Source organism: Megascapheus bottae, chromosome 25, assembly GCF_031878675.1.
Source record: "Megascapheus bottae isolate mThoBot1 chromosome 25, mThoBot2.hap1, whole genome shotgun sequence".
In the NCBI taxonomy this organism is placed as follows: domain Eukaryota; kingdom Metazoa; phylum Chordata; class Mammalia; order Rodentia; family Geomyidae; genus Megascapheus; species Megascapheus bottae.
The window spans coordinates 20,393,193-20,641,203 of NC_143533.1; the positions used below are offsets into that span (position 1 = coordinate 20,393,193).

The window sequence follows — 248,011 nt, forward strand, 5'->3', positions numbered from 1 at the left end:
GTTCGATTCCTAGGTACCACATATATAGAAAAAGTGATGTGGCTCAAGTGGAAGCCCAAGGACAGTGCTCAGGCCCTGAGTTCAGTCCCCAGGATTGGCAAAAAAAAATCTATAATATTGGTTGGTTTAAAAATTCAACCTCCATAAAATGGTAGCAAAGGTATGTCTAAGCAGCAGTCTGGTTAAACAGTCTTTTTTTTTTAAGGTTATTTTCACAGAACTTTACAGAACTATTCCCAGTAAACACTAAAATCACATGCTGTGGGTTATTTCATAGCTTCCATGTCTCCAGTCTTAAACTTCTCAAAGATTTGTTCTGGTTTAGTTGTCGAATTCTTTTCTGTGTTTTGCCTTCCAGCATCTACATAATTGTTTGTGGGTTTTTTTTTTTGTTATACTTTTGTTTGCTTTAACAAAATGTTGACAGAGTAGAAAAAAATGTATGTGGGTTGTTTTTTTTCTCCAAAATATATTGAGCTGTTTTGTTTTAGTTTTGTTTTTCAGTTCTGGGGCTTAAACTCAAGGTCTTGAGTTCCAGGGGCTTGATTAGGGGCATTCCTGAGCTCTTTGTGCTCAAAGCTACTGCTCTACCACTTTGAGCCACAGCTCCATTTCTGGGTTTTGAGTGGTTAAATAGAGGTAAGAGTTTCATGAGGACCTTTCTGCCTGGGCTGTCTTCAAACCTCGATCCTCAGATCTCCTGAGCAGCTAAGATTACAGGTGTGAGCCACCAGGACCTGGTAATATTGAGCTATTTCTTGGCATTAAAAAAAAAAATGAGCCCAGAAGTTTGGCCTAGTGGTATACTGCTTGGATAGCATGCATGAAGACCTGGGTTTGATTCCTCAGTACCACATACATAGAAAAAGCCAGAAGTGGCACTGTGGCTCAAGTGGGAGAGCTCTAGCCTTGAGAAAGCTCAAGGACAGTGCTCAGGCCTTGAATTCAAGCCCCTGGACTGGTAAAAAAAAAAATGCCAGTCACCAGTGGCTCACGCCTGTAATCCTAGCTACTCAGGAGGCTGAGATCTGAGGATCATGGTTCAAAGCCAGCCTATGCCCAAAAGTCCTTGAGACTCTTATCTACAATTAGCCACCAGAAAACTGGAATTGGTACTGTGGCTCAAATGGTAGAGCACTAGCCTTGAGCTGAAGAGCTCAGGGACCATACCCAGGCCCAGAGTTCAAGCCCTATGACCTACCAAAAGCAATTTTTTTTTTTGAAAATAGGAAACATTTTAGAGATCTTAGGAAAGTTAGAGAACTTCGGGAGAAAGTCACCTCCACTGCCCACCTCAACTGTCCTAGCACTTACAGGACCTTGCCCTGCTCTGTCATCTCACACACTCCCTTTCCCAATCATTCCTGCCAACAGCTTAAACAATCTCTGAACAGAGTTCATAGGGAACCTTTGGCCACATTCAGGACATGGAGATGGAGGAGGAATGGCGTGGGAAGGTAAGATGTTTCCTGGCGAAGGCATTCATTTGTCATGTTCACTTGAATAGGCTATAGGGAAAATTCTCTATTCCAAGTTGTTAGCCAATTCACAGCTTAAGCTTCAGTATTTTCAGAACACAAGCCCATCCCACCCTCTCTGTGCTGCTTTATGTAACAATATTTTTGAAAGCCTAGGATATTTTTAAAACCCCCTAAGACAAAGTCTTACATAATTTACAGTGTGTGAGCCAACGGTATATATTTGGTTCTTGAAGTCTTTCTCATTTATCTCTAAGCTACCATCATATGGAAATGGAGATATCTCAAAAAACAAATGATTTTACTTGATGGGAAATACTTTCTTTTTTTCCCTAAATTGCATAAGAAGTATTTCAGAAAGCCATTTTATAATCGCTCAACTAAAACTTGACCTTTATGCCCCCTCTCTGCCATTCAACATACTATGGAAGCAATGTTTAATCCACAGAATTTGCTGCCGGTTTTTGTTTGTTTGTCATAGGGCTCGAACTCAGGGCCTGGTCACTGACCCCAAGCTCTTTTCCTCAAGGCTAGGGCTTTACCACTTGGGTCACAGTACCACTCTGGTTTGCTGGTAGTTAATGGAAGATTAAGAGTCTCATGGACTTTCCTGCCTGGTCTGGCTTTGAACCATGATCCTCAGATCTCATCCTCCAGCTAGGATTACAGGCATGAGCCATCAGTGTCTGGCTCAGATTTTTAAGTTATGCAGGAAATAAACACAGTTCATAGAAGGCATATTCAGCCTTACTTTTTCTCTATAGAAAGGAGAAATTCACTAATTTACCTGTAGGGATGGCTTTTGACACTGTCACCTATAGGATAGTACCACAGTGGGAACAAATCCCTACCTCACAGCTATATCCTCCTTCTACCACTATCAGCCTGACTTCCATGTATTGTCCATGACAAATTATAATCCATGGTTTTTTGCCAGTTCTGGGCTTGAATCCAGGGCCTACCACTGTCCCTGAGCTTCTTTTGCTCAAGGTTAGCACTCTACTACTTGAGCCGCAGTGCCACTTCTGGCTTTTTGCTTATTTGGTAATATTGAGGAATTAAACCCAGGGCTCTGTGCAAACTAAGCAAACAATCTACCACTAGACATTCCCAGTCTCCATCTTAATAACCAAGGAAGGGCTGGGAGCTTGGCCTAGTGGTAGAGTGCTTGCCTATCATAAAAAAAAACCCGGAAGTGGTGCTGTAGCTCAAGTGGTAGAGCTCTGGTCTTGAGAAAACCCAAGGACAGTGCTCAGGCCCTGAGTTGATGCCCCAGGACTAGCAAAAATATAACCAAGAAAATAATTATGTTTATGGAGCCCTTGTTTCCCTCTAGACACTGTGCTGTGTATTTCATATAATTTTATTTGATTCACATGGCAGTACGGCCAAGAACATTAAAATCCTCATGAGGAGAGATTAGAAGGCTTGCCCAGTCATATAGGAAGAGTTATAATGTACCAACAGAAGCGCACAGAAATGACTTCCACATATGACTAAAACTTACAATGTGTAATTCAAAAGAGATTCCACGTAGGCTAATATAATTTCAATCACAAACCAAATTTTGTGATAACATGTATAAAAGTAATAGAAGATGGCAGTTTATAAACCCCAAACATGACCATGAACACCTGCCTATTTGGCCAAAAAAAAAAAAATGCAGCCAAGTTTACTTGAGCTGTTTTACTGGGGGGCAGGGGGAGATGGGGTTTTCTAATAGTACCAAATCTGGTCCAGTATGATTCTGTCACTGTTTTTTTTTTCCTGTCCTCTGCTCTAAGACTCCAAACGACTGAGGCAGGACCTCTGCCCATCCCTCTGTAGCCAGCCAGTGCCCATCTGCTAGGATGTTGCATCCAAATGTGCCCAGGTGTGTGGGGGGGAGGCAGTGTTCAGCATTCCTTGACACCCTCTGGTCAGAGCAGCTGCCCAAATCTGAATGCATACCTGATTTCAGGAGAAGAGGTGGGCCCTAATAATAGGTCATTGTGAGGACAAATTGTTCAGAAATGCCATAAAGAGAATGTGAACTCACGGAAACAAAAGCCTTTGCTAATCCATAAAAATGTCCAGAAAGACAAGTCTCAGAAGTAAAGGTTCAAGCTGACTTCATCTGGCACGGGATGTGTGTAAGACCTAACTGACACCTGCTTTTGTTTCTAGGTAGCCAAAACCACAGGGATATTTTCCTTGTGAGATCACACATCTTCACCTCAGCAGCCGCCTGGGACCTCGCTTGAGTTAAGCCTATGAAAGGTTCTCAGAAGGTTGAGATCTAAGGATCACAGTTTGGGGCAAGCCCAGGAAGCAGAACTATGTGGCTCAAGTGGTAGAGTGCCAGCCTTGAGCAAAGAAGCTCAGAGGCAACGCTCAGGCCTTGAATTCCAACCCCAAGACTGGTATCATACAAAAACAAAGAAGCTACTGAGGGTTGGGAGTTTGGCCTAGTGGTTAAAGTGCTTGCCTAGCATGCATGAAGACCTGGGTTCGATTCCTTGGTACCACATACATAGAAAAAAAGCCAGAAGTGGTGCCAGTGGCTCAAGTGGTAGAGCTCTAGCCTTGAGAAAACCCAAGGACAGTGTTCAGGCCCTGAGTTCAAGCCCCAGGACTGGCAAAAAAAAAAAAAAACCTCTCAGAACTCTCCACCAGAGACATCACCTCTATAGAGACTTTCTTGTCTACTCTGTATGACTTTGGAATCACTGCCCCTAGCTCTACTCCATCAGAGCAGTGAGTGCCTTCATGACTATCCCAAGATCCTGGAGGCTAAACCTTAGTCTTCTCTTTCAGTCTCCAAGGTAGGAGTCACAGGAGAGAGGGGTAAGTGTTCCCAGAGTTGGAAATTTAAGTATCCGTGAAATATTTAACCACAGAATATTTTTTTTTTGGTCATGGGGCTTGAACTCCAGGTCTGAGTACTGTCCCTGAGCGCCTCTCCTCAAGGCTAACACTCTACAACTTTAAGCCACAGCACCATTTCTGGCCTCCTGGTTGTTAATTGGAGATAAGGTTCTCACAGACTTTCCTGCAAGGACTGTTTTTGAACTGTGGTCTTCAGATCTCCACCTTGTCGATAGTTAGGATTACAGGTGTGAGCCACCCGGGCTGGTTATTCTAAAAATAGGTTCCTATTTCCTGCCTATCTGGGATGAAATACACCTATTTTAGGCTTGCCATCATGCCTAGGATAACAGGTGTTCACCTCTATGTCAAGGAACAGCTAGAGATAGTGTCTCACAAATTTTTCTGCCCAAGAGTTGGCCTCTAATTATAATCTTTCTCCCATCCTCAGCCTCCAAGTACTAGGTTCACAGATATGAGCCACCAACAGCCATCTGGTTAAGTTACTGACAGAGGTTAAAATATAACTTAACCTCTTTACTATAATGTAGCTGTCATTAAAGGAAAAATATCATTATAGCTATCATATCCTACTACCTGTGCTGTCCTATGAAAACATTCCAGACTGGGTACCTCTCAATTACAAAAAAGAGTCTGTGTAATTATATTATAGATATGCACATTTAAAAAAATTGAATTCTAACTTTTTAATTATAAAAGCTCCTCTGGTATATAGAAAATTGTATAGACTGTCTATCTTATGAAATGTTGTCAACTAAAAATAGCACTGAGGAGAAATGGGAAATGGCCAGAACTCCAGAAACCTGTGGCAGGCCATTTTCTAATTAAGTGCTTTTTTTATTTTTATTTTTCATTTTTTATTGTCAGGGTAATGTATAAGGGGGTTACAGTTACATTTGCCAGGTGCATTACTTCTCATGTTTTTGTCTCCATTTCCCTCCCCTAAACCTCTCCCAAACATCTTGTTTTCCCTCCTTCCCTTTCCTAGATATGCACAATTTTATGGTAGTTTTATGTGTATATGTGTATTGCATGCAAGTAATGGCACTTTAATTGTGGCAAATCATCATCAGTTATTTTCAAAATAGTGATGGATTTTTTTTCATTTATTTAATATTTATTTATCAGTCTATCAGAGCTTGATCCCTTACGTGGCTTTCTTGCTCTCAGCTGCTGCTCTACCCCTGAGCCGTGCCTCTAGTGGATGGATCAAAACCTCTCGTCTCTATTCTATTAGAAAATGTAATCAGTGTTTACACACATATTGAGAGGCAGAGGATTCTGGCTTTGCTAAGTGGACCTCTGTATGGCAAGGCTTCCATTAGGCTGTTGGGAAGTAAAAGAAATAGTAATACATCTGGGCACCCAGGACTCACGCCTGTCATCCTAGCTACTCAGAAGGCTGAGGTCTGAGGATCTCTGTTGGAAGCCAGCCCAAGCAGAAAAGTCCCCACGAGATTCTTATCTCCAATTAACCACTCCAAAACCAGAAGTAGCAGTGGTTCTAGAGCCCTAGCCTTGAGCACAAAAGAAGTCAGGGACAACACCCAGTCCCTGAATGCAAGCCCCACAACTGATAAAAATATTAACAGAAATCAGCTCTGAGTGTGGCAGTAGCATGGTGGGCAGAGCTCTGAAAGCTCTTTGGGTATGAACTCCAGGACTTTTATTCAACCACTTGATGGGTTATTGTTACCCCAGCCGCACACATGAATTCATGGAGATAAAGATTAACTCAGCTCTCTTAGGTTAGCTTACCAGAGGTAGCGCTGGCATTCTATTCCAGATCATCAGATACTAGCATTGCCTGCTCTTACACGAAGACCAAGTCTGCACTGACTTTATCAATCATCTGGTGATGGTCTCAGATGCCCTGCTGGGAAAGCTAGGGAGCTGCCCCAGGCCACAGTTTAAGAACCAGCCTGGCTGCCTGCTGGGCAGGAGTGGGGGGGGGGTAGAGAGGGGAGAGGGACAATAATTCCCCGATTGAATGAACATGTCCCTCGGTTCTGTACTCATTGATCCTGGAATGACCAGAGCCTTTCTGATAGTTTGTGCAAGGAAAAGATCTAGAAGGAGACATGCTCTCACGACCACTGATCACGAACACTGCGCTGGTGAGCCACTCTGGACAGACAGCTTAGAACGATGCCAAGTGGAACATTTGGATTCGGCCTGTAGCTGGTTCAAGCTCAGCTCTACTTACTTCATGCTGTGTCAAAGGGTCTGAACCTCTCTTGGCTCTTTTGCCCTTTTAGCCTCACGGGACTGCTTTCCAAATCGTGTGAAATAGAGCGCCTGAAACACCTAGCACAGCATCCTCTCCCCTCGCCACCATGACAGAGATCACAAGCTGTCTCCTTCACTGCCCCTGAGTCAGGTGAACTCTCACATCGGGGATGACAGAACTGCAGTGGGGAATTTTATGCTAGGTTGCTTCGTGGATGTTGGCTTTTCATGGTGGTGGGAGGGGGAGACTCACCCTGAGTTTGAATCTAGGTTTAGTTGATGTGACCTGCTTGCCATCTTTGCCTGATTTACGCTGACTGTTTCCACAAATGGTGACAACAGCTACAGCTGGGGTCCTGGGCCTCCCCCCAAGAACAGACCCCAATTCAGACTTGAATACATGTAGGATGCAGGGTCTGCTTCCCAAGGAGTTGTCCGTGCCTATACTGACACAGAATGTGCCATCAGCTCACAAGGACGCCCTTTGACGCCCCTTCCCTCTCCCTCCCTCCAAAAGCCTGTGGCTCAGACGTTTCTGAGACCCAGGTTGTAGAGCAAATTCCAGTCAAGACAAGGACCTAAGATGCTAAGAAACCTCTTGCTGGGTCGCATCTCCCCACATCTGTAAGCCCTGGCATGACCTAAAAACAGTTTCTCGAGAGAGAGATCTAACGAGATGTATCTGTCTGTGTCGTGTCACAGTGACAGAATGAAAACGCAGATTACTGAGTGTTCCCATGTGCTGAATCTCCCCCACAGTGGTGCCACCATGTCCCTAGGACAGGCACAACCTGTACCAGCACAGTTGTGTTTTGGTCCCACTAACCCAGCACGGTAAATGTTCCACATGTGCCTGCACTGACCAGTTCACCAACAATTACGTCCCAATATGTCAAATCCCACCAACCTCATGCCTCTATCTGGGTCTCATTTTTGCCAGATACCTTAAAAGGGGAAGGAGTGGCTAGGTACTAGTGGCTTCTGCCTATAATTCCCGGCTACTCAGGAGGCTGAGATCTAGGAATGATGGTTCAAAGCCAGCCCAAGTGGACAAATCTGAGAGACCCTTTTCTCTGGTTAACTAGCCGGAATCTGAAAGTAGAGGTGCAGCTAAAGTGGCAGAACGCCAGGCTTGAGTGAGGGGGAAAAAAAAAAGCTCAGCAAGAGAGTAAGGCCCCGAGTTCAAGCCCCACTACCAGCTGAAATAGACAAAAAGGGAAAGACTGTTCTTGGTACAGAATCACTAGAGTTGTGAGCATACTCTAAGATTCTACTGTCCAATATGGTAGGCAGTCACTAGCTACATTTTGCAAAAGTAATTAATTACATTTAGTATATGATCTAGCTATTCTATTCTATATATCCAAGAAAAGTGAAGGTATCAATTCATACATAACTAGTATAATGATATTCAGACCAGCATTGTTTTCAAGAGTGGGGAAGAGGAGGACAAAAGTATCCACAGATGCACAGAACAATTGTGGTGCCTCCATAGGACGCAATGCTACTGGGCCCCAAAAGAGACGAAATATTAACATGGAACAATATAAATGAATCCCCCCAAAATTAGCCTGAGCAAAATAGATAGAGTAACCACCGTGTAATTTTCTTTCTATATAATTCTTCAAAATGCGTTTGAATCTCTTATGACTGAAAACAAATCAGTAGTCATCTAAGACTGGGTGGTGACAGGGTTTACAAAGACGAGGAACTTTCTTTTGGGGGATATGTTCACTGTCTTGATTGTGGTGGTGGTTCTGTGCACATATTTATATACTAAAATGCACCCCACTGTGCTCTTTAAATATATGCAGGGTATCATAAGTCAACCGTATCTGTTAAAAATAAGAGTGACAAAAAAAGAATAAAAACTTCAGTTTTTGTCATCCTGGCTACATTTATATGTAGCTCTATAGTAGCTGCCTTTATTCGACAAGGCAGATCGACAACATTCACATAATGGTAGCAAGTTCTGCCCTACAATCGATGAAAATCAGAGCCCTTAGAAACCCTACCTGCACAGCCCTCCACCTGAACACAAATGTGCTTCCAAAATTCTGCACTGTCCTAGTGGACTCTGCGCGTGCTCAGCCTGCCTGGCCTCTTTTGTATTCAGCCTTGTCTCGGCCGTGAGTTCGGCTCCCACTTTCACATCCAAATACCTCAAATCTCCCTCACGCTCAAAAAATCAACACAACATCTTGGCCCCTCAGGATCCATTTCCACCCTGCCCTCCACAGACAAGGTTCTTACACCCCTCGTTTAGAACACTTGGGATTTCCCTGTCTCCATGTGACCAAAATATCTCTGTAATATTTCTCTAACTTGCAATCTAGTTAATCAATGCATCAATCTTCACATGCTTTAAAAAGGAAGACAGACAACATCTCTTCATCCTGCTCCCCACAAAGCAAACACCCTGGGTGGTTCTCTTAGATTTAACACACACATGCACGCACACGTGCACACACACACGCAAGCGCAATGCATGCATGCATGGGCAAGGTACTGCCTGTCCTAGAGCTTTGCCATCATCACCTAAGAATATTAACTTGGTGATCTTCCACATTAGACCCTGCAGAGCCTCCTCAGGCCTGTTTCTTCAGCTTCTCCCCCCCACGCCCTCTCTGCCAGTCCTGGGGCTTGAACACAGGGGTTGAGCACTGTCCTTGGGCTTTCTCAAGGCTAGAGCTCTACCACGTGAGCAGCAGCACCCCTTCTGGCTTTTTCTGTGTATGTGGTACCAAGGGACCAAGCCCAGGGCTTTGTGCATGCTAGGCAAGCACTCTACCATAAGCCAAACTCCCAGCCACCAGCTTTGATGTTTTTCAAAGGATGCTCTTGGGAAGTGGAAGTCAAGGACACATCATCACAAACTGACGCCAGGTATCCATGGTGGCCCCTTTCAGAGATGAGCAAAACAGCGCAAAACACAACCCCCCCCCCCTGCCTTTGTGAGTATCCTTAGGGGTTTAGATGCCTCTGAGTTCAGGGCACACAGTGCCCTTGCTTATCTGAACTATTAAATAGGAACAAAAGTTACAGGAGAGAAGAGAAACAGCCAAAATGTAACTATAGAAACAATAAACAAGCAATAAATAATAAAAATTGAGATTAAGGGGCTGCGAGTTTGGCCTAGTGGTTAAAGTGCTTGCCTAGCATGCACAAAGACCCGGGTTCAATTCCTCGGTACCACATACATAGAAAAAAAGCTGGAAGTGGTGCTGAGGCTCAAGTGGTAGAGCTCTAGCCTTGAGAAAACCCAAGTACAGTGCTCAGGCCCTGAGCTCAAGCCCAGGACTGGCCAAAAAAAAAATTGAGATTAAAAAGTAATCACCAACATTAAAATTTGCTAACCGGATACATAAGAGCAAATGTAGGGGCTGGAAATGTGGCTTAGTGGTAGAGTGATGGCCTATCATGCGTGGAGCCCTTGGTTTGATTCTTCTGTACCACATAAAGAGAAAAAGCCAGAAGTAGAGCTATGGCTCAAGTGATAGAGTGCTAGCCTTGAGCAAAAGAAGCTCAGGGACAGTGCCCAGGCCCTGAGTTTAAGGGCCAGAACTGAGGGGTGGTGGAGGAGGATAAAATGTAGATCCATAAAGAAAATAGTCTTCTCAGCTGGACCCTGGTGGCTGACATATCCTAGCTACTCAGGAGGCACCTAAGTCTAAGATTCTTATCTCCAATTAACTAAAGAAAAGTCAGACTTGATGGTGGGGTCCAAGTGATCAGAGCACCACCAGTCTTGAGCAGAGAAAGCCCTGAGTTTAAGCCCTGGTACTGGCACAGAAAAAGAAGAAAGGAGGAGGAGGAAGAAGAGGAAGAGGAAGAAGAGGAAGAGGATGAAGAAGAAGAGGAGGAGGAGGAGGAGGAGAGGAGGGAGAGGAGGAGGGAGAGGAGAAGGCGGAGGAAAGAAGGAAAGAAGGAAGGAGAAAGACTTCTCATTGGACATAGAAGCAAAGGTCGCATTGCCCAGGCAGCATGTGTAAAATTATTATCCAGAATTTCAAAGGAAAATGTTTATTCTCACGAATGATTACAGAACTTGAAATGCAACCACATAGGTATCATTTTGTGAAAGAGCAAATTAACCAACTCTTGTGGGCAGACTCTGAGGATCTAACTTCAAAGCGTTGGTGGTGTTCCATCCATCATTTTATAACATGGAGTATTACAATAGTTGAAGTTTTTGACCAAATTGTTCAAATAAATGTTCCTCCAGGAAATAATTCAAGAAAAGAGGAAGGGAGAATGAAAATAAAATGCTGGCCTAGGACAAACACCCACTGAGTGAGGAAAGGCAGGCTCGCCCCCTGGTGGGAAGAACCTGAACCACATCCTCGGGCCTAAGATCACTTTCACTACCCTGACATTTGGCACTGTAACATGTTTCACCTGTTTTTGACCTTTAGCTAACTTAAATGTAGAATTATTTTGTGCCTGACTTCCTTTTAACCAACAGTGTGTTTGTAGAGTGTGTCTTTATTTTTTTTCCGATATATATCTGAGGTTATTCACACAGCTTATTCTCCATGGGTATTTGACTCGTTTCCATTGGTTGGATATCACTAATGAACAGTTTTGCTATGTCTCCACATGCATGCGTATACATTCGTTTTTATTGAACACATGCCAAGGAATCAAGGGAAGGGATTATGATGACTAGTCCCTGCTTAGCTATGTTTTTGTTATATAGAACAGTTTTTCATAATTGTGCTAATTTGTATTCTCTCCCTCAATGTATGAGAATACCCTAGATCCAAATTCTTCTTTTTTTTTCTTTTGTCAGTCATGGGACTTGAACTCTGGACCTGGGCATTGTCCCTGAGCTCTTCAGTTTAAGGATAGCATTCTACCCCTTGAGCCACAATGCCACTTCCAGTTTTGTGGTGGTTAATTGGAGATAAGGGTCTCACAGACTTTTTAGTGCCTGGGCTGGCTTTGAACATCAGTCCTCAGATCTTAGCCTCCTGAGCAGTGAGGATTACAGGCATGAGCCACCAGCGCCTGGCTTTCCAAATTATTTTTCAAAAATGCCATTTCATAAGTCTTAATTTGGGCCATTCTGGAGGGGATGTGGAACATGGCATGGTGAATTTACGTTTGCATATCCTTTGTAAATGAAGAGATGAAATAAAGGTGCGCCCTCTAGTGGGTCAAGTCTTCATTCTTTTACAGCCAAGGAGAGTGGCCACCACTACAGGACTGGGCATGTGTGCTTCCTGGGCTGCCTTCTAACTCTTCTCTAAAATGCTGCCTTTCGTACATTCACTGATCGCCTGGGCATAATCGCTCACACATTGCCCTTCACGCCTCTTGCTCATTTTTCTAGAGGTTTTAGATTACCAGGAAAAAAAAACAACTTGTAATAGGTTCTGATACAGATGTCACATGTGTCGCTGTTCATAGCTTTAGCCACACAACTTAAATCCATGGATTTTTATGGGTATAAACAGTAGAGACATGCAAATTCAGTGTTGTCCTATTCAGAATAAACCAGCAGATGGCAATCTTGCCTTTGGCCTAAGCCTTCCACCCATTGACTTCCAACTAAACTCCCCAACTATTTTATAAGTTAGCTATGCCAACACGAGATTCAATCTTCTTATACGTAGATGGAAAACACACAGACAGAACTTTTCAATGGAAGTAATACAGTAATCTTTTCAGAGAAACTGCTCAAAATGCAGGACTCAAAAGGTTACTTTACCAAAAGCTGCTTTACCATATAGACCACCTCTAAGCAGTCATCTGAAGGTAAAGTTCACTAAGGGAAGAACCACATGCATTAAAAAAAAAAAAACTACAGGTATGGTGTTCCATCTTTCTAACCCAGCAGCTGGGGAACAAAAAAGATTATACATTTGAAGCCAGCCTGGGCTACAAAGAGAGACCTTGTATCCAAAGCCGGGTGGTGGGAAAAAGGAAGCTACCAGCACACAGACTGAGGGAAAAATAGAGGTTTGGTCAGGAGAAAAGTATTTTCCCTCCTCCCTTCACACATTCTTTTTTTTTCATTTATTATATTTTGTGACTCCTCAGAATGAACTTGATGTGTCTTGGTAATCTAGTGGGAAACCAGATTTACTTGCTCCAATAAGGAATTTGTGAGCCAGGCATGGTAGTAGATGTTTATTATCTCACTTCTGGGGAAACTGAGATAGGAAGATCTTGTATGAGTCTAAGCGAAAGAACAGGCATGGCTCATGGTAGAACACTTGCCTAGCAAGCATGAGGCTCTACATTCAACCCCCAGGAAGGCAGAAGAGAGGAAGAGATAGGATGTGGTGAGGAGGGGATCCTCTGGACAGGATCCTTCGCTTTGGTTGTGAGTACATGTTTCATCCGCAGGAACCCAAAGCCAGAGGCTCAACTCATTTCCCTGAGGGAACCAGGTAAGGCAGCTGTCACCATAATGAGTTTGCCACCTCTGATGAACCAAGGCCTAGTACAAAGATGGGCACATCTTTGTAGTTTGGTTGGGGCTAGGAATGTGACTTAGTGATAGAGTGCTTGTCTTGCACACATTAAGCCCTGGTTTCGATTCCTCAGTACCATATAAACAGAAAAAGCCAGAAAATGGGGCTGTGGCTCAAGTGGTAGAGTACTAGCCTTGAGCAAAAAGAAGCTCAGGGACATTGCCTCAGGCCCTGAGTTCAAGCCCCAGGACTGGCAAAAAAAAAAAAAAAGTTTGGTGGATAAACTCATTGTGGTTTTCCTTTCCACCATTCAGAAATGACTCCAGGCAGAGCTGCAGGCTCTGTTGGGTGCCAGACCCAACACACACAAACACTGAGAGAAAAACTCACTTCCTTGGTTTCACATCATCATGAGCATTGAGCAACGCAGGTCTGAGCAATGTGGAAATTCCAGGCCACACAGGATTTCACACCTTCAAGGGGAAGGACATTGCACCATGAAAACCCCCTGGTTTTAGGGTTGTGGGATTGGTGTCTAGAAGCTGGGGCCGGGGCAGGGTATATGGCATAGGCAGGGCTTCTGTGGAGAGGGAGGACCCAGCCCCAGGGTCTACCCCTGCTGCAGAGTCTAGGGAGGTTCTCAGGCCTGCTGCCATTGCCTGCTGCCCAGCCTGACAGAGCCATATAAGCAGTGCTCCCCTAGAGTTTAGGGTTTGCAGTGGCTCCCTTTTCTCCTGGCCCAAGTAGAAATGGCAATTTACTGCAGGAGGGTTTGTACTGCTCACAAGAGCTAGCTGTTACATATTAGTTTTCCAAAGCCAGTGTTAAATCATGATTACTCAGTGATTACAAAGTTATAGCTAGGCACAATGGCTCATGCTGAAAAATATGAAATCTCCCCATAATGATGAGAAATATGAAATCTCCCCATAATGATGAGAAATATGAAATCTCTCCATAATGTAATAGTAACCAATAGTAACCACACAACACAAACATCTTACTTAAGAAATCCAAAGTCTTAAAAGAATGGCCTTTAGAATAGTGCAAGTAGCTGCAGTTTATACAATGGGCTGAAGAACAGCCAACAGGATGTGCAGTTTGAGTTGGTTCGAGTCAGTGAAACTGTATACCTTATGAACCTGAATAAGAGGAGGAAAATCCAGGAATAAAACAATAAAATATGGCCAGAAACAAGACATGCAGTCAACTGCCTGTTTAACCAAGTGGAAATTCAATAAGCCCCTAGCTGAGTCTTACCTAATGTGATTATAATCAATCATTACCCTGTAACTATGCTTCTGCTTCTGTAACCTGCTTCAGCCACCCATAAATATCCCCCTCTCCCCAGCCTAGGTGCGCAAGTCTCCTAGGAGATCTTGTTGCCCCCGGGTACCCGGGTTCCCAAATAAACCTCTTGCTGATTGCATCCGACTGTGTGGTCTCGCTGTTCCTTGGGAAGGGGGCTCCGTCTGGAAGACATCCCGCTGAATCGGGAGTCTAACATTTGGAGGCCCCAGCGAGATAGGAGACCCCCACCCAGGGACCACCGACCCACCTCCGGGAGGTAAGCTGGCCAGCAAATTTCTGTTGTCTTTTGTATGTCTTGTCTTATGTTAAGAGTATTTCTGGCATGTTGTCTTTTGTGTGTCTTGTCTTATGTTAAGAGTATTTCTGGAATCTGTGACTCGGCCGTGTCAATCTGTATCTGGCGGACCCGTGGAGGAGCTGACGAGCTCGTACTCCCGACCGCAGCCTCCGGGAGACGTCCCGGAAGGTGTCTGGGGTCAGATTTCTGACCCATCTGGTTTCGGGGCTTCGCCCCGGTCTGTGGACTCTCTAGTCCGTCTGGTTTCGGGGCCTCGCCCCGGTCTGTTTTCGAGGCTTTGCCTCGGTCTGAGGACTCTCTAGTCCGTCTGGTAGGGGAGACTCCGAGCTCCCCCTCGAACGCCCTTCCCCTTTCGGTTTTGCACCGAAGCCGCGCTGCGAAGTGTGTTGTCCTTTGTGTCTGTTTAATTGTTGTGTTTATGGTGTCAGAAGTGGGACTGATTATTAATATGGGACAGTCTGTGACTGCTACCATGCATGTCATCAAAATTTGGGGTATTTAAAAGTCTCTGCTTCTGTCTTGTTTTGTGAGATGTTTTTTATTGTCTAGTTTTGTTTTCAAAATTGGTACCAGGATCCTTGCAATTTTTGTGTGTGTATTATGGGCAGTTGTAACAAGCCCTAGAGAAATAAATCACTGCTAAGTTGCCTTGCAAAAAGTTTTGTTTTAAATCTGGTTCTCACCTGCAAGAGTAAAATTGGCAAAGCTCTCTTGACACAAACTTCCGGAAAATGAACGGCCGATATTAATTTTGCGCGCTTTAAGATCTTTGAGTATAAATGTGTGAATAAGTGAGTGAACATGTTCAAGGTTAAATTGTCAGCATGCTGTATAAAACAATGGATATATTTATACTTAAAACAAAAAAGCAATTGGGTAAATCTAAGTCTAAACTTCAAGAAAAATTATTAGATTAAAATGTTTTACAATGTCTCAAAGGGTAATTGCATTGTTTTAAAGAGAAACTGGTAAAAAGTAAAGTAGAAAAAGTATTTTCTAAATAAAATTTACATTAATAATTTGATATTAAAATGCACAGAGCTGTTTACATTGTAAACATTGTATCCTGTTTAATCCAGAGGTATTAGGGAATTTGGAATCTATTCCCTTAAGTTGAAATCTGGAGATAAATATTAGGATTAAAATGTAAAATTTATTTATTAATGTCAGAGACTTTACCTATCTTTCAAAACTGTCTAGGTAATCAAATGCTAAGAGAAAGGATGGGAAAACTTAGAATAGTCCTGTGTGACCATCTTTGGGGGTGAGAAGTGAACTGGCAAAGGTGCAGCTCTGGGTAAATAAGCTGGAATAAAGGCTGTTCACTTAACCTGGTCAGGTGGACTGAGATCCACATCTTCGCTCTTTTTCTTTGCAGACTGACATTAAAAATCTGATGGTAAAATCTGGGTAATATGATTAGTATTTTAAAAGGAATAAATGTTTAAAAATTTATCTCTGTATAATTTGGGTTCATGCTACTGCATTGCAATTGGATGTATTCTAGAAAAAAAAGGAAACTAAGTCCAGATTTAGACTTTTGGTGCACTGATGACGTTTACAGTTCTTGCATTGAGGAAAAACTTATTTGAATTTAAACTGTTGCTGGAGTTTTAGGCAGTAACCTAAACTGCAAAAAAAAAAAAAATGCCTCTCCAAAAAGGAAACCTGGAAGCAAAGGGAGTGCCTTGGCCCCTAGGGGGTCTGGGGGCAAAGGGAGTTCCTTGGGCCCTTAAAGATTTTTTTCAAATGCAAATAAAGGCTAAAGTGTTAATTGTTTAGGCAAATATCAGTAAAAGTTTTAAAGAACATTGGAAATGGGTTTCTGAACAAAGTTTGAAATTGAAATTATCCTAAATGTTTGTTTAAACAAGAAAAATCAGGACTACCAAAATGGTTGCTTAATTGCTATTTCAGCTTATTCTTGCAAGTTACTCTATAGCAATCTGCAGCAGGTCCATGGAGAAGGACAGCAGATCCTCATTCAGATGTAAATTTGGCCCTCACCAAGTTCCAGGTAAGATCATGCTTAGAGACTATTTCTGAGTTGACCACCTTGTTGCTTCTAATTGGAGTAAAGTGGCCTTTGTAGGACTCACTGATCTGAAAGCCGCAGTTTTGAGCCAGCCCGGGCAAGGCACAGTCCCTGTGAGACTGTGGTGTCTAATCTGTCAGAGTGCTATTGAGAGTTGCTTTGGAGCTCGAAGTGGCAGAGTGCTAGCTCTGAGCTGAAAAGCTGGGGGACAGCACTCAAGCACCAGGCCCGGGACTCACAGTGGCAGAGTGCAAGCCTTGAGCTGCAGAGCTGAGGAGCGGCACTCAGGCCCTGAGTTTGGGACTTAAAAGTGGCAGGGTGCTAGCCTTGAGCTGGAGAGCTGAGAGACAGCACCCAGACCCTGAGTTCAAGTCCAGCAACCAACAGAGTGAAATGCCAATGGGACATTTATTCCTGTGTGGAGAGACACTACTGGGACAATGAAGCATCCAAATGCAGCAAGCCACAGCTTGGATGGCAGAGGTGGTGTCAGATCCTAGAGTCATTTGTGCTTGGCCATTCAAAATTAATCAAGAGCCGGGAGGTCATAGAATAGTTTGTAAGCATGCCTTACTAATGCCCATGCCTTTCATACCTGGGCAGGAACTTGTCAATCATCTGTAATAGAGGATGGTTTAAAATCCTAACTGAGTGAAGTTTGATTTGACACCAGCCACAAATTCAGGGTGGATGTGACGCTTGCGTCCCTATTATCTGTTTAGATCTGGCAACTGAAGCATAGAGTGCAGGGATTAAGTTCCCCAGAAAATCAGGAAAATGCCTTTGCAAATGGGTGCTAAGTAAGCTACACTGTTGTAGCCAAAGAAAAAGTTTGTGCAGTTGTTAAATACTTTACATGACCTCCAATTTGGAGTAGAATTGTCTTGGTAAAATAGGCTAAGTTTTCAGGGTCCCTGGCTAGGTATAGAGACAACGCCCCTGAGTCAGCCTGAAGAAGTTATAGAAAATGGATCGTCGCCCATCAGTCCTCTTTAGATAAAGGGACCAAAAAGTTGTTTCTTAAAAATTAAGACAGCATAAGTTAGAGGCATGGAAAAAAATAGTAGTAACAAATTACCAAATGTGCAAGAGTGGAGACTGCACTTGTGGGGAATGGCTACAGTTCCGAGTCTTCTGTGCCTGTCTAGAGAGTGCTAAGCCTTGTTCAATCTGGTTACTAAAAGTTGTCACCCTGGTATTACTTTGGATTCTCAACCCTGTACTGTCTTAAAAACCAACGGGTGCCAGCCTGCAAAAATGAGTGTGCTCCGGTAAAGCAACTAAGAAAAGCATTGGGAGAATTCACCAGAGTCAGGCCTTAGGTTAAGCTTCTTTAGAATTTTGCAGGCGACCCAGCAGGAGGTGTGACATTCCATTGGAGCTGCTGTGCTGCCGGATTCAACCACCACCTTACAATTGTTTAACTAAACTCTTGGTGATGGGACCCGACCTGATTTGACAGACCACCCCCTTCAGGATTGACCTCAGAGGGAAAAGACATTAAAAATAAGGCAGAAATTGTAGCCCTGTTGGCTGCAATATTTTTACCAAAAAGACTGAGCATTACATTGCCTGGGCCACCAAAAAGGGGAGTCAATGGAAGCACGAGGCAATCGTCTGGCAGACCGAGCGGCTCGGGAAGCTGCACTTCAGAGAACACCAAGAGTGCCGGCCCTCCCAATAATAGAGAAGCCTCACCGTAGTCTTCCCCCACTTCCATACACTCCAGAGGATATTAAGTGTCTTAAGAAAATGGGGGCGGCCTATGACTCCAAACAAGGACAATGGACTTTTGATGGAAAAACAGTTTGGCCCAAAAAGTGGACTTTTAAAATGAAAATTCTCATAGAGTGGCAGGAAAACTTTGGCCACTTCTTGGGAAAGGAGGAGGCTTTGCAACAAGTGGCTGCCCAGTGCCCAGCGTGTGCTAGGGTGAATGCAGGACAGACTAAAATTGGACTTGGAACCAGAGTGAGAGGACACCGCCTAGGTGTTCATTGGGAAATTGACTTTACAGAAATTAAACCTGGACAATATGGCTACCACCGACAACTCTGCCGATCAGACACCAGAATGGAAATAAGACTTTCTTGATTGTAAAAGTCTCTAACATCCTTGTCTGAAGTACTTAGAAAAGGATGGTGGTTTGTGTGTTGCTTTAAAGGAGGAATGTTGTTTTTATGCAGACCAGACAGGAACTGTACGGGAAACTATGAGTAAACTTAGGAAAAGACTAGCAGAAAGAGAAAAGGAATTCCATTCCCAACAAGGTTGGTTTGAAAGCTGGTTTAATCAATCCCCCTGGTTTGCAACTTTGTTATCCACTATAGCAGGAACTGTAGTACAAGCCTTAGTGCTCACTCAACAGTATCGGCAACTTAAAGAAAGAGAGACCACACTCATTGAATGAAGGATTTCATTCGACCCATAAGAAAATGGGGGATGAAAAATATGAAATCTCCCCATAATGATGAGAAATATGAAATCTCCCCATAATGATGAGAAATATGAAATCTCTCCATAATGTAATAGTAACCAATAGTAACCACACAACACAAACATCTTACTTAAGAAATCCAAAGTCTTAAAAGAATGGCCTTTAGAATAGTGCAAGTAGCTGCAGTTTATACAATGGGCTGAAGAACAGCCAACAGGATGTGCAGTTTGAGTTGGTTCGAGTCAGTGAAACTGTATACCTTATGAACCTGAATAAGAGGAGGAAAATCCAGGAATAAAACAATAAAATATGGCCAGAAACAAGACATGCAGTCAACTGCCTGTTTAACCAAGTGGAAATTCAATAAGCCCCTAGCTGAGTCTTACCTAATGTGATTATAATCAATCATTACCCTGTAACTATGCTTCTGCTTCTGTAACCTGCTTCAGCCACCCATAAATATCCCCCTCTCCCCAGCCTAGGTGCGCAAGTCTCCTAGGAGATCTTGTTGCCCCCGGGTACCCGGGTTCCCAAATAAACCTCTTGCTGATTGCATCCGACTGTGTGGTCTCGCTGTTCCTTGGGAAGGGGGCTCCGTCTGGAAGACATCCCGCTGAATCGGGAGTCTAACAATGCCTGTAACCCTAGTTGTTCAGGAGGCTGAGATCTGAGGACCAAGGTTCAAAGGCAGCCCAGGCACTAAAGACCGTGAGACTCTTATCTCCAATCAATCACTTAAAAATGGGAAATGGGGCTGTGGCTTAAGCGGTGGGGGTTGCCTTGAGCTGAAGAGCTCAGGGACAGCACTCAGGCCCAGAGTTCAAGCCCCATGACCGACAAAAAAAGTTATAACACAAATATATGTAATATTGGAGATTTTTTTTTAAATCAGGGATTCACACTTGCTAAGCAGGCACTCTATCACAATCCCAGCCTCCCCACCACCACCTTTTTTTGTTGTTTTGCTACAGGCTGGCCTAGAACTATAATCCTCCCAATCTCCACTTCCCAAGTACCTGGTATTATAGCTGAGTCACCATGTCTTGTTAACAAGGTTTTGTTTTGTTTTTTTTTTTTTTTTTGGTGGGTCGTGAGGCTTGAACTCGTCCTGGGCGCTGTCCCTGAGCTCTTCAGCTCAAGGCTACCACCCTACCCTTGAGTGTTAGCAAGTCTTCAAAAAATGAGTCTGGGCACCAGTAGCTCACATCCATAATCCTAGCTATTCATGAGGCTGACATCTGAGGAGTGGGGTTCAAAGCCAGCCCCAGCAGGAAACTTTGAGACTCTTATCTCCAGTTAAGCACAGAAAAAGCAGAAGTGGCACTGTGGCTCAAGTGACTAGCCTTGAGTAAAAGCACAGGGACAGGAGTTTGGTATGAATGGCAGTGTTTGCCTAGCATGCATGAAGACCCAGGTTCGGTTCCTCAGTACCACATACATAGAAAAAAAGCCAGAAGTTTGTGCTGGGGCTTAAGTGGTAGAGCTCCAGTCTTGAAAAAGCCCAACGACAGTGCTTAGGCCCTAGGTTCAAGGCCCAGGACTGGCAAAAATAATACTAATAATAAAAAGTGATACTCAGAGCTCATCCCTCTCTAATCATGTATCTCCTTGTGTGGTGCCATGGTCCCTGAGGTCGTCACACCCGGTGTCTGTGTCAGGTGGAACTTGCAAGGCAGTAGCCCTACTGCACATATGTCCCCAACTCTGCCTTCCAGAACGTTACTGTCGTTGCTCACAATTGGCTCCAGTGGGAATATTTCTACTAAAAAATCAGCAAATGTCACAAATGAGAATGTTTTGCCCTGGTGCCTGTTGTTCTGAATTTGGTAAAGAACCTGGCACACCTGGAGATTCTAGGCTGCACCTATGCAGTGGATCACCCAACCACAGCTGCCAGGCCTCAGCCAGAATGGTTTGGGGGTAGTATCCAGGAAATATCCCCGACCCCACCTAGGGCACACCTGGGAAGACAGAGCCCGGCTCATTTGCGTGACAGGATAAATCTGGAGGAAAGGAGAAAATGGGAGGAAACGAATGAGCCCGTGTTGCAGAGGGCCTTGTGAGGACATCAGAGGGGAAGACACTGGAGTTTGAGCTATGAGATTGGCACTGGGGGCTCCAATAAAGTGTTAGGTTGACTCCTGACCCCCTCCACGCCCCCACACGCTAGGATTCATGGGATAACTGGGAGGAGGGTTCAGAGAACAGAAGAACAAGACTGTCCCGAGGAGGAAACTTGGTCCTTACCAGTCTTTCCTGCACATTCTCCCTCCTTCCCCCTCCTCTGTCTCCAGGTAGCCCTTGGCCCTCCTCTCCACATCCCTTTATCTTTTTATTCCCAGCAGAAGCATCCAGCATCTTCTGACTCAGACATCAGCATGCCCCACAGTATTGACTCTTCCCTAGGCTCCAGTCTCAGGGAGAGGCGACATCTCATCCCAGCCACTGCGCCCTGGCAGAATGCTTTGATCCAGCAGCCCTGACCCCACCTTCAGGGGGTCCCTAGGTCCACTTCTTCCCCACCAGGGCCCTGATCACTATTAGAGAGCATGTAATTTTCTTTTCTTTCTTTTGGCCTGCAGGCCAAACCCAGCCCTCCACCTGTCTGAAGTTCTACCAGGTCACCCCGTCCTTGTCTGAGAGTTCACGATCAGTGTGAAGCTGCTCACCCTACCATCTCCCCATATGGCTGCTTATGTCCTTTCAAACTCTTTTTGGGGGGTAGTGAGTGGAACTGAGATCTGAACTCAGAGTCTTACACTTGCTAGGCCAGCCTGACATGGCTGAGCTACACTTCCAGACGTGTTTCTCACTGATAACTTTTAGGATAGGGTCTTCCTTGCAGCCCCGATGAGAGTCAGAGCAATGGTTCACCTACTTTGGGGTTTCCATCATTGCTGAGATGACAGACATCACCACGTCCAGCTTTCCTTCTTTGGAGAGGAAGTATCTCAGATTGTCTTCTGCCAGGACTGGCCTCGCCCTGCAATCCTCCCTAATCTCAGCCTTCCATGTAGGTTGGGGGTGTAGGCACGTGCCTCCGTGGAGAAGGGAGTGTCTCCAACTTTCCTGCCTGACCTGGCCTCAAACTTCCACCCTCCCAACCTCAGGCTCCCTGGTGGCAGGGATTAGAGCTGTGAGCTACCTGCGCTTAGCCTCCAGGCATTCTTTGTGATACACTGGTATGTGTGTTTCCCCAAATTTGTCAGCTGCTCTAGCAAATTAACCAAAACCTAATGAGGGGCTCTTGGGGTAATTATTGGCAGCTGGCCAATTACATGTGTTTCAGAGTCTGAAATAAGAGGGTTTTTTTTTTTTGGGGGGGGAGGCTGAACCTTCTCCCTTCCCCTCATAAGACAGGAAGTTCCCTCAGGCAGACGGTGGGAGAACCAGCATTAGAAGATGCCAGCTGGGGGGGGGGGTTGGGAGTTTGGCCTAGTGGTAGAGTGCTTGCCTAGCATGCACAAAAACCCAGGTTCGATTCCTTGGTACCACATACATAGAAAAAACTGGCAGTGGTTCTGTGGCTAAAATGGTAGAGCACTAGCCTTGAGAAAACCCAAGGACAGTGCTCAGTCCCTGAGTTCAAGCCCCAGCTCCAGCTGGTCTTGGCTGGAGAAATCTGTGGGCATGCCGGGAGAGCAGGGATGATGTGTATTGCCAGTGCCCAGGCAGGAAACACATTTGTTTTTCCTCCTCAGACATACCCACTCTGAAAGGGTTGTGCCATCCTTTCTAGGAGAGACTTTGTTCTGCCTGGGCGCCCTGCCTCTGTTATCTATGAAAATCCCACACAGCTCTGGACTTCCTCTTTCCTCAGAATCCCAGAATCTTATCACCTGGTCCACCCTCAGCATTTCACAGATAAAACTGCTCTGGATTATAAGAACCAAGATGTCAATCAAACAAACAAATCAGAATGATGGGACTGGGGATGAACTGGCCGGCAGGCGTCTTGAACAGAGCTTACCTCTTCTCTCATAGGCTGCCTCCCATTTTGTCAGGTGGTTCAAGTACCAAAGTCATGGTCTCTACATGAAGCCAATGATGGATGGAGACCATCCCCTCCCGCTCCCAATTCCTTCTTCTAGGTCAAGGAGACCAAGCTTGACCTACCTGACAGGCAAGACAGGAGGGGCAGCAGAATGGCATATGGGAGGCAACCACCACAGATGTGCTCCCTCTGTGCTCACAGCTCTCAGGCCTGACCCATTGCAGCCCCCATGGCTGCCTGGACCCTGTGTTCTCCAGACATCTCCCAGCATCTTCAGGTTGTGTCACTCTTGGGGCGTTTGAAACTTGTAGGTGCTTCTGCTCCCTCCACCTCCAGTACCCTTCCTGCTTCTCCTCACCTGGCAAGCATCTATGCTGACAACTCACTCCCACTCCTCCCTCTGCTGGCTCCTTCCCCACTGACCGTGGGCCCAGAGTTGGTTCTACACCAGATACAGCTCAATAAAGAAAACAGCCAGGTCAGGAACCTGGGTCTTCCAGCACACACTCCTCAGTGTCAGAGACTGAGTCTTTATCTTCAGATTTGGAGAGTGCCTCCCCCACCCCCATATGTAATGTTCTGTACAAAGGAGGGAAAAAAGTTGCTAAACAAATCCACAGCTTTAGGACTTCTTCCAGACCCACGTTAGGAAGCAGGTCTTAAGGTTACACAAAGCTTTCCTTCTGACTCATTTAGCCACCAAGTATTTCCTTAGGGCTGCTACGTGCTGTGGACCCTGTAGACAAAGTTGGGCTGGACCTTGGCTCTGCCTTCCGTGGATTTGCAGATAGAAGATTCAGATGAGGCAGAAAAGGCTGGCACCTACGACCACCTGTTATAAGCTGGTGATTGTACACACTTTTTTGTAGGCACTTTCCCCCCTCTTTTTCCTTTATTCTTTTTTCTTCCTGGTCCTGAGGCTTGATCTCAGGGCTTAATGTTAGTGGCCCTTGACCTTGACTGAGTTTTGTAAAATAGAAATGCCCAGTGAGGCTCAGCCCTGAGTTCTGAATGGTTCTGAGGGCATGCCCACCCTTTGGGAACCTCTGCTCTCAGCAGGGAGTGGGGAGGAGGCAAAGTGTGCAAGCAAGACCCACCTGCAGCTGAGATGCTCCCAGATGGCTTCGGGGGTCCTGTTGGGCTGTGGTGGGGGGGCGTTGCAGAGCTGTCCTACAAGCTTGGGGGAAATCACCAGCATGGGCAGAACCCGCACCTCCCCCCAGCCTTCTGTCTGTGTCACCCACTGCTGTGATGGACTGTGTCCTGTGGCTTGGAGTTGCTAAAGACTCCTTCCTGGGGAAATTCCGCCGTTTCACATACTCATATTTCCTTTAGTTTTTATTCTCCAATCAACTTTTCACATATACACATATGTTATGGCCCTTCCTTCCTCCTTCCTTCCCTCCCTCTTCCTCTTCCTTTTCTTCTCTCCTCTCTCCCTCCCTCTACTCCTCCTTCTCTGTCTCTCATCTCTCTTCTCTTTTTCTCTTTTCTTGGTTTTTCCCACCATTGGATCACTAGATTACATATGTCAGAAACTGACTATGGTATAAAACTTTGTACAAGTATTCACCACTGGGCCGGGAGTTTGGCCTAGTGGTAGAGTGCTTGCCTAGCATGCACGAATACCTGGGTTCGATTCCTCAGTACCACATACATAGGAAAAAAAAAAGTATTCACCATTAAGTTCAATCAGAAAAAAAATTTAAGTTGTATTTCCAACATCCCACGAACTCTGTATTATGAGGGCAAATACATAAAAATAAAGATAAAGATAATAAAAATTAAGATAATTAAAAATAAGTACAAGCCGAGTATGGTGGCTCACATCCTAGCTACTCAGGAGGCTGAGATCTAAGGATCAAGGTTCAAAGCCAGCCCCAGGTACAAATAAATGAATGAATGAATGAATGAATGAATGAATAAAGTACAAGCTGGTAGTGAGAATGGACCTCTGCTGTGGCTGCTCTGCCATCTCAACTCTCTCTGGAAGGGGTGGGGAACACTTTTTCCTGAATGTTCCTTCCTTGTCCACCAAAATTTGTCATTATTATGATTCACTTAATATAAATGTATGCCACTCTGAACAAAAGCTCCTAGATTTACCAAACTGCTATGATTGCCTTATCATGGCCAGACCAAATAATTCTGTGGGCTTTATAAGTTCCTTACCCCTACAAGGAAGCTTCAGTTTTCTCCAAGACTCAATGGGGTGAAGCCATAGAGGGGCATCTTGCTCCCTTCCTCCCAAGATGAGAACAGGCATGGCCAGGCTAAAGCAGATCACAGACAATCTGTTGACTGAGACTTGAGAAGCAGAAAGTGTGACCAATGGAAAAGACACAGAGCTATCCCATACCTCAGTTTCTCCTGGACACAGTTCCAGCTCTGGACCATGTGAGGTAAGCAAAGCACCTACCACCTCCCAGCACACCTGCCCTCAGGGCTGTGGCCAGGAGCCCATAAAATAGTATTTGTCACGTGCACCCTGACTGCACTACACATTAGCTGGCCAAATGATTCTTCCCTCCCCGAGTGTCACACAGAGTAAGAGGGAACTGCAATCTTCGGCCTGTCCATCCCTAGTGCCACCTACAGAAAGTGTTTAGGAATTCCTATGCACAGCAACAGGGGGGAAAGAAGGCAATTTGTCTTTATGTAAAACATTTCAACTGAAACTGACCTCACCTTGGCCGTCTAGAGTTTGCTTTCATAGAAGAAGGAGGGGGACAACTCTTCATAAGCCACGAGGCCACATCCTGTTGTCCTATTAACTTACCTAACAGGCAGAGAGAGAAGCCCAAAATGCCCAGGTCCTTTCAATGGGGATGGTCTCCTCAGCTCCAGTTCCTCTGTTGCCAAAAGTCTTTGGGGCTACTCTGAAGATAGAAAACCAGAAGACTATGGTTTAAGGCCAGCCCAGGAAAAAAGTTCCCAAGAATTCACACCACAAATGGGAATAGTGGCACATACCTGTCATTCCAGCTACCTGGGAAATTTAATAGGAGGATTAGAGTCCAGGCTAGCCTGAGCAAAAGATGAAACCTTATTGGAAAAAAAATAACAAACGCAGAAAGGGCTGAGGGCAGGGCTCAAATGGTAAAGCTCCACACCTTTCCTACCTGCTGACCAAACTTTTTCCATGTAACCATTCAGAAATTCTTCCTGACTCGATGGCATGGATGTTATGCTCCAAGCTTTGCCCTCAAAAGAAAAACCCTCTCTTTCCCTCAACATTCTGTATAAAACAGAGGCATATGGGGGGGGGAGGGAAATGGGTACCAAGACATGTGAAAGGGTATCAATGTATGGGAATTAATGCACCTTCTGTCTGGCAAATATCATGTAACCCTTTTACTAATTACAATAAAAAAAAAAAGATGCATAGTGGCTTTCAAATTAGTCTTAGCTGAACTCTGCCTGAAAGCTGTCCCAGAGCTCTTTAGCTCAACAATACCACCCTCCCCTTCAGCCAAGCCCCACTTCCCTTTTCTAGAGGTTAATTGGAGATAAGAGTCTTAGGTCCTTTTGTGCTTGGGGCTGGCTTTGAATCTTTTTTTTTTTTTTTTTGCCAGTCCTGGGCTTGAGCTCAGGGCCTGAGCACTGTCCTTGGACTTTCTCAAGGCTAGAGCTCTACCACTTGAGCCTCAGCACCACTTCTGGCTTTTTTCTATGTATGTGGTACTGAGGAATCGAACCCGGGTCTTCATGCATGCTAGGCAAGCACTTTAACCACTAGGCCAAACTCCCGGCCCTGGCTTTGAATCTTGATCCTCAATCTCAGCCTCCTGAGTTGCTAGGAGCCACCACGTCCCGGCCAGTCCATTCTTTTAGTCCATTTTGTGCTATTATAACAGAATACCCAAGGCCAGGAGAGTTATAAAAAGTAGAGGCTTGTTTTTAACAGTGCTGAAGGGTGGGAAGGCCAAGGCCAAAGGTCTTGCAGTTGTGTCATCTTAAGAGTGGAAGCTAGAGAGGCAATACAGCATATGGGAGGGTGGGCAGGTGACTAAATTCCTGCTTGAATAGGAGACTTCATCACAGATAACAGCAATCATCCACTGGCATTCCACTCCTAGGAAATCCATCCAAAGAAATGGTTCACATTCCAGAATCCCTTTATTCTCGGGAAAATAGCAGTCTTTTATCTTCTTTTATTTATTTATTGTATTTAATAAAAGGGTAACATGATATTTGCCAGATAGAAGGTGCATTAATTCACATACAGTCTTTTATCTTCTTGGAGTCTGTTCTGTCACTATGTCTGTGTTGTGCTGGAACTAGGGCTTGAACTCAAGGCTTCATACTTGTTTAGCTTTTCAACTCAGGCTCAGTACCGAATCACTTAAACCACACATCCACTTTCAGCTTTTTGCTGGTCCTCAGATCTTTCCTGCTTGGGCTAGCTTAGAACCTTGATCCTCAGTTCTCAGTGTCCTCAGTAACTAGGATGAAATCTCTCATGGTGTCAATCTCTGAAGAAATGGACATTATTGTGTTCTTTATTGGTTTTGCCAAGATGAATTTATTGAACGCTCCCACTTCAGGGAGACAGGAAGGCCACACAAATAAAATGAGGTCAGAGTAACCGGATGTTACCATGATAGTTACCATCCTCAACACAGAGCCCTTCTGGCTAATGGGAAGATGAGGACAATTTTTACTTAAAAAGTAAATGATGCCACAAGAGCACTTCCTGGAAGGATAGAAATGATTGACAGCTTGTTTTGCAAGATGGTTTCATGGGTACATACAATTACCCAAACTTCCTTGAACAGAACCATTGAGATTTGTTCATTCTCTTGTAGCTAAGTTACATTTCAATTATAAAGATAATTGGATAGACTGACCTCAGGATTGAGTCATTTATTGTGTAGTTCTGCTCTTTCTGTTCTATGGTTATTCCAAAGCCTTTTTGGTAAACTAAATGTGAAGGAACCTGATTAGAGCAATTGTGCTTCAGTTAAGAATTGTAGTTTGGGAGAAGTACAAATACACTTTTAAATTTAAGTCTAATTCAACCTGCTTTAGTGTCCAAGTTCTTGTTCTCAGTCACCTTTTGTTCATTGCACTGTGGGTGTCTATTATGAATTACAAACTTTCCTATATTCACACTACTGCTTTTTTTCTTTTTTATTTTTAGACCACTTCTTGATGGTTGATTATGCTGCAGGTTGAAAAACTGCTATTACTTGATCTGCTACTTTTTAGCATAATACATTTTTCAAAATAAATATTTTGACCTTACTTTTTTTTTTCTTCTGTTAAGTGAAAAGTCTGCTAGATTTATCTTCCTATGCTAGCTTCCAACCTGATCCTCAGATCTGAGCTTCTTGAATAGCTACGATTATGGGCATGAGCCACCAGCACCTACCATCCACCTTAAGCATTTGTCTTATTCATCCACTGATGGTGCAATATAGTTAAAACTTCCAAGAAAAACCCATTTTCCACTATCTTGAGAAATAAAAATAATTCATTTTAAAGTTAGGTAGAATGACAGGAGGCATGGCTCAAATGGTAAAGGGTCTGCCTGGAAAGTCCTAAGTTCAATTCCCAGCACCATAAAAATTCAAAAAAGTTAGCTGGGCATGGTGGCTCACACCTGTAATCCTAGCTACTCAGGAGGCTGAGATCTGAGGATCAAGGTTCAAAGCCAGCCCCAGGCATAAAAGGACCTGAGACTCTTACTCTAATTAACTTCTAGAAAATGGGAAGTGGGGCTTGGCCCAAGGGTAAGCTGGTAGCCTTGAGCTGAAGAGCTCAGGGACAGCGCCCAGGCTGAGTTCAAGCCCCATGACCCACAAAAAATAAAATAAAATTAAATAGAATAAATTAAATTAAAAAAGTAAAATTAAATTAACAAAAAAGTTAACAGCATGCAGTATGCAAATTATATAGTAAAACACTACCAAAATGAAGACCAAACCTGAAAAATCTACTTTTGTTTCTAGAGAAATATCATATAATTTCTTGAGCCAATTCTCTAAAATTGGAAAAAACACGTTCCAAGGGACCATTGCCACAAACCTTAATTCTAGTCTCATTTTTTTTGGTCATGGAACTTGAACCCTGGGCCTGGCCTGGGTGCTGTCCTGGAGTTCTTCAGCTCAAGGCTACCACCTCACTACTTAAGCCACAGCACCACGTCCTCTATTCTCATTTCTATCATAGGTATATGCTCTCAACTTCATTCCTTATTCAAACCACACACCAACTAGTAAACACAATGGACAATGATTACTAAAAATTCAGACATTTGTTTCTATTTTTATTTTTTTGCCAGTCCTGGGCTTGAGCTCAGAGCCTGAGCACTGTCCTTGGACTTTCTCAAGGCTCTACCACTTGAGCCTCAGCACCACTTCCAGCTATTTTCTATGTATGTGGTACCAAGGAATCAAACCCGGGTCTTCGTGAATGCTAAGCAAGCACTCTACCATTAGGCTTAACTCCCAACCCCCAGACATTTGTTTCTAAGGTGGTATATGTAAGAATAGACACACAAATATTGATTACTAAGGCTTTTCTCAATGTAGGTGAGAGTGTCTGAGAGCAGCAGTATCCACCTGCTCTCTTAAAGGTTGACAACTGGGAAATTGTGAAAGGAGGGTAGGCCAGGAGTGACCTGAGGCTAATAGTAATGAATTTCAAACAAGCAATTCTCCCATTTGAGGAAGAATGCTATCTTAAACACATCAAGAGCCTGCTGTCATTCTGAAAACATTTATATTGCTAACATTGCTAATCATTTTTTTGGCAGCCCTGAACTCAGGGCCTGATCACTGTACTTTGGCTTTCTCAAGGCTAGAGCTCTACCACTTGAGCTATAGCAGCACTTCTAGCTTTTTTCTAGGTATGTGGTACAGAGGAATTCATGCATGCCAGGCAAGCACTCTACCAGTAGTCCAAACTCCCGTCCCTAACATTGCTAATCATTTTTTTTTTTTTTGCCAGTCCTGGGCTTGAGCTCAGGGCCTGAGCACTGTCCTTGGACTTTCTCAAGGCTAGAGCTCTACCACTTGAGCCTCAGCACCACTTCTGTTTTTTTTCTGTGTATGTGGTACTGAGGAATGGAACCCGGGTCTTTGCGCATGCTAGGCAAGCACTCTACCACTAGGCTAAATTCCAGCCCCCTCTTAAAGCAAGAATACCTGTGTTCAATTCCTTGGTACCACATACATAGAAAAAAGCTGGAAGTGGTGCTGTGGTTCAAGTGGTAGAGCACTAGCCTTGAGGAAACTCCAAGGACAGTGTTCGGGCCCTGAGTTCAAGCTCCAGGACTGGCAAAAAAAAAAAAGAGCACTTACTCAAAACTAGTGCATAAATTAAGCATTTCTGTACTTTCCAGCTATTTCAGAGTCTTCACAACTAGCTTGCCAGGTACTAATTAACTCAGTTTTATGTATAGGGAGTCTGGAGTTGCTGTAAAACAGCAACACACATGGCACGGCTCCAACAAGGCCCAGCATGTCCTTCCCTATCACCAAAATGCCACTCAAATAGGAGAGGATTTCTTCAACAGATTCAAACATGACTGCATATGTAACCACTTTTCCCTCCAGTTCTTAGTGATATGGAATGTGATTTTAGTTTTTTTAAATTGAAAAATATTACTTCACATTTTATTGGTATAGATGTTTATGGCTCCAGGCCATAAAGCTGAAAGGTTTCTGGGTCTTGGTTTAAATACAACACACAACTATTATCCCCAAAGAGGTTTCTTCTTCTCTGGGCACCACGGAGTCTTCCGTGGGTTTCCTCTTTCCTCAACCTTCTTTCCACTGTCTCTCGGATTCTCTTTGCTTCCATCCTCCATGACCATGTCGCTCGGGTTCAGTCTTCATTGCACTTGAAAGCCCTCCACAGCAGTGTCACCATGCCCTGGTCTTACTGCCCTTAATCGGCCCCAGGTATACATAATATTTTTGAGAGAATTAGAATGGCTTATATGAAAGGTAATATTAAGTTAATGTTAATTTTCTTTGGAATATGATGGTGATTCTATAGTCAGTTAGACTATCCTTTCCTTCAAGTAGTGAATACATCCTTAAGTTTTTAAGGATTAGGATTGTAATTTATTTTTAAAGAATTCATTTAAAATAACAAACTTACAGGGGCCAGGAGTTTGGCCTAGTGGTAGAGTGCTTACCTAGCATGCACGAAGACCGTGGTTCGATTCCTTGGTACCACATACATAGCAAAAAGCCAGAAGTGGTGCTGAGGCTCAAGTGGTAGAGCTCTAGCCTTGAGAAAGTCCAAGGACAGTGCTCAGGCCCTGAGCTCAAGCCCAGGACTGGCAAATAATACATAAAATAAAATAAAATAACAAACTTACACAGAGACACAGCGACTATGGTAGAATGTCTACTACTAACTATAAATATTCTTTGCGCTGACTTTTCAACTTCTTGATAGATTTGAAATTTTAAAAACATTCAGAAAAAGGCCCAAAACACATTTTTTAAAAATAGAATACTTATTATTTTTTAATTTTGGCGGGGGATGGAGTGGGGGGGTGTCCTGGGGCTTGAATTCTGGCCTGGATGCTGTCCTTGAACTCTTCAGCTCAAAGCTACTACCCTACCCTTGAGCCTCAGCTCCACTTCCCATTTTCTAGTGATTAACTGCAGATAATATTCTCTTGGCTTTGTACTGCCCAGGGTTGGCTTTGAACTGCAATCCTCATATCTCACCCTCCAGAGTAGCTAGGATTACAGGTGTGAGCCACCCGCCTGGCTTGGCTTTATTATTTATTTTTGATGGTCATGGGACTTGAACTCTGGGCCTGGGTGTTATCTCTGAACTCTTCAGTTCAAGGCTACCACCCTACCCCTTGAGCCACAGTATCACTTTTGGGTTTCTGGTGATTGACTGGACATAAGAGTCTCAGAGACGTTAATGCCTGGAATGGCTTTGAACCACAAACCTCAATATCAAGCCTCGTGAGTAGCTAGGATTACGGGAGTGAGCCACTGCATGAGGCTTGAGACCCTGAAGATAAGCCTTCAGAAGCAAAGTTTCTCCTAAGACCTCCAGCCTTCCCATCTCTTAATTTTCATTCTCCCCAAAGGAAAGCCACAAAAACTAAAATTCTTCTTCTTTCCTAAGGTGGGCTCTAGAAAAGAGCCACTTCTACCAAAGCTAGCTATAAAAAAAAAACCCAACCCTAAAATATTACCTTGAACTTTCCTCCACCTTTGTACATGAGAGCTGGCCATAAAAAAATTCTCTGACCTATCTTGTTTAATTGTGGGTCAGAAGATACTTGTTCTAGCATGATGGCACACACCCACAATCTCTAGATACTCAGGAAGTAAACACAGGAAGATTATGAGTTCAAGACCACCTGGAAAAGTCATCAGGACACTATTTCCAAAACAAAATACAGGATGGGAATGTAGCTCAGTGGGAGAGTACTTACCTAGCATGCATAAAGCCCTGTATTCCATCCCTCAGTACCACATAAAACAGAAAAAGCCAGAAGTGGTGCTGTGGCTTAAGTGGTAGAATGTTAGCCTTGAACAAAAGAAGTTTGGAAGACTGAGTTTAAGCGCCAGGACTGACAAACAAACAATACTAAAAGTGTTAGAAGGCAATGGCTCAATTGGTAAAGTGTTTTCCTAGCCAGTGCCAAGCCCTGGATTCAATGTCCAGTAAAACACATACACACACACACACACACACACACACACACACACACACACACACGTGTGTGCGTGCGCACGCAGAAAAAAAAAAGCCAGGCGCAGTGCCTCATGCCTGTACTCTTAGCTGTGCAGGAGTCTGAGATCTGGGGATCTCAGTTCAAAGCCAGCCCAGGCAATAAAGTCCATGAGACTCTTTCTTATCTCCAATTAAACATCAGAAAACCAGGCTCTGACTCAAAGTGTAGGGCTGTAGCCTTGAGCTTGAAGAGCTCAGGGACAGTGCCCATGCCAAGAGTTCAAGCCCCAGGACCAAGAGAAAAAGAAAAAGAATATCAGGGGAGCAAAAGTAGATTCTCATTCCAGAAAGCATGTTGCCCTACCTAGGAGGAAAGAATGATGGCAGACCTTGATGAGTTTTCCCTCAGTCCTTGCCTAATACATGTCTAAATAGAATAGATAGCACCAGGCACTTGTGGCTCGTGCCTGTAATCCTAGCTACTCAGGAGGCTGGGATTTATGGATCACAGTTTGAAGCCAGTCTAGGCAGGAAAGTCTGTGTGACTCTTATCTCCAGTTAACCACCACATACCCAGAAGTGGAGCTAAAGCTCAAAGTGGTAGAGCACTAGCTTTGAGAACAAAAGCTCAGGGGACAGCACCCAGGCCCTGACTTCAAACTCTAAGACCACCACCAGCAACAACAACAAAGAATAGATACCTTTGCCTGAACCTTTTTTTATATGAAGTTTTCCTGGTTACTTAAAACTTCGACCAAATTTGTTGTGATTTTCTCTTGTCAGCCCACCTTTTTCCTTCCTACCCACGCAGTGCCCGCCTTGCTCTTGGAACTCTTGCTCCTAAGCCTGCTAACTCTAACTAGCACCTTTCTTGCTGTGTTTCTGCCATAGTCATTGCTTCTCCATCAGGTTTATGCTTAAAGGACGAAATGACAGTTGTCCTTCAAAATCATTTCACAGGGGGCTGGGAGTTTGGCTTAGTGGTAGAGTACTTGCCTAGCAAACACGAAGACCCTGGTTCGATTCCTCAGTACATAGAAAAAAACCTTGAAGTGATGCTACGGCTCAAGTGGTGGAGTACTATCCTTGAGAAAGCCTGAGAACAGTTCTCAGGCCCTGAGTTTAAGTCTGAGGACTGGCAAAAAAACAAAACAAACAAACAAAAAACATTCCACAGATAGCTCTCCTAAATGGTTCAACCAGCACAGAACCATTCATTGTTAATCACCTAAATGACATTATATTCCACTTGAAAAGCAAATAAAAATGTGCTTTCCAGTTGCTACACATAATCCCAGGAGGTCAAGTGTCAGAGATTTTCCTCTGGGAAAATTTGAGACAATAAGGAAGCAACAAAGGTTGGTAGAAGTGGTCTCATTCTACTAATCCCTTCAGAATCACCCAATCTCTGGTAAGTGCCAGTTACCTTTTATTGCCCTCCCTTTACCTCTCTATTACATTCATACAAAAGAAAAACCCTTTACCATTCTAAATAAGTCAATGAACTGAGGTATATAATCAAAAGAAGTGAAAATATGTGGCTACCCACAAATCTGTTCATGACCATTCATGCTAACATTTTTCATCAATGCTCCAAACTAGAGACATCTCAAATATCCATTAACTTACAAATGGATCAATAATATGTGCTGTAGCTATATAATGGAATCTTCTTCCTTAGAAAAAGGGATGAATGCTGGGTGCTGGTGGTTCATGCCTGTAAAAATCCTAGTTACTGATGCCAGGAGTGTGGCTTAATGGTAGAGTGCATGCCTAGAATGCAAGAAGTCCTGGGTTCAATTCCTCAGTATCACATCACAGAAAAAGCTAGAAGTGGTGCTATGGCTCAAGTGGTAAGAGCACTAACCTTGAGAAAGCTCAAGGACAGTGACCAGGTCCTAAGTTCAAGTCCCATGACTGACAAAAAAAATACTAGCTCTAGGTGCAGTGGCGCACGCCTATAAACCTAGCAACTCAGGAGGCTGAGATCTGAGGATCATGGTTCAAAGCCAGCCTGAGCACTAAAGTCCGTGAGACTCTTATCTCCAATTACCCACCAGAAAACTGGAAGTGGTGCTGTGGCTCAAGGGGTAGGACAATAGTCTTGAGCTGAAGACCTTAGGGACAATGCCCAGGCCAGAGTTCAGGTCCCATAACTGACAAAAAAAAATCCTAACTACTCAGGAGGCTGAGATCTGAGGATCTCAGTTCAAAGCTAGTCCAGGCATGAAATGTTTGTGAGACTAATCCTAATTGACAACCAGAAAACTGCAAGTGGCCCAGCGGCTCAAGTGGTAGAGCACTAGCCTTGAACAAAATATCTCAGGGACAGCACCCAGCCCCTGAGTTCAAGCCCTATAAACTGACCAAAAAAAAAAAAAAGGATGGAATACTGATTTTACTGATTTTGTGGTACTGTATGAATGTCACTAGAAAACATTACTTGAAGAAAGAACCTGCTTTTATAAGATGCTCAGAATAGATGAATCCTAGAGAAAGAGTTCATTGGTGTTTGCCTTGGTCTGGGAGCAGAAGGATTTGTAAATATAATTTTTTATGTGGGTCATGGAGCTTCAATTCTGGGCCTGGGCGTTGTCCCTGAGCTCTTTAGCTTAAGGCAACCACCGTACCCCTGAGTCACAGCCCCACTTCCCATTTTCTAGTGATTCATTGGAGATAAGAGTATCAGTCTTTAGTGCCCTGGCTGGCTTTAAACTGAGCTCCTCAGGTCTCAGCCTCTTGAATAGCTAGGATTACGGGCGTGAGCCACAGCACTCGGCTTATAAATTTTTAAGAAAACTATTGAACTGTGTAATTTAAATGGAATTCCATCTCAACTTAAAAAAGCAACTTTTAACTTGTGCCATTTGAGCCACACTTCCACTCCCATCTTTATGTGGTTATTTGGAGACAAGAGCCTTGACAGCTTGGGCTGTCTTTGAAACTCAATTCTTAGGTCTCAGCCTCCAGAGTAGCTAGAATTCTAAATATGAGCCATGGATAACTGGCTTGAGCCCAATTTTTCTAAGATTAATCAAGGGAACACAGGGTATGAATACTGCTTCCGTCTCTATGTCACTGTGGGCCAGAATGAATGGTGGCCTGGTCTCCACAGGATACTGCTACACTCTCTTCCCCTGTTCTCACAACAGATCCATAGTCTACAATAGCACCTGTAGAGCCGATTCCATCAACGTCCTGCATCCCTATTTACCAGGCAAAACCTCAACACTGCCTCCAAGGACAATCTATATGCAAGTTCACACCCATCTCCACGTCACTTTCCTAAGAGTACTTACCATTTCTTTTATGCACACCTCTCCCAAGTGTGTCTTCATTCACTGCTCACTGCTCTTCATTCACTGCTCAATTTCTGAGGAAAAAATAACTTGGAAGAAAAACTTACACAAGAATTTATATTGGCTAGTATTTTTTTTTTTTTTTTGCTAGTCCTGGGCTTGCACTCAGGGCCTGTGCACTGTCCTTAGGCTTTCTCAAGGCCAGAGCTTTACCACTTGAGCCTCAGCACCACTTCCAGCTTTTTTCCATGTATGTGGTACCGACGAATTGAACCTGGGTCTTTGTGTGTGCTAGGCAAGCACTCTATCACTAGGCCAAACTCCTGGCCTACATGGGCTAGTATTTAAAAGATGAGGTTTTATGCTTCAAAATGTGTTTAATTCCATGAATAAAAAGATATCCTCCATTTAAAAAGATAGTTATTGTTGAGATGTCTTACACAAGAAACATTTTATTGCTGATAATCTAAAAATCTTTATACATGTCAAGGAACACATTCATAAAAATAGGTTTTCTCCATGTAAAGTTCAAATTTACAACAATAAACAGAAACTTTTGGGCTATGTGGTTATTACGGCACTACCTTTAATTCCTTTATCCAGAGTCCAAAAAAAAAATGCAGGCAAACCCTAAAAATGTAGCAGAAGCATTTCCGCACACTGGTCTCCACAATATAGTTTGTGCAGAAATGTTTCCACTAGATTCATAGAGTAATCTTTGGAAGAAAGAAGAAAGGACTGGTCATCTGGTTGCCCTTCTGACCTTCTGCAGCTCTTCAACAGGCTTCCATTTTTGGTTGATAGTTATAAGCTATGAAAAAAAAAACAAAAAAAAAAAACAAAAAAGGTAATAGAAATGTTTGGTATCCTCACATCCCCTTTTGGGATTTTTCTATACTTCTTTTAGTAAAAGCATTGTCATTGTCTCAATCAAAGAATACCTCTTTCTAACTCTACTGCATGCCCAAAATACTTACCTACACCGAGTTCTATTACACCATTTCCCAAATACTTTAGCATTATGCGATCATGGAAAATGGCCACACATTTCACTTATTTGGATTTAACATATTTTTTTGGTCCTTTCTTTTTTGAACCTGGGGATCAAACCCAGAACTTTGCACTTGCGAGGCAAGCACCTTGTTAATGAACTATATCCCAGTCTGTCAGTCCTACTTTTATTATCATATCCAGATTTTTTCTTCTGGTTGTGGGGTTTAAACTGTGGGCCTGGGCATTGTCCCTGAGCTCTTCAGCTCAAGGCTAATGCTCTATCACTTGAGCCACAGCACCACTTCTGGTTCTCTGGTGGCTAAATGGAGATAAGAGTTTCATGGACTTTCCTGTCCCTGCTGGCTTTGAACCTTGATCCTCAGATCTCAGCCTTCAGGCTAGGATTACAGGCATGAGCCACTGGCACCTGGCTACCAGATTCTTTTTTTGCTTGCCAAGGTAACATGTGACTTGTACATTCAAAAGTGTCTTTGCTCCTTGTGAGTATGTATACAATGTTCCTAGCACAGGGTTTGACATGCCATAGCCTCTTCATAGAATTTCCTCCTTGCATTTGTTCAATACAGGCTCAAATGATCTAAGTCACACAATCGAGAGAGAGAGAGAGAGTGAGAGAGAGAGAGAGAGAGAGAGAGAGAGAGAGACAGAGACAGAGAGAGAGACAGAGACAGAGAGAGAGACAGAGAGACAGAGAAGGGAAAGAGAAGGGGAAAATGGGGAGGAGGAGGGGGAGGAGGAAGAGAAGGAGAGGGGAGAGGGGGCGAGAGAGAGGGAGGGAGAGAAAACACACATGAGCACCTGAGATTAGGGCCTGTTGTGTGTTATTTTTATTTTTGCCAATTCTGGCGCTTGAACTCAGGGCTTTCTCAAGGCTAGTGCTCTACTACTTGAGCCATACATAGTACCACTGCCAGCTTTTTGTTTTCTTTTTTCTATGTATGTGGTACCAAGGAACTGAACCCGGGGCTTTGTGCATGCTAGGCAAGCACTTTACCACTAGGCCATGCTCCCAGTCGTCCAACTAATTTTTTAAATTGTTATTATAAATGTGAAGTACAGAGGAGTTTGCCAAGCTTTTTTTTTTTTTTTTTAATTTTTCTTTGCCAGTTCTGGGGCTTAAACTCTGGGCCTGAGCACTGTCCTGGGGCTCTACCCCTTGACCACAGTACCACTTCCAGCTTTTTTTTTTTAATGTATGTGGTACCATGGACTCAAACCTGGGTCTTCATGCATGCTAGGCAAGCACTCTACCACTAGACTAAACTCTCAGCCCCAAGTTTGCCAAACTTTTGTGCTCAAGGTTGGCATTCTACCACTTGAGCTATATTTCCACTTTTGGCTTTTTGCTGGTTAACTGCAGTTAAGAGGCTCAGAGATTTGGTTGCCCCTTCTGTCTGCTAATCTCAATCTTCGGATTTTAGCCTCCGTTGTAGCTAGAATTACTAGTGTGACCCATTCACCCCAGGATCAAGAATTAAGATTTTAATTGAATTAATGTAATGAAACAAGGTAACTTTTATATAGGAAATTAAACACATGGATTAAATTGTATAAACTATAAAAGAATTAAAAAGTGAGAAAAGTTTATATATTTGAGTTGAGTGCTAACTATAGAACAGGCACTGTGCAAAAAAAAAGGGCTATATGTATTTTCTTTAATACTTTCAACTATCTAAAGTTATCTGTGAATAATGGAGCAAGGATTCAAACTAGATTTCTATATTATGACATTGTCTTTAAAACAACATTAACTTACACTCTGTGTAAGTCATTTATAAATGTATCGATACCTTTTGAGGTACAGTAGGGTCCACAGTTTCCCAAGGTTCTGGATTTTTTTTCCGGTTAATACTAAAAATAAAAGAGTAGTTTAGGTTAAGTACATTTAAACTAATGGTGTATAGAGTTTATAAAACTTGGAGGAAGTCTTCACACTGAGGTATTCACTTATTAGTTAGCTATTGGGACCCACTACTAGTAACTAAAATGAATAGAAAGTCCATTAAGGGAGTTCCATGGTTTGGTTCCAACATCAAGTGTCAATTCTCTGTAGGACTGCTCTATTCCCTTTATTGGGTTAGACTGGAGAGTGCTGGTACAAACAGCATAACAAAGGGGATGGTAATGTTAAGATAAGGACTGACACTAGAGTAAGATTTATGCCAGGCTTCTGGGAGGGTCCAAGAACCAGGCTTGAACTCTCTATTTAACTCCAGGGTCCTGGGCCTTTTGCTACTGGTTAGACTTAATGTCTTCCCCAACCCTCCTCAGGCTACTGCTAGCTTTCCTTTACCTCTTCCTCATATTCCAGAAGACATGGTTTTTCCAAAGTTAAGATTAAGAATTCATTACAAACAAATGTCTACAGCCCTATCACACTTGCAAAGATCTTTCTACTAAGTAGAAATTTTAAAACAAAAATTTTATATTTGATTATATACCCCCAAATCATTGAATAATTTTACACTTCAACACAAGGTACTTTTTTTTTGGATGGGTCATGGGGCTTGACCTTGGCCCAGAGCTCTTCAGCTCAAGGCTACCACTCTACCCTTGAGCCAAGCCCCACTTCTGTTTTCTAGAGGTTAATTGGAGATAACAATCTCAGGTCCTTTTGTGCCGGGGCTGGTTTTGATCCTCGGATCTCAGCCTCTGGAGTAGCTAGAATTACAAGAGTGAGCCACCACACCTGGCAATTTTTTAAAATCAGATTTTACTTCACTGAAGAAGAGGGAGAGGGCCAATAAATGAAAGGGTATTATTTAGATATAGGAATAAACCAGTGGCATTAATATCATAATGTTATAGTCTGATTATATATCTGATGTCAGGCTACTTTTTAGTCCTGACTCCCTGTGTACCATTTAAATCATTGGAGGGAAAAATTAGAAGCTGAACTGCCATGCCTTTCAGAAACCAAAGATCAACTCAACACTGTCAAACCACCTTCATCCAGGAATCCTACTTACATCACATCCGTTTTGTTTCTTAGTGAATAGAGAGCAAAAGACAAGGCTCCACTCGCAGCCACAGTTATGATTACTGCCAAAGGAATGAGCTAACAGATAAAAGATGGGGTATGTTAGATTCAACCTCAACCCCCTCAAAAATATCAACTACTACATCACGTTTAAAGTCTTCACACCCACACAACGACTTTCAAAATTTAACAATTCCCCCACCCCTCTCATTTGAAAAAAAACAAAACAAAAAAACTTACTTCCTTCTTTTTCATCAGGGTTTGGAAGACACCCATGATGCTTCCTTCAGTGTTGAATGCCAAACCTAAGAGGATAAAAACAATAAAAAAAAAGCCAAGATGTTGATCAAATCACCAAACCCTTCAACAAGCTCTTAAGGCCAAGGGAGGGGAGAAGGGCGCAGAGGCCAGGTAACTCACCTGGGGAGGCGTGCGCAGAAGGTGCTAACGCCCGAGTGGAGCGGGTGCCCGGCCTGCCTGCCTTATATACTGACCACAACCGCTTCGGGCCACGCGGGAGGGGCTGGGGATGGGGGGGGGGAGCTCGCAGGGACTGATTGTCCATGCCCAGCACGTGCGCACCCCCTAGAGGACACTGGACGGGCCGACGGCTGTGACCGAGGTCTTTCCCTGAAGGCTGGGATGCACTCTCATCCTGGGCTTGTGTCAGCCTGTTTGGGAGGTTCAGGAGGAGGGAGGAGGGGCCTGGGAGAAAGGGTAATGTGAATGGCACAGCCTGAATGGAAAACCCATCCTTGTTAAGATGACACCCTGGAGACAGACAGAGATAAAGATTTTCACACACACACACACACACACACACACACACACACACACACTTTTAATGTATATCATACATAATTTTAATGAAATGTATACATATAGGTATATATACCTATGTCTTTTTTTTTTTTTTTTTTTGGTGGGGCTTGGGGTTTGAACTCTGCCTGGGCGCTGTCCCTGAGCTTTTCAGCTCAAGGTTATCTCTCTATCCCTGGACCTGGATGTAGTCTCTGGTCTCTTGACCTCTTCAGCTCAAGGCTACCACCCTACCCTTGACCCACAGTGCCACTTCCCATTTTCTAGAGGTTAATTGGAGATAAGTCTCTCAGGTCCTTTTGTGCTTCAGGCTGGTTTTGAACCTTGATCCTCAGATCTCAGCTTCCCAAGTAGCTAGGACTACAGGCATGAGCCACAAGTGCAGGCTCATTTTCTTCTTTTATCTCCTCCTCTTAGATAAATGCTAATTTTTTTCCTTATGAGGATTTCTCGAGAATTGAAATTGAATGACCTACTATGACTAAAAGCTGCACTTCTTGGATTGTTCTGCTTTGATCTGAAGAGAATATATCCCCTGAGTACTGTCCTTGGGACTATGGGATATACTGTATATGTATATATATAATACACACATCTATATACAACATGTAGCTATATATATTCATATAGGGGCATATGTATATACACGTGTGTGTATGTAATGCATAGGTTGTGTAAATTTATCCTCTATCACCACCTACTGTTTGGAAAGCATCCTCATCCTTCAGTAGACTGTTGCCTCCCAGATTTATCAGGAATTTGGAGTATATAACAGATTTTGTACCATGAGTTCCCACATGGACAATTAATATTGAGCCTCTATTTTCAGATTGCACAATAAAGCTGTTCTCTTTTACCTTCTGAAAAGCGGTGACCTTTTTTTGTCAGTCCTGGGCCTTGAACTCAAGGCCCTTTTTTTTTTTTGTGGGCCACGGGCTTGAACTCAGCCTGGAGGCCTATGCACTGTCCCAGAGCTCTTCAACTCAAGGCTACCGCCCTACCCTTGAGACAAGCCCCACTTCCCACTTTTCTAGAGGTTAACTGGAGATAAGTGTCTTATGTCCTTTTGTGAGTAGCTTTGAACCTGGATACCCAGATCTCAGCTTCCTGGGTAGCTAGGATAGGATTACAGGCGTGATCCACTACCTCAGGGCCTTATCTTTGTCCAAGCTATTTTTGCTCAAGGCTAGTGCTTTACCACTGAGCCAGTTTCGCTTCTGGCTGTTTTGGTAGTTTAGTGGAGATAAGTCTCCTAAACCTTCCTGGTTGGGCTAGCTTCCAACGACAACCCTCAGACCTCAGTCTCCAGAGTAGTTAGGATTAGAGGCATGAACCACAGCACTCAGCAGCTTTAACTATTTGATAGTGATATTCTCATTCCTTGGCCTCAGCAAAAAACGTAGCAGTTCTGATTATTTTAATATCTTCCCAGTAGGATATTTTTAAGGGGGTGATATGGAGATTCAGACATATATAAAGTCCCAGAAAGGCTGGGCACCTATAATCCTAGCGACTCAGGAGGCTAAGATCTGAGGTTCCTCATTCAAAGCCTAGGCACAAGTCTGTGCGAGTCTCACTTCCAATTAACCACTAAAAACCAGAAATGGTGCTGTGGCTCAAATGGTAGAGCAACCGACTTGAACTAAAGAGCTCTGGAACAATGCTTAGGCCCAGAGTTCAAGTCCCATGAGAGAGAGAGAGAGAGAGAGAGAGAGGGAGAGAGAGAATAAAGGGGGCTGGGAGTTTGGCAAGATAATAATAAAGGATCATGGGCTACATGGGAGACACAGGCTAGGAGGGTTATAGTCCGATGCCAGCTCCAGGAGAAATACAATTACAAGGACTTAGGGCCCATCCTTGGGCTTTCTCAAGGCTAGTGGTCTGCCACTTGAGCCACAGCAACACTTTTGGTTTTTATATGTATGTTGTACTGAGGAATCGAACCCAGGTCTTCGTGCATGCTAGGCAAGTACCCTACCACTAGGTCAATTTCCCAGTCAAAATACACAAGTTCTTATCAGAAAAATAGTCTAAAGCAAAAGGAGTCGAAGGGAAACCTTTAGGAATAGAGTTCTGAGTAAAGCACTAAATTCAACCCCCTCCCCCACCAAAGAATAAAGGATTGAAGGCTGGAGTGGGATAGGGGATAGAATGAGGTAAGGAACACATACAGAAATGGAGCTGTGCCTCAAGTCGTAGGGGGCCAGTCAAGTGGAAAAGACAAAAAAGCACAAGGCCCTAAGTTGAAGCACTATTAAGGTAAAGGAGGGAAAAAAAGGCCACATAAATCTACATTATGACATGTTTATTCCAGCACGTAGTACTCAAGCTCCACTCAAAGTACAGTCACTGAAACAACAAACAGCTTAAAGCACTGGACCTTGAAAAAAAGAGAAACAAAATGTTTAAAGTATCTTAGTAATGTAACACATGGCTATAAGATAAGCAAATGATTGTGTTCCTGCCTCCCTTAACTTCCTTACTGAAGTCACAAAAGCACAATAATAAATCTTTTCAGATGAAGCACTAAGACAACAGCCAACGTAATTAAAAGGGCCATGGGGTCAGTACAGCCATAAACCAAAATACCTATAAATGCTCCGCTACAGACAGAAGAGCACATCTCTTTCATTCTACCCTCTGCACAGTGTCCTGTGCTTCCTTGCTAATAAACTGCTATGGTTCTCGCACAGTTAGCTGTGTCTGAATCCTTTCTTTCGACTCAGTCAAGGATCTGACCTTTTGTCTGAGGTTGCGGTAGGCAAAACTCCCCAGAATTCCCAATCATCCATTGTCTAGGAACACCATCACTTTCCACCCTGAATCTAATGGGTTCATAGCTTTACTAATGCAACCAGTGTTATCTAGATAACCAGGATGTAAAGCAGGCTCAGCTGCACCCATCAAATTGACAGGTTCATGCGTGACACTAACCACTATCGCTCTCTGACTGCTCCAATGTTCATAATAGGCACAGGGATGTTTGCCTCCCTACCCACAATGATCAGGAACTTCCAGAACCTTCTCTAGCTATCCTGTTACTCCAATTTACCAGTGTACTGCGTCATGGATACTCTGTTCCCACCCTAGGAATTTATAAAAAAAAAAATAAATAAACGATTAGAAATTGGACTTTGGGGTATTCTAGGGATTGTTCTACACACTAAGGCCGGTTCTGGGGGGGGGGGGGATTCTATATATGGCTGTTGATGTGGAACAAAGAGCAGTTTGAACCTAGTATATAGCACACTGCTCAGTGAATCAGAAGGTGCTTTAAAAGACGAAATGTTGTGGGGCACCAATGGCTCATACCTATAATCGTAGCTACTTAGAAGGCTGACACATGAAGGTGGTAAAAGGTGATAAGTTCAAAACCAGACTGAGATTTTATTTATTTATTTTTTGCCAGTTCTGGGGCTTGAAGTCAGGGCCTGAGCATTGTCCTTGGTTTTTCCTTGAGGCTAGTGCTCTACCACTTGAGCCACAGCATCACTGCCAGCTTTTCTATGTATGTAGTGCCAAGGAACCGAACCTAGGTCTTCATGCATGCTAGGCAAGCACTCTACCACTAGGCCAAGGCCAAACTCTTGGCCCCAATATTCTAGTATCCTTATTTATTCAATAATAGGAAAAATAAATATCTTCTAAGGAATTACAATTATAAAAAGAGAGATTGCAGACAAGACCATAAACAAGTAATCAAAATCAACATCACTAATGTGCAGGTAATGCTTACCTCTAGCTGTGATATTGAGGACAGAGACCACTCAGGAGCATTCTGCTGCTGGCATAACCTAAATCTATCATGACAAAACTTTGGACAAACACAAATCCAGAAATCAGTTGTCTATATAAAACAAGCGGTCAGTACTCCAAAAATTTTAAACTCAAGAAAGACTTATGTTTCTGAGCTGGTACCAGCAATTTTTCTTTAAGCGTGAAATTATTTTATAACTACAAAAAAGCAATCTATCAAAACTAGTTATCCTTATGAAACAATATAAATAGCAGTGCCCAGTGGCTGGAATGTGTGATTCTAGCTACTGAAGAGGCTGTGATCTAACAATAGAGATTTAAAGCCAGTAGAAAAGTCTACGAGATACCATCTTTACTTAATCAGCAAAAAAAAGCTGCACTAGAAGTATGGCTCAGGTAGTAGAATGTCAGCCATGAGCAAAAAAGCTAAGCAGGGCTGGAAGTTTGGCCTAGTGGTTAAAGTGCTTGCCTAGCATGCACAAAGACCTGGGTTCAATTCCTCGGTACCACATACATAGAAAAAAGTCAGAAATGGTGCTGAGGCTCAAGTGGTAGAGCTCTAACCTTGAGAAAGTCCAAGGACAGTGCTCAGGCCCTGAGCTTAAGCCCAGGACTGGTGGGGGGGGGAAGGGTAAGCAAAAGCATGATGACCAGAGTTCAGTTCAAGACCTGGTAGCAGTGTATGTGGCACATGCACATACACACTACACACATGCACAACCACACACACTTTCTTCCTAAATTCCAGTACTTTTAACATATCCTTCACCAGTAAGATGAATCTTAGCTCATCAAGCAGAGGTTTCTTTCCTTTTTATTTATAGAAAATTTACATATGAACTCTAAAAACTTACATGTTGAATGTGAACAAAATAATAAGATAAAGTAATTTTAACTATCATCCAAGTTAGGAAACCATTCTTTCTTAAATATGTTTTCATATAAAGTCAAGTCCTCCTGACTCAAGGATGGTTCGACAATCTCGAGTGACTTTAGAAAGTGTTCTTGCTTCACTGTGGTTGCTTCCAGTCCATTTTCTTCAAGAGCCTGCAAGCCAGCCTGTGAGAGATACACAATAGAAAAGAATGAATTTATTCCATTTTAGATTTTAAAAAATGGGAATAAAGCTTCAAATATGAACGCAAAACCTCAGTCTCACTTTACAGAAACCCAATACTCATGTCCTTAGAAACATCAAGCTAAAATTCAGTAATTAAAAATCTACTCAATAAATTATAATTTCTCTCATAATAGAAACCTTGCCTTATTCGGGGGTGGGAGTGCTGCATTATCAGACCATGTACACATGTACACACACACACACGCGCGCGTGCGTGTATATATATATTATGGGGCTTGACCTCTGGGCCTGGATGCAGTCTCTGAGCTCTTCAGCTCAAGGCTGCTGCCTTTCCCTTGAGCCTCAGCCCCATTTCCCATTTTCTAGTGAGTAACTGAAGGTAAGAGTCTCATGGTCTTTAGTGCCCTGGCTGGCTTTGAACTGTGATCCTCAGATCTCAGCCTCCTGAGTAGCTAGATTTACAAGAATGAGCCACTGGGCCAGACCATGTATATTTTTAATGATAGCAATCTTGACTTCAACAGAATGAAATTCAAACAGCATTGATCATAAAAGGAAAAAGTCAAAATACATTCTGTCACCCAGAAACCTTCCTGGATAGTTACATACTTGTATGAAATGTGTGTAATCACAGGAGTAGGCATATACAAAACTATTCTGAGCAGCATAATTCTTAATATTGAAAGAGTAGAAAACAAATATTCCAATATTTAGGACTAGTTAAATAAATGTAAAATACTCAGATACTATAATATTATAAAGCAATGAAAATAAACTCCAACTGTACATAAAGCCATAATTAACTGCGATCTTGAGTTAAAGAAACACACAAAAATACTATACAGAGCCAAGAGTTTGGGAGTTTGGTGGTAGAGTATGCCTAGTATGCACGAAGACCTGGGTTCGATCCCTATGCACTACATACACAGAAAAAAAACAACAACAACAACAATAAAAAAAAAACCAGGAAGTGGTGCTGTGGCTCAAGTGGTAGAGTTTTAGCCTTTAGAAAGCCCATGTGCTCAGGCTGTGGGTTCAAGGCCCATGAGGAAAAACAAAAAATAAAAAACAACTATACACCGTATAGTTCCATTTATATAATGTTCGAAAACTGGCAAAACTAGTCTCCAGTATTGGGAGTCAGGAAAGGAGGGAGGGTTCTTCTTTTGGCAGACAGCAAGAAACTTTACCCTCAAGCTGTGTGCTTTTGTGAATTCTATGTTTAGTAAAAGCTTACAAAAAAAGAAAAAAACAATGTTTACTTCTGCCTTCAAAATAAAACCTAAATATCTCCAGGTAGCTTACAAAGACCTTCTGTTTATTTCTTCAGCTTTGTTTCCTGCCATGGTGGCATGTTATATCTAAACCATCAATCCTCTTCATTTTATTCTTTTATTTAAACTGTTTCCTTGTCTCCCTTAGCTGACTAACTTCCTGAAAGCTTCCTGGTTTTAGCTTTCTCTGCATCCAGTCTGAATTGACATCCTTTCTATGTGCTTCTGTAGTGCCCTAAACTTCCCAGACATACTATTTTTAATTGCAAATGCAGTTAGGTTGGGCTCTCTGCTGTGTAAAAAGGGCCAAATGCCTACTTCACAATACACTGCATCTGACACATGCAAGCCTTTGTAAATACATGTGTGTGAATGAAGATTTAAATACATGAAAGCATCTTTTAAACCATAGATTACTTCACTAATTAACTTACTTGTTTACACAGATTTTTAAGGTCAGCTCCAGAGAAGAAATGGGTCTTTGCTGCTAGGTTTTCTAAGGAAATATCAGGTCCCAGTGGCATGGCTTTTGTACAGACTTCTAAGATAGAAAGCCTATCCTATAATAAAATTAAAAATAATATATTTTATAACATGTATGTTAGATACAATCATATGTTAAACATTTTAAATTTAAATTTTCTATCATATTACAGAGACAATACAAATTTATCTGAGATTCAAACAATTAAAAAAAAAAAACACTTTTAACTGGGCATATTGGCTCACACCTATAACCCTGGATATGCAAGAGGCTCAGATCTGAGGATCATGATTCAAAGCCAGCCCATCACTAAAGACCATGAGACTCTTATCTCCAATTTATCACTAGAAAAGTGGGGCTCTGGCTCCAGGGGTAGGGCAGTAGCTTGGAGCTGAAGAGCTCAGGGACAATGCCCAGGCCTAGGGGTAGGACGGTAGCCTTGAGCTGAAGAGCTCAGGGATAGCACCCAGGCCCAGAGTTCAAGTCCCATGACCCACCAAAAAAAAAAAAAAAAAAATCACTTTTGCAGGAGCTGAAGCATGGCTTAAGTGATGAGTATCTGCCTCGTAATCACAAGGACCTAAGTTCAAACCCCAGTACTGCCATAAATAAGTTTTTCAGAAATCACTTTTGTTATAAAGGATGAGAAAGATTAATTCATCAATAGCCTATATGTCACTAGTAAAATAATAGCATCAGGCAAAAAATTTAATTTTATAATATATAACATAAACATTATAACATATAACATACCATATAATATATATGGCATATATATTATATATGGCATTACATATTATATTATACCTCCTATTATATATGGTAATATACAAATTATATGGTATAATATATATTATATATTTTTTTGGTCAGTGGTGTGATGGGGCTTGAACTCTTGGCCTGGGCACTGTCACTGAGCTCTTCAGCTCAAGACTAGTGCTCTACTACCAGAGCCACAGTGCACCACTTTTGGTTTTCTGGTGGTTAACTGGAGATAAAGAGTTTCACAGACTTTCATGCTTGGGATGGCTTTGAACCACAATCCTCAAATCTCAGCCTCCTGAGTAGCTAGGATTACAGGTGTGAGCCACTGATGCCGGCTTTTATAATTTTTATTTATTTTTTTGTGGGTCATGGGGCCTAGGCTCTGTCCCTGAGGTCTTCAGCTCAAGGCTACCATCCTACCCCTGGTTCTGGGCATTGTCCCAGAGCTCTTCAGCTCAAGGCTACCACCCTACCCTTAAGCCAAGCCCCACTTCCCATTTTCTAGAAGTTAATTAGAAGTAAGAGTCTCAGGTCCTTCATTTTGTGCCTGGGCTGGCTTTGAACCTTGATCCTCAGATCTCAGCCTCCTGACTAGCTAGGATTACAGGTATGACCTACCATGCCTGGCTTATAATAATTTTTAAAACTAATCAACTGTACCAAGACATGTGAAAGGGTATCAATGTATGTGAATTAATGCACCTTCTATCTGGCAAATATCATGTAACCCTTTTACTAATTACAATAAAAAAAAAAAAACTAATCAACTGTAGACATATCTTCCTAAGACAAATTTCTCTTTCGGACAAAAGCAGTGATGTTTCAACAGTTCAAGAAGCAAACACATGGGCTGGAGACATGGCTCTAGTAGTACATACCAAAGCTCTGAGTTCCAGCCTCAGTACTGCAAAATAATATATTATCAGATATAATAAAAGTATCTCAGATATTTATTTTATCATTAATCTATTCAAAATTTGATAAGGCCTTGATAAAAGCTCAAAGAAGGAAATAAGCTTTCTCTGAGTCTTTCCCTAGCCTCATCAGAGGCTCTGTATGCTAAGAATGAAAGATTTACTCTTTCAATATACTGCAGAATCTTGACATACTCAGATCTTTTCTCTATAATATAAGGGTTGAAACAAGATGATCTTCAAAGCCCTTTCAGTCCCTTTCATCAATTCACAATTAATATAGAGTTAATACAAAGTAATACAGAGTTGACTCAGCACTAAGTGTGCCTGTCACACACTGAAATCAAGGAACCACCTTACTTTCAGACTTACATTTCTCTGAAAGGGCAGATCAAGATTATGATTCTCTGAAGGGCACTGGCGGAGGCGGTGTAAGTAGTGTGAGGCTGTGGAGCGTCTTGGGAGTGCAGACTGATGCACTGAGAATCCTTGCATTGAGAACGCTCATGGAGTGAATATGCAGTGATTACCTTTTGGTCTGGAGGGGGAATATAAATAATCTGATCTAATCTTCCAGGTCTCAGTAAGGCGTCATCTAACACATCAGGGCGATTTGTTGCAGCAACAATCATGACATGACAATTAAAAACTTCTTGAAACTCTGAGAGAAAATACAACAAAAGCAATATAAATACATTATTCTTATTAACATTTTCTTGAAGTCACACATTAGAAGGTCCATTTTCAAGTAGGAATTACTTTTTCTTGATATTGGAATGCTATAAACTCTCCTATGCAGACCATCTACTTGACATCAAGAAATTACTGAAATAATAATAAAGAACTACTTTATGTTTGTGAAGCAGGTGGCTGGTCCTGAGAGACGTATCTCCCTGTGAGAATGATAAAAAGCTATGTAGGGGCCCGGGAGTGTGGCCTAGTGGTAGAGTACTTGCCTTGCATTCACAAAGCCCTGGGTTTGATTCCACATACACAGAAAAAGCTGGAAGTGGTGCTATGGCTCAAAGTGGTCGAATGCTAATCTTGAGAAAGTTCAAAGACAGTGCTCAGGCCAAGTTCAAGCCACACAACGGGCAAAAAAAAAAAAAAGGCTATATGTAGAGCAGCAAAAAATACCTTTTGGGAATCCAAAAGCACCTGAACCTTCAATTATTACAACTAAAATGGACCATTTGAAAAGACAGAAGACTATGACTAACATGTGGAGTTGTATAGTTTTGAAAAGCCATGCCTATCATTCTCAAAAAGGGATATTTTCTTTTTCTTTCCAGAGGCAGAAATGATAACCCAAGTTGCAATTATAAACAAACCCTGGATGAAGAGCAGATATATTCAGAAGTAGACAATGTCTGATATACAGTAAGCAATCAACATCATTTAATGAAATGATCAAAATAGCTTTTCAGTATAATAATCTTTCTAAGTAGTGAGCTCCCTACATTTGTTAGTATTTAACACAAATCTGGGAAAATACCTTCCAGATTCTATATAAGAAATTTCTATAATAGGGGAGGAGGGGGAAAAAAAAAGTTTTGATTAGATAACCTCACTTCATTGGTCCCTTTTAATTCCGTGTCTCTGTTCTTACCAAACTTACTCTCTTTTCATGAATGAAATAACTTTTGGTTTTTTTTTTGCCAGTTCTGGGCCTTCAGCTCAGGTCCTGGGCACTGTCCTTGGGCTTTCTCAAGGCTAGCTCTCTACCACTTGAGCCACAGCACAACTTCTAGTCTTTTATGTAGTATTGAGGAATTGCACCTGAGTCTTCGTGCATGTTATACAAGCACTCTACCACTAGGCCAAACTCGCAGTCCCCATGTAATAACTTTTAAAAGTGGGAAACAATTCAAACCATGGGAAGAATAAAAGAATAATGATCCATCAAGGATAAAAGAAATCAAGCTGTTAACTGGAAAAGAGACTAAGTAAAAGGGGTCTTCTTTTCTCCATAAGTCTTCATCATAGCCAAGGAAATTCATTCCCCAAGTTTTCAATTACTAAAACTACTAAAATACGAATCTTTTTTGCTTTCCATAAAAATGTTGACAAAGGGATGAAAAGTGTTTTTGTAGCAACAAAATAAGAATAAATACTCTTTTCTGTTAGTAGTAAATAAAATTATATTCCTAATCCTAAAAAAAAAAAAACACATTTATATAGATCTAAGATTATTGTATAATTTGCCTTTACCTTTCCTGATCAAATCACAATTGTTACCAGCCCTATAAAGATTCCAACAAAATCAGATTGAAATACCATCAATCACTGTGTAGTATAGGAAAGGCAAAGCATACAAGGATCCTATTTAATTTTGGCCTGGATTTCTGGTGTATCTGGCTATAAATACCTCTTCACTGTTTATAGCTCCTGGTATTTACCCTGCTGATTTGATTTACTTCCTCTTCTCTCTATTGTCTTAAATCCCACACCATCTAATTCATTCAGGAGAACAGAAAGTACTCGCTCTTGAACATCACATCCTGAGTTGCTGACTGAGCGAGACCCCAAGATTGAGTCAATCTCATCCAAAAACACAATTGCTGGAGTATTTGCTCTTGCTTGTCGAAATACCTTTTGTTAGAAGGAAAACAAAAACAAAACATTAAACACTGTTCATGTGAATCTATGTTGTCTGTATTATTATTTATAATTTTTGAAATAGAATGACTCTAATTGCCTAAAAATTGGTGAGTATGTAAAACAGGAATAAAGATATGTAGGAGTAAAAAAAAAATCTACTTTAAGAGAATATTTAATGTGAAATTTGAGAGCATGCATGTCAAAAAAAAAAAAAAAAAAGCAGGGCTGAGTGCCTGCGGCTCAAGTCTATAATCCTAGCTATTCAGGAAGCTGAGATCTGGGGATCGCAGTTTGAAGCCAGCCCAGGCAGAAAAGTCTGTAAGACTCTTATCTCCAAATCCACCACCAAAAAGCAGAAAGTGAAGCTGTGGCTCAAGTGGTAGAATGCCAGCCTTGAGCAAAAAATGCTGAGGACAGCTTTATTATTTTTTTTTAATATTTTTTATTGTAATTAATAAAAGGGTTACATGATATTTGCCAGATAGAAGGACAGCTTTATTTTTAAAAGAAAAAAAAAGGAAGCAAGGGAGAGAATGAAGAAGGAAATGGGGGGGGCAGGGGAAAGAGAAAGTAAGTTCAATAAAACGGATAGATGGATTACAGAGTCTCAACCTTTCCTATATTTTCTAAATTTTTTATAAGCAAACCTGTGTAATTTTTATAATTAGATGAAAGTAGCAAAATATATAAAAACAGAAATTTATCACAATAAAGTTAAAAATAAACTTAAATAGTTGGGAAACTAAACAAACCTGTGATAAGACTTTTTCTGATTCTCCAACGAAGGGTGAAAAGAGATCAGCTCCACTCACAGAAACAAAAGAGCAATGGAAGCTTGTGGCCAAGGCCCTCACCAAGGTAGTTTTAGCACATCCAGGAGGACCACAGAGGAGAATTCCCTTTGGTGGTGTCAGGCCCATCCTAACAAATTCCTGAGGGAATTTCAGTGGCCATTCGATGCTCTATAGACAGAAAGTGATAGGAGAGTTATTTCAGTGTACCATGTCAAATGATTCAGTTGATTCTTTTGTTCATTTGACTATTCTTAGACATCTCTTATGATCTAAAACACAGTCAGCCAGAGATTCTAAAACCACTTCCTGCCTAAATCCTCTGATGACTTCCTTTCAGACAAGAGCAAAGTCAAACTCCTTACTTACCATAGTTCACAATGCTTTCCATAATCCAGCATCCACATGCCTGACGTGGTTCCATCTTATGACCTATACTTGTTATACTTTCTCTTCCTGAACGTTCTCCCAGCATCCTTGAGTGGCCATTCCTCACTGAGTCTCCATCCAAGAGTCACTTCCTTGAAAAGGTCCTTCCCCAAGCACCCCAGTCAAAGCAAATCCCTGCTCCTGGTTACTGTGTTACATCCACCTTTCTCTTTTAGTGCACGTATCAATTTGTGTTCCATTTGGCTTTGCCATTCTGTTCTTCCTACACTGCAGTTCATCTCTAAGGCCTCAGCATTTTCCAAAGTAAGCACTCATAGATGTTAGGTTAATAGTGCATGAGTCTTGACAACTTCCCAGGTAAATGGTTCCACTATCACAATTTTAGATGCAGAAACTAAGGCTTAGCAGTAGTTAACTTGCCCAAATCATATTGTTAGTCAAGAGGCAGAACCAAGACTGGTCTCAAAGCTATATAACTCGAAGATACTTGTTCATGAATACATACAACCTCTCAAACAAAAACTAAAGAGAATGTGAAGATGGGAAATCTTGAAATGTGATTTGTCCGATTAAATACGGCCTGAAAACTAGTTTAGATGTAATGATCACATTAGTGACCACAGCAACAGCAGTGTCTATGTGGCCTGTTTTCGTTTTGTGTAACTGGTGGCTCACACCTTCAATCCTAGCTACTCAGGAGGCTGAGATCTGAGGACTGCAGTTTGAAGCCAGCCTGGGCAGTAAAATCCCCATGAGACTCTTATTTCCAATTAACCCCTTAAGAACTAGAAGTGACACTGTAACTCAAGTGATAAAGCACTAGCCTTGAGCACAAAGAGGCTCAGAGACTGCACCCAGATCTTGAGTTCAAGCCCCATGACCAATCAAAAGAAAAAACTGTGCAGAAGATTAATGTGTCATATTTCATTGGCTTAAGAAGATGAACTATTACCTGCTTTAACTTCCACTTCACATCTTCAAGGCCACCAATCTGCTCCCACCTAACAGGTTTTATGTCTGCCAGTCCAATGACATTTCGATATGAAGAAGGCTGAGTCATTTTAACAGCTTCACGAAAATCTGTTTCATCAATCATAAGATGGTCTTGGTTCTGAAGAAACACATCCCCAAAAGCAGAATCAAACAAAAAATTAGGTAGGCCTTTTGTGTGTTACTAAAGCACAATTCCTTTCTAAATTTAAATCCTTGTAAATCTATTTGGTTATCATCATAAAAGAATCCATATAGCAAAAGTACAAAAAAGTTATCTTCCCATCAGTTCCTACCAGCACCCATCCCCAGAGGATGGCAACAGTTTCTGTGTATTCATTTCCATTTCCTTCATGACAATAAGCCCACTTAAATCTTTTCAAACACATAAGCAAACTGAAGCATATTATATACACAGTCATCTTAATTTTGTTTTCCTTTTGTCAGTCCTGTGACTTGAACTCAGGGCCTGGACACTGTCCTTGAGCTTCTTTTGCTCAAAGGTAGCACTCTACCACTTGAGCCACAGTGCTACTTCTAGCTTTTTCTGCATATTTGGTACTGAGGACTTGAACTCAGGGCTCCATGTACGCTAGGTATGCTAAGCAAGCACTCTATCACTAAGCCACATTCCCAGCCTTCATCTTAATTTTCTTTTTTCACTTGTTTCCCAAATTTTTAATCAGGTCAACATTATACTTGTCATCCTTTCAACACTACTGAATAAAAGTACTATAAATTGACTAGATCCTCTGAAACACATTATTAGGTCATTCTCAGGAAATGAACCTCAAGAGCTTTCCTCCTACTCTTGACTTTTGTTTTTACAGTATTGTATTATCAGCACAAATGACAAATTAGCATATCTTATCCTCTTTAGCTATTTTTACATTATACTTAGATCATCATCGCTGTTATTATAAATATTGATCTTACAAGTTCTTTTTATAATTTCCTGTCCACGGTCATTTTTGTTAGTTTTAACAACTGCCAGGTGCCAGTGGCTCACACTCTTAATTCTAGCTACACAGGAGGCTAAGATCTGAGGATCGTGGTTTGAAGACATCATAGGCAGGAAAGTCCATGATACTCTTTATCTTAACCATCCAAAAAGCCAGAAAGGAGCTGTGGCTCAAATGATAGAATGGTGTTAGCCTTGAGCAAAAAAGTTCAGAGACAGTCTTCAGGCCCTAAGTACAAATCACAAACAACAACAAAACCCTCCTGACTGGTCATGGTGGTTCTGGTCTATAATCCTAGCTACTCAGTAGGTAAAGATTAGAATCCAGGGTAGCCTGGATAATCAAAAACCTATGTGTGGAAGGGCCAGGAGTTTGGCCTAGTGGTAGAGTGCTTGCCTAACACACACAAAGACCGGGGTTCAATTCCTCGGTACCACATACATAGGAAAAAGCTGGAAGTGGTGTTATGGCTCAAGTGGTAGAGTTCTAGCCTTGAGATGTCCTAAGGACAGTGCTCACGCCCTGAGCTCAAGCCCAGGACTAGCCAAAACAAAACAAAACAAAACAAAAAACAAACCTATGTGTGGAAGCACATGCCTATAATCCTGCAGATAGGAGACTACATATAGGAGGAGCAAGGTTTGGGTCTGGGCCCTTAAAAATGACAGTCAGGTGCTGGTGGCTCACACCTGTAATCCTAGCTACTCAGGAGGCTGAGATATGAGGACTGCAGTTCGAAACCAGCTCAGACATGACACTCAGGGCAAGACTCCTATCTCCAATTAACCTTTCAAAAGTAGAGCTGTGGCTAACAGTGGTAGAGTGCTAGCCTTGAGCAAAAGAACTCTGGGACAGTGCCTAGGCCCTAAGATCAAGTCCCACAACTGACAATAACAACAACAAAAAGGGCACCCAGACAAACTTGGATAGTATAGCTTACTGGACAGTTAAGCTATACATTTGGCCTACTGTTGACTAAAACATTGTTATGCAACACATAATTACAACATCTTTCTTGGTTTTCAGTATTAGATGCAGAGTAATTAAATACTAATTAATTTTTAGGTAATACCAACTAACATTTGAAAATCTTTTTTATAGTTCAGATTACTGTGTATTATTTCATTTGATTTCTATGACCCTTTTGGGCATATAAATTCTTATCTTCCACATATATAAAATCACATTTCTAATCCTTTAATGTTTTAGACTACATAGAGTTGAGATGTAAAAAATGACTATGTAAGAACCAGCTGAGGAAGCTATAAACCACTCCAAGAAAAAATGTTCTAACACTTATTTTAAGCTCCAGATTCATAAAAAGGTAAACAGCTTATCACAGATCAGTTCTCACCTTCTCACTCCGTAAGAGTGCACGGAGAGCGGCCTCCATACAGAGTGCCCTCAGGTCAGCACCAACATAGCCCACTGTCATTTCTGCTAGGTGATCCAAATCCATGGGACTGGAGACAGCCATCTTTGAAAGGATCACCTGTAGAATGGCCTTTCTTTGTTTAAGCGTAGGAGTCCCAATGACAACCTAAAGCAAAGAAAACAGGAAAATTAAGATTTACAATTTAAAATTTTCTATACTCACGCGTAATAAAACTTTGTGATCTGTTTTGGAACTAACACATGCACATGTGTGTGTTGGTCCTAAGGCTTCAAGTCAGGGGTTTGGGTGCTTGCTCTCCTTGAGCATTTTTGTTCAAAGCTAGCAGCTACCACTCAAAACTTGAGCTACAGCTCCATTTCTGGCTTTTGGATAGTAATTGGAAGACAACAATTTCGTGGTCTTTCCTGTCTGTCCAGGCTGGCTCAGATCTCAGCCTCCTGAGCAGCTAGGTATTACAGAAGTGAGCCACCATTACTTTTAAGCATATCTTAGATTCTCAATATATGAGCATTCTACTTTATCAGTGGAGCAAGAGGTGGGAAAGTTGCATAATAAAAAATATATACGCGGGCCAGAAGTATGGCCTAGTGGTAGAGTGCTTGCCTAGCATACACAAAGACCAGAATTTGATTCCTCAGTACCACATACATAGAAAAGCCAGAAGTGGTGATGTGACTCAAGTGGTAGAGTAGTAGCCTTGAGGAAAGCCCTAAGGACAGTGCTCAGGCCTGGAGTTCAGTCCTCAGGTCTGGCAAAAAAAAAATCACATTAGGGCAGGGTGGTGGCTCATGCCTGTAATCCTTGCTACTCAGGAGGCTGAGAACTCAGGATTATGGTTCAGAGTTAGCCCAGGCACTAAATTTGTGACTCTTATCTCCAACTAACCATCAGAAAGACAGAAGAGGCGCTGTGGCTCAAGGGATAGGGAGGTAGCCTTGAGCTGAAGGGACGGTGTCCAGGCCCAGAGTTCAAACCTCACAACAACAACAAAATCACCTATACCACTTAAAAAGTCTTTGTTATTTTTGAGAACCTACCACATTTTAGCAGTCAGGAACAGAATTCCTTGCTTGTCACAAAAAGTCCAGTATCACTTAATTGCTAAACTTTTAATTCTTTAAATGTTAAAAAAAATTCAATTTAGGACCAAAGTTTGTAAGATGGAGTGGCTTTGAATATTAAAATTAATACACTTGCCAGATATCTAGTTGCTGTAAAATTCAACATTGCCAAGTCTACAGAACTCATTTTCAGGAATTGCTCCACCAAACTAACCTCTTCTGGCCACCTTGTTTCTCAGACTTTATATGCAATGCTATAAAGGGCCTCAGTGACACACAAAGCTTTCTAGCAAGGGCCCGGGGGAACCAACTAATGCCAGAAGATAAGAGTTGACAGGGTGAGGAATCTTCACCTCTAGGTCAAATCTCCCGGGTCTACGCAGCGCAGGGTCAAGCGCATCCAGCCTGTTGGTGGCTCCCACAACCACCACCTTGCGATCCCCGCTGATGCCGTCCAACAGCGTCAACACTTGGGCCACCACGCGGTTCTCAGGAGCTTGGTGAGGGCCTCCTCGCCGAGGACACAAGGTGTCCACCTCGTCCAGGAAGAGGAGGCTGGGCCCGCGGCTAGCCAGTTTCTGGGCACGCTGGAAGACCTGCCGCACGTTCTCCTCCGTCTCCCCAGGCCGGGAGCCCTGCAGAGCGGGGGCGCTCACTGCCAGCAGCTGGGCACCCACCTCCCGGGCCACCGATCGCACCAGCTGGGTCTTTCCCACTCCGGCGGGCCCCACCAGGAGCACCCCACGGGGTACCGCTAGCCCTACCGCGTCCAGGGCGCAGGGGTAGCGCAGTGGAAAGCAGAGGAGCTCCCGCAGCGATTCGGCCACCTCGGAAAGGCCGCCCAAGGTCAACTCGGGTGGGGACTCAGCTAGCGACGGAGGTTCCCCACTAAGGACGATGCAAGTTTTAGGGGTTACTAGTCCAGCCGGGTTCGGGTTGGGCGACCCGCCGACGATGTGCAGGGCAGCCACGGGGCCCGGGGCGCCAGGCGGGGCGGTCAGAACGTGGCCCCGGGAGACCGGCCGGTTCCTCAGCAGCTCCCGCGCGGTCTCCAGCACCACGGCTGGATTCGGCGTCTCCGGCGCGCCCTTCCCTTCTCCAAACACCGGCCACACGACCAGGCGCCGGAGTGGGGGACAGGGCACCAGGTGGAAGCTGCTCAGGCTGAGCCTCCCCCGAGATCCCAGCGTCTCCACCGCCGCCCCGGGACTCGCACACTGCGGGTCGAGCTGCACGAAGCCGTCGGCGCGGTTCCGCTGCGGCCAGGCAGTGCAGAGGCAGGAGCCGCCATCCGGCAGCGAGATGCTCACCGCGGAGCCCAAGCGCGCGCCCAAGGTGCGGAGGGCGGCCGGGCCCAGGCGACAGCGCTGGGTGCCCCGGTCCCTAGCATCTACCAGTAACAGCTTTAGGGGCGGCCCTTCAGGTGTGGGGCCCGAGTCCGGTGCCATGACAAGAGGAAGAACCAGGCTCCGGCTAGCCGGAGTCGTGCTGTAACCAACCGGATACGCGCTTCCAGGCCGGAAGCAGATGGCGCGCACGCGCGCGTCAAAGACGATTGGTTAGTAGAATCTGAGTGAGAGCCGAGGGGACCAATGGGAAACCGAGACGACATGCCCCGCCCTCTGGTGGAGTTTTGGTTCCCTGGGCTGAAGTCCCCCGCACCACGCAGAGTTCTACAGATACTTACAGGTGTCTGGGGCGCAGCGTAAGCTAATTTTACGAGTGCATTAAATATGTGCCTTTGGTGGTCACACATACGAAGAGAGTACTGCCACTGCATACTCTTCCCAGCCGCATTTTTAGTGTTAAGATCGTAGGTGACTTGGAACAGTTGTGATCTCTTGGTGTCCGACCTGTTGGGGGAGGGGGTGCGGTTTTAGACAGGACTTTCTATCGGACAGCACCGGCATAGCAGAGGAGGAGCTCAATGGCCTTTAAAATCCTTTGCAAACTGTTTTGTATTATAAAAATATTTAAAAAAATTAAAAATCTCTACGGGGGGAGAAGGAAAACTTGGCTATCTGATATAATGGTAGCACACCAATAATTTGTTCTGATTCCACATTTACTCCTTTGATTTTATTTGGCTGTAACTTATCACTGACCTCTTTTGTTCTTGCAATAAATGCCTACTAGTTATTTGGGGAACAACAGCGTTAAGTACCAAACTGTATTTGGGCTGATAACTACCTGTTATTACTTGTCCACCTGCTTTCTATCCTCTTCCTCCCCTTCCACAAGTAACTCCTCTTTCCTCTTTGTAAGAAAATTAATTTCCTATTTCCTTTAATTTTCGTTAAAAAAAAACTACAGATATTCAAAGGCAAGAAAATATGCCTTGTTGGGTTAAAACAACAACAACCATAACAACAACAACAACAACAACAAAAACCCTCTGGAATCTGGCCTAGTGGTAGAGTGCTTGCCTAGAATGCACAAAGACGGGGGTGGGGCGATGGGAGGGGTTGATTCCTTGGTACCACATACATAGAAAAAGCCAGAAGTAGTGCTATGGCTCAAGTGGTTGAGCTCTATCCTTGAGAAAACCGAAGGACAGTGCTTGGGCCCTGAGTTCAAGCCCTAGGACTGGCACACACAAAAAATAAATAAATAAAAATAAATAAAATATTATTTGAAATAGAAGGGGAAAAAGATTAGGGAAGGGGGTGAGGGAGGGAAATGGGGACAAAAACATAAGAGGGGATATCAATGTATGAGAAATAATGCACCGTCTATCTGGCAAATATAACTGTAACCCCTGTATACATTATAATGAAATTTTTAAAAAATAAAAATAAAAAATAAAAAAACTATTCACATCTTCCAGTCTTTATTTGTCCAGCCTTCACTGTAATCTAAATTTGTGAGATAACAAAATAGATATTCTGGATTGTGCCCAAGTTACTGGGAGGCTGTTGCTATGAAAATGATCCCAGATTGTAACTATATCTTGTGACGAGAAAGTGCTGTGTGATTCCAAACCATAAGCCCAATGCCAATTTCTGGCCTCATTCTATCTAATTTTAATGGCAGACAGTATGACAGGTGTTTAGACTCCATATTGACTTATCTGAGCTCTGCTGTACTTTCTCATCCCTGAAAAAATATATATATTTAATATACATATAGCAAGAAGTCCTAAAATAGGTAAATAATAGGTAAATCACACATTCTTAGTTTCTTCTTTCTCTTACTTCTTTTATCTTCTTTCTTTCTCATCTTCAGACTTGTTCAGTATAAGCCCCCCCCCACCCCCCGTTGTGCCAAGATTGTTCCATGATCTGGGAATGACCCCCTCCCCCCTTGTTTAGGGCCCATGTACTTGAACCCCAGGTGGTAAAAGCCAATCAGGTAATTGTAATTCCCATATAAAAGCTGTGTAAAGGGCTGGGAGTTTGGCCTAGTGGTTAAAGTGCTTGCCTAACATGCATGAAGACCCGGGTTCGATTCCTCGGCACCACATACATAGAAAAAAGCCGGAAGTGGTGCTGAAGCTCAAGTGGTAGAGCTCTAGCCTTGAGAAAGTCCAAGGACAGTGCTCAGGCCCTGAGCTCAAGCCCAGGACTGGCAAAAAAAAAAAAAAAAAAAGCTGTGTAAAGTTCTTGCTCAAGGCCTTTCAGCATTGCGGGCTACGGGTATGCCCGAGTCTAGACTCGTAAATAAACGACCCTTGCTTTTTAACTTTGACTGTGGCCTCTGGTGGTCTTTTTGGGGCTCTGGGAATTCGGGTACAACACCCCCCTTTATTTTGCCAGTCCTGGGCTTCAACTGAGGGCCTGGGCACTGTCCTTGGACACATTTTTGCTCAAGGATAGTGCTCTGCCACTTGAGCCACAGCACCATTTCTCGATTTTTCTGTGTATGTGATACTGAGGAATGCTAAGGAGTGCTAAGTGAGCACTCTACCACTATGCTATGATCCTGGCCCTAAAAAGCCTATTAAAATGATCCCTGGCCAGGCCCTGGTGGCTCACACCTGTAATCCTAGCTACTCAGGAGACTGAGATCTGAGAAGCATTGTTCAAACCCAGCCTCGGCAGGAAACGCCAGGAAACTCTTATCTCTAACAAAACCACCAGAAAGCAGGAGGTGGGGCAGTAACTCAAAATGGTAAAACACTAGACTTGAACAAAAAAGCTCAGTGACAGAGCCCAGGCCCAGAGTTCAATGTCGGGAACATTCTCCCCCTCCCTGAATTCTTAGCATAAGAATGAGCCTGCATAGTTCCTTGCCCTAAGGGCAACATTTTGTAATCAGGTCACTAAGCAACACATCCCTGCTTATGTTGATATGCAAACATCCTACCACCTCACCTCCTACCCCAGCAGTACCCCAACCCCCTCTTGCCTCTCCTGAAGAGGCATATAAACCCCTGTGTGAAAAATAAAATTCGCAGCTTGATCAGGACGCTTGTCTTGCTGCCTTCTTCGTGTCTCCTGTCCCTTTCATTCCTCCTTCTAGGTTCTTGGCCCTAGTTGATGTCCCGCTGGACACGACAGTTCAAACCACATGATCAACAAAACAAACAAATAACTGATCCCTGAAGTGTATAAATAAGATACCTTTGAAGTTATTATATCATAATGCCTGTAGCTCATGAAGTTTCTTTTATTCCAGCTTCAAGAGGCTTTTGAGGATCTAGAAAAGGGAAAGACAGTAACTTGTATTAAATATACAAATGGGTATATAAAGGAATTAATATATATTTTTTTGCCTGTCCTGGGCTTGAGCTCAGGGCCTGAGCCCTGTCCTTGGACTTTCTCAAGGCTAGAGCTCTACCACTTGAGCCTCAGCACCACTTCCAGCTTTTTTTTCTATGTATGTGGTACCGAGGAATCGAACCTGGGTCTTTGTGCATGCTAGGCAAGCACTCTACCACTAGGCCAAACTCCTGGCCCCAGGAATTAATATATTTCTGGACATGGATAGTACTGAACTGGCTAATGAATGGAATTTTAGTGGTGAACTGAAGATTCTTCTTCTTCATGTTTTGAACATATTCATGAGGAAGGTACAACCACTGGACATAACCAGTGTCAAAATAGGGAGGCAAACACAAAGTAATCAATAATACAAACAACCAACAATCTTGTAGTTTTCTGCATTACTATGAGGTACAGGCTATAATGTTGAGAATATAATGTGAAGAATACAATATGAAGGAAAATATGTGTTGTTTTGGGCTGATCTGAGGTTGGTTTTATAGTCAAAATAGAGTAGCACCCATAGCCAGGAAATAGTCACTATATTCTCTCCTTAAAATGCCCAATCCTCACTTTAGGTTGCAAACAGAATCAACAAGGGATCCTGATTCTGAGACTTCCATTCTTTTCTTTTCTTTATTTTTTTTTATTTTTGACAGTCCTGCGACTTGAATTCAGGGCCTGAGCACTGTCCTTGAGCATTCTCAAATCTAGAGTTCTACCACTTCAGCCATAGCACTACTTCTGGCTTTGTTTTCTATGTATGCGATACCGAGGAATCGAACCCACGCCTTTGTGTAAGCTAGGCAAGCACTCTACCACTAGCCAAACTCCCAGCCCCCTTAGACTTCCATTCTTATCCATTCATTCTCAACATAACTTTATGTTCCTGGCAGCCAGTAAAAGGATACTGTTCTTTTGAATCAGACCATTACCAGCACTATTTCAATTATGTGTAAATCTACATTTATCTACCACTCAATGACATAATTTTCTTGAAGAAAACCATTCTAATAGAAGTTGTGTGGTTCTTTTACTGACTTGCTGCTAATATGGCCACATATTAATGCTGTGACTTGAAGAACATCAAAAGCTTGAGCCACTAGAGGGAGTCTGGGACCAGTAGGTCTATAGGCTGCAGGATTGTTAAGAGATAGGGTGTTCCTAACTGTGGTTGCCATAGAGTTCACCCCAAAAATGAATCTAAGCATTGCCTGCATATCATATATGATATGATCTTGGGAACTAATAAGAGTAGCCTACAAGAATAAAGAAAACGGTAGCTGAGTTCTGGTGGCTCATGCCTATAATCCTAGTTACTCAGAAGGCTGAGATCTTAGGATCAGGTTCAAGCCAGCTATGAGTAATTTTCATATTATAATGTAGTTTTAGCATTCTTAAGCTTTCTAAGGACAAAAAAACTGGGTCTTTCCTGGATGCTCTTTATCTAAAACATCTAAATATAAAATTAAAAATCTGTGGAATGAATGAATAAATGAATAGCAGCACGGCTAGGTTGATAAAATCGGACTTGTGGAAAGCCTTCAACGTCATTCCATTTTTTCATTCTGTGTGCCAGGAAATAGAAAGAAATGGCATTCAAAGAACACGTATAAGCTGAGAGGGAAAAGCTTGTAACATCCCCCTAATAAACCCTTTAATCCAGCCCACATGTTAATAAAGCTTCAATACAAGTTTAACTTCTTCTAGGAAGATTTCCTTCATGGCTTCTGTTCAAATTTCTCTTAACCTGAAGTCTTATATCACTTACAGGTTTATGCATATAGTTGCCTTGTCTTCTATTGTTAGGCAGTTATTTGAAATGACTGTTATCTCTCTAGTGAGATCTTTAAGTGATTTGGAAAGTTTTACCCCTACTTGTTAATAATTACAATTTTCCCCCCTTCCAACAGGAGGAAAAATGGTAGGTGTTAAAAACAACAACATCTGGCCAGGAATTTGGCCAAGTGGTAAGAGTGCTTGCTTGCCTAGCATGTATGAAGACCTGGGTTCAATTCCTCGGTACCACATACATAGAACAAAGCTGGAAGTGGTACTGTGGCTTGAGTGGTAGAGTTCTAGCCTTGCGAAAACCCAAGGACAGTGCTTAGACCCTGAGTTCGGTCCCCATGACTGGCAAACAAACAAACAAACAACAACAACAACAACAACAACAAACATTTCCATGCAACAGTGGCTCGCGCCTGTAATCCTAGCTACTCAGGAGTCTGAAATCTGGAGTTGAGGTTCAAAGCCAGAGTAGGCATGAAAGTCTATGCATGAGACTCTTATCTCCAATTAACCACTAGAAAACTGTTAGTGGCACTGTGATTCAAGTGATAGAGCGCTAACCTTGAGCTGAAGAGCTCAGGGTCAGCGCCCAAACCCAGAGTTCAAGCCCCACTGACCAAACAAAAAGAACATCAACAATAACAATGGAAATTTTCTACCTCCTCAAGTTCTAGAGATTCACTTAAGTTTTTTGTTATGTTCATTTAAGAGATTGAGCTTAGATAATCTCAGAAAATCTGATTTGGGTATTATACTAGATATATTAGAGCTGAGAGTTTTAGTCAATCATAATGACTTCTGTAGATTTTGAATACTCAAACTTGTCCAGTATTTGACCTAACAAAATTATGTAAGGTTTGGTCTTGTAGGCTAAGCTAGAAATAGCCAATGTAGAAATAAGATGAGATGGTTTATTTATAATGATGCATAGGTATACTTCATCAAAATTCCTATAGTGATTTGCTAGAACCAATCCAAAAGGGGAAATCTTGACTTTCTACAGCACCCATATATAGTGACTATTTCCTGGCTATGAGTGCTAAGGTCTCCCTAAAACTGAACAAAAGCCCTGGGCAGGAGAGTTCTTTTGACCTTTGGCCTTAAAATGGATCCACTGGGCTCCAGATCAGCAAAACTGAAGACAAAAGGAAGATGACACATGTTCTGAATCCTCTCAAATTGAGCAGATAAGGAATGTTCTTTCAAATAACCACATTGTTCATATTTCCCTTGGTAGTGAATGCTTCATTTGTCCATTGTAAAGTCACTGTTTCCTTCCCACACCCAAAAATGTGCAGGAGTGGCTACGAATGCTTAGGCATTTTTCAAAATGTTCTTTGGCCCACTTCTTTTTGTACTGCTACTTCAAGACCTTCAAGTTTTTTTTTCCTACTTAAAAACAAACAACAACAAAAAAACCTCAGTATTTTCAGTACCATGATATTGTCATCATGCACTGTTCAATGTAAGAACCAGATACAGAAAGTTCTTTCTTCCTCATTTCTGAAATTGCTCTCAAGCAGTTTTTCTTTTTTAATCTGATATCCTGTCCTAACTAGTTCCTCCTCTCCCCATTTCAGTTCCTAGTGAGAATAATGACTGCCATGCACCGCACAATTTTTCTTGTGTGATTTTTTTTTAATTGTCAGGGTACTGTATAAAGTAATAGGTACATTACATCTCACACATTGATACCCCTCCTCATACTTTTGTTCCCATTTCGCTTCCCCCACGCCCAAGCTGCACAATGTTTTAGTGCTTTCCATGTGTCAGTACCTTCACCATTACAACTCTATGAGTCACATACTATTATCTGCTCTATTGCACTTATGAAATTGAAATACCAAGGATCCAGGAACTCACATGACATACTGCCAGTAAACTGCAGGGGCAGGCATGAAATGTAGGGAATTCAGCCCCAGAGCCCACACTCTTTGCTCTATGTTGGACTATGTTACACTCTTCCAGAGTGCTTGCCACATTCTTAGATACACATTTGCCAAGCTAAAACATTTCTAGGAAACAGACAACAGTTTTCCTCTATACCCTTTATAATTCTGTCAATAAAGCTACTTTTTTTTTTGCCAGTCCTGGGCTTGAACTCAGGGCCTGAGCACTGTCCTTGAACTTTCTCAAGGCTAGAGCTCTACCACTTAAGCCACAGCACTACTTCCGGCTTTTTAGTATGTATGTGGTACGAAGGAATCGAACCTGGATTTTCATGCATGCTAGGCAAGCACTTTTCCACGTGGCCAAACTCCTAGCCTAGCTACTTTCTTTTTTACCTTATTTTTGCTGGTCCTAGGCCTTAAACTCAAGGCCTGAGCATTGTCCCTGATCTTCTTTTGCTCAAGGCTAGCACTCTACCACTTGAGTCACAGCACTACTTCTGCCTTTTTTCTGTTTATGTGGTACTGAGGAATTGAACCTAAGGTTTCATGAATGCTAGGCAAGCACTCTACCACTAAGCCACATTCCTAGCCTAGAGTTTTAAAAACAATAACAACAACTAAAACCAATTGTAATTTATTATTTGTTCTGAAAAATACTGATCGTAACCAACTGGAGTCATGCATGCTATAAACTTTGATATTTTAGTCATTATCCAAGGAAAATGAGAATTCAGCAACAACTCTGCACAATATTAACTAAGCTGCTAGCTAGCTTGCAACACAAGCAAATCTATCCAAGAAATGAGGTCAAAAATCTTGGCTGTTTTTCTTCTGTTACTCGGTCTGAGATAAACACTGAAGTTGCTACTTGCTGAACGGTTAGGTACAAAACAGTAGAATCAGCCTTTATTAATGTTTTTTTTTTTTTTTGGAAGGCTTGTTAGAAATGTACACAAAATGCCTTTCTAAGGTCTCAGAATGAAATGGTGAAAAATGAAAACTTGAAAGAAACCTTCAGGTTAAGCAGGCTAGGCCTGTGCAAGTGCTGGGGCTTGTCCCACATGATCTAAGTAGTGCATAGTGCAATGGGCTAGAATTCAGCTCTCCAGAATGGCATGTGGATGGCAGTTGTCTCCATGAGGTGTTTCCTACTAAAGCTATCTCAGACAAGCTAGTCTCATGCTACAGCAGGACACCTCTCATTAATCAGCTACCCTTATAAAGGCACTGCATTTCACTCAAGAAGCATATAGTTTATTATGCATTTAAATAAGATTCCATATGTCATATGTACTTACTTTGAAAGTAGCTAAGGTTTTGGCTGCTGTGACTTAATTGTTAAAGACAAAGAACAGAGATAGTAGCAGAGGCAATCTTACAAAATGTGCATCAGTGCTATCCTCACAAACAGTTTTAGGATAAGAAGCTTCAAGTTCTACAAATAGACATTCTCTCTACAAAACTGATGATTAAAATTCTACAGTCTTTGTTTTGTTTTGTTTTGTTTTTGCCAGTCCTGAGGCTTGAACTCATGGCTTGAGCATTGTCCTTGAGCTTTCTGAAGGCTAGTGCTCTATCATTTGGGCCACAGCACCACTTCCAGCTTTTTTCTGTGTATGTGGTACCAAGGAATCGAATCCAAGACTTCATGCATACTTGGCAAGCACTCCACTACTAGGCCACACTCGTAGCCTGGAAGTCTTTTTTTTTTTTTTTTTTTTAATGAATCTGCATATTCTTTTTTCCCCCTACACCATCAAAACAATAATGGGGGAAAATGCCTTTAAGGCAAAGAAACCAATCTGGCTTCTTCTGGAAAACCAAGATCCTTAATTTGGTCACCTAGCTCCTTTTTCCTAAACCTGGTTCTTTTTTTTTTTTTTTTTGCCAGTCCTGGGGACTGAACTCAGGGCCTGAGCACTGTCCTTGGGATTTCCTCAGGGCTAGTGCTCTACCAGTTGAGCACCAGTTCTGGCTTTTCTATATATGTGGTACCAAGGAATTGAACCCGGGTCTTTGTGCATGCTAGGCAAGCACTGTACCAGTAGGCCAAACTTCCAGCCCCCTAAGCCTGGTTCTTAAGAAATGTGTGTCTATTCAAAACACTCTGTAACCTGAGATAAAAAGCTATTCACTGCTCATGAACTCCCTGGCCTTTAGCAGTTGGATTCTACCACATTTGGTATGTGACTTCCCTAGATCCTTGCTACTTAGCAGTCTGGGCAACTCTTGGGAGATTAGAAGGCAAATCTGTTGGAGTGTCACAAGTCTTTTAGAATTTGTCTAGTAGATTTCCTGGCTCCCCTGCCCCCTAGAACACTTTCCCTCCTCAAAAAGGGAGCAAGAAAGAAACAAACTCAGACTTACAGGCCTGGATTGGAATCTACTTCCTAACAAGCTCCTCACTTATCCTGACATGATTTGTGTGTGCTACCCCGGAGACTTTGCTGGGAGCACCTATGCCTCCTCTGTGGTAGATGCTCTACTGCAAGTGGTAAGGGCAGAATTATTTCACCCTAACCTCCTCCTACTACTGGAGGGGGACCAACTCACTTTGTAGCAAAGAAACTCTGGTAAACATTATCATAACCAAATGATCAGTAACTGTACCATTGATGTAAAGTCATATGCCTTCTGATATGTGATAAAGCAGGACAATTTACCTCTGTAATATTCTTTCCAGAAGCCCATTCCACCAATCTATTTGTGTCAAAATAAACCCAACTTGAAGGACAAGCACAAAATACATGACTTGTAGTTCTTAAAACTGTTACTGTCCTGAAACATGCAAATTAAAGTCAACCTTCATGTTGGTTAAATTATACTTTTCCTATTAAGTTAACATGGTGTGCTATTCTCTTAGAACAGAGGGGCTCAGGGACAGGAGCATGGCATAGTGGAAGAGTGCTTGTCTAACATGCATGAAGTCCTGGGTTCGATTCCTTAGTACCACATACACAGAAAAAGCTGGAAGTGGTGCTGTGGCTCAAGTGATAGAATGCTAGCCTTGAGAAAGCCCAAAGATAGTGCCAAGGCCCTGAGTTAAAGTCCCACAACTGGAAAAAAAAAAAAAAAGAAGAAAAAAGGAAGGAAGGAAGGAGCTCAGAGCTCAGGTAAGACCTCACAACTAAATGTTATATGGTACCCTAGAACACATCCTGGAAGAGAGCAAAGGATATTTGTGGGAGAATTGGTGACAGCCAAACACAATAGTCTAGAGTTTTCTTAATAATAATTTTCAGTGTTGTTTCCTTAGTTTGGGAGAATGTTCCAATATCCTATAAGATAGTAACATTGAGGGAAACCGATATGGTTTGATGAGTACACAGAATTCTTTGTACTATCTTTGTATCTCTTCTATTGGTCCTCCTAATACTGTAATAGAAAATAAAATTTCCCATGAACTCATGAAAGTTTTGAAGTATGGATAGGCCTTTCACAAGTTTATTTTATTTTGGGATTCAATAAATTCAGAAGGAAGACCAGTGAGAAATGCCAACTTGTGATCCCCCCACTTCTTGGAGGGTCTATAGCACAATATGGCTAAGCTTGGCAATTAAAGGTTTACAGATTTGAATTCTAAGAATATAAGATCAAAGTCCATTTAACAATGTGTGTGTGTGTGTGTGTGTGTGTGTGTGTGTGTGTGTGTGTAGGTCCTGGACTTGAACTCAGAGCCTAGGCACTTACCCTTTAGCTTTTTTTGCTCAAAGCTAATGGTCTGCCTATTGAGGCATGCCTTCATTTGCAGTTTTTTGCTCATTAATGGAAGTAAGTATCTCATGGATTTTTCTGCAGAGGCTGTCTTTGAGTCACCATGCTTAGATCTCAGCCTCCTCAATAGCTAAGATTACAGGGTGAGCCACCAGTACCTGGCTTTCATTTAATTATTAAGATAATTAAACTAGGGATTGCTTGATAGATTAGGGTGATTAATTTAACCTTCCTAGTCCTTAATTATCCTGTCTACAAAAAGAAAACCCTTCTGGTGCTAAAATTCTGTAACAGATGTTTCCCAATGTTTTTTCTTTTTGGTTGTAGTCCTGGGGCTTGAACTCAGAGCCTGAGCACCATCCGAGTTTCTTTTTGCTCAAGGCTAGCATTCTACCATTTTAGCTACAGCTCTACTTCTGACTTTTTCTAAACAGAAAATGTGTGCTGAGGAATGGAACCCTGGCTTTGTGTATGCTAGGCAAGCACTCTACCACTATGCCACATTCCCAGCCCTCTCTCAAATATTTTAAGTATTTTTTTGCCAGACCTGGGGCTTGAACTCGGGGCCTGGGCACTGTCTTGGAGCTTTCTCAAGGTTAGCACTCTACCACTTGAGCCACAGCACCACTTCTGGCTTTTTCTGTATATGTGGTACCAAGGAATCAAAACCTAGACTTGTGCATGCTAGGTAAGCACACTACTTCTAGGCCACACTCCCAGCCCTAAATATTGTTTTAAGGTAATTTTTTTTTGTTCTAAGAAGTAAGCAAGTTTCCGATTAGGCAATTAAGTTCAAAAACATGTATGGAAAGGCAATCACTGTAATCAGTGTAGAAAGAAGATCTCTTTCACTTCAGAGAGCTCAGCTTCATGAAAGAGTAGACATATGTGTAAACAGACTGTTAGAGGCACGTGATAAGTGCTTTAAAGCTGGCATTAACGAAGTGCACTGATACATAGGGATTGCCTCAAACTAAAACTACCTGCAAATGTAATAAAAGCCTTAGACACGACACACTATTAAGAAGAACATCATTGTGGACCAAGTTTTGACATTTAAAACATCCTAGGTGGAGAGTAAGGGCTTTCTTTCTCTTAGGATGTTGCCCAAGATTAAGTAGAAATATTAGCAGGCTATACAACACAAGCCTATGCTGCTTCTCCATTTCCCCAGTTCAAACAAGAGATATGTCTTTCATTGGGAGTTCTCAATCTGGAAAAGCAACAAGTGAGATACACAAGAATGAAAAGGCAAGTAGAGAGCCAAGGGAGCTGGACAAAGTACACAACAGAGAGAGACAGGCAAAGAGCCTTCCCACGCTAATCTTCCCTCCTCCCCTGCCCATTGTGGACTTGAGGGGAACCAGGTGGCTGTGGGAGGTTTTCTCCCACAGAGTCTACAGTTTTCTTGGAGCAGAGCTGCAAGGAAAAATATTTTTTTACAAGGATTCTTTCTAAGCAGACACATGATCTATTGCTTCATAAGAAAAGAAAAAAATGATAGCATTTACTTTTTTTTATTCTTTATTATAAATGTAAGAATGTGTCCTACAGAAAAGTGCACATATTGCAGAAAACCAGAAAGAAAGTGAAAATTGCCTATTACATTTCTATCCAAAGAAAGACAGTATTATTAACCTTTCAGTGAATTTCTTTCTAGGTCTCTTTATATGCATACACATGCAACATGATTGAGAGACTACTGTATGTAATTTTATATCCTGTCCATCTTAATAGTGTAAGAATTGTTCTGGGTTGGCTGAGAATATGGCTCAGTGGTAGAGTACTTGCCTAGCATGAATGAAGCCCTGGATTTGATCCCTCAGTAAGTAGAAAAAAAAAAAAAGCAGAAGTGGTGCTGTGGCTCAGATGGTCGAGTACTAGCCTTGAGCAGAAGCTCCTCAAAGATAGTGCCCAAGCCCTGAGTTCAATCAGTCACCAAGACTGGCAAAAAAAATTACCCTGGGTTATTTTTAAATTTCTTATAAACATTATTTACTCCAGGTAGATGTCCCTGCCTATGATAGTTTATTTAGTCTAGATCTAAATCCATTCACTTAAGAAACATTCATTTAAAAAGATGTATTTATTCATGGGGCCGGGAGTTTGGCCTAGTGGTTAAAGTGCTTGCCTAGCATGCACAAAGACCCGGGTTCGATTCCTTGGTACCACATACATAGAAAAAGGCCGGAAGTGGTGCTGAGGCTCAAGTGGTAGAGCTCTAGCCTTGAGAAAGTCCAAGGACAGTGCTCAGGCCCTGAGCTCAAGCCCAGGACCGGCAAAAAAAAAAAAAAAAAAAAGATGTATTTATTCAATCAAAAGCTAAGAATTTCACACAATGCTGCAGGTATTTTAACTCCCTTAACCATTCTCTAATGGTCAGTTGTTCGACCTATTTATTCTATAACACTTAACAAAAATCTAGATAGGAAGCAAAAATAAGAGATCAGCTTGAAGACAACAATCAAAAAGATATTGGGAAGGGAGTTTGGGCTGTGAAAACTAAACGAGGGAGAAATTCTTGTCATCCTTGAGGTTGTAGATATTTCCCACAAAATCCATATGGTCAAGTTTATGGTCAAGGCATCTTTGTGGCACTGAAGCTATATAATGTAATGGTGGAGAGTCACTTACTTCCTTATCACTTCTGGAGCTGGACAAGGTACCTTCGTGATTTGGTGGTGCTGTCTAGATGTTGACCACCACCTGTAACTAGTTCCACCATTTCTATTGGCTGTTGGATTAAGAAAGGGAAGTGCCAGATTAAGAACATGAGACACAGGTTTTTGGGGTTTTTTTTGGCAGAGTGTGGAACTATGTTAGCTCTTACTAGAAGTCTTAATGTTGGGCACAAGTGGAGTGAATATGTGGTTTACTTTTAGAGCCCATGGATTGAAGCCTTTTGCAGTATCCTTCTTCCTGATGCCCTCCTTTCTTTCACACTGCGGAGCAAACAGCTACACCTATGGTAACATAACTTCTCTTATTTCTGCAGTTTCAGCAGCGTCTAAGCCATTCCTCAGGCTTCATACAATGTTTTGTTCTTTATCTTCTCAGCATTCAGCTGCAGTTGACCTACTTAAATTCAGTTCATCAAAGACTCATTGTTGTGCAATCTTTATGGGTACAGGGTTACCCTAAAAAGGACATTTTGCTCCTGGAAGAAATATTTAGTAATATATTTTTGTTTGTTTGTTTCTTGTTTGATTTTAATCTCAGAATATATTTCAAAAAAAACCATTAGTTGGAAAAAAAAATTAGTTGGAACCAGATAGAATTGGGCATATACCCAAAGTAACTGTGATTATGGGTAAATTAAAAGGCAAAATCTTCTGTATTCCTTGCTTATCCTCCCTTATATTAACCACATGACCTTAATTATGCCTTTAAATTAATCTATAAGGGTATATTACTGTTAGATTTGAACATGCATAATCATTAAGTTGAGACCACTCAATCAAAGCTTGGTCAATCAAAGTTACTGGCATTTTTTTTTTTATTGCCAACAATGGAAGGGATAGAGGGGAGGAGAGGAGGTTTCATACTCTAGTCCACCTCCAAATAAAGTAGTAACTAAAGATCAGGACACTGCTGAGTGTTGCTATCAATGTTTTGATAGATAGCCCATTATAATGTTGGCCCATTAATTAGACCATCAAATGTGATTTTTTTAATGAACAAAAAAATGGGGGGGGGAAGGTGTTCTGATTTGCTTTCATAACAGCAGGACTCATTTGGGTAGCTCCACACATTTTCTGCTGAATTCCAAGAATTAAAGGTAAGGCTGTATGCCTATAATAAGAGCTTTTCTTTGTATAAATCCTAATTATATACACTCATATTTCTTTCATCTGCAAAAATGAAATAGTATCTTTAATCAGTAGCATGTGGATGGCCTCAGATCTGAGACAGAAAATGGTACAGGGCAAAGTCAAGTATTTTGGGTAATTACCATTTTTTAAAATTCCTTCACTGAGGATCATGTCTCTGACCACCCCAAATACACCACAAGAATTAGACCATGAGCTGTCTGCATTTTGCTGTTGGGAAACAGATACTTTTTAAATTTTGATAATGTTTAAAGATTTCCCACAGCCTTCACTAGAAAAATGAACCTTCATTAGAAGGTCTATCCCAAAATACACAGCATTTTTTAAAAATTAGAGCAAAGGTATGACCCTATACAGGCTTCCTTCATCATATAATGACATTTGAGGTCCTTCCTATTGTAGTAATAACATACTGCCCCAGATTCATATAATTCTTAGAGCCATACCAGGTTCTGCATGTGCAATCTCTCTTCTCGGTCCCTGTACAATTCCATGTGCCAGGAACAATAAATGCAATGATTCCTTCTCACTTTGCAAATAAGAACGCAGCCATAACTCAAGAAGACTCAGTCATCTCTATCAGACCCAAGTTTAGAACTCAGCTTTCCCAATTCTCTCTCCCCAAATTCTTTCCATCATGCCATCCTGCCTATCTGGTGCCTTCCATCAATGAATGTTGAGAAACAAACCTGAAACATGAGAATTTAAAATATAAAGCACTGAAAATGAAAAAAAAAAAAGTGTGGTGGTTGCATGCCTACAATTCCGGAACAAGAAGGTGAGGCAGGAGAATCAATAGTGATGCAGACGCCAAAGGAAATAAAAGAGAAACAAAGTAAGAAGGGAGAGAGGGAAAGAGGGAGGGAAAAGAGCTGGAAAGAAGGAAGGGGAGAGAGGAAAGGAAGGGGAGAGTGGAAGAAGCTAAAATGTTAGATGGAGTTCTCTGATTTTGGAAGCAATGAAGACTGGAGTGCCAGGGAATTACTTTTCTAACAAAAGCATCTTAATCACGTTGAAGCAAACATTTCAAGAATTGGAAGGGAAAACATTCCCCGTAGACCTCCTTTATTTCTGACCCACATAGGGGCGAGTTCCAGGCTTAGCCCCCTCCTGTCTCAGTCCCTTTATTGTTGCCCACAAGAAGCCATCTGATCTTTAGATCATCTCAGAGCAATTTAAAAGGAGGTAAGCAAATGGAATATTAATGGTACTTTGCTGAATGTCACATCTTTCTCCCCCTTTCCCTTCCCGGGGACCCCAGGCTAGGGCAGCAGCCAGCAGCATGTAGCTGACGTCAGCCAAGAGGGACTGGGAGACTTGACCTGGCCTGGGGCCCCGACACCTGTTCCGCACAGCCCTTGGGTCCCGGGGTCCGGGGCGGGGCGCAGCTGATGGGCGGGACGAGCGGGGAGGGGGGTGGCTGAGGGTACAAAAGGGAAGGCGTGGTCCGGCTCCCGCATCCCGCTCCGGCTCCAGCTGCAGCAGAGCAGGAGCAGCAGCGCGGAGAACCGGGAACATTCCGCGAGAGGAGCAGCCCGGCTGGGACGATGCTGCGGGTGCGGTGTCTGCGCGGGGGTAGCCGTGGCGCCGAAGCGGTGCACTACATCGGTTCTCGGGTGCGTGATCCCCGGATCGGGCCTGGAGGCCACCGTATCCCCCCAACTCCCTGCGCTTTCCCCAGCCAGAGCTGCATGCAGCACGCGTCCCGTTAGGTCCGGTCCCCCCAGGACCTCAGGCCTTAGGAGCTACCAGGGACTTGGAGCCCCCCGCCCGCGCCCCCCAGGCCAGGATGTGGGGGGACCTCATAGTGAAAGGGGGACACATGGCTTGGGACTCGGTGATTTGCACCGGCTTCGAGTTGAGGAGCTTCAGGGGAGAAAACGCGCGTGGGTCGGATGGATGGGGAGGGGGCAGTGGGAACGGGGCCGTGAGACTCGCGCTCGGGTTTAACCTGGAGCCCCAGGCTGGAGTGAGTTCACCCAGACTTTCCGCCCTGCCTCCCCCCCCCCCCCCCCCCCCCCGTCCCTTCCCTGGGATGTTCGCACTTGGCGGCAGACCCTCCCTGGCTCCGACAGGAATAGCTCAGGCCATCTGGCTCCCCAGCAACTGGTTCTGGAACAGCTGTCTCCCTCTGGCTTTGGTCTCCACCCCACCCCTGCGCCCCTGCTGCTCCCCACACCCTTTTTGGCGGGTCCTGGGGCTTGAACTCTCTGCCCTCAAGGCTAGTACTCTACTACTTGAGCCACAGCGCCGTTTGCGGCTTTTTCTGAGTAATGTAGTGGATGTAAGTCATGCACTTTCCTGCCCTTGGCTGGCTTTGAACCACAGCCCTCAGATCTCAGCTTTTAGAGTAGCTAGGATTACAGGCAGGAGCCACGGGCGTCCCTGCTCCTTCCACCCTCTCTTAACAGGGGGAAAAAATTGGGATGGGGTGGGGGGAAGGATTGGAAGGAATAGGAATGTTAGCAGTGGTGGGGAAACTCTTCCTGCTGTAGATTTTACATGCCCTGCAGATTTCTTTTGTCAATCCCCCGTTTAAATGTGGGCCTGGGTCAATTCTTGCCTTAGATGGGGGGAACTGTGGGCCATCGGTTAAAAAAAGTGCAAATGACAGTTGGTCAGCTTCAGAACCTAAGTGCCAAAGAATGGCACTGAAAGATAAGGTCCTTTATATGTTTCCACACTGTTATTTGAAGGGGGAAGGAAGGCTAAGGTTTGGTAGTTGTAGATTTTGAAAGGGAGAGGAGGCGCCCTCCCCTAGCTGGTGGTGGCTGGGAGTGATGGGCAGTTATCTGTGGAAGAGTTACTGACAGCCATTCCAGAGTCACTGGAAGCTAGTTTGCTGAGATGTCCATGGAGGAGTATGGAGGAGTATGGCAGCTAGGAACAAAATCTTCAATTTTTTTTTTTAAGTTTTAGCGATTAGCCTAATAGATAAAAGAAATTCTATACATAAGTGAGGAGGTTAGAAAAAAAATCACCAGTAATATTATTTATTTATTTATTTATTTTGCCAGTGCTCAGGGCCTGGGCACTGTCCTTGGACACTTTTTGCTCAAGGCTAGCACTCTGCCACTTGAACCACAGTACCACTTCTGGTGTTTTCTGGGTATGTGGTTCTGGGGAATCAAACCCAGGGCTTCATGCATGCTAGGTGAGCATGCTATCACTAGGCCACGTTCCCATCCCCTCACCAGTAATATTTTTATACCCATGCACTACTATCTTGGTTTTCAGCCGGGAGTTTGGCCTAATGGTAGACTGCTTGCCTAGCATGCATGAAGACCCAGATTCGATTCCTCAGTACCACATACATAGAAAAAAGCTGGAAGTGGTGCTGTGGCTCAAGTGGTAGAGCTCTAGCCTTGAGAAAATTCCAAAGACAGTGCTCAGGCCCTGAGTTCAAGCCCCAGAACTAGCAAACATAAATAAATACATAAATAACATCTTGGTTTTCTGTCCCTTAAATGATTTTAAATATTTGCATATAGTGTTTTGTTTGTCTTTTATCATCGCCGGTCTCCACTTCTTACCTCCACGAATGGAATAGAGCTACATAGTAATTATTTTTTTTGTTGTTGTTATTGTCCTTCAAAGCTTGGACGAACCTTAGCAGGATGGGTGCAGCGAACTTTCCAGAGCACCCAGGCAGCTACAGCTTCCTCCCGGAATTCCTGTGCAGCTGATGACAAGGCCACTGATCCGCTGCCCAAAGACTGCCCTGTTTCCTCCTACAATGAATGGGACCCCTTAGAGGAAGTGATAGTGGGCAGAGCAGAAAACGCCTGTGTCCCACCATTCACAGTGGAAGTGAAGGTAATGCAAGGGTGTACCTGTGTCTGGAGATGGGTTCTGTCCTCCCTCTACCATATTGGCTTCTACTACCACTCTCCTCTGTAAATGACCTTCACTTTAGCAGGGGTTAATTTTGTCTACTATCTCTGTGGCATTTGACATTATCCACACAAATCCCTTCCCTCTTGAAACCTCACTTGAACTCTGTAAGACCCTGTTTGACTCATCCGGTTAGTTTATTTGCTTTTTACTAACTCCATTTTAATCATGTTATTCATTGTGATCCCATCACCTGCTCTGCTTTGCCAAGTCCTCCACAGCAGTGGATAAAGTCCTCATGGTATTCATGATTCTTCATTAGCTAGTTCTTATATCTTCATTCCCAGGAACATTCTCCCCATTCACATTTTAATATGGCCTCATCTCACAGATATATATTAGTATGGCATTAGTATTTACTCATTCCTGTTTAAGTTGTTCTTTCCTCTAAAATTCTATCCTGATTTGCATCAGACTTTGTCAGACAAACATAAATAGCCAAGAAGCCCTAACAAGCTCCCTATCTTTGTTCTCGTGTATCTGTCTCACCTATTTTCCTGGACCCTCCGAGCCATACCTAGTTCCAAGGTATTTCCAAAGCTTTTCTAAAAACATCTCCCTTAAACAAAAAAAAACAAAAACAAAACAACAACAACAACAACAAAAACCTTCCAGTATTCTTTATCTGTATAGTATTCTTTATCCTGTATGCAATGCTAATGGCTAGGACCCCTGTGGGTTCCTATTCAAATAGTATGTCACATAGGGTCCTTTCCATATTGAAGACAAAGGCTAAAGCCCATTGTTAACAGGTTACAAATAAATCTTCACTATTTTTAAGTTGTTTATGAACGTCTACATTTCACTTGGAATGCAGAGGAAATGAGTTCTGTGGAAGAATTATCACCAACATTAGAGGAATTGTTTACCATGTAACAGATTTCCATAGGTTTTTAAAACCAAAGAACTTGGGGCTGGGAGTTTGGCCTAGTGGTAGAGTGCTTGCTTAGCATGCACAAAGACCAGGGTTCAATTCCTCAGTACCACATACATAGAAAAAAAGCTGGAAGTGAGGCTGTGGCTCAAGAGGTAGAGTAGAGCACTCGCCTTGAGAAAGTCCAAGGACAGTGCCCAGGCCTTAAGTTCAAGGCCCAGGACTGGCAAAAACCAAAAACAGAAAACAAAAACAAAGAACTGTTAGATACTGGTGGCTCACACCTGTAATCCTAGCTACTTAGCAAGCTGAAATCTGAGGATTGCAGTTTGAAACATGCTTGGGGCAGGAAAGCCTATGAGACTCCTATTTCCAATAAACTACCAAAAATTCAGAAGTGGAACAGTGCCTTAAATGGTAGAGTGCTAGTACTGAGCAAAAGAAGCTCAGGGACAGGCTGGGTTCAAGATCCCAAGATAGTAGCAAAGAAAGAATGAACGAACGAAGGAATGAAAGAAAGAAAGAAAGAAAGAAAGAAAGAAAGAAAGAACTTCTTTTCTGTTCTAAGAAATGTGTTCTCCACATAGATAAAAGTACTAAGTATATTTCATACCACGTGATCTTAGAAAATCGAAATTCTCAGACATTACTTTTAGTTGCCACATGACTTGTGGCTTGACTTTGTAGTTTCATCTGCCTGTGGAAAGTATATCATGCTAAAGTCAGAAGATGGAACTGAATTAGTTATTCGATACAAGCTTAAGAGCTAGTCTTGATTTATCATCTATTTGACCATATGCAGAATTCCACAAATTTTCAGACCCTAGTAAAGTGGAGATATTGAGAAGTTTGGTAAATTCAAAGGCTTTCTAAGGTCATAACAGCATTAAATGCGAGGGTAAAGGTTGTATGCTGAGTATTTTCAAGAATAATGCTGAGACTTACTGTAGGTGAATGGATCCATTTTATCAATTACATTATAAAGATACATTGGGGAGCCAGGTACCAGTGGCTCATGCCTGTAATCCTAGCTACTCAGGAGGCTCAGATTTGAGGATTATTGTTCAAAGCCAGCCCGGGCAATACCAAGCTGAGAGACTCTTATCTCCAATTAATTACTACAAAATGGGAAGGGGGCTGTGGCTCAAGGGTAGGATGGTAGTCTTGAGCTGAAGAGCTCAGGGACAGCCCAGGCCAGAGTTCAAGTCCCATGGCCACCCTTCCCCTCCCCCCCAAAAAGCTAACTGGCTTTTTATTTTTAAAACATCCTTGCTTTCAGTTTTGCTTTAATCTATTAAAAAATAGAGCCCTTTATAAAGGATCTTTCTATAAAATTAAGCTTATGGTTAGGAAAATATAAAGTAATTGCTGGATAAATAAGAAATACATTTCTATACAGATTTCTATTAGCTTTCCAAAGATAGCTAAAAATTAATCTGATCAATCACATAGACTCTAGAGAACTGTAAAGTTTCCAAGAATGCAACCACATCTCTGCAACCTATTACTTAAAAACATCATATACTCAACATCTAATGTAGCACTCATCTTGCAGATACTTGGTAAATGACTGCTAACTCATTTAGCAAGGTTATAAAGGAAGTGTAAACACTTTCCAACTCTCTTGGAAAATATAATTTGCCATGATCATTTGGACTTTGTCCAACCTTTGACAAATTATAACTCATATTTGTTCAAATAACTTTTTTTTCCTCTAAGGAAAGTTTACTTAACATATATCAAGGCAAACTACACAGATATTCACACAGGACACTTGGGAATGAGCCTGACAAGACAATAAAACTGTATGACTGTTATAAGTCAGTGTCCCATTTTCAAAGGCTTCTTGTCCCTCAGTGGACTGTAGGAGATGTGCCTGGCATGTGAAGTGGTGAATGGATGAGTAATACCAAGATGTGTCCAAAAGGAAAATAAAGTCACTATTATTCCTTCTTTCTAGTTGCTGCTGCAGAAATTGCTAGCGATAGAAAACTGGAGTGCTTCATTTGGTTTGGTTTGTCTTTTGAAAGAGTAAGCTGGCCTTTAATATATTACACTGTTTAACACTGGTAAATTTTTTCATGGGTCAGCAATTGAGCCTGTCCTAGATCCTCAAAAGTAAGTTAACTAATTAATGATTCTCAACAGAGGTCATCAAACTTTCTATAGAGGGAAGATGATTCATAGGTCTGTGTTGTGAGTACTCAACTCTCAGTTCTGCCACTACAAAGCAAAAGCAGCCATAGGCAATGTGGAAACAAACGAGCATGCTTATGTTCTTATGAAACTAGTCACAAAGGAGGCACTGGGCCAGATTTAGCCTGTGAAATCCATTTTTTATTGTTTTCGCATGTAATTTCTGGGAATTTCTACATATTTAAGCTTTTCCCCAGCTACTACAATACCGTGAATTCACTCATCAGATTTTTTTTTTTTTTTTTTTTTTTTTTGCCAGTCCTGGGCTTGAGCTCAGGGCCTGAGCATTGTCCTTGGACTTTCTCAAGGCTAGAACTCTACCATTTGAGCCTCAGTACCACTTCCGGCTTTTTTCTATGTATGTGGTACCAAGGAATCGAACCTGGGTCTTTATGCATGCTAGGCAAGCACTTTAACCACTAGGCCAAACTCCTGGCCCCAGATTTTTTTTTTTGGTGGGACTTGAACTCTGGAACTGGGAGTTGTTCCTGAGCTCTTTAGTTCAAGGCTACCACCATACACCTTGAGCCACTGCATCATTTCTGGTTTTCTGGTGGTTAATTGGAAATAAGAATCTCAGAGCCTTTTTTTGTACCCAGGCTGGCTTTGAACTGTGATCCTCAGATCTTAGCTTCCTGAGTAGCTAGGATTATAGGTGTGTGCCACTAGCACCCAGCTTATGCCTCTAATCTTTTTTTTTTTTTTTTGGCCAGTCTTGGGCCTTGAACTCAAGGCCTGAGCACTGTCTTTGGATTTTCTCAAGGCTTGAGCTCTACCAACTGAACCACAGCACCACTTCAGGTTTTTTCTATGAATGTGATATCGAGGAATCGAACCCAGGTCTTCGTGCATGCTAGGCAAGCACTCTACCACTAGGCCAAACTCCCGGCCTGCCTCTAATCTTAATAGGGGAAAAATGCCTTTCTTCCTCACAAAGTATCTTAAGGTACTGTTTTCCAGACAGGATTCTGAGATGCACTGATAGCCTGTGTTTTATTTTGTTTTAGTATATGGTGTTTTTATTCTTTTATATTATATTGTCTTCTTCTCTTGCTAAATTCCACTGACACTTTCTAACACAAATACTTGTTTCTTGTTTTGTCTGTGAATCATGGCCCAGAGAATTCCAAGCCTGTCTGGGAACAGACGTACTATTAGTGGTTGGACATGAGATCTGAGACAGAAGGATCAGAAAGGCCTCAAATATTAGGATAATTCAGAGTTCTTTCAACGAATACTGAATGTATGGAGTCAGTGTGTGCTCAATGCCAGGGATCAGCAATGAACAACAACAAAAAAAAATTGGTTCTAGTCTCAGTTCTATTATGTTATACAAAGAGTTGTTGTCCAGCAACAAACTTACCTTGAGTTGGTATTTTTCTTCTGCAGTTATTTCATTGGCTTTCTTTTGCTTCTAGGCCAACACATATGAAAAGTACTGGCCATTTTATCAGAAGTATGGAGGGCATTCTTTCCCCAAAGATCATTTGAGAAAGGCTGTGGCTGAAATTGAAGAAATGTGCAATATTTTAAAAATGGAAGGAGTGACAGTGAGAAGACCTGACCCTATTGACTGGTCCCTGAAGTATAAAACTCTAGATTTTGAATCTACAGGTAAGTGCTTCCAGAAAGCTAATTTGTAGCTGAGCACTAGTGGTTCATTGCTATAATCCTGGCTACTCAGGAGGCTGAGAGCTGAGGATTGTGGTTCCAAGCCAGCCTGGACAGAGACTCTTACCTCCAATAAACTTCTCAAAAAAGCTAAAAGTGGCACTGTGGCTCAAGTGGTAAAGTACTAGCCTTGAACCAAATAGCCCTAGGACTGGCAAAGGTAAAAGAGGATGAAGAGCTAATCTGTAAGTGTCCTAGGCTTCCAATTTCTTAATCGTGTAGGGAGAAAGCTCTCAGGTAGAAAGAAGCAGTTTTTCATAAACTTCTTGATAATCTTTCCTACATATCAGCAATGAATTCCTTCTAATTTCCCTTAAGAACAGAAATGAAAAGAAATACAAACATTACCATTTTCTTTTAAACTAATACTTTTACATAGTTAGTCTTATACTTTAGTTCTATAACTTATAGTTACAGAATTATTCTTGGTCCAATTTTTATTTTGTGATATTAATAGTTCTTAAAGAAATATACATGGGGGCCCAGGCCTGGGCTGAGCTCTGGGCCTGAGCACTGTCCTTGGACTTTCTCAAGGCTAGAGCTCTACCACTTGAGCCTCAGCACCACTTCCGGCTTTTTTCTATGTATGAGGTTCCGAGGAATCGAACCTAGGTCTTTGTGCATGCTAGGCAAGCACTCTACCACTGGGCCAAACTTCTGGCCCCTTGAAGAACTGTATTGAGAGCAAGAAAGTAACCTACATATGGAGTAAGCTTAAGGTTGAGGATCTCTTTGAACAGACTGTTGCTTTCCCCCCCTTTTTCTCTTTTGCTTGGTTTCTTCACCCTTACACGGAAGTTTTTTTTTTTCATTCTTTTTTTTTTTTTTTTTTTTTTTGCCAGTCCTGCGCTTGAGCTCAGGGCCTGAGCACTGTCCTTGGACTTTCTCAAGGCTAGAGCTCTACCACTTGAGCCTCAGCACCACTTCCAGCTTTTTCTATGTATGTGGTACCGTGGAATCGAACCCGGGTCTTCGTGCATGCTAGGCAAGCACTTTAACCACTAGGCCAAACTCCAGGCCCATACACGGAAGTTTTTAAGAACATATTAGTTGAATAAAGTAATGGGTTTCATTATGACATGTGCATATATTTATAATGTACTTCAATCATATTCGGTATATCTATGTCCTTTTCTATTCTATATCTCTAATAATCCCCCTTTTATGTATTTTCTCCTTAAATTCCACATTTGAGAGAAAACATGCAGTATCTGTCTTTGAAAGTCTGCTTACTTAACAGTGTTTCATTCATTTTCCTGCAAACAACGTAATTCATTCTTCATTATGGTGGACTAAAAGTCCATTGTGTATACATAATGATTCTATATATGTACATATATTCAGGGCTTTTAGAAATTATTTTTACCAGAGTTAGATGACATTATATGCACTATTCTGTCTTGGAAATTTCTTGTACTGAGATGGTTGTGGAATTTTTCCTTTTGGTCTGACAGGTTTATACAGTGCGATGCCACGAGACATCCTGATGGTTGTGGGAAATGAAATTATTGAGGCTCCCATGGCATGGCGTGCACGCTTCTTTGAGTACCGTGCATACAGGTCAATTATCAAAGACTACTTCCATCGTGGCGCCAAGTGGACAACAGCTCCTAAACCTACCATGGCTGATGAGCTTTATGACCAGGTTAAGTCTCTAGTTATAGGCTAGCTTGTTAGTAACTTTTCTAAATAATCCACCAACAGTAAGAAATTCTCTGATGCTATTTAAATGTTGAACATTTCAGAAAGTGAAAACATCGCTTGCCCCCCCCCCACCCCGCCCACCCAAAGTGCTTGGGCCTGGAGTGTGGCCTAGTGGTAGAAGGCTTGCCTAGCATGCACGAAGCCCTAGGTTTGATTCATTGGTACTACATAAATAGAAAAAGCTGGAAGTAGTGCTGTGGCTCAAGTGCTAGAGTGCTAGCCTTGCAAAAGCCTTAGGACAGTGCCCAGGCTCCAAGTTTAAGCCCCAGAACTAGCAAAAGAAAAAAAAAAGTGATTTTGGTACAATGAAGAGTAAATGATCTTGTGATAACTGTTTGTAACAATAATAGTTAACATTTATTTGTTGCTTACCTTGTACTGAATCCTGGGGTTAGCTCCTTTCTTTGCATTTTATTCTTCAGAACAACTCTAAGAGAGAGAGGAGTTATTTTATTACGGAGAGTTGTCCTGAGATACTCTGCTCTTTGTAAGAGCTACAAAAGTCCCATGGTTCAAGTCCTTTTCTAGAAAAAGAGCCTGATCTACTGGCAGATTCACAGTAAAATGAAACACAGTTATCCCTCCTTATCTATAGACTCTGCATTTGTTGTTTCAACCAACTTCAAAACAAGCATATTGTAAAAATACTGTACTAACCATGTACAGACTTCCTACTTGTCATTATTCTCTAAACAAAAGAGTAGCACATCTTTTACATGTATTTACACTGTGTTGGGTATAAGTAATGTAGACATGGTTTAAAGGAAGATATGGACAGATTATATGCAAATACTCTATCATTTTACATAAACATCTGTGGGTTTTGGTATTTGTCAGAGGTCCTGGAACCAATCACTCTGCAGATAAAATGGGTGATTTCATGTTCCTTATTAAATCATTTATTATTTGATTACTTACGGAAAAAAATTAAATCAAAAATATTTCTAGGGATTCAAAGAAAGAATTAATAATGAATTAATTCTACCACACCCAAATTTGGCAGGGAAGCATGGTATTTTGTTTTATGATACCAGTTAGGCTTATGTCCAAATTCCTTTTCTAAAAGAACAGAATTACTTCATCCTGTTGGCTTTCAGTATTATAGTTACATGAATGCATGCATGGCTCATAAAATATTTTCAGAATCAATTACTGCCCTGCACCACTTGTTTCCAAGTATCAGAAAATTTCTGTAATGCCTGATTTTTATTGTATTTTTATTTTATTATTTGTATGCTTTATTTTATTATTTATGTTTATTATTTATTTTGTTTTATTTATCAAAACCTTTCTCCTATGCATGCTTTAGTTTAGAACTGTATAGGTATTTGGGAAAATTATGATAAAGAGTTAAGCTTTTTTTTTAAATGTATATTCTGTTAACAACTTCCTCATAAAACCAATGTATTATGTGTGTTCATTCTTCTTCCAATTAGGATTATCCTATCCATTCTGTGGAAGACAGACACAAATTGGCTGCTCAGGGAAAATTTGTGACGACTGAGTTTGAGCCATGCTTTGATGCTGCTGACTTCATTCGAGCTGGAAGAGATATTTTTGCACAGAGAAGCCAGGTTGATGTTTACTAATTAATATTTATATGTTAAGGGCCGGGAGTTTGGCCTAGTGGTAAGAGTGCTTACCTAGCATGCAGAAGACCCGGGTTTCAATTCCTTGGTACCACATACATAGAAAAAGCCAGAAATGGGGCTGTGGCTCAAGTGGTAGAACACTAGCCTTCAGAAAGTCCAAGGACAGTGCTTAGGCCCTGAGTTAAAGCCCCAGGACTGGAAAAAAAAAAAGGAAAAAAATATTTATATGTTAAGATAGTTGAATCCTATATTTTTAGTTTTCTAAACCTAGAACCAAATCTTTATATATTGCATGTCTTCTTTTTATCTTCAGGTTACAAATTATCTGGGCATTGAGTGGATGCGTAGACATCTTGCTCCAGATTACAGAGTACATATCATTTCCTTTAAGGACCCCAATCCAATGCATATTGATGCCACTTTCAACATCATTGGGCCTGGTCTTGTGCTTTCCAACCCTGATCGACCATGCCACCAGGTAAGAGAGCTCTTAGGATGCTGCAAAAGCAACAGAGTCTAGCAACTTTATGTACTTCCATGGCTCCAAATGGTTCTAAGTGACAAATTAAGCATTATTCAACAGTATTATGGTCAAACAAACATCACTTATGACATGTTTTAAGGTGTCGACTCAGAAATGTACATTGCTGCTGTTAAAATTAGTATAGTACCATCAAACTGTAAATACTTGCTCTAGCTAAAAAAATCAAGTATGGAGCCGGGCGTGGTGGCTCCATAGGAGGCTGAGATCTGAGAATCGAGGTTCAAAGCCAGAATAACACTCAAGAACCTGAGACTCTTATCTCCAATTAACCACTAGAAAACAGAAAGTGGAGCTGTGGCTTAAGGGGTAGGGAAATAGCCTTGAGCTGGAAAGCTCAGGGACAATGTCCAGGCCCAGAGTTCAAGCCCTATGACCCACAAAAAAGTGGGTGGCGGGAGTTTGACCTAGTGGTAGACTGTCTGCCTAGCATGCACAAAGACTGGGGTTTGATTCCTCAGTACCACATACATAGAAAAAAGCTGGAAGTGGTGCTGTGGCTCAAGTGGTGGAGCACTAGCCTTGAGAAAGCCCAAGGACAGTGCCCAGGCCCTGAGTTCAAGGCCCAGGACTGGCAAAAAAAAAAAAAAGTATGGGTATCTGAGTGTATAATAGCTGGGTACTGGTGGCTCATGCCTGTAATCCTAACTATTCAGGAGGCTGAGTTCTGAGGATTACAGTTCTAAGCCAACCAGGGCAGTAAAGTCTGTGAGACTCTGATCTCCAATTAATCACAGAAAAAAGTGGGAAGTGGTGCTATGGACAGTGCCCAAGCCCAGAGTCCACACCCTAGGTGTAGGACCAACTAAAAAAGAAAAAATAAAGAGAGAAAGTATATAGTATTATCTGTGATTTGGAATTTCAGTTTCAGTTTCATAGTAAATAGTAAACAAAGAATTTTTTTTTAACCAGCTCTGGGACTTGAACTCATGGCCCGGCAGTTGCTGAGCTTTTTTTTTTTTGGCCAATCCTGGGGCTTGAACTCAGCTCTACCACTTGAGCCACAGCACCACTTCTGGCTTTTTCTGTGTATATACTGAAGGATTGAATCCAGGGCTTCATGCATGCTCAGCAAGCACTCTAACACTAATCCACATTCCCAGCCCAACAAAAAACTTTGGTATGGCCAGAACAATGCCGCTGAGCAGTGGGTGCCTTTCCTGTCCCATGGGTCAGCCTTCCTGCAGCCAGCCTCACTCTACAGGGAGTAGAGCTAGTCTCTACTGATCCTGCAGCCTCTGACTTTCTACCTCTTGCAACCTTATTCTCAACAGACAGAAAGTAATTTTGTGTTATTTGTAAGGATGAAGTATACCTTTCACAAAGCACTTTTATATGGTGTTACAGTTCATTTCTGTCCCTTATTTTCAGATCTGGTGGCCAAAATTACTTATTCACTGAACTTTAGCATATTTAACTAATATTCTAAGTGGGTATGTGATATGGATACAGAGATGGCTTACTTATAATAGGTAACTGATAACAATATGGTTCTTTGAGAACACGTCTAACATTTATTTTTCTTCTATAGCCACAAATTAACTATGAAGTTGATGGGCCATAAGTTTGGCATAATCATATTTTTGTTTTCATTTAATTTAAAAAATTTCATTTTCTTTAACAAAGGTGTTCTTCAGGAAAGTATCTTTGGAATTTTAAAGCTCTTACAACAGAGAAAATCTTAATATTACAGTCTATAATTTATAATAGAGTTTCTCTGTATATTTTAAAATATTGGAACAAAATCATCCAAATATTTAACAAATTACATTTCCCTATTTTGACAGTTGAGATGACACCTCACCAAAGAGAATTTTTTTTTTGGTTGGTTGTGGGGCTTGATTGAACTCTGGACCTGGGCGCTGTCCCTGAGCTCTTCAGCTCAAGGCCAGTGCTCTACTATTTTGAGTCACAGCACCACTTCTGGTTTTCTGGGGAGTTCATTGGAAATAAGAGTCTCATGGACTTAAATGCCCAGACTGGCTTTGAACTGTGATCCTCAGATCTCAGCTTCCTGAGTAGCTGGGATTATAGGCATGCGCCACCAGCACCTGACTCCAAAAAGAATTATTAATGACAGGAATGCTAAGCAGGGTCATGTACATCTGTAATCCTGTTTACTAGGAGCCTGAGGCAGAAGAAATGTAAAGTCAAGGTTAACTGGGCTATATGATAAGATTCTGTCTTTAAAAAGTGGGGGAGGGGGCGGGAGTTTGGCCTAGTGGGAGAGTGCTTACTTAGCATGCATGAAGACCCAGGTTCAATTCCTCGGTACCACATACATAGAAAAAGCCGGAAGTGGGGCTGTGGCTCAAGTGGTAGAGCTCTAGCCTTGAGGAAAGCCCAAGGACTAGCAAAAAAAAAAAAAAAAAAAAAAAAAAAGCTGAGCATGGTGGCTCATGGCTGTAACCCTAACTACTTAGGAAGCTGAGAATTGAGGATCACAGTAAAGCCAGCCCGGGCATTAAAGTCCATGAGACTCATCTTCAATTAACCACCAGAAAACTGAAGTGAGGAAGTGGTGTTGTGGCTCAAGGGGTAGGACAGGAGCCTTGAGCTGAAGAGCTCAGGGACAACGCCCAGGTCCAGAGATCAAGTCCCATGACTGATCCCTCCCCCCCAAAAAAAAACAGGAAGAAAGAAAAGGGAAAAATTAAAAGTATCAGAGACTAAGAATAAGCACAATAAGTAGATATTTAAGTCTTTTGGGGTTATTTTGGTCTTGCAGATTGATCTTTTCAAGAAAGCAGGATGGACCATAATTACTCCACCAATACCAGTCATCCCAGATGGTATGTCTGCTTATATTTATACTTATAACAAAGTGAATACTTCAGTGACCAAGAATCTTTGATCTATATAGAACTGCCCAGATTTTAGCAAACTAGAGAATATATTTCCCTAAAAAATAGTAAAGTGGTGGCTATGAGTACTAAAATAAGGTTGGGACTTTTGTTTGCAACATTTCCTGCCATAGAAAATGAAAATGAGAAGACAGAATAAAGCAACATCACATAAAGCAAACAGGATGAACTCCGATTGTGTCATGAACATGGATTGATCCCTAACATTTACAGAAAAATACTTTTAGGGTTAAAATAATTTTTTAAGAATAGAGAATATAGCCCAGTGATAGAGCACATGTTTAACATGCTCAAGTCCCAAGGTCTAATCTCCAGTATAGAAAAAGAAAAGGACAGCAAGGTAGGTAGGTAGGTAAGAAGGAAAGAAGGAAGGAAGGAAAGATGGGTATGGTGATACAGCTGTATCCTAGCTGTAATCCCAGCACTTCATTGGTTGAGGCAGGAAGATAGAGAAATCAAGCCAGCCTAGGCAACATAGAGTTCATAAATGAATGAATAAATAAAATGAAGTTTTCACAAAGAAAGTAAACCAGGGAAATAATTGAGCTTTCACTTTAATACCTTTCACATGTAAATTCTTGGCTTTAGGCAAAACTGGCACCAGATATGTTTGAACAGTTGTTGCTATTTTCAGATCACCCACTCTGGATGTCATCCAAATGGCTTTCCATGAATGTCTTAATGCTAGATGAAAAACGTGTTATGGTGGATGCCAATGAAGTTCCAATTCAAAAGATGTTTGAAAAGCTAGGTATGTAGAATAAATGCAGCATTTTGTCAAATATGAAAGTGTTCAATAAGATCTGAGAAACTGAAATTAAAAGTCATACATATGGTTTATCAAATTCAATTTTCATTCCTCTTATAGGTGCTTAACTAGTACTTTGTAAGTGGATAGTACTTTTGTTTTTGTTTTCAACAAGCATAGCCTCAAGAAGTTGGAGCTTGGAAGGACAAAGGGTGAGCAAATGCAGAAGTAGCATTCACTAGACAGACACTATGTTGAAAATGAACTGTACATCTTGTGGGTGGAAATGGGAGGGAAAACCTGGGAGAAAGCAAAGGAAGGAGTGACACTGTCCAAAAAGAAATGAACTCATCTGACTTATGTAACTGTAACCCCTCTGTACAGTACCCTTATAATAACAACTCAAAAGAAAGAAAGAAAGAAAGAAAAAAAGAAAGAAAGAAAGAAAGAAATTGGAACTTGTTGGGCACTGGTGGCTCACATCTATAATCCTAGCTACTCAGCAGGCTAAGATCTGAGGTCCATGGTTCCAAGCTAGACTGAGCAGGAAAGTCTGTGAGACTTTTATCTCCAATTAAGCACCAAAAAAGCTGGAAGTGAAGCTATGGCTCAAACGGTAGAGAGCTAGCCTTGAACATAAAAGCTCAGGGACTATACCCAGGCCCTAAGTTCAAGCCTCAGGCCTGGCGTGTACGCGTGCGTGTGCGTGCGCACATACGAAGTTGGAGCTATATCTGAAGCCAATAAAATACTCCCCTTCGTGATAACTTTATCAATGTTCTAAGACTCATAGTTTCCAGGTGTCCACCTGTGAATCTATTTCTTTGTATATACATTGGTGAGTCCTTTGCAAAATAAGAAATTATTAAGACTTCTTTTTAAAGTAAATGAATATTTTAAAGGCTCATGAGAGTCCAACGAGAGACAATAATGAAGACAGGCATGGTCTTTTTTAAAGTGCCACTTTATCTAATACAACAGACTCCCTAAGTATTGCTAGTTAAACAGACAGTACATTCCAGATGTATTATTGTTATAAATATTACCAAGATTAAACCAGTTCTCTGACTAGCTTTGATACATATAACTATACCAACCAAGACTAAACTACCAATTTTGGTCCATTGTTTCCTTAGGATGTCCTGGCAAAATTAATCTGTATCAGATTAAATCTCTTTATAGTTTACACATAAAGTCAATGTTCAGGTTGGCTAAAGTGTACTTTCACTACTAAATTAACAGTGTAATATTAGAAATACTCTGACAAATCTAATTGTAAAACAAACATCTTGAAATTTTAATTCTTGATTATTTTTTAATATATGGTGGAAACAGCTTATCTAGTCAGTAGAACAAAATTGTAGGGTTTCTGTTAACTTTTATGTAAAGATTTTGTATTAGCAATGAGATAGATTAAATGAAAGTGTAACTGGTGAAAAAGAAGAAAACCAACCATAGTATCTTGAAAGGTTAGAACTACGGGACTCCATCCTGTAGAGAGAATCCTTATGTTAGTTTATCTAACTGATCTCGTCTCTCTTTGAATGCAGGTATCAGTACCATTAAGGTTAACATTCGTAACGCCAATTCCCTGGGAGGAGGCTTCCACTGCTGGACCTGCGATGTCCGCCGCCGAGGCTCCCTTCGGTCCTACTTGGACTGAGCAGGCCTAGGGGGCCTTAAAGCATGGCCTCAGACACACCTGAGAAGCTTAGGGGCAAGGTTCATTCTCCCGCTTTAAAAACTGCATGAACTGTAGTGCTTTCAACAATCATAGCCTTAACAGGGGTCTCAAGCTGGTTTACTTTTATTACTTTTCTTTGATGTAAGGAAAATAACTTCTACTAGGTATTCCTTTCTTCTGAAGTTAGTTACTATTTGGCTTCAAGTATAAGAATTGGGTGAATGTGTACCAAAACAAAAGTTAGTCACTTGAATAACTTGGCCACTAATATTTAACCATCTACCTCTGTTTTTTAATTTTCTTTCCAAAAGGCAGCTTGAAATGTTGGTCCTTTTTTCCTTTTTGATAGACTCATGAATGTTTGTATGACTTCCTTTTTTCTAAATGAGAGAAAGACTTAGAAAGGTACATTTCCTAAATAGAGCCAAATGACTCTTTTTCTGAAGAAGAATTTGGGTGGTTCTTTATTTTGTTTCTGAAACAATAACCTACACTATACGAACATTAAAATGGATTTTCCATGAACACTGTTAACATTCTCATCATAGCAGTTATATGTACTACTAAAAACCATGTCATACAACTTACCTCATTTCAAGTGAAGTATTTTGGTCTTTTTCTTCTTTCCAAAAATTTTCATAACTATTTAGTATGCTAGGATATAACTATCAGTTCCCACCCCTGAATTTTAATGCTTAATATCTAATAGGTACATTGCAGCTTTAGCAATCTAAGATCTGTTTACATATGTGCAAATTATTTAAAGCATAGACTTTAAAAGCAATTTTTTAAAAAAAAACTAATGGTGGTAAAAACCAATATGCAATGTGAAGTAATTTTAATGTTGGATACTGTATATGTATTTTTATTCTAATAAACTTTTGTGCTTCAAATTGGATTTTATTACAGTTCCTTTATATCGGCCTAATTATTCCAGTAAAAGTAAATTATAGAATGTAGCTCTTAAGACAGAATTCTAATTTTCTGAAATAATCAAGAATATTCAGAGGCTGGGAATGTATCCTTGTGGTAGTGTACTTGCTTAGCATGCATGAAAAACTCAGTTAGATTCTTCAGTACTACATACACAGAAAAAGCCAGAAGTGGAAATGTGGCTCAAGTGGTAGAACACTAGCCTTGAGATGTGTAAGCCCCAGGACTGGTAAAAAAGAAAACAAGAATACTCATCCCAAATTTAGAACTAACACTTGAATTCAGAAATATTCAACTAAGTCAGACTTCAGTTTATTAAAAAACTGGTACTGAAGCTGAAATGGAGAGTTCTAGCCTACAGAAAATCCAAGGACAGTGCTTAGGCCCTGAACTTAAGCCTAGATCTCAGAGAAGTAAAAGAAATCCTAATTCTGGAGGCTGGGAGTTTGGCCTAGTGGTGGAGTGCTTGCCTAGCATGCACATAGACCCGGGTTTGATCCCTCAGTATCATATATATATAAAAAGGCCAGAAGTGGTGCTGAGGCTCAAGTGGTAGAGCTCCAGCCTTGAGAAAGTCCAAGGACAGTGCTCAGGCTCTGAGCTCAAGCCCAGGACTGGCAAAAAAAAAAAAAAAAAAAAAAAAAAAAGTCCTAATTCTGGAGTTACTGAGAGGTTTGCACATAAAAAAACCTGCATAGAATGTGTACATTAAAGATTCACAGGTTTGAACCATTCCCTTGTCAATTCTTTTAAGCCATTTGTGTCCCAGTGTCCTTTTATACCAATCACAGAGATCCTGTTAGTCTTACATTTGGACAGAATCCTATTTGAGAAACCCATTGTTGTGTGGATGGGTACACACTGGGGGTCCATCTTCTAAGATCTAAATCTTCAGTGCATATCCTCTGCATTCACTGCAGTGGCTATTCCAGGCCTTTACTAACTTCTGAAATGAGAAAAGAACCATCAATTCCCTCAGTTTCTGGTCTCATCCCCTTTAGGTCTCTGTACATTTGTATAACCTGGTTAAGGTTGCCTCCCACCAACCCCCTACCCCCTCCTTTATCAGCTAAGCTTTTAGAGGGAGCTCAGTGATAGCTTTGACTTCTTTACCCTCTTAAAATCTCAGGGCTATAGAAAAAGTACTGAACAAAGTCCCATCCTTTAATCTTTTTCAACAGAAACTGACATGTTTCATCTTGTAACTTCAGTGTGTGTGTGTGTGTGAGTGTGTGTGTGTGTGAGTGTGTGTGTGTGTGTGTGTGATATGTCTCCCCACCTCAGAAAATAGTCATGCTCAAAGCAATCTCTTGTATCTGTCTCCCTTGTCCATGATTCAGGCCTTTTTTAAATTACAAAATGATCATTTTTCATTTGAGAATGACCACTTTTTTTAGGGGGGGTGTCTTGGGGCTGAACTCTGGGCCTGGGCACTATCCCTGAGCTTTTCAGCTCAAGACTACCACCCTACTCCCCCCTTCTTTTTTTGCTAGTCCTTGGGCTTGAACTCAGGGCTCTGTCCTTAGACACTTTTTGCTCAAGGCTAGCACTCTGCCACTTGAGCCACAGCACCACGTCTGGCTTTTTCTGCATATGTGGTACTGAGGTAATGAACCCAGGGCTTCATGCATCCTAGGCAAGTGCTCTACCACTAGGCCATGCTTCCTACCCCCCAACCCTACCCTTGAGCCAAGCCCCACTTCCCATTTTCTAGAGGTTAACTGGAGATTAAGAGTGTCAGGTCCTGGGGCCAGGAGTTTGGCCTAGTGGTTAAAGTGCTTGCTTAGCATGCATGAAGACCTGGGTTTGATTCCTTGGTACCATATATATAGAAAAAAAAGCTGGAAGTGGTGCTGAGGATCAAGTGGTAGAGCTCTAGCCTTGAGAAAGTCCAAGGACAGTGCTCAGGCCCTGAGCTCAAGCCCAGGACTGGCAAAAAAAAAAAAAAAAAAAAGAGTGTCAGGTCCTTTTGTGCCTGGGCTGGCTTTGAACCTTGATCCTCACATCTCAGCCTCCTGAGTAGCTAGGATTATAGGCGTAAGCCACCACGCCCAGCTAAGAGTGATCAGTTTCTTACACTATAAAAAGCAAAAAAGATATATAGCCAGGTACTGGTGGCTCACGTTGTAATCCTCGCTACTCAGGAGACTGAGATCTAAGGATCTCAGTTTGAAGCCAGAAGTGGTGCTGTGGCTCAAGTGGTAGAACACTACCCTTGAGCCCAAAGAGGCTCAGGGACAATGCCCAGACCTGGAGTTCAAGTCCTACCACCATTAACAACAACAAAAAATGTACATACAGGATCCATACATTTGTACTAACCAGTTGGATTTAAGGAGATAGTCATGTCATCCAAAACGTCCAGTATAGTACATGCTGTTAATCCCAGCATTAGGAAAGTCTTCACTTTCTAAGGCCAGCCTAAGATGCATAGCAATACCTTGTCTCAAAAGAAAAAAAAAAGCCTAGCTACTCAGGAGGCTGAGATCTGAGGATCCAAGTTCACAGTCAGCCTGGGTACAAAAGTTTGTGAGACTCTTATCTCCAATTAACCACCAGAAAACCGAAAGTGGTTGCTGTGGCTCAGTGGTAGAGCGCTAGTCTTGAGCTGAAGAACTCAAGGACAGCACCCAAGCCCAGAGTCCAAGCTCTATGACTGAAACAAAAACAAAAACAAAACAAAACAAAATGAGAAGTCTACTAGGAACTTTCTCATAAGTCTGAGATGAATGAAGGCATCCTTGGGGACTCATGGAAATGAGGGGCCATCAACAACCATAGCAGGTAAATCTTCTAGAAAGAATCTATAATCAATCACGGGACAAAGAATCTACTTATTTATTAATACAATGAATTTCTCCCATAGAAATTCTTAGTAGCATGCTCGTGTATATAACATTTAAACTTTAGAACTGAGTTTCTTTGGGCACTGTCCTCCATTTTAAGTGTTTTTCTGGTATCACCCAGTACAGTCATGTCCTGAAGTTTGGGGCTGTCTCATAAATGTACAGTAGCAAAGCTGTATAATTGAGAGAAGTGTCTGGCACTTTTTTAGTTCAAAGATCCAGGGGTCACCACTGAGCAGTGGCTGTGAACTTTTGCCAGAAACTCCTGTAGGCCTGAGTGAAGCTAGCTGACATTTCTGACACATATCATCATTTTGATAACAGGTTAAATAAAGTTTGATTACTGGTTCAGATCCTCAAACAAATATAGCCTTCTTTGAATAGTTTTTCTTTTTTTTTTTTCTTTTGTTGGTACTGGGGTTTGAACTCAAGAGTCTTGTGCTTGGCAGCAAATGTACTGCCACTCAAACAATGTTCTCAGCCCTTTTCTGAGTATTACAGATTTGGGCTAACAGTATTCCTAAAAGAAGTATATAATTTCTCCCAAAGCCAAATGGATCCACTAGGTGCTAAACCCCTAATCTAGTGTAAGAGATCGAAAGCAGCAGCAACTTAGTCCTACTTGCCTTAAGTATGTCAGGTGTTGTTCTACCTCATTGTAGGCCTTCAAAATATTAGTGTATGTGGGGCTCTGATTTTTTTCTTTTTTGTCTATCATGGGGCTTGAACTCTGTGACTGGGCATTTTCCCTGAACTCTTCAGCTCAAGGCTACCTACCATCCTACCCTTTGAGCCACAGCAACACTTCCAGTTTTCTGGTGGTTAACTGGAGATAAGAGTCTCACAGACTTTAGTGCCTGGGATTGCTTTGAACCACGATTCTCAGATCTCAGCCTCTTGAGTAGCTAGGATTACAGGCATAAGCCACAGAGCCCCACTGAATTTTTTTTAATTAGCTATCCTGAATTATCTGATTTATGACCTTAGTATATAGTACTTTTAGTTGATCTTTAGTTTGAGGATAATCATAATATTGTCAACGTAGTATATTAAAACATCTTATGACTGGGTGATGACACACACACCTGTAATCCTAGTTTATCAGGAAGAACATAGTTCAAATCTAACCTGGGCAAGTTTGTGAGACACCAACTCAACAAGTAAGCTGGGCATAGTGGTAGTCTCAGCAATGTGGGAGGTGTAAGTAGGAAGATTGTGGTTTAAAGATAACCTAGGACACAAGCAAGAGACCCTATCTAAAAATTTAAGAAGAAAGGATTTAGGGTATGGTTCAAGTAGTAAGGTACCTGCCTAGTAAGCATGAGGTCTGAGTTCAAACCCCCATGACTTAAAAAAATTGTTTTTCTAGGTGTATTTGATCTAGGTCCTATTTGACATGTTTGTGGTAACATACTGGAGAGTTCACCGTGTAAACATAGCTTGTTACCTATCCCTGGTGACTGACAATGAGAACAGAACATTTTCTTTGGGATCCCATAGAATGAATTGGCTCATTCTTACTCTCTGAAGGCAGTAGGGCTTCCTTCTGTACTGTGTTCTCTTCATCAGATTCATTCTTCCACCAGCTGTTGTCCAAAACTTTGCAGTGTGTCTCATTTTCACTTCTCTTATTTTCCCTTTTCTTGTGAGCTTTTGCCTTTTGATTCTTCTACTATCCTTTCAGGGCAGCTTTGGAAGAAAGCAAAATGTTTATTTCTAATTTATTTCAGTCTCTAATCATGTTGAAGACTTTTGACAGTTGGTTATAAATGACATCATAGAGGAGAAAATATATATAATACTCTCAACTCCTTGTGGAATTTTGTCGGAAGTTTGGGTGGCCCACAATTGTCCCTGCCCGTTTAGACTCCGCAGGATGTAAAATCCAAGAGGCAGATACGGAGACTAAGAAGAGAGATGTCAGTGAAGTACCCTTGGCCAAAGAATTTATGGATCCCTAAAAAAAACTCCGGTAACACAGATAATTATTTTGTGCAATATTTATGAAAAAAATCTTATCTGGGAGGATAGCTCAGCGGAAGAACACTTGACTAGCATATTCAATCTCAGAGGTTCAAATCCTACCACTGGAAAAAAAAAATCCCTGAACAAAATGTCAAAATTTTAAATGAGGGTAGGATTAGTATCACCGATATTTGTTTGGCCTCAGAATCCTGTGTGGAGGGGCACTGGCTACATACTATTAAGCAAGGGGAAAAATAGAACTAAACAGAAATGTCTGCCACCTAACTTCAAGTCAAAATTTCTGGGTAGTTCAGAAAACCTCTAGCCTGAAATTGATTAATACGATACATTATTCAAAGAATAAACATGTAAGGATAGTGAATAATACCATATACTGATTGATGACATATTGCTATAAGCTAAAATTGCTAATAAGCTATCGTTGCTTAGTCTAGTATTGTTCTGCCTGCGTCATTTCATCTAGATTGTAAGAACAAACTAAATTTAAATTCTTCTCAAACCGAGTTTTCTGAGAGTCTTAGTCACAGTTCTGGGAATGTTCAGAACAGGGTCAATATCAAAACCCTACTTCTTCTGTTAAAGCTTTGACATTAGTAAGTCTGCTATCTAATAATGTTAAGAAAGTCTTACGTGATCCTCCCTAGTCTTCCTGATTGCCTCAGTTTCAGGACTGTTTTCTGCCTCAGCCAGAAGAAGCAGCAGAAAAAGAAACACTCCTGACTACTTTTATGATTGATTTTATACAACAACCTGGCTAGACTCTTATGTGTAGATGGTTTGATCAAACGCCAGTCTAGATGTTGCTGTGAAGGCATTTTTAGAAGTGATTAGCATTTAACTCAGTAGACTTTGGTAATAGATTACATTCCATAATATGTATGACTTTATCCAATCAGATATTATTCACTATACCTACACGTTTATTCTTTGAAACTTCTGCATATGTGATTCTTTGAATGTTGGCATAATTCTAGGAATTATCTATGCTTAACTCCTTTAGCAGAAACACTGGTTTTAGAAAGCAAAAGTATACCAAGGTCTGACTCAGTTAACTGTTGTTTGTAAGAATGGCACCTAGTAGTAGCAGTTTAATTAATACCTAGGTGGAGATTCAGCAACTTCTAGAATGCTAACTTTGCAAATGTAAGGCGAATCCTATCATGGGATAATAAAAGTGCAAAGGTGTTATTTTAATAGACTCCCTCTAGACCAGTCAGGCAATGGTGGCTCATGTCTGTAATCCTAACTACTTTAGGAGGCTGAGGTCTGAAAACTGAGGTTTGAAGCCCAGGCCAGGCAGAAGAGTCTGTAAAACTCTTATCTCCAATTAACTATGCAAAAAGTTGGAAGTGGAACTGTGGCTTAAGTGATAGAGCACTAGCCTTGAGTGAAAAGCTCAGGGACAGTGAGTGGTAGGCCCTGAGTTCAAGCCTAGAACTGATATAATGAACATGGAAAATAAAACTGGGAGAAAGTAAAAAGTCAATTAAGAAGTTAGAACATGGGGCCGGGAGTTTGGCCTAGTGGTTAAAGTGCTTGCCTAGCATGCATGAAGACCCGGGTTCGATTCCTCGGTACCACATACATAGAAAAAAAGCCGGAAGTGGGGCTGAGGCTCAAGTGGTAGAGCTCTAGCCTTGAGAAGATCCAAGGACAGTGCTCAGGCCCTGAGCTCAAGCCCAGGACTGGCAAAAAAAAAAAAAAAAAAAAAAAGAAGTTAGAACATCTAATTTAAAGAAATTCCAGCATGAAAAAAATGGTATCAAGAAAAACATCAAGGTATTCAGGAAAATTTCTAAGAACTGAAATACATAAATTTCCAGTACAGATTACATAATGGGCTCATATAGACTCACACGAAGATTGGAGTCACTCTAAAATGTACTTATATATGATCTGTATTTAATTTAAATATATAATGATATATTAAATTTTAATTTAAGAACCTCCATACTGATTTTCATAATAGATGTACTATGTATACATATGTGTATATATACATATAAACACCTAAATCCCCACCTCTCCCTTACTTGCTTCTCTTCTGTCAGTCTCCTAGAGGTATTAAAAATTTCAGTAAAAAACAACACTGTATTCTCAACATTCTTTTTTTTTTTTTCTTTTGTGGGTCATGGGGCTTGAACTCTGGGCCTGGGTGCTATCCCTGAGCTCTTCAGCTCAAGGCTAACACCCTACCCCTGGGGCTGGGTGTTGTCCATGAACTCTTCAGCTCAAGGCTACCACTCTACCCTTGAACCAAGCATCACTTCCTTTTTTTTGGAGTTAAGAGTCCTAGTTCTTTTGTGCCTGGGAATGGCTCTGAACCTTGATCTTCAGATCTCAGCCTTCTGAGTAGCTAGGACTACAGCCGAGAGCCTCTGTGCCCGGCTGTCAACATTTCTTTGCTCTGCTTCCCGTTACAAATACTACATATATCTTTCATCTTTTTTTCATTTAAAAGCCTAGTCCAGGGCCAGGAGTTTGGCCTAGTGGTAGAGTGCTTGCCCAGCATGCACAAAGACCCAAGTTCAATTCCCTGGTACCACATATATAGAAAAAGCACAAAGTGGTGCTGTGGCTCAAGTGGTTGAGCTCTAGCCTTGAAGAAGCTCAAAGACAGTGCTCAGGTCCTAAGTTCAAGCCCCAAGACTAGCAAAACTAACAAACAAACAAAAAATAGTCCATAGACAAGAAGTTCTCTGTTTTGGGCCAGGTAACATGTACATATGTACATTGTGCATCTACAATAATAAACAGAGCAGTGGCTTGTGCCTGGAATCCTAGCTACTCAGGAATCTGATCTAAGGATTGCCATTTGAAGCCAGCCAGGGCAGAATGAGACTCTTATCTGCTATTAACCACCAAAAAAACCAGAAGTGGCCCTCTGACCCAAAATGGTAGAATGCTAGCCTTGTGCAAAAAGACGCTCAGGGGCAGCATCCAGACCTTGAAAAAAAAAATCAGTTAGTTTCTGCACACTTCGTGTTAGGGTTTGCTGTTGTTGTTTTGATTTGTGATCACAATTATCCTACAATTACATTTTTAAACTTTTTTCTGAATATTGTTTTTACCAATTTATTTTTTAGTGCCTGACCTTGCAAATGTTCCTAATGTTTCAAATGATTTTTAAGTTGATGCTCTTAGCTTTCCCAGATATATGATAATATAATATACAAGTAAAGGTAATTTTACTATCTTGTTCTGAAACCAGGTGTTGGTGGCTCATATCTATAGTTCTAGCTACTTAGGAGTCTGAGATCTGACGGTCATAGTCAAAAGTCAGCCCAGGTAAGACTTCATCTCCATTTAACCACTAAAAACCTGGAAGTAGAGCTGTGGCTCAAGGGAGAGCACCAGCCTATCTCTTACCAGAGAGAAAATGCTTAGGAAGAGTGCCCTGACTCAAGCCCTAGAACCAGCACAAAAACATCTTTTTTGTTCTTTTGACAGATTCAGTCCTTCAGGAGTTTCTATAAGGAAAAATCTTGGGGCTAGGACAAAGTCTTCTCAATTGGAGACACTGTTTTATACATTAAATGTGGTATGGTATTTCTAAATTACTCTTTCCAAAAGCTTTACACCAACACTGTATTTTTAAAAGACTTGCCAGGAAAAAAAAGTTTGCTTAAATATACCATGTCTGCATTGATTTGAAAGAATTTATAAAAGGGGGCTAGGAATGTGGCTAAGTGCTAGACTGCTTGCCTAGCATGCATGAAGCCCTGGATTCGATTCCTCAGTACCACATAGACAAAAAAAGGCACAAGTGGCACTGTGGCTCAAGTGGTAGCGCTAGCTTTGAGCAAACTAAGCTCAGGGACAGTGCCCAAGTCCTGAGTTCAAACCTTAGGACTTGTTAAATAAATAAATCAAAAATAAATAAATAATAATAAATGAAAGAATTTATAACAAGTCCATATTCTAGGTGCGAAAGAACTTTGTCTTACCACTTCAGGTCAAAGTTCGAGGGGAATTCTTCATAGGACTTTGAACCTATTTTTCCCTCGGAATTAGTAAAATGAAAAGCTTTGGATCAGGATAATAAGAATCATGAATATAAAGATAAGAAAGGACAGAATACTCTGAAATCAAGCAGAACAATAGTGCAAAGACAGCACTAGCTAATGGCAAGAGAAGGGAGGGAGGACAGGAGTTGGGGACTCGGCTTACAGAGGAACGCAGGAGCCTCTGCCAGGAGTTGGCTCCTATTTTTGACAACAGCTGTAGAACTGGAGAACTTCTGCATACTATGCACATTATTTTTTTTAAAACCTAGCTTGTGTGTTACATAACAATTTAAATGGTATGTTTTCCTAACTATGCTTTTCAACATTCATAGTATGCCTCATGCCTGGGGAGAAAGGCCAGTTTAAATTACATTCTGCACTAAACTCTTGAATCATAATGTTGCACTTTCTTCCAAAACTTTTCTCCCCAAGCCTTCACCACTCTTCAGAATTTAAGCTTTATAAAGAAGACCATGTCTAACTTTTTTTAAAATTTTTTATTGTAATTAATAAAAGGGTTACATGATATTTGCCAGATAGAAGGTACATTAATTCACATACATTGATACCCTTTCACATGTCTTGTTCATGTCTAACTTTTTATTTATTTTCATTTATTTATTTTTGTCCACCATGGGACTTAAACTCAGGGCTTGGGAGCTGTCCCTGAGTTCTTTTTCTCTAGGCTAGTGCTCCACCACATTAAACCACAGCATCACTTCTGGTTTTCTGGTGGTTAGTTGGAGATAAAGAGTATCATGTGGACTTTTTTTGGCTGGGCTAGCTTGGAACAGAGACTCTCAGCCCTCAGCTTCCTGAGTAGCCCAAATTATAGGTGTGAGCCACCAGCACCTGGCTGCTGTTCATATTAATGAGTGCTCTTGATGGAGGAATTCCATTTTGTTTTCATACTGGTAGCACTCCTTGACTGACCTGACCTTTCTTTTTTTCTTTCTCTTTCTTTTCCCTTTCTTTCTTTCTTTCTTTCTTTCTTTCTTTCTTTCTTTCTTTCTTTCTTTCTTTCTTTCTTTTTCTTTCTTCCTTTTTGTGGACCATGGGGCTTGAACTTGGCCTGGGTGTTGTCCATGTAGAGCTCTTCAGCTCAAGGCTACCACCTTACCCTTGAGCCAAGCCCCACTTCACATTTTCTAGAAGTTAACTGGAGATAAGAGTCTCAGGTCCTTTTGTCCCTGGGCTGCCTTTGAACCTTGGATCCTCAGATCTCAGCCTCCTTAGTAGCTAGGATTACAGGCATGAGCCACTGTGCCCAGCTGGCCTGACATTTCTACTGAGATATTTACAGCACTTAACACAGTATCTGATACACAGAAGACATTGACACAACCTGAGAGAATGAACAATGCTTTGTAGAATCTCTGTACAACAAAAGTATTCCTGAACATAATACAATTATAGTCCATAATTCAATCTTTTAAAAGCTTTCCTGATCCATCCCATCATGCCTCAGTCACTAAGGCCTCGCATGACAGAAAGAATTAACACTTTCTAATACTATGGAAAGATATTTTTTAAAAAATCTTAAGAGCCTTTGAGACATTCTTGCCATCTGGTGGCAAATATTTTCATCTACCAATCTCTCTGCTTTCTCTATGTGTAAACTTTTTTTTTTTTTTTTTGGCCAGGCCCAGTGCTTGAACTCAGGGCCTGAGCACTGTCCTTGGGTTTTCTCAAGATTAGAGCTCTACCACTTGAGCCACAGCACCATTCCCGTTTTTTTTCCTATGTATGTGGTACTGAGGACTCGAACCTGGGTATTCGTGTACACTAGGCAAGCATTCTATACCACTAGGGAAAACTCCCAGCCCTAAACTTTTTTTTTGAAATTTTACAATGACTTCAATCTTTGTGTGGGTCTACATACACCCATTATGCATTCTATACTAGAAATTTATGTACTTTGATTCTTGGAAAATTTCCTGAATATCTTTACTTTTTTCTCTACCATTTTGTCATGCTGAAATTTGTATAATTTACAAGTTAGAACTCTTGACTTGATATTTTACTTTCTTATGGTTTTGTCTCTCATTAAATTAAAACTGATGAAGCTTTGAAGTCTGGTTTAATGCAGATCTTCCCATATTAGTTTAAAGTTGATACACCAAGTAAGCACGGTTTGTTTTTTATTTTGTTTGTTTTTAGTCAGTTGTGGGGCTTGAACTCGGCCTATGCACTGTCTCTGAGCTCTTCAATGCAAAGCTAGTGCTCTATCACTTGAACCACAGTGCCACTTCCAATTTAATTGGAGATAACAGTCTCATGGACTTTCATGCCCAGTCTAGCTTTGAACCTCAATCCTCAGATTTCAACCTCTTGAGTAGCTAGGATTAAAGGCATGAGCCACCAGCACCTGCCTACTGCACATATTAATGAGTGTTCTTGGTGGAGGAATTCCACTTTGTTTTCATACTGGTAGCATTCCTTGACTGGCAGAGGTTATCCTTGGCTGTCTAAGGGTGAATCAACAGGCATAAAATATCAGTAGAAAAATATGAATACACTTTAGAGATCTGATGTAACAGGGGACAAAAATGTATCATACATTTACTTAAAATTTTGCTGAGGACAGATTTCACCTTAAATGTTCCTATCACAGTCAGTAAAATGTAAACAAAACACATCAGTGAGACCAACAGCAGGTGAGGTGTGTAGGAGGTTGGGCTGGTCAGTGTCAGATGAGGTTAAGAAGGCTGGAGATGGGCCCGAAGTTTGGCCTATGGTACAGTGCTTGCCTAGCATACACAAAGACCCTGGGTTCGATTTCTCAGTACCATATACATAACAAAAAGCTAGAAGTGGTGTTGTAGCTCAAATGTTAGAGCACTAGCCTTAAGGAAAGCCAAAGGACAGTGATCAGGCTGAGTTCAATCTTCCCCAGCACCGGAAAAGAAAAAAAAAGACTGGAGATCCCCCTGACCATATCCACTGAGCTGGTACATTTTCCCAACAGGGCATTTCCTAATTGTCTGTGGGTTGAAGATGGTAAGTAAGCCTAGCTACCAATATTCTCAGAGCTGACTGGATATAGGAATTAGGATGTCACCATCTAACACTGGCTTTCACGGAATTCCCATTCTCAGTACAGAATCCTTACCAGCAGCTATGCCGCAGATTTTTGTTTCTCACTTTCTCCCTCTGGAAACATCTAATATTACACTTAAACTTGGCAGGGAAGGGGCGCTCTAGGAATTGGCTTGCTTTGGACTTCCCTAATAGTTTAGTGTTTAGCAGTTACCACTCTGCTAAGTTAGCATCCACTTTTCCACCTGCTCTACAACTTCAAAAATATGCTCACTGTTGTCATCTTACCCAGTTTCTTAATCCTTTATCCTCAGGACCTACGCACTGTCCCTGAGTTTCTTTCACTCAAGGCTAGCATCTACCACTTGAGCCACAGCACCACTTCTGGCTCTTTCTGTATATGTGGTACTGAGGAACCGAACCCAGGGCTTCCATGCCTAGGCAAGCACTTTACCAGTAAGCCACATTCTCAGCCAAGCTAGACAGTGTTGATTTTTTAAGATCTGCTGTCAGGAACCCCAAAATGAACCACTTCTTCATCACCCACGACATGGAATGGGACAGAATGGAATGGGACTAATCTGGAGGAATTTCTTGGAAGAAATGTTATCAGTAACTGGTGGTCAACACCTGATCAGAGAGAAGGTGACTAAGGAAAAAGCATTGTAGAGGAAGAGAGTGAGGTCAGAGGTATAAAATTAGTTGAATTGGGCCTGGAGTTTGCCTAGTGGTAGAGTGCTTGCCTAGCATGCACGAAGACCCAAATTTAAAATTAACTGGGCATTTTGTATTTCTAGTTGCTAAAAACCAGGCATCTATAGAACCAGATTGTAGAGGACTGTAATATATGCTAAGGAATTTAGACTTCACTCCATGGTTAGTATGGATTTGTGGAGGATTCTGGCACTCAACTGTGACATTTTGTAAAGTGGTATTTAAGATTAGCAAGAAGACAAAGGCAATGGTCCAGGTAGAAAATTCTGAAATCTAAGACTAGCATGGTGGCAGAAGGAAAAAAGGACAAGCTCTAGTTGCTTGTTAAATATAAAATTCAATATGATAGAGTTTCAGACCAGATGGCTGAGAGAATGCAGCTACTGATGCAAAGAAGTGTCTAAAGGAAGAACTGCTTTGAAAAAAAATTGTCCTTGCAAATGATTCCTTTAAGTGAATTTTACAGTAGGCAAAATAATAACACTTTCTGCCAGATTCTGCATGGGTAGAGCATTTTTATTTTATTTATTTTGTTCATTATAGGGCTTGAACCCTGGGCCTGAGCTCTGTCTCTGAGCTCTTCAGCTCAAGGCTACCCTACCCCTTGAGCCACAGTGCTACTTCCACTAGATTGGTTTGTTTTTAAGATTATGTAGCCCCAATGTGCTCTTGAATCCAGTGTGTTGGGATTACAGATATGTGCCATCATAATTAGCTTGGGTGAGGAATTTCACTTCCACACAGCCAGCCTGCTAGGCATTCTGATATCACCAGCAGGTGGCAGTCAATGATTACAAACAGGCCACTGAAGTCTAGATGACTCCACTGACTCTCTGATTAGAGAACTAGAATCAAACCACATAGAGGTTGTTACATAAACTATAATTGCTGAAGGTTGAGAATAAGCCAAAAAGGAGAAAAAAAATCTACAAAGAGGATAATAGAATGGGAGAGAGCTGTGGAGTATCTCTGGCAGAGGAGCAGCCCAGAAAAACAACTATGAAGCTTCAGTGTGACTATCACTTATAACACTATAATTGAATATTCTTCTAGAGACAGAGAACTTAAGGATGAAGAAAAATCCTCGAAAATTATGCAACTATAATATTCTAATAAGCCTTATCTACAAAGCTCAGGAGGTCAGAATTATCCTAACGGAACTGAGAATCACTGAAGAGTTTCAAGCTTCCAGATGGGCCATGCTGGTGGCAGTGATGGCGAGTTTAGAAAAGGCCAGTTGAGGAGACAGTTGTGGTAATCCCAGAAACAAAGAATAAGTAGAGGAGGAGAAAGGAACGGGTGGTAAAACAATCAGTAGAATGTGGAGAGAAAGATAGGATGGGAGATGAACATAGGGCTTTTACAAAGTGCCTGGGAAAGCTGATATTTATAAAACATTGAATGTATGAAGTGTAGAGAGGAAGTATGAGGTTATTTTGTCTTTGTATACCCACAATGTAACTCAGATTTAACAGAATAGATGTACTAAATACTAAGTATGTTGATTTGATTTTTTTAAACCAGTCCTGGGACTTGAACTCAGGGCCTGGACACTGTCCTTGGACACTTTTGCTCAAGGCTAGTGCTCTACCACTTGAGCCACAGCACCACTTCTGGCTCTATATATATGGTACTGAGGAATCGAATCCAGGACTTCGTGCATGCTAGGCAAGCAGCAAGCAGTCTACCACTAAGTTATGCTCCTGGCCCTTGATTTTTTTTTTTGGGGGGGGGGGTGGTCATGGGGCTTGAACTTGGCCTGGGCGCTGTCCCTGAGCTCCTCAGCTCAAGGCTACTGTCCTACCTTGAGTCAAGCCCCACTTCCTGTTTTCTACAGGTTTATTGGAGATCAGAGTCTCAGGTCCTTTTGTGCCTGGGCTGGCTTTGAACCTTGATCCTCAAATCTCAGCCTCCTGAGTAGCTAGGATTACAGGCATGCACCACCACACCTGGCTTGAGTTGATTTTTAGCATACTAAGTTTGAGAGAACACAAATAACATAGGTGAAAAATTTTAGTAAGCTGTTGGAAGTTTAAATCTAGAAAGTTATGAGAACAATGTAAACCAGTGAAGTTACTTTGTAAACAACAATGTTGTTTTATGAATCAAGACACAAGGAATGAAATGGGAAGCAGAAAGAAGTGGACCATAGGAAAAAAATCCTTACAAATTCTCTGAATGTGAAAAACAAGATTTAATGATACATGGAGAAAACAGCCAGCCAAAGAGGTAGGAGCGCAAGAGAGTTTAGTGTAAGAAAAACAGCTGAATTTCAAGGGAAGGGTTGCTGAAACACAGGAGCAGGGCAAAATAAAGACTTGTTAGTGTGTGTGCATGGGATGTAATATTTTCTTAATTCATGCTAGTGCTAGAGGTTGAACTCAGGGCCTGAGTGCTGTCCTTGAGCTTTTTGCTCAAGACCAGCACTCTACCACTTGAGCCACACCTCTACTTCTGGCTTTTTAAATGTTTACTTGGCGATAAGTCTCATGAATTTTCATGTCTAGACTAGCTTCATACTGCCAGCCTTAGCTCTCAGCCTCCTGAGTAGCTAGGGTTACAGTTATGAGCCACTGGAACCACACTTTTTTCTTTGCCATCCTTCCCTAACATGCTACTCTTTTTCCCTTGCTCCACTAGCATGGCACTCCTGATAAAGCATTAACATAAAAATTGACCTCAGGCTGGGAGTGTTGCGTAGTGGTGGAGTGCCTACCCAGTATGCATGAAGCCCTGGGTTCGATTCCTCAGTACCACATACACAGAAACAGCTGGAAGTGGTACTATGGCTCAAGTGGTAGAAAGCTAGCCTTGAGAAAAGCCAAGGTCAATGCCCAGGCCCTGAGTTCAACCCCAGGGAAAGCAAAAAAAAAAAAAAAAAAAGTCCTTAGGTTTTTTTCCCTAAGGATTTCTGGCTTAAGCTTTAAATCTACAGAGAACTAAATACAGGGCAATATTTGGCTGTAAAAATTGTGGGTTCAATTTGTTTACTTTATTCCTAAAGCAGTCAGTACAAAACCATAGTGTTTCCCAATGAAGGCAGAAGAAAACGAATTGGCTAATTAGCATCTTCAAACCATAATTTTCTTTCTGCCTGACTTACAGTACTGTCAAAAGCATCCAGTCTACTCCCCAATTTTTTTTTTGCCAGTCCTGGGGCCCCAACTCAGGGCCTGGGCATTGTCCTTGGACTTTCTCAAGGTTAGAGCTCTAACACTTGAGCTTCAGCACCACTTCTGGCTTTTTTCTATGTATATGGTACCAAGGAACCAAACCTGGGTCTTTGTGCATGCTAGGCAAGCACTCTACCACTAGGCCAAACTCCCAGTCCTCTACTCCCCAATCTTTATCATTATCTTGTTCCCATACCTATCAAGTATACCATTCAGTGGATCCTGATGCCTTACCTTCCATCTGCACCTCATTTCAATTGACAATAGGAAGATGTAATAAGCATGATACATGTGACTGCAAGGCAGAGATTTTTTGCCATCTTACTACTGGAGATAGTCCTTATTACCTTTTTATAGGTGTAGGTGGACTACTGAATCTGAATTACCAAACCATATTTTGATGATCTGCGATCTGCTCTTAAGGACCAAGCAAGCCTGGCATAATCATGAAAGCAATTTTTTTTCCTGGCTGTCCTTCCCACTGGGAGACTCCTAGGCAGCTTTTTTTTTTTTTTTTTTGCTAGTCCTGGGGCTGGAACTCAGGACCTGAGCACTGTCCTTGGGCTTTCCTCAAGACTAGTGCTCTACCACTAGAGCACTAGAGCGACAGCACCATTTCTGGCTTTTCTATGTATGTGGTACTGAGGAATCAAACCTTGGTCTTCGTGCATACTAGGCAAGCACTCTACCACTAGGCCAAACTCCTGGCCCCAGCTTTTTTTTTTTTTTTTTTTTTGCCAGTCCTGGGGCTTGAATTCAGGGCCTGGGGACTGCCCCTGGACACTTTTTGCTCAAGGCCAGCACTATACCACTTGAGCTACAGCACCATTCTGGCTTTTTCTGTATATGTAGTACCTAGGAATCGTACCCAGAGCTTCCTGAATGCTAGATGAGCACTCTACCACTAGGCTATGCTCCTGGCCCCAACTTCCAGCTTTTCTATGTGTGTGGTACCAAGGAATCAAACCCGGGTCTTTGTGCATGGTAGTCAAGCACTCTACCAGTAGGCCAATCTCCCAGCCCCCAAAAGTAGAATTTGAAAGCAAAAAAAGTATACACTCTTTTGTGATAATGCTTTATTGACTGGTGAAAATCTAGGGAAGAAATTGTGAAGGGAAAACAGATGTAAGGTAGGGAAGAAGCAGAAACAAATATAAGGCATATAATACCAAGATGACCATAGCTGCATGTAAACAAAACTGATAGCTTGTTCTTCCAGGGCATCTCCAGAAAGTACATATGAAACCACCATCTCTCAGAACCATCCATCAGAGACTGACCGGGTAAGCAATGCTGGCTGCTTTCTGTTTCCCATGTTTCAATGGTTGAGCTTTACTCCATTCTAGAAATTAACTAATCCACCCTTCTGGATTCTATTATGCAGCTTCTCCAGATAGTTTCTTGAAAAGTCAGAGTTTATGCAGGTCATTCTATTCCTGTTCAGAATGCTTTAGTCTTTCCAGTTAGTGTCACATGTGAGGGACCCTCAGTTTGAGGAAAGCAAGGAAGTAGGGGCTTCTGGCTATGGCTTTATGACTATAACAAGCATTGCAGAGGTTTCATCTAAGACTTTGGTCTAGTAATATATAGTGCCTGGTATTTAGTAGGTATTCATTAAACGTTAGGTATTATTTTCAATAGTAATTACTGGATTGTGTGTGTGTGATTATGACTGGTTTAACTTCTCCCCCAAGCCCCCCCCAAAAATCGCTGTTAAGTACTACTGTGCTCAGTCAGCAGGTAGACACAAAACCAGCCATATCTGAGTGGTTCAACAATGCCATGGGCTGTAGTTCACAGCAGCATGGAGAAGCAAGGGAGCAAATTGACATTGCAGAAAATCCACAACAAATAGTGAGGCAACTGAGCTGTTTTGCTTTTATAAAAACATGACTAGTGATAATCCCTTTCATTGTCTGGCTGTTGCCTTTAAACATGCTTTTAAATATACAACTTGCCTCTGAAACTCACCAAGGAAAAAACTGATACTGGATTTTGTTCTACAAGTTATAGCCATGTGGTTAAAGGATAACTTGCCCATTCACAATCATTGATTTGTTTCTGAAACCATAATTTGAGATTCTTCAAATGTCAAATGTATAAAGAATATTTTCTTTGGGATATCTGATATATCCCAAATATCTGAATTTAGTTACTATAAGAACATATCCTCAAATTGATGAATAATTCAAATCTGAGTCTTGGCACCATATAAAAGAGAGCTCTCTCTTCTCCATTCTTTTTATGAAGCACTTCAATTCCACAGATACATTGTTACTTCCCTTGAGGGACTAGTAGCTCCTGACAAGTGGAAACAGGATTTCAGCAAAAAAAAAAAAAAGGACACAAAAACTTGCTGCTTTATGTTTGTTTAAAACTGCTTTAATATTCTGCTTGGGTTTCTGCTTCAAATACATGGAAAGGATTTTTATAGTCTAGGGAAATCTACTGTTGAATTCAATAGACAAAACGACTTCATCTCTGCCGTCATATATCTCCATTTCAAAGAGCTAATCAAACTAACCTGCTAAATCAATTTTACTCCGAGAGAATTGGTATTTTAGCAAACATTTTTGTTCACCATAGAAGAGAATAATAATATAAGACAAAAATATAAAAGACAGCAAAAGAGGATTAACACATAGACAGATCAGGGAGTATAAGATTCTTGGAGTTTAGAAATAAGATGAGATCAATTGAGTTCAAATGTAACCTGAGGCAATGGATCCAAGAAAACAGAGAAAAGGCAGGCAGGAAGGGCTAGGATAATATAAGACTGGACATTATGGGTAAGAGCAAGGCCTTTGAAGTATGTGGATTAAGTGTGCAGAGAGTGGAGGAGAAAGCGGAAAAAACATGTAAAGTTCTTTAGACAATGCCAGAGATGTGATAAGTACTAAGCAAATATTCTAGCAAAAAGGATGAAAGGGTCATTATTTGCTTCAATGGTATAGCATGCCTCTCTCTGCTCATTCATGCAGTTTCCTCTCCACAGTGTCCTCCATAGTACCCCCATATGGCAGCCTCTCCAAGAACTCCCATCAATATTTCATCTTTTTATTTTTATTTTCTTTGTGGGTCAAGGGGCCTGGGTGCTGTCCTTGAGCTCTTCAGCTCAAGGCTACTGCCCTACCCCTAAGCCACAGCCCCACTTTCCATTTTCTAGTGAGTAATTGGAGATAAGAGTCTCATAGTCTTTAGTGCCTTGGCTTTGAACCGTGATCCTCAGATCTCAGTCTCCTGAGTAGCTAGGATTACAGGCGTAAGCCACCAGGCCCAGCTTATTTCATCTTTTTAATGGTTGAAAAAAATTGGATTATGATGTACATACCACAATTTTTTATCCATTCACCCATTGATCATTTCAACTTTTAGATCATTTCATCTTTTTTACTATTGCTAAGAGTATTGCTATGAACATTCATGTACATAGCAACATGTACATTGACTTGTTTGAGTATCTATTTTTCAATACCTATTTTTATGACTATTCTGTACCTTTGAGAAATTTCTATATCCTTTGAAATCCTTATTTTATATTGCATGTGATTAGATAAATTTAAATATATTAAGCATTGTGAATCATTTTCTCAGTCTTAGTCTTGACATTTGGAACAGGCAATTCTTTGTTGTAGAAGGCTGACTTAGACATTATAACCATCCTGATCGCTATCCAGAAGATGTCAATAGCTTCCCCCTGGTTGTAACAATCAATGATAGCTAGAGACATTGTTAATGTCCCCTAGAAAGCAAAATTGGCCCAGACTCTTCCAATGAAATCCACTATTTTAATGGTTCACCATAAACCAGAAGCACTAAATCAGAATGTTAAACAAGTACCTTTAAGAAATAAATATAAGCTGGGTGCTGGTGGCTCACACCTGTAATCCAAGCTATTCCGGAGGCTGAAATGTGAGGATTGCAGTTCAAAGTGGTACAGTGGTAGCCTTAAGATGAAGAGCTCAGGGACAACGCTCAGGCCCACAGTTCAAGCCCCACAATCAAAAAGAAGGAAAGAAAGGAAGGAAGGAAGGAAGGAAGGAAGGAAGGAAGGAAGGAAGGAAGGAAGGAAGGAAGGAAGGAAGGAAGGAAGAAGGAAAAGGAGCTGGGAGCACAGCCTAGTGGTAGAGTGTTTGCCTAGCATGCACAAAGCCCTGGGTTCAATTCCTTAGTACCACATACACACAAAAAAAGCCAGAAATGGTGTTATGGCTCAAACAGTAGAGTGCCAGCCTTGAGCTAAAAAAGCTCAAAGACAGTACCTAGCCCCTGAGTTCAAGCTTCAGGACTAGCAAAAAAAAATTTATTTATTTATTTATTTATTTATTTACTTACTTACTTACTTATTTATTTTTGTACCTGTCCTGGGGCTTGAACTCAAGCTTTTGTGCTCAAGGCTAGCTCTACAACTTGAGCCATGGCTCCAACTTCTGGCTTTTGGTGGTTAATTGGAGATAAAGAGTCTCATGGATTTTCCTGCCTGGATTGGCTTTGAACTTGTAATCCTCAGATCTCAGCCAACTAAGTAACTAGGATTACAGATAAAAGCCACTGACACCCAACTTAGAAGTATTTTTTGTTTATTGTGCAATCATGTTAAAGATTCTGTAGGCTTATATTTATCTATAGATAGATAGATAGATAGATAGATAGATAGGATAGAGATATATGTGACATCCCAAAAAACTTATTAAATTATCATGTTATTCATATGTGCCTTTAATTACATATGAAATACATTCCCTCACCCCCATCATAGGATCACATGCTAAATCACTTTTATAGAACACTATAACACATTATTTTAAAAGTGTAACCAGAAGCAAAAATTTCAAGATTCTTTTAATATGTTAATTATTATCTGTTCCAATAATAGCTCAGAAGAACCTAAGGGGAATTTTCTATTTGGTTCAGCCAAACAATGGAAAAATGAATGCTAAGTTTCATTATTGGGATATGGTGAATCAAAATGAATCCTTTACATTTACTATTACAAATCTTAAAGAGTTTCTAGCAGAATGGGAATCCCATGTATATAAATGTCTTTGCCATCAAAGAACTGTTAAGATCAATATTACTGTAAAAAAAATGGACCAACTAGTCTTAGGCACAGACAACATTGGTGTAGAGTTCACAGCAGTTAGTAAGGGCCATGGCACTGAATTTCTTGTCTTCCCAGGGACCAGAGAAAGAGGGCAGGTTGGTGCCATTCAGAGAGGTACTTGAATGAAAAGCCAGAGATACACAGTGGGTTAGATGAAAAACAAGGCAAGAAAACAATCATTAAAGTTCATGAATGGGCGAGGGGTGTAGCCAAGTGGTAGAGTGTTTGCCTAGCATACATGAAGCCCTAGGTTCAATTCCTCGGTACCACACACACAGAAAAAGCTGGAAGTGGCTCGGTGGTTCAAGTAGCAGAACACTAGCCTTGAGAAAAACATGTCCGAGGACAGTGCTCAGGCCCTGAGTTCAAGCTCCAGGACTGGCAAAAAAAAAAAAAGTGCATCAAATAGATTAAAATAAAGACAAAACAAAACAAAAGGATCCATCAAGGAAGTACTTGAAATGTATTTTCTCATTCATAACTATGTCAATACTACATTGTCAGGGAACCCTATATGATGTATCCGCTCTTGTGTCCAATTTCTAACCACAGCCCATTTAGATACTCCCTCCCTTTCCAGGTGTTTGAGGTAAAATTTGCATTGTAATGATAGAAAACTAATTTTTTCAAAAAATAATAATAAGGTATGAACTTAAGACCATTTTCCTCTTGAAAAAGGAAGTTACTTAATTAGACAAATGAATACTGCAAAAACATTGTCACTTTTAGATTAATTGCAGCTAATGACCCTCAGTATGTAGCTTTAGCAAATCCATTAATAATCCATATGACAAGCACATAGGAATTACAACTATTGCCGATCAATGATCTATCTAGCTTATAATTCATCTTTAATAGTACATCAGAAAGATAAATTTTGGGAGAACGTTGGTGCCTTCTCTGGTGGCAACTTTCAAACAAACAGCATACTACTTCACTAGGCTTAACAATCTGCTAACCATTAACTCCAAAATCTACTAAACAGAGAATAGATCACATTTTATTTATAACTTCCAAAGAGGCTTTAGCTCTGATTTCTCTCTAGAACCCAGGCTCCAGCTGGCTTGTGAATACCTTTACATGGTAGTTACATTAATTGCTTCCAACATGTCTAAAACTGAATGGGTCAGTAAAGAGTCTATCTCCTTTTTTTCTCATTTCTAGAATTAGTCCTCTTTCTCTTTGTGAAAGAATGGCACTACTTGGCCCTCCTTGCCCAAGTCAGAAAAAAGACAGCCCCTTTTCCTCTTCATCACATCCCTTCCTCTTACCTAGCTGAGGATCAACCTCACTGATTCTCCTTGGACTGGTACATCTTTTTCTTTACAACTACCAAGTTCCAGCTCTTACCATCTCAACTACAACAGTATGATTTTTTATTTCCCTGCTATCCAAATGGCAACCAAAAAAAAAAAAAAGAAAGAAAAAAAAAGATTTTTTTGAAAGAGAATAGTTAATGCCAGTATTAAAAAATTTCAAAGTCAACATAAAAATTCCTTAGTATCTCACACAAAGTCTTTTATGGTATTTCAGTCTTTATTGTCCTCACTTGCCTATTTATACAAGTACATACACTTTTACTTTGACAGTACCAAATATTCCATTCCCTCATATCCATCTATTCCTGTTATGTGTCATTAGTTTTCGTTAGTGATATATTCTCTTCATGTTCTAGAATTAGTTGAACAAATTCATTTCCTTTTTTTTTCTTCTTTTTGCCAGTCCTGGAGCTTGAACTCAGGGCTTGGGCAGTGTCCTTGGACACTTTTTGCTACTTGAGCCACAGCACTACATCTGGCTTTTCCTGTGTATGTGGTACTGAGGAATCAAAACTAGGGCTTTGTGCATGCTAGGTGAACAGTCTAGCACCAAGCTATGCTCCCAGCCCAGTTCATTCTTAAACTTATATAAATGAATCATTATTTGATAAATTCAATTTTATCTTTTTTTTCTTCGTGCCAGTCCCTGGGGCTTGACCTCAGGGCCTATACTCTTTTTGTCCCAGTCCTGGGCCTTGAGCTCAGGACCTGAGCACTGTCCTTGGGCTTTCTCAAAGCTAGATCTCTATACCACATGAGCCACAGCATCACTTCTGGCTTTTTTTCTATGTATGTGGTACCGAGGAATCAAACCAGATCTTCATGCATGCTAGGCAAGCACTCTACCAAAAGGCTGTACTCCCGGCACCCCTATACTCTGTCTATAAGCTTCTTTTACTCAAGATTAGTGTTCTACAAACTTGAGTCACAGCCCTATTTCTGGGGTTTTTTTCTTGATAATTTAACAGAGTTAAGTCTCAGACTTTACTGCCCAGGCTAGCTTTGACCCTCAATCTTCAGATTTCAGCCTCTTGAATAGGTAGGATCACAGGTATAAGCCATTGGTGCCTGACTCAATTTTATCTTTTTTTTTTCCCCTCATTTCTGTCTGAAGAATCCTACAAATTATTAGCCACTTAGGTATATCATTGAAGCATCATCTCCAATCTGTCTTTCAGTAACAATAAATATAGTAGCTTCTTGTCAGAGAAACAATCCTTCTTTTGCCTCTCTATTCCTCAGGACTCTACCCGCACAGATAGAAACTATTGTTCAGCCAGGGATAAAGAACACAGATCTAGATCATCACACACTACCCATATCTTCTCTCATGCACTCTACTCAGCCTCCAGAGGACTATCTATCCTCAAGATCTTATTTCTCATACCTCCAGAAGATTGTTTCATGGAGGACAGTATGTAAGAGGAGGAAGCAGGGTCTCAGTGATCACTTACCTCTGAAAGAGCTCTCTACAGCACATATAAGTTTCATATGTTTTGTTGACGAAACTTGCATTCAGGAAGGAAACACAGTCAGTTTCAACTCCCCTGGGGACATAGAGAATTCCTGGAAAAATCAGAGTATATAGTAAGGGGAAGACCTATTTCTCAAAGTTGTTTCTTGTTTGGTTCTGAATTGAGAACACTTTTGATTAGGAATCTTTTTTATGCAATTGTGAAATGGAGAATTAAATCAATGTTCTGAGAGATATCCTATCATGACTACCTATGTAAGTGATTTCAGCCAGGAGACCATGCTGAGGCACCTACCTGCGATACAGGCACTGACAAGGGATACACAGGCTCCTGTAAAGAGGGCCCTGACCACAACCTTAGAAAAGTCACTCTTCCGTTGGGGTGCAATTGATGCTGTAGACAACAAAAAAATTTAAATTGATTTCTTCCACACCTAGCAATGCCATGAGTTTCACTTAGAAGAATGTACAGGAAGAAAACCCAGCAGATAAATATGGTGACAGTCTCACCACTAACCACCCGAGGGTGCCAGTACTGCCCTGGGGCACATGTACAAACATTTACTAAAGATCACTAACTCAAACTTTGATTGAGTCAGGGATTATGCATATGACCTGTACTTCAATGGTTCTATGAACATATCCAAGATATGTCTGGAACTGACTCTGAGTTGTGCCAGGTAGGGACAAATGCCTAGCATGCTCCAGTTCAGACTGGGATATTAGAGTCTAGACCAGATTTACATGGGCCATTTTGAGCAAGAGGACTTAGGAGAACAACATTCACATAAGCCTTAGATAGGGGCCCGGGAGTTTGGCCTAGCGGTTAAAGTGCTTACCTAGCATGCACAAAGACCCAGGTTCGATTCCTCGGTATCCCACATACACAACCAAGCCGGAAGTGGCAGAGACGAGACACAACCAAGCCGGAAGTGGCAGAGACTGCAACAAGCGACAAAGAGCGAAGCCACCAACCGAGCAGAGCCAGGAGCAAGCGAGAGCTGGCAGGGCCGGAGCTGGCAGGGCCGGAGCTGGCAGGGCCGGAGCTGGCGGGGCCGGAGCGAGCTGGGGCCGGAGCGGGGCCAGAAAGCCTTAGATACACATGCATATTCCAATATTAGATGCTAATTCATAATCAGATATTAATCAGACATCAGAATTGGAACAATACAGATAGATATTTAATAGAAGGGAAAAGAGAAACTGTAATAATCAGCTGTTCTATCAGCTACAAATAAATAAATTTAATGGTTCTGTTCCAAAATATGATTGCCATAAAATGGTGATTTGTTTTGCCAGTCCTAGGGCTTGAACTCAGGGCCTGGGCACTGTCCCTGGCTTCTTTTGCTCAAGGCTAGCACTCTTGAGCCACAGTGTCACTTCTGGCTTTTTCTGTTTATGTGGTACTGAGGAATCAAAACCAGGACTTCATGCATGCTAGGCAAACACTCTATCACTAAGCCACAGTCCCAGCCCCATGCTGATTTTTTTTTTACACATTGAATTGTTTTTCTTCTTCTACTACATTTATTAATGAGTCATTTATAACTTGAATCTTTCAAACCACTGGGATCTGCTAATCATTCACCTGCCCTTGCCTTCCAGAACCATTCCACCTTCCTCATGCTATTCCTCCAACCATCAGCTTCATTCAACAATATCTTCATCAATATAGTCTAATTAAATATAGTCTAATTTAAAGACTAATTCCTCCTACAATTGGTGAACCTCAGCTTTTAATCCAACACTATGCTGTGCATGCTTACTATCTATTCTATTGCTTTCATTTATATTTTATATTTTTTATTCCTGCATAAATCTTGCTTCTATGAAGAGAGATGGTCAGTAGCATAAAAGGACCCGTGCTATTAATTTTTATTTATATATGTACTGTAATATGCATATATATATGGAAAAATAGAAACTGTCATATTTTCTTTTAGGTAAAATTAAAATAATCATAGTCATTTGATAAAAAGAAAAATTCAACTGAAGTTGACATTGTAAGGAACTCTATATATAATCACAAAGCATGATTTCTTTAACTCCAAACTAACTACAGCCTTGAGGTTCCATTTTACATCAGTTTTTCTATCTAATCTCAACCTGTATTAAGCACCAAGAACAGTTCACTACAAAAACTGAGATCTAGCTGGATTATTGGAGAGCTGGGAAAAATTAACAACTCACTCAAGCCTCCCAGTGTGATTCCTATGGAACTAAGATTGGCAAATCCACAGAGTGCAAATGTTGTAATGATTTCAGCTCTCACCTAGGGAAAACAAAAACAATAAGCATATAAATTCAATTCCATGTGTGCAGTATTATAATCATGATGGAAGTTCCAGAGTGCTTAGAGAACCTAGTATTTTCTGTTGTTATTCTAAAGAACACACAAAGAAAATGTTTAGAAAGTAACTGATAAGTTCCAATGGGGATAAAAATACTCTAACCACCATGATAAAGCCTGTAAATAAGGAGAAGACATAGGAGAAGGATGAATGAACAGGATAATCTAGAAAGACAAAGGAAGAGGAAAAGGAAATACATTTATAGCCATTTAATCATAAAAATGAAGAAGGGGGCTTAGACATCAAAAAAAAAAGTGTGTTCCCTGGACTGCCTTAACTGTAAAGACTCAACCAATTATATTATAAAGTTAAGTTACCTCAGGGGAGAAAGAATATACAGGCTTGGAGTAGGGAGCTCAAGTACTAAAAACAAGATTGCTAAGCAACCATGCTTATTTTGTGGTTAGGTCTGCAATCCTGGAAAGCACCTGTGGATCTGCCACCAATTTTTTTTTGCCAGTTCTGGGGCTTGAACTCAGGGCCTAGGCACTGTCCTTGGGCTTTCTCAAGGCTAGTGCTCTACCACTCGAGCCACAGTACCACTTCTGGCTTTTTCTGTATATGTGATACTGAGGAACTGAACCCAGGGGCTTCCTGCATGCTAGGCAAGCACTCTATCACTAGGCCATGCTCCTGGCCTTGCCATCAACTTTTGTATAGTCCTTTCTGTCTGTCCTTAGCTATTGATTACCAAGACCTCATGCTGGTTATGCTTTTCTGGACTGTCACTTACAGAAATCCACTGTTTCTCGCCCTCGATCCATTCTTCTATTCCAGAGAGACGTCTGTTCTTATATTGAGATAGTTGCTGATAGGCCACAAATTCATTAATGAAGAATTTCATTCCCACTATTTCAGCCACCACTGGGCAGTCTGCCCACTCCACACCCATCATAAAAACCACTGGCCTTAGGACATAGGAACAGATGACCTGAATAAAAGAAAGGAACCCCAAGAAAAATAAAGAACAAATAACAAAAGTGTCAGGTACCCATTGCCTTTTCTGGGCTAAAAAACTTTAGCCTAGTCTTTCTTCTTCTCTTCCTTCTCTTATTAATGCTTTCTCTTAGCTTGCTCTGAATCCAGCAGATATACTCAGCTCAAAGATTATTTAACCATGCGGGGGGGAGAAAACCAATAAATAAAATCTATACCTCAAAAGTGAGCCCGTGTATATTCACCAGTTCTCCCAGCCAGGAGAGAGTAGCATTGATGAAAGCCAAAATAGCCAAAAAGGCAATCAAATTTCCTGCTACATTAGCAACAAGAGCTATGGCATCTGTGGCTCCATTGCTGGCAGCTTCCAAGATACTCTTCTCTTTCCTATGGTTATCAAGTATGAGGAAAGAATATGTTACCTAAAGTAATCTCAGACCTTTAAAGAAGAAAAACAGCATTTCTTTGTAGTGCAGGAGGTGGGTAACAAGACCAGTGTGGGATGTGGCAGAGTTCCTTAGTGAGTGTATTAGTGGCGATTAGAAGCAGTATCAGATATAATGACCATCTAATTGCACTAATACCAAGGACCGAGGGGCTGGGAATGCAGAAGCTAAAGGCAGGTGGGAAGGTTAAACCAAAGAAGAAAATGAACATGAGCAACTGGAGACAGAGATAGGCAAGTGGGAATATGGAATCTCATTCTTTCTTTTGGGAAGCCTTGAAGTCTGTGTTCTCCATAGACTCTCTATTTCTAACTTTGCATCTGCCTCACCATCTCCCAAGTTACATCCCTCCACAGACTCACCCACGAAGCAGTTTCACTCCCTCTTTACTCTTGAACTTGGACTCTTCTACTTCTGGATATACCAACTTAGACAAGGCAAGAGCACATGGAGCAGCCATCACAGAGGCAGAAATCAAGGATGATGCATCAATCTGTAAGACCCGACTGAGGATCAGCATCACTGATCAGCATCCCAGCTTGAGCTCATCCAGGAAGGATCATGCGGCTGTGCCTACCCCAAAGGATATGAAGGCTCCCAACACAGTGCCTGCAATGGTGGCAAACCCTCCAGTCATCACTGCATGGATTTCAGAAAGAGTCATGTCTGCAAGGTAGGGACGGATGAGTAGAGGTGCCTCTGTCTAAACAAGAAAAGAACAGTCAAGTTCCAAAAAGGTATGTGCCTAAACCTATCACACACACATTTCTGACAGTGTGAGTGCTGTTCAGTAGACAGCCTGCAAAGTAGACAAGTTCTGCACTCTGTTCTCCCATCATCTTCCTCATTCCCCAGGCATCTAATCATGACATCACCTCATCAGTTTCCATGTCAAACTTTATACAATATTAAAGAAAACAGTGTTTTCCATTGCTTTCAATGTGTAAAACAATGCACTGGCCGAATGAATTTGTGGATATAGTGTTTGTACTGAATACATATTAGACCCTTATTGTATATTCATTAAATGAACAGCAAATCACTGATCTAAGCTATCTTTATGAATGAAAGAATTAATGGTCTGTAAAATTTATGAAATTAGGAAGGCTCAATTACGAAAACTACATTTAACATAGTAAGATTTATCTACCATATAATAGGTGCCACCTAAAGTAATGGTGTACTGTACGAGATTTAGGGATATTAATATGAATAGGCAAACTTCCTACTCTTAAAAGAATATAGTTTAGTCAAGCCCAGTGGTCACGCCTGTAATCCTAGCTACGCAGGAGGCTGAGCTATGAGGACAGTGGTGCAAAATAGCCTAGGCACTAAAGACTGTGAGACTCTTATCTCCAATTAACCACTAGAAATGGGAACTAGGACCAAGGCTCAAGGGGTAAGGGGGTATATCGCCTTGAGCTGAAGAGCTCAGGGAAAATGCCTAAGCCTTGAGGTGAAGAGCTCAGGGACAGCACCCAGGCCCAAGAATTCAAGCCCTATGACCCCTCCCACACCCCCCCACAAAAAAATTAGCAGGACAAACTAGGCTGGTTATAGATACATTTAGAAAAATGTATAGGGCTATTACAGAAGTATCTAGAACTAGTCTGAGAACATATCAGAAGGAAATAATCAGCTTACACCCTTGGGAGAAAAAGATCTTGGAAATAACTCCTTGCCAATTTGACAAGCTATTATTCCTAAGGTTGAACTAATCAGTCAAAAGCATATCTTGAGTAGCTACTCTATATTAAGACAACATTCTGTACAGACACATGTACTAAGCTAGCATTATGGGAAAGAATCTTCATGTTAGTCCTGAACAAGACAAACTGTCCCTCCTTGGAGACTCTGGAAAACAAAGGTTACAGGAAGTCATAAGAAGAAAAGGGAAGAATATTTAGACCAGGTCATTACCCTATATTTCCATGTAATAAGTTGATTCAAGGCCTGGCTACAGGATCACCAGCTCAAGGACATCCTGAGCTACATACTGAGTTCTAGTACAGCCTGAAGCTGTATGACAAAGTTGCCCATCCAAAAAAAAAAAATTCAGGGGCCAGGAGTTTGGCCTAGTGGTAGAGTGCTTGCCTAGCATGCTCAAAGACCTGGGTTCGATCCCTTGGTACCACATACATAGAAAAAGCCAGAAGTGGTGCTCAGCGGTAGAACTCTAGCCTTGAAGAAAGCCTAAGGACAGTGCTCAAGCCCTGAGTTCAAGCCCCAGGACTGGCAAAAAAAAAAAAAGTCAGCACTGGAGGTGCATGCCTGTAATCCTAGCTCTGGAGGAGGCTGAAATCTGAGGACTATGGTTAAAAAGCTAACCCATCCTAATAAATTCAATAAATTATTTACCTCCAATTAACCGAAAAGAAGCTGGAAGTGAATGTATGGTTCAAGTGTTAGCCTTGAGCAAAAGAGCTCAAGGCTAGCTCAAGGCTAACTGATAAGGTTTGTTTCATCAGGTATTTCCTGCCCAAGAAGGCCTCAGAGTACTTACCATCCCCACAAAGATATTTCCTGCTACAGCCAGTGTCTCTGTGGCAGTGGTTCCCATGGTGATTTGCAAAAACCAGGTAATCTAAAAGAACACAGAGTCCAAATCATCAACCCTATCAGGACTCTTGGAGGATGTCCAACAAAACCTCTTCTCCTGACATGGAAATTGACAAGAAAACTCAGGGCTACAAAAATAGTGTAGCACAGTCACAAAACAAGTTGTAAACAGATCCTTGACCAGAGCCTGGGCTTCTTGGATTCAAGAGCAACTACATTCAAACTACATGAAAAGGTGGTCCAGCCTAGCTTTTCTCCCTGCTCTGCCCACAGGCCTACCTAGGACCTGGGTGAACACTAAATATCAGAATGCTTAGGAATATTTGCCATTTCACATTGGTTCTAATGAACAACACACTCTGCCTTCTATATATGAACATATTTCCAAAGTGAGAGTCATTTTATGCCTTTTACAGATCCCAAAATAAAGGCACATCTCCTAACTGGTATAAGAAAATGACTCACCTTCTGAATCACCCACTGCAGGAGGCCCAGATAATAAAGAATGGACATCACACTTCCAAAGAAAAGGATGATTGGTAAGGACTGTAACGAGAATGGTAAACATCTAGTGAGAGATTGTATTATATGTGGTATATATATGTATATATACAATAATTAAATGGTTCAGCCTTCTAAATTTAGCTATTAGTATTCTAGTATACTTTAGGAATTCAGTATATTTTAGGAATAAATTCTAAATATGCTGAAAATTTATTATTCCATCAGAACTAACAATTAGATGTTTCTGAGCTTTACTCCCTATTGCTCTTTCATCTAGTTTCTGTATAGTAATGACCAAGTGCAAGGAATGGATGCTGTTTCCTTTACTGATGTTGTTAAACTCTTACAGTTATATTGATCTATAGGCTGGCTGATCTTTTTTTTGCCTGTCCTGGGCCTTGAACTCAGAGCTTGGGAGTATCCCTAAACTCCTTTTGCTCAAGGCTAGCACTCTTACCATTTGAACTAAAGTACCACTTCGGGCATTTTCTGTGATTAATTGGGGTAAGAGTCTCACACTTTCCTGCCTGTGCTGGCTTTGAACAGGGATTTTCAGATCTTAGCTTCCTGAGTAGCTGGGATTACAGACGTGAGCCACTAGTGCCCATCTGGCTAATCTCTTAGGCACACATTTCTTCCTTTGTTTTATTCCCCAAACCCTCCAATGCTCATCCTTCTTGCCCACAGAGCAGACATAACCTGAAAAGCAAAGACACTTTGGACCAGCTCTTCCCCGAAGACAAAACTGGAACCAGCCACAGTGTAGCTCAGGAAAATCTGAAAGAAAGAAGAGAAGAATCTAGAGAACAAAAGTGAAGCCAGACAGGACACACAGAGAAGATGGCATTTGCATCTTCTGTGACTAGGACTTACTGCTGGTACTAAAATTGGTCAGCACCTTTAGGCAAGCTATGTCCCCATGAGTGACTCATTGAATAATAGACTCAGCAGATCAGTTCTCTCATTTCACATATTTTGCTGTACCTCATTACTCTCCTTTCACAACCAGATCTTACACCATTCACATAATGCAACCTAATGTTATACTTCCTTCAAATCTCCCTTCTCTATACTTCTAAAAGACCAAAGTTTTCATTTATTTTCCCATACCTGGATCTGATTCCCCAGCCACTGAAATGCAATAAATCCAGGATCTGTTCTGATGACCACAATCCCAAAGACAAATTGAAGTCCCAAGCCCCAAAACACCGTTCTCCAGGACACCTACAATCAATAAGAAAATTAATCCAATGTGAGTTCTAAACTCTACTTGACAATGTATGTGTCTGAAATTTTTAAATGGATACATATGCTCTGGGTGGAACTAACCTAGGATGTTAATTACATATCTAGAGTAGAATGGTGTAGGGTGTATAGAATGTTAAAGAAAAACATGACAGGAATTTACAAATCACAAAATATTTTCATACCCAGATTATATGTTAAAATGTGATCTTAATAATTATTTTTTGCCTGAGCGAGCCTTACGCGCAATCCTCCAAACCTCTGTCTCCTGAGTAACTGGAATTATAGGTGTGCTTCACAATACCAACCAGTTCTATCCCTTTTAATGAATACCTGACATATAAATTTTTAATTATGTAATACTATACACAAAGATTAATACTTGGGCCTTGTTGTTATATGGTGTTATGACCAAAACTCACTGCACTGTGATGTTTGGAGCAGGCAAACAGGATGAGGATGAACATACAAATTCCTGCAAAGGAGATCAGTTGCTCCGGCCTTTTAGCTGTGTCGAGAGCTAACCACAGGATGACCCCAACCACTGAGAGTCCTGAGAATCCCCTGAAGAAGGAAGACCAAGTCTATGTTGTCACTGCATAAATGAAAAACAATATATTTACTTCTGAAAAACAGAAATTAGGTCCAAGAGTAAGTGAAAAACTTCAATGGTGTATTGCTGATTACAGATATAAATATATATATATATATTTTTGGGGGGGTGGTGGTTGATGGGGCTTTAACTCTGGGCCTGGGCGCTGTCCCTGAGTTCTTCAGCTCAAGGCTACAGCCCTACCTCTTGAGCCATAGCTCTACTTCCTGTTCTCTAGTGATAAGAGTCTCCTGGACTTTAGTGCCTATAGGCTGGCTTTGAACCATGATCCTCAGATCTCAGCCTCTTGAGTAGCTAGGATTATAGGCATGAGCCACAGTGCCAGACACAGAGATACTTTAAGAATCACTTATCTATATAGTAATTTTCTAGCTTCTACCTCTTTTCCCCCAACTTATTCTTCAAATCAAAATGCAAACTTCTGGGGCTGGGAGCATAGCCTAGTGGTAGAGCGCTCAACTCCACCCACAAAGCCCTGGGTGTGATTCCTCGGTACCACATACATAGAAAAGACTTGAAGTGGTGCTGTAGCTCAAGTGGCAGAGTGCTAGCCTTGAGCAAAATGTGTCCAAGGACAGTGCCCAGACTCTGAATTCAATCTTGTTCCCATATCAATGAGATAGGGTATAAAGATTCAATCTTGAACAAACAAAATACTAAATCCTAAAAAGAGGAAAAGTATATACTATGAGCCTTCCCTTTTACCACTCTAAGGATAAGATTAAAGGCCTAGCCACAAATCAGGTACTTATGGGCTTATAGTCCTTTCAAGTAACAAACACATTTGACTAATGACAGACCAGTATTCACATTATCTGTGTGTTAAGAGTCCTTCAAATCCAAGAAAAAAGAATTAGAAGGGATATCACAGATGAAACCAAAACAAAAAGAACACATTGTTCATGACACTTTTGGAGCAAAACAATGAAATGCACTATATGTCAAAACTGAAATATGGAGCTCTTCTAAGTGGAAGCCCATCTCACTCAGTAAAATCTGGCTTTGAGTAAAGTCATTTTAGCTCTATTTCCCTAGTGTCAAATAATTATAATCCAAAATTTAAGTGGAAATCTGATGTTGTATCTCCAAATTATCACTGTTATGAACATCAACAAAATCTATTTTCTGTGCAATCACTGGGGGAAAGGGCAGAAATAAGAACTTTGTAATGAAGTCTGAAAGTTATTCTTTTAATCCTCACCAAAGGACATGTGCATGCCTTAGAGCGATGGTCTAAGGCTACTGAAAATCCAGGGCAGTATGAAACAGGAAGTTAGCTTCTAAACTCTAAGGAATGTAAAAGACATCCAAGGGTTCAGGAAGTATGGACAACTATAGGGAAGAATGCATAAAATGTAACAGGGGTTAAAGGAGACATACTTAGTAAGTTAATGTAACTACTGTGTCTTTGTTCTAATTCCTTCAATGAAGAAATGCATAGATTCTTCTCAATTCTCACATGGGCTCTAATGCTAAAGACATGTAAACTTTTCTCTAAAACTAAGTCCCTCCTTCTCCCTGACAATATCAGCCCACGAATATAAAAAACTGGACTTAAATCTGGTGCTTAGAGGCCTGTTGCTATTTGTGCTCCACACCAGCGCAGAGTATAGGTGAGAGGCTCAGCAATCACTCAGGAACTGTCTATGGAGGACGGAATACAGAGAAGCAGACTGAAACTAGGGTACACGGGAGCATCAGGATGTTGAGAATTTTTATCTTACTATTATGGATCTAAGCTATCCTCCAAAACTGTGTATGTTAAAAGCTTGATACAAAATGCAGCAATATTTAGAGGTGGGACTTCTGAAAGTAAATTGAACCATAGGGTTCTGATATCATCAGTGTGTTAATCCAGTGATGGGTTTCTAATTGAAAGGACTGCATCAAATGAAGGCGTTAATAAAGGCAATGAGCCTATATTCTTTGGTAAAAACTGCAGAAGAAGTGAAATAGTTGGAAGAAGTAGTTACCAGGGTTATATCTTGTTTCCTGGCTCTTACTCTCATGTTATCTTTGCTTCCTGGATGACAGAGATGAGCAGCTGTGCTATCACATGCTCCCCACCATGATACTCTGCCTTCCAACAACTCCACAATGATGAGGCCTAGCAACACCTGAATAAAACTTTGCTCCTCCAACTTCTTTTTCTCAGGTTGTTTTTTGGCCAGAGAAACAAAAAGGTAACATACTTACCATTTCATCCAAAGTCTCAGGTTGGGGTTTTTAAAGGACTTCGGATATCTTGTTAATTTTTTACCAAATAACTTTTTTAGAAAGTGAGAAACCAGGACAAATAATACTAGGCAGGTAATGACAAACAAAGCCAGTGCCCTCTGGAAATCCAGGATGCAAGCTGCCAGGAAGTAAGCTGCATAAGCTAAAGAAAGAAGGTGAAGAGTTAGGGTCAGCAAGACAGAGCTTCTCAGAGCAAATGAAGCTTCCAGCAAGAAAAACCTTTCAGAGAGCTTGCCGCCCAGTCTGTCAAATTGGGCTGCACTTTTTTTTTTTTTTTTTTTTTGCCAGTCCTAGGGCTTGACCTAAGTGCCTGAACACTGTCCTTGGGCTTTCTTAAGGCTAGTGCTCTACCACTTGAACCACAGCACCACTTCCAGCTTTTTTTTCTATGTATGTGGTACCAAGGGATTGAACCTGGGTCTTCCTGCATGCTAGGCAAGCAGTCTACCACTAGGCAGAACTCTGGCCTGGGCTGCACTTCTGAAGGCCAGGCAGTTACCTGAAATCTTCTTGGGAATCCTAAAGACAATCTCCCTTAATTTAACCATAAATTTTCACTTGCCCCTAGAAAAATCTCACTCCCATTTAATCTGATATCTTCTTCCTGCCCATCACATATATTTGATCAGCATCCATCTTAGATACTTAAAAACCCAGTCAGTTATCTATTCTTGAAGCTTTATGAACCCAGTTATATTAAAAAGTTAACCTTTTCTCTTGTTCAAAACCAGGTAAACATGACTACCACTAAGAAGCAAAGCTATAGATGGCCCTTTGCTCACCAAAATAATCTAACAATTTTTAAAATCTTATTATGTGGGCTGTATCTAATATTGACATCAAAGCCCCACATATCACTGACAGAAGACTTTATAAACAGTTTGGTTGTCTTTTAAAAATACTCTCTTCCTAAAAACCTATGACTCTATAGACATAATGTTTTATTTTATAAATTAATATGTTTCTATGACATACAAACCCTTAGCCTAATTTTGATTAAGTTCTAAATACTAAGTCCCAGTGATTGTAACACTTGTTTGTTAAACTTGTCATTTAAAAAATGATGTAAAAATCAATGTTAATAAATTCTTTAATGAAAAAAAATATTCTCTGGTTGGGACGAGAGTTTGGCCTAGTGGTTAAAGTGCTTGCCTAGCATGCGTGAAGACCTGGGTTCAATTCCTTGGTGCCACATATATAGAAAAAAGCCGGAAGTGGTGCTGAGGCTCAAGTGGTAGAGCTCTAGCCTTGAGAAAGTCCAAGGACAGTGCTCAGCCCCGAGCTCAAGCCCAGGACTGGCAAAAAAATAATACTCTGGTATTTATTTTCCTTGTAAACTAGCATATAGATATAGATGTAGATATAGATATATCAAGAAATTGTGCCCAGAATCAAATCAAGGCACTAAAAAAGGAGATGAGCCTAAATTCTTGGAAATATTTTTAAGTCTGTTAAGGCATACAGATTCTACTTGTTGTTGTAGATGCAATTCAATAAATTATCTGACTGAAAATAGTTAAAATCAGACTTCAGTACAGACTTCAAATAGCCTTTAAGTAAGTTTGTGAATAAAATTACTTTCCATATACCAATGAACTTGATACAAAGTAACATTCCTAAAATAAGTGTGCTTCTCACTTCTACTAATTTTCATTATCTTACCAACACACAACAGGCCCAACATGATCTTCTTGAACAAGTTGGCATGTTTTTTCCAGAAACTTCTTGCCTCAAAGAAAGGCTGTAGATTTCTCCTGATGAAAACCCAAAATTAAAATACAAGAATTAGGGCCAGGTGTTTGGCCTAGTGGCAGAGTGCTTGCCTGGCATGCATGAAAACCCAGGTTCCATTCCTTGGTACCACATACACAGAAAAAGCCAGAAGTGGTGCTGTGGCTCAAGCGGCAGAGTGCTAGCCTTGAGCAAAGAAGTGTCCAAAGGGCAGTGTTCAGGCCCGGAGTTCAAGCCCCAGGATTGGCAAAAAGCAAACAAACAGAAAACAAAATTAGATGGGCACAGTGGCTCTCGCCTGTAATCCTAAATACTCAGAAGGCTGGGATCTGAGGATTGCAGTTCAAAGCCAGCCCAGGCACTAAAATCCACAAGACTATTATCTCCAATTAACCACAGAAAACGAAGTGGCTCAAGGGGTAGGGTGGTAGGTAGCCTTGAGCTGAAGAGCTCAGAGACAGTGCTCAGGCCCAGAGTTCAAGACCCAGAACTGACAAAAAAAAAAAAAAAAAAAAAAACAAATAACCAAGAATTATTCCATCCCATTTGTGCTACTTTTCAGAACTTGACTGGCCCAAGGTAGAATTTGCTAATTTGCTCTGAGTAACAAAAAAAAGAAAAGAAAAGAAAAGAAAGAAAACTTATTTCAGTTAAGGACAAGTTAGATAATACTACAACAAAGCCCAAAAGGACATATCAAGCCTTGTCAATTTGCAGATTAGAATGACCCTATTCAGCCTGGACTAGGATTATTGTGTGTGTGTGTGTGTGTGTAAAAACCCTGGTGAAACCCTTTATTGAAATAAATACACTAAAAAGTGAATACTGTGAGAGTAAAACATGCTCTTCTGGAGAGTAAAACATGCTCCCATCAGTGGGAGGGGGAGGATGAATGGAGAAAGTGAATGAGGATGACTATGGCTGAACCATGTTATATATATGTATGAAAATATAACAGTAAAATCTGTTGCCATTGTTTTCAGAAGGGGGAGAAAAGAGATAAAAAAGGTGATAGAAGAAGATAGAAGCTGATGGAAGGGATAAAGTTGATTGGGTGCATTCTATGCATAAATGGAAAGGTCACAATAGTTTTATAAATTATGCCAAAAATATTTTTAAAAATTTTTTTCACAACAGAAACTGCATTTGATAAACTTTGTACAATGACTGCTACAGAGACAAGCTCCAGTTAGCTGCAATGAAATGGCCGCTCACCTGGTCAGGCCAAGAATTTTCTAAATCATTTTTCCTATTAAAACAGCTTTCACTCAGTGTCTAAATATCTAAGGCACTGGTGGCTCATGCCTGTAATCCTAACTACTCAGAAGGCTGAGATCAGAGGATGGTGTCTGAAGCCAACCAAGGTACCAAAGTCCTTTAGACTCTTATCTCTAATTAAGCAATGAAAAAGTCAGTGATAGAACAGTAACTCAAATGCTAGAGTGTTATCCTTGAGCAAAAAACGAGCACTCAGACTCTAAGTTGAACTAGCACACACTTAAAAAAAATAGATAAGGCTTGTAGGAATACAATTTAAAAGAAACTGACTTAACTTGCCCTATTGCTCTTGCCACTTCCTCATCCCTGCTGCCTGGACCCAAGATATCCTACATTGCAACAGCCATTATTGACCATGAGGTAACTAACCTTAAGGAAGGAAGAAAAAAAAGACTATAAAGTTAAAGGATGGAAAAAAACGATAACCTCATGTTGCTCCTCTCTGGGGCAGCAACACAGGAACGGGGAGGGACACACAGGGCCAGCCTGTAGTCCCCCGGGAGCCGAGCGAGATGGTAAGTGTCGAAGACCCAGCCCTCCCCCAATCACCGGGGAAGAAAAAACCACGCTGAGTCAGAAGCAGTGTTAACCATGAAAGCGCATCAGATCTCTCTGCTGATCTCTGCTGATCTCTCGTTCTCTCTGATGCTCTCCCGCTTTATTGCCTCAGACAATTAGTTACCTACTGTTAGGGTAGGAGAAGGTGGGCACTGGGAAGCTAGCCAATAGGAAGAGGGCCCCTGTGCTACCACTAAGGGTCTGGGTGGGGCTTTCAGGTAGTGGGCAGGACAGGTGCAGGAAAGCGCGCGAGACTTGAGCTGCTGCGAGACCCGCGAAACTGCAGGGGGTTCAATCGAGTCACGTACACAGCCTTAAGAGAGGTATGCAAAAGACCAAATGCCTGGACAAAGCCCTTTAATTGCAGCTGAGCCAGAATCAGGCTTCAGAGATGGAGGCTAGGCCCCAACAACCTCAAGCAACAAACAGAATCTGACAGCAAGTAAGAGCAGCTAACCTAATCTGCATAAAGCACACTCAAGCCAAATTAAGAAAAATAAGTTTACTACTTATCAATAAAGAGAACAGTCTATCAAGAAAACATACCACTCAGCTATACAGAAGGTAGAGGATTACAGTTTAAGGACATCCCAGGCAAAAGCTGGTGAGAGTCTATCAAATAAATACACCAGATATGGTGGTGTAGCTCAGTAATCTCAGATACTTGCAAGGCAAAAGTATGAGGATTGTGGCTTAAGTAAGGGCAGCCCAAACAAAGTTACTGTGAGACCCAATCTGGGGGAAAAAAAAAAAAGTAAAAGGACTGTAAGAGTGGCTAAGTAATAAAGCATCAAATGTAAACCTATGAGTCTCAATCACTAGTATTAGAAAATAATAATTAATTGCTATATACCAAATGTTGCTACACCTAGTTTCATAAAACAATACTAGACATACAGTGTAGATTTGTGCATGTGTATATGGGGTGCTTGTAGACTCATCCCAACAATTAAACAAGCTTTCTGTGACAGCAGAAGGTTAGATCTCTTCTTACCTAACCCACCCTATGCCCTTAGGTTCTAACTAAACTGGATTCTACAACTTTTGTACCTCAGGTTAGAGGGAGGCCTCAGGTCATCCTTGAGGCTATGTTCCTCTACTGCAGTCCTTTTGGTTCCTTCAGGATTTACTCCTTCCTGTAAGCACAGGTAGAATCAAGTCAGTCACAGAGCACTGCTAGAAGATCTACGGAGATCAAGAAGGCAGCCAAAGACCTCATCAAAGCAACAGAGCAGGCCATAACACTATGGAAACAAAACTAATGAATTACCTCGAGCTCCAGCCCTGAATTCTCAAAGTCATTCTTCAGGGTGGATGGGCCACTTGCTTTTCGCATCTTGTTTTCCTCAACTGCAAAACAAGGGTGGTAAGATTTGCCACTCAGTTTTGTAGGCTGAGGAGTATTTTTAGGACCAAGCAAAGCACTAGCCAGAAACACAAACCTAAATTTCTATAGAAAAGTAGCTGAATTGGGCCAGGAGTTTTGCCTAGTGGTAGAGTGCTTGCCTAGCATGTACAAAGACCAGGGTTCGATTCCTTGGCACCACATACATAGAAAAAAGCCAGAAGTGGCACTGTGGCTTAAGTGATAGAACTCTAGCCTTGAGAAAAAAAAAAAGCCAAGGACAATACTCAGGCCCTGAGCCCAAGCCCAGGACTTGCAAAAAAGGAAAAAGAAAATTAGTTGAATTTATTAAGAGAGAAAACTAGAAAGATTGGGGACTGATTTCATTGTAATGAAAGGTAGAATTTGATTCTTTTTTTAATATTTTTATTGTAATTAATAAAAGGATTACATGATATTTGCCAGATAGAAGGTGCATTAATTCACATACATTGATACCCTTTCACATGTCTTGGTCCCCATTACCCTCCCCCCCACCCCCCATCTTGTTTTACCCCCTTCCCTATCCAATTTCAAATAACCAAATACAAATATATCCGATATATCAGATAACAAAGTGAGATACTGTAACAATATGAGATAACCAAGGGACAGCAAAAGAGCTGAAAGATAACATAGTACATTAAGGACAACAATCATTCATTACATGGCTTTTGTTTCTATATCCTAGAGGTCCTTTCAATTAGCATCATACTATATGGCCTTATGTATCTATTTTTTGCTCTATTGCAAATCTCTGCTAGGAGAGCCCAAGGTTTCTACTGGTTATGACAAATGAGGGAAACCATTGAGCCTAAGTTCCTTTGAGTCTGGTTTACCTCACTTAATATGATTTTTTTCTAAGTCTTTCCATTTCCTAACAAATGGGGCGATGTTGTTCTTTCTGACAGCAGCATAGAATACCATTGTGTACAAATACCACATCTTACCATAACAAATTGAAAAAATCGCAAACCAACAAGTTAATGTGTCACCTTAAACTCCTGGAAAAAGAGCAACAAACCAATCCTAATCCCAGTAGAAGGAAACAAATTATTAAAATCAAAGCAGAATTAAATGATTTAGAATCCAAAAAAAACTATAGAAAGAATCAAGAATTTGATTCTTATCAACAATTGCTGCCCTTAATAAGCGGAAAGAAGATAGGAGAAAAAAAATGATAACCTAGGGGAACTGGAATAAACCAGTGAGTGGGCTACCTAGGGCCCCAGGACCTAGACTAAAAACCTCTCTGCTCAAACGAAAAACCCTAAGGCCAGTGCTCCTTTTTGCCTAGGGAAGGCTCCACTGAGCTATACTGCATGAGAAGAAAATAAGAAGAAAGAAAAGAGCTGAGGGAAAACCCAAGATGTTAATGTTGCTGAAAATAAGGATAAATAGGCTTTCAAGTTCACAACCACAATGTCGTAGCATAATAATTGTTTTCTGAGTATCACAGAGAGCACTTGATCAATTTAAAAGAAACCTGCATTTAGAGTAATCAGTATGATTGTCAATGATTCCAATTAAAGTTTAAAACAAAAGGAAGAAATGCAGAAACTTAAGCAAACACCTGTCAGAATAACAAACCAAGTACATGACCACTCATAGTTATAATGCAGATTCATTTGGAGATATATCCTTACTTGGCAGAAAATTTCCTTTACAATAGAAATTCTTTAAAAATGTATATGATCTCTTTAAGCATTTAAAACATCATTCTAGCTGGAGGTATGACACCAGTGGTAGAGTGTCTGCCTAGTTAAGGGCAAAACCCTGAGTTGAATCCCCAGGACCATTCACCCCTACCCCCCCAAAAAATATCATTACACTAAACATATATAACCACATTTCCTGTACAGGCATAAACTACTTGTTTTTCATATAAGTATGATCCATTAAAACATTTGGCAAATCAGACTCCTGCCCTCCTACCCTGGCTTACCACAGTTTGGAAGATTCTTTCTGCTCTGCAGGTGTGGGGGGTAAAAGGGAGCTTCTGTCTGTGGTTGGCCTTTTATCTTGGCAGTTCTTTACATTCCTGACCTTGTTCACTACATATAGAGGGAGGAGTACAGCCTTTGATGTAAGTATCCTAGGGACTTTTCAGACTTACAGCAATCACACTGCAGCACTGAGGGCTAAGCACTGGATAGTATGCAGAAGTCTCTACACTCAGAAACTTCATTTTGTAATAGAAAGACGTTTCCTAGAAACGTCAGTTGCTAAACAACTGACAGGAATTCTTTTATTAATTCACCCAACAAGCATTTAAATACTATCACCAAGTTACTGTTTTAGGAGTTGAAGAGATAAGCATGAACCAGATGTTTGCCATCAGGAACTTAGGACTCACTAAAGCAAGACAGATGGGCCAAAAAAGCTGGTAATGCAATCCTGAGTTTTTACTCTTGAAGTGAAAGCAGAAGCTGGTACCTAGTTGCTGGTTCCAAGAGCAGCAGGCGCATGCACAAGCACACGTGCATACAATCATCACCTATGTTGAGGCCATAGCATTCATCTCACTTCCAAAGATTCACATTCGACGGTCTCCCGGTCTCGGTGTCTCACACCTGTAAACCTAGCTACTCAGGAGGCTGAGATCTGAGGATCAAGGTTCAAAGCCAGCCCGGGCACTAAAGGACCTGAGACTCTTATCTCCTGTTAACCTCTAGAAAATGGGAAGTGGGGCTTGCCTCCAGGGTAGGGTGGTAACCCTGAGCTGAAGAGCTCAGGGACAATGCCCATGCCCAGGGGCAGGATGGTAGCTTTGAGCCAAAGAGCTCAGGGACAGTGCCCAGTTAAGTTCAAGCCCCATTACACCCCCACACACACTCAAAAAAAAAAAAAAAGATTTGCATTCCCCACTGCCAAGAGCAAGAAAACTAACCTGATAGGTCAGTCCCCTCAGCTGGCTTGAACCTTGAACCTTCTGGTGTACTTTTGTCTTATCACTTATACTTTGATCTTTGAACATTCAATGATCAAGAAAAATGAAATGATTTCCCAGCATCATCAATTAGTTTATGGCTCAGCCAATTGCATATCCTGAGATTCTGTCTCCCAGTTCTGAACTACTTCTGACTATATGGTTAAATGGTAGAAAGAAATACCTGTTCCTGCAACATTTTATAGTCTTTTTTTTTTTTTTTGCAGTCCTGAACTCAGGGTCTGAGCACTGTTCTTGGGTTTTCTTCAAGACTAGTGCTATACCACTTGAGCCACAGCACCACTTTCGGCTTTTCTATGTATGTGGTACCAAAGAATTAGAACCCAGGTCTTTGTGCATGCTAGGCAAGTATTCTACCACTAGACCAAACTCTCGCCCCCCCCCCATCCTTTTTTTTTTTGCCAGTCCTGGGGCTTGAACTCAGGGTCTGGGCATTGTCCTTGGGCTTTCTCAAGGACACTTGAGCCATACGATCATTTGAGCCACAGGACCACTTCCTGCTTTTTCTGTGTATATGATACTAAGGAATCAAATCTAGAGCTTTGTGCATGCTAGGTAAGCACTCTACCACTAGGCCATGCTCCCGGCCCCAACATTTTATAATCTTTATAAAGATTTTTCCTGTTCTTTCACAATGCATCCTCACAATATTCCTCAAGGTAATACAGTCAGCTACTAATCTAATTTGTATATAAAGAAAAATGGACTGGGGGCCAGGAGTATGGCCTAGTGGTAGAGTGCTTGCCTAGCATGAATAAAGCCCTGGGTTTGATTCCTTGGTACCACATATACAGAAAAAGCTGGAAGGGGTGCTGTGGCTCAAGTGGCAGAGCACTAGCCTCGAGAAAGCCCAAGGACAGTGCTCAGGCCTGGAGTTTAAGCCCCAGGATTGGCACCAAAAAAAAGGTATAGAAAAGAAAGAAAAGGGCAAGAATCAATCAACTGAAAATTTCTAGTTTCTTATCACTGGCTGAGTTAATGTTAAGTGAAAATACTATAGTCTGTTAACTTTTTTATCAATTAAGGAAGAAAACAGATTTGGAAATCTTGCTGCTTCCACAGAAATTCTCTCTCCCCTTTCTGTGCAAATCCATCTGACGCTGGTAAGATGTTATCTGACCAAGGTAAGATAACAAATGTCATAAAGAAGTTATTAGTGTGGAAGCAGATTTCTCAGAGCTAAATGGACCTTTATGACTTTCCCGTTAATGCCAACAGCACTGGCTGTGGACAACGGACATTATCAAACCACAGGTTTGTACTGCTGGCCTCTAAGTAAATGTGCTCAGCATTCCAAAAGCATTTGATACAGCGTGGTTTAGGAAGAAATTCCAAAAGTACTGTTAACCTATTACTCCATCAGTACTAAACCACAAGGAAAGGTTTTCTGAGCCTTTCTCCCATTCAATTTCCATCTCATTTCAGACAATGATCAAAGGGCAAGCAATAGATGCTATTTCTTTGTAGACAAATTGATATCTTGGATACACATTATTATTATTTTGGGGGATTTGGGTGTTCTTAAACTCAAGGCCTGGGCACTGTACCTGAGCTTTTCAGCTCAAGGATAGCCCTCTACCACTTTGAGTCACAGCTCCACTTCCCGTTAATTGGAGATTAAAAAAATCTCACAGGGGCCAGGCAAGGTGGCTCACACCTATAATCCTAGCTCCTCAGGAGGCTGAGATTTGAGGATCCCAGTTCAAAGCCAGCCAGCCTGGGCACTAAAGTCTGTGAGGCTCTTATCTGCAATTAATCACTAGAAGACTGAGAGTGGCACTGTGGCTCAAGGAGTAGAGTGGTAGCCTTGAGCTGAAGAGCTCAGGGACAGCACCCAGGCTCAGAGTTGAAGCCCTATGACAAAAACAACAACAACAACAACAAAAAAAAACCAAAACACAGAATCTCACCAGGGCCGGGAGTTTGGCCTAGTGATAGAGTGCTTGCCTCCTATGAATAAAGCCCTGGCTTCAATTCCTTGGTACCACGTATACAGAAAAAGTTGGAAGTGGTGCTGTGGCTCAAGTGGCAGAGTGCTAGCCTTGAGGAAAAGGCCTAAGGAAAGTACTTAGACCCTGAGTTTAAGCCCCAGGACTGGGGGGAAAAAAAAAATCTCACAGACAGGGCCCAGTGTGTGGCCTAGTTGTAGAGTGCTTGCCTAGCATGCACAAAACTCTGGGTCTGATTCCTGGCTACCACATATACAGAAAAGGCTGGAAGTGGTGCTGTGGCTTAAGTGGTGGAATTCTAGCCTTGAACAAAAAGAAGCTCAGGGACAGTACCCAGGGTCTGAGTTCAAGCCCCAGGACTGGAAACATTATACTTTTAATATATTTGATTATTGCATTTTCGCACATGCCTATGAACTATTTTAACTCCCCAGCTTTTACTCTCTCCTTTCACCTTGCCCCTTCCATAGATTCCTACTAGTAAGCATTCCCTGAATTTTATTCTTATCTCCTTTTGTTTTTAGATATGTTCCACATATAAGAGAGGACAAATGTCTTTCTCAGTCTGGCTGATTTTACTTAACAGTAAAATACAGTATTCAAAGTCCTATTCTCTGAGCCATACTCACTCAACAATCTTCTATATCCACATAAAAGTGTTTGTTGGTCCTTGAAAAAGTTCATATTTACTATCTAAACCTTTAGATAAGCCATGTGAAGGAGAAAGAACAAGGCATCTTTGCAAAGTTATATAACTAAATACATTTAATTAAATGAAATAAATAAAAGCCTTTAACAAATCATGTCGGACATAGACCTCTTCAATAAATGCCTTATTTTCTTCTTTCTGTGGCTTTCCTTTCTCTATCCCTATATTTGGGTTCAATTTAAACTCCCATAGACTTTCCATGTGGGAGCCAAAGGTAAATCTAATATGGTGGGACTAGAGCTGGGCTTGGATTAGGCTTGGACTAAGTGAGGAAGCTGGACAGAAGAAGGACATGATGGAGAATTACTTGCTGAAGAGACAGTACAGGGATGTGAGAAGCATTATAATCAGAAGATTAAATGAACAGACATACAGTCTAGGCTGACTCTTACATGCTAGACTCTTATATAGACATACTTTTCTGTACTTCATTGTTCCCTTGCCATGTCTTAGATGCCATGTGCTTCAAAGACCCAGGTACACCACAAGGCCCTAGTGGCACCAGAGAATCTTTTTTTTTTTTTTCTGTGTTGGTCACAGAGGTTGGCTTGACAGATCTCAGTTAAAATAATTGTGTTATGAGGATAATATTTTAGCACCCTTCAAAAAATATCAGGTTAGCTGCTTCCCTGAAAGAAACTGGATAAAGAGATATATTTAAATAGGGTTGGAGAAGAAAAGATCAGGGAAGTGAGCTGGTCTCTATAAGGACTCTGTGAAGCTAAAGTTAGAAAATCAAGTTTACTGACTTGATAGTTTGCCTACATCTACCAAAAGATAGGAAAGGACAATAAAGTACTCAGTGGCAGCAAGGCATGCAAACATAAAGATTAGTTATCGATAATAAAGCATTTAAGGCTAAAACTTTAAATGACTGATTATCTTTCAAGATAAGAAGTAGAGACCTCAGGTTTGGCTTGCTTAGTAATGTAATAACAGGTTATATAATTAGATGGGGACAAGGTTCAGACAGTAGTAAGAAAAGGCTGCAATGGGAAGAGGGAGGAAGGAGAGTCATGGAAGGGTGAGTTTGATTAAGGTACACTATCGCGAATATAATACATCAAAACAAAACCCCTGCAGGGCCCCAGTGGCTCACACCTGTAATCCTAGTTACTCAGGAGGCTGAGGTCTAAGGATCACAGTTCAAAGCCAGCCTAAGCATGAAAGTCTGTGAGACTCTTATCTCCACTTAACCACCAGAAAACCAGAAGTGGCACTGTGGTTCAAGTGGTAGAGCGCTAGCCTTAAGCTGAAGAGCTTAGGGACAGCACCCAGGCCCAAAATTCAAGCACATTACTGACAAAAAAAAAAAGGCCTTTGTGCAGCTAATTAATTAAAAGGCAATTAAAAGCGATGATAAACAGAACAGATTGAGAGGAAAAAGAAAAAATAAACATATAACCAAACATTAGATTGGTAAGATGACCTGAAGCAAGCAAGCAAGATTCAACCTAATGGTTTCTTACCAAATCTGTCATGTTACAGGTGAGCAACCCATGCAAGAAAAGATGCCAAGTACTGTACTGAAGCTCTAGACTACAATCAAAACACAACAACATTTCAAATAGAAACAGTACCCAATACTGCTCATTCGGGCATCAAGAATGCTGACACCAATCTGTGTACTCAAGATGCCCTGTTCTGTGCACTGCAATACAAACAACTAAGGAAAGATGAGGATAAATGGAAAGTTTGTTACGTACTACTAAGCTTTTTCATGATTTCTTTTTAATTTTTTCATATATTTTTATTGTAATTAATAGAAGGGTTATATTATATTCACCAGATAGAAGGTGCATTACCTCACAAACACTTTTTCATTATTTCTAAGTAATAATAGTAATAATAATAACAAGGAAGAACTGTCTGGAGAGAGGGAGGAGTATTGAGAGCAATGAGTATTTACCAACAGGAATGACTGGCAAGTGTACATTTATCAATGCAATGCCTGGGGTGGCCGCGACCCAGGACATTAGTCACAAAGGTTCTTGCCTTCTCCATACACTCTTTCCAAAGATTCTTGCCTTTGGTAACTCCATGGGATGGGTAATAAATTACTGAAAATATGAACATATTTCTTTCTCTCTTCCCCCACCCCAAGTCAGTAATTTGAACTCAGGGCCTGGGCACTGTTCCTGAGCTTTTTTTGCCCAAGGCTAGCACTCTACCACTTAAACAGGACCACTTCTGCTTTTTCTGTGTATGTGGTACTGAGGAATTGAGCCCAGGGCTTCATGCATGCTAGGCAAGCACTCTATACCCTACACATTCCCAACCCTGAGAGTACTTCTTTAAAGCTATTATTGTCTGATTTTTTTTCTGTGTATTGACTTAACCTTCTACCTCATTAAAATGTTGGGCTTTTGTTTTTTTAGGGAGAGTGACTCTATGTTTTGTTCTGTAAAAATGCAAGATAGTTCTGTTGTCTAGTGACCAAGCCTTTACTGCCTTAGTGGTTTATAGGCAGGCAGACCCCTAAATCATTCAGCACAGACTCAACAACTTTTTCAGTTTTCACTGAGAATTGCTATTCACTTATTACTAAAAAACTTATAAATATGGTTTATATATAAATAAAACATTCCAATAACTTTTCAGAGCTGATATGGTAACAGGTGCCTATAATCCCAGTTGCCTGTGAGGCAGAAAGAAGAGGATTATGGACAAAGCATAAAGTCCTACTTGAAAGAAATGCAAAAGGACTGGAGTGAATGGATAGATGGATTGATGGATGGATGAGCAGGTGTAAAGAAAGTAGGAACCTGAGTCCTGAACATTCTTTTGGGAGGGAGCTGTTTTTTTACTTATTTTTAATCTTATGTTTTTGCCAGTCCTGGCACTTGAACTCAGGGGCTGGGTGCTTGCTGTCCCTAAGCCTTTTTGTGTTTAAGGCTAGTGCTCTACCCCTTGAGCCACAGTGCCACTTCTGGCTTTTTTTCTTAGTAAGTTTATTGGAGGTAAGAGTCTCCTGGACTTTTCTGCCTCAGCTGGTTTTAACCTCAATCCTCAGATCTCAGCCTCCTTGAGTAGACAGGCATGAGCCACCAGTGCTCAGCGGGACACACTGTCCTTTTCAGTATCTCTCTAACTAGTCTTTTTGTCTGGCATACGACGCCTCCTAGTGGAAGTGTAGGCTCCTCCCTAGGTACCCACTACACGTGGGCTAGGATCTATTCTAAAATCATGTTTTGACAGCATGTTGCTTAAAATATTTTTGCGAAATTGTTGAAATTTGTGCCTTAAAATACTCAGTGGTGATATCTTTTTGAGAACAGGTTTTTCAAAACAGAATATGATTATAAATATTGAGGTGGACTTACTCATACAACTTATACCTTAGTCCTGAAGATAATCCCAAAGAGGAGTTCCAAAAATATTTTTGGCATCTGAATGCAAAAGTGGAATGCCTACTTTGTGCCAACACTTACTTGGATACTTAAGTTCCACTACATTTATTTTTAAGGACTTGGTTTCATTATGTCATATTCCCATCTACTATTTTATATAAATAAAACCTCAGTAGGCCTTAATAAGTTCCAGGCATTGAGGCTTTACAAATATTAACTCATTTAATCCTCATAACAAGCTCATCCATCTCTTTTACAAATAAGAAAGAAATACACAAACACATTGTGTTGCTTTTCCAAGGTCACCTAGCTAGTAAGGGATGAGTCAAGGTTCAAACACAGGAAGCCTATTCCTAAGTGCCAAAGACTTCAATTCAAAGCCTAGCTACCTCTTGGAAGTTAGGCTATGACAAAATAGGGGAATCTGCTTTTGTGCCTCAAAGACTACCAGATGGAAGGAAGAAAAGCAAAGTGACTTAGAGACCAGATACCTGCGGAAAGTAACAAATGTGATTTAAACCAGCAACAGAGCTTCAATGTGTATGCAAAAAACTCTTGTACTGTCTACCATTTTTTGAAACCTGAGGAAGAGTTCAAGCATCCAACTGAAGAGATGGGTGGGGGCAGCCATATTCCCAGAATCATAATGTATAATACAAACAGTTTTAAAAGCAAGAGTTCTCTGGCTGCCTGCTAAGAGAGAGAGGGATCCTAGGATACCATAGTGAAGTTATCCCATACCAGAATCTCAGTTCTCTATCTCTGCTTTGTAAACCTAGAAACTACGAAGTGCCAATCCACTCAAAGATAAGCAGAAATGAATCACACTAGTCAGACTCTTCAGAATTTAAAGCAAACCTGTAATATTAGCTGCTCAGGAGGATGAGATCTGAAGACTGTGGTTTGAAGCCACAGACAGGAAACGTCCATGAAACTTTTTCTTTTTCTTTTCTTTTCTTTCTTTCCTTTTTTTTTTTTTTTTTTTTTGTGCCAGTCCTGGGCTTGGGCTCAGGTCCTGAGCATTGTTCTTGGACTTTCTCAAGGCTAGCGCACTACTGCTTGAGCCACAGCACCACTGCTTTTCTAGGCAAGCACCGGCCTAGTCCATGAAACTCTTTATCTCCAATTAACTACCAAAAAAAAAAAAAAAAGCTAGAAGTGGAGATGTGGCTCAAGTAGTAGAACTCTAGCTTGGAGCAAAGGAGCATAGGAGCTCAGGTCACAATAAGTATGTGCATCTTTGTTGCTGTTTTTGTTTTCTTTTTGTCTTTGAGAGTATAAGAGGAGGCCCAGAAATGGAGGGACAAAGGGTAAACAAATGCAGCAGTGGTACTCACTAGATGCTATGTTGAATGTGAACTATGGAGATGAGAGAGAAAAACTGGGAGACAGCAAGCAAAAGGGTAACACTGTCCAAAAAGAAATGTAATATTTACCTGATTTATGTAACTGCAATCCCTTTGTACATCACCCTTAAAAAAAAAAAAAAACTTAAAAGCCAGGGACAGTATTCTCCTGAGTTCAAGACTCAAGACTGGCCCAAACAAACAAAATAGTTACTATTTCTCAAATATTTTTCATCATGACTTTTTAAGAAATACACATACTTCAGCATAAATGATTATTAGTACAAGGATTGTATTCTGTGGCTAGGGATATAGTTCATTGACAAGAAAACTGCTTCCAAAACATTTAGGAAGGTGTTGGTTCAGCCTACAGCTATATGCTATACCAAGTGTTTGAACAGAGATTAGGAAAAGCCAGTTAGCTTACTTTTCAGATTATATGTAAATATCCTCAAAGTTTTTACTCCACAGAAAAATTATCACATTCTTTTGCTCAACTAATATTTCATTTTTGTACTGTCCAGGTTATCTGTTTTAGAATTTTTTTCCTACACTGTTTGACTTTCTTGTGAAGGTATTTGTTGGTATTAAGGAATAGAATTTATCATATGCAGAAAATTCAGTACATTCCTTACAGGGAAAGATAGAGGGAGAGAGGGAGAGGGGGAGATGTGCAGTGAAAAACACCAAAAATTGTGACTGTCAGGGAACAGCAAGGAGATGGGGGCAGGGCCCTTGGGAATGAGCCACAGCCTTTCTTCATTTCCTACCTTGACACCTAAACTTGGCCCACATATTAAAATCTTTGTGAAGTTATTTAGTGAAAAATTCAAGGAATAGAGATGTCATGTACCTACTGTTTTTTGTTTTTGTTAGTATGTTGATTTTCTAGATATATGACTATTAAATCAGCCAAAAGGTTCACCTTTCCCTGCTCTTTTTCTACTTTTCAACTCATCTAATCTAGGGAACTGGGTACTGGGAACCTCAGTAATACTACAGCAGTGTCTTGTTCTTGTTTTTATTTTTTTTATTTTTATTTTTTTAAACGTGTTGTTCTGTGTTTGTTGATGGACTGTAAAAGCATAAATGCCCATCTCTCCCACAAATGCTCCCCAACCTGCTTTACCAACCCAGGCCCAGGAGGAGTCGCTGTAGAAGTAAAGGTTTATTTTTCAATCGCTCTTATTCCTTCCTCTAGGTGACACAGCTACCATCAAACACAAGAGAACTATAAAATTCACTTCTATTTTGCCTCATGCTATAGGACAGACTTGACTGTGCCAAGTTTCATTCTTAATGTGCAGATAAAACAAGCAAAATTTGATTTTTAAGCCTGGAGTAGATTAGGAGAGAAAGCCTCAAAGAGAATACCTATCATCTCTGGGGGCATACTTCGTAGTAGCTAAAAAGACTAATACTTCCAGTACATCTGGTCATATTTTTTAGTTGTCACAGATCTAGACCAAACATGGGTCAGTGTGTTGCCTAATCTGCCTTCTAACCCTTAATTAAATGGTTATACTTCATTCCTATAACACCTAGGCCACCAAACATTTACTTTTTCTCCAGCAAGACACTTTTCAGATAAACCAGTATGTGAGTTGACCATTGATGGGTACCAAATGAAGAAGACAAGGTAGCTCACAGAATATATTTAAAAATAAAATATACCTATATAACTTGAGGGTAGGACTGAGAGGAGGAAACTGAAGGAAAACAAAGGAAGGGGTGACAGTGACCAAAGAAGCACTGTACGCACAACCTAACTTACGGAATTTTAATTCTGTCTAACAAACACTTAAGGCACTTGAGGGAAACGCTGCATAAACCAAAATACAAACATGTAAGGCACCGGTGAGTAACTTAAAAACTCTATAAACCGATTGTACATAGAGATTCCCTTCTGGAACACTTGTTTGTTAAACTTATTTAAAATACGATGTAAAAATCAACGTTAATAAATTCTTTAATAAAAAAAAAAAAAAAACTCTCCACACCGGCCACGTTATGAAAGTAAAATTCAAGAACGGGTTCCTGAGCCATTCTTTCCCTTCTGCTAAATAAAGCACATTTTCTCTCGTGAACCTTTTCGTTCAAGGAAAGGAGAGCTCTACAAGCTTTTCTCCGCACCCTTCTCGTACATTTCGGCCCCGACCTGAGCGTTCTGTTGACCCGGAACGGAAACTGAGAGCCTTTAAAAAGAGCGCCCCTCTGCCGTGCCATTGTTCCCACAATGCCGTGACTCGGATTCGAACCGAGGTTGCTGCGGCCACAACGCAGAGTACTAACCACTATACGATCACGGCGAGCTACCGGGACGCCACGACGCCGCGGCCGCCGAATGCCGTCCTTGAGGTGCGCGAGGCCGCCGTCCAACCTTTCCGGAACTTCCCATGGGAATGTTGACCACCCCCCCACCCCCGCCGACGACGATATAGGGAAGTGGAGGCCACGCAAGCCTCTGCTCGGGAAAATCCGCGCCCACCGCCGAAGGGAAGGGAGACGTGGAAGCGCTTGGCCAACGCCAGGACGCGGGCGCCACCAGGCCCACCATGTTGTGTGAAGCGCCTGGGGGTCGCCGAGGTTTCGCGTTATCGGAGGGGATTCTCTCACAGTCTACAAAAAGGAATTCGGACAAAGATTCCCCTCGTCACCCAACTGCTCCCCCCAAAACAAACTGTCCTAGAGAAGCAGGAGCGCAGCCCCGGGCGGCGGCGACGCGGCGGCCAAGCCGGAGTAACCCAGGCCGCCGCTGAAGAGAAAGCGCGCCGGCTTTGCGCTCCCAGCGGCGCGAGGTTGCTGATAGGCGGGAACTAGCCGGGACGGGATGATGACGTCAAAAGGGGGCGGGACCTTGGACAGAGAAGAGACGACGGGAGGCCGTTTCGTCCCAGGTTCCCGGTAGCTCGCCGTGATCGTATAGTGGTTAGTACTCTGCGTTGTGGCCGCAGCAACCTCGGTTCGAATCCGAGTCACGGCATTGTGAGAACAATGGCACGGCAAGGGGCCAGTGTTTTGTCGATCTCCTCCATTTTTTTTTTTTCCCCCTTTCCTTAAATCCTAAATGGTTATTCTAGAAAATGGATCCCGTTCCCTTTTAACAGCTAAACGATCAAGTTTCTTTCCAACCGGACTACCGAAGGATTACTGGGTTACTAAAGCAACTGGGGCCGTTTCGGAGACGGAGCGCACACAGAAGAGACATCTTGCAGATTTCCACAAAAGCGTCCTGGCGTGGATTCCAGAATAAAGGGAAGAGGAGGCTCCGCCGAAGGAAGGCACCTTTAAGGTACCTCTTAAAAGCAGAATATGACCAAACTCCTTCGTGCAGTTAATATGCACGTTAAAAATGGGATGTCTGGAGATTAAAACAGCCAACTGGAGAGGGCGGGGGTGCGGGGTAGTGGAGAGGATGAATATGGTTGCAGTTTTATATGCATGTATGAAACCTGTTGGAATTGTTTCTGGGGGGGATTGTGGGGATAAAGGAGAGTGATAGAGGGGGTCGGTCGGTGGGGATATCTTGTATATGTTTGTGGAAATGTCACAATCCCCCTTGTACGAATAACATATGCTAATAAACATTTTAATATGAAATGATGCACGGTGTGGGGGGACAGGATAAGTTAATGTGCAAAGCTTGCAGCAAATCTTGACAAGGCAGTGTGGTAATTCCTCTTCATGAGCCTTCTTTATACAGCCCCCCACTGCCATAACGCCCACCGGCCCGCTGGGGGCCTAGTAGGCGCCCCTCAAGTACCTGTGGATTGAATGCAAGTAATTGGGGAGTGGGAACCCACATGGAGAGCCGAGAAATGAGCTAGAAGAGCATGTCGAATGTCCCCTCCCCAAAATCCCAGCAGTGAGGGAAATACATTCATCGTGTTCAGATTCCCCTCTGGCTGGGGACACGGAAGGAAGACACGCGGTGACTCGGGAGAGATGGAGGAGGTGAGCGAGGGGGGCCTGGGGTCAGAGCCTTCGGGGCTCAGAGCCATCGGGGAGTCCGAGAGGCAGCCAGAAACTGGGTGTCGGGGGAGAAGAGGATGGTGTGGGGAACGAGAGGCCTTCGTTGAGGTCGGTCCAGCTAGTGAGTCCAGTTCTGGGGGACGCCCGCCCTCGCTCCGCCAAGGCCTGTGGGGGTCACTGCTGCGGGAGATCAGCCATCAGAAGACCCCGACCCCCCCACACACACCCTGGGTGAGGATCGCCCCCTGCAGGCCTCTGGAAGCCCTCGAGCCCCCCTCCACCCCCAGAGGTCTCCTCCAAACTCCCACCCCAAACCCTGAGGATCACCATCACCACCCTCCGCCCCGCTCCCCCTCCCTTTCCCAACTCCATTATCCTCCTCCTCAGCTTCTCCGAAGGGGTTGGGGAAGGGGGAGGCAGGATGGGTGTGAAAGAAAGACCCAAAACAAAAACAACCCAGCCTACCGGCTAAGAGCGTAATGCGCAGGCGCAGCACCCAGCCTCCGTCAGGCTGAAGCCCCGCCCCTCGGGTGAGTCATGGGGCGACGTCACCAGTGGGCCGGCCTATGAGTGTTGAAGAGGACTTTTGCAGGGCTAGGCCTCCAGGTCCCCGGTAGCTCGCCGTGATCGTATAGTGGTTAGTACTCTGCGTTGTGGCCGCAGCAACCTCGGTTCGAATCCGAGTCACGGCATTGTGGGAACAATGGCACGGCAAGGGGTTCGCCTTCTTTTTTCTTCTTCCTCTGAGGAGAAGAAAAAAGATCGTCACCTCCTGTAATTCTTTTAATGCTCTGAATTCGGCTCCGGATCGGCCATTCTCCCTTACTCAAAGACAGGGTCTGAATCATCCGACGCCAGCACCACCGCGCTCCGCTGACCCTGTAGGGCTTTCTCCTCTCTTCCCCTTCCACACCCCCCACACCGCCGTCAGCCTTTTCATGAATTACTTAAAATCGTGTCGTCCATTTTAAAATACAGAATAATACGTACACGCGGTAGTCAAAAGGCTTTCTCGTTCCACCAATTATTGCCAGTTGCCCATGTATTGGCCCTGACAGTCCTTGTGCAAACGGATGTTTATGTACATATATGTAAATATATTTCCGTACTTCTTGCATAAAATATAGTCTTCTGCCCTCCCCCCCCCATACACCCTCCAGAATGATGTAATAGGAACAGAACTCGAGGTGACAGATTTTCCCTTGGGTAGGAAATACCCCTTTATGGGGAAAAGTACACACACACACACACACACACACACACACGCTGCGGGGGACAGTGGAGTGGTACAATATTAAAACGAATTCTTGATTGTATCCATGAACACCTTCGGGTGGGGGTGGTGAGCCTGAGTCCTTTTTCAAAGCAACACTGTTATTTGATTTTCAGGTTGGGAAATCAGGGAAGCAGCTTGAATTGGGAGTAGAGAAGAGGAAGCTGACTCCGCTGTCCAACTGGAAACCCGCCACTTACTTACTCACCTCCCCTGGCTTTTATGGTCAAAATCCAATTTTAAGTCACAAACCACCAAAGTGAGAAAATTCAAGTGGATTGTAATCGGGACTGACTGAGTCTTGTTTGTGTGTTAAGCACACAGCCTCTTCATAAATATTTAAACTCAAGGTTCGCTTGTTTATTTAGTTTTTTTTTCCTTCTTAGACACAGTCTCACTGTGTTACCAAGATTGGCTTCAAACTCATACACCTCCAGCTTCTGGGTGCTGGGATTACAATTATATACCAAAATGCCTGGTTCGGGGGAGTTTGGGTATTTTTTATTTATTTATTTATTTTATTTATTTTTAGCTTATTACATCAACTTCATTCCTGGAACCAACCTGTGTGAGTTAACAAACCCTCACATTGCCAACTGTTGTAGGAGTCAGATTCCTTCTTAAATGTACCAAAATGTCCTATTCAACAATGAGTTCTGGGTTGTCAAAGAGGATTCACTGTTTCCACCTGTTTAAGCCTTTGTTACAAATTAAACAAAGACACACCACACATACTTCTTTGGGGAGTTTTTTAGGCAGTCTATAAATGAGTGAAGTGGCCAGGTTTAATTTAGAAGTGCATATTAAGGTATGATATTTAAATAATGAATCATGTCATTTTCATATGAAATAGAGCTAGTCCATGAGTCCACCAAAAAAGAAAACACATTCCCATTTTCCTAGTAACATATAACTGTAGATCCTCCCTCTCCTCCTCCCTCTCTCTTCCCTCCCTTTCTTTTCTTTCCTTCCTTCTCCTATCTTTGACAAGGCTATGACCTGGAAAAATAAAAATATTTCATTTTCTTCTTTTTTTTTTTTTGGCCAGTCCTGGGGCTTGAAGTCAGGTCCTAAGCACTACCCTTTGGTTTTCTCAAGGCTCGTGTTCTACCACTTGAATCACAGCACCACTTCCAGCTTTTTTCTATGTATGTGGTACTGAGGAATCAAACCTGGGTTTTGTGCATGGTAGGCAAGCACTCTACCACGAACCCAAATTCCTGGCCACTCATTTTCTTGTTTACAGTAAGAAAGAGAACCAAAAAAATCCCCGAAATTTGGGGGTAATTGATTGCAGTAAAGAGATCATTACCTTTGTCCCCACTATGCCTGCTTCTCTTCCTCTGCTATGTTGGTTTCCATATCTGCCCCTTTGCTGTGTTTGTCTTCACCTCCTGGCTTGGAATGACTCTTCTTGGAAATCCTCCTACACAGCTCCAGTCTACCTTCTTCAAGAAGCCTGCACCTTGCTTGATCCCATTCCTCTGAGCAGTTACCACCTTATTCTAGACTACTTTTTAACCATGTGACACCTTTCCTTGTGACCATTTTTACAGAGTTTTGTTTGTCATTTGGTGGTCTAGATATATGAAGTCAGGGCCACTTCAGCCATGCTCCTATCCCTTTTTGTTTGTTTCAGTTACTTTTTCCGATAGGTTTTTGTTGGTTTTTTTTTTGCCTAGGGTGAGCTTCTGGACTTCCAACAGTGATTCTTCTGATCTCTGCTTCTCTTGTTGACTGAGATGCCAAGGGCCAACACGCCTGGCCTCACCATGTTACAGTTTGAAAATCTAGGTCATATTCGTCATCTCCCATAATCTCCACACATTTACCAACCATTTCCACAAAAGGATCAATGCTATTGAGAATCTTGCCCAAATATCTTACCAGAACCTACAGCTGTTCCCTCCTGGTCAGTGACCTTCCTATCCCTCCACATCTGGAGATTATCATGACCCTTATACACAGATTAACTGTACCATCCTTCAGATATGTCATTCTTTTGACCAGTTTTACACCATTTAATATCTTTAACCACACTTTTAAGAACATGTATTCATTACTTTCTCCACCAGACTTCATGAACCAGGTTCAGAGTCCTACGACTCAATGTGTATTTGGGGTCCAATAGCATCTGTATCATCCGAGAGTCTGTCAAAACCATGACTTCTGGGACTGCACTCCAGCTAGATCTGCAGAAATCATATCCGCAATTTAACAAGACTCCCAGGAGACATGTGTTCACAGGACAGTTTACAAGCATTGTCCTAGATACATAACACAGTAGAATTTGCCCACAGCAGGAATTTAATATTTTGAGACAGGGCCTTGGGTATTATAGAAATTGCTTCCTCCCTCCATACACCTTCCCCCACCACCTCCTTCTCTTCCAGTTTGAACTCCTATGGTAGGGTAAGATGATGAATGCCTGAAGTCCCAGAGCACCCAGGAGGCTAAGGCAGGAAGATGGGAAATTCAAGGCCAGCCTGGGCTAAAGAGTTCCCACTGAGACCTGCCCAGTTGAGCCAAAGGAACTGGCCTTATTTCCAAGACAAAAAATGCTGAGCGCTTGAGCATCAGAGCCTCGGGAGGAGAAGCGGTTGTGATAGACAAGACTGGAACTGCTTCTAGACTTGATTTATTGACTTGTCTGTTTCCATTCTGTCACTAACATGATTGACAACGACACCCAGGACGTGGCTTAAAGAGATTTCTGCGAGTGTGTGCAATGCCTGGAGGGGCTGGGTGGGCCTGTTCTGGGCAGGTGCGCCTGTGGTGGGAGATATTTGTGGAAGAGTTGTTTGCTCGCAAAGGGGGGGGGCACGTGGAAACGACACGGGAAGAGTGGGTACCTCTGGGGAGTTGATTACATGTGATGCGGGAAGGGTTGGCCTGGACTGGGCCGGCTGGCAGTGGGGCTGGAGGAGGTAGGTGGGGCTCTCAAGACCGGGGCAGTCCTCTTTCCTCGCCCAAAATTACAACAAAAAAAACATCATTTTCCGTTGGGGTGAGGGGAGGGAGGGAAAGGAAAGACTGAATGCTCCCACGTTGTGGAGGGCGGGCTGGGGGACCCCCCCCCCCCCTTTTCAGTGTCTCGCACCTGCTGGGAGCTGGGGAAGGGAAAGGGATGAGAATGGATGCATTCCCCCCCCACACACACCCTCAGGTGACACGTGCACCGTAGCTCCGGAGTTGCATCCTCAGCCCCCGGGGAACCCCGCTTCATCCACCCCAGGCTATGAGAAGATACCAGCTCCGCACCTCTGGCGAGGCGCGAGGTCGACCCTCGAGAGACAGCAGAGCCCCGCCCCTCTCTTGTTACTGCAGGGCCCCGCCCCATCCCTCCCGAGGCCCCGCCCCGCCCTCCCAGGCCACGCCCCTCCCACGGCGTCGCGGCCCCGCCCCCTCCCGTCGCCCGCCGAGGCCACGCCCCCGCCGGGCTCCCGCGCTCCCCTCGCCCCAGTCCCGCCGGCCCCATGCTTCTGAGCGGAGCTCCTCCGGCGGGCTCCGGCCCGGGGCCGCGGGCACAGGGGGGAGCTGGGGGCGGCCCCGGAGGATCCCGCCGTGGTGCCGGAGGTGCCGGGGCCGGCCCGGGAGGGGGTGGCAGTGGTGGAGTAGCCAAGTGGCTCCGGGAACACCTGGGCTTCCGCGGGGGCGGGGGAGGCGGCGGAGGTGGGGGCAAGCCGGCGCCCCCGGAGCCCGACTACCGCCCCCCTGCGCCCGGCCCGGCCGCGCCCCCCGCGCCGCCGCCGGACATCCTGGCCGCCTACAGGCTGCAGCGGGAGCGCGACTTTGAAGACCCTTACTCCGGAGGGTCGTCGGGCTCCACCGCCCTGGCCGCCCCCTCGGCCCCGGGACCCGCGCCGCCGCCGCGCCACGGCTCGCCCCCACACCGCCTCATACGGGTCGAGACCCCCGGGCCCCCGGCGCCCCCTCCCGAGGAGCGGATCTCCGGGCCCCAGGCCGGCAGCGACAGGGTGAGTGCAGCGCGGGGCGCCGATGGTCCGCAGAGGAGGTGCCGGGGGAGGGGGGGGACACGGGGGTGGGGGACAAAGGTGGCGCCTGGCCGGCCCCCGGGCCTCGGGCCGTCACGGCTTTGGATGGACACGCGCTCACTTCCCTGACCCCGGGGCTCCAAGTCTTAGGTCACCTTTTGTTCAGGTTAAATCGGAGACGAATAGGAGCCCCAAACTCTGCTCCGGTCCCAGGACTGGTGACCTTCCTCTTCCTGATTGCTTCTGCAGCACCCAGCTTCCCCTCCCCCCGTGACCCAGCCTGGTCTAACGGGAATTGGGAAGCATACTCCCACCCCTCACCCCTGCAACCCTTTCAGAGCTACAGCTTCTCTGCTCTTTGATCTCTGACCCTTCCCCCCCAGGGTTGAATCTGCACAAAGCTTTCCCCTCCTCCTTTCCCTTATACCTATCCTCTTTCCCTCCCCCTCCTCCTCCTCCTCCACCTCCTCCTTCTCTTCCTCCTCCTCCTCCTCCTCTTCCTCCTCCTGCCCACGCATCCTTGCAGGTACTGCAGCCCCCCAAAAGAAGGTGAAGGCTAGGGTTTCTGTAGTCACAGCAAGGGCTGACCTTGGCCTTACCCCCCCCTCCCAGTGTGGCACTGTAATGGGGTGAGCTGTTCTCAGGATTCCAGCTTGGGCACTGTGTACCTCTTGCCGAGGAAGCTGACTGTACTGGGGGTAGTCTGCTACATCAGGCCCACTCATTCCTTGTCCCTATCGCCTCCTCAGAACAAAGTATGCTCACAGTTGCTGCTCAGAACCTGTTGCCTAGATAGGGCTAAGCAGCAGAACCCAATTCCCCCTGTCCTCTAAGGCCTGGTCCATTCTCAGAGAGGCTATATAGTCTTTCATGGCTCTTCATGGGGCAGAGAGGACAGCAGACATGTCACTGTGCTCCAGGATAGCTCCTTTCCCTCAGAGACCCTCCTCCCTGACAGCTGAAAGCCATTCCCAGGCCTCCCTAGCCCTAAGTCCTAGGTCAGTGACTGAGCTACACTGGCCCCTGTTTTTCTTCTTCACTCCCTGGGAGCTCAGCTCTGGATCTTTGGGCCCCTTTCCTATGCAGAAGAGGACATTTTATTTTTTTATTTTTGGAGAGCAAAGTTGCTGTCTGAATCAGAGGATTCTAGAACAGAGGATTTTAGTGGAGAGACATTCTGCCCACTTCTGGATGAGAGAGATGTGTCAAGGTCAGAGAGAAGCCTCAGGAATGTGAGTAATTTTTCCCATAGTTCCTGCTGTGAAGCATGGCTGCCCATTGTGGGCCAGGATCCTTAGTGTGTCCCTGGCTGTGCTGTTTCCTTCCTAATTGTCCTCGAGGCCGCGTGGCTCTGTGTGGCTCTGTGATATGTGTTGGTGGTGTAGCATTGAGGCCTGGGAGTAACTAGGCCTTGTTCTCTCCACTGATCAATCAATCTCCTCTAACCGCTAGCTCTTGGCACATGGCCCTAAACTGTGTTGGGCCCTTTTCCTCTCTGTAAGTGGGTAAGAATGACCTAACAGGCTCCTCACCAAGCTGTGGTTTCCTCTGGGATAAGGACGGTATCCTCCTCATGTGTGTGTTGCCCAAGTGTCTGACACAATTCTTGGCATATATATGTCCTGAATGGTGACAGCCCACTACCAGGGTAGCATGAGGGTCATCCTTTCTTTCCACATTTTTTTCCCAGAGGACTCAAGAAAGGTGCTGCACCCACTCAAAGCATTCAGACGGACTCTTAAAGTCTCTTCTTTACTGAGAGCACTTTTGCCTCCACCTTTGTCAGCTGGAGAGGCAGGAATGACATCCAGTAGGCTCTTCCAGGAGCTACACACACAATGTGTACTTTCTTCAGTGAATCTGATGAGAAGAATCCAGAATGCTATCTTGAGCTGGCCCAAGGGCAAGGACACTGTTCCATGGGCCCTAAGTGTTGCAAGGGCTTCCCAGTTACTTAGAGTGAGCAACTTCCTCTCGGAAAAACCCAGAGTGCCTGAATCCTTATCATAAACAACTGCCTAAGCCTCGCTTGGGCCTAATGAGTGACACACTGGCTTAGGGTTCACGTAGGTGCTGTTCCTGAATAGTGAGCTTCCTTGCCCTGCCCCCGCCTAACTGGTGTTTTGTACCCTATGGCTGCTGTATTCTCTTTCTCGGATCTTCAAGGCCCCATGGTTTGTTGAGTTGGGGTTTCTTCCTGAAGTGAGATGGAAAAGACTGGCGACCAGCGTGGGCCTGCTGCCGTCCTGCTTCTCTCCTTCTTCTAGTGGCTATGCTGGGACAGGGAGAGATGTCAGAACCTCTGAGATAGGCCAGGTCAGGAAGTTGGATGAAAGGTGTGGTGGTGCTTCTGTGATGAGCTTGAGAGACTGAGGGGGAAAGGAATCCATTAAGTGTAGAAGCAAGGGAGAATGGGGTCCTGAACAGGACCCTGAGAGGCCTAGCAGGGTACGAGACCATTAGCCTTCTCCTCACCCAGGTCTCTGGCTGTCAGCCCACCCTAAGCCTCATTGCTGTAACTGGCTGGAGAGCAAGGCTGGCTGGCCATCTGGGCAGGCCTGGCAGGGCAGGTGTGGGAGCAGCAGGAGCAGCACCCTGAAATGGGCAGGCAGGGCTCACCAGATGGCCCCAGAAAGAGCTCCCTCTGGCGCTGGGCACTTATCCCACTTCCCAGGCTGTGCTCTGGCAGAGGGGCCAGAGAACTGGGCAGTCCTTTTGATTTGCTTACTTTTCTCCAACCTTTAACCGGAAAAACTTGCTCTAATTAGGGAAGAGGATGGATATGGGAATGGGCCCCTGATTGGATGAAACTTTGAACTGCCTGGGACCATCTGTACAGTGTGCCTTTGGCTTCCTTCATGCCAAGATGATGGGGGGAGTATCCATGGAGAGTTACATGGATAACAAGATATAGTGAAACCAGAGTTTTGGTTCCCGGCGTTCTTCCATCTCAGGAAATGGTGTGCAGGGTCATTCCTATTTTTCTGGGGAAGGCACACAGTTCTCAGATTCTAACAGGAATTGATAGCTCCCAAAATAAAGAATTAAGTACTCATGCCTGATCTCCATGTAGACTTGGGTCTTCCAGAGTAAACAAACCAGTGGTAGGAAGAGTAAAAGGATCTGGAGTTGAGCAAGACATTCTTTCCCTGAGATTAAGAGGGTGGGTTTGGGCTGCCAATTGTGGAACCATCGCTTATCCAGTGATCACTCAGTATTGGGTGTTCTAAGTACTGAGTGTAGGCAGCATCTAGAAGACCTGGTCTTTGCCTTTTTTGAGTTTCTGTACTTGAATTTTCTCCCCACTGAATCTGAAGGTTTGATCTGCTTATCTTGCAGTCATTCTCTGTTAGAGATACCGACGTCGTGGGGAAGGATAAGGAAAGTAAAGAGAGGGGTCCAGGTTAAGGGACTTCGGGAAAATGGTTAGATGCCTTAGCCCTTTGTGGCCATCTATGATACCTCTGGTGTTTCAAGGTCAGCTGAGGCTTATGTCCACTAGGGAATTGTAAGGCTAGCCTGTCTACCTATGCCAGTGCCACCCTACTCATTGTCTGGAAGACACCTGTGCTTTATAGCCTCCGCCAGTGAGTAAATTAGTCACACCTCAGTCCTGGCAGCCTTGGATCTTGGGATCAGCAAATAGCTGGGATCCTGTTGATCATGGATGGCTAAGCTTGTTTGGCTAAATAGGGCCCCTGCTTTGGAGGGGTACCGCTGTGTACTTCCTCATCCCAGAACCAGCATGCTGTTATGTGGAGAGCACCGGTGAGACCCCCCCGCCTCCAACTTCTGCATAGTGGGAGCTCCTGGGTACTCCTCAGAAAACCTTAAAGATTTGATCTTTTCATCCTTACTAATATAAGTGACTGACATTTTCTAAGCACTTGCTTCATAACTGATATCATTTGAAAGCAGCGGGTATGTGTTAGAACAGATAACGTGTACAACAACCCTGAAAGGCCGATTCTGTACCTGGGTTACTTGTGGATGAAATGAAACACAGGAATGTTAAAACAGTGTTGCATGGTTTATAGCCCTGCAGCCTGACTCGGCTGAGACCATGGTCTGTCTCTCAGTACCAAACACCAGGGAGGCTCTTAGAAAAGGAAATCAGGGCCTTGTTTTGTGCTGAATTCACAATTTCCTGAATGATGTGACCTCTCTGGCCATGCGATCTTGTGGTGGTCACAGATGCACAGAAGGGTCTTGTTAAGGTTAGCGGCGGCAGCGGCTTGTCTGATGTGTGAGTGTTTTGCAAGCCTTGCATTGCTCTTGTAATTAGAAAAGGAAAAACAATGAATTCGTTTTATGTTGAAAGAGTTTCCCAGGCAGATAAAATTGGCATCCCAGAATGTAGAAACAGTAGGCAACAAAAACTTGGCTTTCAGGAAAATTAAGTAGTGTTACCTTTTTCCAAATTAGTTGTTTGATAGGTTTTCAGTAACAAAGGGTTTCTGGGGTTAAACGCTTTAGAGAAAACAAAATAGTTTAATTTTGTTAAAGAAATGTGTTCAGGTTTATTTACTACATGAATTCTAAGTGCGGAGAATTGATTGAGCCTGAGGTCTTGACAGGCTAGACAGGAGCTCTATCATTAAACTATATTGCGAGTCCCTAAAATAAATTCCAAGTTACAAGTAAAGGAGGGAAGATGCAGTATTTGTCATATTTATTAAAAAAAAAAAAAAAAAAAAACAGTGCCCAAATGCTGACAGTCAGGAGATGAGGTTTCTGCTGTTCTGTGCTGTCAGTCTGTGCTCTGGTCATGTGTCAGTACTGTGACACCTTAATTACCTGAATCGAAAAGATTATGATATTAAATGTTGAGCACGCATGCTGGGCCAGCCTTTGGAATAAGAACTTGTCCAATTTCATTTTCCTCTTTTCTGCCCTCACCTACAATGACGGTTTAAACAGCCAGGGACTTCTCGACTTCAAATGTAACCTTAAAGAAGTGGAGGAGCTGATGTGGTGGCACAAGCCTATAATCCCAGCCCTAGGGAGACAGACAGGAAGGTCATGCAGCTGATGCCAGCTTGGCTAAATTGGGAGACACCGGTTCAAAATTCAAACACACACATTATAGAGTTTGGGGACCTTGTAGAGCCAGCATCCTGCCATGGCTGTCCCTCTAGCTCTGCCTTGGGTTCACATCCTTTGGAGTCCAGGGGGTATGGTCAGGAATATGTTGTTTGATCCAACTGCAGAATGGATGGCCAAACCAAACCAGATGGTGGGTCTGCTAGCTAACCTGGGAGAGGCGTGGGCAGGAAGGAGATTCAGAGTCTGACAGCTGATCTGGGAGGGGCAATGCCAAGCTGAACAGATGAGAATCAAGGGCCTGGAGTCAGCCTACTAAGTTGCATGAGGGAGGGAAAGCACGGGGTCTCCTGAGCAGCAGCTCCTTTACCTACTTGTTCAGAAGTATGCCAGCATTTCAGTAGATTCTGGATGACCAGTAGACATGCCGAAATACCAGCCCTGTGTTTGAAGCCTTTCCTGAAGTCCCTTGGCTGGCAGTTCTTCCCATTTGCCTTTGAGCTAGAGGTTTTGGTCCCAGTTCAAATATAGGTTCTCCTGTGAGCCTGCTCCTGTCACCCCTGCTGATCAGTCAGAAGTCGGACTGACCAGAGATCTGAACACTGGCAGGGGCACAGGACACATCAGGGGGGGATCAAGGGACCACAAACTACACAGCATGTTGTGTAAGAAGCCCACAAGGACAGCTTGCTTGACCCCACTGAGCAATGGGGATCTAGAAGTACCGAGAGTGGAAGCCTGGGTACTGACTGCTTATCCCCATACCCAGGGTAGCCACCTGTCCTGCCAAACCTAGTGTCTCTAAGCTGCTCCTGTCATAGATCCTAGGGGTGCCCCAGCCCAGGGCCAGGACTTCCTGGAGCAGGGTGTGGAGCCAGGAGTGGAACAGAGGAGCCATTGAGCTACCCACAAGAGCTGCCACCTGGTTGCCCCATGGGCACTGCTGACTGGCGCTGGGAAAGTCCATGACAGCTTGGGATGGGCTGTGGCTCCAGGCACAGACCCAGAACTCCAGAGAGGAATACACTCTGTGTGGCTCTCACCAGACCCGGTGAGGAGGGGCGAAGGGGCTCTGTTGGAGCAGGGACTTGGAAAGAGCGGTAGGGGGGCATGGACTAGGAGTGTCTCTTCACCCCTATGAGCAGCTTCTGGGAACACAGACTCACTTGGGGAGACTAAGTCCCCCTTTACCAGTCTACCCCCCCGGATCACGCTTCCGCTACTGAATAAACTGTCCACTTTCCTGTTTTCTATGAACAGATTTAACATAATCACTGGGTATTTAGCAGTAAACATGTGTCCTGCCCTCAGGAAGCGTTGTCTGAAGGAGATGCTCAGTAAAATAAGCATTTATCACACAAGGTGATCCTAGGCCAGCCCACAGGCCCCTCATAGGCCTAGGGGTGGGAGAAGGTGTGCAGAGGGGTTCCAGAAGGGCTTTCTGAAGAAAGAGAAGAATGAGCAAGGATTGGCCAGTCCTGGAGAAACAGGAAAGTGACCCAGAGAAAAGAAAGGGGCTAGGAGTTTGGCCTAGTGATAGAGTGCTTGCCTAGCATGCACCAAGATTCCATTCCTCGGTACCACATACATAGAAAAAACTGGAAGTGGTGCTGAGGCTCAAGTGATAGAGCTCCTAGCCTTGAGAAAGTCCAGGGACAGTGCTCAGGCCCCGAGCTCAAGCCTGGGACTGGGAGAGAGAGAGAGAGAGAGAGAGAGAGAGAGAGAGAGAGAGAGAGAGAGAGAGAGAGGGAGGGAGGGAGGGAGGGAGGGAGGGAGGGAGGGAGGGAGAGAGAGAGAGAGAGAGAGAGAGAGAGAGAGCGCGCGCGCGCAAGCGCACGCAAAGAATACAGTCTTCAGAGAACATTAGAACATTTTTCTAGGATGGGCAGAGAAAAACAAAGGAAAAGCAGAACTTGAAGTTGCTTTGTGCTTTTTCTCAAAGCACTGGAAAGCTGATGTAAAATGTAATGTGTCTGGGGAGTGCGACACCGTTGAGTGTGACTGCATGTGACTGCAGGAGACTGGGTGCTGACAGGCAGAATTCCCAGCAGCAGGCAGGCTCCACAGCCCCCTTGGTTTAGGAGTAAGGATATGGATGCCATCGGCCTGGGTAAGATCAGTGTGTGCAGAGGGGAGGGGGGAAGTAAGTGAGTATATTTCTTTTTCTCTGCTTCCTGGAAGAAAAGAAAAGAAGAAAACCAGGTGTGAAGAGAAAGAAAGAGGTGGTGATGGAGTAGACACATTTTTCTAGTGCCTACTGCATGCCAGAGAGCTCCAGACTAGTAGACGGTGTTACAGATGGGGTGGCATGAGATGGTAGTTGTGCCACAGCAGGCAGAGAGATGTAAAGAGGGTGGGAAAGGAGCTGAAAGGCTGAAGGGAGCCACAAGAATGTGCTTCAGAGGTTGTTAGAGGCCAACAGGGGTTCAAGGAACATATGCTGAAGGGACTCTTCTGTTCCTCTGTCCATGTCTTTCTTTTGTAGCCCGTGTTGGCCCCAAACTCTCAGTCCTCCTGCCTCAGCTCTCCTGAGCTCTGGGATTATAGACATGAGCCACCATGCCTGCTGTTCCTTTACTGTGAGGGGGGAGGGTCCCTTTTCCCAAATCCTCTCACGTGTGAAGCAAGAGTGGTCACCCCCACAGCTTTCCAAGGCCAAGGTTCAGAGTTGAGTGTGGGGAAAGGCAGGAGTGAGCTGTCCTCACACCACAGTCGCCGAGCCACTCCCCCGCCCCACCTCCTCATGGTGTTGGAGCTCCAGGATGCTGGCGGCTCTGGGTGGGTTGGGTTGGGTTGGTCTCCACCTCACTCCAGCCCCCAGGAAAAAAACAAAACAACCAAAAAAACAGGGCCTAGTTGGAGAAAGGCTCTATTGTCCTCAGTGGGTGCCCCGCCTTGAGCACCTTGGGTGCCTCTGCAAGATGGGAAGTAAGGACAGAGGGGTGGCTGTGAGCCACTTGCGTGGGAGAGACCAGCAGCCTGGGACACAGAGGACTCAAGAAAGACCTTTCCTGTCCTTGTCCTCTGGAAGCCATGGGGATTTCAACAGGGTCTCAAAGCTACCCAAAATCATGTTTCTGCCTGGTCAGCCAAGACACCCACTGGTAACGGGTTGACGGGCCTTTGCCCAATTCTGAGTCCCCCACTTAAGCAAAGTGGTCTTGGGGCCTCACGTTTCTATAGATGGGGAAAGCGATGCCCATATGGCAAGGACTCTGAGTGGGTCAAACATCAGACTGTGACCAAGTGAGTGCGCAACAGTGTTCCTTCCTGGAAGCTCAGCAACCGCTTGTTTGTTCTGCGTCCAGAAGAGCAGTGGTAGCATGGAGCACGGCAATCTCCAAGTCCCCCCACCATTCTCTGCTTGCTGCTTAAACTCTCCTGACACTTTAGTAACCACTCCTCTGAATTAATTCCTGCTTCTGAACCACCACCTGGTGTAGACACTTGTTCTTCTTGGACAATAAGACCCTACAGTAGCCTCTTTCTGGCTGTTTAGCCTAGCATATGGACATGAGACACAACATGTGCAGACAAGAGAGATGTACCGCTTTGGCAGCCAGCTATAATTGGGGGACTCTGCAAAAGAAGAGCCATCATAATCTGGTCCCCATCCAAGCTCCAGAGCCCACCCTTGGGTAGTTAGCTGGGCTCTGAGTCATAGCTTACCCGGGACTCTGGTTCCTGTGATCAGTCAGGGAAAGATCAGAGCTGTCTGAAACCTGCTGTCTTTGCTTCCTTCCACAGTTGGCAATCCTAGAAGATTATGCAGATCCGTTTGATGTTCAGGAGACTGGTGAAGCCTTATCAGGAGCTCCAGGGGTCCCGGAGAAGGTCCCTGAAAATGATGGCTACATGGAACCCTATGAGGCCCAGAAGATGATGGCTGGTAAGTGATAAGTGCAGAGGAGATAGTCCCTGGGGCACAGACTCTGCAGAACAGACTCTGGGACTCATAAGCCTAAGAACTTTTTTCTTGCAGAAATATGCCAGAGAAGATAACCACTGCATTTAAGATAGTCATTTTGGAGAAGGAACAGAGAGACTCATTGAGACTTGAAGCTTCAAAGGAGGACATACAATTTAAGGTCAGCAGAAAGAAGCATTTGAGGTAGTTAAGAACAGCAAGGTAGAAGCACAGGCTAGAGACCAAGGATCCCCAAAAGAAGAGTCACTTGCTCTGGGAAAGAGTGATGAAGTTCAGATCATCTTGTGCTAAAGCACAACAGATTTGTGCCAATTAGAAATAGGACTAGAAACGTACATAAAAACATAGGGACCATGAAGAAATAGTTCAGAATTAAGGAGAAATGAAAAGGAGTTGCCCTTGGGGATCAGAAGCCAAAAGAAGATCAGGGAAAGAGTCCAGACTGACAGTGATCAGAGAGAAGGACAAGAGTTGGTAAGTGGAAACCAAAGCCCACCACAGGCTGAAAGGAATGATGTTAACGGTAGTCATACTTGAGAGCTGAGATGAGCAGGCCCAAGAGGCGCAGGGAAGCACTCAGAAAATTGCAATGAAGGATTTGGACTTGCTCCAAAAGGGGAAGTGGAATCATTATGAATTCTTAGGCAAGAAAGACTCAGAATTAATGTGACATTTTAAGAGGCTGGAAGAACCACACGTCAGAAAGTTGAGTGAGCAGGCTTTTGTGGAAATTGTCGGGGGTCTTACGGAGACAATGGTTAAAGACCTCTTTCTTCCTCTCCTGAACTTGGAAATAACTGAGACATAAGATTAAGGAAACAAATGGAGATTAAAATGCCAACTCTTGTTACTGATGGAGAATATTTCTTCATTATGTCACTACAGTGGGTGACAGAATTGAACTTGCCCTCTTAAGGCTTTGGCAATTCAGGGACGCTATGGGTCTCTGTGTGGGGGCAGCCCATTCACTGCATAGAAGAGAAAGAACTAGAATTGTTTTGTTTCTGCCAGAAGGCAGAGCCGAAAAAGAATATGAGCACTTGCTAGGCCAGCCAGTAGGTTGCTCTTCCCCTATGGCAGAGATAGGCCACAGGCCATAGGGCAGAGAGCCCTGATGACTTTTATTCTATTGAGTTCTGGAAATGTGAGTCTGTGCTCTAGAGGATTGCTTTGACAGTAATCCAGATATGGAGACATGAAGGTAACAAATGAAGTTAGGACCAAGTCCAAAGAGAACAATGAAATGCTTGGAAATGGAACAGAGTGAGAAAGTTGTCACCATTTAGGTCAGGGGGTATTGTTCTATGAGTGCCCTGCAATTAAATATGGAATCTTTGAGGGCAAATTGTTTTCGGGAGAGTAGATCTATGACTTTTTCCCCCATTCATACTTTTCTTTTTCTTTCTTTTTTCTTTTTCTTTGGCGGTTGTGGGGCTTGAACTCTGGGCTGGGCACTGTCCCTGAGCTCTTCAGCTCAAGGCTACCCCATAAGCTATGTCACCACTTCTGGTTTTCTAGTGGTTAATTGGAGATAAGAGTCTCAAGGACTTTAGTACCCGGGCTGGCTTTGAAGGCGATCCTCAGATCTCAGCCTCCCAAGTAGCTAGGATTATAGGACTGAGCCACCACACCCAATGTCATTTTAATTAATTAATTTATTTTTTTGCCAGTCCTGGGGCTTAAACTCAGGGCCTGTGCACTTTTTGCTCAAGGCTAATGCTCTGCCACTTGAGCCACAGCACCACTTCCAGCTTTTTCTGCGTATATGGTACTCAGGAATGGAACTCAGGGCTTCATGCATGCTAGGTGAGCACTCTACCACTGGGCTATGCTCCCATCCCCCCAGTCATATTTTTTTTATTAGTATATATATCATTTTACCAGATTTGCTTTGGGTCAGTGATTACTCAAAAGCAAATCACTCACTATAAAAGAAGGTAGTGGGGCTGGGAGTTTGGCCTAGTGGTAGAGTGCTTGCCTACCGTGCACGAAGACCCGGATTCAATTCCTCGGCACCACATACATAGAAAAAAAAACAACCAGAAGTGGTGCTGAGGCTCAAGTGGTAGAGCTCTAGCCTTGAGAAAGTGCAAGGACAGTGCTCAGGCCCTGAGCTCAAGCCCAGGACTGGCAAAAAAAAAAAAAAAAAGAAGGTAGTGAGTCTGAAACAATGTGTTGACATCTTTATTTATGGCCATGGGAACAGGGCTAGAGGTAGAGATGCTATGGATGATTAGGAAACAGAGGAGAAGAGTGATGAGAGAGAAGACAGTACATGAAAGTGACTTGTCAAAAGTAGGTTTCAAGAAGTGAGTGGCTCAAGTAGTAGAGCTCTGGCCTTGAGGAAAGCCCAAGACAGTGCTCAGGCCCTGAGTTCAAGCACCAGGACTGGCAAAAAAAAAAAAAACCAAAAAACAAATGAGTGGTCAACAGTGTCTGAGCAATGAAGATTTCCTAATTGTGAAATGATATCATGGGAATGAATGAACCTAAGTGGAAGGTAAATGATAGGTAGGTAGGTTCATACATACATACATACATACATAGATGGATGATGTGTAGATTGATTGATAGATTAGGACAAGGAGATAGATGAAGGGGGAGGATGTGCCTCAGTTTTCCTAACTTCAACTTCGGCTTCTTTGCTTTTGTTGGTCATCATGGAATCCTTTGTCTATCTTTCCCTTTGTCACTTGTCTGTTCCTACCTTCCTTTTCACTGTTAAGAGTCCTAGAAGTGTTGTTAGGATTTAGGATGTGTGGCTGCAGAGTTCCTCCTGGAGCCAGAGTAGCTCCTTTGAAGGAGTCATGGCTTATGGTAAAAGAAGGCTTCCAAAGGTGGGGGCCAGCCAGGTAGCTAGGGCTTAGCTCATACCTTTCCCTCTCTTGCCCTGGTAGAGATCCGGGGCTCTAAGGAGATGACAGCTCAGCCCTTGCCCTTGTATGACACGCCCTATGAGCCAGAGGAGGAGGAGGGAGCCTCCCCAGAAGGTGAGGGGTCCCCATGGCCCCGAGAGTCCCGCCTGCCTGAGGATGATGAGAGGCCCCCCGAAGAATATGACCAACCTTGGGAGTGGAAGAAGGAGCGGATTTCCAAAGCCTTTGCAGGTGAGTCTGGGTGAAGAACGGTAGTTGATCCCAGGAATCTGGAGACTCTGAGGCAGGACAGTGAGTTCCATAGCACAGAGAATGGGGGGTGCAGTCATAGCTCTGTCTGCATGCCAGGGAATAGTGGGCAGGGGAGAATGGGGAGGCACTTCCCCTGCATTGTCACCTCTCAGAAACCAAGAAGTCTGGGCTGCTTCCATCTTTGGGAAGCTGGGTGTATTTAAAAAATAATAAAGAAATTCCAATACGAAATTTTGAAACTTGTGGCCTGTGTTAAACATGTATAACAAAAGATGCGGTGGAAATAGCTGTGTGTGTAACCTGAATTCAGGGCTGTGTCTCCCAGCTGCAGTCCCTGCCAGACTATGGCTGGCTGTCCCCAGGGGCATTTCTGAAAGGAATCCCAATTGCTGAATAAAGATCAGGTTTCTTCTGTCCTAACCAGACTGTCTCTCCCAGACCCACCCACAATGGAAAAGTACCTTAGCACTCTGAGGTGGGTGAAGAAACAAGGGCTGCTTGTTGAGAGAGATCATCACTCCCATCATTCAAGGTTTCAGTCCTGAATCCTGAGGACTTAAATGCCCCCCACTTGGGCTTAGTGGGTAGGAGGGAGGCTTCTCCTACAGCTGACCCAACTCTCCACTTTGCCTTCCCCACCTTGGACAGCCAGACAGGGGAACCTCAGGTTTCTGACTGGCTTCCAGTAAAGCGAGTACCATTGAGGATGGGCCGTTTATCTCCAGAAGTTTCCTTGGAGAATCAATACTGTTTGGATTGCTTAATGGGAAAATCTATGTTCATCATTAGAAAACCTCATTAGCAGTCCTGTGGCCACTGTGGTAGCATCACTCTTCTCAGGATCCAGGGCAAGATTCAATTTCAGAACAACCCATCTGCCTCAAACCTGAGTGTTCCTGACAACCTGAGGCTCTGTGCCATTCTCACTGCCCATCCCAGCGTGGGGACCTGAGTGTGATTCTGGGAAAAGGGGGGATAACTCCTACTCCTACTTTTCTACCTGTCCTGATCTCTTTAGACCCTAGAGGGTTGTGAGAGAGCAAAGGAAGAGAGGGGATCCATGGGCTGGCCAAGCAAAACACAAAGCCCTGCTGGACCCAGCCCTCCCCCCATGCTTTAACCAAGCTAGACTGGTATGGTCAGTAGTTGACTGCACTCTGAAAGTCCTGCTGCTTTCTCCAGAAGCTCTCTTCGCCTCTGCTTCAGCCCCTCCTCTTTCCTGGCTCTGGGTTTTGGTATCTCTACTTCTGCCTCTGTCTGTCTACCTCTGTCACTTGTCTGTCTTTCTCTTCTCCCTTTGCTACTGGCTCCAGTTGACATAAAGGTCATCAAAGACCTACCTTGGCCTCCGCCTGTGGGACAGCTGGACAGCAGCCCTTCCCTGCCAGATGGGGACAGGGACATCTCCGGTCCAGCCTCATCCCTCCCTGAGTCCAGCCTGGAGGACAGCAGCGGTGGGTCCTGTGGGGGTTTCTGACCAGCATGACATGTCCTTTCACTCATGAGGCTTGGGTTGGGGACGCTCAAAGGTGGAGAAGGGTTTGGAGAACCCAGGAAGAATCAGTCCCTCTTGTCATGGAGAGAGAAGGAAGAGACAACATGCACACGGAGCATGTTGGGAAAGGTAACGCCCCAAGGGAGGCGTTATGTCCTCACCAGGCCGAAGAAGTCCACTGTTTTAAATTCACTTTAGGTAGATCTTGGTCTAACAGTGCAGGTACTCCAGTGTGTGGTGGGGGTGGGGGGGCAGGAGGAGTGCGGGTGGACGGGGAGGGGAAGAGGGGTGCTGGTACACAATAAGGTCTGATCCTGGTTATCTGGTGACCTAAGGAAAGAGAGGGATACCCAATTCGTCCATGTTCACTCAACTTTACCCAGACTGGGCACTCAGGTGTGGATGGGGGGACATCCATGTGTGTGAGCATGTTTGTACCTGTGTGCCTGAGAGGGTTTGTCACCTGTGCACAGGGTACTTGAGGGAAGTCGCTCACTGGGGTTTGGCCCACCCCCGTGCCAGCTCAGCTATCAGGCTGCTCTGGCCTGGGAGGGCAGAGCCACTTCCCTGGGCTTCTGTGGATGTGGGGGGAGGGGAGCCCATGGGCAGCGACCTTGGGCGGGCTGGGCGGGCTGTCTGGCGGCTTTAGGCAGGATTAGCCTGTCAGGATGGCACCAAGGGGAATCGGATAATTGTTCTCAGATCAATAAGTCATTTCTACAGAATGGCTTGGCAGGGTGATTTGGAGAACGGTAATGAACTCTGAGGAGGAGAAAGAAACAATATTATCAGGCCTGAAGCCACCCCGAGGGGGATGGGAGAAGGGAAGGCCGGCAGCCGCTCCTGAGGGAGCCACTTAAGTGGTTTCTAGTGTTGCTCTCCTCCCTTCCCTCTCACAGGGATGGGAGGCCAGCCTGGCCCTGGAAGCTGAGCCCTACCCCCACCCCACCAGGGATGGGCCCAGGATTGCATCCTTACAATCAGGTCGGTGAGCTTGCACTGCCTTCGCAGAACATGCACTGGACTTGGGGAGCTGGAGGAAATAGTTAGGGCGCTGGTTATTCAATAGCATGCCAACTTCAGCGTCCTCAGAATCTGTGACCCCTATGTTCCCTACAGCCCAGTTTGAAGGATCTGAGAAGAGCTGCCTATCGCCTGGCCAGGAGGAGAAGGGGCGATTACCTCCCCGACTTTCTGCAGGGAACCCCAAGTCAGCCAAGCCCCTAAGCGCAGAGCCCAGCAGTCCCCTGGGCGAGTGGACAGACCCAGCGTTGCCGCTGGAAAACCAGGTGTGAGTGTCTGTCCAGCCGGGAACACTCCCTCCCCTTTTTCCCTTTTTGCTACTGGCTTCCCAGCAAGGAACACCCAGAATGGGGGGGGGCCTGGATGATGAGGGACCCAGCAGAGATGCCCCCCACCTTCCTCTCATCCTCAGCTGGTACCACGGGGCCATCAGCCGAACAGACGCCGAGAATCTGCTCCGGCTGTGCAAAGAAGCCAGTTACCTGGTGCGAAACAGTGAGACCAGCAAGAATGACTTCTCCCTGTCCCTCAAGTGAGTAGGATCAGCCATGGCTGAAGGGAACAGTGGGCAAGGCAGGAAGGGATTTCCGTATCCCTGTCATGCCCCGTTATGCTGGGAAGCATCCCATCCCTTGTGAATGACTTGTGACTCCACAGAAGTCACTGAGGCACCTGAGATTCAGCCTCCCTCCCCTCCAAGAAAGAGGCAGTAGAGCTTCCGTGTCCAGCTCAGAAGCATTCTGTCATTCACTGAATGGCCGGGGGCTCCCCCTTATCTCATTTAAGCCTTACAATATGGAGTAATAGTGTCCACTTTATAAGGAAGAATGAAATGATACCCTGTCAAGTGCTTAGCAAATAGCACCAGGCTAAGTGCTTATTAACAAATTATATTATCATCTTTTTTTTTGCGGGGGGGTAGGGGTTGGTTTTTGGTTTTTTTTTTGCCAGTCCTGGGGACTGAACTTGGGGCCTGACCAATATCCTTGGGCTTTCCTCAAGGGTAATGCTCTACCACTTGAGCTTCCAGCTTTTTTATGTATGTGTTACTGAGGAATTGAACCTGGGTCTTCTTGCATGATAAGCAAGCACTGTACCACTAGGCCAAACTCCCGGCCCCATTAACATCTTTTTATGGAAGTCCAAGATATTCTAGAAGTTGACAAGGAGAGAGGAGCTTTGCCTGAGGGAATCTACGGGGATGAAATGGTGTGCCTGGGTCCTGGGAAGAGGGCAAAACAGTGGACACAAAGCCATTTCCCTTTGCTCTGAGGAACTCTGGGGCGGCGGGGAGCGGGGGAGTAGAGGACAGGGAAGAGGTCTGAGCTTTAAAGGCCGAGATGGCCAGAGCTCTCCTTGGAGCAGATCCACAGTCCTCAGCCTCTTATCCATTCCTAGCAGAATGACCACCCGTTCTCTTGGCAACCAGAAGTTCTGCCTGGTAGAGTTCTGTACCCCACAAAAGGCAGGCTGGAGTGGAGTATCCATTTACCTCCACACATCACCACTAGAACTCTTAAGTACTTCCTGCCACATTGGTTGGGGGCATTAAATACCACTATCAGTCCCCTCCTCTAAAACAAATGTGGGCCTGCTAGACCACATTATTTGAGAGAGGAGTATTCAACTTTAAGGAAACAGACAAAGCACCAACCTATAATTAGGTAACCTGAAGTCTACTCTTGGGTTTGATAAAGCTAGCTGTGTGACCAGAGGCAAACGATTTAACTTTTCTGAGCCTCAGTTTCTCTCTTTGCACAATGAGTTGATAGTTATCACTTAGATTTCTTCTGCCTATTCTCCTAGACTAGCAAACTGAATTATAAAAGCATAGGAATATTTTGAAAAGATTAGTTTGTCAGAAATTTGATTTAAACATTGTAGTTAAAATTCATGGAACATACCTAGAAGCATACATACCACATCCAAATCGACTACCATCCTGCCAGATCTCTCCTCACCCCCAACAGTCCTTAGCCTTGAACTCGGGGCCTGAGCATTGTCCCTGAACTTTTGCTCAAGGATAGCATTCTACTACCTGAGCCACAGTGCCAGTTGTGGAATTTTCTGCTTATGTGGTACTGAGGAACTCACTGCTCCCCAGGGCTTCGTGCATGCTACGCAAGCACTCTACACTCTGCCACATTTCCCAGCTCTCTTATACGCATACTGGAGATTCACGGAAGTTTTGACTTGTCCAAGATCACTAGCTAATAAAGGACCCATGCCAATCGTGGTAGCACATAGTCTTAGTTACTGTAGAAGCTAGGGTTAGAGGATCCCTTAAAGCCTAGGAATTTTAGCCTGGGCAACATAGCCAGATCCTATTTGAAAACACAAGGAGTGAGCAAGAGAGAGAATATGATAGAATACAGACAGGGAGGAAGAGGGAGGAATGGAGGGAGAGATACAAACAATAGAGACAATACATTCACATGTAAAGTCCTCAGATCCAGATCCAGCCTGACAACAAGAACCACACTGTTCAGTTGCAGGACTCCACCCCTTTCTGGGGGCAATGCCTGTGGCCCCATGTTGCCAGTGCAAGGGGAGATGCCAGGGGTCTGGCTCCCTGTAGTGGAACTGAGCAGGCCTTGCCTTAGATGGCCTGATCTGGCCTGGCCAGCAGCTTCTGTCTGCTAGGGCCTCGTTTGCATATAAATGGCTTCTCTGAAATACAATTATGGTTTCTCTTCTCTCCCTAATGGAAGGGCTTTCACTGGTAATTAAACAGCTTCCTCAAAGAGCTTTGCCAGCCCTAGCCCTGTGGTCCAGCTGGTCCCACCCAGCCCCTTGAGGATTTGGCAGGGACCTTGCCATTTCATAATGGACTCTTGGGACTAGTCCCAGGGCTTGAACAGCACTACCACTCTCTCCTCAGTAGCTCAGTAACGCAAATGGAGGCTGTGTGCTCAGACCCTTGGTTGCCCTTCTTGGCTAATTCTGTCCCTTGACAAGAAAGTCTAATGTGCAGTTTGGGGAAGGACAGTTTTCCCAGTTGGACTGTGGGGAAAGGATCAGTTTCAAACTGGGAAAAGGTGACCAAAGGTGGGGCCCACACTGCTTCCCATAGCTTTCGTCCTGGGCCTTGGCATGGGGCTGGTAAGGGAGGGTGGCAGCTCACTGCTTCAGCGCTTACTCATGTTGCCATGGGCCCATGGACCTGTATGGTCATTGTCAGCCCCAGACCTACAGGTGGCCCCATGCCTTCATCACACCCAGCTCTGGGTCCCTCAGCCTTCTCAGTAGGCTAGTAGGCTCCTAATGAGGCATCTGAGTGGGGGAGGCAGGGGTTAGAATTAGAGGCCTGTGGATGTCTTCTGTCCCTTTCTTCCCTTCAGTCTCCCCCACTCACTCAGTGCCTAGTGAAGGGCATCCAGGCAGCGCTTTCTTTGTACCCAGGCAGGGGAGGCAGGAGGAGAGGTTTGCCAGCCTCACCTCTCAGAAAGAAGGGACTGTGCTCAAGAAAGCTCCTCACGGGTCCTATTTTTGTACACGTCCCTAATCCCTGCCCTGTCTCCAGTGGTCTTGGGCCAACAAGAGAAAAGTCAAGCTTCAGAGTCCCTCCAAACATTTCCCCCTTGCCTGACGGCTTCAGATGAGGGGGCCTGGCAGACCAAGCCTGAGGTGGTTTGGATAAATGTTCTTGCTGGGGGAGTTTTACCCCCTTGCTTTCTCTGTAAGGGGCAAGGAGCTGGCGAGAGCCGGGTATCATGTTCCGCTAATGCTGATTTCTTAGGTTATTGCAGGGAGATAGATGGGGGCCGTGGGGCAGCTGGTTCTCCCTGAGGAAGGAAACAGAGCTGCAGCTTCAAAAAAATGATGTCATTCTGAGCAGAAGAGCTGCGTGGATGAACTGAGGGTTTGGCCCAAGGCCCAGATAGCAAGAGAGTTAAAGGGGTGTCCCAGGGGCAGCCAAACATTCTCAGATTTGAGGTTGGTGGGGGTGGCGGGGGGGGGGCTTCCAGATCAACTTGTTTTCTGTCTCTCTTTGCAAGAGAGACAGCCCCAGTGACGTAGCTATCCTATTTGTCCACACACCCTCGGGCCAAGGGCATGTGTGGCTTCACGTGAGTCACCCAGAGTCCCTCATCCAGGCTTGACGGGCAGAGGTGCTGATGCTCCCCTTTCTACCTGCACACACCCTGTACACTCAGTGTATACACACTGTTTCTTGGCACACCCAGTGTCCTTGCCACAAAGCCAGTGTCTCATGCTACTACTCATACTTCTCTCTGGACCGACCTCCATCTCTTTTACACACACACACACACACACACACACACACACACACACACACACACCCTCAGCTTCAGAGCCACCACAGTTGTTGGTCAGGTGGGGAGGTTACAGGATGGCGAGGTGTTGGCTGGGGAGATCTCTCCACCCCGAACTCACCAGTGTCTCTTCCTCGTCTCAGGAGCAGTCAGGGCTTCATGCACATGAAGCTGTCCCGGACCAAGGAGCATAAGTATGTGCTGGGCCAGAACAGCCCACCCTTCAGCAGCGTGCCTGAGATCGTGCACCACTATGCCAGCCGCAAACTGCCCATTAAGGGGGCCGAACACATGTCCCTTCTCTACCCCGTGGCCATCCGGACTCTGTAAGATGGGAAGCCAGGACACCGTGACAGACCTGGACCCAGCCCTGTCACCTGGCTGAGGGGCTATGGTTCTTCATCAGGCCAACTTTTCTTCCCCTTTACCCTGGGATCTAGTAGATGTTGGAGACTCCTTAATTTATTCTCAAGGGGAAGGGCTACTGGGGCCTTGGAGTTAGAAGGTGTCTGGAGCCCAGGGATAGAGAAAAGTCTGGAGAGACAGGAGATAGCTCCTGGAGGAAGCAGACTCCAGAACGGTGGATCTCCTAGAAGTTCACAACTGGCAGCTGCAATCCCCAACTGACCCTCGGTAAGAGGTGGGCATCTTCACCACCACCCTCCCTACTGGGTCAGCATGGGGTGATCGAAGGCCCCCACCATAGCCAACCCACCTCTAAATTGCTGGTGGGCTTTCTCCCAGCCTGTTTGCAGGGGTGTGGGGAAGGCAGAAGCCTGGGATGGAGATTGGAGTGGGGGTGCCTGTTGGATGGATTGAAGAGGAAGATCCCCCACTCAGGCTAAGGGATCTTGCTGCAGTCCCCGGGCTGCCCAGGCTCTCGGCCAGAGGCAATAAATAAATCTGATCCTGCCTGGCTGTGCAGCTTTCTTTCCTCAGGCACCGCCCCTGAACTGAATGGGGGCGGAAGGGGGGGAGAGGGAGCAGGGAGTGGGAAGCCAGCTCAGTTTCTTGTTTGTAAATCAGCTCTTGAGCAGACACAGGCATCTATGTAGTTCTTTTCTTTGATGGGATGTCAAAACATTGCCCGCCTTCCTCCCCCTTCTCCCCTCCCCTAGTACTGAAGACACCACCTCCCCCCACCCTCACTGGCCACGTGGCTCCCCTTTCTTGCTCATGGCTCCCCTAGAGCTCGACCAATTTCTTGCCAACGGCCATTTGTCTGGGAGGAGCACAGACAAAGAGGCAGCACGCCAGACAGAGGGAAGGAGGGGCGGGGGAGGCCTCAATCGTTTAGGCTACTGCACCTACCCCCGCCACTGATGGATGGGTTGGTATGATAGAGACTTGGTGGGGGTTGGGGGGAAGCCAGAACACAAAGCTCTAAATGCGGGTACTGGCTGCATGCACACACGCCCCCTTGTGGTGACTCCCCTAACCATGCGCCCAGGGCGCCAGGCCACCCACATCTGGCCACCGCTGGAGCCCACTGACATGCCTGTGGGCTCACCCCCAGGAATACCCATTGGGTCTCTCAGCAGAGCAGTGCTTCTGGCCAAAGGATCTGCCCTCCCTCCTCTTCTCTCAGAGAGAGTGTGTGGAGGGTGGGGCGGGGGGGGGGAGGGAAACAAAACAAAAACCTACCTTGACTGGGTAATCTGAGGACCTTTGCCATAACCCAAATGTGCAACGCTCAAGTATGGTGTGAATAACAGGACTTGAGGAGTTCCTCCTTCGATGTCAGTTTTCTTGAAATTGGTATGGGATGAGACAATTGTAGAAATTCCCCATTAGTGTTTCAGAAATTCCCTTTTAGTGGGTTGCTTGTCTTGGTGAACTCATCCAGCCATTTTTTGCTTATGAGAGAATAGGCTTAAAGAAGTTAAGTGATAGGCACATACTTGGCTGTCACATCATTATCGAGAGATGACCAGCTCGCAGAGAAGAGCTGGGAGTAGCTAAGGCCCCCTAAGAAGCTAGGTCAACTTGGCTCCTTGGCGGCTCTGTTCTGTACCCATCCTTCATTTCTGCCTAGCCTTTCTCCTCCTGAGTCTCCCACTCTTTCCCCACCCCCTTGCCCCCATTACTGTTTCTCTTCCCTTCCTGATCAGGTGTCAGAGGCCTCACATTAATCATCCTGTGAGGCTGTTTGAGAAAGGGTTCCCTTGGGAGGAGAAAGGGTCTCTAGCTGGGGCATTTGACCTTAGGCAGATTGCCTGATTCAGTGAATACTGCCAAACTTAGATGTCTAGATCAGCCTGGCAAGCCAGTTGTGGGAGTAGTTTCGGAGTAGTTTCCTCTTCCCCAAGCCTCACCCTATTCTGCAGCAGAAGGAAAAAAAAAAAAAATCCTGGGCCTGGAGCGTGGCCTAGTGGTAGAATGCTTGCCTGACAAGCACAAAGACCTGGGTTCAATTCCTCAGTACTACATACACAGAAAAGCCGAAACTGGTGCTGTGGCTCAACTGGTAGAGTGCTAGCCTTGAAAAAGCTCAAGGATAGTACCCAGGCCCTGAGGTCAAGCCCCAAGACTAGCAAAAAGAAAAAAGGAAAAGAAACCCTAGAGGTAGAAAAGTGATTTATTTGCAAAAGAGACTTAAAGCAGGGCGAAAAGGACTGAGGGTCACTGTAGTAGGTGCTGGGCCAGTTATGTGTGACCATAGTACATGTTTACAAACTTGGGAGGGGGTATCAGTTGGGTTAGTTTAGACTGGCACGCCGAGGACATTTCTGTTAAGTTGCTGTCTATCAGTCCAGATTCCACATTCTCCAAAGCCTTTGCCCATCCTTTTGAAAGTGAGGAGCCCAGAAGAGAGGATGGTCTGAGGGTAGGGAGGAGTCTAAGATGCCAGCATCTGTGCCTCCACTTCATCTTAGGCTTGTGGTCACACACACACACACACACACACACACACACACACCACACACACACACCACACACACACACACACACACACACACACACACACACACACCCCAGCTTGTCTACTGAGTTTTGTTTGGGGGGATTTCTTTTTCCACTTAGCCTAGAGAAGAGGTTTCATTTCCCCCCCGAAATCAGTACTTCCCCTACTTCCCAACCTGTAGCTCCCAAACATTTCCTCCCCATTTCTCTAGGCTGAGACACATTCTGGGCCTAAGATACCTGAGGCCACACATATCTCAGTGTGGTTGCCCAGACCAGGCTGGGTGGTGGAAATGGAAAAAGGGCTGAGATAGCCAGAAACAGGAAGTACAAGTTAGGTGTGGGCCAAAACCTCTGCTCTGCTGGGCAGGGAATACAGTCATTGGGCATTGGGCCTAGAAGTTTTCATAATGATGGTAGAAGTGAGTCCGGTCCTGTCTATTGATGAGCTGACAGGCCTTCTCCACATTCTTGGTCATGCCAGGAGGACCACAGCTAAATACCCCAATCTTCCGGACCTGTACCAAAAGAACAGGTGAAAATTACTGTGTTAGCCAGGCTCAGTGGCTCACACCTATAATCCTAGCTACTCAGGAGGCTGAGATCTGAGGACCATGGTTCAAAGCCAGCCAAGGCACTAAAGTCCATGAGACTCTTACCTCTAATTAACCACTAGAAAATCGGAAGTGGCGCTGTGGCTCCAGGGATAGGGGCCATAGCCTTGAGCTGAAGAGCTCAGGGACAGTGTCCAGGCCCAGAGTTCTAGCCCCATGACCAACCAAAAAAAAAGAAGTAGAAGAAAAGAAAACTATGTTGTCCATTAGCAGAGTCAGCTCAGTGTTCAGAGAGAACACTCGGGTTCAAGATTCAGGTTAGCTTCCCTTACATGTTAAAGACCAGCAAGAGCTCCTCCAGTGTTTCTGAGGAAAGTCTGCTTAGTACCATGTAGGATGAGGGTGAGCTCCATGTTTCTAAGTCTACCTCAAATTTGGTAAGTGTTGGATCAGTGTTTCGAGTATGGGCCTGATGATCGTAGTGAGAATTAGTTCAGGTCCAGGATAAGGGCTGACTTAGTATTAATAGTGAAGATAAATCTGCATTTATGATGAGAACTAGTTCACTCACCAAACTTTTCTCTTTGGACAAGTCATAGCTTCAGAATTAGCCACGACTCTTTCGCCTTTTGCTTTTCCTTGTCCCTCTGAGTGTCCCTCAATACCTAGCTTTCCTGTTCACCAGCCAGGCTCCTAGAGGAAGGAGTCTTTCTTCGACAGTGTTAGAAACTGTGCTTAGGCTGAGCATCAGTGGCTCATGTCTGTAATCCTAACCACTCGAGAAGCTGAGCCAACCTGGGCGCAAAGTCCATGAGACTCTTATCTCCAATTAACCACCAGAAAACTGCAAGTGACTTAAGTGGTAGAGCATTAGCTTTGAGCTGAAGAGCTCAGGGACAGTGATCAGGCCCAGAGTTCAAATCTCACAACCAGGGAGGAAAAAAAAAACAACCCAACCAACTTTGCTTAGAACCTAGCTGATAAAAACAAAGAGAACCTAGTTGTGGGATGACTGACCTGAGGGTGGACCTCCTGCAGGGAGTTGAAGAAGGGCTCAAAGGGCGGGCGGCCAAAGTGGGTGATGGAACGCAGGCCCGTGAACAGACTCCGGTTCAGCACCTTCTGGAAGTGTCGCTCACAGATGTACTGGGGAGGGGACATGGAGGAAGGTCACAGCCAGATGATGCCACCAGGCCCAGTTCCTCACCCAACTCTTGGCCTGCCTGGCCAGCTGTGACCTACCAGCATGGTGGTCCTGAGGTCGAATTTCTCAGCCAGCTGGGTGATGTAGATGTGCACGGACACCAGGTCCTGGCAGTCATTCTCCTCCACCTCCCGGATGATGTCAGCCAGCCACTCGAACTGCCTCTGGGTCCTGGTCACCCAGATGAAGTAGATCTGAGGACACATGTTGTGCTTAGGATCCTCTCAACTCAGGCGCCCTCCATTGTAGAAGCCTGCCTCTACTTGCCCATGGACAGCCTGGGGGATGGACTTTTGGGGCTCCTGGGCCAGGCTTTGAGGCTAGAGATCTGTTGCTTCAGGGCACAGAGAGGTAGAAGTGATAGGCTATCTGAGGCCAGACAGGAGGGCCCTCAGCTTTCTCGGGTTACACTCCCTCTGCCGGGCTCTGCTGGATCAAGAGGCTGCCGAGGGACATTTCATAGAGCAGGCGCAGTAGAGTCCAGCTGCTTGCACCAGTGGCCAGGAACGAGCCCAAAAGAAGAATGGGTAGTAGGGGGATCTCTTGGGGGAGGACTCTGGCTTTCCAAGGAGAAATGAAAAGTAGTACTGTGGGTTAAGGAGCAAAAGGCAGAGCTGGCAAGGATAAAAAAAAGAGAAGGGGAGCTGTCACCTTCTCTGAGTGCTGACAGCATATGGGCTGGGCGTGCTGCATTCCGGCACTCCTGACTCACCTGCCAGGCCCAGAGACACAAGCAGGGGCCTGCCCCTGGGTCTAGGCTGGACAGAATGGGCCCCAGGTGGAAGGGGCTTGAAGATTCAGCTATATTCCTCAGGACAGCCCAGCCCACCAGCCCCTGCCTTGGCCACTTCCCTTCTTTTTCCTCCTGAAACCTGAGTCCATTTCAAATATGCTCCACCCTAAGTGTGTCTTTCTCATAGCCAACAGTTCTCCTCGGGGTGGCCTTCTGTGAAACAGAGAGGCCCAGAAACAGAGTTCAGTGAAGGAACCCCTAGAGACCAGGTGAGAGACTGTAGGCATCGATAAACCAATCGTGCCCTTCAGATTTGAGGATATCACTTCCCCACATACGTCCCCACTTCCAGGTTTTTCTTTGTTTGTTTGTTTTTGCCAGTCCTGTGGCTTGAACTCAAGGCCTGAGCACTGTCCTTGGGCTTTTTCCTCAAGGCTGGCACTCTACCACTTGAGCCACAGCACCATTTCTGGCTTTTTCTATGTATGTGATACCCAGGAATCAAACCTGGGTCTTCGTGCATACTAGGCAAGCACTGTACCACTAGGCCAAACTCCCAGCCCACTTCCAGGTTTTTAAACTACCTTCTCTCAGATGCAGGAGGCCAACAACAGAGGCCAGAGGAACATGGGACGTGGTGAGGGACCATGGCCTGTTGGGAATGAGAGCCACTCACCTTCTTACAGAGCAATTGGCAGCTAACCGATGACTTGAAAACCAGGTCTTTGAGGATGGAGGCAAAAGGGGTGACCCCAATGCCCCCTCCCACCAGCACGGACACCTCAAACTTATGCCACTCCTGGTGGCCTTCTCCAAATGGTCCATCGAGGTACAGCTGTAGGGAAGGTAGTTTGAGTTCAGTTTGAACACCACCAGGGACCAGCGTGGCAAGGAAAGGCAGACAGTAAAATGGAGTGAGGAAGTATGCTGCAGGGATGAGAGTGGTCCCTCTATTTGAAATCCAGTCCCTGGATTCAGGGAAGGCAGGGACACTGTGGAGAGTCTGGCTTGGTTCTGGGTACCTTTGGGTATCTGGCACAGCTGTCACCCGTTGGGGGTGAGTAGATCTCTCGGAGGCGAGTGGTCCAGGGCCCTGCTGCCCGGATGTGCAGGCTGAGTGTGTCCTCATGGGGTGCAGAGGTCAGCGTGAAGGGGTGGTACTCGGTGGTCCCCAAAGCCAGGCAGGCAATCCGTACCCACTGTCCTGACTTGTACTCAAAACCCTGGGGCCTCTGGAAACGCAGGTGGGTCACTCCTAGGGGAGGGATGGTGAGCTGCTGCCCTGAACCTAGCAACAGTGTGGTCCCCAGAGAGTGTCCCCCCACCCAACACCTCCAACCACAGCCTCAGCTCTGCTTCTGCAGTGTCACAGGGGAGTCTTTCTGCCTTCAGAAATTCGCCTTGAGGAGGAACTGGGGGTCAGCAAGGCAAGAGGAAATGAAGCCTAGGCTCCTCTACTCTGTGCTGAGAAAAGCTAAGTTTCCTGACAAAGCACCCCCCCCCCCCCCCGTTCCCTCCTTCAACTGCATAAACCACGCCAGTCTCCAGGAGGCTGTTGGCCCCTGCCTCGTCAGTTGCTTCAGTGGCACGGATCTGCTTCTCTGATGACAGCCTCCGGCCTGGCTGATACCTGAAGGCAGTAGCTCCGCTTTCACCACGCTGATCTCCACTTTCTTCCGGCTCAGGCTCACCAGCTTGTCCCCCACATAGACAAGAGCTGGGACCAGGAAGAAGATGTGGAACCGGGGTAGCTGGATCAGAGCGAAGCTGCCGTGAATGATGAGCTGGAGAGAGACCACAGCGTACAGAACACAGCTTAGACCCAGTGAGTGAAGGGGCCAGCTCAAGCCTCACTTCACCATGTACCACGCTTCTCCCAGATTCTAAGACTTCACCACCTCCCAATTCCATCTTCCAAAGCACTCCATGGGAAGGGAATACTATTTTCCATCTCCCTTTAAGCACCCTAAAAACCAAGCCATATGACTCCCCTGCAGTAGCTGAGATGCTTCAAGACAGCCAATGTGAATAGGCTTTGAGCACGCTAGGTAATTGCTGTAATCACTTGAGCAGTGTGTGTGTGTGTGTGTGTGTGTGTGTGTGTGTGTGTGTGCGCGCGCGCGTGTGATTCCTGGGGCTTGAACTTGGGGACTGGGCACTGTTCCTGAGATTCTTTTTTCTCAAGGCTAGTGCTCTACCACTTGAGCCACAGTGTCACTTCTGGCCTTTTCTGAGATAAGAGTCTCTTGGACTTTCCAGTTTGGGCATGCTTCAAAATACGATCCTCAGATATCAGCCTCTTGAGTAGCTAGGATGACAGGCACTGAGCCACCAGAGCCCAGCGGCTCCTCAGTTTCAGCTCATCATTTCCTGTTACGGTTTAGCTTATCTCTCCTAAAACTTTGGCCTAAGTTCCATCTTTTCCCTAAAGTCTCCTCTAACCAGTGCTGGTACAACCCTCTTCCTGTTACTTGCTGTTGGAGCATTCTACTCAGCAATTCGTACTTCATTGTGAGCTTTGCAGTGCACTTGAGGATGCTAAAGGTCAGGGTTGGAGTTTCCTCCTCTGCTGAGCCTCGCACAGAGGTAATGCACCAGAGGCCTTCTGCTCAGAACTTGTCAACTAAGCTTAGGTCTCACTTCCAGGAATCCTTTCCCTCGGTTGAAGGTTCCCAAACCTTGAGCTGTTTCTCTATAAGATGAACTTAGGCCTCTGGGAGCTCTTCTCAGACTTGGCTCAGCTTTTGCAAAATTCCTTTCACCATGGAGCCCACCCGCACCCTCACCCCCAAGGCTCTCCAGATCCTCCAGCCAGGCTGGAGATGCTCACTAATTGCCAGGATAAGATGGCCCAGCAGAGGGGGCTGAAACCTTTCTGAGCCTCTAACTTTCCTGCTGGTGGCTCTCCGTACCCTTGTGACGGGTAGAGCAGAAAGATGTCTTGGGTCTTAGGCAGCCAGGCCAGTCCCTCTTCTGGATTTCTCCACTAGTTCAAAGAAGCTGCTTTATCACCAGGAGCAAGAACATGGTCTCCACCCCCAGCAGAAACTGTAGCCCAGGATGCTAGGGTTCTACCCAATTGTGGAGAAGCGGGGTGGTAGGAGGAATAACAACTCCCCAAAAGAGGGAGCCATTTCTTTGGAAATAACATCAGTTCTAGGAGACCCTAAGCCAAGCATGGGTCACTTGAGAACCATGAGGTGCTGAGGCACAGGCAAGACGGAACAGAGCCTCTTCCCCACTATGAGTGAGGACAGAACTGCACCTGGACACACCCAGCTCAAAAAGGGGAGCTAAGCTGGTGGTGGACTCTGTCTCAGAACAAAGGTGACCCCTGTGTGCAGTTGTGCCTAGGGATAAAGAAGCTAGTTCTAAGGGCTCTGGACTTGTGGGAAGAGCAGGGGCCTTGGAACTTGGTTTAGCTTCTTGGTAAGGCCTTCAGGGTGCCCTTTGGTGAACTGCAGGCAGACATGACAACACAGAGATCTATAGCTCAGTCAGCACAGGAACTGACCAGGTAAATCAGCTGATAACAAAACTTACAGAAGACAGAAGGCAACACACAAGGAGGGAACGTGAAGAAAGGGCAACGAGGGAGCCAGGTTAAGAACCAAGTGGGCTAGATGGAGCCTTAAAAAATCCATCGGATCAGCAAGCCTCCTGAAGATGCTGTGAGCAAGCTCATTAACTTCACGGGTGGCATTTAGCTGGGTGGGATGGCAAACACCACCCCTTCCTAAGGGGACCAGGACAACACTGTCAGAACCCACTGACGTCTCTCTAAAACAGTGTCTCTTCCCACGGCTTCAGACAGTCTACCCAGGAGCCAAAACCAGCTACTGAAAGGCAGGAAAGACTGCGTGGGCCAAACTGATGTGGGGGAGTCTGGAGCCTATAAGGAATGTAGACCAGCCTGCAAGGATTGCTAATGCAAAACCCACACCAGGGAGTGATCTCCAAAGGCTGCATATTAGGGTGAGCCTTCCAGGGAACCCCACGGTATAATTTCCACCTTTAAACGGGGCCGTGGAGACGTGAAGAGAATACTGGGAAGAATTCATAGGCTAGAGAATTAGTGTTCCTAGCCATCACTCCCAACCTTCCTGGAAAGGTCTTGCCAAAGGCCCTCACCAGGACATAGAGCAGGATGTAGAGGTGGTGGGTCAGCCAGAAGCCCCGGAAGCTGCTTCGACGGAAGTGGTGGGAGGCAAAGACGTACATGACAGCCAGGACCAGGAGCAGCATGATACCTGTGAGTCCTGCAAAGTGAACAGGAAACAGGAGAGGGTTGGAGGCAGAGGCAGGACCTTGCAGAGGGGGTCAAGGATCCAGCCCTGTGTTCACATCTGTTCCTCCCCTCCATCCCCCACCACACTAATCCCAGACAGTAGACCCTCCACATTCTCCATAGCCCTTGTCATATGACCATTTTCATCTATGTAATCTTTTTTTCTTTTTAAATATCTCTCACTTTCTTGATGCTTAGGTCCACAAGAACAAGCACTGGACTAGGCTGGCCCATCAGACTCCTCAGTGCCTGAGACAAGTCCTGGCACACTTTAGGCCTTGTATAAATGTGTGCTGAAGAAATGAATGAACACAGGGGAGTTTATCTGGATTTCGGGGGACATGTATTAGAAATCACAGAATCAAGGCTTACTCCTTGTCCCCGTATCACTATGTCTGGCTATCAGCAGCATATCACATGAGTGCTGGCATTTTTAAGGCATAGTTGGGACTATATCATCTGAGCTTATCACCTGATCCCGCAGGACCAGCCTGGAGTGTGTAAAAAGCCTTTTCCGCTACTAGAGAAATCCCAGACCATGCCAGAGTTACTTGGAAAGATAATGCTGAAGCCTGGGTGGGGGCACAGAGAATAGTCCCTTCAGTGATCAAGGAGGAGAAAGGCAGTAATTAGGATGATTAGAGCCCTGTAGTGTGGAAAAGCAAAGGTTAAGAAGGGATTCAACCACAGCCTGTCAAGTCCTGAACGGAGAGGAAAGCATAAATACAACCTTATCCGCCAAATCCCAGCATTCAGGAATTAGCAAGCACCCTCTGAAGTTCAAAGCAGAGCTTTTTGGGATTTAAATGAATAAATAACCCACACTGTTTCACAGAGAGAAGTGAGTAGAGGGGAAAAAAATGTGTTACCCCAAGGAGGGAACAGACTGGAAATATAAATAGATCCAGGAAGAGTTTGAATAGATACACAGCTAATTGCTCTAAAATGGATGATTATGGGGAGTTGTCAACCGTCCCCTAAATAACCTTTGTCAAGACATCTTACAAGGTGGGGGTAGAGGGCTTCTGTCTGGGTTTACAACCAGCCTCTCCACACCACTGGGACTTAGCATTCCTCAAAGCTACTGGGACCTAACATTCCTCAAATCTACGTGATGCCACTCCACTAGGCAATACCTACAATAGAGGCTAGTTAACCCTTTCCAGGGAAGGAACTAGACCTAAATAGGAGAGGATCTAAATCTTCTGCTCCCCAGGAAAGTCATCAGGCCCAGAGAGCAGAGCCTAGCTCACAGCAAGAGCTAAATGAGTCTGGGCTGCTCTGGGACGTGGTGAACTCAGAGCCTTGGAGTTCAGACTCAGGCTAGGAAATTCATGGAAGGAAACGGTTCTTACCTGGCACAGTCTGGAAGAACCACCAGTAATACTTCTGGGGGAACTCAGACCTGTGTGCAACAGACAGCAATGAGTAACCCAAAGAGGAGTTCTTTGGGAGTCCAGAGAGTCCACCCAAAGGAGACACCCTAACCCAGCCACCACTCCTCCTGCTGCCTTGAGGTTAGGTGTACAGGCTGGTGGTTGATACTCCCAGAGTCTGCAAATTAACAGTTTCCTCTGGCCAAAAAGATTTGAATTTTTCCACATGCAAGAAATCCTCACCCCGCTTCCCAACTTTGAACACCCCTATTCACTCACTCACCCATTATCGTGGAAGAGGCCAGGGAAGAGACAGGAGAGGACGCTGAGAGGACTGATGGAGAACAGGTACACATTCACCATATGGCCCATGCAGTGTAAGACTAAGAAAGAAAGATGGAAGTGTTGGGCCCCCGGAGAGTTCTAAGGATGGCCCAGAGGTAGTAGAAAATGTCAGCCAGAGCTGGGAGTCTGGGGGGATGCGAGTGCCTTGTGCCTGTAATCCTAGCTACCCTGAAGGCTGAGATCTGAGGATTGCAGTTCAAAGCTAGCACAGTCGGGAGACTCATGAGTCTCATCTCCAAATTAATCAACAAAAAGCCAGAAGAAGAGGTGTGGCTCAAATGGTAGAATGCTAACCTTGAGCAAAAACAAAACAAACAAACAAAAAACCCCTCAAGGACAGTGCCTAAGCCCTGCATCCAAGCCCAAGATGGGCAAAAAAAAAAGGAGGGGTTGCAGAAGGACCCTAAAAGTCCCGATCCTTCCACATGCCATGTAAGCCTGAAATTCTCTCTCAAGCAGCTCATTGCTTTGGTGTCTCAAACTAAGCTCTGCTTTCGTAAGAACTGGGAGAGATACGGTATGCACTCCATCTAGGTTGTTAATAGACTGTCAGCTGGAAGCTGGAGAGGTGGGCTAGAAGGTTCGGGGAGAGGCACTCCAGACAGTGTGGGCCTCTCATACTTCCTCAACTCTACCCTTAAGGAGCAAGCTCTCAGGGTGTTCAGTAGAGTATGGGTGGTGGGGGTGGTGATGGGGAAGGAGGGTGAGGTGATGAGGAGGGGGGGGTGAGGTGATGGGGAGAGGGAGCATCCTCGAGCCGTGGGGCCTCTACCCGTGAGGACGATGGCAGTGGAGGCGATGAGGCGGTGGAAGTCCACGGCGGCGTCGAAGGGGATGTAGCGGTTGAGGAAGGTCTCCCGCAGGAAGGTGATGAGGTTGCGGCACATGGTGAGCAGGATGTAGGAGAACATGAAGGAGACGCTGGCTGCCGTGCCCCGTGACAGGATGATGCCCACGCGGGTGGTGTCGGTGATGCCCTTGTGGTGTGCTGCGAAGGCGTAGTCTGTGTGGTGGGGGATGAGGGTGGCAAGAGTGCAGGGGTCAGAGCACCCCATGAAGAAGTGTGACAGCAACCTTCCTAGCCAAGCCTGAGGCCCTGACTTCACACCCCACAATGCCCTCCCCCGCCAGAAGAGTCATCAACCAGAGGGCCTAGACACGTGCCACTCACCACTCATCCCCCTGGCTGCCACCGGCCCTCCACAAGCTCTGCCCTTAGGGCTGTCACTCATCCGGGCCCCGCCCCAGGAGGATCTGTTCATCAGCCCTGTGCCACCCCCCCCATTGCAGTAAGTGATGCCCCCCTCACAGTAGGCCCTCTCCAGGAACAGCCCCCCGGAGATGGCATAGAACACCGCCACGCAGCCGATGTGGCGCCGGTAGTTCTCAATGAAGCGCTTGAACTGCTGGACGGTCTGGTGGCGCCGGCTGCGTTGAAACTTCTCTCGGTGCGCCTCGGTGAACAGCAAGGGCTGGAAAGAAGTCACCCTGGGGATGGGGGGGCAGGGAGGAGGGGAGGAGGACACAGGAAATCTGAGCTCTTTACTCTACCCCAGGGAGAAACCCCCTCTTGCTCCTCTGAGGGAACTACTGAACAAACAAGGCCTTTCAGCCACTCATTCAGAAGCTGGGTTCAGACCCCCGCCCCTCTGCCAAAGGCTATTCTGCCTTTTGAGTAAGTGGTCCCCAAGTGGCACCCACAATCAATCTCCACTAGAAACTCAGGAAGGCTTTCCTGACCTTCAAAGCCCCTTGCCCTTAAGCACTATTATAACATTTACTAGTGGGGCATTGTAATTATCCATGTGCTGGACTCTCCTTCAATGGTAGATTTTCTTGGGCAGTAACTATCTGTCTACATCCCTGACAGTGAGCAGAGGGCCTGCCAGCAGATGTTGAAGGGGTAGGTGGACTGTCTGGGTTCAAAGGGAGTAAGAGCCGACATACTTCTTGCCAAACCTCCGTCGAATCTCCTGGGGAGGGTCTATGTCCCTGGGGCACTGCAGCTTCTGTGGTGTCATCTCAGTTTTGACATTGTTGCGGGCACTTATTCTGGGAGAGGGACTAGGAAGGAATACAGGAAATAAGACCTTGGTCACCTGCGGCCCCTTGTCTGCCTCCAAACTCCCTTGTTCCAGAAAAGATCAGAGCTGTTGGTGAGAAGGTAGTGGGATTCCCTCAGGGTCAGAGACAGAGACAGATCCTTGGGGTCCCAGCTGAGGCATCCTATGCCTGTGCCCTCCATACAGTCACGTGACCTAGGCAGTGAGCGCTGAAATAGAGTAAGCTGTGTCTGCCTACAGTCAGGGGTGCCTTTTTCTCATTTGTTGGAAGATACTATATGGAATAATGTGGATGCCCTGATCCCAGCCATTCTGGGGAGAGAAAATTCCCAGATGGAGGCTCACCAGATCTTCTCCTGGCTAATGTAGGAAGCTCTCCGGCAGAGATTCTTGATAACTTCCGGTACCTCCACTCCTGCAATGCAGAGCTCGGTTAGAGAGCGGTTCAGTGCCCAGAGACTAGAGAGCCTGGCTCAGTGCATAGCATATTCATACCTAAAGGGGACCCTCTCTCAATGGACACTGTTTTTACCCTTATCCCTTGTCTCTAATGGACACTGGACCCAGACATGTGTGGGTAAGAAAAAGGAAGGCCACTGACGTAAAATCGGCTACAGAGGCACCCATGAGAATGTATCCCACTACTAGTTCTGGTATGGGGTATTGGGGTATGGGGTACTGGGAAGTGGAAAACCCCCACTTCGCTGTTCCTGTCTTGGCTAACAGGGCAAGACTGAGCCACAAGTCCAGGTTCTTACGAAGGCCTAGGAATCTCTAGGACAGTTTCCAAGTGCTGAACCAATCTCCACATTAACCCTGGTCTATAGCCAAGGCCAAAAGTGAGTAAGTTGATCTAAATGAAATTTGAGTGTTTAAACAAAGTATAATGGTCTATACTCTTAAATGAGTCAATGAACTAGCAAATCTGGCAAAAAATAGAAAAACAAGGGGAGAGGTAAAAGGCTGTTTGTATTGTTCTTGTTGTTCTATATAGTTCAAAAATCTATGAAAAAAAAGTCTGGAGAAGACAACAAAGCACAACAATGTTTAAAAGCAGAACGAGATCATAGACAAAGCTACCCTTCTGCTTTATCCTCAGTCCCTGTCATAACTGGATGTCCCTGGGCCTCTGTAGCCAGATTCATGGCCTGCCACCAGGCAACTCCCCTGCCCCTACCTCAGGCTCAGGTGTCTACTGCCTGGGAAAAGTAGAAAGCTTCTTTACCAGCTCCTCTCACCCTAGGGCCAGAAGACACTCTGCCCAGCAGTTCACCCACATTCTCACTAACTTGCTCCTGACTCTCCATGGAATCATCCCTGCCCCTACTCTGCTCATAATCCTGGGAGGGACTGGGTTTAGTCTCAACATGTCTTAGTGAGAATCTGAACCTGGGAAGTCATCATGACAGCTCTCAGACAGAGCAGGCCACACACAGACTGCCTTCTTCCTGCTACCTGCCACTCAAGTTCACTAACTTGAACCAGACTCAGGGCAGGAAGCAGGGAGAAAGGCCCTTAACAAATATTTACTGAACACTTAGCCAGGAGATTGTGTGTGTGTGTGTGTGTGTGTGTGTGTGTGTGTGTGTGTGTGTGTGTGTGTGTGTGTGTGTGTAGGGGGAGAGGGACAATAACAAGAGATACTACCCTATCTCCAGAACTAGACACTTCAGAGTGAGGTGACATGGCCTGGCCCAGATAGGTGATACTATTTCCTTCCTTTTCTGAGCACTAAGCACTGGGTGGGATGGGAGCTTGGCAAGGAGCCAGAGAAAGCAGGGCTCCCACCACCCACCCTTTCCCACTTATCTTCATTCCACTCAGCCCACCAACAGGCTTATCTAATGACTTTCATGAAGGACCTCCACCTGGGATTCCTTTCCTCATACCAATAACACTAAAAATTAAAAAACATATTTTATGATTATATCAATAAAAAGGAGAATACAAACCAGCTTCGAAACATCATTACATAGTCAATATTTTCTCCCTTCTGCTTAAAAAAAAAACAAAACGCAACTATTTCTGTGGGCTCCTAAAAGTTCTGTAAGAATTCTAACAGAGCAGTCAGCCTTGCCTGCCAGGTGGTCCCCACCTTTAACGCACAGCTGCGTGAAGCGGAGCTCGCTGTCGTGGTCCCGAAGCATAAAATGGAAGTCCTCCCATGTCAGCTCCTCCTTGTCCTGGAAGCCCGATTCTCGAAACATGGACTCTACCACCTCAGCCAGCTGGGCCTTGGATAGGCAGTTGTTGGAGATCTCGATGAAGGATCTGGGATTGAGAAAGAAAAACCATCAGGCCCAGTCCAGATGGCCACCAACCAACCTTGCCAAGCCTACAGGGCAGGACCGCAATTGGCCAAATCCTAAGCCCCTTACTAAGTTGTAATAGGAGGTAGTAATGGAGTTAAAGAGAAGGCTTCCACTTGTCCTTTATATTTCGGTTTTCCCTTCCAGGTCTCCTCCCTCCCCTTGCAGTCTCTGCCCTTGCTTTATCTCCTGGCCATCCCCGAGGACTGACCTCAGCATTCTGATGAACTCTTCTTTGGAAATGAGACCATTCCCATCGAAGTCATACATGCGGAACATAAGGCGAGACTTCTCCTCAGGGGATCCTGGGAGAAGAAGCACTCTGTGAGGAGAACCTGTCAGGCTGAGTCCACCAGTGTAAAGACTCATTCATTGCCATATGCAGGAAGGGGTCATTCTGCTTCTTTTATTTTTTTAATTTAATTTTTTTGTCCCCATCCTGGGACTTGAACTCGGAGCCTTGGTGTTCTCCCTGAGCTTTTTTTTTCATATCTTTTATTGTAATTAACAGAAGGGTTACATTATATTCACTAGATAGAGGGTGCATTACTTCACAAACATTGATACCCTTTCTCATGTCTTGGTCCCCATTTCCCTCCCCCGATCCCCATCCCTCATCTTGTTTTCCCCCCTTTCCTATCCTATTCAAATAACCAAATAAACATATATATATATATGTATATATATAATATATATCAGATAACAAGGTAAAATACTGTAACAATATGAGATAACCAAGGGACAGCAAAAGAGATGAGAGATAACATAGTACATTAAGGACAACAATCACTCATTATATGGTTTTTGTTTCTATATCCTGGAGGTCCTTTCATTTAGTGTCATCCTATATGGCCTTATGTAAATATCTGCTAGGAGAGTTCAAGGTTTCTACTGATTATGACAAATGAGGGAAACCATTGAGCCTCTGTTCCTTTGAGTCTGGCTTACTTCACTTAATAATCCCTGAGCATTTTTTTTTTCTCCACTTTTGCTACCACTTGAGCCACAGCTCTACTTCTGACTCCTTCTCCACAGCTCTCCTTCTGAACTCCCACCTTGACAGTTTCGGCAGTCTGCCATGTTCCAATCTCCAACAGCTCAATCACACCTCTGTCCCCATTCCTCATCCAAGCTCTGCCCTCTAAATAGCTTTTTCTCCTCCCTCACCTTTCATGAAGACCACCAGAATGTCCAGGAACTCCCGGAAGGACAAGTAACCATTGCCATCTTTGTCAGCCAAAGAGAACATGGACTCCACAAACATGTCCTGGGGCTTGAGACCCAGGGACTCTGCAAACTCAGCCCTGCTCAGCTCACAGGTCAGAGCTTCCCGAACCTTCTGGGAGGAGTCCAGTGGCAGGGTCCCAGCATCTGCCTGGTTGATGTCCAATACCTGTACTTGGGCAGCCCCAGAAAGAGGGAGAAAAAGAGACAAAGCTGCCTTGATTTGAAAGCCACCTTCTGAGAGGTCTGCCCACCACTTCCAGAGACGCAGTGCTTTGGGCAGTCCCCGGGACCAAATTTGTACTACTAAGTCTTGGCCCCTTCGCCTTAGCTGTCAGGGATACAAACTTGATCTGGGCAGGGGATTCTAGAATTGGATGTAGAGGCTCTAGATGTATTTTTGTCAAATCCACCAGATAGAGACCATTTTTCTCCTTCAGGTGCTCAGCAATCCAGGAAAAAGCAAAATCAGAGAAAACAGGGCCAGGAGTTTGGCCTGGTGGTAGAGTGCTTGCCTAGCAAGCATGAAGACAAGGGTTCAATTCCTGGGTACCACATACATAGAAAAAGCCAGAAGTGGTGCTGTGGCTCAATGGTACAGCACAAGGATACAGGAAGCCCAAGAACAGAGCTCAGGCCATGAGTTCAAGCCCCAGGACCGGCGCAAAAATAAAACAGAGGTAGCCTAACAGAGGCGCCATCTTGCTTGGTGACAGCCTTTTCATTGGAATCCATGAGATGATTTGGATCCTCAGAGTCACCTGACTCTTGAAGTTGGTCTGTCCTACTTACATCTAAAAGAAATTCAGGTAAGAAAAGGGTTTGAGAAAAGGTAATCCTTAGGGCTGGGAAGGTGGCTTGTAAAGTATAGGCCTAACATACATGAAGCCCTGGGTTCGATTCCTTAGTACCATATAACCAGAAAAAGCTGAAAGTGGAGCTATGGTTCAAGTGGTAGAGTGCTAGCCTTTAGCAAAAGAAGCTCAGGGATAGTGCCCTGGCCCCGAGTTCAAGCCCCAGAACTTCCCAAGAGAGGAGGAGGCAATTCTCATTACTGGTCATTTGTGTCTCACCCAGGAGCTGCCCCAGTCAAGAGAATAGACAGGCCACAAGCCAAGGTACCTGTCTTTCCTGCCTGTCAACTCAGATATTTAGTCTAAGCCTGGTTGTGGTTCAAGAGGCCAATCTTACAGCTTTGAACAAGGGGCTTTAATGGAAAGAGCCTGGGGGTGGAAGTAAGAGACTTGGGTTCATGTCTCAACTCTGCTACCTGCTTGCTGCACAACTTCAGGCAATTCTCTTCAGTTGTCTGAGTTTCATTTCCTCACCTGGCCTGCTCATCTCACAGGGTTATTGTGACAATCAACAAGAATTGTGTGGGCAATGTTTTGAAAGAGGAAAGCACCCAGACAGCTATCTGGGATTAACAACCACTCCCAGCATACCTACCACCCCAGCACAGGAGCTACCCCTGGCCTTGATGTATTGTGAGGTGAGTGGAGGTTTCCAGGTTCTGCCTGGGCCCTGGCAAGGAATTCTCCCAGTGAAGAGCCCCTCTGTTCTTGTGCATTATTGATATTCAACTTGTAGAAAGGTTAAATCTGGCACAGATATATACATTGAATAATAGTATAACAGTTTCTCATAGACCTCTCTAGTCAATCCTCTCCTCCTCCTCCTCCTTTCTTCTTCTTCTTCTCCTTCTCCTTCTCCTTCTTCTTCTTCTTCTTCTTCTTTTTCTTCTTTTCTTCCTCCTCCTCCTCCTCTTCTTCCTCCTCCCCCTCCTCTTCTTCCTCTTTTTTCTCCTCCTCCTCCTCTTTGTGTGCCCGGTACTGAGGCTTCAATTCTTGGAGTCCTACTTGAGCATTAGTTTTTTTGCTCAAGGCTAGTTAGTGCTCTACCACTTCAGCCACTCCTCCAGTTTCAGATTTTGCTGGCTAATTGGAGATAAGAGTCTTTCAGATTTGTCTGCCCAGACTAAGAGCTCAGCCTCCTGAGTAGCTAGGAATATATAGGCATGAGCCAGTGATCTGTGATCCTGTTTTCTCCTAAGTCAGAACTTTTCTGGCTTTGAGACTTTGTCACATCTCACCTCCACTTAATCATGATGACCTTACACCAGCCTGAATGAAGGCTGTCTTTTCTGACTTTTAACCTGAGTCACTTTCACAGGTCTTATGATGTCCTTACTAGGCCTAGCTCATCTTTCTGGTGGAATAATAAGTCTCTTTACTGGGGGAAATATACTGTGCTTAGTTCCTTTCCTCTCAATGTTAGGGATGGAAGCCGGGACCTTAGACATGTTAGACAAACACTTTACTGTAGAACTACATTTCCAGCTCTTTGTTTTTTGAAACAGGATTTCCATTTGCAACTCAAGTTGATTTTGAACTTGAGATTCTTTGGCCTCAGCCTCTAGAATGTGTGATCACAGGCACCACAACCTCAAGCCCAGCCCTATGTCCTTGTCTCTCCCCTCTACTCCAGCTGCTAGCCTTTCTCTTTCTACTGGAAATGGATGTAAATTTTTCTTCCCATCTTGTTTCCCCACATTTCCCTATGAGCTGTCAAAAGTCTACAAGGTGATAGCTACCCAGGAGGCTGAGATCTGAGGATCAAGGTTCAAAGCCAGCTGGGGCACTAAAGATGGAGAGACTCTTATCTCCAATTAATTACTAAAAAAAAAGGAAGTGGGGCCATGACTCAAGGGGTAGGATGGTAGCCTTAAGCTGAAGAGCTCAGGGACAGTGCCCAGGCCCAGAGTTCAAGCCCCATGACCCCCTCCAATAAAATAAAATAAAATAAAGAAGAAGTCTACAAGGTGAACATTAATACTTGAGAAGACCTCTGGCAGCTTCATTCCCCCACAGGAGAGATGAACTATGGCTCTCAGGACCCCACACTGCTTGGCTTTTGTAGGTAATCTGAAAGCTGTCATCAGTACCCCCCGAAGGCAGGGCTGTTTCAGCTCTTCTCCAAGTGGCTCTATTAATTAAATTCCTTTCCTGCCTTTTCTATCATTACATTTCTACCTAGTTTCTGGACAAATGGTCAGACCTTATACTGTTGGGACTCCCCTCTGTTCTAGGGATTCTATAACACAAAGTCATGTGACTTGTCCAAAGAGGTGGCAGAATTGATGATCAGCTGGGAACTCAGAACTTTTATCTTCCAGCCGGGGCACAAAAGGACCTGAGACTCTTTTTTTTTTTTTTTTTTTTTTTGCCAGTCCTGGGCTTGAGCTCAGGGCCTGAGCACTGTCCTTGGACTTTTTCAAGGCTAGAGCTCTACCACTTGAGCCTCAGCACCACTTCCGGCTTTTTTCTATGTATGTGGTACCAAGGAACCCGGGTCTTTGTGCATGCTAGGCAAGCACTTTAACCACTAGGCCAAACTCCCAGCCCAGGACCTGAGACTCTTATCTCCAATTAACCTCAAGAAAATGGGAGGTGGGGCTTGGCTCAAGGGAGGGTGGTACCCTTGGGCTGAAGAGCTCAGGGACAGTGTCCAGGCCGAGTTCAAGACCCATAACCCCCCCCACACACACACAAACACACACACAACTTCTGTCTTTCTCAGAATTCACCCCATGGTCTCACGTGGGGAAGGATGCCACCATAGGTAAGGATGTGACCTCAGGTATACTCAGAGGGACAGATCTGACTCCATGTTACACACCTGGGAGAAAAGGTGCCTGAAAAAGGTCTCCAGGAGGTGGCTCCGCTGCTCCCGAGTCACAGCCACCCTCATCAGCTCCTGCTCCCGCAGTTCCCACTCCTGGGAGCTCAGCCCATTCTCCTTCAGAGCCCCACGGAGGTTTTCCACCAGGGCCTGACGCTCTTCCTCCAGGTTAAACAGCAGCACCTTCAGAAGTAGCAGGCATAAGAACAACTATTTGTCCTCTGAAGGGGAGGCACTTTCTTTAGATTAGTACCAGAGGGCCCACTGCTGTACCCTTGCAGGGCCTGTGCTTTTTGGCTCAAGGCTAATACTTTCCCACTCAAGCCACATCTCCACTTTTGGCTTTTTTTTTGGGGGGGGGGGAAGGGGAATGTGGAAGTGAAGAAGAGTTAACTGGAGGCAAGAGTCTCACAAACTGGGGCCGGGAGTTTGGCCTAGTGGTAGAGTGCTTGCCTAGCATGCACGAAGACCTGGGTTCGATTCCTGGGTACCACATACATAGAAAAAAAGCCAGAAGTGGTGCTGAGGCTCAAGTGGTAGAGCTCTAGCCTTGAGAAAGTCCAAGGACAGTGCTCAGGCCCTGAGCTCAAGCCCAGAACTGGCAAAAAAAAAAAAAAAAAAAAGAGTCTCACAAACTTTCCTGACCCTGTTGGCTTGGAACCATGGCCCTCAAATCTCAGTCTCCTGAGTAGCTAGGATTATAGGCATGAGCCATCAACACCTGGATTCAAAGGCACTTTCACAAAGCTATTCTTCCCCCAATTCTATAACAAAAAAAAAAAAAAAAAAAAAAACAAAAGAAAGGGGAAACCAAAAGATGAACTAGGCAGGCAGTCCATACTGGCCTCTAATTTAGCTCCCATCCCAAATTCCTAAAAATCACTAGATCGTGTAATTACAGGGTACGGAACAGGACCCAGCTTCTTCCAAGGACCCCAAGGTAGGAACCACGAGAGCATCCTTAGAAAAGGGCAAAGCTGTCAGTGGCTGCAGGAATAAACAAATATCATGTCATCCTGTAGGCCCAGAACAAGACAAACATGTTCAAGTTTATCTCTCTATCAGGCACTAACAGTGAGGACTAGATGCCAGAAACCCTGCCTCCTGGCCCAGTGTTCCTTCGCTTCTACCTAACTGCTTGCTATGAAGAAGCAGCCAGGGGCCAATTTGACCATTACCAGGTCATACTCCTTGGGGATCTTGAGGAGCAGGGCGCGGCGTCCACGATTGCTGGACAGGATGAGGTTGACTTGTTGAGGGGGCCGCAGCTGGATGGTACGAAGCACTGTGAGCCTGCCATCTACCACACGGATCTGCCCGGGCTGTAGGTGTACAAGCACAGGCCGGCAGGGCTCCTTGCGGCCCTGCCATTCCAAAGCTGGGGAGAGAAAGATGGATTAGGCCAGATGGGGTCTCTAGAGGCACACTGGGAGAAACAGGGCTGACTCAGGACTGGACTCCAGGGGTTCCTGGGTACTTAGGGCCATCCCCTCCCCAACAGTCCTCAAGTGGTTCCCTTGTGGAGCAGAAACCAATGGCTACCATTTTCAGAGTGTTTACTATGTGCTCCACATGAGCTATTTTTTTTAACCATAAACCAATGGGCGTGGAAGCTAATATACATATATATGTATATATGTACATATATGTGTGTGTGTATATATATTTTTGGAGAGATTAAAAACAACAACAAAATCTGTTAAAGGTCCAACAGCCAACCCACAGTGGTGGAACTGAAAGTCCAACCCTAGTCTGATTCCAGACCTTTATAATTACTCCTCTGTTGCCTGCAGTTCCAGGGCGAGATGCCACAAAGCAGACGTCTTCAGGGACTTGTGAGTCATAATAACCCTGGGAGATGCTTCTGTAAATCTATCATGCTCCCTTGATTCGGGAGGAGCTGCAGACATTGGAAGACTTTAAGTCCAACTTCTATCACCTGCTCTGGCCTTGTCTACAGCTCTAGAAAAGAGATGGCTTTTCCTCAGGTTCTTAGGATGGAAGCAGAGACTGCAGCCCTGAGCCTTGCCTTTCCTCTCACCACCCTGGTTACCTTCTACACCCCCCACAAGCTTCTCAGACATGATGCTCTGACGGTCCTGGCCCTGGAGCCTCTTGAAATTCCTCATCCGGAGGCGGGCAACAATCCAGGCGCTGAGCAGACTCACTGAAGGTGAGGTGGGGGTGGGAGGAAACAATAAGATACTCAGGAAGGTGAGATGGAAGTGATTCCCTTCCCAAATCCTTTCCTGGGCTAAAGCCCCCTGCTTTCCTCACCTCCTGAGTCTTACACAACTCCTTCAAAAGGTGAGCTTCTGTGACCACAGAGCTAGGTATTTTGCATCCCACGAAAAGCTTTGTGTAGAATTTAAGGGATTCTTCCAACCATCCTTGCTTCTACTACTCAGACCCCTTTCCAGCCAGTGACAAAGTCTGAAGTCTTTGAGTCATAGGTCAATCTGGTCTACCCAGATACGGCCTTGCCAAAAGACCAAGTCCTAGGTGCTGCCCCCAGTACTAGATCTGACCCAGCTCTGGTTCTTGAGTGAGTGTAGGCCTCAGACCATCCCCTAGGTTCACATTCCTACTGATAGCTACTGGTTTGATCTCTCTCAGGCTTCTGACCAAGCTGGATTCCAGCTTGGATCCTAGGGGATCCTAGGAGATCAGGGAGGCTCCTGGGAGCTCACTTATCTGCCGTCAGACATCTCCTGTGTGACCCCTTCCCCTGTTCACTTCACCTGCTAGAGGGAAAGCCATCTGTACAGTTTATTGTCATAGATGGAACCACCCCAACTCAACTCCTAGCTGCCACCTCGTCCCACCCTGCCCACCCTTCATTTTTACCTAGCGGGAAGCAGCACAGGACTCCAATAGTGAGCCCAAAGCCAAATCCACTGCCCTCAAAATAGTCACGGATGATGAAGGGGACACAGGCTGGCAGGCCCTTGGTGCTGAGTTGTTTGGGCTGTGGACAGGGGTCTCCTGGGGAGGCAGAAGAAAGTCCTGAGTAAAGGCTGGGTAAAGGCTCTGGCACGGGATCACTGAGGTTATCTCTCTCTCTCTCTCTCTCTCTCTCTCTCTCTCTCTCTCTCTCTCTCTCTCTCTCTCTCATACACACACACACACACACACACACTTCCTGCATCACTGTCTTTGGCCCTCCTATTGCCCCAGCCCCATCCCAGATGAATATGAGGCTTTTCATCTGTCTCTGAAAGGCCAATTCTGCACTCACTCAGGCACATTGCCTCCTGGGGGTGTGCAGTAGGGAAACTACACAGATGTAGCTATTAGCCCTGGTCCCCAGAACCAAAGTTCCCAAGGGCAGGCAGACCTGTAGTTCACAATCTGGCTAACCAGTCACATTATGCCACACTCACGAGTGAAGAGGGACAAAAGGTTCCAGGCACACACCCTTCGACCATCCAGCTGTCACTCACCTGCCAGCCAGAAAAAGACATTCGACTGCAGAGCGGTGGGTTCCACATTGGTGACAGCCAGCAGAACGTCCCTTAGAGAAGTCTTTCTGATCTCTGCAATCTCTTCCTCAGAAAACAGCCTAAGAGCCAGACAAGTAGGGAAGAGAGATGCAGGCCTCTAGGGCCGGGGAACCCAAGAAGAAAACCAAAACAAAAACAAAACTGGGGAGGAGGCAGGCTGGAATCTAAAGCCTCTAGGGGGCTCTCCAAGGTCAGACAGTCTTACCCATTCCTGGTGTTCTCAAACCAATAGCGATCACCATCTCTTAACCGCACGAACTGGTCAAGGACGATGGTGCTAAACAGGGGCCCAGGGTCTCCATGGCTCTCCAGGAGCCCACCTGGAAGCAGCTCCAGCCTAGACAGATCCTGGTTGTACAGAGCCGCTGTAGCCTTCAGCACCTGCAGCCAAGTAGAGGTAGGAAAGAGTGAAAAGAGCCAGAACGCAGCCTGGAGCAAAGAGGAGGTTCCTAGGAATTAGCTCCAGAGATAGCAAAGTGGAAGCCACAACACTGGATGCCTCCCAGAATGCTTCTTATGCCCCCGGCACTGCTGAGTGCTTTAACTCATGGGAATCTTTCCCCCAGATCCAACTGTAGAGGGGATTTAGGCCCTTGAGTTTGCTAGGTAAGTGCTCTACCATTTCAGTGAAACCAAGTGGCTTCTATTCTTCAAGACTTAAGACATGTTTTAAGAAAATCAAATTCTTGACGATGCTTTGTTTTGTAGAGACAGTCCTCAATAACGTTTCATCACATATTTTCCTCTCTTCTATCTCGAGCTCTAATATTCCTAACTCTACCTTTATCACTTTGAAACAAGGGCTTATCATGTAGTCCTAACTGGCTTCAAATTCATCTTTTTTTTTACTTTTCTTTTTTCTTTTTTAATTGGTCCTGGGGCTTGAACTCAGGGCTTGGGCATTGTTCCTGCATTTTTTTTTTCACATAGGGCTAGTGTTCTACCACTTTGAGCCTCAATGCCACCTATGGTTTTCTGGTTAATTGGAGGTAAGAGTCTCAGGAACCTGGGGCTGATTGTGTGATTGTGTGGCTTAGTGGTAGAGTGCTTGCCTAGCATACACAAAGCCCTGGGTTTGATTCCTTGGTACCACATCCACAGAAAAGGCCAGAAGTGGTGTTGTGGCTCAAGTGGCCAAGCACGAGCTTTGGGAAAAAAAAAATAAACAGGTCCCTGAGACTTTCCTACATGGGCTGCACGGGCTGGCTTTGAACAGCAACAGCGATCATCAGATCTCAGCCTTCTGAGTAGCTAGAATTATGGTGTGAGCCACTGGCAGCCAGGCCTTTCTATCTTAATTCAGCTGGACTCCTGCTAGAACTACAGGCGTATACTACTATGCCCAGAACCAGTATTTTTTAATGCCATTCCTGAGGCTTGAACTCAGGGCCTGTGCACTGTCCTTGCACATTTAAAAAATTTTTTTTTGCCAGTCCTAGGGCTTGAACTCAGGGCCTGGGCACTGTCCTTGGACTTTCTCAAGGCTAGAGCTCTACCACTTGAGCCACAGCACCACTTCCAGCTTTTTCTGTGTATATGGTACTGAGGAATAAAACCTGGATCTTTATGCAAGCATGTACCACTAGGCCAAACTCCCGGCCCCTTGGACACTGTTTTTGCTCAAGGCTAGTGCTCTGGCCACTTGAGCCACAGCGCCACTTCTACCTGGTGCTGGGCTTTGTGCAAGCTAGGTGAACACAGTACCACTAGGCACCAAGTTGTTAAGGCAACCAAAGCTGGTCTGCTGGATAGCAGGTAACACCACTTGGTCAGGTGATAAGGTCAGAGTGTACCAGCTGACTTCCAAAAGGTAGCTGGAATATTTGTACATAAAAGCATATCTTATTACTAAGTAAAAAAAATAAAGGCTAAATCTGATTGGTCTGGTAATCCCAATTCCAGTGTGAGAGATTGGGAAAAATGACTTGGAGTGAGCCCTGCTCTTCCCATCAGGTGCTGGTCTCTGGTACTTGTGTCTCATCGCCTCTCTGCCATGTCTAAGAATGGTATATGCTTAGTCCCTCCCACTCCAACCCCTCCTTACAGTGCTGTCACTCTTGGCGAGTGCAGAGTTGATGTCCTGCCATTGGGTAATGGGAGGCAGGCCCAGAGCTGCCCTGGCCTTGGTGTAAGAGGGTAGGCCCAGATCCCGGCCTCTCTGCAGACAGCTGGCAAAGTGGTCTGTTCTGGAAAACTTCAGTGGCCCAGGCCAGAAATCTGGAATCAAAGATCAGAGGATTAAAGGGACCGAGGGATTCCAAGGTAGCCCCTAGCTCATGAGACTAACCATTCCAGAGGCACTGAGACATCAGGAGGCAGCCACAGTGAGTGGGTTAGAAGCTCTCTCAGCAAGGAAAGTGATGCAGGCCCTCAACCCGGGGTGGCGTCCCTGGCTCTCCAGGGACTTCCTCCCAGAAGCCTGAGGTCCCACAGCCTGCAGAGACAGCCTGAGGCTCACCTCGTACATCCTCCACCAACACATGGTCCTCTTTCTCTGCGATCTGGGAGGCCATGCCCAACAACAGTGAGTCCACATCCTCAGCCCTTCGTAGGCTTGGGTGCTTTGGTGAGTAGGAGGAAGGAGAAGGATGCGGTTAATGAGGCCAGAGTTGGGCAGGCGGCCACCTCCTCCATATCCTCCATATCCTTTGGCTGGCCTAGTGCTCTTGCTTGATCCCTGCAGGTGAATTTCCCCACTCATGTTGAGTGATGTTCCCTTTCAAAGCCCAGGCTTCTGAGAGTGCAAAGAACCTTAAAACTGTATTTTTATCTTAGGAGACTTGACAATATGGTTGGCAAAGGCACTATACAGTACCTTGGTCTTCTTCAACCTGGTACTGATATCCATCAGCTGCATAATCTAGGGCAATTTCTAGGACTTCTCTGACCTCACTGACCTCCCCTTTGTTTAAAAAAAAAAAAAAACAAATAGGGCTGGGAATGTAGCTTATGGGTCGAATGAGTGCTTAGCATGCAAGAACACCTAGGTTTGATTCCTTTGTACCACACAAACAGAAAAAGGCAGAAATGGCACTGAAGCTAAAGCAGTAGAATACTGACCTTGAGCAAAAAAGGCTCAGGTCCTGAGTTCAAGGACTGGCAAAAAACCAAACCAAACCAAAAAAGCAACAACAACTTGGGGTAGCGGTGTGGCTCAGTGATAGAGCCATTGCCAAGAATGACCACAGCCTTGGTTCCATCCCAGCACCAAAATAAAACTGCACACAACATGAAACAGGGTAGGAGGATGCTGGGTCCTCTCCACTTTAGCTCCACGACCACCGTCCTCCTTCCCCCTGGGCCCTCTGTATGCGCTCACACAAAAGGCTTCATTTCGCTTGAAATGAATGATTGATGTTCTTCACACACACACACACACACACACACACACACACACACACACACGCACGTGCACGCGCCCGCCCATGTGTATCCAACACTGACCTCTCTACTCCAGTAGCTGTTGCAGACCCGGAGAGCTCTGGAGAAACTGGTATTCTGATCAACAATCCTTTGGAAGTGACAGCTGGCATTCCTAAAATGCAATGAGCAGGGGAATAGTGACTGAGGCCACAAGTCTGTAATGTCAGGTATCAGCTATGGTCTCCTTTGGGTGGTATGTAGTCATACTACCTGGCCTAGATAATTTGCCTCTTTTCAGTCAAAACATCTTAAAATACAGCCACAGAGTACTCTGCCTGTCTCTCCTTCCAGGTGGGAGGTCCCCATATAGATACACATATGAGTGCACATGTACGCAGTGGTCTCTTAGTATCTACTGGGATTGATTATATTCAAGTCATTTATGTAAAATGCCATAGTATTTGCATATAGTCTGCACATATCTGTGTATGCACTTTAAATCATCTCTAGATTCTTACGTTCCTTCATACAAAGTAAATACTAAGTAAATAGTTGTTACATTGTAGGGGATTAATGACCCTTAAAAAATCTATAACAGAGGCAATTTTAAAATATTTTACTATGAGGTCAGATGAATGTATAGAGGGGAGCTTTGCTACCATCCTACCCTTGAGCCAAGCCCCATTTCCCATTTTCTACAGGTTAATTGGAGATAAGAGTTTCAGGTCCTTTTGTGCCTGGGCTGGCTTTGAACCTTGATTCTCAGATCTCAGCCTCCTGAGTAGCTAGGATTACAGGCATGAGCCGCCACCACTCTGAGCACTGTTTTTGGGCATACTCAAAGCTAGAGCTCTACTACTGGAGCCACAGCACCACTTTCAGCTTTTTCTGTGCATATTTCTGAAACTTCTTCCAAAAGCTTACAAGCCCCTCAGTGGTGCTTCTTGTTAAAAATGCCCCAGCATAGCAATGAGCCCCAAGACTCACAATTGGTAGGCTTCCTGGCTTCTCCGGGCCTCAGTTAATTCGCCTTTAATTGGTGTGTGTGTGTGTGTGTGTGTGTGTGTGTGTGTGTGTGTGTGTGTGTGTGTAATATCTACTGCAGCCACAGAAGAAAAGGACATAAAAGTTGCCAACAAAGGCTGAAGGTATGGCTTAAGCAGAAGAGCACCTGCCCAAAACGTGCAAGATGCCTTCACCAACCTCCTTCCCCATAAAACCTTATTGCCAAGGTACAGGTTCCTTAAAACTTATTTTCCTTGGAGGAAGAGGCATGATTCCAACTGATAACTGTACCCTAAAGCCTCCTGAGGGCGGATTTTTTATTTTCATTCTTATTTTTGGTCAGTCCCAGCGCTTGAACTCTGGGCCTGGGCACTGCTGTCCCTGAGCTCTTCTGCTCAAGGCCACTGCCCTACCCCTGGAGCCACAGTGCCACTTCTACAGGTGAACTGTAGATAAGAGTCTCAGGTCCTTTTGTGCCCGGGTTGGCTTTGAACCTTGATGCTCAGATCTCAGCCTCCTGAGTAGCTAGGATTGCAGGCGTGAGCCACCAGGCCCGGCTTATTTTTATTTTCTAAATCAACACCATCTCATGAGAGGAAAGCACAGGCCCCCTCCCTCACCTCATGTACACGGCGGGGGGCACCATGGTGGAGAGGAACTGCTCTGACGCTGCCACGAACTCCGGGGAGATGCTGGGGTCCAGAAATGGACGGTAGCCTGCGGTGAGGAGGGGAGACCCGACACCACACCTCAGTCTTCTAACGACTCCCCCGACATCCACACTCCTCTCCCCGCCCCCTGCCCAAATAGCTCCATGGAAGACACCCTCCAGCCCGCCATCCGCCCCTCACCTGCATAGGGCGGGGGCGTTTTGTGCAGCAGGCTGGGCAGCCACTCATACAGAGCAATGTTCTGCGGAGACAGGGCACACGGGGGACTCACATGGCGTCTCCAGGCCCAGGGGCCTCCCTCCTGGCTGGGGGGATCCCCGGGTGGGGCCGGGGCGGGGCCCACCTGGTAGGCGGCGATGACCCTCTTGCGCGCGTGCTGGAACAGCTCCTCGTCCCCCCAGTGCGGCCGCTCCCGCGCCAGCCTGCGCGCCCACACGTTGTGGTAGCGGAACCACAGCAGGCCCAGCGCCTGCACGAAGGGCTCCCTGTTGCCTCGCGGGGCCCCGAAGGCTGCAAGCAAGTGGGGCCTCGGGGGCTGAGCCCGGCTGAGCCCGGGGACCCCCAACCCGCACGGCCTCAGCGCCCCCCACCCCCACCCCGCGCGCGCCCCGACGCCTCCAGCCCGCACCCCGGGCTCGGCCACCCGGCTCTCACCGTACAGCCCCCGGGGCCCGCCCTGGCCCGTGGCGGGGTCGGGCGCCATCCACATGAGCAGGTCGGCCTGCGAGTCCCGCGGGAAGTCGGGGTCCGGCCCCGAGGCGAGCTGGCCCCCGGAGAAGCTCCTCAGGGCGTCGCTCCACGAGTGCGACGAGCCGTAGATGGCGCTGCCGTCCAGCCAGCCGCTCACCTGGTTGGTCTGCGGGCCGGGGCGGAGGGGGGGGTGAGGGGCGGGGGGAGACCGGCGAAGGGCGGGGCGGGCAGGACTGGGCCCCAGGGCTAGGCTGGAAGCCAGGGGGACCCCAAGTCCTCAGCCATGCCCGCCCGCGGCGAGCGCGGCCTCACCAGGTCCCGGGGGTTACTGGGGCTCTGTCCGGTCTCGGGGTCCCAGCGGCTCCTCTGGAAGGGCAGCACCACGTCCCCGCGCCGGTGGGGGTCGAACACGGGGTCTCCGCGCGGGATGTGGATGTTGAGGAACTCGGCGGGGCAGCCGGGGGTCTCCACGCTCACCAGGTCTGACAGCACGTGGTAGCCTGGAGCAGGGAGTCCAGCCCATGGCGGGGGACCGGCCCTGCGCCGCCCGCCCGCACCGCCGCCGCCGGGGTGGCCGCCAGGACCCACAGCTGCCCGCGCCCAGCTCGGCCTGGCGCCCGCACCGCGCCCCGGCGGGCTCAGCCTCCCCACAGGCCATGTTGGAGGAACGCGAGGCCCCGAGGATAGCAGCCTGGCAGCACGAATGAACACCCAGCGCCCTCCCCACCGCAACCCCACTCCCTCCCTCTGCGCCTAAATGCTGGAATGGCGGTTCAGGGAGCCGTCTGGGTTTGCACCCGAGATTAGGGGTGCACAGACACCCCCAATCCTTCCCAGATGAAACAGACAAGACAGGCTGCTTGGGAATTTCGCCTGGTCTCCTTGACCATTGGCCATGGAACCCCAACGTCCCTGCTCCCCACCCCTCAGTGGGGGGGGGCATCTTTTTTGTGTCTCTCCTCCTTTGAGCTCACTAGGTATGACAGCACATGGTAGCCTTCCCACAAGGCCAGAAGGTGTGTGTGTGTGGGGGGGGGGTGGCTGCTGACAGCCGGCTGGGCCCTGCCGCAGGCTCCTAGCCCTTCCCTCTCCCCCTGCGAAGCTTCTAGAGCCATCTTCCTCCCATCATGGGCAAGTCCAAGCCTTGACCTCTTGTATTCCCTCCCCATTCTTTGTCTCTCCTGGCCTGCCTGTGCCTAATACCTGATCTCAGATGTAGTCACTGTCAGTTTGGCATTCTCCTTGGTAACTGGGAGGCGCTCAGTGAGTGTGCCTAGGCAAGCGAGCTGTTAAGACCCGTGCCAACACGCAGCTGGGAGCCTCCCTGGCTTGCTCCACTGCCAGCCAAAGCCAAAATCAAGGCACAGGAGTATGCATGGCTGGCTAGGCGAAGCCAGGCATTGTTGCTGGACTTGCCACCAATCGTGAGGTTAGGCACTCTCTCTGTGACCTCCTCTCAGCTCTCTGCCACAATCAGTGCCCTTCCCTGAGCCTGTCCCAGAAGCAACGAGGGAAAACACCTACCAGATTCTTTTCACATCCTGCCTCTACCCCCATCCCCAACAGCCAAATATGGAGATGCTCCTCCCCCCTACCATATACCCCTCCTCTTTCTACACGGAACACATTTATGGCTCTGTCCACCAGACTTCAGCATGAGTCCTCCTCCATTTCTCACTTCTCTCCACATCCGCCCTCCCCCGTCCCTGATCATATATAGACATGACCAGCTCACCCCAATCCCCTCCCCAACTCTCAGAGGCTGGGGGTCCTCACCGAAGAAGACGCCTAGCACTGTGCGGTTCCGCAGAGAAGCCTGTCCTGCAGGGCCCCTCATGGCAGTGTTGCTTAGGTTCCGGGGATTAGGCAGGTAGGGTTCTCCCAAAGGCTGGTATACACCATCTGCGTAGCTAGCTGGGACCAGGCGCTGAAGCCGAGAGCCTGAAGTAGGAGTGGTGAAGAATAAGGATGGACTGTCAGGAAGCATTTTAGGCCTCTTCTCGCCCAAGCTTCTTCTTTCCATACCTGAGATCTGAAAATGGTTTTACTTAGACAGTGACGATCTTTGTGGATGTTTCCACCAATAGATGCCACCCCAGCTGCAGGACTCTGTGCACGCTTGGCTCTCACCTACCTTTGCTGCCCCATCTGTGTTCCATGAGGTTGTTGTACCACCCATCAAATCTCTGCACCTCCCATGAAATGGGGTTCCGAGCTTCTGTGTGAAAATAAGGAGGAAGGGCAGCTAGACAAGTCAGTGTGAGAGGCCAGGCAGGCTACAGGAAGCAGGTCTGTGAGTCTGGCACTTGGAGTAGCAGAAGCGGGACCCCCAGCTCATGTAGAGGTGGTGTGAGGGGATTGGGAGATATGGTACAGAGGGAGAAACCAGGGTAAAATATTGTCCAAACTCAAGCCTACTCACTCTAAATGACTCAGCAAGATAACACTTCTTTTTACCAGATTCCTTTACTACTTCTTTCTTTTCTTTTCTTTTTTCTTTCTTTTTTTTTTTTCGGTCAGTTGTGGGGCTTGAACCCTGGATACTGTCCCCGAGCTCTTTATCTCAAGGCTAGTGCTCCACTTAAACCACAGCACCACTTCTGGTTTTCTGGAGGTTCATTGGAGTTAAGAGTATTTTTTTACTTAGTGGAGAAGAAGGTGCAGGAATCTCTGTTCCACACACCTGTCAGATCTCTGGAGGACCCAGCAGGACAGAAATCTCTCCCAGTTCTCTGACATCACACAGAGGAAGGGCCAACCACTCCCCATACTTGGGAGGGACAAGTCATCTGGTGACCCATCGATGGGCAAGGGCAAGGTAAAGAGCGGCCTGCCCTCTGTGGTTGAGCAGAGCCCTGGGCAGAGGTGTGGTGCGGCTCCTCTGGCCTTTTTCCCAGCTTGGGTGGGGACAGGGACTGTACTGGCCATATGAATAACTTCGCTCCTTTCCCCTCTGGAACATCTTGTCCCCTATATAATTCCCGGGCTGATGCTATTGTACCCTGCAAAGACAGGGTCTAGAAGGAAAAAACTGAGGAGGGGGAAGAGCAAGAAGAAGGGTCCAGAATCAGGTGTGGAATTGAGGTCATTTTGGTCAGTACATCAGATGATGAGCTCGGGGCTAGAGAGGGAAAATGACTGAGGCACTGATTTTTTTTTTTTTTTGCACCAGTCCTGGGCTTGAACTCAGGGCCTGAGAACTGTTCCCAGGTTTTTTTCTCAAGGCTAGAACCCTACCACTTCAGTCACAGCACCACTTCTGGCTTTTTTTTATGTATATGGTACTAAGGAATCGAACCCAGGTTTTTGTGCATGCTTGGCAAGCACTCTACCATTAGGCTAAACTCTCAGTCCTGATGTTTGAGCAAAGAACCTGGCTAAGGATCTATACAGAATTTGAGCAGGAACTAGGACAGCCATAGACACCATCTTTAAAAGAAGATGAACTGGTAACAGAACATGGGAGAAGCTTGAGGGGGGAGAACACGGAGAGAGTGTATCAACAAGGATTCTCCTCAGCAAGAGCTGAGGAGGCAGGGGTGGGCGGGGGAGGGAAATGCGGACCAAAACATGAGAAAGGGTATCAATGTTTGTGAAGTAATGCACCTTCTATCTGGCGAATGTAATGTAACCCTTCTATTAATTACAAGAAAAAATTTAAAAAAAAAAAGCTGAGGAGAAAAGGAAATGCCAAAGCCAAAGAAAAGGGCGGATGTGAGCAGCTCTGACAAGAAATAACTGAAGGGCTGAGCTACCATCCTCAAGCCAGGACAGATCATTCCATGGGTTTTCCTTTTCTCTTGTTTTTACATCATCTATCACTAATGATCAGAGGTTTGCTCTTTGTAGTCTAACTTTTGGCATCCTAAACCCACTTCCCGCCTAAGAGAGCAGCCTTAGATTTTTTAAATAAGAGATTGACAGAGCCCGGCACCAGTGGCTCACAACTATAATCCAGAATACTCAGAAGGCTGAGATTTAAGGATCCTCGTTCTAGCCTAGCTTGGGCAGAAACGTCTGTAAGGCTCTTATCTCCAATTAATTTGAAAAAAAGAGGAAATGCAGGTGTGGGTCAAATGGTAGAACACCAGTCTTGAGTGAACAAATTAAGGGAAAGGGAGAAAGCCCTGGCCCTGAGTTTAACTCCAGTACCAGCACAAAGTAAGGAAGGAAAGAAGGAAGAAAGGCAGGTAGGTAGGGAGGGATGGGGGGAGGGAGGGAAGAAAAAGAAAAAAAAAAGATAGAAAAACAGACTGTCCAAAGCTGAAACTCTTGTGGATAATACTGTTTTTTTGTTCCTATCATATTTTTTAAAAAATTGGTGAGTGACTCTTCTTCACCTTTGGACCCAATCTCACCCCCAAGTTCTCCAGTCTCTTATCAGTCTTTTCCTGTATCAAGTCAAAAGTACTTGTTTTATGGGGAAGAAAAAGAGGACGAGGAGGAGGAGGAGGAAGAAGAAAAAGAAAAAGAAAAAGGGAGCCGGGCACAATGGCTCATGCCTGTAATCCTAGCTACTCAGGAGGCTGAGATCTGAGGATCAAGGTTCAAAGCAAGTCCCGGCACAAAAGGACCTGAAACTCTTATCTCTAATTAACCTCTAGAAAATAGGAAGTGAGGCTTGGCTTAAGGGCAGGACAGTAGCCTTGAGGTGAAGAGCTCGGGGACAATGCCCAGGCCCAGGGGTAAAGTGGTAGCCTTGAGCTGAAGAGTTCAGGGACAGCACCCAAACCCAGTTCAAGACCCATGACCCACAAAAAAAAAAAGGCCTCCCCAAACTAGAAGGGATGAAACACTAAATGTATTTGGAAATAATTATCATTCAAATATCTACTTATTTATTCAACAACTAGAAATGATTATCTACCATATGCATGAGATTGTGTCAGCCAGGCACTAAAGATACAGAGCTGAACATGACACACTTGCTGTCACTGGAAGAATCAAGAAAATTCTGGGCCCTCTGACCCTAGCTGGGTTCCTCTTCCAGTGCATACTCACCCAAAGGGGTCCATGGTCCAACCAGTAACATCCATGCCAAAGCCAGCGAGCTCATGATGAGAATGATAAGAAGAGCTCAGATGTTAGACAACTCAAAGTGGAGATCCTAGGAAAGGAGAAAACAAAGATGATGAGCTCCAGCAATTCAGGAGCATCCATCTCAGCAGATATTAAGAATCAAAGCCAGGCCAGAATGGATAGCACAAAACAGGAGATTCACTCTTTCCTGAGATTCTTATCTTCATTCAACAAATACTCAATGGGCCTAGAACATACAGAAGCTGTCAAGGGTACTGGAGATTGAGGGGAAATTATCATAACCAAAAACCTTGCCTACACAGATCTTAGCTTCCCCTTCACTATCTGGTTGGATCCTTATTTTCCTTTTTCCAGGTAGAGTAGTAAATATGCCTGTATCCTTCCCAGCATGGCAGCCAGCAATCAGTTGTGAGAATGAGGTTGAATTTAGAGCAAGAGAAGTGACAGGTTTGATCCAAGTGTGATGAAAAGAGTAAGCCAGAGCTTGGCTCTTCTGGGTAAACTCAGGAGGGGTGCAGTGCTTCCTTCTCTCCTCACACCCACCCACAGGCCAACATACCACACAGAGACAAGAAGGAAACAGAAGCAGAAGAGGACCCAAGCTGGTACTCTTGAAGTCCTTCTAAAGGCCACTTGGGGATGGGGTAGGAAATGGGGGTGCTCTAGCCAAGTTGCAGAGCTCCTAGAAATGACCTCATCCTCATTCCTTAATACTCTACAAAACAAATAGAAAACCAACCAACCAACCAACAAACGGTTAGGCCTCGTCATAATCCCAAATTCAGTATTACAGCTGCTCCATCCTACAGAGTCCTTGGATAATGTGTGAAGAGAGCTGGGCTCTGAAGCTGAAAGGCTGAAGTGGCCATAGTGACCCTCCCTAATCCACCTGGTCCTCCCCCTCCCCTCCCCCTCTCAACATGTCTTCAGGATTCCAAAGCTCCAAACACAAATGTACCATCCCCCACCTACTTGAGGGGTCCTGCTGCCAAGCTCTGGGCTTTCAGGCCAGGCTGGGTGCACCACGCGTACAAGCGTGCCTCACAACCACTCCTTGTGGGTGAAGAAGGATTCACGAAGCCACATGGATGCAGTCACTTCCACACAACCTTGAAAGTAAGGCAGAAGGCCTGGCACAGGGCAATAAAACCCCAGCAAGCAGCGGTACCTTGAAAGCAAGCACAGGCCTGCTTGATCCCACAAGGCCACTTTTTTTTTCCCCCCCAGCCTAAAGTGACGGAATGGTGACCCCGGGTGGCTCCTGAGATGGGGGAAAGATGAGTTAAGACCATAGAAACTCTAACCTGGCTCCCTAAGAGGGCCAAGGGGGTAAAGTATGGCCCCTATGAGTCCAAAGTTTTTGCCTTGGCAAGATTGTGCTGGTGTCAGGAGATCCTTGGCCCAAGCAAACTAGGTCATCCAACATTCCCAGATCTGGGAGACCCCAGCTCTCCCCAAACCTTGAGGAGGAAGAGGAGAATCTCTTACCTGGCCCCTTTTCGGCCTCAGGAAAAGAGATCAGGTGTGTGGAGTAGGTGGGAAGAATTCCCCTTCCTTGAAAAGAAAAGAAAAAAAAAGGCCCAGCTCGCCGGTCCTCCGGCCCTGCCCTGGGCGCTCGGTCCTGGGAGGCACCCACACCCACCCGCCTGGAGAAGCCCCCCAGGCTCTGACCTTGGCCGCGTGGTCCCCCCACCCCAGCCTGGGCCAGCGAGATTGGCTCCGGTCTGGGGTCCGGCTGCCTCCACACTGCGAGCCGGGGCGGGCGGGGCTGGGGGTGAAGCGGGCCCGGCGCGTCCCGGCACCGAGCCTGGGCGGGACGGGGCGGGGCGCGCCGAGGGGCGCGGAGGGGCGGGCGGGCGCGCGGGGACCCGCCGGGGTGCTCGGAAGCCGCCACCGGGGCGCACGCAAGCAAGGTGAGACCGGCCAGGAGGGCTGGCAGGACTCGGGCCGCAGCCTGTCCCTCGGGTCCGGCTCAGGGCTCAGCTAGGGTGGCCGGGAGCGGGGCTTGCCTGTCTCTCTTGAGTTGGTTGGGGTAGAGGAGAGGGTGAGAGACAAAAGAGGGTGCCGGGCGGGGGGGGGCCGGGGGGCGGGGAGAGGAGAGGGTGTCCCCAGATCCTCTCCATCCTGGTCAGGTCTCTGAACCCAGAGGGGAGATCACCCGGCATCTGCCCACGGATCAGCCCCGCTGTCAAAGCGAGGCATCCCAAAACTTTCTAAGACTTGGGGGTGGGGGGCTGTTCCCGGTGGGATTTCGGGGGGCGGGGTGTGGGAAAGAGCGGGGTGTCCTCACCACCCACGGCCACATGAGACCCCCGAGTGCTTTACGCGTGGATGGGGAATCGGGGGGAGGGAGAGAGGGGGGGGGTTCGGAGAGGGGCGGTGGTGGTGGCAGGGGTGGGGGCGAGCAGATCCAGGGTAGCCTGTCCTAGGACACCCATCCCTCCCTGGGGCGCGGTCTGAGGAGGTTGGGAATGGCTTGAAGTGGCAGGGCGGGGGAGCACCCCAAACCCGGTTTGTCCAGTCATATCTTGGCCCTGCGTGAAGACAGGAGTAGAGGTTGGAAAGGAGTCTCATCCCCGCCCCCCCTCACCCCCCAAAAAATAAAAATAAAAACAGGGACTGACTCCCCCAGTCTTGGAAGCCCGCAGAACAGAGCCCGCCAGCTCTTTGGAAGAGAAGGTAGGGGAACGGGGATCCAGCTTTGGGGGGCGGGGGTGGGGGGCAGAATGTGACTATTGGGGTTTTGCACTTACCAGAGTGGGTTCAAAGGTCTTGAAGTGTTCCTGCTCACATACGGGTCTCTAGGGGGCATCATTACAAAATGAGGTTTTATTGGTATCAGTAAGGTGCTGTAGGGAAGGGTTAATTCACCATTTCATAAGCCAGGTAACCAGTACATTTCTTGTGGACAGCATCGCCTCTTATTTCGCTTTCCCTCCGCTTTCCCCTCCCCTCCCTGCCCACAAATAACATAGTTCATTTTTAGGGGGCGTCATTTCTTGACTTTTGCCAGACCAAAGTCCGGGGCCTCTCCCAGGGGAAAGTTTGGTAAGAAATTAAGGCAAGAGAACCCTCCTACGGTTTCTAAAAGTCACACTCCTCCTCACAGAGGCAGAATCCTTATTCTCTTTTGACTAGAGTCTGGATAGGTTCACTTGCATAATCACCCCACCCCTGACTGCTTACCTCATCATCCCTCACTGGGGAGCCCTGTCCCAGCCCATTTTTTAGATCTTGTTCTAATTCTCCACCTAAATCTGCTTTTAGTGCGACAACAGCAGCACACACACACACACACACACACACACACACACACACACACACACACACACACACACACCTCTTCTTCCAGAGGAAAGACAAAGGCAGGAGTTCCTGACAGCTAGCCAGAGACACAAATTTTGAAGTCAACCCAAGCGAGAGAAATGAACCATGACATTCCAATGGCGGTCAGAGCCTTTAACAGTTTTAAGGGTAATACCTTCTCCCACTTCGTAGGGAATTAATAGAGATGCAGAGCACTTACAAAGCATGTGATTTGAATGATGAGGACTGAAGCTTTACCAGGCTGAATTTTTCCCAAGACCATATCTTCTTTGACTGTATCTCCTGCCTGCTTATTCAGGTCAGTATACATTGTGTGTGGATACCAGCCACAGTGAGCCGGGGGCAAATAGGGGCCTGGGCTCTGTCCCTGAGCTCTTTTACTCAAGGCTAGCTCTTTGAGCGACTTCTGGTTTTCTGGTGGTTAATTGGAGATAAGAGTCTCTTGGATTTTCCTGCCCAGGCTGCCTTTGAACCTCAATTCTTAGATCTCAGCCTCCTGAGTGGCTAGGATTGCAGGTGTGAGCCATCAGGGCCAAGCCCAAGTTAATCTTGAGATGAGATTTTTAATGGGGGGGGGATCATATGAGAACCAACTCCATTGTCAGGCTTTTCTTGCTAACCAGGGAGAAAGATAGTACTAAGGATTGAATAGAAGCTCTACCTCCAGACCTTTTTTTTTTGGCATTGGTTCTTTTCCACACTGTGGCTCACTTTATCCCCAGACTGTCCAGGGCTATGATTCTCCTAGCTTCGCTTTCCCATGTCACTAGGCATAACAGATGCATGTGTGGTACCACACCCTGCCATTGGTTGAAATAGAGTCTCAGTTCAGGGCTGGCCTTGAATCATGACCACAGTGTAGCTAGGATTACAGGCTTGAGCCACCCTACCTGGCTAATCAAAACGAGAGCAGAATTTCTACTTCTTCATGTTAGCTTAGCAATGAAAACTAACTTGAGATCAGGCTCATGAAAGTTAATTTTAGGCCATGTAGATGAAGGAAGAGAAAGTTATAAATCTGAATCAGAAGAGACTAAGAAAGGCAAATTTTATTCACCAAAGGCTTTTTGCTGTGTTTTTTTTTTTAAATACGTTCTCATTATGTATTCCAGGCTGCTCTTGACCTTGCAATCCTCCTCTCAACCTCTCAAATGCTGGGATTATAGGCATGTATTACCACTCTAGGCTCACCAATTGCCTCTTTTGCTTTAGTCACTTTTAATAAATATTTTGGAAAATTGGAAGTAACTTAACATTGTCCTTCTGTACTTAAGACAGAAAGCCTTTTGTTAGTGTTTCTTTGAAGCATGTTGAGAGAGATGAGCTATTCTTGTAAAAAATTTATAACCACTCATTAAAATAAATGCAGGAATAATACTAATATATGATCTGAAGCAAAATACATTACATTTTTGTAAATTGCTTATATTACAAATATTTGCTTTTGAAATTCCAGCACATGATATATAGGTCTACTTATTAACAACTTTGCTTTCTCTTCCTAACTTATTAACCAAGATATTCTACATTTTATAAGCCTTTCTTCTCTGGCTTTTTATAAAATATATAATGGCTGGAGCCAGGAACATGGCTTAGTGGTAGCATGCTCATCTAGCATGCATGAGTCTTTGTACCATATACATAGAAATATCTGGAAGTGGTGCTGTGGCTCACGTGGCAGAGTGCTAGCCTTGAGCAAAAAGTGTCCAAGGACAGTGTCCAGATCCAGAGTTCAAGTCCCATGACCAAAAAAGAACAAAACCAAAACCAAAACCTCTGAAACAAAAAATTTAGCCTTAAAATACAGGCCACTATCACATATTTTACAAAATAATTTAGTTAACAAATCCTTATACATCTTCAGCTAGGGTTGAAAGGTATGTTTCACATGCATTTAAACCGAGGTATTCATGTTTAGGTCTTTGCTGGTTTTGGAGGTTCTAACTATTGGAAGATAATTTCTGAAAATATTTTGAAATCATTGAACACTGAGATGGTTAGTGAAATCCCTTCTTGCCTTCCTTATATCGGTGATTCTCAATTATTGTGTTGCATGTAGTGTGGACAGTGGTGGAGCATAGCTCCCTCTTGTGTGAGAAATCAGAAACAATGTGTGGAAAGAACTCATTTGTATTCAGTCATTTGATCTGGAACTTGATTAGTATCCAATCTGTGTAGGGGATACAGAGATGAGAAGATTAGGTCCTTGCCTACATGAAGATTAGAGTCTAATAAGGAGACAACGTACAAATGATTAGAGGACCATGTAATTATTGTGAACATGGAGATACACACCAAATGCAATTAGAATGCTAAAGAATAGGGAACATCTGTATCAGTCCCGTGGCCTCAGAGGAAACTTCAGGGGAGGTGAAACAAGCTGACACTTGAAGAGTGAGAAGTTATTTACCAAGAGGGACAGAGAATTTCAGGTAAAGGAAATGCTAGCACATAGAGGCAGGAAGGCTTGGAACATGTCAGATGCATGGAGAGGAGAGTAGCTGTAGATTAGATTTGGCCAAGGGTAGAGATGGAGCAGTGGGGGAGGACCCCAGATCATAATTTATGTGTGACAGTGAGGCTAGGTTTTACCTAGAGAAAAGAAGTGATATTTGATTTTCAGGAAAAAAAATCATTCTGCTCTCTGAGCAAGAGAAGATGAGGATGAATTAGGGCTGAGAGAATAGGAAGGAAATGCATGGATGATGGTTTGGGTTCTGTCTTATTTGAGATAATGAGCAGTGGAAATACGGCCAAAGAGACAATAAGGTTGGAATAAAAACTGAGGCAGTGAATTTGGGGGGGGCTGTGAAATCGGAGGTACTGAAGGAACAGCCAAGTGAAAACATACATGGAGTAGTATAGGTCCTCGTGAGTTTGAGAACTATGGGCAGCCAGGTCCTGAGTTCAAGCCCCACAAACAAAACAAACAAAAGCAACTAGAAGGGACCTGAAGATTATTATATCCAGTTGAAGATCAGGGAGAGCTTTACCTGCCCCATGCTACCGCGTTAGTCCAAGAGAAGAACTGCACCCAGACCTGAACTGATGCCTCTCAGGAGTCTATCCAACCCTGGCTGGAAGAGAAGATAAAGATAATGGAGCAAGCTGGGCACCTGGCCTAGCGACTCAGGAGGCTGAGATCTGAGGATTGCAGTTCAAAGCCGGCCTGGGCAGAGAAGTCCTCTTAAGGCATCTCTAAAGAACTACCAAAAAAAAAAAAAAGAAAAGGTGAAAGTAGCTCAAGTGGTAGAGCATTAGCCTTGAGCACAAAGAGGCCCAGGAACAATGCTCAGGCCCTGAGTTCAAGTCCCAGGACTAGCAAATGTTATATATAATGGAGTAACTAAAAAGCTTTTTCTTCCCAGCTGATAGCTTATTCGTAATATTCTTCACATTTTCCATATGCAAACTCAATTCATCCTCACAATCACTTTGTTAAGTAGACATTCGTTTTGCCAGTTCAAACCCTGTACCAGTCTAAATGTCTATTGTTACAGAATCACCCCACGAAAATGGCTGCTTTGGGACACAAATTCCCATTCTATGCTGGCCCCAAGCCAGTCTTCCCAATGAACACCACTTTGGCTGTCATCATCACCGTCTTTCTGACAGCCTTGGTCATCTTTATCATTATCCTGCCCGGCATTCGGGGCAAGACGGTAAGAAACAAACCCAACCCTGGAAACCCAAGCCCCAGATCCACCTCAGCCTCAGAGTATGGGGTACAGATTCGGTCTACAACCAGATTCAGAGAGGGGTGAGAAAAAGTCACCACCACCCTTAGCAGAGACAGCCCCCCTCCAGCCCCACCCCACCACCCCACTATTCCATTCAGAAATCCAATAGAGAATTTGATAGACCATCAGAATCCAGAATCCGATAGATCAGAGTGCGATAGACAGACCATCGTGGGGTCAAATCTCGATGGAGCAAATGGAATCTGTGCCCCTCCCCAAATGTGGGAAGAGGCAGGGTGGGCTTGGAAGACGGGATCTGCTTACTGAACCCGCCCTCCCTGTGACTCAGAGGCTGTTCTGGCTGCTGCGGGTGGTGATTAGCTTCTTCATTGGTGCTGTGATCCTGGGTGAGTGCCAAGCATGCATGGATGACGATGACTTGGGCAGCCATCCCTGTGTTTTGTCCTTCCTTCCACAGCCTGGTTGCCTCTCCTGAGGTTTTTCCAGAAGTGGGTTTTTGTTTTTGTTTTTTTTTTCCATTTCTGCTGGTGATCCAGCTTCATAGCTCTTAAGGGAGGCCTTATCCCTTCACCCTCATTTCCCCATCTTGGCAGGGAATCCTTCTGGGGTTGCTTCCCCTCACACCTCCAAACATTCTTATTTGAGGGAGGGCTGGCTGCTAGCTTGGCTTGGGTGATTAGACAAGAGGAAGAGATAGTGCGTATGTTGACGCTGTCTGTGTTTGTCCAGAAGGATTTATGTGAATGCTCTTCACCCTCCCCACCCCTGCTCCTCTGCACCAGAGTGAATACTCCTGAGTGGAGGAAGGGCTGTCAGTCGTGGGGCTTGAACTCTGCACCTGGATGCTGTCCCTGAGGTTTTCAGCTCAAGGCTACCGCCCTACCCCTTGAGCCACAGCGCCACTTCTAGTGGTTTTCTAGTGGTTAATTGGAAATAAGAGTCTCACGGACTTTAGTTCCTGGGCTGGCTTTGAACTGTGATCCTCAGATCTCAGCCTCCTGAGTAGCTAGGATGACACGTGTGGGCAGGATCTTGGATACCCGTGCATCCTTCCTCAACAATGGTAGTTTGACTTCCTACGAGCCAAACCCTGGGCTAGTCTATGGGTCTGCAATGATGAACGTACATACACCTCTGTGAGTTCCCATATAGCCAACTCCCCCCCCCCCCCCCCCCCCCCGCCCCCAGCTGTGAATTTCAGTTCTGAGTGGTCTGTGGGCCAGGTCAACGCCAATACAACCTACAAAGCCTTCAGTCCCGAGAGAATCAGCGCCAATGTGGGGCTGCAGGTCGGGCTCAGAGGAGTCAACATCACACTCACAGGTGAGGGAGGGTACTTCCCTGTGTGTGTGTGTGTGTGTGTGTGTGTGTGTGTGTGTGTGTGTGATGGTGGGAAATGTAGATGCAAAGCTGTGATCACTCTGTTGTGAGATTAACCCCTGGATTTCTGCCCAGTGGGGATGAACTTCTACCCGGGCCGTCCCAGCCTGATCCAACTCTCCTGTTCCCTAGGAACTCCAGTGCAGCAGCAAAATGAGACCATCAATTACAATGAGGAATTCACCTGGCCCCTAGGGGGCGCCTACACTGAGGCATATGCAAAGGCCCTGGAGAAAGGACTCCCAGATCCCGTGCTCTATCTGGCTGAGAAGTTCACCCCTCGGAGCCCCTGCGGCCTGCACAACCAGTACCGCCTGGCAGGACACTATGCCTCAGCCATGCTGTGGTGAGCATGGGAAAGGGGGATGAGACTCAGGAACCCCATTTCTTCCATTTCTCCTCATGTGTGCGGACATTCCGAATGGGATGGGCTGGTTTCTCAGTCACCATGGTGCTTGCTTGGGAAGTCCACAGGCAGGAATCCCTCCTCCTTAAGTCCCTTCAGTCTACCAGCAAGTACAGGTGCCCAGGCCTGCTCTCATGGGTCCTGGCTTTCCAGGGTATCCTTCCTCTGCTGGCTGCTGACCAATGTGATGCTGTCCATGCCTGTGCTGATCTATGGTGGCCACCTGCTGCTCGCCACTGGCGTCTTCCAGCTGTTGGCCCTGCTCTTCTTTTCCACAACCACGTCACTCACTCCCCCCTGCCCCCTCCGCCTGGGCACTGCTGTGCTGCAAATTCACCACGGACCTGCCTTCTGGACCACATTGGCCACAGGTGAGACCTGCCCCTAATGACAGGTACTTGGGGCCCAGGGTGGAGAAGGAAGGCCCAGGGACCATTGTGTTGGTGGGGTTGAGGGTCTGCTTCTAGGAGCTGAGATATCTCTGTCTTCTTAAAAGCCCATCCCTCTGATAGCCCTCATCTCCTGGTTTTCTCTTCCTAAGGCCATTTCCTCTTCTTCCTCATAGGCTCACCTCCCTGCATCTTCCCGCAATGTGTCTTTCAGGTCCTCTTTCTCCTCCTTTACCTCCCTAAAGCTTCCAGTTCATGTCTCCTCTCACTTTCTACACTTTTCTGTGTCTCTATGGCTAGAAATGATAATATTCTGCTTCACAAATCCCTCAATCATCTTATCCTTCAGATTTATTCTCCTCCTATTTCACTCCCACCGCCCCCTCATGACCCTCTTCACCTCTTTTCTCCTCTGCTTTCAAAGGCAAACTCTCTTTCTTCTCCTTCTTTCTCCCCATCCTTTTCCCTCTTCCTCATTATCCTGAAATCGGGCCCAGGTCTGTCTTACAGTTGTCCTGAGGTTCCCATGCCATCTCCTCAGGAGAGAATTACTAGAGCTAAGGCAGAACACTCCTTTGCCCTCATCCTCAGGATTGCTGTGTATGCTGCTGAGTCTGATCATGGCAGTGGCTCATAAGATGCAGCCCCAGAGGCTGAAGGCTTTCTTCAACCAGAGTGCAGAGGACCCTGTGCTGGAGTGGAGTCCCGAGGAAGGAGGACTCCTGAGTCCCCGCTACAAGCCCATTTCTGACAGTCCCGAGCCCCAGGACATTCCCCTGTCAGAGACTTCCTCTGAGGCCTGCTATCAGGAGGAACACCCACAGGATTCTGATTGTGCCCTATAATATTCCTCTTCTGACATCCAGCTGGATTTCTAGTCTTCACTGGAACCCCCATGCCTCCCCAGAACAATCAGTGGGGTGTTTTGGGGGGGGGTTGTATTAGACCCACAGCTCCAATTTATAAGTACACGGGAGCAGAAAAGGAGGATCTACTCTACCTAAAACAAAAGCCCTAAGGTCCTGAGGAGTTGTGGAGTCTGCCCATACGCCCTGTTGCCATGGTAAAATCAAGCAAGAGCGGCTCTTATTTTTGTACAGCAACCCGCATTTCCTGGATGCTTTGTCTCTTGGAAGTGTCATTCAGTGAAACCCAAGTTTCTCACAATAAGGAATGTGTGGGGGGGCAGAGAGGTTCCAATGTGATGGTTTTCTGGTTTTTCTTGACCCTCAGATCCTTTTGTTTTCTTTCTTTTTTTTTCTGGATCACTTTTTCTTTTAAGTAACCCCTTGGTCTCCCCTGAAAGAGGACATCAAACATCTCATTCCAGTTCTAACATTGCCCAGCTGTTCCACATTCTCTTTGTGCCTCAATTCCCCAAATATGTCAAATGAGATTGTAAAATTTGCCAAGGATCTTTTTTTTTTCTTAAAAAAAGTCTAAGATTTATATCTTTATATCTGACTGCTAACATTTACCTTGGCATTAAGACTCTGCCCCCCCCCCAAAAAAAAAGAATTCCAGGAAGAGTTGGTAAATCATCTTCAAACCTTGTTCATTTCCCAGTCCATTCAGGTTGGCCGGGAGAAAGACTGGGAAGGTCACTGCCTCCTCACTAAACCCTACCTAACAAAGCCAGGCAGCCCAGGGAGCTGGGGCCAAGTTGATGCCCCGCTGACCTCACTAGAGGGCACTCCTCTCCCAGAGCCTTTCTGGCTTCTCGTTTGTTTTGATCTGGTTTTTTTTTGTTGTTGTTGTTGTTTTGTTTTGTTTTTTTTTGGTTTTGTTGTTGTTTTTCTTTTTCTTTTTCCCATTTCTCCGAAGATAATGGGATTTGCAGTACTGCAGACTGCACAATAAAACTTATTTCCAGCACGGGGACAAGCCACTTGAGACTGTGTGTTCCAAAGAGCCCAAAGAAATTGATAGGAGAAAGAAAAAAATTTCGAAAGCCTGGGCACCAGTGCACCAGTGCTTATGGCTCAAGTGGTGGACCTCGAGGAGAAGAAAAAAAAAAGCCAAGGCTTTTTTCAAGCCAGTTTCTCTCTCTCTCTCTCTCTCTCTCTCTCTCTCTCTCTCTCTCTCTCTCTCTCTCTCTCTCTCTCCCTCCCTCCCTCCCTCCCTCCCTCCCTCCCTCCCTCCCTCTCTCTCTCTCTCTCTCTCTCTCTCTCACACACACACACACACGAAGGAAGTTTTAATTTAAAACAAAACAAACACAAAAGTTTATTTACAACCCACCCCGGTGGGGAGGGGGACGGCGCAGTGTTCTCCCCCCGCTGGCCTCTGCCGGGCACTGGTCCAGACCTGCCAGGTATTGACTAGGAGTCCAGAACTGAGATTTCCTTTACAAGGCCGTGGTGATCTTTAAGCCTGGGGCCCCCAGCGGCTGCTTGAGCGGCGGGGTGCTGAGGATGAAACTCGGCTCTCCTAGCTCCTGGTTCCTGTAGCCCTGGCCGCTTTGATCCAGAAAGATGCGCAGAGCACGGGGTCGGGTGTAGTGCAGCATCACCACCGCCCCTCCCAGGAGGAGGCTCAGGATGCCTGCATCCGCGGGAGGGGACAGAAAGGAGGGTTAGGGGGGGCACAGGGCCAACGGGGACACTGCCGGGGAGACTCCAGGCTGGCCACCGGAGGCCTGTCCCACACTCCATCCACATTGATGGTTTGTTTTTTTTAAAAAGCCTGTCCCTGGAATGCCCTCTCCAAATGCGCGCAAGCGCGCGCGTACACACACACACACACACACACACACACACACACACACACACACACACCGATCACTTGCTCCCCTGGACTCTAAACTGGAGGGATCCTCCTCACGGTTTTCAGAAAATAATAATAATAATAATAATAATAATAATAATAATAATACCACCATGCCAGTGTTGGCGTGCGCGCCCATCTCGTGAGCGGGAAAGCGCGCACACTCCCGTTCCTCATCGTCCCCACGCCTCCCCAGCCCCGGGCGCCCTGGAGTGCCCTTTGGTTCTCACCCGTGGCCAGCGTGATCCAAAAGGAGGCGCCGAAGGCCGGCGTGAGCGCCGCGGAGCCCAGGCGGAACGGGCAGAGCGGCGCGGCGGACACCGAGGCGAAGGCGAAGACGCCGAAGAGCGCGAAGGCGCCGGTGGTCAGCAGGGCCAGGCCGCCGTAGAGCGGGGCGGGCATGGACAGCAGCACGTTGGCGACGATCCAGAAGCAGAAGGCCACCCTGGAGGGGACCGGACGGCGAGGGGGGGGTGGACCGTGAGCAGGACCCCCCCCATCACCGCCATCCTCCTCCCTCCTCTCTGGCCTGGGATGCTGGAGGTGGCTGGAGACTCAGGGGAGCCCTTGAGGATTCCCACGGTTGATCCCCACCGTGATCCGTTGGTTGTGGGACTTCAAGACCCTCTAGGTTTTCAGTCCGGGGTGGGACAGCAGCTCGCCCCCCCCCGCCCCGCACCCCACCTCGCCCCCCCCCCCCCCGCGCGCTCACCACAGCGTGGCCGCCGCGTAATGTCCCGCCAGGTGATACTGGGAGTACAGCCCGCAAGGGCTGCTCGGGGTGAATTTCTCCGCCAGGTATAGCACGGGATCGGGCAGCCCCCTTTTCAGGGCATTCACGTACTCCTTCCTGTAGTCTTCATCCAGGCGCCACGTGAAGCGCTCGTTGTAGTCGATGGTCTCGTTCAGCTGCCGCACTGGGGTTCCTGCGGGGAGTGGCCGGGGTCAAACGGAGGGGACTCGACCAGGTCAAGGACCCGGAAACCAGATTCATTTCCCATAGGGAATGAAAGGGGAGTGGAGATGGCTTGGCTGACAGCTGGGAGAAATCACACATCTACAAACACCAAAGGCTTGTTGGTGGAGGATTGTTTTTTTTTTCCTCTGAGGGAGGGGAAGGAGGCAGCTACCCCTCTCCCTCCTGCCCTCCCTCCCTCCCTCACCATTAGCATCTCTCAGCCCCTGGCTCTGGAAGCCTCACCTCTGAGGGTTATGTTAATCCCCACCAGTCCAACGTGCAGACCGACGTGGGCTTGAACGCGGTCCACACTGAACGCTTTGTAGGACATGTTGGTCCACACGCTGCCCTCGAACCAGTCTCCACTGAAGTGCACAGCTGGGTGGGAATGCACATTTTGGAGGGGGGTGGGTCAGGGAGGTGGGATTTAGGAGAGTAGTGAAAGAGAAGAGCGCTGGGGAGAGGGGAGTTTCCAGGCTCCAGTGCATGGTAAGAACAGAAGAGTAAGTATTGCAAGAGGGGACATGCATACACATTTGGCATCCCAGCTTTCTAGTTGTGGAGGCCGGAGGCTGGGGTCGCTGCATACTGAGGCCAGGTCTTAAAGAAACCAATGAAAACAACCCAGATGCTTCTGCCTCACACTGGCACTCACAGCTACAACTTAGGAGACCAGAGAACACCTGGAGGCCAGCTGTGAGGAGGACTCCTGGAGAGTCCATCTCAACCAAAAGAATTTTGGGAGTGGTCAGCCTGCCCGCTAAAATAGGCCTAAAATAGGCGGATGGTGGTTCAGATGCACTCCTTGGCAAGAAGAAGCAAGACCCTATGTCAAAAATAACTGGTGTCAGAAACAGGCCGGAGGTATGTGGTTCCGTGGTACTCCACTGCTTAGCAAGTACAAGCTTGGGTTCAAATCCCAACACCTCCAGAATCAGATAAAATACAAGACCAAAAATTAAAAAAAAGAAAAGAAAAGGTTGGGAAATAGGAAGAGGAAGCAGGAAACCAAACCCAGTTCCCATTTCCCCAGGTGCCCTCTGCCCACGTCAGTCCTCACCCCAGTTTCTCTCCCCGTGGGCTGGACCGCACACTCACCCACAATTTCTGCACCTATGAACAGACTGAGAAGAACTCTCACCAACCAGAACCAGCGCTGCAGAACAGACACTCAAGTCAGGTCTGGTGGGTAAGGCGCAAGCCTCTCCCTTCCCCCTCAGGCCACTTCAGCCTCACACTCCTGACTTTTTAAGGCTGCTGTCAACACATGCTTTTCCTGAGGCACTGGCATTTTGAGGATTGTTTTTGGGGGGGGGATGGGGGTCGTTGTGTTTTGCTCTTGGGCTTCCACCTACTTTGGTGTCCAATTTCCTACTACTCTCTGGGCACTTTTAAATGCCCCCCTCCGCCCCCTGTTATCTGGCACCGGTCCCCAATTCACTTCTTCCCAACCATTGCTTGGTGAGGCTCAGTGAGTTCAGAAGTACTGGGAAAGAAAGCAAGGATCACTTCCCCTGAAAGAGGGAGGCCAAAATAAATGAAATGGAAATATAGGTATTACTAAGTGCACTAGTTCCCTGGTTGGGGGGGGTAAGGAGATGGATAGATATTAAGATTGGGGTCATCTTATATTTGGAAGGGGGGAAAAAAGGAAAGAAAAAGCACAATCACAACCTAGGCTCTGGAGGAAGGGAGAATCTGAGGAAAGGACTCCAGTCTGCTACAACTTAAAATCCAGTGTGGGATCCTCTTAGTCCTTAAGGTTGGCCCCCCCCACACACACACAACCAAACACTTCAGCCCAAGACCAAAGGAGAAACACATCAGTCTGAGCCATTGGGGGTCTGTCCTCTTGGCAGGAAGGTCATCACCTGAAGGACAGGATAGTTCAGTCACCATAGGGGGAAATTACTGGACTGATTATTGGACTGGATGGCCACGCTCTGCCACAGCTGGGGTTCCTTTCCAGGAAACCATGGACCAGGAAATCTCCCTGCTCTTGGTTTATTAAAAAAAAAAAAAGGTGGGGGGTGGGGAAGGATTGTTCTTGATTCTATATTTCTGGGGCTGGTTTTGTTTCTTCTGACCCTATGTGTATTAGCTGTAGTTATCCTTGCATAATCTTGGTTATTCTGGGTTTCAGACAGACTCCCCAAGATTCTCCCCACCCTCTCCTAACACCCCCTCCCCTTCACCCCCACTCTTTAGCACCTCCTTACCGAGTGACCACGGATCCCAGGCAAGATGAGCAGGAAGCTGCCCGCCAAGGCTAAGAACACCACAATGACTATGAGCAGTTGAATGCTGAAGCCAGCAGCATGCCTGGGCTGGGGGTAAAAAGGCAACACTCCATTCCACAGAGTCATCCTGAAAGCAGGTGGAGTTCTGCACCCAGAGAGCTGGGGTGACCGGGCTTACAAAGCAGATGAAGCCTGACCAGAGCTCAGTCTGAGGCCAGAGGGGACTATCGTCCCCCCCTCCCCCAGGGCTCTGGATTAGCTAGCGGAATTTTTCCTCAGTGGCAATGGCCAGGTACTTTGCTGGCTCTGCCCCAGTTTCGCATAGCTCTGTTTGGAAGTCTCTGTGTGTGTGGTGGTGGGGGGGGACTCATACCTGTTTTTATAGAGCGCGGGGAAGCTGGCTGCCAGCCTGGTGGTGGGGTCGGAGAGGGAAGACCTCATGCAAATGAAGGGTGGAGGGTGAGTATGCAAATGTGATGGGCTCCCCGCCTGCACAGCCAGAGGGCCGGTCCCTGCTCCAGGATCTTCACACCTGCTGCAGGTCGGAATTGACACCTGTGCAGCCTGGAGGCTGGGTGACCTAGGGGTGAGAGGTGCAGCAGGGCAGAGTGAGGACTGAAGCGGGTGGGGGGAGTGGACTGGAGGCAGGAAACAGTACAGAGGAGTAGAAAGAAGACTTCTGGAGCCCAGACCTTAGACTCTATTTTTTTTTGAGGGTGTGTTATTTATCTTCCCAGCCTTCACATTCATGCATAGGTACTCATTGCAGGTGGGATGGGTGGGGAAAAAGTGCAAATTCTGGGTTGTCACTTCATTTCAGGAGAATGCCTGGCAAATTGGGATAAGGGGTGTGTGGGGGAAAACCAGGCCAGTCCTGCCCAGGACTGATATGTGTCCAGGAGTGATTGTTCCCTGAGTGTTCTTGTGGTTGGAGTTAGCTCTCAAAGAGGGTGAAGCTGGGGCGGGTGGGAACGCCAGGTCTGGAACGAGGTACAGATGTACGTTCTTGATGCTTCTGTAGTTTTGCTCCACAAGTAGAAACTTAGGGCTCTTGGGCCCCCAAGGCTGACTATAGGATTGTGTGTGTGCACCCCGCTCACATTTCTTCCCCTCCTTCCCCCCCAGGTCGAGGGACACCATGCTGAGAAAAAGAGCCCTGATCTTCCTGGGAGCTCTGCTGACTGGACCGCTGGACTTAGTGGGTAAGTATTGGGCACCTTTATTTTAGAGGTACGCCCTGGGGGTACGTTGGGCCAGAATAATTGGGTTATAGTGAGGGGGGTCTCTGGAGGGTCTGGAGCTCAAGGAATGGCTCTGGGATGACCCCCACCCCCCACCCCAGGCGGCCAGGTCGCACCCTCGCTGCCCTGGGAAGTGCAGCGCTACGACGGCTGGTTCAACAACCTCAGGCACCACGGACGCGGTGCGGCTGGTAAGTTGGGGGTGTCGAGGTGGGGGTGAGCACTGAAGCCTGGGGGCACAGCCGCTCTGGCCTGGCAGAGCTTGTGTCGTGTGAGGTGAGGTAAGTTGGGCAGGCAGCCCCGCTCCTAAGGCAACCACATTTCTACATTCTCCCCCCCCCCCGCCCGGGGAGCTGTCAGTAAAGGAAGAGGGGAGGCGAAACGCGTGAATTGGGGTGACTAGGCGGGAACCCAGAGGCTGGTTGCCTTCTCCAGGTTCTCGGCTGCAGCGTTTAGTTCCAGCCAATTACGCTGATGGCGTCTACCAGGCCCTGGAGGAACCGCAGCTGCCTAACCCGCGCCGGCTGAGCGATGCGGTCACCGAAGGCCGAGCCGGGCTGGCGTCCCTGCGCAACCGCACGGTGCTGGGGCTCTTCTACGGTGAGCGCAAAGCCGGGGAGCACGAAACGCCCCCGGGCGGTGGCGTGGGGTGGGGAGCAGGGACGTTGGGGTTCCACGGCCAATCGTCAAGGAGGCCAGGAGAGATTCCCAAGCAGCCTGTCTTGTCTGTTTCATCTGGGAAGGATTGGGGGTGTCTGTGCACCCCTAATCTCGGGTGCAAACCCAGACGGCTCCCTGAACCGCCATTCCAGCATTTAGGCGCAGAGGGAGGGAGTGGGGTTGCGGTGGGGAGGGCGCTGGGTGTTCATTCGTGCTGCCATGCTGCTATCCTCGGGGCCTCGCGTTCCTCCAACATGGCCTGTGGGGAGGCTGAGCCCGCCGGGGTGCGGTGCGGGCGCCAGGCCGAGCTGGGCGCGGGCAGCTGTGGGTCCTGGCGGCCACCCCGGCGGCGGCGGTGCGGGCGGGCGGCGCAGGGCCGGTCCCCCGCCATGGGCTGGGCTCCCTGCTCCAGGCTACCACGTGCTGTCAGACCTGGTGAGCGTGGAGACCCCCGGCTGCCCCGCCGAGTTCCTCAACATCCACATCCCGCGCGGAGACCCCGTGTTCGACCCCCACCGGCGCGGGGACGTGGTGCTGCCCTTCCAGAGGAGCCGCTGGGACCCCGAGACCGGACAGAGCCCCAGTAACCCCCGGGACCTGGTGAGGCCGCGCTCGCCGCGGGCGGGCATGGCTGAGGACTTGGGGTCCCCCTGGCTTCCAGCCTAGCCCTGGGGCCCAGTCCTGCCCGCCCCGCCCTTCGCCGGTCTCCCCCCGCCCCTCACCCCCCCCTCCGCCCCGGCCCGCAGACCAACCAGGTGAGCGGCTGGCTGGACGGCAGCGCCATCTACGGCTCGTCGCACTCGTGGAGCGACGCCCTGAGGAGCTTCTCCGGGGGCCAGCTCGCCTCGGGGCCGGACCCCGACTTCCCGCGGGACTCGCAGGCCGACCTGCTCATGTGGATGGCGCCCGACCCCGCCACGGGCCAGGGCGGGCCCCGGGGGCTGTACGGTGAGAGCCGGGTGGCCGAGCCCGGGGTGCGGGCTGGAGGCGTCGGGGCGCGCGCGGGGTGGGGGTGGGGGGCGCTGAGGCCGTGCGGGTTGGGGGTCCCCGGGCTCAGCCGGGCTCAGCCCCCGAGGCCCCACTTGCTTGCAGCCTTCGGGGCCCCGCGAGGCAACAGGGAGCCCTTCGTGCAGGCGCTGGGCCTGCTGTGGTTCCGCTACCACAACGTGTGGGCGCGCAGGCTGGCGCGGGAGCGGCCGCACTGGGGGGACGAGGAGCTGTTCCAGCACGCGCGCAAGAGGGTCATCGCCGCCTACCAGGTGGGCCCCGCCCCGGCCCCACCCGGGGATCCCCCCAGCCAGGAGGGAGGCCCCTGGGCCTGGAGACGCCATGTGAGTCCCCCGTGTGCCCTGTCTCCGCAGAACATTGCTCTGTATGAGTGGCTGCCCAGCCTGCTGCACAAAACGCCCCCGCCCTATGCAGGTGAGGGGGGAGGGAGCTGGGAATGCCTGGATTGAAGATGGGGGAGGATGTGTGTGGGGGGGAGACCGCTAGATGCATGTGAGGCCAGGGTGTGGGTGTCGGGATCTGAGCTCCTGTATGACCTGTCTCCTACAGGCTACCACCCTTTCACTGACCCCAGCATCTCCCCGGAGTTCGTGGTGGCCACGGAGCAGTTCTTCTCCACCATGGTGCCCCCTGGCGTCTACATGAGGTGAGGGAAGAGCTGGGGGGGATTGGGGGGGGAGGAAACAGGTGTACCACCATGCCACAATGGTCCCAGGTGCTAAAGAGTGGAGTTTGGAGGTCTGGGGTTTTTCATGCGCCTCTTCTTTTTTGGGGGGGGGGACATTGGTGTGGGAGATTTGGTCTCAATAGGGAAATCTCCCCAGTTTTCCTAAGGGCAGGTGTGTGTGTGTGTGTGTGTGTGTGTGTGTGTGTGTGTGTGTGTGTGTGTGTTCGTGTGCATGGTGTGTGCCCGTCCTGGGGCTTGAACTCAGGGCCTAGAAACCGTCCCTGAGCTTTTGTGCGGGAGACTACAGCTCTACTTCAGCTTTTTGTTAGTTAATTCCTGTGTGAGTTGGCTTTGAACTAAGATCCTCAGACCTTAGTTTCCTGAGTAGCTAGGATTACCAGTGTGAGCCACAAGTGCCCAGCCTAATGACAGAATGTTGGTAGCAGAGTGTGTGATTTGTCCAGCAGATAGATCACTGTCCTCCCTCTTTCCCTCCTTATCCTGTGCAGTAAGGAGGGAAACAGCTCACTCTGTCATTAATTAAAACACACACACACACACACACACACACACACACACACACACACACACACTGTCAAATCTCTGTTATGTTCATGAGTCACCCTTCAATCCTGGCCAACCACAACTGAGTCACTAACCTTCCTCAGCTCCATCTTACCTTCTGCCCTAAATGTATCCTGATTCCCCCTTTCAGAAACGCCAGCTGTCATTTCCGGGAAATCCTGAACAAGGATTTGAGGAGCTCTCCAGCTCTCAGGGTCTGCAACAGCTACTGGATTCGGGAGGTCAGTCTGACATAAGGGACAAATTCTTAGGAGAGCAAAAGTTTTCATTTTAGGGTGTCAGTGCTCCAGATTGGTGGGAAAGGGGCAGAGAAAAAACCGATGACCTTGAGACAACTTCCCAGGAGAGTTTGGGCATTGACACATGCCTGTAACCCCAGCCTTTTAGAAGGCTGAGGCAAGAAGATTGTTTGAACCCCAAAATTCAAACCCAACTTGAGTGTTATAACAAGACTTTAAAAGACAAAACAAAAGGTGTAGACCAGGAACAGAAAGGAGGACTTCCTGAAGAGAAAAAAAGACAAAAGAGAGGAAGAAAAAAAGGGTAAGGGAAGAAGGGAGAACGTGTGTGTGTGTGTGTGTGTGTGTGTGTGTGTGTGTGTGTGTGTGTGCGGTGGGTGGGTGGGGAGAGCTTTTATCCCAAAGTGCTTCAGTGGACCAAGGTAAAAAGGATGGGGCTTTTGGAAAGGCCCCAACAACCTATCTTGAATGAATTGTTTGTTTCCTCTCAGAATCCTAATCTGAAGAGTGCCCAGGAGGTGAATGAACTGCTACTGGGAATGGCCTCACAGATTTCTGAACTGGAAGACAGGATAGTGATTGAAGACCTGAGGGGTGAGCTCAGAGCTGGAAGGGAGGGGGCCAGAGCATAGGGGTGGTTTTGCAAAGTCTTACATATTTTCATCCACTCTTGCCTTAAAGTTAGGGAGGCACAGGGCAGGTAATTTCTGCTTTGTATCAAGAAGCATCTTGAAGTTGGACACTGGTGTCTCGGGCCTGTCATCCTAGCTAGTCAGGAGGCTGAGATCTGAGGATTACCATTTGAAGCCAACCCAGGCAGGAAAGTCCGCGAGACTCTGTTTGTTGTTGTTACCGTTTGTTGATCATGGGGCTTGAACTCTGGGCCTGGCCTCTGTCCCTGAGTTCTTCAGCTCAAGGCTTGTGCTCTACCACTTTGAGCCACAGCACCACTTCTGGTTTTCTGGTGGTTTATTGAAAAGAAGAGTCTCATGAACTTCTGTGCCCGGGCTGACTTTGAACCGTAATCCTCAGATCTCAGCTTCCTGAGTAGCTAGGATTATAAGCACTCGGTCCATGAAACTTTTTTTTTTTTTTGCCAGTCCTAGGGTGTGGGCTCAGGGCCTGGGCACTGTCCTTAGGCTTTCTCAATGCTAGTGCTCTACCACTTGAGTCACAGCCCCACTTCCAGCCTTTTCTGTGTATGTGGTACTGAGGAATCAAACCAGGTCTTCGTGCATGATAGGCAAGCACTCTACCACCAGGCCACGCCCCTGGCTCCGAGGTCCATGAGACTCTTCACTCCAATTAATCACCAGAAAACTGGAAGTAGTGGAGCTGTGGCTCAAAGTGGTAGGGCAGTAGTCTTGAGTAAAAGAGCTTAGGAGCAGGCCCTAGTTCAAGCCTCACAATTAACAAAAACAAACAAAAAGAAAGAAAGAAGAGCCATCCTGAGCCTTAGAAGAAGACTCCTGCCAAAAGCTTGCCCCTGTTGCCCCTGATAATACGCAATAACATTAGATCTATACCAAGGCAAGGCCAATATGGGCATAGATGTAGAGCGCGCTATGTGTGTGTATGTGGGAGGGTGATAGTAGTGATAGATGGATAGATGACAACTGCAGGCCAAGGACGTGGTGGGAGGATTAATTCCAAAGTCTGGTCATTCCTCAGATTATTGGCCTGGCCCTGACAAGTTCTCCCGCACAGACTACGTGGCCAGCAGCATCCAACGTGGTCGAGATATGGGGCTGCCCAGTTATAGCCAAGCCTTGCTGGCTTTGGGAAAGGAGCCCCCAAAGAACTGGACAGACCTCAACCCCAAGGTGGAACCCCAGGTGAAGAAGAATGATAATAATGACAGTTAAAACTTCCCTACGGCCATCTACCTCAAATCCTTCACGTATATTAGCTACTTCACCCATATAAAAATATCAGAGCTACTGTTCAACATCTCCCACCTTACAGATGACACCGTTGGCAAGTTCACACACACGTGCCTACACACTGTTTATCTCCCATGTTGCCCTAGGTGCTGGAGGCCACATCTGCCTTGTACAACCAGGACCTGTCTCGGCTAGAGCTACTCCTGGGTGGGCTCCTGGAGAGTTATGGGGACCCTGGACCCTTATTTAGCACCATTATCCTCAATCAGTTTGTGCGACTAAGGGATGGTGATCGCTACTGGTTTGAGAACACCAGGAATGGGTAAGACCTGGCCTGGACCCCACCTCATACTCTACCTCGGCCTGGACCATCCTACTCATCCCTTCTAGGGCTCTTTTCTCATCTGGGGTCTCGGGCTTGGGTTTCCAGAGGCTCCTATCCTCTTCCTGCTCTGATAATGCTTGCCTTTCTCCCAATCTAGGCTGTTCTCCAAGGAAGAGATTGCAGAAATCAGAAATACTACCCTCCGAGATGTGTTGGTAGCTGTTACTCATGTTGACCCTAGCTCCTTGCAGCCCAATGTCTTTGTCTGGCAGGAAGGTGAGTGGCTTGGGGGCACACAGGTGACAGGGTAGGACAGAGCCACTTGGTGCCATCCAGAGAACCAGTCAATCTGGGTTGGATGCTGAGGGATTTGGGGAGAGGAACAAGTTCCAGGGAGGTAGGCTTGGGGCTGGTATAGAGTGTCTCAGTCCTTTCCAAGATGAAGAATGACACCTGCTCAAGTAGCGGGCTCTTGGATTTAAAGGACTTCTGTGCCCTGTCTCTTAGGTGCACCTTGCCCCCAACCCTGGCAGCTCACAACGGAAGGTTTACCCAATTGTGCGCCCCTTACCGTGACTGACTACTTCAAGGGCAGTGGTGCTGGCTATGGCCTTGTCATCGTGGCCCTCTGCTGCTTTCCCTTAGGTGAGCCCCTTTAACCTCCTCCTTGTGTCTCTTCTCTGGCCTCCTTTTCCCCACAGACTAACTAGTTCAGTCCCTCTGGGCTGAAGTAGCTCTTGGGATTAATGCTTTGGAAGAGCTTGCGGCCAGGCTCTGGGGAAGCGTGTGGGGTGTGTGTGTATGGGGGGGGGGTTCAGCAGGGAGGAGCAGCCTCTGAAGCTGCTGGATACTGGATAAGTGACTGTCCTCCTTTGTCCCTGTCAGTGAGTCTGGTTATTGCTGGGGTGGTGGCTCATTTCCGGAACCGAGAGCGCAAGAAGCTCCACAAGAAAAGCCAAAAGAGTATGAAGAAGGAAGCCATCGAAGGGGGAGTGACAGGTGAGATGAGGCAGAGGGGAGCTGGGGGGAAAGAGACTGGAAGGTCTGAGGAAAAACTGAATTACAGAGTTGAGGAGGCAGCGATTTTTTTTTTTTTTTTGCTCAGCCTCTCCTCCATCACTCTGCCCAATTGCCTCTTCCCCAGGGCTGGAGTGGCCAGGCCCTAAGGAGAGCAGCTATCCCATCACCATCCAGCTGCTCCCAGACAAGTGCTTGCAGGTCCTGGACAGAGGTCTCACAGTGCTCCGTACCATCCAGTTGCAGCCCCTGCAACAGGTCAACCTCATCCTGTCCAGCAACCGTGGGTGCCGCACCCTGCTGCTCAAGATCCCCAAGGAGTATGACCTGGTACAGCTCCTTCTGCCTCTCCTGCCCAAGGCTGTTCTCACACATGTTTTCCTCTCACAAGCAATTCTTATGATACTCTGTCCTCCGCCACAAAGCTCACCTGTGAAGGCGGATGCTGGGGGAAGGGGCTCCCCAGATTTAACCTGACCATCCCTCCCGGGGGCTACTTACCTGGCCCAAGCCTGGGTAGATAGGGAAGGACTTTTCCCTCTTTTCCCCAGCTGTGCAGGGAGGCTAGACTAGAAGTTTGAGCTTTAAACCTGGTATGGGGGTGGATGGGGGGGGCTTCTCATCTAGGTGCTGCAGTTTAACTCAGAAGAGGAGCGAGGCATCTTTGTGCAGCAATTGCGGGACCTCTGTAAGTGCTGGACTCCAGGCCTCCATGTGACTCAGATGAGTGAAAGCGAGCTCTTCAAGAAGGCTGTCACCAAACAACAGAGAGGACGCATCCTGGAGATCTTCTTCAGACATCTTTTTGCTCAGGTGCCATGAATTGTGCCTTCTGGAAGTGGGGCTGGCACAGGGGATTAGAGCAAGATGGGCTGGGCAGGACCTGTGAGTGAGCTAAGCTTCCATCCTGTGGGCTGAAGACAGACAGCTTCAGTTGTGCTGCTTGTGAGCGACCCGATGTGAAGAAACTCCCTTCATCTTGGATCTCCTTTTCCTCATCTATTAAATAGTGCTGGTGACTCAGGCTTGTAATCCTAGCTATTCAGGAGGTTGAGATCTGAGGAATGTGGTTCCAAGCCAGCTGAGGCAGAAAAGCCCGGGAGACCGTTATCTCTCATAAACCACCAAAGAGTTGTAGGTCAAGTGATAGACCACTAGCCCTGAGTAAAAAAAAAGCTCAAGCACCCAGGCCCTGAGTTCAAGCCCTAGTACTAACACACACATACAAAAATAAATAGTGATCAAATTATATCTACAACTTCTCTAGAGTACTTACTCAGAATTATAGGTTCTCAGCTTCCTTCCCAAACAAGCTTACTGGGGAGTGGGACTCAGAAATCTGTGTTTGTCATGGGCTCCCAGTTCTAGCTTTTTCCTGCCAGTGGACCCTGTTGATGACCACCATCTGCCTGCCCTCGTGTAGGTTGTTTTAGCTTGTATTTCCCAAGCGTGGCCGGCCCTGTCCTTTCCCCACTTCCTTCCTCTGCCATCATCATTCTCCAATATTGTGCTTGAGCCTAAGGAGAAATGGAAGGTTGCTCGAGATACTCTATAGGAGAGTAGAGGCTCCAGTTAGCATAGCTAAGTATCAACAGGGTGCAGCCTTTTCAGCATTGGACTTTGGAGAGTTGGGAAGAGTCAATGAACTGTATTCCACTTAGGCCTCACAGTCTTCTTCCCCTTCCTCTGTGGCTGCCCGAGTGCAGGTGCTGAACATCAACCAGGCAGACGCTGGGACCCTGCCACTGGACTCCTCCCAGAAGGTTCGGGAAGCTCTGACCTGTGAGCTGAGCAGGGCGGAATTTGCTGAGTCCCTGGGTCTCAAGCCCCAGGACACGTTTGTGGAGTCCATGTTCTCTTTGGCTGACAAAGATGGTAATGGGTACCTGTCCTTCCGGGAGTTCCTGGACATTCTGGTGGTCTTCATGAAAGGTAGGAGCATGGACGTGGCAGGCCATTTCAGAGGTCTGTCAGCAGGGAAGTAGCCTGAATCTCCCCGACCCGGCTTTTATTTTTCTCTCAGGTTCCCCAGAGGATAAGTCCCGCCTGATGTTCACCATGTATGACCTGGATGGAAATGGCTTCCTCTCCAAGGAGGAATTCTTCACCATGATGCGGTACGAGGCGGACTCTGGCAATCCTTGTATTCAACAGGAAAACAAGTCAGGGCAAAGGAGGGCAGGCGAGGTTAGGTAGCCACCTGTGTTGAAAAACGGACACTACATTGTAGACCTTCAGAGCACCCACAATTTGCCTTGTCCACACACACCTTTGCCTTGAGCAGAATCTTTATTTCTATCATCAACAACAGCCACAAAAGTCTCCTTAGAGCCGGGAGTTTGGCCTAGTGGTAGAGTGCTTGCCTGGCATGCATGAAGACCCGGGTTCAATTCCTCAGTACCACATACATAGGAAAAAAAAAAAAAGTTGAAGCTGGGTGAGGTGGCTCATGCCTATAATCCTAGCTACTCAGGAGACTGAAATCTGAGGATTGCAGTTTAAAGCCAGCCTGGGGAACTACGTGAGACTCTTACCTCCAATTAACCACTAGGAAACCAGAAGTGGCACTGTGGCTCCAGGGGTAGGGTGATAGCCTTGAGCTGAAGAGCTCAGGGACAAGGCCCAGAGTCCAAGCCCCTGTACTACCAAAGGAAAAAAAAAGTCTCCAGTGAGATCAACAGCAAAAATCCATATGATCCTTTTGATATCTTTTTGATTCTTGTCAACTCTTTTGCCATAAGCCTGATACTGTGCTTTACATGATGCAATGACGGGCACGTGAAGGTCGCTCTCTTAATGTTAATCACGATGAGAAGTTGGTAGGAGAAACAGGAGGAGTTTCAGTTCTTTTTTTCCTGTATGTGAACCATGTCTTATTTTTTTTTGTGCCAGTGCTGGGGCTTGAACTTATAGCCTGGGAGCCTGTCCCTGAGCTCCCTGCCCCTTTAAATCTAATTTTCTACCACTTGAGCTACAACTCCACACTTGGTTTTGTGGTGGCTAACTGGAGATAAGAATCTTATGAACTTCCCTATCTGGCCTGGCTTCTAACCACAATTCTCACATCTCTGCTTCCTAAGTAGTTAGGATTACAGACATGTGCCACCAGTGTCAGGCCTATTTCTTATTTTGACATGTCCGAAAGGATCAACCTTGAGCATATGAATTTCTAATTTCTGAGGACCATACATCAATAACACAACCCCCTTCAGCACCACCAGAGCAAATTTCTCTTTGTTCTTTTTTTCCCCATTAGTTTCTTCCATATTGACAATGACACAGAACTGGGGTTTGATATATTATGTTCAAGGAGTAAGACAGAGTGAAATAAGTGAGCAAATAAGCATAGAATGAAAAATAGCAGCCCAGATACTTTTATTGGTGTCCCTTTGCACTTTTTACCTCTTATCTTCCAGACACCCCAACTAGACAAAGGCTTTTTTTCTCTCACTCAGACCTGAGGCTACAACTCAGGGTCTTGCATTTGCTTCGCATGTGTTATATCCACTGAGCTAAATCCCCATCCCCGACACAGGATTTTAAAAAAGCAAAGCAGCCATATTCCAGTGGCTCAAGCCTGTAATCCTAGCTATTCAGGAAGCTAAGATACAAGGATCATGGTTCAAAGCCAGCCTGAGCAGAGTAAAGTCTGTGAGTCTCTTATCTCTTATTAATCACCAAAAACCCAGAAGTGGCTCAAAGTGGTAATGCGCTAGCCTTTAAAAAAAAAGTTCAGGGACAGCATCCAAGCCCTGAAGCAAATGGGCAGAGAGCCCAGTGCCACAGAAGGCCTTGGCACCCTGATCACATCTCTGCTCTCCTCTATTTGACATCTGCTTTCTCTAACTGGTCAAAGCTACTTCTAGTCTGGCTCTCTCTTTTGAGCCCTTGGCCAATACCCCACTCAGTTTAGGGTGAGTTAGCTGGGCTGAGCTAGCAGGCTCTCAATGCCATTTCTCAGGTCTTTGGTCACCACTTTCGGCAATCTGGAGCCTGCTCCACCCTGTAATTGCCTAAGCCCGGCATCACCAGGCTTGTTTGTCTCTTGTCCTTCTCCAGATCCTTCATCGAGATCTCCAACAACTGCCTGTCCAAGGCCCAGCTGGCCGAGGTGGTAGAGTCCATGTTTCGAGAATCGGGCTTCCAGGACAAGGAGGAGCTCACATGGGAGGACTTCCATTTTATGCTTCGGGACCACGACAGCGAGCTCCGCTTCACGCAGCTCTGTGTCAAAGGTAGAGTTGGAGTTGTGTGAGTGTGTAAAGAATGGTCAGAAAGGTAGAGCTGGAGGTGTATAAAGAAAGGTCAGCATCAGGTCTGGAATATGTCTTCAAAGCAGAATTCCTGGTAGACAGAACCCCGATCTTATTCTTCTCTCAGTCCTTAGTGTTTAATGCCTTATATGGTAACTGACACAGAGCCAAGGGCATCATAGACAGGCGTACAAGTTGTATACTGCATAAAATTGCTCATTGAAGTCGAAGAGTAGGCTGAAAACTCAAGTCTACATACTCTTCAAAGCCATGCGCATTGATCTAAGCTCTATCTGGCCAGAGGAGGAGTCACTGTGTTTTGTTTTTTTTTTGTCAGTCTTGGGGCTTGAACTCTGGGCCTGGGCATTGTCCCTGAGCTCTTCAGCTCAAGGCTACCACCCTACCCCTGGAGCCACAGCCCCACTTCCCATTTTCTAGAGGTTACTTGAAGATAAGAGTCTCGAGGTCTTTAGTGCCCAAGCTGGCTTAGAACTGCCATCCTCAGATCACAGCCTCCTAACTAGCTAGGATTACAGGCATGAGCCACCAAGCCTAGCCACTCACCATGTTCTTTACACAAAAGACAAGAAGGGCTGCTTCTAGTTGTCCTACAATATGCAGTGGGTTCTTAATAGGGGAGAGGGAGGGGAATAGACCTAGAGATAGAGATGAATACATGACCCAGCTGTGTGGGAGAAGACAGTTTCCCACCATACTCACAGTACTCATGTGGAAGCCAGTCTAGTCTCTTGTCCTCCTTTTCAGGTGTTGGAGACATCTTTAAACCGAATATCAGCTCTCGAGTCTCATTCATCATTCGGACCCCTGGGAACTGGTATTGGGGAATAAGGCACTGGGAGGTCTCTTTGGCCTGAGTCCCTGGCAAAAAAGGAAAGAAGTCAGCTGGGTCAGTCCATCAGCTCCCATCACCGGATGTTTGCCCAAGAGTTCTTAGCCAGTTCCAACCCCAATTCCAGTTACCTCCCAAGATAATAGTTTCCAAGAGATTGGTTGTCTTCCTGCCACTCTAGGCCATTGTCATCCTATAGAACACATGATCCAACCCTCATCACTCATTCCATGGTGTCCCCTGCATGCACTTAAGACCCACCACTTGCCTCCACCCCAAGCTTTGACCTAGTGCTGCTTTTCCTCGCTGGGTGAACAGGCCCCATTTTCTTTTTTTCAGCTGTTACCCTCAGGAACCGATCCTCCCTTCGTCAGAAACCCCTGGTCTAAAGAAGAGATTTGGCAAAAAGTAAGTGCTTTTCAGATATCTAAGCCCAAGAAAGGAAGGAAAGAAGTCTCAGGATCTCTGGTCCTTGACATAAAGAGACCATTCTGAATCTTATCCCACTTTCCCTGATCCAACTGGCAGGGCTTGGATGTCACATGTCTTTTCCTCCTTTTCAACCTCTGCATCTCCTTCTCCATGTGAGGGACCTGGCTTAGAACAACCCCAGAGTGGTAGTAAAGGGCTCTCCTGAGTCTGCTTCCTTGGACACAGCAGCAGACCTGTGCAAGAAGCAGGAAGAGGGAAGGGCAGAACAAAGAGGGTGAAGAGGAGGTAGAGTCATGGGAAGACAAAGAATGGATGAAACAAGCAGAAAGAAAAAGTTGGGAGAGTTAAGAGGGTGCTTTCTTGCTCTGTTATGGCCCACTCTGACCCCAGCAAGATTATCAGCTCTCTCACTGAAGACACAGAAGAAAGGCCAGGGAGCCTCCTTTTCATTGCTGCCCTGCCTCCCATTGCTACAGGGCAGCAGGGCCTGCTCCCCGGTTATACACAGAAGCCCTTCAGGAGAAGATACAGCGGGGCCTCCTGGCTCAGCATCTCCAGCAATTCAAGCGCTTTGTGGAGAACTACCGCCGCCACATTATGTGTGTCACCATCTTCTCAGCCATCTGCGTGGGCCTGTTTGCAGAACGTTCCTACTGTAAGAGCTCTGGGCTGTGTGCCTTCAGGGGGGAATGGAGGGCCATCCTGGTCCTCAATACCTGGATGGAGACGCCACCCCCCCCTTCCACATGTCCCAATGCATGCTCAAGAACCTACTTCTTCTGCCATGCCCTAGATTATGCGTTTTCCTCACCACCCACCGACATTGAAGAGACCACATATGTGGGCATCATCCTGTCACGGGGCACGGCAGCCAGCGTCTCCTTCATGTTCTCCTACATCCTGCTCACCATGTGCCGCAACCTCATCACCTTCCTGCGGGAGACCTTCCTCAACCGCTACATCCCCTTCGACGCCGCCGTGGACTTCCACCGCTGGATTGCCATGGGGGCTGTTGTCCTGGCCAGTAGGTGGTCCCTGACATTCTCCCCCTTTTCTGCAACCCCTCCTCCTATAGCGAGGAGACTGGAGCTCCCTGTATCATCTTCTCTGCTCCCACTGCCTCCTCCCTCCCTCACTCGGGGCTAGAGGTAGTCGGCTCAGGTTGACATCGTGACAAGAGCCTCTCTTTCAGTTTTGCACAGTGCTGGGCACGTGGTCAACTTCTACATCTTCTCAGTCAGCCCCCTCAGCCTGATGGCCTGCGTGTTCCCCAACGTCTTTGTCAATGATGGGTCAGTTCTGGGGAAGGGGCCTCCAGGGTCTCCAGCATGACCTAAGGCTATATATGAAGAAATAGATGGCCAGGAGCTCAGAGTTTGGCCTAGTGGTAGAGTGCTTGCCTAGCATGCATGAAGACCAGGTTCTATTCCTCGGTACCACATATATAGAAAAGCCAGAAGTGGTGCTGTGGCTCAAGTGGTAGAGCTCTAGCCTTGAGAAAGCCCAAGGACAGGGCTCAGGCTCTGAGTTGAAGCTTCAGGACTGGCAAAAAAGAAAAAAAGTAATAGATGGCCATAAGTACCCGTTCTGAACTCTTGTGGAACAAAGCTAGTCCTCTTGAGGAAGATGCAAGATGACGTCTTTACTCTCAGGCAGGATGCTGGCTATGATTGAGCAGAAGAAAGAGTAGGAGCCGTACCTTGCACATAGCTTACCATATGTTTACCATCCATTCATCGGGCCAATATTTATGGACCATGTTCTGGGTGTTTATTCAAGTGCCAGAAAGTGGGGCTGCCAAACTAGATGCACTCGTCCAACAGATGCTTATTGGATCTCTACTATGTATGTTCGTAGAGCTGTGCCCCTAGGGGTATAGCAGTAAGTCAAATATAAATCCAAGTCCTCACAGAGCTTTCAAATGAAGAGACCGAACACTAAAGAAGAAAGGGTCAACTGTAGTAAGAGTTTAGGATGACATAGGAGAAAAATGGCTAAGGGTGAAGAGGAGAAGATCATGGGAAAATCCAGGCCATACTTCTTGGAAGGATTTCCTGGACAGCTTGGGGGGAGGGATGTCTAGTGACTGCAACAGTCAGGGCCAGGAGGAACAAAGTCAGATTGAGGTGTGGCTGTAGCGGAGCCCTTCCTGCCCTAGCCAGAGGTTTGATGTGCTTTTGCCCCACAGGTCTAAGCTTCCCCAGAAGTTCTACTGGTGGTTCTTCGAGACAGTTCCAGGTAGGGAGTGGAGTGGAGCTGTGGGTGGACACTGAGGGTCTGTTTGAAGAACTCTGCTTCAGACTCCATTTCCCCGAATATACGCTGGCCTGCAGTGGGGCCAAAGTGATAAGAAGGAAGGGAGGGTGATGTGGGAGAGCAAACTTGTGTTTTCAGTCCAGGCTGAGGTCCTGAGGCCTTCACTGACCCTATCCTCTGGCTCAGGTATGACAGGAGTTCTGTTGCTCCTGGTCCTGGCCATTATGTACGTCTTTGCCTCTCACCATTTCCGCCGCTGCAGCTTCCGGGGCTTCTGGCTGACACATCACCTCTATGTCGTTCTTTACATCCTGGTAAGAGATTTCCTTGGGCTGTGCCAGGCCATAGATGATGAGTGGAGGGTAAAGGTGGGAGCAGGGAAAATTAGACCCAAGATCTCTCAGACTGAGTCCCTGAGATCTCAGAGTCCAGCCTATTCCAGCCCTTTTGCAAGGGGGTACAAGACAGGGATCCAGCTGGGACTGGGCTACACTAATTGGCTGTCATCTCCAGCTCATCATCCACGGCAGCTTCGCTCTTATTCAACTGCCCAGTTTCCATATCTACTTCCTGGTCCCAGCAATTATCTACGGTGGGGACAAGCTGGTGAGCCTGAGCCGGAAGAAGGTGGAGATCAGTGTGGTGAAGGTGGAGCTGCTGCCTTCAGGTACCCATCGGCTCAGCTTGGCTTGAGTGGGGAGCACGGAAGATCGGTTCCTCAGACACAATACATGACAAGGCCTCCTGACCCCTGACACTGCCCCTGACCCCCGACACTGCCCCTGACCCCCTCTTGGCAACTCCTGAAGTTTTCCTGATGGAAATAAAACTGGCTAGAAGAAAGGCCACAGTAGGTGGCCATCAGTGGCTCACGCCAGTAATCCCAGCTGCTCAAGAGGCTGAGACCCAGGGGTGATGGTTCAGCACTAGCCTGGGCAGGAAAACTTGAGACTCTTTATCTCCAATTACCCAGCAGGAAAAAAAAAAAGAGCCAGAAGTGGAGCTGTGGTTCAAGTGGTAGAGCACTAGCCTTGAGCACAAAAGCTTAGGAACAGTGCCAGGCTCTGAGTTCAAGTGATGCAGAGGGGTTTGAGGATGTGAAAGACCTTTAAATGCATGACCTGGATATGGGGGTGCAGGTCAGGGAGTTAACTGTTATCTCAGAGCAGCCCCTTTCAAGATATGGAAATAGCCCTGTTTGCCTGGTCATATTGAGACAGGGTGAGCCAAGATAGGAATTCCTATCATTATGGAAAGTGGTGGTGATGATATTACGTTTCATATGACCATCTCATCTTCAGGACTACATTGTAAGAAAGTTGTTCTTTTCACTTGGCTTCGATCTAGATTAGTGAAGGGGGAAAAAATGGCTGAGTGGTATTAGATGTTAGTTTGCCTTTGGTTCTCACCAGCACAAGGTTCTACCTGCAGGCTGGAATTTGGGGCAGTAACAAGAGGCCTGAACCCTGCATGGGATGAAAGATAGAGAGGCACTGAATCAAAGAAGCAGAGAACTCTAACCCTTGTGTTACCCAGAAAATAAAGATGGAGCTAGGCGCAGTGGCTCACGCCTGTAATCCTAGCTACTCAGGAGGCTGAGATCTGAGCATCAAGGTTCAAAGCCAGCCCAGACAGTCCATGAGACTCTTATCTCCAATGAACCACTGGAAAAGCAGAAGTGGTTCTGTGGCTCCAGGGGTAGGGTGGTAGCCTTGAGCTGAAGAACTCAGGGACAGAGCCCAAGCCCAGAGTTCAAGTCCCATGACTGACAAAACAAAAAGAAAAGAAAAGAAAAAGAAAAAGAAAAAGAAAAGACATGTACTCATCAATTGTCAGCTACCCACCAGAGATAGACCTCTGATCTATGCTTTTCTCCTATTACAACCCCCCCACCCTCACCCCGCCCCCAGGTGTAACCCATCTGCAGTTCCAGCGGCCCCAGGACTTTGAGTACAAGTCAGGGCAATGGGTGAGAATCGCCTGCCTGGCTCTAGGAACCAATGAGTACCACCCCTTCACGCTGACCTCTGCACCCCATGAGGATACACTCAGCCTGCACATCCGGGCAGTAGGGCCCTGGACCACTCGCCTCCGAGAGATTTACTCACCCCCAACGGGCCAAGGCAGTGCCAGATATCCAAAGGTATCTGGAAATCTCACTTTTGGGTCTCTGAGAGTGGCGAAGATCCCCATCCCTCATGCTCTGAGACCAGGTCTCTAGGCACTCCAAGGCCACCACTGCAAGGAGGCTGTGCCCCCCCACCACACTTCCATGGTGGCCTCAATACTGGGACAGACTCAGGTTCATCTCTTGCCTACTCTCTCGGCAGCTGTACCTCGATGGACCATTTGGAGAAGGCCACCAGGAGTGGCATAAGTTTGAGGTGTCTGTGCTGGTGGGAGGGGGCATTGGGGTCACCCCTTTTGCCTCCATCCTCAAAGACCTGGTCTTCAAATCATCAGTGGGCAGTCAAATGCTCTGCAAAAAGGTGACCCCCTCCTCTCTCCCTCCTTCTCCCTCCTCCCTCCCTCCTCCTCCTTCCTTGGGGAACTCGGGGCTTGATGGTGATCTGAACTTGCAGTGGAGGAGTTAGGAAAGCTGGCTGCCGGGCCCAGGGAACTTCAGGAGCCATTATGTCCAGTTATCCAGAGCATAGATTTTTGAGGGAAGGAGGGTGGCAGGAGGTGTCCTCACTGGGGTCTGTCCCCTGGGTGTCTAGGCTCAGGCTGATGGGGTTTCCCAGTTTCTCAGGTGAAGGCTCCTGGGTCAGAGGGAGCCTGACCACAGCGTGTCCTCGTTCAGATCTACTTCATCTGGGTGACCAGGACCCAGAGGCAGTTCGAGTGGCTGGCTGACATCATCCGGGAGGTGGAGGAGAATGACTGCCAGGACCTGGTGTCCGTGCACATCTACATCACCCAGCTGGCTGAGAAATTCGACCTCAGGACCACCATGCTGGTAGGTCACAGCTGGCCAGGCAGGCCAAGAGTTGGGTGAGGAACTGGGCCTGGTGGCATCATCTGGCTGTGACCTTCCTCCATGTCCCCTCCCCAGTACATCTGTGAGCGACACTTCCAGAAGGTGCTGAACCGGAGTCTGTTCACGGGCCTGCGTTCCATCACCCACTTTGGCCGCCCGCCCTTTGAGCCCTTCTTCAACTCCCTGCAGGAGGTCCACCCTCAGGTCAGTCATCCACTCTCACCCTGAGACTCCCATCCTGGTTTTGCCCTGCCAGAATATCTTCACCCTCAAGCCCCCCAGTAGCTCTACCTTGAGCAGAGAACTTCCACCCTGGCCCCAGAATGGGATCAAGTATTATTGCAAGAGGATTTCGATCTCCCTCTAACCCCAAATAGCTCAACACTCCTCCTTAGAGTCTAGGGTAAAACTCTGGTTATCCTGGTGAGGCCGTGGAATAACCTTTCTTTGGGAAGTGAGCGTTGCGAGGCTCCAGGCCTCTCCTTTTCTCTCCAATCACCTGACAGGTGCGCAAGATTGGAGTGTTCAGCTGTGGCCCTCCAGGAATGACCAAGAACGTGGAGAAGGCCTGTCAGCTCATCAACAGGCAGGACCGGGCCCACTTCATGCACCACTATGAGAACTTCTAAGCATTTCCTCCCTGGCTCCTGCTTCCAGTCTCCTACTGCCCAGAAATTAGCTTCTACCACCTGGGAATGGTGGTAGATGCCTATAATCTCAGCACTTGGAAGGCTAAAGCAAGAGGATCTTGAGTTCGAGGCCATCCTCGGCTTTGTTTAAAAACAAATCCTAAAGTGTTGGTGATGTCTCTGTCAGAATTTTCCTCAGTCAGGCTGTGTGTCATTGCAGTGCTCTGGGAAGATAGAGAAGGTCTCCTGTACTCTTATCCCAACTCAAGTCATGCACATTGTCAGAAGCGAAGTGTCTCTGCTTGTGACAACTGTGAAAAAAGATGCAACATTGGTCACTTCTGATAGCTCCTCTATTTTGTTCCTACAAAATTGTTTATAATTGGCTTTTCCAGAGGCCTTTGAAAAAAAGGAGAAGGTGGGGATATCTCTAAGAGAGAATCTCCAAGCCCAGTTCAAGAACTATGATGCTGAGAACTTGAATAGCCCAACCACCTCAGTTCTGCCTCTGAACCTTTCCCCTCCTGCTCCAAAGCCTGGGTTCTGCTTCCTTCCTGTAGAAGAGTCTTGAGAAACTCCAGGGAGGAAAGATACCTCCCCAGCCCTGACATTCCTGGTGTTGATCAGCGTGTCTGATGTCCTAACCCCTCTGTAGGCCTCTCTCCAAGCTGGCTGGAGCAGTCCCTGGTAGAGAGTCTCTTCTCTACCAGATGTCCAAAGCCCCCTTTCAGTTCCCAACTTCCAGGAAGATTAGGTAATCAACTGTCAGGATTGCCCTGGACACTTCTAGCACTGGAAGTCCCTTCTCCCAGAAAACCCCTCATTTTCAGGCAGATCAGGTCACTTGATCACTGCACATCAAAGCTAACCTGAGATATCACCTCCACCAGCATTGACTCATCTTGCTTCTTCTTCACCTTTTGTTCCCCATAAAAAGCTGGGCTTTGCTTACAATAAAGTATATAGATTTTCTTTTGCCAGTACTGGAATTTTGAACACAGGGCTTCATGCCTACCAAACATTTTGTTTTAGTTATTATATTTTGAAAAAAAGATTTCAAGCTTTATCTTGAAGCAGCCTTAGAATCATAATCCTTCTACCTCTACTAAATGAATTGCAGATGCAAACCACCACACCCAGTTTGTTCTTTGAGATAAGGTCTCAATAAAATGATCTGAACCATGATCTTCCCATCTCTGCCTCACAAGTAGCTGAAATTATAGGGATGCTCCACAGAACCCTTAAAGAAATCACATAAAAGTTATCATCATTTAGGTTTACATATAAAATATTTCAATAGTCCCATCGCCCCATAAACTTTCCTTATATTCCTCTCCCGTCCTTCTTACCCTAGTTCCTGAATCATATTGAATGTATTTTTGTAAGCCCAGTCCATTTTGTTCTCCACAATGCCTTTGTGACTCATTCATGCTGTTGTGTCTATCAGTAGTTTATTCCTTTTTATTGCTGCATCGTAGTCTATTGCTGCCTCATTCTTCTGTTGATAGACTTTGGGGTTGTTTGGGTTTTTCTGTGAATAAACTGCTATGAAGATTCTTGCACCTATCTTTTGGTGGACTAATTGTGCTCATTTCTCTTTGGTATATATCTCAAGGATGGAATAGCTGCTGGGGTGGGGTAGGGTATGTGGGGGGGAGTTCTGTAGTTGGTAGAATTTGTAATAGGAGGAGCCTCAGGCTGTCTCAATGTCCCTGGACCTGGTTCCTCTCTCCATTAGATTTATTCAGAAGCCAAATATCTCTGCTTCCCAAGATATTGAAGATACTTCTCTGACAAAGCTATATTAATATCCTCTGTGGGCAGGGTACAGGGACTCAGGTCTGTAAAACCTAGCTACTCAGGAGATTACAAATTAGCCTACAAATTAGGAGCATAGTTTGAAACCAGCCTGGGCAGTCCATGAGACTCTTATCTCCAATTAACCACCAAAAGACCAGAAGTAGTGCTGTGGCTTAAAGTGGTACAGTGCTAGCCTTCCTTGAGCTTTTACTTAAGGAAGCTCAGGGACAGTACCCAGACTCTGAGTTCAAGCGCCAGGACTGGGGGAAAAAAAAATCCCAAGAAATCTAGCAACTAGGCAAAGAAAACAACAACATTCAAGGGCAATGACATAACTAAGACAATCATGAAGAAAGTACAGAGTCATTGTGGTTGACGAAATGGCCTCTGGGGCCACCAGCCTGGAGCTCCAATCATACGCTGCCAGTTACCTTTATCCAGGCTCCATTACTATTCTGGGTCTCAATTTCCTCCCTGGTGAGGGTAAGATGATACAATGTTTGTAAAACTCAGAGAGAAATATGATCTCCTATGACTTTTCCTTCATGTCTCCCTGCCAATTCTGAGATGCAGATTCAGAGATGCAATCAAATAGGACCACATAAACATGAGTACAGAACTTGGTGAGTCGGGGGAGGGGAGAGAAAGAGATCTCTTAAGGTGCTGGATCCTTGATTTTTGCAGAAGGTATGACATTTATTTTTCTAACTGCACAATATTCTCTTAGCAGGGTGCTGGTGGCTCATGTCTGTAATCCTAGCTACTCAGGAGGCTGAGATCTGAGATTGCAGTTCAAAGTCCATGAGACTCTTATCTCCAATAAACTACTCAAAAAAAGGGGAAATGGGGTGGTCAAAGTGGTAGAGTACTAGCCTCGAGCAAAAAACTGCTAAAAAGCATAACCTGGGGACCAGAAGTTGGTGGCTCACGATTGTAATCCTAACTACTCAGGAGGCTGAAATCTGAGCATCATGATTCTAAACCAGCCCAAGTAGGAAAATCAGTTAAGATTTTTTTTTTTAAAAAAAGATTACTCTTTATTCGCTCTTGCTAAGCTTTTAAAAAAAATAATTAAATCAATTTATCTACTTATTTATTTTTTCGGTCATGGGGCTTGACCTGTGGGCCTAGGCACTGTCCCTAAGCTCTTTAGCTCAAGGCTACTACCCTACCCCTTGAGCCACAGCCCAACTTCCTTGGTTAAGATTCCTATCTCTGGTTTACTGCCAAAAAGTTGGAAGTGATGCTGTGGCTTGAGTAGTAGAGGGCCAATCTTTAGGGAAAAAGCTCAAGACAGTACCCAGGCCCTGAGTTCAGTCCCCAATACAGGTACACGTGTACAAACACACACACACACACACACACACACACACACACACACACACACTTAAAGGAAAAGTAATTAGTAACAAAAAGTACTCTGTTCAGCAGAAATGGAAGTCTCAAAAGCACATTAGAACATAAAAGGCTTGCTGAAGGCATGTCTAATGACTTGAGGTCAGTTAACTAGCGCTAAGATTCACTTTCATGACAATTACTCAAAGAGTTATTGGAAAGATCTGGCATTTTTAGTCAGGAATAAATGCCAACATGAATGAAGCTATGGGAGGAAACCTTACATCCATGTTTCTCTAAAGCAAGATTAAAAGACAACATAATTGTTCATAGAAATCAATAGTCGTGACTGGTTTGTAGCCCAGTGTTAAAGCACGTGCCTACCACACACAAGGCCCTAAAAGGAAATTAATAGTAGAGTATCCATCTGTCTGTCTGTCTACCAATCTTTAAGCTTCTTATGATAAAAAGAACCAGTTTCAAAAGCCAGGCATGGAGATTCATGCCTAGAGTCCCAACACTCAGGAAGTTGAGGTAGAGCCTTGGATATATGAGCCTGTTAAATAAAATAAAAGAGTAAATAGTAAATAAAACCAGCTTTGAAGATTATAAAGTTGAGGTAATGTTTTCTTCACAACTAATTCAGAAGGACAAAGAAAACTATGTCCTGAACAGAAACCACATGGAAGAGAAAGGAAAGCAAAAGGAGGAAGTAACACAGGCGAGTCCAAGGAGGAAGATGTGAGGCTGAGAGGGTGGAGGTGGGGACAGGCTGCTCCTTAGTACCTTCTGGGTTGCTGGTGATCATTCTGACCTCTCCTCAGAAAATATGCAGAATTCTAACTACCACATGGTAGAGACAGGTTTGAACAGCAGCCATCAAAAGTCAATGTGTAACATTTTCCAAAAAGACGTGTGTGTTCTACCTAACTTATGTAACTGTAACCCCTCTGTCCATCCTTTATGAAAACAATTTAAAAAAACTTTAAAAGTCATTCTATGGCCAGAAGTCTATAGTTCAAGTGATAGAGTCAATATATTAGCCAGGTATGGTGGTACACATCTGTCATTTCAGCACCTGGGAGGCAAAGATAGGAGGATCTTGAGTTGAGGCTAGTCTGGACTACATAGAAAATGTCTCAGCAGTGGTGGGAATGTGGCTTAGTGGTACAGTGCTTGCCTTTGTACACAGAGCCCTGTGTTCAATTCCTCAGCACCACATACACAGAAAAAGCCAGAAGCGGTGCTGTGGCTCAAGTGGTAGAAAGAGCACTAGCCCTGAGCAAAAGAAGCTTAGGGACAGTGCCCAGACCCTGAATTCGAGCCCAGGACTGGTAAAAATAAATAAGCAAAATAAAAATTTTAAAAAATGAAAAAGCAAAAAAAAGAAAATGTCTTAGCATGAATTCTTGTAAAATGAATTTGTATGGAGAGTTTTAACTTTCCATTACTTGAATGATTCCGCAGGCTTTCTGGGTTTATAGCCATATTTTTTTTCCTGTCTTCCTTTCCTCCCCATTTCTGTTTTCCCTATTCTACCTGTTTTTCTAAATAGATTATATTTGAATTATTACACTGCATATGGGTAACTTTCTTCAAGGCAAAATTATCTTTAGTATCACAGTTAAAACTTCATATAAGTTTATTTCTCCTTCACTTTTGTGGAAGATTTGCCTTTTTTTTTTTTTTTTTTTTTGGCCAGCCCTAGGGTTGAGCTCAGAGCCTGAGCACTGTCCTTGGGTGCTCTCTCACTTGAGCCACAGCACTACTTCCAGCTTTTTCTATGTAAGTGATACCGAGGATTCAAACCCTGGTCTTCATGCTTGCTAGGCAAGCACTCTACCACTAGGCCAAACTCCCCATCAGATTTGCCATTTTTCTAAAGCTTAAGCTCAGTGTTTATTTACATAAGGTAACAACCTTTCTCAATGTTTCATAATCACAATTACAGGCTTTTTAAAATTTATTCCTCTTAGGAGGGAATAGAGTTGCAACCGTAAAATTCATAAAGAACCCAGAGTAAAACTCATAGCTATTCAGAGGAATTTTTTTTTGAAGTCAACTCTAAGGGGTGATGAATGTGCAGACATTATAATCACAGGCTTAATGAATTCCTCAGAAAATAAAAGGATCATTGACTTGGCTCAAAAGTAAAATCCAGTGAGATGGGTTTTGCCTCATGCCTGCAATCCTAGCTACTCAGGAGGCTGAGATCTAAGGATCAAGGTTCATAGCCAACTGTGGGCAAGTAAGTCCATGAGGCTTTTTACCTCCAATTAACTAGCAAAAGAGGTAGAAAACGAGCTGTGGTTCAAGGGGCAGAATGCTCTCCTTGAGTGGAAAAGTTCAGCTGCAGAGGCCCTGGATTCAAGCCCTAGGAGTGGTACACACACATACACGTAACATATACAAACCCAGTTAGCCTATAATCCCAGCTGTGTTAGAGGCAAAACTAAAGAAGTGTAATCTGAGACTGGCCATAGCAGACTACTTTTAGAAAAATAACTAAAAGTAAAAAAAGGTTGTGAGGTATCAACTAAGTGATACAAAGACCATGTGACAAGTGCAAGGCCCTGCTATTGCTCTCTCTAAAGATACGAGCCAGAAAAGATAGCTAAGACCAAAACCACAGATGCACTAACCTAAAAAGAGGTGCCAAGAACTTCCCTGTTGTGAACAATTACTCAGCTGCTCAGTAAATAAAAAAGGATCATTGGCTTAAAAGGCTAAGAACTAGAAAAAGCAGCTGACTTCTTGGAAACAGCGTTTATGGGTGTGTTTATTGTGCTTCCATGGCTCTGAGGCCTCATAGATGGTTGTGGGCTCTGTGATAGTGACAGCTCACCCTGCCAGGGTGCACAGGCTTGACTGATGTTGGCATGTGAGTGTTTGGTTCTCTTCTTCTTTAGTACCTCCACATGGCTATACCCAAAGGCTTGTGGAGGATTAAGAGAGTACTCGGCTGTGGGAACCTGTGTCATAGCTTCTGTTCTTCTGCTTTTGAGCCTGAGAGCCACCATTAAGAACTGAGAACTGTGGCTTTTTTTTTTTTCTGGTCCTGGGGCTTGAACTCAGGGTCTGGGCACTGTCCCTTGGCACAAAGGTGCTCAAGGCTAGCGCTCTGCCATTAGAGCCACAGCACCCCTTCTGGCTTTTTTCAAAGTAGTTTATTAGAGATAAGAATTTCACTGACATTTCTGCCTGGGCTAACTCTGAACCATGATCCTTAGATCTCAGCCTCTTGAGTAGCTAGGGCGTGAGCCACTAGCACTTGGCCCAAATCTTTTCTTCTACAATTAAAGGTAAACAAATTCTATATTAAGCAAGCAAGCTGTTACAGAGCAGAATTTGGTGGTTAGGCTAGCAGACATTTAACTCAACTCTTACCTTGGTTACTATAGCTTTAAGGTGAGTACCTAATTGTAGACTATATTTCAGGAACTTTGGGTCATCTCACAAGAGTTAGTAAATTCCCACTTAGCTTTGCACTTTTTAACTTTTTACTATAAGGGGCGGGGGTGCCTTTCTCAGGGATTCTGTTCTTTTGAGCTGATGGGGAGTTTATTGCTGACTGTTTCATTTGCTAATTTTTCTTCTTCATTTGAAAGGGGATCCCACATTATCTACTCACAATTTGGCACCCATCCCTGGGGATAATGTTTTCCACACAGATTCAAACACGTGTATGTGTGTGGCGTGTGGGAGTGGAGCTGGGGTTATTTCATCTCTCTCACCTCACTTTTCTCCACTGTCAAATGGAGTAGTGATATGTCAATGATCAAACGAGTTAAAACATCTGGTCCTTGCAGGTAGCTGCTAGGATGACTCTCTCCTTTTGCATAGTAGTATAGTATTCTATTGATAGGTGACAATAATACTCAGAGCAGTTTCAGTGCAAGAATATCCACAAATTAAATGGCTCGAGTGACAAGGCCTGAAGTGGAAAGAGCTAAAGGATCATCCATGCCCAGGCCCTATATTCAAGCCCTTGTACTGGCACCTACAGACATTTTAAACACACACACACACACACACGTATTTAAAGTACATAGAGTGAGTTTGAGAGTGACAGAGACTCTCAGAAGAGTCCTAGGCCTGGGTTTCTACAAGCATTGTTTGGATCCGCCAAATATATGGATCGGGCTCCACCCCCCCATGCCACGCCTCCCCTCCTTGATTTGATTGGTCGAGTAGTGGTCATGACAACTGGATGCTCCATGATTGGTTCTCTTTCCTATTAGGGCGGGTGCGGAAGGTTCCTTCTGATTGGTGCCGGCAGGAGACACACGTGGAAAGGCGGGCTAGCTACCGCTACAGCGCGTGCGTTCAAGGCCGGCGCGCCTGGGGCCTCACAGGCCCGGGAGGCCCTTCTGGTTGCGCCGCTGCTGTACCGCGCGCCATGTTGGCCTTCGTCCCTTTTTCTAAGCACCTTGGCAAGACGGAGGCTTCAGAAACTAGGAAAGTGTTTGAGGAATCGTCCACGCTGCTCGTGTAAGAGCCGAAGGGATTAAAGGCTATAGAGAGGAACCGTGCGTCATGCCAAGAAACTTCCGAATGGTTCCGTCTGTCCCTGTGGTAACCCTGAGGTAGGCGTGATTTCTGCCGTCTAAGAGAGGAGGAAATCCAGGCAGTCACTGCTGGCTCATGCCTGGAATTCCAGCTACTGAAGAGGTTAAGGCCTGAGGGCCGGGAGTTTGGCCTAGTGGTAGAGTGCTTGCCTAGCATGCGTGAAGACCTTGGTTCAATTCCTTGGTACCATATACACTGAAAAAAGAAAAAAAAAAAAAAGGTTAAGACCTGAGAAATCCTGGTTCAAAGGTAGCCTGGGCAGGAAAATCTGTATTGATTTATTCTTGAAATATCAGTCACCCAAGTGCCAGAAGTAGAGCTGTGGCTCAAGTGGCCCAGTGCTAGTCTTGAGCGAGGCCCTGAGTTCAAACCTCAGAACTGGCACAAAACAACAACAAAAACAAACAACTAAGGGATAAGGGCCAGGCCCTGATTTCAAGCACTGGCACGTTAAACAAAAAGATGAGGAACCCAAGGCTTAAAGAAGTCATGTGAGTTGACCGAGGTCTTAGTGGTGTAACCGAACTCTTCATTCTTTCCATGACGAACCCCAGATAGCCACTGGCTTCTTCCTTGACCTCTTCTCGGTTAACCTGGGTGGCTTTTCTTCAGGTTGCTTAGAGCCCATGACAAGACTGAAGTCATTGACTGCCTGAGGAAAAACAAAGGCCTCTCTGGGATCCTAGTTCAGTTGGGTGTTAAGGTGTGGAAGTTAGGGTGTGGTAAAGTTAGAGATGGCCCAGGGGAGATCTGGCTAGAGGCTGTTTGATGCTGTGCTGCCTTGAAAGCCCAGCTGTAGCCCTAACCCAATGGGTCACTGGTTGAGTCACTTTCCACACTCTACCCTGGATTAGTGGCTGTTTGTTGCTCTGCTTTTTCCTTAGTCACCTTCTCTCTGATCAAGTGTTGACCTCCCAATTACTGATAAAATTTCTATCAAGAAATTCCTCCAAATCAGACCTCCATAGGTACTGGTTGCTGAGAGTCCCATTCCCTTCTGTCCCATTCCATGTGGTGGGTGATGAAGAAGTGGTTCACTTTGGGGTTCCTGACACAGGAAAAGCTGGAAGTAGTGCTGTGGCTCAAGTGGTAGAGTGCTAACCTTGAAAAACCCCAAGGACAATGCTCAGGTCCTGAATTCAAGCCCCATGATGGACAAAAAGAAATTAAAAAATACAACTAGGGGTATGGCTCAGTGCTAGAGTGCTTGCCTAGAATGCACAAAAGCCCCAGGTTCCAACCCCAACAAAGAAGGGAAGGATAGGGAAGGAAAGGG

The 248,011-nt window shown here is 45.2% G+C and overlaps 9 protein-coding genes, 1 long non-coding RNA gene and 4 other non-coding genes across 26 annotated transcripts; 6 read left to right on the top strand and 8 right to left on the bottom strand.

Annotated features, from left to right (window-relative positions):
* Positions 1–36,454: 36,454 nt before the first annotated feature.
* Coxfa4l3 (cytochrome c oxidase associated subunit FA4L3) lies at positions 36,455–40,321 on the bottom strand. The gene is made up of 4 exons (XM_090357763.1): positions 40,269–40,321; positions 40,018–40,106; positions 38,839–38,899; positions 36,455–36,845 (listed from the first exon to the last, which is right to left on the bottom strand). The coding sequence occupies exons 1-4, from the start codon at positions 40,302–40,304 to the stop codon at positions 36,777–36,779; spliced, it is 255 nt and encodes an 84-aa protein (XP_090213889.1). The 5' UTR covers positions 40,305–40,321; the 3' UTR covers positions 36,455–36,776.
* Positions 40,322–43,150: 2,829 nt separating this feature from the next.
* Positions 43,151–58,821, bottom strand: Afg2b (AAA ATPase AFG2B). Of its 5 annotated transcripts, XR_016539713.1 has the most exons (11): positions 57,666–58,809; positions 56,210–56,395; positions 53,856–54,014; positions 52,475–52,684; positions 51,521–51,713; positions 49,652–49,782; positions 47,393–47,518; positions 45,458–45,662; positions 44,584–44,661; positions 43,900–43,933; positions 43,151–43,227 (listed from the first exon to the last, which is right to left on the bottom strand). XR_016539713.1 is itself a non-coding variant. In XM_090358478.1 (8 exons), exons 1-8 carry the CDS (start codon positions 58,758–58,760, stop codon positions 45,495–45,497), a joined length of 2,268 nt encoding a protein of 755 aa, XP_090214604.1. In that variant the 5' UTR covers positions 58,761–58,809; the 3' UTR covers positions 45,387–45,494. The 5 variants fall into 5 exon arrangements, 3 of the variants coding, with proteins under 3 accessions (XP_090214604.1, XP_090214605.1, XP_090174551.1); XR_016539714.1 differs by lacking the exon at positions 44,584–44,661; XM_090358478.1 differs by lacking the exons at positions 43,151–43,227; positions 43,900–43,933; positions 44,584–44,661 and having other exon boundaries at positions 45,387–45,662.
* A 67-nt stretch (positions 58,822–58,888) lies between these two features.
* Positions 58,889–81,618, bottom strand: LOC150046536 (uncharacterized). Its single transcript, XR_016532603.1, has 3 exons — positions 81,570–81,618; positions 61,875–61,950; positions 58,889–59,165 (listed from the first exon to the last, which is right to left on the bottom strand). It is a non-coding gene; the product is annotated as an uncharacterized LOC150046536 (long non-coding RNA).
* On the top strand, positions 74,731–91,877 carry Gatm (glycine amidinotransferase). 2 transcript variants are annotated; one of them, XM_090318431.1, is made up of 9 exons: positions 74,731–74,858; positions 76,840–77,058; positions 81,625–81,820; positions 83,332–83,522; positions 85,018–85,155; positions 85,487–85,651; positions 88,443–88,506; positions 89,213–89,329; positions 90,877–91,877. In XM_090318431.1, the coding sequence occupies exons 1-9, from the start codon at positions 74,790–74,792 to the stop codon at positions 90,987–90,989; spliced, it is 1,272 nt and encodes a 423-aa protein (XP_090174557.1). In that variant the 5' UTR covers positions 74,731–74,789; the 3' UTR covers positions 90,990–91,877. The 2 variants fall into 2 exon arrangements, with proteins under 2 accessions (XP_090174557.1, XP_090174558.1); XM_090318432.1 differs by lacking the exon at positions 74,731–74,858 and adding an exon at positions 75,832–75,905.
* Positions 91,878–112,672: 20,795 nt separating this feature from the next.
* On the bottom strand, positions 112,673–144,165 carry Slc28a2 (solute carrier family 28 member 2). The gene is made up of 18 exons (XM_090318426.1): positions 144,045–144,165; positions 131,335–131,414; positions 131,115–131,200; positions 128,160–128,251; positions 126,456–126,639; positions 124,069–124,210; positions 123,512–123,625; positions 123,101–123,178; positions 122,363–122,443; positions 121,842–121,922; positions 119,916–120,041; positions 119,701–119,831; positions 119,111–119,279; positions 118,690–118,887; positions 117,796–117,877; positions 115,901–115,999; positions 115,586–115,697; positions 112,673–112,929 (listed from the first exon to the last, which is right to left on the bottom strand). The coding sequence occupies exons 2-18, from the start codon at positions 131,398–131,400 to the stop codon at positions 112,812–112,814; spliced, it is 1,959 nt and encodes a 652-aa protein (XP_090174552.1). The 5' UTR covers positions 131,401–131,414; positions 144,045–144,165; the 3' UTR covers positions 112,673–112,811.
* Trnah-gug (transfer RNA histidin (anticodon GUG)) lies at positions 143,990–144,061 on the bottom strand. The gene has a single exon. It is a non-coding gene; the product is annotated as a tRNA-His (tRNA).
* A 350-nt stretch (positions 144,166–144,515) lies between the features above and the next one.
* Positions 144,516–170,798, top strand: Shf (Src homology 2 domain containing F). Of its 4 annotated transcripts, XM_090318430.1 has the most exons (8): positions 144,516–144,680; positions 144,860–145,044; positions 159,783–159,924; positions 162,861–163,070; positions 164,405–164,545; positions 165,706–165,877; positions 166,022–166,141; positions 170,030–170,798. In XM_090318430.1, exons 3-8 carry the CDS (start codon positions 159,891–159,893, stop codon positions 170,214–170,216), a joined length of 864 nt encoding a protein of 287 aa, XP_090174556.1. In that variant the 5' UTR covers positions 144,516–144,680; positions 144,860–145,044; positions 159,783–159,890; the 3' UTR covers positions 170,217–170,798. The 4 variants fall into 4 exon arrangements, with proteins under 4 accessions (XP_090174556.1, XP_090174555.1, XP_090174553.1 ...); XM_090318429.1 differs by lacking the exon at positions 144,516–144,680 and having other exon boundaries at positions 144,687–145,044; XM_090318427.1 differs by lacking the exons at positions 144,516–144,680; positions 144,860–145,044 and adding an exon at positions 150,466–150,974.
* On the top strand, positions 144,664–144,735 carry Trnah-gug (transfer RNA histidin (anticodon GUG)). The gene has a single exon. It is a non-coding gene; the product is annotated as a tRNA-His (tRNA).
* Trnah-gug (transfer RNA histidin (anticodon GUG)) lies at positions 146,345–146,416 on the top strand. Its single transcript has one exon. It is a non-coding gene; the product is annotated as a tRNA-His (tRNA).
* On the bottom strand, positions 147,607–147,733 carry LOC150046543 (small nucleolar RNA SNORA40). The gene has a single exon (XR_016532665.1). It is a non-coding gene; the product is annotated as a small nucleolar RNA SNORA40 (small nucleolar RNA).
* Positions 170,799–172,446: 1,648 nt separating the features above from the next.
* Duox1 (dual oxidase 1) lies at positions 172,447–206,599 on the bottom strand. Its single transcript, XM_090318438.1, has 35 exons — positions 206,511–206,599; positions 206,328–206,393; positions 204,801–204,906; positions 201,934–202,017; positions 201,576–201,740; positions 200,112–200,299; positions 199,764–199,965; positions 199,453–199,619; positions 199,290–199,350; positions 199,059–199,155; positions 197,515–197,605; positions 196,529–196,631; positions 196,115–196,287; positions 194,276–194,451; positions 194,011–194,129; positions 193,415–193,552; positions 192,621–192,734; positions 191,746–191,945; positions 190,565–190,750; positions 186,830–187,055; positions 185,874–185,967; positions 185,449–185,624; positions 183,699–183,768; positions 183,238–183,354; positions 182,600–182,778; positions 182,063–182,293; positions 181,229–181,328; positions 180,925–180,974; positions 179,413–179,540; positions 176,912–177,065; positions 176,304–176,536; positions 175,958–176,116; positions 174,587–174,742; positions 174,362–174,490; positions 172,447–173,308 (listed from the first exon to the last, which is right to left on the bottom strand). The coding sequence occupies exons 3-35, from the start codon at positions 204,853–204,855 to the stop codon at positions 173,186–173,188; spliced, it is 4,644 nt and encodes a 1,547-aa protein (XP_090174564.1). The 5' UTR covers positions 204,856–204,906; positions 206,328–206,393; positions 206,511–206,599; the 3' UTR covers positions 172,447–173,185.
* Positions 206,600–206,685: 86 nt separating this feature from the next.
* Positions 206,686–215,790, top strand: Duoxa1 (dual oxidase maturation factor 1). Of its 4 annotated transcripts, XM_090318433.1 has the most exons (9): positions 206,705–206,752; positions 207,456–207,518; positions 208,338–208,464; positions 211,667–211,828; positions 212,196–212,253; positions 213,056–213,190; positions 213,380–213,593; positions 213,807–214,024; positions 214,634–215,790. In XM_090318433.1, the coding sequence occupies exons 4-9, from the start codon at positions 211,682–211,684 to the stop codon at positions 214,885–214,887; spliced, it is 1,026 nt and encodes a 341-aa protein (XP_090174559.1). In that variant the 5' UTR covers positions 206,705–206,752; positions 207,456–207,518; positions 208,338–208,464; positions 211,667–211,681; the 3' UTR covers positions 214,888–215,790. The 4 variants fall into 4 exon arrangements, with proteins under 4 accessions (XP_090174561.1, XP_090174559.1, XP_090174560.1 ...); XM_090318435.1 differs by lacking the exon at positions 207,456–207,518 and having other exon boundaries at positions 206,686–206,752; XM_090318434.1 differs by lacking the exon at positions 206,705–206,752 and having other exon boundaries at positions 207,245–207,518.
* A 599-nt stretch (positions 215,791–216,389) lies between these two features.
* Positions 216,390–220,132, bottom strand: Duoxa2 (dual oxidase maturation factor 2). Its single transcript, XM_090357789.1, has 6 exons — positions 219,986–220,132; positions 218,865–218,922; positions 218,010–218,144; positions 217,521–217,734; positions 217,039–217,253; positions 216,390–216,586 (listed from the first exon to the last, which is right to left on the bottom strand). Exons 1-6 carry the CDS (start codon positions 220,130–220,132, stop codon positions 216,390–216,392), a joined length of 966 nt encoding a protein of 321 aa, XP_090213915.1.
* Positions 220,133–221,144: 1,012 nt separating this feature from the next.
* Duox2 (dual oxidase 2) lies at positions 221,145–239,785 on the top strand. 2 transcript variants are annotated; one of them, XM_090357764.1, is made up of 34 exons: positions 221,145–221,208; positions 221,349–221,438; positions 221,683–221,847; positions 222,320–222,507; positions 222,654–222,855; positions 223,000–223,166; positions 223,269–223,329; positions 223,465–223,561; positions 224,298–224,388; positions 224,898–225,000; positions 226,078–226,241; positions 226,436–226,611; positions 226,772–226,890; positions 227,122–227,259; positions 227,500–227,613; positions 227,759–227,961; positions 228,259–228,444; positions 229,338–229,563; positions 229,655–229,748; positions 231,691–231,866; positions 231,910–231,921; positions 232,650–232,719; positions 233,074–233,142; positions 233,643–233,821; positions 233,960–234,190; positions 234,359–234,458; positions 235,355–235,404; positions 235,609–235,736; positions 235,936–236,089; positions 237,333–237,565; positions 237,753–237,911; positions 238,226–238,381; positions 238,478–238,606; positions 238,909–239,785. In XM_090357764.1, the coding sequence occupies exons 1-34, from the start codon at positions 221,145–221,147 to the stop codon at positions 239,029–239,031; spliced, it is 4,617 nt and encodes a 1,538-aa protein (XP_090213890.1). In that variant the 3' UTR covers positions 239,032–239,785. The 2 variants fall into 2 exon arrangements, with proteins under 2 accessions (XP_090213890.1, XP_090213891.1); XM_090357765.1 differs by lacking the exon at positions 233,074–233,142.
* The last annotated feature ends 8,226 nt before the right edge of the window (positions 239,786–248,011 follow it).

Excerpts from the sequence above, each read along its gene's own strand:
- Coxfa4l3 (XM_090357763.1), bottom strand. The coding sequence starts at position 40,304 with ATGGGTGTCTTCCAAACCCTGATGAAAAAGAAGGAA. Across the intron at positions 40,107-40,268 it reads CCCTGATGAAAAAGAAGGAA|CTCATTCCTTTGGCAGTAAT; the intron begins GTAAGTTTTTTT and ends TTTATCTGTTAG. Across the intron at positions 38,900-40,017 it reads AGAAACAAAACGGATGTGAT|TATTAACCGGAAAAAAAATC; the intron begins GTAAGTAGGATT and ends TTTTATTTTTAG.
- Afg2b (XM_090358478.1), bottom strand. The coding sequence starts at position 58,760 with ATGGCACCGGACTCGGGCCCCACACCTGAAGGGCCGCCCCTAAAGCTG. Across the intron at positions 51,714-52,474 it reads CAGAAAAAGTCTTATCACAG|GTATTTCGACAAGCAAGAGC; the intron begins GTTTGTTTAGTT and ends TTCTAACAAAAG. Across the intron at positions 47,519-49,651 it reads TTCCCCCTCCAGACCAAAAG|GATAGGCTTTCTATCTTAGA; the intron begins GTAATCACTGCA and ends ATTTTATTATAG.
- Gatm (XM_090318431.1), top strand. The coding sequence starts at position 74,790 with ATGCTGCGGGTGCGGTGTCTGCGCGGGGGTAGCCGTGGCGCCGAAGCG. Across the intron at positions 74,859-76,839 it reads TGCACTACATCGGTTCTCGG|CTTGGACGAACCTTAGCAGG; the intron begins GTGCGTGATCCC and ends TGTCCTTCAAAG. Across the intron at positions 83,523-85,017 it reads CTGATGAGCTTTATGACCAG|GATTATCCTATCCATTCTGT; the intron begins GTTAAGTCTCTA and ends TCTTCCAATTAG.
- Slc28a2 (XM_090318426.1), bottom strand. The coding sequence starts at position 131,400 with ATGCGAAAAGCAAGTGGCCCATCCACCCTGAAGAATGACTTTGAGAAT. Across the intron at positions 131,201-131,334 it reads ATTCAGGGCTGGAGCTCGAG|GAAGGAGTAAATCCTGAAGG; the intron begins GTAATTCATTAG and ends CTGTGCTTACAG. Across the intron at positions 123,179-123,511 it reads GGCTGGGGAATCAGATCCAG|ATTTTCCTGAGCTACACTGT; the intron begins GTATGGGAAAAT and ends TCTTTCTTTCAG.
- Shf (XM_090318427.1), top strand. The coding sequence starts at position 150,474 with ATGCTTCTGAGCGGAGCTCCTCCGGCGGGCTCCGGCCCGGGGCCGCGG. Across the intron at positions 159,925-162,860 it reads GGCCCAGAAGATGATGGCTG|AGATCCGGGGCTCTAAGGAG; the intron begins GTAAGTGATAAG and ends TTGCCCTGGTAG. Across the intron at positions 164,546-165,705 it reads CAGCCTGGAGGACAGCAGCG|CCCAGTTTGAAGGATCTGAG; the intron begins GTGGGTCCTGTG and ends TGTTCCCTACAG.
- Duox1 (XM_090318438.1), bottom strand. The coding sequence starts at position 204,855 with ATGAGCTCGCTGGCTTTGGCATGGATGTTACTGGTTGGACCATGGACC. Across the intron at positions 187,056-190,564 it reads TCAGGCACCTTTTCTCCCAG|GTATTGGACATCAACCAGGC; the intron begins GTGTGTAACATG and ends GCCCAAGTACAG. Across the intron at positions 176,117-176,303 it reads GCTGTGCCAGATACCCAAAG|CTGTACCTCGATGGACCATT; the intron begins GTACCCAGAACC and ends CCTTCCCTACAG.
- Duoxa1 (XM_090318435.1), top strand. The coding sequence starts at position 211,682 with ATGGCTGCTTTGGGACACAAATTCCCATTCTATGCTGGCCCCAAGCCA. Across the intron at positions 211,829-212,195 it reads CCGGCATTCGGGGCAAGACG|AGGCTGTTCTGGCTGCTGCG; the intron begins GTAAGAAACAAA and ends CCTGTGACTCAG. Across the intron at positions 213,594-213,806 it reads TATGCCTCAGCCATGCTGTG|GGTATCCTTCCTCTGCTGGC; the intron begins GTGAGCATGGGA and ends CTGGCTTTCCAG.
- Duoxa2 (XM_090357789.1), bottom strand. The coding sequence starts at position 220,132 with ATGACTCTGTGGAATGGAGTGTTGCCTTTTTACCCCCAGCCCAGGCAT. Across the intron at positions 217,254-217,520 it reads TACGCGGCGGCCACGCTGTG|GGTGGCCTTCTGCTTCTGGA; the intron begins GTGAGCGCGCGG and ends GGTCCCCTCCAG. Across the intron at positions 216,587-217,038 it reads TTGGATCACGCTGGCCACGG|GCATCCTGAGCCTCCTCCTG; the intron begins GTGAGAACCAAA and ends CCGCGGATGCAG.
- Duox2 (XM_090357764.1), top strand. The coding sequence starts at position 221,145 with ATGCTGAGAAAAAGAGCCCTGATCTTCCTGGGAGCTCTGCTGACTGGA. Across the intron at positions 223,330-223,464 it reads AACGCCCCCGCCCTATGCAG|GCTACCACCCTTTCACTGAC; the intron begins GTGAGGGGGGAG and ends TGTCTCCTACAG. Across the intron at positions 237,566-237,752 it reads GCAGTGCCAGATATCCAAAG|CTGTACCTCGATGGACCATT; the intron begins GTATCTGGAAAT and ends CTCTCTCGGCAG.